The 243,210-nt window shown below is 39.2% G+C and overlaps 3 protein-coding genes and 1 pseudogene across 12 annotated transcripts; 1 reads left to right on the forward strand and 3 right to left on the reverse strand.

Annotated features, from left to right (window-relative positions):
- Window positions 1–4,539: 4,539 nt before the first annotated feature.
- Window positions 4,540–50,100, reverse strand: CIP2A (cellular inhibitor of PP2A; the record flags this gene model as incomplete). Its single annotated transcript, XM_080654674.1, has 21 exons — window positions 4,540–5,816; window positions 6,863–7,002; window positions 7,664–7,746; window positions 7,967–8,080; window positions 11,815–12,011; window positions 19,550–19,660; window positions 19,755–19,829; window positions 20,256–20,451; window positions 23,166–23,284; window positions 25,314–25,413; window positions 26,494–26,635; window positions 28,657–28,816; window positions 29,916–30,134; window positions 35,341–35,416; window positions 38,347–38,492; window positions 38,648–38,770; window positions 40,822–40,918; window positions 41,647–41,741; window positions 42,584–42,696; window positions 44,612–44,759; window positions 49,864–50,100. The coding sequence occupies 21 exons, from the start codon at window positions 50,098–50,100 to the stop codon at window positions 5,646–5,648; spliced, it is 2,862 nt and encodes a 953-aa protein (XP_080510800.1). The 3' UTR covers window positions 4,540–5,645.
- Window positions 50,101–50,231: 131 nt separating this feature from the next.
- Window positions 50,232–173,761, forward strand: DZIP3 (DAZ interacting zinc finger protein 3). Of its 9 annotated transcripts, XM_080654001.1 has the most exons (33): window positions 50,232–50,592; window positions 59,011–59,114; window positions 66,395–66,464; window positions 68,979–69,134; window positions 77,702–77,818; window positions 82,294–82,374; window positions 83,455–83,579; window positions 86,985–87,099; window positions 91,599–91,718; window positions 92,921–93,022; window positions 96,312–96,404; window positions 97,135–97,187; window positions 110,723–110,799; window positions 112,423–113,040; window positions 115,253–115,285; window positions 115,894–116,063; window positions 116,873–116,917; window positions 120,558–120,583; window positions 123,117–123,264; window positions 126,504–126,599; window positions 126,752–126,879; window positions 133,460–133,528; window positions 136,248–136,344; window positions 137,701–137,804; window positions 140,194–140,281; window positions 141,932–142,033; window positions 144,965–145,090; window positions 148,062–148,201; window positions 149,522–149,642; window positions 159,073–159,174; window positions 165,761–165,904; window positions 165,985–166,086; window positions 172,015–173,760. In XM_080654001.1, exons 2-33 carry the CDS (start codon window positions 59,083–59,085, stop codon window positions 172,123–172,125), a joined length of 3,711 nt encoding a protein of 1,236 aa, XP_080510127.1. In that variant the 5' UTR covers window positions 50,232–50,592; window positions 59,011–59,082; the 3' UTR covers window positions 172,126–173,760. The 9 variants fall into 9 exon arrangements, with proteins under 9 accessions (XP_080510127.1, XP_080510128.1, XP_080510133.1 ...); XM_080654002.1 differs by lacking the exon at window positions 159,073–159,174 and having other exon boundaries at window positions 172,015–173,761; XM_080654007.1 differs by lacking the exon at window positions 112,423–113,040.
- Window positions 70,459–71,096, reverse strand: LOC308241358 (high mobility group protein B1-like; annotated as a pseudogene). The gene has a single exon. The product of its transcript is annotated as a high mobility group protein B1-like (transcript).
- Window positions 173,762–220,807: 47,046 nt separating the features above from the next.
- Window positions 220,808–222,212, reverse strand: RETNLB (resistin like beta; the record flags this gene model as incomplete). The annotated part of the gene is made up of 3 exons (XM_080654675.1): window positions 220,808–220,935; window positions 221,505–221,582; window positions 222,086–222,212. 3 exons carry the CDS (start codon window positions 222,210–222,212, stop codon window positions 220,808–220,810), a joined length of 333 nt encoding a protein of 110 aa, XP_080510801.1.
- Between the last annotated feature and the right edge of the window lie 20,998 nt (window positions 222,213–243,210).

The following is a 243,210-nucleotide window of genomic DNA, read 5'->3' on the forward strand; positions in this document are numbered from 1 at the left end:
TTTATTGGTGATCATTGAGAGAATCAAGGCAAGTGACCAAAACAAATAAGAATTTATGATCTAAATGAACAATTATCCAATTAGGAAGTTTGGAAAGGAAAACAATATCTAAAGGGCCCTGTGGTATGAAAAATATTCAATATGCTTAACATACCTATTACTTATTTTCTTAAGCTACAGAAAGCAAATCTCAAATTTTTGGCTTAGGAACATGTACATATAAAATGTGCATACTCTATTATAATCATAAAACTGTAAGTACTATATTTTAATTTTATCAATGATATAAATGATGCAATTTAGATGGCTATTCACAGTATATCATATTACTAAAATATTCACTTGTTTAAAGCAAAAATTATAACATTGGTTTGGGGGTTAGTAATATACACAGAATTTATGATCTAAATGAACAATTCTCCAATGAGAATAAAAGATAAAGAGAGGATAAATGGATTGACATAATTGCAAGGTATCTACATTTTATATTAAGTAGTACAATATTAACCCCAAGTGGACTATGAAAGTTAATGATAGTTGTCAAAACAGATATAAAACAAGACCTAACTTGTCTACAAATTCATGGAATTTATATATAAAGACACAGGTTAGTCCTAGCTGGTTTGGCTCAGTGGATAGTGTCAGCCTGAGGACTGAAGGGTCCCAGGTTCGGTTCCAGTCAAGAGCACATGGGTTGCGGCTCGATCCCCAGGAGGGAGCATGCAGGAGGTAGCCGAACAATGATTCTCTCACATCACTGATCAAAATCAATTTAAAAAATTAAAAAAAAAAAAGACAGGTTAAAAGTAAATTGATAGAACAAGATATACCAGGCCAACAGAAAATGTCAAAAGGCCAGAGTGGCTATATAAATATCAAATAAAATAGACCTCAACCCAAAGATACCAAAGGTAAATAGACAAACTTGTTAATGATAAAAGAGTCAATTAATCAGTAAGATATAACATCCAAAAGCAAAGCTCCAATTGTTTTTGTAAAAAAAAAAAAAAGTTTTTTTTAGAAGGCTATGATACTGGGCAGCCATGTACATTTATTTATTTTAAAAATGTTTTTATTGATTTTATTTTATTTTTAATTTTTTATATTTTTATTGATTTCAGAGAGGAAAGGAGAGGGAGAGAGAGAGAAACATCAATGATGAGAGAGAATCATCGATCGGTTGCCTCCTGCATGTCCCCTATTGGGGATCGAGCCTGCAACCCAGGCATGTGCCCTTGACCGGAATCGAACACGGGACCCTTCAGTCCTCAGGCTGACACTCTATCCACTGAGCCAAAGAGGCCAGGGCATTTTTACTGATTTTAGAGACAGGAAGGGAGAGGGAGAGGGACGAGAGACATCGACAGGCTGCCTTGAATCAAGCCTGCAACCTGGGCATGTGCCCTGAGAATTGAACCTTTGACCTTTTGGTGCACAAGACGACACTCAACCAACTGAGCCACACAAGCCAAGGCAGCCATGCCCATTTATGAAGTTAGTGTCTATGACTGCTTTCATGCTACAAGTGGCAGTGCTGAGTAGTTGATGTGTTAGTGTATGTTTCACAAAGCCTAAAATATTTACTACCTGGCCCTATACAGAAAATGTTTGCAGATTCCTAAAAAGGTATTAAGTTACAAACCTGACAAGTCTATATTTTACATTTGTTCAAGCAGCAAATATAAATCATAAAAGGAACCGTGTTAATGTACATTTGAATAAAAATTCTTCACAGCAAAATTTCAGAGCTTTGGACAATTCTAATAATGGTGCATTTACTTAGTTTTGTTTTCTCCATTAGGAAATGGGCACACACACACACACACACACACACACACACACACACACAGATAAATCATTTGCCAACCTCTGTGATGGTGGCTCAAACTTGCTTAAAATAAAAAAATTTTTAAAGAAAAAAATACATGTATACACTTTGGGTGTTTGTTTTGTGTTTTAAATCTGAGGCATATAGAACCAAAAAGCAAAAATAAAAAAAGTAGCCAACTTACTAAAGTTAAGAAAAACAATAGGAACAATGTAAAAGATGCAACAAGAGACAGAAAGACTAGGAAAAACAGGAAAAGTGAACAAGGATTATGATAAGTACTCACCTTTAAAGCTGAAGTACACTTTTACTCTTCTGACAGATGAGATTATGAATGACAGGTTAAAACTGTATTAATAAAAGGCTGCTAAAAAATATATGGAGCCTCTGTCTATGTAGGTCTTCAAGAACAGGCAATTTGAGTGATTTAAATAAATGCATACTTGCATGGATGGACTAGATCTGCACTATCTAGTAAGATGAAAATTAAAATAAAAATTAAAGAAAATTCAATAATATTAAAAATTCAATTCTTAGGTGACATCAGTGACATTTTAAGTGCTCAATAGTCACATGTGATAAAGGCTATGATACTAAGTAGTGTAGATGCAGAACATTCCAATCATCACAAAGAGTTCTGCTGGGCAGCACTGGGTGAGGCTCAGTGTCTAAATTATAAAGGTAGTTTGGTTTTCCTTAGAGCTTTTTCTTTGTTTATTTATTTTATAAAACTTTTTGTTTTTTATTTTATGGAGCCTTTTGTTCTTCAGTCATATCCATTTAAACATTTTTCATATTAAATTGAAAATGCATGCAGTTGCACAAATACATAGAATGTACTCCTAAACAAGTAGCAATTTAAAATTGCTATTTTGCACAATGCTCTTTTTAAAAATTTGCATAACTGAACAAATGCATACAACTATATTAAAAGACTATTATAATTTGATATTATCTAGATACTAGTGGCCCGGTGCATGGATTCATGCACATTGAAAGGAATTAATTACAAGTATTTTAATATCGCTATTCGCCCTTTCTCTATAATAGAAGTGTCAACTAAATTCACAATCATCAATGACAGTTCGAAACACATACGTGCGATTGGCGCCAGCAAGAGCTTTATATGTATCGCACAAGTGTAAGTCAACTTAGCCTTTTATAGATACAGAATAAACTTGCTTAATTAGACCTGCTTTCTGATTTAGCTCAACTTTTTCCAGCCCAGTGAAGCACCACAACTTCTCTTTTAGGTAATTGTCAGCAACACAGCAGTAAATATCAACACGAAGTAGATTATTATTGTAGATCACACAGGGAGAACAGAGGGTAAAATATTTAACTGCAGCAGTGTTTGACTATATTCTGCACAGTGAGAAAACCTGAAGTAATTTTCAAGGTCCACTATTTCTTTCTTCTTTTTAGTTGGGTCCAGTTTTTAAGCTTTCTAAATCTCCATTTCCAGCGAATGAAAAGAAAATAGGATTCCACTGAATCTCCTATTTACCTACTCCAGGACTTCTGTGAGGATCAAATGAGATGAGGCACGGGAAAATGCTTCACAGACATTTGGTTAAAAGTGTGAAATGTTTGCACCTGGCTATAAAGCAAGTTGTGTTCCTGGGCTGAAGAAACTCCAAGGAGGCTAGTTGCTAGGGAGAGAAAGCCGAGTGTTGCTACGTCACGTCATTACCCAGCGCCTATAGCTACCAGTTGGACAGACAGTTAGCATATTAGCCATAGATAGATAGATATAAAAAGCTAAGTGTCTGTCTGACCGGTAGCTATGACGCACACTGACCACCAGGGGGCAGATGCTCAATGAAGGAGCTGCCGTGAACAAGCAACACTTGGCTTCCCCTAAGTGGGACACAGGCACTGCCACCACCCCGGAGCAACACCCCACCAAATTGCAGCCAACACTGCTAAGACCCCATGGCACAAAATGCAGCCCACAGACCAGCCCAGCCCACAAACGGTGGCTGTGGGCACTGGGTAATGACATCACATAGCAATGCCTGGCTTCCCCTTCCTAGCGACAGGCCATTGAAAAATAAACGGCAACACGGACCTGGTACTGACAAACCAACACTTGGCTTCCCCCAAGTGGGACACAGGCCCCGCCACCACAGAGGAGCGACACCTCACCAAACTGCAGCCAACGCTGCCAAGACCCCATGGTGCAAAATGCAGCCCACGGCCCAGCCCAGCCCAGAAACGATGGCTGTGGGTGCCTGGTAATGACGTGACGTAGCAATGCCTGGCTTCCTCTCTCTAGCAACTAGCTTACTTGGTATTTCTTCAGTCCAGGAACACAACTTGCTTTATAGCCAGGTGCAAACATTTTACAGTTTAACCAAATGTTTGTGAAGTGTTTTCCCGTGCCTCATCTCATTTGATCCTCACAGAAGTCCTGGAGTAGGTAGATAGGAGACACGGTAGAATCCTATTTTCTTTTCATTAGCAAGACGCGAATAGCATTATTAAAATATTTCTTCTAATTAATTTCTTTTCAATGTGCATGAATCTAGGACACTAGTTTAATATATTAACAAATTACAAAAATGTTTAATTTCTAAACATAAATTCAGATATAGTATAGTTGAAAAATAGAAAAGTAAATTAAGTTCACATAAGTTAGACATAAATAGTGAAAAAAAACAAGTAAAATTAATAGTTATAAGTATATCAATAAATTCAACCAAAATATTGATATAAAGTCTCTTCTTAAACACTACTTATAACATTTGATTCAAATGAAGAGTACTGAAAAATTCCCTTGTATTAAAGAGAAACAAAGAATATTTAACTTATGCTTTAAAATTCACATGAGAACTAACAACAAATAAATTCTGAATATGTAGCAAGAATAGAATCCAAGTTATACAACATAAATCTTAAATTCATAATTAATTGAAATGAGATGGGTGGGCCAACATACATTTTAAAGAGTAAAACTAAAGCTATTTCATAAATAATTCTACAAGGTATTAATTAGTTTTATATGTGACAAATGACAGTCATTTTTACACATCAGCTACTTTCTAATTTTTATACATTATTTTTTATATTCATTGAATATTTTTTTTCAAATTTAGAACTTATACCATATATCTTAGTGCACTTTATTTTTAAAAAATATATGTTTTATTGATTTCAGGTAGTAAGGGAGAGTGAGAGATAGAAACATCAATGATGAGAGAGAATCACTGATTGGCTGCCTCCTGCATGCCCCCTACTGGGGATCAAGCCCACAATCCCAGCATGTACCCTTGACTGAAATCGAACCTGCAGGCTGATGCTCTATCCACTGAACCAAACCAGCTAAGGCTATCTGTGCACTTTAAATGTAGTAATAAAATTATATTAAATTCACTGATATTTTCTCTTGTGTTACTTTAGAGAAAGAGTTCTCTGGCTGTATCATGGCTTTTCTCTTTTTACTAATCACATTTTCAATTTATTAATCTTTAGGATTGTTATATAAAGCAAGTTTGATTTTTAAAATCTATATAATCACAAATAAGACTAAATTAAACAAGCAGAAGAGAGTGGGAAGCAACAAAAGAAAAACCTTAGAAAAGACAATAATGGAGGTTAAGAATAATATTCTAATTTAAGAATCAAAGAAAACTCTATGCAAAAAAAGTAAAAAACAGAAAGTAAAACTTTAAGACCAAATAAAATCATGTATCAGTTCAGTTTCTTTACTAAATTATTAATTAGCTAATAATGTGCTATTTTTTTTTTTTTTTTTTGGTGGAGTCAGAAATTATCTCTTCCACCCCATGTCCACCAGGAGATAAATACATAATGTCTATAAACTGAGATTCACAGTTTCTGGGTTTATTTTTCCACCACTTAAACTGTGGATCATTGCTATCATATGAGAGTGTTTGTTCAACTCCTCTTGCTGAAGTTTTACTTGCGACTCTTTCTCTTCCAAACGACCTTCTAATTGGGACTTTTGAACCTCTAATGAGGAAGCCTAAGAAATTGGGGAGGGGGAGGGGAGAAAGAAAAACAATTTTGCATTTTTCTCTTCCAGATATTTTAAGATGTTCTTATTTTTCATTTGTAAAACAACCATTTCAAATGACACATTATAAATATATATATTTTAGTCAACTAAATTATATGGTTATTTTAAGGTAAGTAATCATTAAACAATACAAAATAAATTGGGAAGACACATTCAATTTGTCTTTTTAAGTCAATGCTAGCAACTGAAATTTTGCAGAAAATAGTACATATTACTATTTAGAATTACTATTAAAATAACCACATTAAAGCAGAACCAGGAAATCTGTAATTGTAGCATGGGATCTTATGTTTCTTATGTCACTTATGCTCTTAGTTGTTCAAATAGTCTTTTAATTCTGGTTTGTTGTCATCTTCCTAATCATTGATGGACCAGAAAGCACTGTTCATAGCTACCACACTAAGCAATCATAATGGAGAAACAGCAATGGACTTAAATTCAGAATATATAAGTCTATTATTAGCTAAGTGACTGTCCTTGAGTCTATAACTTAACCCAAGACACAGTTTCATTCGTAGGTTGAAAATAATTATTAACTTATATATTAATATATTTCTGAAAGTGAGGAGGATTGAGACAAATGTTTCAAAGAGTCCTTTGCAAATGATAATGTTCTAAACAAATGTGAACTACTATTATTATTACCATCTCTATAAGCAGAAAAAGGCGGCTACGTTCTTATACACAGCTACCCGTATGTGATGTAAAGAACTGGGAACCCTTTTCTGTATTCCTTGCCCACTTAACAGCAAGCAGTAAGTGCTGGCAAACAGTAGATATTTAATATATATGTGATTATTTTAGGAAATACACGTTTTTACATTGTGAGAGTTCTCATAATAATAAACAATTGTCAAGCCACTTTGAGATCCTACTATCTTCAAAACAAAACTATACTCAAGAAACAGAATATTAATTTGTCTAAATTCACCTTTTTTCACAAATTAAAACTTTTTCATTTTACTGCAAATGAAAACTTAACAGGTTCTTACCTTAATGCTCAATTCTTTTCTTATATGTTCCGATCTGCTTACTTCTTTTCTAAGGGTATCAATGGTCTCTTCCTTATCTTCCCTTTCTTTTTGTAAGACTTTAATTTTTTCTTCTTGTACTTTTGTTTTTTGTTGCAAGTCTTAAAACAAACAAACAGTCAGTTATACTGACTTATCTTGAAAAGCTTTTGTAGTTATTATGTCGTAAGAACAACAACAAAAAAAGGCAACTAGAAAGACAAAGAAATACCTTGCTGGAAATAAAAGTTTTACAGTATTTGACAAAGAGAAAATACCAAGTAACTCTTCCTCTGTACCAGCATTATACAGAAAAATACCAAATCTCCACGTCTTTCCCTCTTCCTCTGTTCTAAAGATAATATAATAATGAGGGGAAGGAAAATCCTCAGAGCTTAAGGGTTAGAAGAGAAAAGGAGAGAGAAAACTATGAAAAATTATATAGGTAGATGATGTTTGTGCTCTAAGACAAGTGAGTTAGTACAAAACTGTTTTTTGTGGATCACTTCAGAGATATCATTAAGAAACTAGTAACTAAAAGTTACCAAGCACTGCCACCTGCTGTTATCTCCTGTAATTTCCAGTTTTAAAAATCAACTTAACTAAATTGCAAGAAATATTATGGAAATAAAAGGAGAGCTGTTTAGGATGTGATTTAAGATTTTGAAAAATGAGGGATGCAAAAACTAATGAAAAACCAAAATAAAAACCCCTCATGTTTTGATTATCTTCCAACAAAAAATGTTAACATATATGCAATTTGTTACATAAAAAGCTACTTACTTGCTAGTTTACATTCTCTGTCTACTAGTTGGTTCTGTACTTCTTTTCTCTGTTCTTCTACTTCTATTAATTGGGCAACAGTTCTGAAGTTATAAAAAAAATAGAAGAAATCATCAATGAATCATCATCATTTCTTTTTCTCAAGTATTTTAAGAGAAAATTCCTAAGAATAGCAATTACCCTTAAATTCTGCCATAGGTTTTATATGAAAAATAAATTAAAATTCTATTAATTTATCTGCAAAAACAATGTTCTGTATGTCTTTGAAAATTACAAAATAATTAGAAGAACTAAAGATTTTACTTTTCATTTTGTTGCTTGAGTGCCTCATTCAACTTTTTCACTGTCTCAATTTGTTTCTTCAGAGAATCACATGTGATCTGCAACTCTTTATTTTTCTTTTCAGTAGTTTCATTCCTGAAAAGAAAATAAGATAAGTGATATTTTTATGGAAGAAAACATGTAATGAAGAAACTCAGTGTTTATTTTTTCTTCTAACCAAATTCCATACACTACAGGTGAGAGGAGGAATGTTATGAATAAGCAGGACATAAACAGAGTTGGATTAACTCTAGTAAAAGACAGTAAAGATGTGCTTTGGCTGACTGAGGTGGTAAAAATTCCTGTGAAATGGAAATGTGTGGGCATTAACCTCATATTTATAAATATAGAGCTTTATTTTATAGATGTTACTGCATTACATAATTTCCTATAAGATACATACAGTTATCTTTATAGTTATATCCAGAAAGTGAAACAACTTCTGTAAACGTCTATCACTGTTAGCCTGTTGGGCATATTACATATTTAATTAAAAATGTCAAATTAATGAATAAAGTAGTTGAAGATTCTAAATTTCTCTTGTCTCTTTAAAGCTCTGCATCTAATAGTCCTGCTTATTTTACCTGCAAGGTAAACACAGAAAGAAATGATACTTTGACACCTTAACTATCTTAAGTGTGAAAAGCTGACATAAGTGGAGCCATTTTAAAATAGAGCTAGGGCAGCCATTCCAGAGGAATTGCCTTGCATGTCTTGATCCTCAAACCTTTGAAAGGTTTGAACTGGGAAAAATGTTAGGATTGGGCCAAACAAACACTGTATTTCAAATAACTGTTTGCAAAGCTAACAGGAAAGCAGACATTCTGACTACCAAACTTTAAAGATATTCTTTAGAATTAGCACAACCATGTATAGCTAAACAATAACTTAGCTTATTTGCACCTATAGAAATTCCTTCCTTATGTAATTATTTTCCTTCTCTTTCTTGTAAAGACCCTTTTCCTTCACTCCCTAATTTGAACACTATTTGGGTTTCTGTCTGAATCAGTGATCTCAAATAAATACTGGTCTTTTCTTTCAGGCTAACTTAAACACAAAATGTCCTTTTCACTTTAAGTACTAAGAAAAACAAACTGACTGACACACTAACCAAATTTGGCCAGCAGAAGTGTTTTCTCTCTCCTACACAGAGTTTATAAAAATCTAAATTTTAATTCCCTAATATTACATATGAGTTTTCCTCAGCCAGGTTTATTTACTTATTACCCACCAGACCCCTCAAGGCAGGAGTTTTACCTCTTGGCTCCTCAATCACTATTTGGAATATCAGCAAGTCCCAGAAATCACTATTTCTCATGGATCACTTGCTTACTTTCTCTTATACTTGACTTAACACTAATAGTTCACTTTATCAGTGCCTAAATCAGACTTTGGAAAAAGCTGTAATTGGGGGAAAATATTTTGTTTAGAAGTCACCTTGTCATCACACATTTTCCAGATGTTATACATTTCCACTCTTCATTTTTATTGGTGGACCTTGACAAAGTTAACCATTTTCTTTATCTCTTTTCTAGAGGCCCAATGCACGAAATTTGTGCAAGAGTAGGCCTTCCTTCCTCAGGTTGCTGGCAGGCACCCGGGCTTTCCTCCGGCCGCTGGCAGGCACCTGGGACCCGGGCTTCCCTTGCAGCCCCAGCTTCGTCCAGAAGGTCATCCAGAAGGACGTCCGATCTAATTAGCATATTATGCTTTTATTATAGATTAACAACATAGAACACTAGAAAATTTTCAAATTTCAACCAATCTTGAAACATATAGTAAAACAAGGAACAAGTTAACCACAGTATTTTTATTTTTTTTGTTTAGTAGAAAACACATAGTGTTCTTGGTCTTCCTTATAATTCAAAAGATTTAAGACTGATTTAAGACTAATAGACAAAAAAGCTTTACAAGGGAGGGAAAAACAATTTATCTTATAGTTTGTTAGTGGGTGTATAAATTGGTATAGCATTCTTAGAGGGACACTTGGTAATATATCAAAAATATAAAAACACATACCCTTTAAAGCCAGCAACTCACCTTTAAGAATATATTTTACAGATACTAGATGCCCGATGCACGAAGATTCGTGCAAGAATGGGCCTTCCTTACCCTGGCTGCCAGCACTGCCTTTGCTCTGGCCGGAGCCGCCTTTTCTCTCTGGCCCAGAGCCGCCCTTCCGCCTTCCCATGCTGCCCAGAGGCCCGGAGCGGCTGGGGCGGTGTGGAATGCCTGCATCCTGCCCCGCCCCCAGCCGCTCAGTCCTGTGTATACAAATTAACCCACCATCTTTGTTGGGTTAATTTGCATACCCACTGCTGATTGGCTGGTGGGTGTTGCGACGGTACGGTCAATTTGCATCTTACTTTTTTATTAGTGTAGATAGTAACATATAAGTAAACTGTATTCAATGGCATCAAGGATAAAAACTGAATAAGAATTTACAGATCAGTTAAATATGAACACCCAGATTTCCATTCTATTAGGCTGAATGACATGCAAGTGTTAATATTCAACCACTTTTGCACTGTACAAGTGACTGATTTATATGGTTAAACCTAATATAAATTGTGATAACTTAGGTCATTCAACAATTACTTATGCAGTTTCTAACTATGTACCAAGCACTGTTCCAGGCCCTGGGGATCTCTCAGTGAATAAAATAGATAAAACTTGTCCTTGCAGTGCTAACATCCCAGATGACTGATGAACAAATGAAAAGGAGTAGTCAACTGGAAAGAAATAAAGAGACCTGTATTCTGTTTCCAACTTTAATACTGAGTACGATTAAGCAATATTTCAGTTCACTAAGTTTCTTGCTAATTACTTACCTTATGGTATTATTAGAATACTAGAGGCCCGGTGCACGAATTCGTGCACAGGTGGGATCCCTTGGAATGGCCGGTGAGGATCGGGACGAAACCCGCAGCCCAACACTGCCTGCAGCTCCCACCTGCCGCTCCTGCTCATCCCGGCCCCACTGCACCTGCTGTGGGCTTACGCCCAATCAGTCCCAATTGGGAGAAGCTCGCGCTGCCGTAGCAGCACTCTCCAGCAGTGAGCCCTGCGTCTGGCGCCCTCCCAAGGGAAGTGGCCTATGGCAGTGGTCGGCAAACTGCGGCTCGCGAGCCACATGTGGCTCACGAGCCTGCGGTTTGCCGCTCTGTTGACTAATGAGTTTGCTGACCACTAACCTAGACTCTCGATTCCAATAATTACAGGCTGTTATTGTTGCTTGTGATTAAGCCCCTATCCCAGTGGTCAGAAAACTCATTAGTCAACAGAGCAGCAAACCGCGGCTCGCGAGCCGCATGTGGCTTGTGAGCCGCAGTTTGCCGACCACTGGCCTATGGGATCAGGCTGAAACCGGCTCTCTGACATCCCCCAAGGGGTCCCGGATTGCAGGAGGGCACAGGCCAGGCCGAGGGACCCCACCGGTGCACAATCGGGGCCGGGGAGAAACCGCAGGAGGGCTCCAGGGCATGTCTGGCCCATCTCGCTCAGTTCTGATCAGCCAGACCCCAGCAGCAAGCTAACCTACCAGTCGGAGCGTCTGCCCCTTGGTGGTCAGCGCACATCATAGCGACTGGTCGACTGTCTGCCCCGATGGTCAATGAACGTCATAATATGCGGTTGAGTGGCCTTAGCCTATCATTAGCATATTAAGCTTGGATTGTTTGAACAATCAGTCACATGACCGGACATTTAGCATATTAGGCTTTTATTATATAGGATATAAATGTTTAGAAACAGATTTTAGGACCACAGGAAAGAAGTGCTATGTGTTCATTATAGATTTTAATCTTAAACAGAAACATTTATAAACTCACCTCTGAAGAAGTTCCATGTAGGATTTTGTCAGTATTTCATGTTCTTCAGCCACAGACTGTAACTTCCTATTATGTTGAAAGAGATGCTCTATGTCACTCTGGGCTCTTTCTGATTCAGCCTGCTGTGACTTCAGCAATGCACCAAGTTCTTCATTTTTTCTTTCAACTTCTCTCAACATACCAGCAAGTGTCCGTGCCTTCAAGAAAATGAAATAGAGACTTTTCCACTATCATTATTTAAACATGCTGTTTTTACAATTTAAAAGATTTACCAAATATCTAATAGGCTAGCATCTATTGGGTTATATAAAGATTAGTCATATATACTTTTTATTTAATTACTTTTAACAAATCTGACACAACCATAGTTTTTTATTTAATAGATAATTCTGACAAAATAATCTTGGTATGACCAGATTCATGAAAATGAACACAATTATAATTACACTAGAGGCCTGGTGCAAGACATTCGTGCACTCAGGGGGAGAGGGGAGTCCCTCAGCCCGGCCTGCACCCTTTCACAGTCTGGGAGCCCTCAGGGGATGTCCAACTGCAGCTTAGACCCGCTACCCATGGGAAGCGGGCCTAAGCCGCAGTCGGACATCCTTAGCCCTGCCACGGAGACGGACCGCTGCACTCGCCAGCCTGGCTTATGGCTGAGCAGTGCTCCCCGTGGGAGCACACTGACCACCAGGGGGCAGCTCCTGCATTGAGCATCTGCCCCCTGATGGTCAATGCATGTCATAGTGACCGGTCGTTCTGCCGTTCTGTCGATTTGCATATTACCCTTTTATTATATAGGATGAAAGCAGCTCTACGTATAGTACTCAATGAAAAGGGTATAGTTCCTGGGCTAGTTGTCAACAGTAAATCACAAAGTTTGCACAGCTCAGTTTTTGCACTTTGGGCAAGAATTGAGAAAATGATCTTAACCATGTTACAGATGCTTAAGCAAACATTTAAAATTAAGTTAGCACAATCAGTGTCACAACCTAGATTCATTGTGAAAGTAACTGTAACAAAAAAATTAAATAAAAAAGAACATTAAAGCAGAAAAGTAACTAGAATAAGAAGTATACTTTCCCGCTTCTTTGGTCCAAAAAAATACTACTTATTTTGAAGTGACAAATAAAAACCTAAGCCATTCTCTGCTTTCAGGACAGAGTCTGTAAAGCAGTAATACCCAATTATTTAGTGTTAATTTTGCTAAAAGCCTTTTCAGTAAAATAAGAAAAACACTAAATTTTCCAATAAATTCAAGTCACATGCAACAGACAGGATATAAGAATGTGCTATGAGGAGAGAAAAAAATGATTTTAATATCACTAATTTTCTTTATTGGAATTTATGAAAAATTCAATATACCATCATCAGTCAAGAAAAATAAATCCATCCTATATAATAAGAGAGGAATATGCTAATTTGCTGGAACGCCCTCATGGGTAACATCCGGCAAGAGTGGGTAGGTATGGCTGCGTGCTGCAGGAGGCCAGGCATGTGAGGCTACATCAAATAAAATAAAATGTGTTTACATGCCCATAGATGACAGGGTTCCAGGAGGAAGGGCTCCAGTTTCGTTTCTCACACCCAGCTAGGAGGACTCCCTGCAGTGGCTCTCCTCTCCGAGCCCTGAGCAGGACAGGCGCGCCCCTCCGGCCCGGAAGTCCCGAAGGGAGGCAGAGCGAAGTGCTTTCCCTCCGGGACCCCACTCTCCCTGGGAGTCCAGCGCAGAGGGCGCTCTCCTTGGGAACCCAGAAACCTGCCTCGGGGGGCAACTGCACCGCAGCCAGGCCTGGCGAGCCACAGAGAGGGCGACCTACCTGGAGGCCATCCAGCTGCCACAGTTGAAGTCGCCCTTGATGGAGGAGCGGGGATAGCAGGGATGTGAGTCACCTATGTAAGCAATGGAACCCCAGCTCTGCGCTGAATGACTAGTGCACACAGACCTCAACAGTCCTCGGTCACTTCCTGAGCAGCAGTCAGCCCGGACCAGGGATCAAACCCGAAACCTAAGTAGGTGCCCTGACAGAATGGAACCCAAACCTTTGCTGTGGCAGAGGAGCTCCGGCCCACAGAAGGGGCCAGGGCATGCCAGAGGAGTTTTGTTGAGGGGCCCACAGTGCAGTGGGTTAGAACCTCCTCCTGATACAGCAAGGTTGCAGGTTGGATCCCTGGTCAGGGCACAGACAAGAAGCAACCAAAGAGAGCATAATAAGTGGAACAACACACTGGTGTTTCTCTTGCTCCCTTCCTCTCTCTAAAATAATCAATCAATAAAAATTAAAATAAAAAATAAACTGTCTGGCCCTAACCGGTTTTTCTCAGTGGAAAGAACGTCAGCCTGTGGACTGAGGGGTCCCTGGTTTAATTCCGGTCAAGGGCATGTACCTTGGTTGCAGGCACATCCCCAGTGGAGGGTGTGTAGGAGGCAGCTGATCAATGTTTCTAACTCTCTATTCCTCTCCCTTCCTCTCTGTAAAAAGCAATAAAATATATTAAAAAATAAATAAATAAACCCTCTGGCTTGCAGAGTTGCTAAAACAGTTAGAAAGCGAAGTCCCATCCCTTCCCATTCATTCAACAAATACTTCATATGCTCCTTCAATAATCACACTGGGAATGAGTGCTTCTTTGTTTTGGTTAATCCTCACCTGAGGACATTTTGCATTTTTTTTTTTTTTAATAGAGTGGAAGGGAAGGAGAAAGACAGAAACTAATGTGAGAGACATCAATTGGTTGCCTCTTGCTGAATTCCCGACCAGGGCCCTGGATTAAGCCTGCAACCCAGGTATGAGCCCTAGATCGGAATCCAACCCGGTAGCCTTCAGTCCACCTGCAGAAGCACTATCCACTGAACCAAACCAGCATTTTTTTTTCTTTTTAAGTCCTCCTCTAAGAATATGTTCTCTTCATTGATTCTAGAGAAAGAGGAAGGGAGAGGGAAAGAGAAAGAGAAACATTATCAGTTGCCCAAGCAATTCTACAGGGATGGAACCCACAACCTGTGTATGTGCCCTCACCTGGAATTGAACCCATGACCCTTTGGTGCACGGGAGGACAGTCTAACTACTGATCCAAACCAACCAGGGCCTGGAGATACATTTAAAAAATTTTTTTCAGATCTTCCCTGGTCAGGTGGCTCAACTAATTGGAGTCTCAACCTGTACACCAAAGGATTTCCTGTTGGATTCTAGGTTAGGGCACATACTTAGGTTTAGGTTAGATCCTGCTGGGTCAGCAGGTACAGACACAGCCTACTGGTATTTCTCTGTCACATGGATGTTTCTCTCTCTAAAAATCAATTTCAAAAACATCCTCAGGTGAGAATTAAAAATATATATATTAAAAAATTTTCAGATCTAAAATTTTATTTGGTTCTTTTTAAAATTTTATTTTTCATTTACAGTTCACATTCAATATCCTATCCTATATAATAAAACCCTAATATGCAAATCAACTGAATGGTGGAATGACTGGTTGCTATGAACTGACCACCAGGGGGCAGATGCTCAATGTAAGAGCTGTCCCCTGGTGGCCAGTGCGCTCCCACAGGGGGAGCGCCGCTCAGCCAGAGGCCGGGCTCACGGCTGGCGAGTGCAGCGGAGGTGGCAGGAACCTCCACAGCAGCACTAAGGAGCAGCGAGCCAAGCAGTAAGGAGCAGCAAGCAGGCAGGTGGTAAGGAGCAAGGGGTTCCGGACTGTGAGAGGGTACAGGCCGGGCGGAGGGATCCCCACCCCCAGTGCACGAATATCGTGCACCGGGCCTCTAGTGATAAATAATAAAAAATATGGTTATATTTATTTATATTTTTTAGAATACTTTTACTTGGAAAAGATTTGAAAGGGGTACTTGACACTGATTTTAATGCCTCTTTCAAAAATCAAAGACTTTATTATAATTTATTACAAGTGATATTACATTATCTAGATTCCATTTCTATCTACTGGGATTTTCATATTACTGCACTAAGTTCTCACCCATAATGTATTCATTATTTACATATACATACACAGCACAATGCCAAACTTCCTCAGTACCTATTAAGTGCAAAATACTGTGCTAGGGCCTGTTAGATACAGAAAGTCTCTGACATCAAGGGTAGGGATGAGGTCATACAATTTTCACATAGTGTGAGAACTGCTATAAAGAGGGAAGCACAGGGTAGATGTATAAAGGAAGGATCACTAAACATGTGTGGGAAGGAGAAGACCAGAGTAGCTTCCTGGGATATGGAGATATTTAAACTAAAATCTGAAGGATTACTAAGAGTTAGAGAGGAAATGGTGTTCTAGACATGGAAGAGCAAGTGCAAAGTCAGGGAAACCTAAGACTGTCAAAGCTCCAGAAACAGCAAAGTAATCTAATATGGCTGACTGCAGAGAATGCAGAAATGCAAGGTGTGCAGTGAGAAGTGGTTAGAATCCTAACATGCCAAACTAAGGGATTTAATGCTCTCTGAGCCAAAGGTAAGCCACTAAAGCAAGCATGTCAAACTCACGGCCCACAACAAATATTTTTGGGGCCCAACCAATATAACGGTATGTACGAAACATCTTAATAAAAATTTCATAACTTAATTTTTACAATATCCTGTTATACAGAATTATTAATAACGAACTACAACATCCGCTAAATACTGATTACTATAATCGTGTTGCATTCATTTCCCTTATGTGCTTTATACGCAGGTATATTTCTCCACTAATACTAGCAGTGAATATTTCAGCAGCTGATTGCCACATCATTAATCTTGTACTGACTTGTTTGGTGTGTGCAACAAGAAATATTTTGCTTTCAGAGAACAAGAAAAATGGGTTTATTTGTGTTATGCTTATTAATTTGTACAGTTATTCAGTGTTTGGTAAGTTAATGTTCAAGAAAAAAATATAATTATTATTAAAATGTTCTATTATTTTATGTTGACGGTTACTCGTTTACTTCAGCCCTTTGTATTCAGCATGTCTCTATCGAAATAAACCTACGTTTCTATGAAAATTGAAGCTTTTGTTTTTTTGTGGCCCACATAAACTTAAATCTTGTTTATTTGGCCCATGTTAGCTTTTGGGTTTGACATGCTTGCACTATAGTATGTTCAACATGGGAGTAATGGAATCAGATTATACCCTCAGGGATCACTGTGAGGAAAGAATAGATGGTAGAACCAAATATAAAAGGAAGATGAATTCTGCTGTAAGTAGTGGATGGCTGAAAAGAGGGCAGTAGACTGAAGGTAGGAAGCCTAATTAGACACTCTGTTGTGATTCATATGAAAAATAAAAAGGTTTTGACCTGTAGCAAATAGTGGGAAGAACAGACAAAAGACAGAAAAAAGTAATATTTAGGTAATATCAACTGGATGTGGTAAATGACTAATTGCAGAAGGTAAATTGCGATTTCCATTTTTCTTGTTTGCAAAACTGTAAGAATACTGGATAAATTAATATGTAAGAAATTCATTTTTAGAGAGAGAGAAATATCTATGTCAGAGAGAAACATCGACCAATTGCCTCCCATAGCACCTTGACCAGGGATGTGCCCTAACTGGGAATCAAACCTATAAACTTTTGGTATATAGGACAATGCTCTGACTGACTGAGCCACCTGGCCAGAGCAAAAGAACACATTTTAAAAAGGGAGAGTGATGATTCAGTATTGGTTATGCTGAGTTTGCAGTATTTGATATATATTTAAATGGAGCTAATACAAGGAGGCATTTAGTATGTAGGAAAAAGGACACTACATATACATTTGAGGGCATAGGCATTCTGGTATAGGTTGAAACCATGGACCACCTAAAAAGAGGAAAAGGAAAATATCAAGAAGTAGAATTGCTGAGTCATATGGTTGTTCTTTTTTCAGGTTTTTGAAGAATTTCCATATTGTATGTTTGTTTATCCTCACCCGAAGATATGTTTTTTATTGATTTTAGAGAGAGGAAAGGAGAGAGAGAGAGACATTGATTCCGTGTCCCAATCGGGGATTGAACCCGCAACCTAGGTATGTGCCCTGACTGGCAATCAAACACACAACCTTTAGGTATACGGATGATACTATTAACCAAATGAGCCACACTGGCCAGGGCTCCAAACTGTTTTTGATAGTGGCTGCACCAATTTACACGCCTGCCGACAGTACATGAGTGTTCCCTTTCTTCATCCTTGATAACACTTGTCATTTGCTGACTTATTGATGTATCTCATTCTGGTTTTGATTTGTGTTACTTTGCATGGTGACAGATGGTTACTAGATTTAGTGTAGTGATCACATCATAAGGTTTATAAATATTTAATCACTGTATTGTACACCTGAAATAAAATAACATTGTATGCCAACTACACCTAAATTAAAAAAGGAGGGCGAAGGGCTTAGAATAATCCTGGGAAAACTCAACATTTAGGGTCTTATAAAGGATATAGAAAAAACAAAATAAACAAAACAGAAGCAAATTCAAAAATACAGAGAACAAACCAATGGTTGTCATATGGGAGGGGAGTTGAAGGAATTAAGTAGAAATTGGTGGCTATAAAAATAGTCACAGGGATATAAAGTACAAAATAGGTAATATCCTATATAATAAAAGGCTAATATACAAAGTGACTGAATGGCAGAACGACCAGTCGCTATGACGCGCAATGACCACCAGGGGGCAGACACTCAGTGCAGGAGCTGCCCCCTGGTGATCAGTGTGCCAGAAGCTGGGCTCATGGCTGGCGAGCGAAGTGGTGGTGGGAGGAGCCTCTCCCACCTCCACGACAGTCGGACATCCCCCAAAGGCTCTTGGACTGCGAGAGGGCATAGGCTGGGCTAACGGACCCCTCTGAGTACACGAATTTCATGCACCGGGCCTCTAGTAGTTAATAATATAATAACTATGTATGGTATTAGATGGGTACTGAACTTATCAGGTTACCCATCTTGTAGGGTATAAATGTCTAATCACTATGTTGTATGTTTAAAACTAATATTGTATGTCAACGGTAATTAAAAAGTAGTAATAAAAAAGAAATATGCAGCCTAGGCCTATATTGCTCAGTGGTTAGAGCAGGGGGTCCTCAAACTTTTTAAACAGGATGCCAGTTCACTGTCCCTCACACCGTTGGAGGGCCGGGCTATAGTTTTTAAAAAAAACTATGAACAAATTCCTATGTGCACTGCGGGCCTGGGACGAGTCGGCTAAGCAGGACAGGCAGTGGCACCTGGCGGGCCGGATAAATGTCCTGGGCGGGCCGCATGTGGCCTGCAGGCCATAGTTTGAGGACCCCTGGGTTAGAGTATTGGTCCTCACACTGAAGGGCTGTAGGTTCGATTCCAAGTTGAGGGTATGTACCTGGGCTGCAGGTTTGATCCCGGCTCCTGGTTGGCCACATGTGCAGGAGGCAACCCATCAAGATGTCTCTCACACATTGATGTTTTCTTTCTCTCTCTCTCTCTCTCTCTCTTCCTCTTCCTCTTCCTCTCTCTTTCTCTTTCTCCCATTCTCTCTAAAGAGCAATGGCAAAAATAACTTTGGGTGAGGATTTTAAAAAAATACATCCATTAATTAGAAAGAAAATCAGAAGATACTGATGTAATCAAAATTAAAGGTAAAAGGGTTTCAAGACAGAGGGAGCAGTTATGTGAAATGCTGAGGACAATTTATTTCAACCAGAGCAACAAAGATATAACTAATATTTTGTACATGTTTTACTTCATTTCTTTTTCTACTCATCAGATGAGTCTTTATATTATACACACCTCTGTCTCAGCTTGAGTTCTTTGGCAGCGATATTGAGCAATCAGTCTATCAGCCTGTGCAAGGGCTAGAGCTTTTGCTTCCAAGAGATCTTGTAGCCTGCTGTCTTTGGACTATAAAAATAAATTGCATTAATCTTCATCATTTACTGGAATACATCCATTAAAGCTTAATTGTTACACGTAGTTAAAATAAGATTGTACTCACAGCTAATGTAGACAGTTTCATTTCATATACATCTATTATGTCAGATAGTCTCACATCATTAATCTGATCCTTTACCTAAATTTTAATACAATTGAGTCAAAAATCAGAAAATTTTAACATCTGACAAAATAAAAAAAAAAGCCTACTAAAAAACAGAATCATTAAAACTTAATAAGCAACAAGTAAAAAAAAAAAAAAAGACTGTCACATCAGGCCATTCACAAACATTTCACTAACCTGGGAATTTAAAACATATTACTTAATCTGAGGATGTGGGAAGGGTGGGCTGGCTGGAAAACAGTAGGGATATATGACAGCTGTGTTAAAATATAGAATTTTTATGGCTGATTTTTTTCTTATTTCCAAAATTTCCAGAATATTGATACTTTATATTAAACAGTTTCATCAATCAAATCTACATCTAAATTTGTTATAATCAGGGCTGATATTCATTGATATGTAGCAAGCAGAATCCCATTTATAATGCTGTTTATCACTCACCACCACTCCAGACTGAAGTTTCTCTATTAAGTCCTCAATGTTCAATCCAGGAATTTTATCTTTCAAAACTGGAGGAGGTGAACATTTTACTGATGTTGGAAAACTGTGGTTTAATGATTGCAAAGGCATTCTTCTGGGTATATGTTCTGTTTCCTGTTGTCTATAGGCATTGTTTGCTGCTATACTTTCTCCAAGTCTGAATGAGAATCAAAAAGAATAATTTTTGAAATAATCTTGGAATCTATGATGAAGTGGGATTTTTGGAAATATCTAAATTTGCTATGTCTGGTTTAGGGGCACTAGAACTAGTTGGTGAATGTGAATTTATTTGTAAAAATTAAGTACAACATTACTGATTGTGGTGAGAACATCGCTACCATTGGTATGGTAACATCACCTGGCCTTTACCTATGGTCTTCACCCTTTCCCTTTCTCCCTCAGTATATGTTCTCACAAACTTGACTTCCATTCCACCCCTTCTATTTATCCTGTCTTATTCCTGTCTCAGAGCCTTTGCAAGCTGCTGCTTTATGTAGAACACTTGTCCCACCGGATCTGCACAGTGTTGGTTCCTCCTTATCATCAGGTCTCATTTTAAATTCCCTTCCTCAGAAAGGTCCCTCTACTCATAATGATCTGCACATTATAAAACTTACTTGTCTCCCAACTAGAATGTAAACATCATGACAGAAGGCCTGCTGTCTAATTCACTGCAATGTCCAAAATACATAGGAGAGAACCTGGCACATAGTTGGCCCTTAACGGATGTTTGTTAAATATTTAAATAAAATTAACACACACCAAAAAACCCTACCTACACACCCACCCACCCATCCATCCATCATATAATTTCACCTTATTAAACTGCTAAGGCAATGTAAACAAAGGTATAAATAGATATAAATGCACACCTGAAATAGTTTCCAAAGAGAAAGTTATACAGCACAAGTAAGACAAGGACAACCAAGACAGTGAAATGGTGGAAAGGCAACACATACAGATACAAAAGATGAACTCCCACTTTAAGTGATGCTGAAACTTTCCATTCTGAAGTGTGGGGGTTTTGCTTCATGTCAGATTACCACAGCTGAAGCAAGCAGGCTACCACCATTTCTATCTTGTGACTTGAGAAGCTCCCTATTTGTCCATTTGTTTCTTAAAAAATATTATAAAATGAAGGGAGCCTGGCCAGTGTCGTTCAGAGATTAAGGGTCGACCTATGAACTAGGAAGTCAAGTCAGAAGCCCAGGTTGCAGACTCTATCCCCAGTAGGGGGCATGCAGGAGGCAGCAGATGGATAACTCTCTCATCATTGATGCATCTCTCTCTTTCTCTCCCTGAAATATATATATATATATATATATATATATATATATATATATATATATATAGATTATATATATATATAATTTTAGTTAAGGGACTTTTGCCATGGCTGGTTGCTGAATGGTTAGAGCGTTGGCTCGTGGACAGAAGGATTGCAGGTTCAATACCTGGCCCTGGTCAGGGCAAGAGCGGGAAGTAACCAATAGGTGTATCTCTAATACATCAATGTTTCTCTCTCTCCCTCTCTCTCTCTCTCTCTCTCTCTCCTCCTTCCCCATCCCTTCCACTCTTTCTAAAAATCAATGGAAAAAATATCTTCATTCCTTGGGTGAGGATTAAAAAAAAAAGAGGGAATTTTGATTAAGTGATCTCTAGGTTTTGTTTTCTGTAGTTCTTTCTCTCTGAATATATGACTATTTAAATTACTTCTGAAAAACGAGTTTGCTAAGTCAGTTAATAGAAATAGCAGAGGTTAGCAAACTTTTTCTTAAAGGACAAGGCAGTAAGTATTTTAGGTTTGAGGGTCTATCCAGGAGTGGGAAACGTCTGGCCTACAGGCCATATAAGGTCTGCAAAGGCATTAGGGGTGAGTTAATTAAATGTAGTAGGCTAATTTTATGTTGATAATTTTGTATGTCCCTAAAATGATGTTATAAAAATCAAATGGCCCTTGGGAGAATAAAGGTTCCTCACTCATCTATATAGTCTCTGTTAGAACTTCCTAACCCTGACATCATATCATGAATATAGACAGACAATAAAGACAGTATGAAAATGAGTTGATATGGCCCTATCCCAGTAACACTTTATTTACAAAAACAGGCTCCTGTCGGCTGGTTAGTTTGCTGACATCTCGAATGTACAAATGTCTTACCTACTTACCACTGCTTCAGTTTATTCAAACTACTTTTGCAAATACATTTATACAAAGCACTTCAACTTTTTTAAAGTATAACCCTACTAGACATTTTGTTTGTTTTTCATATCTAATTGCAAATATTCTCTTAATGTTTGAAATTAATGAGTATAGTGGATAATTTTGCCTGGACATTATCTATTCCACTTTCTGATAAAAGCACAGAACTTTTCTTTGGGAATCCTCTCTCCCCCTACCTCCAACCTCCCACATTCCCTAACTCCCAACCTCCAGTTCATTTAGTTCTCATATCTAAACCCTTGGCATTTACCAAGGTCATCTCCTTGGCAAATGACCCGGATCTGGTCAATGACAGTAATGCTTAGACTTACTTAAATAGTTGAGAAGGAAAAGCTTTTTGTAGGGAGGAACTAAACTGGTAGGATGTAAGCTTAGTCCAGAGTCTACTACATTAAAAAGAAGTGGTGAGAGACAGAGAGACACAGGCGGTGCATAACATATTTAACCATCTGGATTTAGCTATTCCCTGAGTATACATATACCTGGTCTTTTCAGTTGGAATCAAATTTTAATTACTTGAAAATTACTGTTACAATGAAGTCTTCAGTTCACTAATTTTCTAACCTGGCTATACTGAGGCCTATTAAAGAAACACAGCAGGATAGTCCCGCACTACAAGAGATATACTGCAAATGATTACAACTCACACTAAAGCAGGAAAATCTGGCAGTGGAGCAGCTTCCAATAATATTCCCAATCCAGACTGGACTTGTTCTCTATTATCTGATGTTAAAGCAAAAGCCAAGGGAGTTATCAGGCGTGGATCCTAAGCAAATCAGAAACCAGAAAACAAGAGGCAGAAAGAATAAATAATGTCAGGTCTTTTAGAGTAAGGTGAATAAACAGAGTAAATCATAAAATAATTTTAGGCAAAATCTAAAGTGTTTCTATCTGATGTTTGAATGTATTTATTAGTTTTTACCTTGTTATAATTGTCTTAGCAATCAATACTAACACTAGCTTTAAAAATCTGGCAAAGATTTTGAGTGTTTTTGACTGTACCTATGAAAATCATGTCTTAAATATTTTGATGAATTTAAAATCTGACTACAACTGACTAATGTTTTAAATTATTGTTTTTTTCTAGCTACCATTTAAAAGAAAAACTGGCTAATCATTTGCAAATTAAAGTAAAAAGTTAAAGTAAAATTCAAATGAACTCCATACAATTTTTAATTTAGTGACTAAAACAATTATTTTAATATTGTTATTTTGTTTCTATCTCTCCATGCCAGTCTCTTTCAGTCTCTGTCTCTCTTTGTTTTTCTCAGCAGTCCTCCAGGCCTTCCTGCCTCCCTCTCTCCCTTTCCTGGCTGGGAGGGGGCGGGGCCAGTGGGGGCAGCTCCACCCTTGCCCGCCATGGGGCCTCATTCTGAGAGAGGCTCTGAGAGTGAGCTGGGAGGGAGGAAAAGAAAGGGAGAAAAGGCTGTGAGCTGGTGGGCACTGTGTGTGTCAGTGCCTGTGTTCGGTTGTGAGTGAGTGTGAGTGCAGGCCCCGCCTCCCCCGGCCCCAACCCCACTGCCACAAGTCCCCACCCACCAGAGCCTGCTGCACGCACAGCCTAGGCAACACAGCCTAGGCAGCCTTGGCCAACCACGGCCTGCGGGCCGGATCCGGATCCGGCTGTTCTATCCGGTTCTCTTGCTCTTCCCCCCCCCCCTTCCTTTACTTTGAATTTATATTAGTTCACACAAACACTCCATCCATGCTTTTGTTCCGGCCCTCTGGTCCAGTTTAAGAACCCATTGTGGCCCTTGAGTCAAAAAGTTTGCCCACCCCTAGGGCGTTAGGTCAATCCTTCGGTCATTGTTGTAGATGTTACAGACCCTGGCTCTTTATATATATAGATGCCACAGAACCATGATAAGAGCTGGACTTTATCTTTGTAATCCCCATGGTAACCTACCATAATTGCTCCCTTGGAGGGGGATCATTATTTGCATTTTGTAGTCAGGAACCTGGAGCTCAGAGAGGCAAAATAACTGGCTCAAGTCTGCAGTGACTAATAAGTAGTGGAGTCAATAACTAAACCCTATCTCTTAAGCATTATGCTCTTAAAGTGTACAAGTACCCTGACTCTTAAGCATTATGCTCTTAAAGTGTACAAGTACCCTGTCTCTTAAGCATTATGCTCTTAAAGTGTACAAGTGGCCCCAGCCGAAGGTTTCAGTTTTGGCTTCTACCCTGTCTATAGAGACATGAGAACCATCTTTGTTAATTTATTATAGTAACTTAATGCACACATTGTTGTTAAATATCTATTATAAAGCAGGTTTTGTAGATACCAAGGTAAACATCTAGAGCTCTTATTCAGCTACTATCATTTAAATTTTCTAGTTAGCTATTTTCTGCACAGCCTCTCTAATCTTATCATTCATAATCAAGTCCTTTTCTTCCAAATGTCTCCCTACCCCTTAATATCCTACCTCATCAACTCAAACTAAAAACAAAACCCCCAAACAAATACCACTCCCCTCATCACCACAACACCAACAAAACTAAATGAAGAAAACTGAAGTAGGACACAAAAAAGAAAAAGGCTTAGCAAGTGTCGCTATCATGAATATTCTGTACATTAGAACCAGGAGCACTTACATTCAGTTTCTGCAAAAATGTAACATAACTGTGTAGTGAGAATATTATAGGTACTTAAGACAATTAACAACTTTAAACTTTCTTCTGATGCCAATTCTAAGGAAATAATCTTTTAAAAATTAAGAATTTTAAAACAGAAACATATATTAGGAAGCATTTACATATGAATAACTAAAATTATTTGAAGAGTATAAATTCACCTGAAGGATTTTGTAGAAGCTTACTTCCATACCAGGAACTAAATGTTTAAGTCTGTTCATCAAATCAAGAGTTTTCAAAATTACATCAGCAGCAAGTTTGCTTAAAAAAAAAGTCATATTTAAATTAGTTAACTAAAAATTTCCTTAGAGCTTATTTCTATACATAATTTTAAAGAAAATGAAAATCAACATCTTTGTTTTTAAACCTCAAGAAGGTGCAGTGTTGTTTCTTTTGAGAAGTAAAATATTATTGAAAAGTAAAAATATCATAGAGACCAACATCCTTTAAACTCAAGACCCAAAGAGAATAAATCAGCATTAATAGTTCTGATGGAATTTTTTTTTTCTATTCTCAAATACCACCATGCCTCAACTTTCTGCTTCAAATTACTAGCAGCATTGGTAACATGACCCATTTAATTCTTAGCTTTGCCACTGGAATATCAACAATAGAGGGCAATGGTATAATATCTAAATTTACTGAATGAATTATACTAAACTGTACCCAAAAGGGAGCATAAAAAAGTAAAAAGATAATCCTTGTTATTGAAGAGTGCAATTCTGACAATTATGATATTTATAAAAATTGGAACAAATCATAGTGTCTAACACTTAGCAGGTCCTCAATAGATACCTGTCAAATGGACTTAATTCATGTGGGAGGAGGGGGATAAAGTAATCCCATTATTATGCCACTTTTAACCAGAAATCGTAACATGCTAAGGTAGAAGGTTTGTCTTCGTTATTAGAAAGCTTTCAGCAGTGACTAATTTGCTCATGATAAAAACTACACCTGTTTTTTCATGCTTTTGCATTTAAAGATATAAAACTAAATGGACATAAATATAGTTAATAAGGCAATGTCAAAAAGACCTCCAGAAAAGAAATGTTCAGGTGTATAAAAGACCCTTAGATAATCACAATAATTTAAAACATGACAAAACAAATCTAAACAATGAAAAATAAACCAAAATGTTAATATTCTTCTTCAGAAGCATGTGATCAATGGGTTAAATAGATTTTTTAAAAAATCATTATGAAAATATTTTTAATTCTCCACTACTCCTTGAGAAAATAGGACATACCCCAAGGATATGCTTCCAAAAGATGAGAATCACTACATCTTTTTATTTTTATTGTTTGGCTGCACCATTTCACAATTTGAATTTCATATACTTACCCCAATTCAGAATCAGCTACCTTTGTTCCAAACCCCAGATCAATCTTGCCATATGTAAACTGTTGTTCTATCAGAGTGGAACATTTGACAGTAGTCAGAATTTTTGCAACATGCACTTTTAGAGTATCGTCCCCACACAGAGGTAAGTTTTGTTAAGGCACACAAAAAATTTCTCAAAAAACCTTATATTTGCATAGCACTTTACAGCATTGAGGATGATTTCATGCAAATTATCTCACTGAAATTTGGTGTAATTATTGTTACATTAGCTCAATGACAGATCAGGAAACTAGAGCTCAGAGCATTTAAGTGACAGGTAAGTGATGAGACTGACACCAAAAGTTTCTGACTCAAAGGTGAAACCAAAAGAATGTTCCTCTACTAGATGTTGAGTCTTTTGTTAGCAGGCATTGCAATGGTTCAATAAATACTTATTGAACTAAAGTAAGCTATTTTCTCATACTTTTATATTGTAAGTTATTTTGAATACTAGAGGCCTGGTGCACGGATTTGTGCACCAGTGGGGTCCCTCGGCCTGGCCTGTGGGGATCGGGCCAAAACCAGCTCTCCGACATCCCCGAGGGGTCCCAAATTGCAAGAAGGCAGAGGCCAGCCTGAGGGACCCCACGGGTGCACAATCAGGGCTGGGAAGGGACTGTGGGAGGGCTCCAGGGCACGTCCGGCCCATCTCACCCAGTCCCGATCAGCCGGACCCCAGCAGCAAGCTTACCTACCGGTCGGAGCATCTGCCCCCTGGTGGTCAGTGTGCATGATAGCGACTGGTCGAATGAACGGTTGGACACTTAGCATATTAGGCTTTTATTACATAGGATTTATCATTGAAAAGAATCAAGTTTTCCTCTGATCTGGTAGCTCCGCGGGTTAGAGCACTGTCCTGATATGCCAAGATTGTGGGTTTGATCCCTGGTCAGGGCACATATAAGAATCAACCAATGAATGCATAAATAAGTGGAACAACAAATTGATGTTTCTCTCTCTCATAAACAAACAAACAAACAAATAGGCACCAATCAATAAGAGAAGGCCTTAATATATTATAGATATCTGTAAGGTCAAGCAAAGTAATCATTTATCTCTATAGCAATTGTTTTCAATTCTGGCTGTATGTCGGAATCACCTAGGTAGTTTAAACCAATAATCATAAACACTCCTCCCCACTAGGGTTTCACATTACTCCAGTTAAATTAGAATCTCTGGAAGTAAGGTTCTGGTATCAGTATTTTTAAAATGTCCTCCTAGCAATTCTAATAAACAGCCCATGTTGAGAGTCACAGCTATAAAGGAAGAAGGGAATTAAGCAGCAGCAGCTCAGAGAGGAGAGGAAAGAGATGTGGTGTTTGTTCTAAGGCAGGACAAAGTTGAGCAAATTCTTGCTTTGAGATACAAAGAAACCTAACTAGGCAAATGTAAAAGATTTGGCTTAAATATAGTGGTTCCTTGCTGATAATTTTTAAAAAAAGCATTATTAAATTTTTTAAAAATTGAGATTTGGACTTTTCGGAGGGTTAGAATCAGCTGATCTAAAAAAAACAAAAGCTAACAAAGAAAGAACTAAGAAAATCAGTATACAGAAGTTAAGCAGTGACACTAATTGTACTCAAGGTCTTTTTTTTTTAATGAGTTAATTTGTCTTGATAACATTTGTCTGTTTTATAATCAAGTGTGATGTCACCTTTATTAAAAACATTTATGCTTTAATTTATAAAACATAGCTAAAATTTACTGAGCTAAAATAATGACACCTTTATCAACATTTATTTATTCTGATACATTCCACCAAAGATGGCACCACAAATCACCCAGGGGCAACTATCAGAAGAAAGTGCAAGGGCAGTTATTTTAGAATATAGATACTAATCTGAAATTATGATAAAATTATCTAAATCAAGTTTAAATGCATTTCTGAAAATGTTCTTTAGCTTAAAAGTTTTGCACAAAAATAAAGAAAAAAAATGTCTGAATAACTTTTATAGAAATTATTCATTGAGAATTAGTTCTATATTTAAACTTCAGTTCAATAATTGTGAATAGATACAAGCATGAGAAACAAATTTATAACCAAAGACAAAATGCAGTAAATACAATCCTGGGGGAAAAAGTGAGTGGTTATTTAGTTTTCATATTTATAATAGTAAAGGATATTTAACAAAACTTCAGTGGCTTTGATCATCCTTTCACATTTTTTTCTTATTAAGGCTTCATCTAGATTTTGATCTGTGAACTGAAGCTGATCCAGGACTGTAGGCAGCAGAAGGGTCACAAAACGGTCAGCTAAGGAACTGTTAGCACTATCTATGACATCCTGGAATATAACCACCACCAACGATTAAAAACAAAACAAAACAAAACAAAAGATGGAATACAGAATGCAGAAGTAGTCATCACGGAGCTGCAACATTCTCTTTAAATTTTTTACTTAATAGTTCATTGACCTGTGTCTCCTATTTAAAATCTACCCTTTATCCAGTGTTGAGACTATGATGAGCTTTTCTTCAAATGGAACAATAAGGTTTTGGGTTAATCAAGTGCAAACGATTTCTAAATACATTATACTTGTGATTTAAAGATTATTATAAAGTGTACTAAAAACAAGTATCCTGAATTTGCTAAATGTAATTCCAATAACTAAATAGACACTAGTTTTAATGCTTTACAACCACAAATAATTCCCATCAAGAATCTCAAAGGGCTCTTTAAATACTAAAACTGATTAACAGGCAAGACTAATATAAAACAGAAAAAACAACTTGTGCATAATTCCTAACAAATATATTTAATCATTCATACACATTTGTTTGTGCATAGGATCTGGTAAGGGAAGGGGAAACATTCTAGGAAGAGAATGAGGGTAGGTGGAATGGGTAAAAACAGGGAGAATAGTGGAGAATACAAAATGACCCTGGTAGTAGAATCTGCTAGAATATAATGACCTCTATGGAAGGAATTTTGTCTGTATCCTAAGTGTCTAGACATGCCTGGTGTGCTACATGATACTTCACTGACTGAATCCAATGTTCCTCTGTTAATCAACTCAAAAGGCTAATAAAGACAGCACACAGTATCTACTGAGACAGACAGAATGTGATTATTTCAAAAAATAGTAAAACATACAAACCATTACTTATTACACGGAAAGGAGTATATATAAGCTATTCAATATATATATATATATATATATATATATATATATATATATATATATATATATATATATGAAAACACTAATATTTGTGATTTTGCCAGAGAAAAGAAATTCAGTAGGGAATTGAATGTTAGGGAACCTAGTAATGGAAAAGTTTTCCTAAAACATATGAACATCTGGAAGTTTATTATGAACATTTTTTAAAACAACTGTTCACTGAGAATCATAAAAATGAAAAAGTCAAATTGTCAAATATTACCTCAAATATTTCCTTAAACAGTTCCAATGCTAAAATAGAACAGTTTTCTGATCCATCCAAGGGATGGCTTGACCAACGAAGTAGAGCTACAGTAGGTTCTGCACATTTAGAACGGCTTCCCAGAACAGTGTTGCCAGATGGAGACTGTTCAAATATCATCTGAGTGAGCACATGGCGCAGCTGAGTCACTGAACAGAAGGCAAGAAGTAATTCTAAAACCTGTGTAATATAAAGTCTGCATTAAATGTCAATTCCTTAGACTTTAGTGCACAAAGCAATCAAATTAAAATTATAAAACTGAAATGGACATACATTTTTAAAGAAAATACTTTACAACAAAAATTAGGAGCAGCTTCCAATTTTTCTTTCAGTATTATTTTTCAAAATGAATTAAAAGTTTCCACATGGTTACAAAGTAATTTATTAGTGGTAGTTACTTTTGATTAACAGGACTATGAGGGCCAAAGAAGGAAGGGCAACTTCAACTAATGTTTATATTCCTTCTACAGTACTTAACTTTTTAAAGTTTTGTTTTTAAAATGAAAAAACAAACATTAAAAATAAAATAATTAACATTTGCTATCATACTAAGATTCTAAGAATTGCCATAAAGCATACTTTACAATAATATTTAAAAGTGGTATTCCAAAAAGCCTTAAAACATTAAGAATGGCTATTTCTACACTATATTTGCATGTCAGTATTATGTCCCTTTGCTCCCCATATTCTGCCTCATTTCTTTACTAATTGAGACTTATCCCATTACATAACATCCCACATCAACCTGTTTATTAGCTGTTAAGTTAAATTCTACATTATTTCATATACTACCAAACTATCTTAAAAAAATTTTTTTGTGTCTCTTTGCCTATCACTTATTTTCTACCTTTGTCTATTTCTTGACATATAATTGGGATTTGTGTTTTAATCAACTTGATAGTATCTAAATTTTAATAGAATTCAGTCCATTAGCATTTACTATGAAACAAATCTGATTTATTCTCTTTTAAATTGTGGTATTTGTTTTTGAATAGGTACATTTTCTTGATTCCAAAGTCAAAAGCACATACCAGTCTGATTTATAACTACATTCCCTGGGGGCAAGCCATGTTACCAGTTTCTTGTTTATCTTACAAGAAAATACTTTCTCAAGTACAAGTACTCTGTAAGTATAACATACAGAGAAGTAAATAAATCAATCACCAGTGCACAGCTAGATGGTTTTCCCAAAGTGAACACACCTGTGTAACCAGCAATCCGATCAAGAAAGAAAATTCTATCAGAACTCCAGAACCCACTTGTGTCCCTTCCTAAGGCCATGTGGAACCACTTCTCCACCTCAGATTTCTGATATATAGATTATTTTATCTTAGCTGTTCTTGGATCTTTGTATTTCTATGTAAATTTTTTGATCAACTTACCAGTTTATATTAAACAATCACATGGAACGTTATGCAGGGTTGGGCAAAAGTAGGTTTACAGTTGTTTGTATGGAAAATAATACAATAAATAATAATACAAGAATAAACTCTGCTTAGCATACTCACAACTGTAAATCTATTTTTGCCCCACTCTGTATATAAGCAGAATCTTACAGTGAATATGCTCTGTCTGGCTTCTTTAGCTTAGCATTGTATCAGTGAGATTCATACATATTGTTGCATGCTGCTGCATTTCACACATGTTCACTGTTGTGTAGTACAGTCATGCTCCACATCATGACTCTTCAGTCAATGACAGACCACATATACAGTGGTGGTCCTGTAAAAATGTAATGGAGCTGAAAAATTCCTATCACTTAGTGTCATCTTAATGTCAGAGCACAACTACTCAAGTGTTTGTAAGGCTGGTGTAAACAAACTTACTGTGCTGCTAGATGTATAAAAGTATAGCCACTTTTTCAGTGCATAATACTTGATTATGATAATAAATGACTGTGTTATTGCTTTATATATTTACTATACTATACTTTTTTTGTTGTTAATCCTCACCTGAGGATATTTTCCATTGATTTTTAGAGAGAGTGGAAGGGAGGGGGAGAGTCAGAGAAAGATAAACACCAATGTGAGAGAGATACACCAATTGGTTGCCTCCCTCACATACCCTGACTAGAGCTGGGGATGGAGTCTGCAACTGAGGTATGTGCCCTTGACTGGATTTGAACCTAGGACCCTTCAATACGAGAGCCAATGCTCTATCCACTGAGTCAAACCAGCTAGGGCTATACTATACTTTTTAATCATTATTTTAGAATGTACTTTCTACTTATAAAAAAAAGTTTGCTGTAAAACAGTATGCTGTTACACCAGTAGCACCTTCAAAGATCTTGTGTTTATGGCATCTCTTGATTGCATTACTGTCTCTTGTGCTTTATTTGATCTCATTTTGTCAATTTACTGTAGGCATACAGTGTTTACAAAGTCTACAGTAAGGTACAGTAAAGTCCTAGGTCTTCACACTCACCACTCAATCACTCACCCAGAGCAATTACCCCTTTTTCATCTTTTATACTATGCTAGTAGCCCATTGCGCGATATCGCGCACAGTAGGCTGCTTGCTGCTTTCGTGGGAGCCGGCGGGAACCGCAGCACACCACCAGGAACCGCGCTGCTTCCATGGGAACGGTGTCGCGTCCGTGGGAGCCAGGAGGGACCCATGCGGATTCCATGGGAGGGAGCCACGCTGCTTCTGTGGGAGGCGGACCTACCGTCTCCTCTCCAAGGCTGCACTGGGCTGTGGAGGCTGCAGGCCGGCCCTCCTGTCCCCCAGAGGCCCTCTGTGGCCAGGGCGTCGCCACGACGACGAAGCAAGTGCCCTGCCCCGGCCACTCCATGCTGGCTGCCCAGAGGCCCTCTGTCGCTGCAGCAACAAAGCAAGCATTCGCCAGGCTGCTCACGCTGCCCACTCTCAGCGGCAGCACCCCCAGGACTGGGGGACTCCTGCGAGGCTGAGGGGACTGGGCGCTACCATCTTTGTGACGGAGTGACGGTTAAGTTGCATATTACCCTTTTATTAGATAGGATTTTTACTGTACCTTTTCTGTTTAGCTGCTAAGTACCATTGTGTTACAACTGCCTACAGTATTCAGTACAGTAACATGCTGTACAAATTTGTAATCTAAGAGCAATATGCTATACCTTATAGCCAAGGTGTATATACCACCTAAGTTTATGTAAGTACATTTATGATGTTCAGAGAAAAGATTCATTTCTCAGAATGTATCCCCATTGTTAAACAGTGCTTGACTGTATTCCAGTGTGTATATACTACAGTTTATTTGCCCATTCTACTGTTAATGGTATTTGAGTTGTTCCTAATTCTTCACTATTATGAGCAGTACTGCTATGTTCTGTATATGTCTTCTGGTGAACATGTTTTCAATTCTTTATGGTAAATACTTAAGAGTTGAATGGTTGGGTCCTGTATGAATTTATGCGTGTGTCCAATGCTAGTACAGTATCAGTATGGAAGGGTTGTGCAGTTGAGAACTAAAGTTTTGTTCCACAACAGAGGTTTGACTATAAATACTAGTTTTCATAAGCAGTTGTACCAATTTTCAGCCCATGCATACTGGGACACTTAGGAATTTTTTACATTCTCATTTATGCTTGATCTTATCCCTATTTTTAAATTTAACCATCTGGTGTATATGCAGTGATATCACATTACCATTTAAATTTGCATTCCCTGAATATTAATAAAGTTGAGTAACTGTTTCATATTTATTGACCAATTCAAGTTTTCTTTTTAGGTTGCTATTGGAGATCAGTATTTTTTCTGACATATATGTATAAGTTTTTAAATAATATATTTTAGGTAAGAGTCCTTTTTTAAATATATGTATTATAAAGAACTTTTCCCACACTGTGAGTTGTCTTTTTCACTCTTATTGGTGGACTCTTCATGAACAGAAACTCTTAATTTTAATGCAGTCCTACTTATCAACTTTTTTCCTGTATAATTGGTGTTTTTGTTCCTTGTCTAAGAAAATCTTCATCTCTTCCAAGGATGTAAAAATATTCTGCTAGGTGTTTCTTCTAAAAGATCATAGTTCACTGTTTTACCTTGCACATTTGGATCTACAATTTATTTGGAACTGATTTCCTCATTTGGTGTGAGGTAGGGGTCAAAATTCAGTTTTTTCCCATATGGATGTTCAATTGACCCAGTGGCATTTATTAACATGACCATACTTTTGCCCTAACTGGTTTGGCTCAGTGGATAGAGCGTCAGCCTGCAGACTCAAGGGTCCCAGGTTCGATTCCAGTCAAGGGCATGTACCTTGGTTGCGGGCACATACCCAGTAGGGAGTGTGCAGGAGGCAACTGATCGATGTTTCTCTCTCATCGATGTTTCTAACTCTCTATCCCTCTCTCTTCCTCTCTGTAAAAAAATTAATAAAATATATTAAAAAAAAATGACCATACTTTTAATACTGATGTTATCAATAAGATCCATAAACTAGGGGTTTGGTTTTGGACAGTACTCTATTCCACTGGGCCAGCTAACTATACTTATAACAATACTGCACTGTTTTAATTACTACAGCTTCATATTAAATCTTGTTATCTGGTGGTAGTATAAGCCCTCCAACTTTATTTTTTTTTTCTGGATAGCCACAGTTATTTTTGGACCTTTGCATAACCATACAAATTTTATAATCACCTTCCCAATTTCCACATACATCAAATAAGAAAAATACAAAAATAGCCTGACCAGCTTGGCTCAGTGGTTGAGTGTCGACCTATGAACCAGAAGGTCATGTTTTGATTCCAATCAGTTTACAGTAGCTAGGTCCCCAGTGTGGGGCATGTAGGAAGCAGCCAATCAACAATTCTCATCATTGATGTTTCTATCTCTCCCTCCCTCTCCCTTCCTCTCTGAAATCAATAAAAAAACAACAATAAACACTGTAAAACCTGTTGTAATTTCGAATAACCAAACATTGTAAACTCTTGCTATCTATATGAACTTGGTAGGAACATATTCATTTAGGTCTTTTATTTCTCTCAACATTTCATAATTTCAGAGTAGAGGTTTTGTAATGTTTTGTTGGCCTTATCCCCTAAGCAGTTGACATTTTTAAAAATTAGTAAATGGTATCACTTAAAAATTTTTCTATTTAACACTTTCTGTATGTATTATGAACATGTCTCTCTTGCCTATGTAGCTAGGAGTGGAATTGTTGTGTCATATGGTATACATATGCTCAGTAGGTACCATGGAACAGTTTTCCAAAGGGACTAATATATCAGTTTATAAAGATTCTAGGAGGGTTCTAGAGTATTGGTAATGTTGTGTTTCCTGATCTATATACTTGTTATATGTCTATGTTTAGTTTGTAAAAATTGAGAACTGAGCACTTAGATTTTTCCTCATATTATATTTTTTAAAAGTTTAAACAAAGGATCATGTTTTTACCTACCTTTGAAGAAGAATCAGGATCCTTTCCATTAAGAAGACCTAATACTTGATTAAGACATGAAGAAAAGTGCTCATACCTAGGTTTGAAATAAAAATATACATTAAATGAATAACATTGTAATAACTATGTAGGACGCTAGGTGGGTACTGGAAATATCAGGGGGAAACACTTTGTATATTGTTGTCTAACCACTACGCTGTACACCTAAAACTAATACAAAATTTAAAAAAATATATCAAGTAAGATTATAAAATTGATACATCAAAAATAATTTATGCACAAAACAAATATAAAATTTAATTGTATTTTCTTTCATTTATTTATTTTGGCTTCTAATATGAAAGTCTTTATAAAGTTTTTCTCAAAACTTGAAACGTATTCTACCACTGTGATATACATAAATTGGCTGTCATTTATAAAATAATGAAAAAAAAAATGACACGTGGTAATAAATAATCACTGAAACTTTCTGTATCTCCATAGCTTTTTTTTAAAGGTTGTAAAATTCAAGGAACACTAATATACTAATAAATTAGACAGATACTTATTTATAAAGCATCTACAATTTCCAGATATTAAATTAGGCTCTGCAGATATAAAGGTAAGGAGCAGGGCCCTATGTTAAACAACTCTAAGAGGTACTAGTGGTACCATTCACATTACGTTCTATGTGACTGGTACATCCTAGATTTGGGAGAACAGTGCCCTAACAGAGAACTCACAGCCTAAGGATAGAGGCAGAAAAACAAAATAATATAATGTAATGTAAAATATGCTATAATGAAAATGTATAAAATGCTATGAAATAGGATGGATATCAACCCAGATTTGGTAGAAACAGGCCTGATCAGGTGAAGCTTTACAGACTTGAGTCTTAAAGAACAAAAAGGTGCCCTGACCAGTTTGGCTCAGAGGATAGAGCACCGGCCTGTGGACTGAAGGGTCCCAGGTTCAATTCTAGTCAAGGGCATGTACCTTGGTTGCAGGCACATCCCCAGTAGGGGGTGTGCAGGAAGCAGCTGATCGATGCTTCTCTCATAACTCTCTATCCCTCTCCCTTTCTCTCTGTAAAAGATCAATAAAATATATTTCTTAAAAAAAAGGCATCAGACATATATAGTGGAAAGAGTATTTCAGCCGTCCATATGAAGCACTCCAGAGGAAATGGTACATGGATACATGAAATGGCGTATCTAGCAAGTTGGTGGTTCTATTTATTGTCTGAAATGATTATACAAAAGTATATACAAAAGAAAATGTGAAGAGATATGGCTGATAGATTGCCAGTCACATTTCGAGGGCTATACTGAGAATTTGAATATTCACCTTGAATACAATGGCAGATCAGATATTAAAGGTACATATGGTTGAAGAAAAAGATGAAAGTTGAGCATATGTATAAATCAAGGAAGTCAACTGAATGGTAGGCACTAGAGAGATAGGAGAAACTGCTGAAGATAGGACAGAATAAGACTTAATGCACAGAATAATGGGATATGTTTATGAAAAAAACAGGACACTCAGTAAGAAATGGAATAAACACGGGTAACTTTGCCCATAACATATTTGAGGTAACTGCAATTCTATATGATTCTGTGTGTGTTTTTTTTTTTTCTGTGAAACAAAGATTAAGGACATCTTCTAAGTGAAAAGTGGCAGATGAAAATAATAAATATTTAAAGGAACTACTTAGAAAATGTGAAAGAAAACTGACTGGGAATAAATATAAGAGGTGTTAACCAGATAAAGTTAGAGATCATAAGCATGCAGCATAAAAATTTATAAGGTATGATTTTTCTCAAGCTTCGATCAGGAACTTAGGAATTAAGTTAGACTTTGGAACAGGAATGTTTTGTTAAATGGTAGAGCAAATACATAGAGGGCAATATAATTTTCTTTCCAGAGGGGACTCTAAAGTTCTAGGTTAGACAGAAAAGAAAATAGATAATGCAACTGAGAGATATCCAGAAGTGATTAAGCAACCACTTAGTAATGTTAAATCAGATTATCCTTCTGTCCTAGAAAGGTATACTCGAAATAATTTTTCTGCTTACTCCAAAGCTGTTAAATAAGCACTATTTGGTGGTCAGAATGGGTATTACATGAGAATATATTGGGAAAATTCTTAGAACAGATAAGAGAGGGCAGATAAAGGGAGGGCACTCTGGAAGACAGTTCTCTTATCTACTGATGTTTAAGAGAAGAAAATATAAAATGCCAATGTGAGTGCTGTTTGGTATTACAAAGTATCATTAACTATATGAGTAGTGGTCAACCTTGCCCTAGTGCTTAGTTTTTGTTCTTTTTTAACTTCTAGATTCTATATTCCTTAAGGTTTAAGAACTATGTCTTCATATCCCTGCTTCTCCTCTCCCACGCTTGACCATAGTAGAGCTCAATAAACATTTTCTTGTTTCTGAATGGTTTGTAAATTTAACTTTTAAAACAATTTCAACAATGTTCTAACTTAGGATCACACTAGGAAAACTTAACGCAAGATACAAAAACTGTGAGCTCTCTGGAAAACAGTTACTAAGCAATCTCAAAACATAAATAATCACATGAAATGCCACTGATATAGAACAGACATATAAACATGTGTTCTCATTTTTACCTTATAACACACTAGAGGCACCCACTGAAGGAAATATCCATTTTTATAAAAAAAAAAAAAAAAAAAAAAAGACATACCAGAAGAATATAATAAAAATATTCTTTAAAAAAATCATCATGTTTAAGATTTAAAACTGGTTTTGAAACAGATTAATCATGGTGTGCACATTTTGGAGACTAATACAACTTTATTTATCTAAAGCGAAGACTGAAACATACACACACACCCTGTTATACTTTTACATTTCAGGCCAGGAAAGCAAAAAGAATGGGAATAAAGCACATCGAAATATCCTTATTTAGTCTATTGTGAATCAGTAGAATTCAAGTTTACTAAATCTAAAAAGGCAGTTTTGGTATTTTTAAGTCTTAAAATTTGTCAGAGAGCCATACCTGGTAAGATAATCAGCAATTTTAGGATTCTTAAGGAGATCCATCAGTAGGTCAACTGAATACTTTCTGGTTAGTGTGCCATCACCGTTTATGAGAATATTAAATATTAGCTGAAAAGTCTGATGAATGTTTCGAGCATGGAACAACTTAAAAACAAATTAGGGAAAGCATATTATACAAAAAAAAAAAGTTAAGTTGAAATCATCCTAAAACTTAATAAAAAGGCTCAATGACTTTTAAAGTATCAGAGAATAAAACTTCATAATTATCTTAAAAAATAATAACAAGAAATCATATTTACCTTTTCCCCAACCTCTTCGTTTAATGTCAAACTGGATAATATTGAAAGTGCAAACACAACTACAGTTAAACTACTATGGGCCAAGTAGCTTATAAGAGTTCGATAAAAAGATTTCACATTATTCTGAGGAAAAAGAAATTTAAAAATTAAATTAGAATAAAAAATTATGTTTTATATTTGAGTTCAAAAAGCATATGTTCCACAGGGTAGGTAAACTTTTATTATTAAACACTAGAGGCCCGGTGCATGAAATTCGTGCATGGGGGTGTGTGTCCCTCAGCCCAGCCTGCACCCTCTCCAATCTGGGACATCCCTCTCACAATCCAGGACTGCTGGCTCCCAACTGCTCGCCTGCCTGCCTTCCTGATTGCCCCTAACCGCTTCTGCCTGCCAGCCTGATCACCCCCTAACCACTCCCCTGCCAGCTTGACTGATGCCTATCTGCTCCCCTACCAGCCTGTTTGCCCCTAACTGCCCTCCCCTGCAGGCCTGGTCACCCCTAACTGCCCTCCCCTGCAGGCCCGGTCCCCCCACAACTGCTCTTCCCTGCAGGCCCGGTCGCCCCCAACTTCCCTCCTCTGCCAGCCTGGTCACCCCTAACTGCCCTCCCCTGCAGGCTTGATCGCCCCCAACTGCCCTCCCTTGCAGGCCTGGTCCCTCCCAACTGCCCTCCCCTGCTGGCCTGATTGCCCACAACTGTCCTCCCGTGCAGACCTGGTCCCTCCCAACTGCCCTCCCCTGCTGGCCATCTTGTGTCCACATGGGGGCAGCCATCTTGTGTGTTGGAGTGACAGTCAATTTGCACACTATTCTTTTATTAGGTAGGATTAGATAGGATAGAGGCCTGGTGCACGGGTGGGGGCCGGCTGGTTTGCCCTGAAGGGTGACCCAGATCAGGGTGGGTGTTCCTTTGGGTCATGGGGTGGCCTGGGCAAGGGGCCTGTGGTGGTTTGCAGGCCAGCCACGCCCCCAGGCGACCCAAGCAGAGGCCCTGGGATCTGGGATTTATTTATCTTCTATAATTGAAACTTTGTAGCCTTGAGCAGAGCCAAGCCTCCTGCTTGCTCCGTGGCCGCAGCCATTTTTGTTGGGATTTATTTATCTTCTATACTTGAAACTTTGTAGCCTTAAGCGGAGGCCAAGGCAGGCGGAAAGCTTGGCTTCCTCCATCGCCGGGGGCAACTCAAGCCTCCTGCTCTCTCCAGTTCGTGGCTGCCACCATTTTTATTGGGATTTATTTATCTTCCATAATTGAAACTTTGTAGCCTTGAGTGGAGGCCTGGGCCCGCCAGGGCAGGTGGAAAGCTTGGCTTCCTCCATTGCCGGGGAAACCCAAGCCTCCTGCTCTCTCTGTGCCCGCGGCCATCTTGGTTGGGTTAATTTGCATACTTGCTCCAGATTGGCTGGTGGGCGTGGCTTGTGGGTGTAGCAGATGTATGGTCAATTTGCATATTACTCTTTTATTAGATAGGATTCTTATCAACTTAAGAGATCATTTCAAGGAGAGGATATTTTATATATTGTGTACAGTAGTATCAATAAGCACAATCTTGGTGAAGAACACTGTTTAGATATGTGATTAAGAGTACAAGTTTAATAACCCCACCTCAAAATAAGATCAGGTCAGAATAATCCAACATGAAATGAGATATTATTTAATTTAAAACTAAACAGGTAATAGATTGCACAGCAGGGGAACTGTTCACAAAGCACCTTAAAGAATCAACAAACTTCCCAGATTTAATACATTTCTAATGGTGGTTCAGTTAAATGCATTAGTGTGCCTTCACTTATTGCAAGTACTGGTGCGAGGCATTTACTGATTAATCTTTCTGGTGGAGTTGACACTGATTTTGTGGAAATACAAAGACTGGGGTAAAAGGGATTGCCCATGATGTGCCTTCTATCAGCTCAAAGTAATTTAGCTTTTCTTGTGTTAGTCAATATAACAAATAATGCTACCAGAAGAAAATCTTTTAGTATCCAACACCTGTATTAACCCTTAACATCTTAAATACAACACATATGAAAGCTAGAATAATTCAAATTATTTATGTCAATTTGATTCTTCATTAACTCTGATGGATCAGCTGGACAAGAGAAAATGAATGAAATGTTCTTGAAACATAGAAGCAACCACAAATCAAGAAAGAAACATCTTATAAAATTCTTACCAAAGTCTTTATGTGTGTTTGAACAGAAAGATTGTGTCGACAAAGATTTGCCAATAATCCCAAACAAGGCATTGTTAACTCATCTTCAGTAGACTGACTGTTTTTTAAGAAAAGGAATAAAAAAATAAAATCATTAAATTCTTTTTAAATTATTCAAAATTTATACATATAAATTCCTCTTTGCATGCAAAAAGAAAAATCTGATTAACATGTGAAGACCATCAAGCTTTGAATAGTATTGCCCACTTATTTCATGTTTTGAAACGAAACTATCCTATTCAATTGCAGCATAGAAATATGAAAACATGCAAAGTGAAATAAGTCAGTTAGAGAAAGACAAGTATCACATGATCTCACTCATATGTGGAATCCCATTAACAAAATAAAATGATGAATGGAGTGAATCCAGAGACATGGAAGAATGGAATAGAGTGCGGAATCTCAGAGGGAAGGCGGAAAAGGGTGGGTGGGTGGGAGGTAATCAACAACAACAATAAAAAAAGAAATATAAAAACAATTGTCAGAGTGACCATGTGCTATCTCATCAGCATATTTTCCTATCAAGAAGATTAAATATAAACACAACTTTCAGGGTCAATAATTTCTTTCTGTTCAAATAAAGTCATTTCATAAATTTTTGTTATAAAAATTAAAGCTGCTTTATAACATTTGATTCTTAAAATTATCTAAGAGGAGTAGATAAGAAATCAGTCTCAGTTTAAAGAAGATGGAAAAATTTATCTAAGAAAAATTGAACTATTACATGGTTTTAGTTTAAAAATAAACCAATAGATTATTTGGTTACATGTTTGGTTGCATACTCACATATGATCTATCAGGAATGTAATTAAGTCATCTATATTTGCACCAGAATGGAAAATTTTGATGTTATATGTTAACTTCTGCAGAAGTTGAATGCACTGAGAATTAAAAAATAGTAATGAATATAAACACATAAAACATATTGCATGCTCACAAACTATAGAGTTCTGTGCATATTCTGAACATGTCACCATTTTAGGAGGCAGAATTTAGAGCAAAAACGTTTCCATTTCTTAAAATGGTTCTCTCTCTTTTTTTAACACAAAGTAATAAGACTACCAGGAACCTTAGGATTCACCTCTTGATTCACACATTCCTATACATCCTATCTTAAACAAAGCATCTTTTCATCAACCTGGTTTACTTTATCATCTTAAAAGTATATGTAGGTTGAAACATATATATTTCATCAATTCTAAGATATATATTTTTTCACATTTACCATCTTTAAAATTTCATGTACGTTTAATTGGCAATACTTTTCTTTTTTACAACTGCATTTTAGGTTCAAGAAAATATTATGGGTATAAGAGCTTTGAGTCTATGCTAAATAAGACCAAATCTACAGTATAGCTTCAATTTTGTAGAATGTCTCCTCAACAATGAGACTAGATGCCAACTCAAATTATAATTTTAATGTAAATAACTGTCTAAATGCTGACATCTGTGTTTGTAAGTCTGTCAAGTAAGTTATAATGGACATTTTTTTCTTTAGTAATAGTGCTAATGTGAATAAGCTTCCCTCCTCCACTTTTAAATAGTAGTACATGTGTGATCAACTAGTTCTTAAATTTATTAATGGCAAGAATGTGCCTAATCATTCAGTATTATTCCCGCATAGACTATGTAAGCTAGCACTTGCTAACAGATACTATCAAGTTTGATCTGAAAATAAGGAAGAATAAGTATGAAGTGAAAAGTGCTGTGTGGGTGTGTATACCTGCAAAAACACTGAATCACTGTGGCAAGTGCTGCTCCGACATACCACTCCTGCCAACACATTATTCAGGTTATACGTATTCTGAAGATAGTCTCTGGTTTCATTGTCTGCAGCTGTAAATTAAAATGCACAAAACATTATCAATTTTACATATGGTCTTCATGGATGAAAGTTATAATTTTAATTTCTATATCAAATTTACCATTATATAAAAACATCAAATATTATATGACTATTTTACATACAAATACTTTCCAATGCAGAAGTTTAGTCACAGAAATTGTATGAGCTGGAAAAGAGAAGGGAGTATTAGTTTTTCCTTTTTTTGGCTAATAAATGATTTCTCAATGTAAGCTAAATTAATCTCAAGGAAAACACCTGCTTGTAGAAATTTTGCTGTTAAATTATTTCAATGCTTCTATAATCTAAAACTGCTCTAAAAATGAAGTCTATTAACTAAAAAATAAATAAAAATTTAAAAAGCAAATATTAAGATCATCTCTTTAACATATTTAAACATTGAAAGTGACTGCCAGTCTCATATAAATGGTTGGTGTATGTTGGAATCAGCATAGCATTTTTGGAAAGCAATTCAGTAATGATTGTTAAATTGAACAATGTCTGAATATTCTACTGGGAATTTATTCAACAAATACTCAAATATTTGAGCAAAAATACAGAAAAATGTATTGGTTCTAACAGCAAAAAACACCAAAAAGAACATACATGAGTACACATCCTTAGTGGAGTGGTTGAATAAATTATAGTACTCTACAATGTGGTACAAGGTATCTATTAAAAAGGAAATATTATGGAAAGACATCTAAAATATAACAAGTATAAAAGAAAACAAGCAGTACTCTGCAACACCATTTTTGTTAAAAATAAATGAAATTACTTGTTAATATTTTAATCTGTAATCATTTGTTACAATATAGAATAATATCTGGAAAAACACATATCAAACCATTAAGAAAGATCCCCAATATCTTCCCCAAGGTGGAAATGATGAGGAAGGTGGTGATGATGAATAAAGACTAATTTTGTTTTACTCTCTATATCTATGCTAATTTGGTAGTGACTAAGCCACATGGGGCTATTTAAATATACATTAATTAAAAGATTAGGTTCCTTAGTCTAGTACTCACACTTCAAATGCTCTATAGTACTATGTGGCTTACAGGTACTATATTGGACAACAGAGAACATTTTCATCAAGAAAGTTCTATTTTTCTTTTTTAATTGATTTCAGAGAGGAAGGGAGAGGGAGAGAGAGATAGAAACATCAATCATGAGAATCATTGATCGGCTGTCTCCTGCACACCCCATACTGGAGATCGAGGCTGCAACCCGGGCATATTTGAGCAAATATTGGCTGGTAATTGAACCATGATCTGGTTCATAGGTCGACGCTCAACCACTTAGCCACGCCGGCTGGCCGGACTGATCCTTCTGGATCACTGTTATTTTTTTTTTAATAGCAAGTATGTATTATTTTTATAGTCACACACAAAAATATCTCCACTATACCTCCAAACACAAATCAATAAAAAAGGTAACTATTAAGTTAAAATTTAAAAACTAAAGCTTAAGGTAGGAAAAAATAGAAAAAGCGACACCTACATTTTTTACCCTTAGCTCCAAGTTCAGTGTAGTCTATAAAAAAAGGATGACTTATTTGATCATTAGCTATAACTTTTCTGAGCAGTGTATTTAATACTGGCATTACGTGAATGTAGTTTTTTTTTTTTTAATTCAAAAGTAGGTCAGCATTTCCGAAAGTGTGTTCTTATTTGTAGCCCACTGAACCTACTATGTTTGAGATTCTTCGTTCCAATAGTTTAAGAAAGGATGCATACAATATTCCACTTTCAAGAAATCCACAAAGCAAATAGTTCTGTAAGGTCCTGCAATGAAGAAATCTTTGTAATGTGAACCATTCTCCTAACGATTCTATAACTAAATCTGCCCTTTAAAAACTATTACATTCAAAAATCTTCTAAAAACTTAAAAGAGAAATTAAATTACCTAATTGAGATAACAAACTGATGATACTGAAGATCAGTGGTGCATTTATGTTTGGGTCTTCAAGTAGCTCTACAAGGCAACTCAAGCATTCACTTGGTAATATTTGATTTGACGTAAATAATCGTGTGAGCTTCTGTCCAGAAATTACCTATAAAAATAGTAATTAAAATGTGTTAGTTAAAAACTGGCACCCTTGCAGGTGTGGCTCAGTTGATTGGACGTTGTTCTGTGCACCAAAAGGTTGCAGGTTCTATTCCCGGTCAAGGCACATGCCCAGATTTCGGGCTCAATCCGGTAGAGGTTGTGCAGAAGGCACCTGATTGATGTTTTTTTCTCTCTCTCTCTAAAAATCAATAAAAATACATATTTTTTAATAACTGGCAGTTTTCATCTCTTTCCCATTTAAAATAAAAACTCAGTTCTTTCAAAATGCCACTGCCACGCTCCCAATTACAAAAATTCATACATGCTGATACATCTGCTGAGCAGATGAATTACCTATCCCTTCTCTCACTGGCTAATGTAATCATTTGGGTTTCAGTTTTGTTTCCTCCAGGAACTTTTTCTAACCCTCTTCTATCAACTACATTAGGTTTGCCTATTACTCTATCCTATAGTACATTATACTTTTATTTCATAAACTGGCAAACTTTTATTTATCCTCCCTACTACACTGAACACTCCATGAAGGCATCAACTACAAATCAACACTCTACTACCAATACATTTATTGAATAAATGAATTCTAGTACTTGCATTCCACCTACTTTAAGGGGGACCATGGAAAGTGAAAAGTAGCTAAATTCAAAGGCTTAGGTATGCAGTTAACTATGTGATTATTTCTGCTCCCTCCCAAAAACAATTGCTGAGCTCAGAAATTAGAGATTACCAAAGAGGAATTAAAAAAATTTTTTTTCAAGTAGCCAGGTCAGGCATAGACAAATTTTATCTTTGGATATTCCACTTTTTACTCCTCTCTTATAATCCTATAAATCATCTCACCCTAACCCCTCGAAAAGGTAAAGCTGGGATTAAAGGCACAAAATAGTTGTCAGACAGCATGTATTTTCAAAATGCTTTCTGAATGTTATTCATTAATAAACATATCTTTTCTATGTAAATGGAAAAACAATTAGTTACTTTAGAATTAGAATAAATTTGTTCTAAATGTTTTTATTTTTAAAAGACCAAGTCTCACCTGGAGAGCATTATGCTAAGCGAAATAAGCCAGTCAGAGAAAGATAAATATCAAATGATCTCATTCATTTGTGGAATAAAATTAACAACATAAACTGATGAACAAAAACAGATCCAGAAACATAGAAGCATCCCAGGGTTCCTCAAAATACAGCCCGCGGGCCACATGCGGCCTGCCAAGGACATTTATCCGGCCTGCCAAGGACATTTATCCGGCCCGCCGGGTGCCGCTGCCTGTCCTGCTTAGCAGCCGACTCATCCCGGGCCCACAGTGCGCATAGTAATTTGTTCATAGTTTTTTTTTTAAACTATAGTCTGGCCCTCCAACGATCTGAGGGACAGTGAACTGGCCCCCTGTTTAAAAAGTTTGAGGACCCCTGGAACAGACCCTCAAACCTCAGAGGGAAGGCTGGGGAGGGTGACAGGGTGGGAGGTAAGAGATCAACCAAAGGACTTGTATGCATGCATATAAGCATAACCAATGGACACAGACAGTAGAGGGGTGAGGGCATGTGCTGGGGTTGGAAACAGCCGGGGAGAGGTCAATGGGGGAAAAAGGTGACATATGTAATACTTTGGATTTAAATTAAAATAAATAAATAAATAAAAGATCAAGTCTCAGAAGGCTGTTTTAGCATCCCTCTAACCTTTCTGTGTCCCTTTATTCCCTCACCAAGATGTCAGTTTTTCTTCTAAAGCTTTGCTGATAAGGGAGCTTCAGAATATCTTTTCCTGTGGATTATGTGTTTTAACATTAAAATAAAAGTCTGTAAGACTGAAAAATGGTCCAAAGCTGAAATGAGATACTGATAGAAGGTATTTTGTGAGATGGAACCTTATGAGCACTGTCCTTTTTCCTACTTACAAAGCTAGCCCTCTAGAAGATGAAGACATTTTCTGCTTTAAATATAATTTCCCTCAGGACTGGATCCAGCTTTAAATAACACATGTACTCTAACATGTAATAATTATTTATTGCAAGGTAAATTTTAAAAACTACTTTATAAATTTTCTTTTATACACACAGCATGTTTTATGTAAATACAATTTACTTTAATGATAACTAATACTTTGGCACTTGCTCTGGCCTAGGTACATTGTGTATGTTAATTCTTTTCATATTCATAATAATCTGCAATTTACAGCTAATTATTACAGACTAGAGGCCCGGTGCACAAAATTCGTGCACAGGATAGGGGGGGTCCTCTCAGCCCAGCATGAACCCTCTCCAATCCGGGACCCCCCGGGGGATGTCTGACTGCCGATACCACTGGCTCCTAACTGCTCACCTACCTGATAGCCCCCAGCTGCCCCCCCACCCCCGCCGGCCTAGTTGCCCCAACTGTCTCCCCGCCCCCCCTGCTGGCCTGGTCGCCCCAACTGTCCCCCCCGCCAGCCTGGTTGCCCCTAACTGCCCCCCTCCCCCGCTTACTGCCCCCCCCTGCTGACTTGGTCACCCCTATCTGCTACCCCTGCCGGCCTGGTCACCCCCAACTGCCCCCCCCCCCGCCCCCCACGGGCCTGACTGCCCCACGCAGCCTGCTGCTCAGTCATTTGGTCGCCCCTCACTAACACCCCTGCCGGCCTAGTCGCCCCACGCAGCTTGTTCAGTCATCCGTTCGGTTGTGATGGTCGCTTAGGCTTTTATATATATAGATGAGTAAACCGAACAACAAACTACAGTAGCTTAATTGGAATTTATTGTTCCTGAATCAATGCTCATAATCATTACATAAGATTAGTGCTATGAAAAGCCACCAAGATTGATACCAGTTCAGCTCTCTCAATAAAAAAATAATTCAAATCTCAGGTTCTGCCTGGGACTATAAAGAAAAATTAGTGGAAGTGCAGCAGAACAGCAGAATGAATCGTCAATCTCCTTTCACAGAATAACAATCTCTGTATCTTCAGATGCTGCTCTCATGAGATCTGCACAAAGATAGTCACCATTAATATCATGAAAATGGTCAAAATTTAAAAATCTGAAAACACCAAGGATTGCTCTGGATGAAGGATGGCAATTTTCACATATTGCTGGTGCGAGGGTAAAATGGCATAACTCTGTGAAAAATTGCTTGGCAATTTCACCTGAAATTGAACATAGCTGTGAAACCTAACAATTCCACTTCTAGGTATATAAAATATATGAATGCACATATCAACAAAAAAAGTATGACAGTACTTACAAACACATTTTTCAAATTCTACCCAGAAATGGAACAACCCAAATGCCCATCAACAGAATATAAATAAACTGGTGAGTTTATAAAATGGAATTCTACAAAGTAATCAAAAAAAGTAAAGTGTGTAACATTAATGAATTTCAGATTATATTGAGTGAAAGAAGTCAGATACAAAAGTATGTATTGTATAAGTTTAGTTATCTGAATTTTATGAGAGAGGACAATTGAAAAAAAACATTAGAAATATTCTATATTATGATACAGATGGTAGCTACTTGAGCATAATCATATATTAAAACAAAACAAAACTCTGGCTCGGCCAGGAGGTTGAGGTTCAATTCCTGGTCAGGGCATTTGCCTGGGTTGTGGACTCGATCCCAGGTGGGGGGAGTGCAGGAGGTGGCCAATCAATGATTCTCTCTCATCATTGATGTTTCTAACTTTCTCCCTCTTCCTCCCTCTCTGAAATCAATAAAAACATTGAAAAAAATTATGAAGCTCTTTCTTTAGTTAAGATTATTGCACATTATACACTAAAGGTATGTTATTTCTCTAAACGGTAGAAGATTTTTCAGTAAATCCCTTGAAATTCTAGTAGCAAGTCCTTAAGCCTCATATTTCTTTAAAGTCTCCTTCAATTCACCATGGTGCTTAGATTCACAACATACCTGTTTATTCTCAAAGACAGGTAATGTTTCAAATGAATATTTAAAATAGTTAACTCCTTTATCTTAAAATTAAACTAACAACCCTGCTTATTTTGTGGCTTTGTGGATCTACTATCACACTGTTCTATCCTAATTGAGAAGTAAAGTATTAGCATTTAACAGCTAACACCTTCATCATCATTAGGTTTGCAGAAATTTGTTGAGGTAATGAATGAAAAAAAAAAAGTACTTAGGAGATGGGCACCTGAAGTAGTAAGGAGAAGCGCACCAATGAAATTTGAGAATGAAGACACATTTAACCCACTCCAGTTGCACCAAAAACTGACATTGCTGTACCATTAACAATAGCCTTCTCTTTGTCATAGTTTGCTAATCTTTGGTAATTTAAGCTTTTATCACAGGGTTAATATAACAAATAGAATCTATTTTAAAATTATGTTCAATTCTATGTTAATAGATGCAGTTACAGAGAGAATTAAAATAAGATTTGATTGAGCTTAACTATTTTTTATTAAAACTGAGGTCAATGTTATTTGGAATCCCATTAATTGCATAATAAATGACAGATTAAAAGCAAAAAAATTATATAGAATAAGTACTCTAGACACAAATCAGTAGGAACTAATAAAAAAATGAAAGCAATTCAGTATTTTAGGATTGAAAAATTGTGAGCTATATGTTTTGGGAAAGAAAAAAGATTATGATTATAAGTGAAATTGCTTCTTAATCCAGAGAAAGTTGAAATAATATTTTTCAAGTTCGAGTTCAACATGAGTTAAAATAAAAGCAGTAAGGAACAGGTTTAGATTGTAAATTGCTTAAGGGACAAGGGATAAAACAAGTTTTAATCATCACTCCCCATCACCTTCACTCCCGAGAATTACTAGATATTGTCAGAACTGTTACCAGGGGGAAAAAAAAAAAAAAAGAAAAAGGGGAACATATGGAATACGTTCAAAAATAAACATTTAATTTTTTTTTTTTATAAAAGGGAAAAGGTACAGGTTTGAGGTCTCTCCTCTACCAACCCCAAACACAGCCTAAATTCCCCAACCTTTGGTCCCACACTCCCTCTTCCTAGGACTTTCAGTAGCCACTTCTCCCCGCCCCCCCCGCCCCCAGGCAACTGAAAGAACCAGGAGGGACTAGGGGGCGGGGCCGCAGAGGGTAGGATTCAGGGCTGACCCTCACTCGCCTTCTTTACCAACACAAAAAGACAGCTGAGGAAGGGAGAAGCAGCCTTTTCTTTCCTAAACTGGGCCGCTACACCCTGGCTACACCATGCACTAAATGTTACTACAGGGAAGCCCATCTCGCCCTCGCCGCTGGAGCCCCTCACCTCCAAGTGCCGCAAAAGCTGGGTCGCGTTCGCCTCCGACTTAACGGCTTTATACTGACTGATGGTCAGGAGCAAGGACTTTAAACAGGCGGTGGAGTCCATCAGGAACCGCCACGGGACTGCCAGGGAGTCACCACCACCCGGCCAGTTTGGGTTTCCAGTTTTCACCGCGCTTTTTTGATTTTCGGCCCCACCCCCTTGCTTCCAGAAACTTCCGGTTCCGGTCTAGCTCCGGAAGTCCTTAGGACTGAAAGATGGGAGGGGGTGGGGGAGAAAAAGATGGAAGGAACGGGATTAGGGGCTGCGAGGTCAAGGCTCTCGAAGATTCCGTGAAGTGGGTTAGGAGCTATCCTTTCGGACATTTTATATGAAAAGCCGCGAGGTTTCATCTTCACGATCCCATAAAGACGAGAAATCTCGCGAGAAATGCGATTGCCGCTCTCGGTGAAGGAGCGGTTAGACGCAAGGGGTCTTTGTGGGACAGCGCGCCGTATTTTCGTTTTGAGTCCTCAGTCTTCACGCTGGATGGCCAGTTTTTCCTTTGTGCACTAGCGTCTACCTGAGAAATGGTCGCTTCCCCCTAGAATAGAAACGGTGAGGAGTTCTGAGGAGGAGAAACTTGGGCTCTAGATTTTGAGGCGGCCTGGGAGGGGTGTCGTTGTAAAATCACATGTCCACCCCTTCTACCCAGGAATGTTTGTTCCTCACTGTAAACCTATGGCCACTGGGATTTTGTGGCAGGTTACTCGTGTCTTTACGATTGTCGTCAAACTTATTTGAGAAAGCTACCGGCGAGTGACTCCTGGGCCAGGTATTGCTCCGGGGGTGTTCTTAGCGTCAGTTCTTGTAAGTGAAGATGTCTGTTTTACTTAGCATGATTGATTGATTTTTTTACAAGTCTCCGTGTCTGTGGAAATGGCACAGTCATTTGCGGTTTTTGATCAAAGATCATTAATATTGTGCATGTGTATATCATGAAATGAGTAGAATAGCTGTTTCTGGAGTTTTTTGCTTAATATATGCTATTGCTGAATAAAGCTTTAAAAACCACTTTGGAGAAAATAGTAGAATAGGGTGCATATCCTTTTAATTAAACTACTTGTCAGAAGTCATGTTTTTCTCAATTCAAATAAAGTTTGTTTTTTTTGCATCACTACATTTTAAAGACAGGAAGGATCTTTATATCAAAATCAGTTTTAAAATTCTGAAAGCTTAAATCTAGCCAATTGAGGCATACATGTAAAAATAATTGGGTAATTAATATATTTATGCATTCACTTATTTTGCCAATAATTATTGAGTGTGTAACATGGGCTAGACATTGCCAGTCAGGGGACAAAGATAATGAAATATCCCCTGCTGGGAAGGAACTGTCTAATATGGGAAACATCCTAAATGGTACCTATGTAATTCACCACATAAATTAGAGGCACCATGCAGTTACAGTAGTTACGTGGAGTGGAGTCACGTTAGCTGCTTACAAATCCTAGCTCTACCTTGTACTGAGTGACCATAGGCAGATTCTCATTGCTTCAGCCTCTTCATAAGGTAAAATCTAGCTAACAGTAATACTACCTGATTCATAAGATTGTTCATTCAATAAATAGAGCCTACAATATGCTAGGCAGTAGATTCGGTGAATAAAATAAAAATCCTGTAAATAAAATCCAAACATTGCATTCTGGTAGGGAAATGAAAAACAATATATAATAAACACAATAAGGAAAATGAAGTGGAAAAAATAGAACAGATGAAAAAAGTTTCTCTTTTGTAATAATTTTCCATCACACAGTAATAAACCTATTTGCTGTGCTGTAAATGTTTTATTCAAGATTTTATGTCTATGTTCATGAGAATTAAAAAATATTTTCTTTATTCTCTCTTGGAATTTGGGTTATATGTTATTTTTGAAAAATTAATTGGAAGTTTTCCATCTTTTTTTTTCCTGTGCTATAGAATAATGAGAATCACATAGGAATCATCTGATCTTTGTGAGTTGTACACAACTGACCTGTAAAATTAAGCTTGAGAGCTTATTTAGTGGTCCATCTTCAGAAAATATTTGTATTTGAAATAGGGTTATTGATTTCATAATATTATTCAGAAATGCTTATCTTCATCACAAAGCCAGAAAACCTATATAAACCAAAAGTATTCTCCCTTTACAATTATTCTTCCTGTTTCCTTTCCCAACTGTTAAGTATTAAAAGTCAGGTAATCTCTAAAAGATTTGCCAAACCATAAAAAAAACTTTATTACTTTCAAACAATTTCTGATTTTTTTCCTATACATTTTACAGAATTCAACTCGAGGTTAAGAGTACAAGGTTTGGATATTTTTGGTAAATGTTTTCCCTACCATTTTTATTAATATTATTTTTAAAATATATTTTTATTAATTTCAGAGAGGAGAGAAGAGGGAGAGAGAGAAACATCAGTGATGAAAGAGAATCACTGATTGGCTGCCTCCTGCACGCCCCCTCCTGGGGATGGAGCCTGCAACCGGCATGTGCCCCTGACCAGAATTGAACTTGAGACTGTTCAGTCCACAGGCCAACACTATCCACTGAGCCAAACTGGCTACGGCTTCCCTGCCATTTTTACATGTAATTTCAGAAGGTTGTCATTTTGTTTAAACACAAGTACTATCCATTGTTTCTGAGTCCAATTTTGTAAATAGTAAATGTGAAGGTGACATACTTTTATTTTATGTTAAGGTACAGTAATCATTTTTAATTATAACTAATATATATTGAAGGTCTACTTTGTGCAGAGAGAGGTCCTTTATATGTCTCAATTTTACATTTCTGGTCTTTCAGAAAATAGATATTATCAAGTTCATGAAATGGGTAGATACCTGTTTCCTGAATTGAAATGTGAAGTTGTTTTCTAAGACAGTGGTACCCAAAGTAGAGTGCACATCTCGAGATATGTGAAAACATCTATTGGGGTGTGGAACAAGTATTAGAACTTTTATTTTTACTTATTTTAATTTCATTCTTTATAATATTATAGCTGTACTTGCGTATAATTGATAGGTGAATTGCTGTTCATTTATATTAGTGTATTATCAGGTTTATTGCTTTAAAGATAATGTAATCAAAATAATTTGAGACTTCCTCCAAATCTTCAACTTTGACAGAGTATTTAGACAAGTATTATTATTCATTTCAGTATCAAATATAGTATCTGGCATTGTTCTGAATTGTTTTGTTGAGCAAATGAATTCTCTTAGCAAAAACTAATGTGAATAGTATACTGTGAAATATTAAGATGTATGATTGTCTTTTTAAAAATAAATTTTTATTAATTTTAGAGAGGAAGGGAGAGGGAGAGAGATAGAAACATCAATGATGAGAGAGAATCATTGATTAGGCTGCCTCCTGCACGCCCCACACTAGGGATGAAACCTGCAACCTGGGCCCTGACCGGGAATTGAAACCTGACCTCGTGGTTCATAGGTCGACACTCAACCACTGATCCACACCAGCTGGGCAGCATGATTATTTTTACAGTATCATTTACTGACCAGTGCAGTCATGTAAATAATGTTATTTCTGAGAAATTATTACCTAGTTCAATACCTAATTGTACACTAAATTTATATAAAGTAAAATACTTCACTTAATGGTGCATAGTAGAAAGAATATGGAATTTGTGGTTGGTGAAACTTGGGCATGAATTTCTGGTCTTATTGATATATTAGCTATGTGAACTTTCTAAGCTTTAGTTTCTTAATTTTTTGAATGGAATCATTTATATAATAAAAGCGTAATATGCAAATCGACTGAACTGCTGAATAGCAGAATGACCTTCTGGACAACCACGCTATGACATGCACTGGGGCCAGGCCAGCCAAGGCGGGTGCCATGCGATTGGTTGGGCCCCCCACCAACCCCCCATCACCGACCACTATCGCCCTGCCCCACAGAGGGAGGCCCAGGCTACCTGGCCAGAGGTGCTGCCAGAGGGTGCCGGCCTGGCTGAGGGACCCCCAAGGGCATTGGGCCTCTAGTACAGTAATGTTTATCTTTCAGAGTTGTGTGAAGATCAGATGTATATTCATTGTACACAGATACATAGCCCAGAGCCCAGCAAATAGGAGCTATTGAAAATCTTATTTTCAGTGAAATCAAGTTAATGCACCCTGTTAATTTTTTTTGGTTAATCATCAGCTAAGGATATTTTTTCCATTAATTTTTAAGAGAAAGTGGAAGGGAGGGAGGGAGGGGGGGAGGGAGAGAAATAAACAATCATTGATATGAAAGAGACACATCAATTGGTTGCCTCCCACATGCGCCCTGACCTGGGCTGGGTACATGTCCTTGACCGGGACTCGAACCCATAACCCTTTGGTTTCTGGGTTGATGCTCTAACCACTTAGCAATACTGGCCAGGGCTGCCCCCCATTAGTTTTATATGAATGTAAACTTTTTATAACTAAAAGCTTCATCTACCTTCTCACCTAAACTCTTCTTATAAATATATGTCTTTCTGTGATAATGAGGGCCAGTACTTTTCTCACATGGGTGAATCAAGTTGGATTTGGGTAGGGTGCTTTGTTATTTGTGCTGATGGAGTCAAGTACATATGGTATCCTCCATTCTCTGATTATCATCCCTACATGTATCATGTCTCAACATCCTGTCTTATTTCCTTTTGTCTAACAGCTGTAATGACAACATAATATTTTAAGTTGTTGAAAATATTTCACTTTTGGAGAATTAGCTTAGGGGTAACAGATGCTCCTTTCAACAGTTCCTAGCTACATTTTTGAACAGTGTTGTTTTGGCAGTGCTACCTGTAAATAACCTGCAACTGATGGATAGTTTGATACCTGGATGTTTTTTCCAGGTAAATCCTAACCTATGCATCATAATTGTAGGTACATTCCAAATATTCAAAACAAATTAATATATATCCTTTGGATTTGCCTTTGTACGTGCAAAAAGAATTGGATAGATATGAAAAGAATTAAAACTCTGCTTCTGCCAGGATGCTAATTTTGTCAAGGATGTTTCCTATTTTGGCAAATTTATAAGGAGGGGGCAGTGGGTATACATTGCAAAGTTTTTGTTTCCTGGAATAAGCTGCCAGGTAGTGCTAACAGTGATCTTTGATAAATGGCAAGAGCTGAGATGGACAATGAATATCCTAATCTTTTGGGATTGAAAATGTATTAAATTTCTGATAATTTTGCAAAGATTCTCCAGTCATCATGCACCCATCTTGGAGTTTGCTTGATTAAACTAAATATTTTTTATTTAGGGTAAAATAATGTTTCGGTCACTTGTCTAGGTACATTCATTTTGTAGCCTTGACAAGAAGTTAAACAAATACAAAAATGAAAGAAACTAGAAATTCGAAAATCAAATGATCAATATACACTGAGTGGCCAGATTATTATGATCTCTGAATGCATAATAATTTGGCCACTCAGTGTGTATATATATACATATTAGAGGTCTAGTGCATGAATTCGTGCATGGGTGGGGTCCAGCTAGCCTGGCCAGGGGATGGGGACTTGGGCAGTTGGCCGGCCTGCCTGCTGGTCGAACTCCTGGTCGAGGGGACAATGTGCATATTAGCCTTTTATTATATAGAATATACACTGAGTGGCCAGATTATTATGCGTTCAGAGATCATAATAATCTGGCCACTCAGTGTATTTCGTTCATTCTTAACACAGCTAATATCAAAATAATGGTACAGCTTGTTATTCTTTGAGTCTAACCTGATAGCCATTCTTGTTTATCTGGAGCTAACATATGAGAAATAACGACTTTCAGAGTACTAGAATCACAGAACACCTGCTTTAGTACTTTAAAAGCTACCCATAATGAATGGCTGTTGCTGCTTTTCTAGCAGACATAATCTGATCAGTAATAGTTAAAATATTGATTTTAAGGAACTCTCATCACAAAATGCCTTGCCTCATTCCTAGAAAGTGTCCTATTCATGTGTTTTTTTTTTTAAAGCCTTGAAGTTATTACTGCTCATATGTGGTCAAAACATATCACATCAACTTTAAGGAGATTTTTGAATGCTTTTGGTAAAAATCTAACCGAAGTGGTAACTAATGGTGTCCAATTTTGTGTTATTAACAGATCCATGAACTTCTTGAGTATATTTAATTCAATGCTGACCTAGGAAATCCAGCTTTTAAAAATAGCTATCAAATTTTTACCAAGTTGTAGGTTCAAGATTGTTAATTGCATCATTGTTTGTAATAGCCAAACAAAAACAAAAAGCACACCAAAACAAGACACAAATGGAGACAATTTAAGTATTTACCAGTAGTGGCCAGAGAATATGATGTATTTTACAATGGCATATCATGCAGTTTAAAGGATATGGCTGATGTATATGTGCTGATATGAAAAGTACAAAATACCAAACTTGCAAACTAAGTTGCCATTTGTGCCATGTGGGATATATTTGAAAAACTGTTTTTGTCTCAATTCTTAAGTATCATTATTACCATTCCTTTCTGTATAATACTATTTATCCAATGTAGATAATTGGAAGAAAAGCGAACTGATTTTGCTGAAAACTTTAAAAAGTTAAATGATGATGATGGTGATGGTAGGAACACATGTAGTGCTTATGGTGTGCTAGGTACTGTGCTATTACATGTTTTAAACACCTACTGTTCATGACAACCCTACGAAACAAGTATGTTAATCCCCATTTTTCAGATGAGGGAACTGAGGCACAGTGGTGTTAATTTACACAAGGTTGCACAGCTATTGTGTGTCAAAGCAGGCTTATATACCCTTGCAGACTGATTCCATTGTTTCTATGTAACTACCAAAGTTATACAACCTCTCAATTTATTTTTGGCATTGATGGGAATCTAAGTGAGATATTTTATGTCATTTCTCTTTCATGTAGACAGGTGATTTATTGCTTGTACATGCTATGTAATATAAGGATGGTCTTATTTTTCTTCCTCAGAACAATGTGTTATATGTTCATTTAATTAGCCTTTTCATTTTAACTCATTTATCTAGTTAGGTAGTTCTCAACTGGGGGCAATTTTGTTGACCAGGGCACATTTGGCTATGTTTAGAGACATTTTTGGTTGCCACAATGGGGCTGAGAAGTGGGGGAGTTGCTACTGGCATCTACTGGGTAGAGGCCCCGGATGCTGCTAAACATTCTAAACTGTGTGGGACAGCCCTTGCCAGCATGGCTCAACTGGTTGGAGCATAGTCCCATACACCAAAAGGTAGTGGGTTTGATTCCCAGTCCAGGCACTTGCCCTGGTTGTGGGAGTAATTCCCGGTTGGGGTGAGTTCGGGAAACAGCCAATCTCTCTCTCTTTCCCCTCCTCCCCCTCTCTGCCCCTCTCCCCCCTGCCCCCTCTCTTCCCCCCTCCCCTCTCCCTCTCCTTCCTTTTCTCCCCTCTCCCCTCTCTCCTTTCCTCTCTCTAAAGTCAATTAGAAAAATAAATAAAAACACCCTAACCAGTTTGGCTCAGCAAATAGAGTGTCAGCCTACAGACCCAAGCATCCCGAGTTCCATTCTGGTCAAGCGCACTTCACCTTCTTTGCAGGCTCCGTGGCCCCCAGGCCCTGGTCAGGGCTCATGCAGGAGGCAACCAATATTTCTGTCTTTCCCTCTCTCTTCTACTTTCTCTAAAAATCAATGGAAAAATATCACTGGGTGAGGATTTTAAATACATACATACATACATACATACATATGTATAGGACAACTTCCCAATAACAAAGATTTATCGAGCCCAAAATGTCAGTAGTGCCAAGAAAGAAAATATGATTTTATTGAGCATAAGAAAAGTTTTCAATAACTAAACTCCTGTCCTGCAAAAAGCAAGTGTCTTATTTTGTTTTCAAGCCAATGGCATTGAGAAAAGCAAGTTGGTGTTTTTTTCCCATTTTTGTTTCTTTTTACATTAAAATCAACTCTTTTACTTGGCACTGTATAATCTGTAAGTACTAGAGCAGTCAAGGATAACAGATTCATGGGACATCTTCCCACACATTAAAATGTAAACTTGTTGGCCAATCAGGACCTGTAAATTGGTCAGGGGATTTAAAAACAATGTAAAAACTTTTTCAGAAGCCATTTAACAATATACAGGAGACTTAAAATATTTGTGTTTTTTTCACCTAGGAATTCTACTTCTGAGATTTTTTTTTTTGAAAGTGGAATTAACACTTTATTTTTTGGTAATTCTTTATTGTTAAAAGTTTTATCTATGTCTCCTTTTCTCCCATTGACCTCTTCCTGCCCACTCCTGCCCCTCAGCACATGCCCCCACCCTCCTATTGTCTGTATCCATTGGTCATGCTCATATGCATGGATACAAGTCCTTTGGTTGATCTCTTACCTCACCTCCCCACCCTCCCCTGCCTTCTCTCTGAGGTTTGACATTTTCTTCCTTGCTTCTGTGTCTCTGGATCTATTTTTGTTCATCAGTTTATATGGTTCATTATATTTCACAAATGAGTGAGATCATGTGATATTTAACTTTCTCCAACTGGCTTATTTTCCTTAGCATAATGCTTTCCAGGTCTACCCATACTGTTGTAAATGATAAGGAAATAACCATAAATATAGAGAAGGCCTATGGACAGTGGAGTTTATCAAAATACTACTTATAATAAAACAATGAGAAACAATCTAAATGTCCAACTATAAGGATATGGTCAAAGAAACCCTAATCAACCAATTGTGTAACCATTAGAATAATTACCAGAGGTACAAAATAACAAGAAAAATGCTTTTGACATAGTGTTCAGTGGTGCAAAAGGTAGAGTATTGTCTATTCAATATGATTACAAATTGGTTAAATATACCTATGCTTGAAAAGCAATTAAGTATTTTAAAATGTAAACAGTGATTTATGTTTGGATGATGAAACTGTGATCTTTGTTTTCTCTTAAAATTTTCAAAAATTTCTTTAATGATCATGTACTACTTATATAGTAGGGAGAAAGAATGTAATCCTCCTACATTTCCACTAAAAATACTACTTTTCTTACAGCTTTAAACAGCAGTAGTAGAAGTCTGACTGCAAGCATTGGAATAAGACTTTTGCAAAAGAACATTGTGCATCATGGATTCTCTTCCAGAAGAATTTTTTGTGAGGTAAGGGGTGGATTGACAAAAGCCAACTGCATTTGTTATTTTCCAAAGACACAACACTTGTTTCTTCCATATAATCTTGGAAAGCTACTGTGAATGAGATACCTTTGTTTTTCAGGACAGTTTAGCAACTTTGAGTAGTGGAGGATGTACTAGTAAACTGGGTAAAATCTGATTTTAGAAAATTTATTTAAGGACCACACCCTGGCTGAAGGGCCAAGAATTGAAAAATATACCACAGCTTGTCATATTTGGGCATTTTCAATAAAGTAATATTATATATATCATTTAACAAGCACTTACATCGACTTCCTCTTTGCCAGACATTGTTTTAAATGCTTTTACAAATCTATACTAATAATAGGGTAATATGCAAATTGGCCGGGACGCCCTCACACATAATGACCGATCAGCAAGCTGCGTGCGCAGCAGGTGCGGGTGGGTGAGGACTTGCAGCATCTGGGATGGGGGTGCGGTGCAGTGGAGGCCTTTTTATGCGCCTGCACTGGGGGTCCGCAGGCGTGCAGAGAGGCTTCCGCCGTGGCCCCACTGCGGCCCGGCCCAGGGGTTCGCAGGCCTTCCCCAGCTCTGGCCTACCTCTTTGGGGCAATCCATGGAGGAGCCCTGGATGGGTGGGCGGGATCTACCTCTTTGGGGCGATGGATCGTGGGGCTCCCACACTGTGACAGGGCACAGGCGAGGCTGGGGTCCCCCAACCCTGAGTGCACGAATTTTGTGCCCCGGGCCACTAGTGTTAACATATAAACCTTATAACAACTCTATGAGGTGGATGCTATTATTATTCTCATTTTATAGAAGGTAACTTAAGCATAACACTGAAGACTCTATTGAATGGTTCATTTGGGGCCAGGCCAAAAGTCCCTCCAATCAGGTACCAGTGTAGACCACCTATACCTCTCCCTTATAATACTAAACAATAGGTTAGTACTGGAGATCTCCCTTCTATAGCTATCTTATGTAATAAGCAATATGCTCTATTTATTTTATAAGTATTTACTGACTTTCTTGATACTTAGGGAATGAAGACTGTACAAAATTTGTGTATTTAGAATTATAATGTAGGAAGGTATATAAAAGGTTATATTTAGGCAAAATGCATACATAAATATTATATTAGAGATGCTGAGGCTATATATAGGAAGGAAAAATAATTACTGTCTGGGGTGAAGTGTGTTTTCACAAGGTACTGTTTGAATTGAACTTTAAAGACTAGGAAGCATTTTGATGGGTGTAGAAGCAGAGAAGATGGGAGGTAATTTGGCTAAGGAAATGGTAAGAGAAAGTACTTAAGACAAATTCTTGGGGAGCATTTTGACTGTCCTGTTAAGGAGTCTAGCTTTATTTTGTGCAGAGCCATTGACATTTTAAGAAGATAAATGAAATTTTATGCTATATTTTGGAAAGACTACCTCTATTGATAGTGGAAAGAAATGGAATTTCAAGATACAACACCTGTAATAGCTTGGGAAGAAGCTGATGGAGGCTTGTAATACTAGGAATAGGAAATAGTAAGAAAGGAGGGATTTATAAAACTAGAATAAACAGAATTCTATGACTGCTTAAATATGAGAAAGGGATAAAAGAAGTAGAGATGGCTCAAAGGTTCCTAAAGACCAGAAGGAAATTATACCACTAACTAATATCATACCACTATATTATACTAGAGGCCTGGTGCATGAAATTCGTGCAGGTGGGGGCTCCCCCTCAGCCCAGCCTGCATCCTCTCCAATCGGGGACCCCTTAGGGGATGTCTGACTGCCAGCAGTCAGGCATCCTTCTCGCAATCTGGGACCACTGGCTCCTAACTGCTCACCTGCCTGCCTGATCACCCCTAACTGCCTCTGCCTGCCTGCCTGCCTGATTGCCCCTAACCCTTCTGCCTGCCTCTGCCTCCGGGCCTGATCCGCAGCTTCTGTGGCAGCTGCTGATCAGCCCTTGCCTCTCTCTCTCTCCCCGGGCCTTGCCAGCAGCTGAGGCAGCTGCTGATCAGGCCCTGCCTCTCTCTCTCTCTCTCTCTCTCTCTCTCTCTCTCTCTCTCTCTCTCTCTCTCTCCAGGCCTCACCAGCAACGTGGTGGCTGTTGATTAGGCCTTGCCTTTGTCTCCAGGCCTCTCTCCAGGCCTGATCTGCAGCCACCGAGGCAGTGGCAAGGTTGTTAGGCCTCTGTCTGGCCAGGCCGGAGGCTAACAACCTTGCTGCACCCATCCCGCCCGCCCCCCCTGCTGCCCCGCCCCCCCCCTCCTCCTGGTGACTGGTTATCCGTCTGGTCGTTTAGGACGTGATGGCCCCTCGTCTTTTATAATGTAGATGTTATCCCAATAAATTTAATAAAAATTGTCTGCAAATTATGCTTACACTGGAAGTGAACCACTTATCAATTTTATTTTAATCACTACTGGTGTACCCTGTAGGTGTAAAATTTGGTTTCCACACTGTCTGCATTTCTTGTGTGCCAGACTTTAGAGACTTCATAGATAGTTCTGAGGTCTTTGGCCTTGCTCTGAAGTTACTGGCTTCCCAAGTTACCACTTGAGGTGGTGAATTTTTCTACATTGTCTTGGTCTTTATCTGGATCATTTTTATTCACTTCCTCATTTGGCCTGTGATAATAGCCACATATTGTTGGCTTCATAGCTTTAATGGGTTTTCTTGAAGGGGTAGGAATTTTTGGAAAGGCTCCTTCCCTTGAACTCCCTTAAAGACATCTTTTCACCCCCTTGGATGTCTTTAGTACCTGGAAGGACAACGGAGTGAGCACAGAAGGACACTGGTTTGTGGGGAAATGGCTGGGATGTAAGGGAAAAAGTCTTCATGAGAAAAAGTATGGGTTGAGGATGGAATCTGCCAGGCAAGACCAAGGAGTCTTGGGGATATGCCACTAAAGAAGAGGAGGAGAAGTTTGGGTGTGGTCCTTTCATCCTGGACACTGGACCTGGGTTAACTGGGCTTCTTCCTCTTTTACCTTCTTGTGGTAATGAGGTTGGTTGTTACATAACTGTGCTAGGAGTTTGTCGTTTCCTGGTCATCTTCACCATGTCAAAATTTCCCAGGGCCCTACCCCAGGCCTTCTGAACATATGCTTTTCTCTAGGACAATGAGGGGCCACACCCCCTAGGCTTTAATTAATCAGGAAGCCTCTCCTCCAGCTAATGGTAGCTCTGGGAGAGAAACTTAGACATCATAAAGCACCATCCTGACACTTCCATGGGGAGGGGTGAGGAGGCCAAGATGCTTTGGTAAGAGAAAGGGGGCATTTCTTTAGCACACCTAAGCCTTCTCAAACTTCTGGACCACATGTTCAATTCTGATGGGTCACATGGTAGGGAGATGATGCTTCCTCCAAACGTTTCCCTAGGCCACCCATTTCAGTGGTTCATTGTTCTTTCTCATCCTTCACCATTAGCTAGTTTTCGTAAGATTTACCTAAAATCTTTTCAAGGTAATGTGACTGTCTCTGTGGAGATGTGAATCATCCTACTTCCCTAGAACAGGTTGCTCTTATGCACCTTGAAAACCATTCACTTCTTGGCTACTACCAGAGAAAGTTTCCATCTCACCCCCCTTTTTCCACTGTCCACGTGGCTCTCCCCAGCTTTCTGTTTTCAAGGTTGAAATCATTGCCTTTAGGCTGTCTTTAATGAATAGAGCTGCTCAACTGGTTATCTTAGCTTTTTTTAAAATCTTGGGGGTGATCATAGTAGACATAGTATCTAGATTTGGGGTTTAACAGTATAAGGTGAATGAGGCAGGAATTTACTCTTGAAGTTGGGCTTCCTGTTTGTATGTTGAAAACTGCCCCGCCCCACCTCCTCAGGGAACTCGGGTAGTCAGACCCTTGTCTAAGGATTGCAGACTCAGGTTCATAGCGGACAGGAGGCCCAGGTCCTGTCAAAATATGGGTTAGAGGCAGGGCTAAAGGACCCTATGGAATCCATCTCAGTTTCTGCCATCAGGCTTTGGAATTGCTGGGCTTGGTACCGGATGTGACATACACTGACTTCCTACAGAGGACTCAGGGCAGTGAGGCCTTGATCTGAGGAGTCCGGCCTTGGGTCAACAGAGGGAGGATCCCGGGACCTGCCAGGGCTCAAGGTGAGGAACATGAGGGAGGAGGGAGGGACCCTGGACCCTAGAACAGAGTCATCCCACCCAGGGCAGGATGATGACAACAGGCGATTTCTGCATCCAGGTCTTAGAGACTCGGGGGCTTTGGTATAGGGAGCAGGACCTCAGATATGCAGAGGACCGGCCCAGGTCCTGCCAGAGTCAAGGTGAGAACCTCGAGGAAATACTAAAAGGACTCTGGACGCCACAACAGAGGGGACCCCACCAATGCCCTCCCCTGGTGTAAGCCCTGGGAGTCCCCGGGGTGGGATGACAGGCAATTTTCGCATCTGGGTCTCAGAGACTCGGGGGCTTTGGTATAGGGAGCGGGACCTCAGATATGCAGAGGACTATTCCAAGTCCTGTCAGAGTCAACATTAGGATGTATCGACCCTGGATCACATAACAGAGGGGACCCCACAGAAGCCCACCCTTGCTGTCAGCCCTGGGAGTCCCCAGGGCAAGATGACCACACAGTGTTTCCTGACTTCCACAAATGGGTCTGAGAGATCCTGGGAACATGGTATCAGGAAAAGGGGCTCTGGTCCACAGAGGGGAGGGCCCAGGTCCTGCTGGAGTCAACCACGGAGGCAGCAGCGAGGTCATTAGGCCTCCGCCTGGCCCAGACCGGAGGCTAACGACCTCGCCCCAGGCCCCCCTGCCTGGCATTTGGTTGTCCCTCCAGTCATTTTGGATGCGATGGACCCTCGCTCTTTATGTATATAGACTAGTGGCCTGGTGCATGAAATTCGTGCACCGGGGGGGGGTGTCCCCCAGCCCAGCCTGCACCCTCTCCAATCTGGGACCCCTCAAGAGATGTCCGACTGCCCGTTTAGACCCGATCCTACTGGGATCGGGTCTAAACGGGCAGTCGGACATCCCTCTCACAATCCAGGACTGCTGGCTCCCAACTGCTTGCCTGCCTGCCTTCCTGATTGCCCCTAACTGCTTCTGCCTGCCAGCCTGATCACCCCCTAACCACTCCCCTGTCAGCCTGTTTGCCCCTAACTGCCCTGCCCTGCAGACCTGGTCACCCCTAACTACTCTCCCCTGCAGGCCTGGGTCCCTCCCAACTGCCTTTCCCTGCAGGCCTGGTCGCCCCCAACTTCCCTCCTCTGCCGGCTTGGTCACCCCTAACTGCCCTCCCCTGCAGGCTTGATCACCCCCAACTGCCCTCCCTTGCAGGCCTGGTCCCTCCCATCTGCCCTCCCTTGCTGGCCATCTTGTGGTGGCCATCTTGTGTCCACATGGGGGCAGCCATCTTGTGTGTTGGAGTGATGGTCAATCTGCATATTACTCTTTTATTAGATAGGATAGAGGCCTGGTGCATGGGTGGGGGCCGGCTGGTTTGGTTTGCCCTGAAGGGTGTCCCGGATCAGGGTGGGGGTTCCCTTGGGGTGTGGGGCGGCCTGGGTGAGGGGCCTGTGGTGGTTTGCAGGCCGGCCACGCCCCCTGGCGACCCAAGCAGAGGCCCTGGTATATGGGGTTTATTTATCTTCTACAATTGAAACTTTGTAGCCTGGAGCAGAGCCAAGCCTTCTGCTTGCTCCGTGGCGGCAGCCATTTTTTGGGGGATTTATGTATCTTCTATCATTGAAACTTTGTAGCCTTAAGCGGAGGCCTGGGCCAGCCAGGGTGTGCGGAAAGCTTGGCTTCCTCCATCACCAGGGGCAACCTTAGCCTCCTGCTCTTTCCAGCTCCGTGGCTGCCGCCATTTCTGTTTGGGTTTATGTATCTTCTATCATTGAAACTTTGTAGCCTTGAGTGGAGGCCTAGGCGGGCAAGGGCAGGCGGAAAGCTTGGCTTCCTCCATTGCCAGGGAAACCCAAGCCCCCCTCCTGTTCTCTGTGGCCGTAGCCATCTTGGTTGGGTTTATTTGCATATTCGCTCCTGATTGGCTTGTGGGCGTGCTTGTGGGTGTAGCGGAGTGATGGTTGATTTGCATATTACTCTTTTATTAGATAGGATTATATTGATTATACCACTAATTAATATGAGGACCTCAAAAAGAGACAGGTTTAATGTGTGTTTGTGTGAGAAGCAAAGAGAGGACAGATAATGAGTTCAGTTTTGGATGTAACCTAACATGCTGCTAAGATATTCTTACAGAAGTTGTACAGTAGATAGTTGGAAATACTAGTAAATAGGTTTTTTGTTTTTTCATGACATTTTAAAGAGCACTGAGAATCATATTGTGAAACATTGTTTCTGTGTAAGAATCATTTTTTGTTGAAACTTTCATTGTGTGAGTAATGTTATACTTTTTATCTGTCCCACTTCCCTCTAAAAAAAAACAACAACCAGTTTGCACAATGTAGATGATAAAGGATTTTCTGTCAAATGAGTACATAAATGTGAAGTAAAATGGGGTAATATTTATAAAGTACAATTCTGAGTAAATTAATTGATAGAAGTTTCTCACCTCAGTTTTATCTCTGCAAGTATATAAAATTAAGATCATATAAATCATATATGACTCTTTGTTATGGTTCTTATATTTTGAGTCCTGTGTCATGCTTCTGTATGTAGGCAAAGATATTTCATAAATAAAATTTTCATTTTAGTATATAATACTGCGTATGTTCAAATTTCAGGCCAATGTTCCAAGCAAAACTTGTCAAATTATTCCTTTTACAAAAATAGTTGACAATTTTCTAAATATTATATTCTGCCTGAATTTAAAAAAATCATTTTGGAAAATTGGACAATTGTAAGGCTAGGAACCTGAAACAAAAAATAAAATGATCTGTCTAATAGATCCTTCCTAAACCTTTATTATCTTCATAAAGACATACATATGTACTTACATAAAACAAAACATCAACCTTTTCAAGAACCTTTTTTCTTTACATTGAAACAGTGCTATAAGCTAATTTCTCCCCCATTATTTTGGTCTACTATATGTCTGTTTGGAGATGGAGTTTCCTTTATATCATTTTTGTTTTCTCTCTACCACATACAGTTAGGACATGGCATAATTTCTTTGAGTCCCTAAAGAGATAGGGCACCTACCTCCGTTTATCAGTCTTTGATAACACAATTTTACACTTCCGAAACTTTCAGACAAAAATTCACTTGTTAGAGTTTTTACTACTAAATTTAATTATGTTCTTTATAAGGATATACCCTGAGTATACCTTTCTTCTTTATTTAAAATAGGGATCTTCCTGTGGAGGAGGAGACTAAGGAAGAAACTGAGAATAAGGTAGAAAAGTTAACTGATCAACTGGTAAGAGAATATTTAAATTTCATTAATTGTTAATTAATTAGTGTTGACTAAAGTAGGTAGTGTAATGTTAAATCTAATTAATTTAATTATTTTAAAAATTTAGGGTAAGTTCACTTTTGTATTTTAATAAGATTATGTTCATAATTAAGTCTTGCTTTGATAATTGATATCTGTGTCTCAAAGTTACCATTCTGTGCACCAATCTTCGCTCTAAGTTAAAATTAATAGATAATTGAGTTGACCTGCCCAGAAACATTTTAACAGTTGGTTTTAAGAAATCTCTTATTTGTCTTTTAAAAGCAAAATGAAAACAATATACATACAAAGAAATCACACACATACACCGAATTTTATTTAGTAAGAAATTCACTGAGTTGTTTCTGAAGTTAATTCTCTTCCCTGTTTTTATCATCTATATATATATATAGATTGATTTATATATATTTTATCATCTATATATATATATAGATTGATTTCAGAGAAGGGAGAGGGAGAGAGAGATAGAAACATCAATGATGAGAGAGACTCATTGATTGGCTGCCTCCTACACGGGGCCCTACTGGGGATCAAGCCTGAAACCTGGGCATGTGTCCGTACCCTGGAATTGTGACCTGGTTCATAGGTTGATCCTTAACCATTGACCAATACCAGTTGGGCTGTTTTTATCATCTTTACTGTTAGAAAGTCAAGTATTCAATGAATGAAAATAAATTACATATTAGTATAAGGCTTTTATTGTTAATGATAATATACTTTATGATTGATTATATATGAATATGACATGTTTATATTCAATGAAATTTGGATGAACAGATTTAATATAATGATTGGTATCCATTTAAAGAGAGTGGAAGGGAGGGATGGAGGAAGAGAGAGAGGATAGAAGAGGGAGAGAGAAACATCAATGTGAGAGAGACATATTGATTGGCTGCCTTTTGCATGTGCCCCTACCAGGGGCCGGGGATGGAACCTGCAACCCAAGTACGTGCCCTTGACCAGGAATCGAACCTGAGACCCTTCAGTATGCAGGCAGACACTCTAACCACTGAGCAACACCAGCCAAGGTGACAGTGGTCATTCTTTTCTTTTTTAATATATTTTTTATTGCCTTTTTAAAGAGAGGAGGGGAGAGGGATAGAGAGTTAGAAACATTGATGAGAGAGAAACATTGATCAGCTGCCTCCTGCACACCCCCTACTGGGGATGCGCCTGCAACCAAGGTACATGCCCTTGACTGGAATCAAACCCTGGAACCCCCCAGTCCACAGGCCGATGCTCCATCCACAGAGCCAAACCAGCCAGGGCTAGTGTTCATTCTTTATAAGCGCTTGTCTCGTTTGTGGAAGTTCTTTTTTTTATCTTTTGAGAAATTTTAAACCAACAGAAAAGTTGCAAGAATAGTAAGAATAGCACAACATATACTTATATACCCTTTAGAAAATTTATGATGTTTTCCTGCATTTTTGGATATAATTTTTATGTTTTGAAGCACTATAAAAAGTAAGGTGTATTTGTTGGGTATTATTGGAGATGGTGGACTCTTAATTTAAGACTCAAACCTAGCCAGACTAGCATGACTCGGTGTTTGAGCGTAGACCTATGAACCGGGAGGTCACAATTTGATTCTTGGTCAGGGCACATGCCTGGTTGTGGGCTCAATCTTCAGTGTGGGGGCGTACAGGATTCTCTTTCATCGTTGATGTTAATCTCTCTCTCTCTCTCCTTTTCCCTTCCTCTCTGAAATAATAATAAAAAAAGACTCAAACCCAGAAGTGGAGAGTAGGCTGATAGTTTTGAATGGACTTTATTGGTTCCTAGTTACAGTCAGAGTAACTCCACACCAGGGCATTTTCAGTGACTGCAGCCTTTTATGGCCTCTGCAATAAGAAGCTGTTCTGATATTCAGAGATCAGTAGCAACATACTCATATTCCCAAAGTTTCAGCAGGGTATAGAAGCTATGATATCTTGTTAAGGTGTGAAGGAAGGCCATCATCCATCTGTTCCAGGCCCTTTATCCATTTCTATTGCCCACCCATTCCTCACAACTAATGTAAAAATCATTCTTAGAAATAGTTTTCATATTATTATGTAGACTAATCTATGTAATATTTTAAACTCAGTATTTTTTATGCTTTAAATTACCAATTCAGTGCATGCTTTGTATTTCTCAAGAACTATATTTTAAGTCCTAACTCATACTTACGCCTAAAATTATTCATGTTTCCTATCCCATCACCCTATTAAAAAAAAAGGTGTCATTTATTCTTCTCTTTGAATTTCTACTTTGTTTATAACTTTCAAATGAATTTATAATGACATTCCTCATAAGAAAGCTTCTTGAGTTTTGGTCTTAAACTTCCTATAATGTTATAAGTTCCTTGAAGGCAGAAGAATGTCTTAATCTTATTTGGGTTTTCTCTAGTCTATCATAGTGATTTGCTCTTTTTTTAAAATACTTTGGTTTTAATATTAGCCAAATATAATTGTGTAAATTTTTAATAATGTCTTCTAGGATAAACAGGAAAAGGACATACCTTCTAATCTTGTGCCTGTTAATCTACTATTAGAGGTGAAGAAGTTATTGAGTACAATTAATAATCTACCAAAAGGTGTGGTCCCTTACATTAAGAAGTTTGTAGAAGAAAATTTTTCTTTCCAAACTATGCAGGTAAGATAATTTGTTCATTGGGGCAGAAGTGTAGCCCTCTGTATGTAACTATCTAGGAAAACACTTTATGTTCCTTTACTCTCATACTGCCTCCATACTCACAGCACTTCTGACAGTACATGTGAGGGTTTATTCCCACACTGATCAATTCTCCAAGGCTAGCTGGGTGTCTTACAAGTCATTTCAATTCTGATACCATCTACTTGGAGTTAGTTTCAGATCCCACAGGTTAAGGTCCTAGTATAACAATGTTGCCCCCACTTCAGATGTCATTCGCCAGTCCTAGGTTGTCCTCAGTACTTCTGACCCACTGGCTATAAATTGGGGTACTAACAACCACCTCTTGATTGGAATGACTTGCTAGAACAGTCCACAGGACTTGGGGAAACACGTATGTTTACTATTTTATTACACAGTATAGTTCATGATAAAAGATACAGATGTACAACCAGGTCAAGGTCTGGAAGGGTCCTGAGTGCAGGAGCTTCTGTTCTAGTGGAGTCTGGGTGTACCTCTCTCCTGGCACGTGTTCATGTTCACCAAACTGGAAGCTCTCCAAACCCCTTACTTTTTAGGATTTTTATGGGTGCTTCATTATGTAGGCATGCTCAACTATTAATTCACATTTCAGTTTCTCTCCCAATGGGGCTAAAAGTTCCAAGCTTTTAATATTGGCTTGATTTTTCTGGTGACTAACCCTATTTGGGAGCCTACCAAGAGTCACTTCATTAGAACAAAATATACTTCCTTCACTTAAGAAATTCCAAGGATTTTAGCTGCTCTCAAAGACCAAATATAAGCAGGAACTTGGGGCAGAGAGCAATACATGTGCCTTTTCTTTTATTTATTTATTTTTTATTTTATTTTTTTTTTACTAATAAAAAAAAATTGTGTTTACTTGGAAGCATTCAGATGTCAACAAAACAGCTGCAGCTTTTTTTTGCAATTACAGAGTGGTATTCAGTTAACAGAACAACAATTATTTCGTATAAGCTGCATCAGAGACAACTGAAGATGAAAAAACTACCATCCCCATATATAACTAATTTGTGCTGTGCACCAAGAACCTGCTTTAAATTTCCATGTCAATTTACAACCCCCATACTGTACCAGGCAAGGTTAGTGGCTATTGAAAATACCACCAGGACAGGGCTATCTAAAGACACATTCGGTAGTATGTTAACTGTACAAAAAGACACTGCACAGTTTAAAAACAAATCTTACACAGCCTTACATTTCAATTTTTTTCTTTAAAAGGAGTGAGTTGTATACAGGGGGGTTAAATGCTTTATAGACAAGAAAAAAAAACTGCGCTAGAACCAACTTACTCATCATCATCTTCTTCTTCGTCGTCGTCTTCATCTTCCTCATCTTCTTCCTCCTCATCATCTTCCTCGTCTACTTCCTCTTCCTTCTTTTTCTTGCTTTTTTCAGCCTTGACAACTCCCTTTTTGGCAGCATCAGTCTTTTCTTTAGCTCTGTAGGCAGCAATATCCTTTTCATATTTCTCCTTCAGCTTAGCAGCCTTCTTTTCATAAGGCTGCTTGTCATCTGCAGCAGTGTTATTCCACATCTCTCCCAGCTTCTTTGCAACATCACCAATGGATAGGCCAGGATGCTCTCCTTTGATTTTTGGGTGATACTCAGAACAAAACAAGAAAAAGGCCGAAGGAGGCCTCTTGGGTGCATTGGGTTCCTTGAATTTCTTTTTTGTTTCCTTTTTAGGAGGAATATAAGTTTTCATTTCTCATAACGAGCCTTGTCCGCCTTTGCCATGTCTTCAAATTTTCCTTTCTCCTTAGCAGACATGGTCTTCCACCTCTCTGAGCACTTCTTAGAAAACTCTGAGAAGTTGACTGAAGCTTCTGGGTGCTTCTTCTTGTGTTCCTCCCAGCAAGTTTGCACAAAGAAAGTATACAATGACATTTTGCCTCTCGGCTTCTTAGGATCTCCTTTGCCCATGTTTAATTACTTTCCCTCAGTGAGCACACAGTCACCCAGTGCCCGACTGGCTCACACTTGCCCCGGTGCTGTCTCTATGGAGTTCAATGTACTGCATTGGCTGTGAGAGCGGGAGCCAGACGCAGCCTCCTCACTCTCTCCACTCTGTAACATTACTCTGTGCCTTTTCTTTTAATAGTAACTCTTTTTTTTTTTTTTTTTTTTTTTTTTTAATCACAGTAGTACAGCTAAAGTCTTGAACTTCTCCATCTTACTGCTTGTGAAGGGCTTAATGTCAACCTTGACTCTAGACTTTTAAGTTAGTTGGTGGTAGCCTTTCAAGAATAATGGTAGGAATGTTGGTTAGTAGTTTGTAAGCTGTTGATTATAAGGCCTAGTATTTATTCTAATTTTATTAATAACCCATAATATGCCACTCTGGGACAGAGGAGTGAAGTTGGTTTTCCTAATTTTTAAAACCTTGACAAATTTTTCAAAAATGTAAAATAAAAATAATGTCCAAAACTTTTAGATTCATGAGTAAAATAAATATTCTAGAGAATATATTGTAGATTTCTATCTTGCAGATCATTTTTCTAGATAATAAGTTGTGAAATTTTCAGCACAAGATGGGTATCAGTTTTTAAATTAATGGAGTTTTCCAAAGTTAAAGAAAATCATCTACTTTTTGTAGCAGCTAATTGGTGGGAAGGGAGCAAAACACCATAGGTGTCTTGAAAAGGTCACATTTGCCTTTTCTGTGAAAAAATATATCATTCATTATTTCCACAAGACAAATTAATACTATTATGATTAAAAAATCAAACAGCCGAAACCGGTTTTGCTCAGTGGATGGAGCGTCGGCCTGCGGACTGAAGGGTCCCGGGTTCGATTCTGGTCAAGGGCATGTACCTTGGTTGCAGGCACATCCCCGGTGGGGGGTGTGCAGGAGGCAGCTGATCGATGTTTCTAACTCTCTATCCCTCTCCCTTCCTCTCTGTAAAAAAAATCAATAAAATATATTTAAAAATAAATAAATAAATAAATAAATAAAAATAAAAAAAATAAAAAATAAAACAAACTCTGAAAATATCTAAAGATTATATACAATTATAACCTTAACTTAGGTAATTTACCACAGTATATATTCTGGTTTGAAACTGATGGAAAAATAACCACTGTTTTCCTCTTATCTTTTGGAAATCACCCAGAAACAATATGAGAAATAGAATCCAGTAGCCTTTATATATGCAAACAATAGCCAATTAAAGGTAAAAATGAAAGAAAAATATTTATAATGGCAACCAAAAAGGTAAAATACTTAGGGAAACATCTAAGGGATATACACTGAGTGGCCAGATTATTATGATCTCTGAACACATTATAATCTGGCCACTCAGTATAAATATATATATCCCTAATTAGGGATATACACCTCAGTATATATCCCTAATACATATATTAGAGGCCCGATGCATGAATTCATGCATGGGTGGGGTCCAGCCAGCCTGGCCAGGGGGAGGGGACATGGGCAGTTGGCCGGCCTGCCTGCTGGTCGAACTCCTGGTCGAGGGGACAATTTGCATATTAGCCTTTTATTATATAGGATATATACTGAGTGGCCAGATTATTATGCGTTCAGAGATCATAATAATCTGGCCACTCAGTGTATAAGATTATAAACTAGAATTTCTCAAAGATTTTCCTAAGCCACCTACCAGAGGCTGTCTGAACACCATACTAGTCCTAAAGGATTTAAATCTCTGGGGATAGGTTTGGGAATGCCCATTTTAGCAAGCAAGTACCCCCACACACTGATTTTCTTCACTTTAAGTTTAGAAATCAATACTCTATTAAAATAATAAATTAAAATCTCTAAAACTCCATTAAAAGTAAGAAAAGAAGACCTGATTGGAAAGCAGTACATTTTGGAAAATAATATAAAGCTGTCAATTTTCCTGAAATTAAAATGTACAAATATCATATAAGTCAATAAAAATGATAAAAGGATGTTTTGTTATTACTAAAAGCTAATTCTAAAGTTCAAATGGGAAATAAAAGGAAGAATAGCCAAGAAAATTAAGAAAGAAAAGTATAGTCGAAAAGGGCTTGGAATTTGCCCACTTAGATGTTAAAACTTATTATGGAGTTCTAGTAACTAAAATATTGTTACTTGCTCTTGACTCTACAGACAAATCTAAAAAATAGAAGATAAATTTCAAAAATAGACCCACATACATATAGAACTTTTATGTATGATAAGGTGAACAAAAATTGATAATGATAAAGGGGAAATAGATAATTCAACAATCCTAGTGGGATTTATCATAATTCTCTGAATAACTGATAGAGCATGGACACAAAATTAGTAGAGCTGAAGCAAACTTTATCTAACTGACATGTGTTTATATATATGTGTGTGTGTATGTAATATATACTGACATACATACTAGATATACTAGTAAACACTGCACCTGACAGTGGCAGAATACTGTATATGTTCTTTTTAAGTGCACACAGAACATTTATAAAAATTGACCATGTGCTAAGTCACAAAGCAAGTCTAATCAAATTCCAAAGAATTAAAACATACAGAGCATGTTCTCTAACTATTGAACAATTATTTTAGAATCAATAACAAAGATAAATAGAAAGTCATATTCTTAAGTTAAAATATACTAGAAGCCTGGTGCATGACTTCATGTACGGGTGGGGTCTGGCCGGCCTATCAGGCTGGGCCAGCGGGGGAGAGAGGCCACGGGAGGTTGGCCGGTGGGCCCCGCCCCTGATCGGGGTGTTGGGGGACAATGGGGAGGGGCCAGCCATGAGGAGGGTCCATGGGCAGTTGGCCGGCTGGCCCCACCCCTGATCGAGGTTGGGGGGCTGATCGGGGGCGGGGGTGGCCAGGGGAAGGGGCCGCGGGTGGTTGGCCGGCCGTCCCTGACCCTGATTCGGGGTGTTGGGGGCCACTTGGGGGTGGGGCCAGCCGAGGGGAAGGGCTACAGGCTGTTGGCCTGCTGGCCCCACCCCCAATTGGGGGGAGCCGATCAGGGCCTGGATCAGGCTGGTTGGCTGCTGTAGTGCGCATCATAGCCACTGGTTGTTCTGGTTGTTCTGCTGTTCTGATCACAGGGCTTTTATCTATAACTAGAGGCCCGGTGCACGAAATTCATGCACGGCGGGGAGGGTCCCCTCAGCTCAGCCTGCACCCTCTCCAATCCAGGATCCCTCGGGGGATGTCCAACTGCTGGTTTAGGATCGGGCCTAAACCAGCAGTCGGACAACCCTCTCACAATCCTGGACTGCTGGCTTCTAACCGCTCACCTGCCTGCCTGCTTGATACCCCCCTTTACCTAAGGTAGCCTGCTGCTTGGTCGTTTGGTCACCCCTCACTAACCCCTCTGCCGGCCAGGTCGACCTATGCAGCCTGTTGCTTGGTTGTTTGGTTGCCCTTCACTAACACCTCTCCTGGCCTGGTTGCCCCACGCAGCCTGCTGCTTGGTCATTTGGTCGCCCCTCACTAACCCCCCTGGCGGCCTGGTCGCCCCACGCAGCCTGCTGCTCGGTCGTTTGGTCGCCCCCAGTAACCCCCCTGGCAGCCTGGTCGCCCCATGCAGCCTGTTTGGTTGTCAGTTTGGTCGTTTTGGTTGTGATGGTCGCTTAGGCTTCTATATAGATAGGTAATAAAAGCATAATATGCAAATCGACCTAACAGCTGAACAGTGGAACGACCATCCGGATGACCTTCCAGACGAAGCCGGGGGGACAAGGCAGCCAGGGCTGCAAGTGCCGAGCCCCTTGCACGAATTCCGTACTATATACCTCTAACCTAGGTAACCTAAGGGTCAAAGAAGACATCATAATGAAAATTTACATGAATTTTTAAACTGAAAAAATATATATATTAAAACTGTGTAATTAAGTAAAAACTGTGCTTCCAGGAATATTTATAACTTGAAATGCATATGTTAGAATAAAAAGCAAGGTTGAATACCAATAATCTAAATAAAAAGTTCAAGAGGTTAATGGAAGAACAGCAAATTAAAAACAAAGTCTAAAGAAGGAAGTAATAAAAATAACTAAAACTGATAAAATAGAATAAAGCACGTAATAAAGGTCAGCAAAGTCAAAACTTGTTCTTTTGAAAAGACCAATAATATTGATAAATGCCTAGTAAGAATGTTCAAAGAAAAAGAAAAAAGGCAAGAAAATAACCAAATCATTAATGTGAATATGAAGACATTAATGCAGATTCCATAGTGATCTAAAAGATCATAGAGCATTCTGCAACTTGCAGTGGCTGCCTGGATTGGTTTAGAGCAACATTCCTTTGAGAAGAACTAGAAAAACTGGACAAACTATTTCTTAGTAATGCTTATTTGTGCTTTTCTGACATATCACTTAATTCAACTAAGGACAGATCATTTCAAGCTTTTCTTCTGTTCCCTGGGGAAGAGTCTATTTATGGTTTACCCTTTGCAGTAGATACTGCCAGTGCCCTGCCCATATCCCTTGACTTCTATCCTTTCAGTATGCTTTGGACCAGCCGTCGCCACTGGTGGTCCGTGAGGTCTGAAAGGTTGGCAACCGCTGCTCTGAACAACTTCCAGTTTTTAGTATCTGCATCTCTATGCCTCAGGCCTTTTTTTTTTTTTTTTTTTCTAAAACTGCAAAAGGCTGTACTCAGCAGTTCTAAAGTCCCAAGGAATTAATACCCCCCTTTACCCTAGAAAACACTTTGGGGTTGTTATATAAATACCTCAGTTCCCTTTTGCATTGGGTAATACTGAGGTTTGTATTTTTACTGTTTCTCGGTTTCCCTGTTATGTTAACTAGAGTTACCCACTGTGGGTAACTGGTTTAATAACACATCCCATTAATTTAAGGCCTGCTTTCGCTTTCCTGTATCTTTTCTCTATTCCCCTACCCTGTTCTGGGCATATCCCAAATAAACTACGTGCATTGAAATCCTAGTGTTAGGGTCTTTTTCCAAGTAGAACAGATGAGGGCATGAGTGGAGGGGGATGGGGCAGGTAATGGGGGAATAGGACACATATGTAACACCTTAATCAATAAAGAGATAAAAACAGATACTCTTACGGTATATTACTTCAGGTTCCCAACCAAAAGAATGAGGTGTTTACTAGGCCTGTTCTTCCTTGATAGATCAGGAACTCTCAATTTTCCCCTGACTTTTGCAAGTTTGCTAAGAGATGTGCTTAGCATCTCAGCCACAACCAAATACAACAGTTGCCTTAAAGATAAAAGTGACTCCAAAAGTCAGTCTCACATTTCTGGTCCTTCTACCTCTCTTGCATTTTGGCCATTGATTGTTTTCCATTGCTTTCAAATAAATAGATTTTATATTTTGTCCAGCTTTTTAGTTGTCATTGAGAGGATTGATCTGAAAGTATCTAGACTGTTTGGCAGAGGTGGAACTTCAGTGTTATGTATTATATGCCTTTTCAAAATTTAGATATATTGTTGATATATGAATCTGGAATTCTGGTGATAGTTCTGAGCTGGAAATAAAAATTTGGAAAATCTCGGTATATATGCAGTGTTTAAAAACATGACTGGATTAATTTATCCAGGGAATGTGTGTCAATGGAGAAGATCTTCATTAACTTGAGTGGTAGGGAGACTGAAATTAAGCATCTAGTTAGTTAGGAGAAAAACAGTAAAGTATTGTATAGTAGACACCAAGTTAAGAAAATGTAGATTAAACTTTCCAAACAGATAATATAGTAGGTCCTCGGGTTACATCAGCGATCCGTTCCTTCGGTGCAATGTAACGCGATTTTCGCGGTAAGTCAGAACCCACCTACATAAGCACCTCCGTCACTCACATGGAGCACATACACAGCAGTAATGAAGTGAAACAGTAAAAAATTTAAAAGATAACAATTCCTGACCTTTACTTGTGATAAATAAATAATAAAAAACAATAAAGCACATATGTATATATGTCGAAATGATGGAACTTCATTTTTTTATAAATAAATCGGAGATGGCAACATAACCACGAAATGACGTACGTCGAGTCTGACTTAACCCGAGGACTGTCTGTACATCATTAAACAGATAATCATTAAGCCAAGCACTTGTGGGCATAAGGCATTGGGGAATGACCACAAACAATACATAGTCATTCCTTTGATTTCATCCATGTAAATATCAAACTAAGGTACATAATAAATCATATATTAGCTTGGTTTCAATCAGATTGCAGTATCAGATGGCTTACCCTGGTGTTGATATTGAAGCGAGCATTCCTGCTTACCACAGGCTCAGAGTTGGAAGGAAGATTTTAGTTATGCTAGGGAACAGAAGATAAGAGAATAAAGTGGGATTACCATTTTCCTCTGAAGTAAGAGTGGATATTGCCAACCCCTTGGCAGATATAGTAATGCTTTTTAGTGTTCTGAGGAAATAGTTACAAAGATTTGACAGACTTCTTAAAAACAAACAAGTATGAGAACAGTTGTATCTGGGTTGTGTGGATTTAAAGAAGAAATCTTTATATCTATATTCCAAATTTTTTACAATGAAAATGTATTACTTATAAAAATATGTAGATATTTATTCTAACTTAAGGACATTTTCAACTGAATAATTTTGCATAGAGAGAAGTTGCAGCTAACAGCCAGAATGGGGAGGAAATAGTTCCTGCTTTGACTTTACGTTTCTTGATAACACAACTGGAAGCATCACTTAGGAACATTCAAGCTACTAATTATACTGTAAGTGTTTTGTTTTTGAAAGTTTGAAATAATGGACTCAAAACATTTTTCAATGAGAATATGGCTAATGCATGCTAACTTTAAGGTGTAGGCCAATTTCTATTTTCCTCTTTTACCTCTGTCTAGAGCAGTGGTTCCCAACCTTTTTTTGGCTATGCTCTACCTAAGCATCTCTAAAATTCTGAAGCTCCCCCCGCCTCGTGACATATAATTTTTATTATTCAAAAAGTGAAGTCCTATTCACATGGAGGAAGCTTAAAAGGCCATTAACTTGGTCTAAACAAGCTTCCAAAGAACATGGCATCCATGAAAGAGAAAAATAAAAGAACGAAAGGACAGTTGAAGTATTGAGGAAGAAATCACTAAGAAATTGTTAAAATAATAATAATATGAAGTGATATGAAAAATAGCAAATAAAGTTTCAAAATATAAGAGAACTGAAATGCATAAATATGTCACACTATGTATTTATATACTGTATATGAGGCCCCTAGAACCATACGAAATGCAAAAAATTCACTGTTAATAACTTAAAAATCTAATTGCCCCCCGTTGGGCAGGTGCCCCACGTTGGGAACCACTGATCTAGAGAAAGGTACACATACCGTAAATTGATTTCCTTCCTTTGTCTTGTACTTTATGACTACATCTCTTCAATGAGCTTATTCTAGTCCCCTTCCCTGCTACAAAATTGTTCATCTTAACCAGTTAACTTCCACGTGTCCAAAATAGAAATCATCCCCACACATCACGATATTTTGAATTTAATTAAAAAAATCATCTGACTTCGAAGTTAAATAAAGGATGTCATCTTCTTCTTGTGAGGCGCTTGGTTCGATTATTTCTTCATCTGATGCCATTTATGGGGATTGAATTTTATTTGCACAATATAATACATTACAGTGATAAATTCAATAATAAAATAATGATAATTTTTAGTTCTATGGAAATAACAACAAAAGTGAGCGTGAAATAAAAATAAACCATTGACATGAAAAGTCTTGAAAAAACTAAATTTTGTTGATGATCCAAAGAAGAAATCTGTAAAAAAAAAAAAAAAAAAAATGCACACCATGTTTACCATTTTAAGCGTGAAATTCATGATAACAAACAAATCTTGTGTCACAATGAACAAAAAAAAATCTCAAGTGTTGCAGTGTTTCTCTCTCGCGCATATGAGTGGCAGCCCTATATATCGATATTGGAATTTCTTCCATATGCACTGGAATATTTACAAATTTAAGTTATAATTTTCTTTACAAACCCAGAGATGTCACTAACAAGTCTGATTTTAAAATTGGGTGACTAGAGTTGATATGCGGGGTTTGCTGCTATAGACATGTGTGGAATGTGGGAAAGGTCCGCCACTTGCATTTATAGATGCTTAAGGGTGTACAAAGGGTTAAATAAAGAGAAACTTGAACTAGTAAAAATGGGCTTTTCCAATTAGAAATTGAGTGTCATGACAAAATCTACTACTTTCTGTCCCTCTATAAATAATCAGTTCCTTTTTCTTCTGATATTTCTTTTTTTATAAAAATTGGTACTGCTATTATCAGTTATTGAGTAATCATGTGAGATAACTGATAAGATATAATTACATGTTGAAGGTCAAATGATACTTTAGAAATAAATAGGAAAATATGAGAAAAATAAACCTTCCATTAAAAATTAGAATCAATAGTACAAGATGATAAAGGGAAAAATTAGTTCTTTAGAATATTTGGATCAGTAAACTTAAGTTTTATACCCATGCAGACAATGGATTAGAGTTATCCTCAAGAAAGGACAACCCAGCAACACACAAGATAGCATAAGATACCAAATTCTATCTATATATATATAAAAAGGCAGTGACCGTGACAACTGGTTAACCAAACAGCAGGCTGCATGGGGCAACCAGAATGTCAGGGGGGGCATGAGGGACGACCAAACGACCAAACAGCAGGCTGCGTGGGGCAATCAGGCTGGCAGGGAGGGCAATGTGGGGTGACCAAACGACTGAACAGCAGGCTGTGTGGGGTGGCCAGACCAGCGGGGGGGAAGGGGGCAGTGAGGGGAGACCAGGCCAGCTGGGGGGGCAGTTGGAGGTGAGCAGGCTGGCAGGGGGGGGGACAGTGAGGGGTGACCAGGCTGGCAGAGTGGGGCAGTTGAGGGTGACCAGGCTGACGGGGAGGGCAGTTAGGGGTGACCAGACTGGCAGAGGGGGGGGCAGTGAGGGGCAACCAGGCCAGCAGGGGGGACAGTTGGGGTGATCAGGCAGGCAGGGGGGGCAGTTAGGGGCGACCAGGCCGGTGGGGGCGGCTGTTGGGGGCGACCAGCCCAGCAGGGGCGGGGGCAGTTAGGGGCGATCAGGCTGGTAGGCAGAGGTGGTTAGGGGGTGATCAGGCTGGCAGGGGGGCCAGTTAGGGGCAACCAGGCCGACGAGGGGGGGCAGTTGGGGGTGACCAGGCCGGCAGGGGGGCCATTAGGGGTGATCAGGCCGCAGGCAGAGGCTGTTAGCGGGTGATCAGGCTGGCAGGAGGGGCAGTTTGGGGTGATCAGGCAGGCAGGCAGGCAGGTGAGCAGTTAGGAGCCAGCGGTCCCGCATTGTGAGAGGGATGTCCGACTGCCGGTTTAGGACATCCTAAACCGGCAGTCGGACATCCCCTGAGGGGTCCCGGTTTGGAGAGTGTGCAGGCTGGGCTGAGGGGACCTCCCCCCTCCCCCATGCACAAATTTCATGCACCAGGCCTCTAGTCTATAATAATAAAAGCGTACTATGCTAATTAGACTGGACAACCTTCTGGACAAAGCCGGGCTGCGACTTGAGGCAAGCCACTGTGGCTGCGAGGCCAAGCCCCTTGAATGGATGTCGTGTATCAGGCCTCTAGTCTACACTAATAAAAGAGAAACATGCAAATTGACCATCACTCCGCTATGCCCACCAGCCAATCAGGAGGGAATATGCAAATTAAAAGGACAAAAAGGACGGCCGTCCAGTTGCTCCAGGTGTGGAGTGGCCAGGCAGGGCAAGACGCCTGCTATGAGAGGGAGGGCGGAGGGCGAAGGGATCTACTGGAGCGGCACTCCAGCGCAGCGAAGACAAAGACTGCAGACTCCAGCCAGGGTCTGCAGCAAAGATGAAGATGCAGACTCCAGCCGGAGTCTGCAGCAAAGCAGCGAAGATGAAGATGGAAGACTCTGGCTAGAGTCTGCAGTGAAGACGAAGGCGGCAGACTCTGGCTGGAGCCTGCAGCAAAGACGAAGAAGGTAGACTCTGGCCAGAGTGAAGGCCTGGATCCTGGGTGCCGGAGGAAAACGGGTGCTGGAAGCCAAGGGAAGGAAGGCCTATTGCATGAATCTCTTCATGCAATGGGCCTCTAGTATTATAATAATGTATAAGCTCACAGAAAAATCATTCTTACTTAGGACCCTCAGGAATAGGGTTCTAAGAGGTGGTGGACACCACCCTAAAGGAGTCCTAGTTGGATTTAAAAGAGGGGCAACAAAATGTGTATGAATTTCATTTTTCTCTCCAGGGACTTGGTGCCCAAGGTTTTTATTGGGGGTTGGTCATGTAGGCACCCTCTGCCTAGGATATATAAAAATTCCCGACTCCCAGAGGAAACTTCCAGGTTTTCAGCATAAATCACTTTATTTGCACAAGCAATTTAGGCACAGTGAGCCAAACCTTATCAGAGAACAGTGGGAATGCTCCTGAAATCCAGGTTCCCAGACACCCATAAAGAGTCAGTCTTGCAAGCAGGCCTCTCTATGGATAGCAGTCAGCTCTGCTGACTTTTATGCATGGTGTGTATAGTTCTGTGCCATTTTATTACCAGTGCTTGTGTAACCATTACTGCAGTCAAGATAAAAACTCACATCACTCCAAAATCTCTTTTATGCTACCCCGTTATAGTTAGTCACATAATATGCACCCCTTGGCCTCCTCGCTCTCCCTAATTACTAATCTTTTCTCCATCTCTATAATTTGGCATAGACCAAATTATAGATGAAGGAAATATCCTCATGTTTTAATTTTTCACTGAGGAAGTGACAAGCTTTATGTTTATACTGTTAGAACAAAATGCACACATGGACGATAAAATACTTTGATTTAAGAGATCATTGTATTTTTTAAGCTGGATGGTAGATACATGAGTGTTCATTATATTATTACCTAAAGTGTTTTGATATCTGAAATATAAATGAAAGAATTTTGCAAAAGGTTTAGTATAACAAATCTTAATGGCATTTGCTTTCATTTTTTTAAATCAAACTCTCATGTTTTATTTCAGGATTATTGACTATCATCTTCTGGGTCAAATTATCAAATACATCTAAAATGAATTCTCTATTATTAGATGATTGATGATATAATGATAATTTCACTATTTTTAATAATTATTAGACCTAAGATATTTAATTAATCTTGCTAAATTTTAAAGTAGTTTAGTCTAAATAACCAATTAAAATATATTTTATCTTTTTAGGCACATCAGATTAATATTGGTTATTATTTGACATTACTGTTTTTGTATGGAGTAGCACTCACTGAAAGAGGAAAGAAAGAGGTATGTAGCATTTGTTATTTGCCTATTATAAATCTTTTTACATATACTGACCTCATTTTAAATTAAAATGCTGATTTTTGAAATTCTCTAAAAATTGAAACCACTTATTAACTTTTCTTTTATATATTTTTAATATAGTATAGTTATGCCAGAGACTATTTTGTGAAATAAAAAATGTTGATGGGGAAACATAATTTTAGCTTACAACTTTAGTTATTTTATTCTTTAAATGCTTACCATTTTTGTAAAAAAATTGTTTAGCATCTTTCACTTATACAATACATTTTATCCATTTTCTGGTATAGCTTAATCTTGCTGATCCTAATCTTACCCCTTGTAAAATATGAGTTATACTTTAAATTTTTTGTTGAATAAGGTGAAGTGCAAAAAGTAAAAATCAGGGAGTTAACATTATCTTTTTATGTTTTTTAATGATTTCTCATATTTTCTTTGCAACTTTGATATTTCCTTTACTTTTTGTCTCTAGAAATCTATACTTTTTACTTGTTATTTGAAAAATTAGGAAAATTTGTGCTCCATTTAGAAAGAAAATTAGTAAGAATTATAAAGTATTAGCGAGTAATATTTGCCAGTTTTACAAACAAAAATTGTTATTGTTTTTCTTAATCCTCACCCGAGGATTTGTTTTTATTGATTTTTAGAGAGACAGGAAGGGGGAGTGAGAGAGAAAGAGAAACATTAATGTGAGAGAGAAACATTTATCAGTTGCCTTCCGTACCGGAAATCGAACCCACAACCTAAGTATGTGCCCTAACTGGGAATCGAACCCACAACCTTTTGGTGTATGGGATGATGCTCCAACCAACTGAGCCACCAGACCAGTGCTATTGTTTTAGTGTTCACTTTGAAATGTTGGTCAAAAAATACCTTAGGTTGTACATATTTTAAGCATATGTGACCACATATGGCGATGCTAGGATTAGAGATATGAATAAATGACCAAAATACTGGACCAATATTAAAGTTTCCCTAACTTCTCAAGTTTGGGAAATACTTGTTTATTGTAAAAAAATTTAAAAAGTCTTTACATTAGCCAAACTGAGTTTTATGTTCCTACAGGATTATACAGAAGCTGAGAATAAGTTTCTAGTGATGAAGATGGTGATCCAAGAAAATGAAATTTGTGAAAACTTTATGTCTTTAGTTTATTTTGGACGTGGTTTGCTTCATTGTGCCCAGAAGAGGTAAGGATTTTAACTAATGGATAGATCTTCCCTGTCAGCTTTCTGGATTGTGAAATGGGAATAAAGTTTGCACAGTATATCAGGTATAATAACATTTATGCTGGATGGATTTTTTTCTTCTTCTGTTTTTTACAGATAATAATTTCTTTAATGTACTTGAGAATATTAAGTATCAAACTTAACAGGTTGTGACAATAAGAGGCAGTATAACATAGACATTGGAATATAGGCATTGGAGTCTGAAAGACCTTGGTTCAAATACATTTTCTACCACCTACCTAATCTTTGATTTAAGGAAACTTAATGTTGGCTAAGCCTTATCTTTTTTCTTATTTGTCAAATGGAATTAAAAGTAGTGCCTACCTCATAAGATGTTGCAGGTAATTAACACAGTGCCCAGGACACAGAAATGCTATATTAGTAAATAAATGATGGTTGTAGTTTTTAATATTATCACTACTTGGAATAGGTGTTTAAGGTATAATACAACTAATAAAGCATTGAAAAGGTTCAAATGCTGAGTTTTGGAAGAGTTGGGTATTATATATTTAGTTAAATTGTACAAGGTAATCTATATGGACTAGCAGTCTGTTCACTTCCTATTTGGAGATCCTTAGCCATTTGTAACATCATTCATTTTATTTGCTAAGCATTTATCATATTCTAGAGACTTTGCTAGATTTGGGGATATAATTATTTACAAAATAGACAGTTCCTATTCCCATGTAACTGATAATATTATAGATATTAATCAAATAATAAGTTGTGCAAAATAATTATAAAATGTTATAAAAAACTATGAAGGAATATACAGTGAACAATAAAAAACTTCTAGAGCCCCAGTCTGGTTCTGGGAATCCAAAGTCTCTCTGAGGAAATAATGTTTAGCTGAGATCTGAATGGTGAATTACACAAAGTTTACTTATGCAAATCCATATGAAGGATTACTGCTTGGCCCAGCCATCCTATGTAATAAAAGCCTAATATGCTAAGTGTCTGGTCCTCTGGTGACTGGTCAACTGTTCAACCAGTCAAAGCGTAATATGCTAATGATATGCTAAGGCTGCTCAACCGCTCGCTATGACATGCACTGATCACCAGGGGGCATACAGTTGACTGGTTGACTAGTAGCTATGATGTGCACTGACCACCAGGGGACAGACGCTCTGACTGGTTAGGTTAGCTTGCTGCTGGCGTCCGGCCAATTGGAACTGAGCAAGATGGGCTGGACAAGCCCTGGAGCCCTCCTGCGGTCCCTTCCCAGCCTTGATCTTGCACTGGTGAGGTCCCTCAGCCTGGCCTGCACCCTCTCACAATCCAGGACCCCTCGGGGATGTCGGAGAGCTGGTTTCAGCCCAATCCCACAGGCCACTCCCCTTGGGAGGGCACCAGATGCAGGGCTCACAGCTGGTGAGCGCTACTGTGGTAGTGCGAGCCTCTCCTGATTGGCACTGATTGGGTGCTAGCCTGCAGCAGGTGTAGTGGGGCCAAGATGAGCGGGAGCATCAGGTAGGAGTTGCAGGCAGTGTTGGACTATGAGTTTTGGCTCAATCCCCGTAGGCCACCGCAGGGGCCCCCACCTGTGCATGAATTCTTGCACCAGGCCTCTAGTTGGATCCATAAAAGCATCACTGCCTGTGAGTTCCCTGATTCTTTGGTTTATCTTCTATCCTTTGGCATGCTTGCTTTTTACTAAGGTATCCAGAAGATTTCCCATTTTCTGTTCACTAGTATGATGTCATCAATACCAATGAACAGTGCAATGTTTTGCAGAATGTCAGAATGATAAAAATTCCTTTAGTCTATATTGTGTAGAGAATTAACAGTTCTGAGACAAGAAAAGAATGTATATTGCTGTCCTTCCCTCAGATATGTAAACTACTTTTTATTCTCTTTACTTATGGGCATTGGAGATAATCCATTTTCCAGATGGTTGACACTAGAAAGTCCATTATATGGTATCATTTCTTATTGCATTAATGGATGGAGTGTCACCTTAGTCTTTCCAGGGCAACAGTCACCAACCAGTGGTCTGTGGATCACTGGTGGTCTGTGAGGTCTGAAAGGTTGGTGACTGCTGTTCCAGGGGACATTGTCTAGTGTGGACTCTGTGGTCTTATGTACTAAGTCCTTTCTAATATCCTCACCTCCCTGAGCTTTCTTTTAATACTCTGCCACGAAATTTCCAGCATTTCCACCTCAGTTACTATAGGCCATTGTTATGTCCAAGCTTGAAATAACCTTCTTAAGCAGCATGTTAAGGAAATTAAATCTTGAGTTATGGAAGTTGTCCCATGTCAATACACATTTCCCTATCCAGCTGTATATTTGTCCACTAGTTCAGCACTCTTAAGGTTCACTGCTACACATGTTCTAGTACATACTAGTCAAGTTCTGCAATTCTCATGATGAATAAGCTTTTTTTTTTTCCTGGGCAGGGGTTCTGTGTTCCCATTTGGACTTTGCTTTTATGAGATTCTAGATATACAGTATTAGTTTGTAGGCAATGAGTGGAGAGGAAGGATCTTGAGAAAGAAGGTGTCATCTTTTGAGACATGTACTCCAAATGATATTTTTGTATGGCCCCTAAATAAAGGGAATCTGCCCCTCCTAGCAAGAAATAGGTCTTTGCCAGTCAGAGGGATCATGAGAATTTAGGGATTCATTGTTTCTAAGCATATTCACCTAAATGTCCCCATTCCAGATCTCAGAGTCTATTTGTTTTCTGTCAGAGCCCTGATTTCCACATAATGGTACTGTTGAGGCTGTACTTTTGGTCTTTGCTGTTGTTCTACTCTTGTGATTAAATACTGGGCCTCATTTTCAGCATAGTTTGTCCTTATAATTAGGGTTGGTAAGGATTCTTTATATATTACCATGGAGGCCTTTTACCCTGAGTTGATAATAGTAGTCCCATCAAGGTTATGCATTTCATCTTTTTTATGGTTGCTGCACCTTGTGATTAAATCTGGGACTGATTTTTTTTTTTAACACAGATTATATTTACCCAATATATCTACAGAAGATGAGGGTCTCTTTAAATGCCACCATAGAGGCCTCTGTCTTTCACAGTGTGTCTTGAGTCAATAGTTGGCTGACCTGTGCCTGTCATTCTCTTTCTTCAAGGCTTCCAAGACAGTAAACAAAAGCCAGTCAACTCTACAATCCCTTTAATTACCATGGTCCCCATACTGTTCAAGTGAACTACTACATAATCAATTGTCTCCCCTTCCACCTGTTTTTCATCCCAATCTACCACAGGTGAGAATCCTAGTATTTGTATTTCTATAGCATGCCAGAGGTTATCACTACCCTACTTATCACACACAAAAAAGCGTTATCTTATTTTAAACTATTTAGTTACAGTGTCACATTCAAACTAACCTTATTTAAAATGCCTTGCAGATATAATGGAGGACTGCTAGAATTTCATAGAAGCTTACAAGAAATAGGTGATACAAATGATCATTGGTTTGACATAGATCCTATGGAAGATGAAGATTTACCTACAACTTTTAAAGTAAGCAATTATTTAAGAATAACATTTCATTTCTGACTAATTAGAATCATCTTTGATAAAGTGCAGTTTATCTTAACTATGTCATATTCTATAGGAAGCACATTCTTTAATTGGATGTTAGTTTTTTTATATGAGAAACAACCTTGATTTCATTACGTAGTGGGGAATGTATGATTCAACGAGTAGAGAGAAGTGAAGAGGCTATATTAGCATTTTCAAATAACAAGATTTAAAAGCTCTACTAATCTAGTTCTTCACAGGGCTAGAGCTAAATGCAATAGTTAACTTTTTTTTTTCAAATTATACTTACCATTTTGTTGTTGATTCTAATTTTAAAAGTACTAAATGCCTCAGGAAACTGAAAAATGTAAAAATGCCTGAAGGTAAAACTAAAATTTATTCATATTTCTTTAAATGAGAAGCGACTGTTAGCATTTTCATTTATATCTTTCCAGACACTCATCCTGCTGTTGAATATTTAGTTTATCCTAAACATTTTACTTTTTCACTATATGTAAAGTGATCTTTGTGTATTTTTTACATCATTTTCTTAGGAAAAATTTCTAAAAGTGGAATTGTGAAGCAACTGTCCACACACTTGTAAAGTTGCTGAATATATCTCCATATTTTCTCTCAGAAAGTTTATACCAGGTTATAGTCTTAAGACACACTATGAGAGTTTCTATATTTCCACATACTCTGGGTATTCTTTATTTTTTGGATAATTTTTACCTATTTGATAAGTCACATTGATCACTTTTTAATTTGTTTAATAAGAACATTAAGAACAAGTTTCACTTGGTTAGTGTTTGAATGACATAACTTCTTTCCAGACTTTTACTTTGAACCTCTTTGGATTCTTATATTTTACCTAACTTTAAGGCCAAATGCATTCCTCCAAATAAAAAGAAATGTTTTATTAAAACACACAATTCAATTTTTCAGGAAGCTATAGCAACTCAAAATTTCTAATATAGCCTCAAAATAGATGGGACAAAAACTGATGGAATTGAAAAGAGAAATAAAAATTCCCAATCACAGATTATTTTAATATTAGAGGACCGGTGCAACCCTGCACCCTCTCCAATCCGGGACCCCTTGGGGGATGTCCAACTGCCGGTTCGGGCCTAAACCAGTAGTCGGACATCCCTCTCACAATCCAGGACCGCTGGCTCCTAATTGCTCACCTGCCTGCCAGCCTGATCACCCCTAACTGCCCCCCCTGCCAGCCTGGTCGCCCCCAACTCCCCCCTTCACACTGGCCTGGTCACCCCCAACTCCCTCCCTTGCTGGCCTGGTCGCCCCCAACTGCCCCCCTCCCCCCCCGGCGGCCTGGTCGCCCCACTCAGCCTGCTGTTCAGTCATTCAGTTGTCCCTCACTAGCCACCCTGCCGGCCTCGTCCCCCACACAGCCTGCTTGTTCAGTCATTTGGTTGTCCATCACGAACGCCCCTGCCGGCCTGGTCGCCCCATGCAGCCTGCTGTTCAATCCTTTAGTCGTCCCTCACTAACCCCCCTGTTGGCCTGGTCGCCCCATACAGCCTGCTGTTCGGTCATTACTGTGATGGAGTCCCAGACAATTTGCATATTTGTCTATTATTAGTATAGATACCTGTCTCAGTAATCAATAGAATAAGCAGACAATTTTTGGCATTTGTCAGGATAGTTATATGAATTTTCAATCTGACCTAATAAAGTAATAATTTTATACTTTTGTTTTTAAATTAACTTCTATACTTATCTAAAGAATCCCTACTTGGTCATGGTTGTTTTTCTTTTTTCTTTTTTTTTTAAATAAATCTTTATTCAGATTATTACAATTGTTTCTCCTTTTTCCCCCCATAGCTCCCCTCCACCCGGTTCCCACCCCACCTTCTGCCCTTACCTCCCCCCCCACTGTCCTCATCCATAGGTGTATGATTTTTGTCCAGTCTCTTCCTGAACCCCCCATACCTCTTTCCCCCTGAGAATTATCAGTCCACTCTTTTTCTATGCCCCTGATTCTATTATATTCACCAGATTATTCTGTTCCTCAGGTTTTTAATTCACTTGATTTTTAGGTTCACTTGTTGATAGATATGTATTTGTTGTTCATAATTTTTATCTTTACTTTTTTCTTCTTCCTCTTCTTTAAGAATACCTTTCAGCATTTCATATAATACTGGTTTGGTGGTGATGAACTCCTTTAGCTTTTTCTTATCTGTGAAACTTTTTATCTGCCCTTCAATTCTGAATGATAGCTTTGCTGGGTAGAGTAATCTTGGTTGTAGGTTCTTGCTATTCATCACATTGAAAATTTCTTGCCACTCCCATCTGGCCTGCATAGTTTCTGTTGAGAAATCAGCTGACAGTCGTATGGGTGCTACCTTGTAGGTAATTAACTGTTTTTCTCTTGCTGCTTTTAATATTCTCTCTTTGTCTTTTGCTCTTGGCCTTTTAATTATAATGTGTCTTGGTGTGGTCCTCTTTGGATTCCTTTTGTTTGGGGTTCTGTGCGCTTCCTGGACTTGTAAGTCTATTTCTTTCACCAGGTGGGGGAAGTTTTCAGTCGTCATTTCTTCAAATAGGTTTTCAGTATCTTGCTCTCTCTCTTCTTCTGGCACCCCCATAATTCTGATGTTGGTACGCTTGAAGTTGTCCCAGAGTCTTCTTACACTATCTTCAACTTTTTGGATTTTTTTTTTTGCTTTTTCGGTTGAGTGTTTTTTGCTTCTTTGTATTTCAATTCTTTGACTTGATTCTTGTGTTCCTCTAGTCTGTTTTTGGGTCTCTGTATAATATTTTTTATTTCAGTCAGTGTATGTTTAATTTCTAGTTGGTCCTTTTTCATATCTTCGAGGGTCTCGTTATATTTATCGGCCTTTTCTAGGATATTCTTGAAAAGCCTTATAACTGTGGTTTTGAATTCTATATCCAGTCATTTGTTTTCCTCCATTTCTTTCTTTTGTGATCTGTTTCTTTGATGCCGCATTTTCACTGCTTCCCTGAGTTGGTAGGGTAAATTTGTGTGCTAGGTTTCCTATATGGCCCAGTGGGTTGGCCTCCCCAGTTAACCTGAGGTGGACACTCTTGGTGCACCCCTTTGTGGACTGTGTGTACAGCCTTGTTGTAATGAAGTCTTGATTGTTGTTGGTATCACTGGGAGGAATTGACCTCCAGGCCAGTTGGCTGTAAGGATCAGCTGTGTCTATGCTGGGAGAAGTTCGGTGCTGGAGACAGCCTTATAGGATTAGACTTGCCAAATTGCAATAGCCTCTGTGCTCAGCTTGGATGGGGTGGAGTCTCAGGGCGGAGCAGACAGTCTTGGCTTCCAGTCAGCCTTGCCCTTGTGTGCACTTGTAGACCTCTGCCTTCCCCAGCTCCTGAGTCTCCACCCGAGAGTCCAGACTCCTCCCACAAGAGCTTGGGTCCCCAGGGGCTTGCCTGGAACTGGGGTTCAGTGCAGTCAGAACTGGGGCTCAGTGCAGTCAGGAGCCTCCGACTCCCTTCCACTAGGGAAAGCCTGTGGCAACCTCCGCAGCCTTTGTGCGCACTAGCACGCGTGCTCCTTCAGACCTCTGCCTTCCCCGGCTCCTGAGTCTCCACCCAAGAGTCCAGACTCCCCCTGTAAGAGCGTGGGTCCCCAGAGGCTCGCCCGGAACTGGGGTTCAGTGTAGTCAGAACTGGGGTTCAGTGCGGTCGGTGGCTTCTTTCCCCCTTCCGCCAGAGAAAGTCAGCCAGGCTCTCAGCCGCCCTTCCTCTCTGCGCGCACAAAGACCCTTTGCCGTACCTCCAATTCTCTGTGAGCTTTTCTCTTTCCTTCTAGTTGTAGAATTTCCACTCAGCCAGCTTTCCTGTGGTTCTGGATGGTGTCCGTTCTGTCTTTTAGTTGTAGTTTTGAAATTGTTGTGCGAGGCAGCAGTTTAGGTGCTTACCTATGCCGCCATCTTGGTTTCGCCTGGGTCATGGTTGTTTTTCTATTTCCTCTTCCCTTTAAAATATTTTTCTTTATTATCCTAACATTTTTAGTGAATTTTTATGCACACTTTTTTCCTTTCTCCATGTTAATATTCAGTAAGAAATCCAGTATTTCTATTTTAGCACCTTCCTATCTTTTGTTTTTTTGGTTTTTTTTTAATATATTTTATTGATTTTCCACAGAGAGGAAGGGAGAGGGATAGAGAGACAGAAACATGGATGAGAGAGAAACATCAATCAGCTGCCTCCTGCACACCCCCTACTGGGGATGTGCCATAACCAAGGCACATGCCCTTGACCAGAATCGAACCCGGGACCCTTCGGTCTACAGGCAGACTCTCTATCCACTGAGCCAAACCGGTTTCGGCTCTATCGTTTACTTTGAATGAGGAAAATATATTCTATTACTTAAAAAAATACATACAAATGTCTTCAAAAAGTATTTAACGTAAATTACTTAAAATTATGTATGCTAAAATATTGGAAGTGATGTATCTTATTATTACTAATTCATGAGATTTATTTTTATTTTTAAAATCTAGGATCTTCTCAATAATTTTATCAAGACAACTGAAAGCAATATAATGAAGCAGACCATTTGCAGTTATCTAGATTGTGAACGATCTTGTGAAGCTGACATTTTAAGGAACACTAATTATAAGGTACTATAATTATCAGTTAACTAAATATTTAAAAAATAAACTTAGATAAAAATTATTGTATTTTGCATCAAAATAGTATTTAAAAAGAGTACTTAGTTTAATAACAGTGATAATGCAGTTGAGAAGTTCTTTAAGTATCTCTAAGAATTTAGAATCCTAATGACCTGGAATTATTTATACACTGTGAGTCAATAAAAGAATGAATTGGTTTTGCTAAGGGTTTTGTAATATTCACATGTCTCTGAAGTTATAATTAATATTTCTGCTATCATACAGTGGAAATTACCTAAATAGTCTTTATAGTTAGAAATGTTATTTTATTTTCATTTATTTAAAATTTATTTTACTAAGGAGAAAGATTGTCACTCCTCAAGATTTATGTTACTAAGTAAGTGATCATTATTTTTGCTCTGGGCCTTAAGGGAGAAAAAATCATAACCAGCCTTGATTTGAAGAAATTCAACAATCAAAGTACTTCAAGTCTGGTAACCAGTGGATGTGGCAGAATAAGACTGGGAAATCACAAGATAAAATGAGATGTGATTATCAGTGCAAATCTAACATCACTTCTATAAAATAATGGAAATCTCAGTTGAAAGGCATGGGTGTCCAGAATGAAGCATGTAACAGGGAGGGCTGCTTAAAAAACATCTGTTTGTGAGATTGACAATTGAGAATGTTTTTAATGTGTGTTTTTGTTTTTGTAAAAAGGAAAACTCAGAAAGACTAAAAGAATACATTTTATATGTTTTTTAAAAATAAAGATGGCCATTATAATGGGTAAAAAAAGAAAGGCATGATGTGTATAGCAAATGGGGTAAGTAGGGAGGAGGAGAAAGCCAAGATCTATTCATCAGGGTAAGTTAGGAATTAGGGAGGTGGACTGGTGAAGTACAGTGCTAACGATGGGCAAGTTCAGTCTTGGTGTAGGTGACATGGTGATATGGTTGTGGTTTCCCAGGGAGGTGGTAGGGTTCCAATCACATACATAGCATGTAGCAGCAGGAAGTCCTGGCCACAAAATTTAGATTTTTGTCATCCAAGCAGTCTACCTCTTGAAAGGAAGCATAGTTATAATTCCAAGGGAGGACACACTGGGAAGGACAAAAAACTTGTGAAGTTAAAAGTGACTTAAAGTGATATTTCTATTTATATATGAAATCCTATTTCCAGATCAACAGCTTATTTTCATTCTTTTCCAGGGATTTTTTCAATTAATGTGCAGTAAAAGTTGCTGTGTTTATTTTCATAAAATTTGTTGGAAAAAGTTCAAGAATTTAAAATATCCAGGTGAAAATGATCAGGTATTTTATTTTTCCTTAAAAACTTTACTACAACATTTCTTCCTCTACCCTTCCCTCTTTTTTATTTTTTAATCACTGTAAAATTTTTATGTATACCTTTCCAGATTTTTCTCTTTTTTTTATTGTTTGAAGTATTACAAATAGTAGTACATATGTCTCCTTTTTTTTTTCCCCCATTGACCTCCCCCCCGGCCTCCCCTACCCCCCAGTACATGCCTTTACCTGTCCCCGCCTCCCCCCCCGCCAGTGTCTTGTATCCATTGGTTATGCTTATATGCATGCGTACAAGTCCTTCGGTTGATCTCTTACAGCACCCCCCACAACCTCCTCTGCCTTCCTGCTGTAGTTTGACAGTCTGTTCAATGCTTCTTTGCCTCTGTATCTATTTTTTCCCCATTTCTTTCCTTTAAAAAATCTTGCCTCTGCAGACTAGAAATAAACATATAATAACAAAAAATGTTTGAGTCCCCGTTTCAATGTCAAACAGTTCCTTATGTGTACATGTCAGCAATGATATCTGGATGGTGGGCACATGGTGGCAATGCAGGTCCGACCCTCTCTGGTTTGGTCCTAGGCAACCTGCTGCGACGCACAGCTGCTGACTGCTAGCGTGGCAAGGCGTCGTCAGTGTCTTCCATCTCTGGACTGTTTCTCCTCTTGTCTTCATGGTTGGAGCAGACCTGTCAATTCCTCTCTGTTGCAGGAATCTACATGGTCTTGGAGTTGTTTTCTGAAAATATACAAACATATTATCAGCCAAAAGTTAATAAAGGAATCTTTTCTATATAATTGATTTGGGATCCTTTTTATTTTTGCCCAAACGATTTACCCTTTCCTCTTTTTTTCTTTTTTTTTTTCATTTCTTCCTGTTCATATCCTTTCTCCTCAATTTTTCCTCTGTGTTCCCCCCCCCCCCTTATTTTCTCTGATACTTTTCTCCTTACTATTCTTTGTTCATCATCACCATTTATTAAACAGATCTTTGTAGAGGATACTCAGCTTGTTGCTTTGCTTAGTGATTTCTATCTATTTCTTTCCCTATAGAAGTTTATACTCATAAGAATAGAAATATTGTCGCATATATTTACATAAAAGTCATAGAATCAAAGAAGAGAATTGCTCAATAAACAGAAAGGATACTTATACAATTTTAAGGATAGTTTCTATTTTAAGGATAGAGAACAATAATAAATTTTATAGTCTTCAAAAATCTATTTGTGATTATGTATAGTTACCTAAAGTCATATAACTAAATTGAATTCTTTGCCACCAAAATTAAAAGTATAAAGCCCAATTCTATATTAATTACTCTTTGGTGAGTTGATTACCATAAGTTGGGTTTACGGTATTTGGTCAGACTGTTTACATTGTGTACACAGAAAATCCCAATAAAGAAATTGTGGCATAGAAAGAGCATTGTATATGGAGTTGGGAGGTCTGGGTTCAAGTCCAGATTGAACCACTTATAGTGTTTTGTTTGTTTTACATTAGGCTGGTAATTTAACTGCTCTGAGGTTCATTTTTCTAAGCCATATAGTGAGGATAGTAATACCTTCTTCATAAGATTGTTGTGAAGATTAACAGATAAAACATGTACTTGCATTGTTTTATACTGTAAAAATTATCCTATCTAATAAAAGAGTAATATGCAAATTGACCATATATCCGCTACACCCACAAGCCATGCCCACCAGCCAATCAGGAGCAAGTATGCAAATTAACCCAACAAAGATGGCTGCAGCCATGGAACTGCAGCAAGCAGGAGGCTTGGCTTCCCCGGCAATGGAGGAAGCCAAGCTTCCCTGCCGCCCTGGCTGGCCCAGGCCTACACTCAAGGCTACAAAGTTTCAATTATAGAAGATAAATAAATCCCAACAAAAATGGCTGTGGCCACAGAGTGAGCAGGAGGCTTGGCTCTGCTCAAGGCTACAAAGTTTCAATTATAGAAGGTAAATAAACCCCAGATACCAGGGCCTCCGCTTGGGTCGCCGGGGGGCGTGGCCAGCCTGCAAAACCACCACAGGCCCCTCACCCAGACTGCCCCACGGGAACCCCCACCCTGATCCGGGACACCCTTCAGGGCAAACCAGCTGGCCCCCACCCGTGCACCAGGCCTCTATCCTATCTAATAAAAGATTAATATGCAGATTGACCATCACTCCAACACACAAGATGGCTGCCCCCATGTGGTCAAAGATGGCTGCCTCCATGTGGACACAAGATGGCCGCCACAAGATGGCCAGCAGGGGAGGGCAGTTGGGAGGGACCAGGTCTGCAATGGAGGGCAGTTGTGGGCGATCAGGCCAGCAGGGGAGGGCAGTTGGGGGGGACCCAGGCCTGCAGGGGAGAGCAGTTGGGGAGGACCAGGCCTGCAGGAAAGGGCAGTTGGGGGGGACCCAGGCCTGCAGGGGAGAGCAGTTGGGGGGGACCAGGCCTGCAGGGGAGGGCAGTTAGGGGTGATCAGGCCTGTACGGGAGGGCAGTTAGGGGTGACCAGGCCTGCAGGGGAAGGCAGTTAGGGGCAATCAGGCTGGCAGGGGAGCAGTTAGGCATCAATCAGGCTGGCAGGGGAGTGATTAGGGGGTGATCAGGATGGCAGGCAGAAGTGATTAGGGGCAGTCAGGAAGGCAGGCAGGCAGGTGAGCAGTTGGGAGCCAGCAGTCCCAGATTGGAGAGGATGCAGGCTGGGCTGAGAGAGACACACCCCGGTGCACGAATTTCGTGCACCGGGCCTCTAGTTGTACAATAAAGCATTATTCATTTGTTTAAGTAGCATGTGTTTTTTATTTTCTTTGATTGTTAGGGCAATTAATATTGCTCAACTTTAAAAAAAGAACTAAAAGAAAACTTAAGTGACTTAACAAGAGAAAATTAAGGTCAGAATCAGAGGAAATACTCAACATTTCAATTCATTTTCCCTGTAATCCTCATATATCTAATAGAAATTCAGTGTTTCTTTATACATTTACCTAATTAGTACATGTCACTTGAAGTTGCTTTCCCTGTGCTTAGGTACTACATCTTAGGCTGTAATATAGCTACTTGAAGATTTTGAAGTAGAAATGATGGGAGAAAAGTGCATTTATGCATTTTAAATAGGAAATCCACTGATACATGAGATGGACTATTTTTGAACAGCTAACTCTCAAGTGTTCTTTCACATCTTTTGTTTTATCGTCTAGAAACATGTGCATCTAACTTTAAAAAAAATGATTAGATTTGTACATCAGTAATTTTTTTCTTTTTTATTGCTTGTAATGTTTTTTGTTTTGATAATTTTTTCTATTTAGAGTTTTAGTGGGAAAAAATGTTTGAAGGAAGGATGTTCAGGTGACATGGTAAGGATGCTACAATGTGATGAACCTGGAATTGTTAAAATTTTGGTGAGTATCTTTTTCTTATTTTTCTTTCATTGGAATGGCATTCTGATTTCAAAACATTTGGGATTCATAGCAATGGTATTTTTGCCATTTTCTCTTTGCTGGTGACTTAATTTCTGACCTTTATATTGCTTTGATTTCTCCAAAGTAGTATTTAAGTGATCCTTAAGAATAAGAAAATTTAAAAAGTAAAGATACACACAGACACATATAAAGCAGGCCATGCCTGTACTAATGAGAAGTCTGTCATGAACCAATGATGGTAATCTAATCTGTGCCACCTAAGTTTAAAAATACTTTTAGACTTTCTGACCCTCTTTCATATCTTTCCAATAACCTTAGAAATCATATATAGTACCTGTTACATAAAATGTTCTCAAATGATATTCATTTTATTTTTAAATTAATGAAATACTTATTGAATTTTCAGTTTATAAATAGACCAAAATTGCACATAGAAATAGATATTATTTCTTTATCTGTAGTAACACTCTTTTTGTATTTCATATTGATATTTAAATCCTGTAGTGATGTAACGTAGAATTTTTTAAAAAATCAACTGTAGTTTATTGTTTGTTAGGGTTGTTTATAGCTCCTTGCCACTTCTGTTTTGTTTTATATTTGCTATAGCTTCATTCTCATTGTCTTTTTTCAAGTGTTAATGCTAACTAGTAATATTAAAGAATTTTGAAAATTGAACTGCTTTAGGGCTATTTTTTTCCATCACTTGCAGTTTGAAGTTGTGAGAAAGGATGAATATATAACCACTGAAAATTTAGGAGCAAGGTAAGCTTGAAATAAAATATATATTTTTTCTAAGCATGTATATATATTTGTTAGTTGCTTCTTTCTTCTGTGTGTCTGTCACTTGTTGGAGCTCCATTAAATTTAAAGGTAATATTAATTGTGTGAAAAAATTATATTTAACTGATATTTATTCCCCCTTTTTCCCCTACTTTGTAGACATTTAAATTTTAAATCAGGAAAGGAGACATTATGTGAATATTTTTTTTCTTAAATGTGAAAATAGTCTTTTTCTGAAACGAACATATTTTTCTTAAAGTTATTTACTTGGTTTTATAAAAACTTTCTCCTAGCTTTCAAAACTCATTCAGGCCTCTAAGCTTATGTGACAACTAGAGGCCTGGTGCACAAATTCATGCACAGGTGGAAGTGGGGTCCCTTAGCCTGGCCAGCCCAGTAGGGCTGGTGGTGGGGAGGGGAGGGGTGAGAGGGGGAGGAGCTGCGGGAGGTTGGCTGGCCGGCCCTGCCCCTGATTGGGGCCCTTCAGGGCTGGGGCAGCAGAGGGGAGGATGTGACAATTAGAATCATCCTGTTGCTTAGATGAGAAAACTATATTACAGAGGCCTATCTAGTGTAAGCTGGGCATTCATATAATATTGCCATTGAAATTAGAAATTTCAATATAAAAAGTTCTTTTAACCCATTGTTTCTCTTTTCTGTGTAAAGTGTTAATGTCTACCATTTTCCAATCTACCAAGGACATTGCATTGATATCCTTTATGAGCTAATGAAACCCAAATCTTTATCTCCAGCATAGATCTTACTCATAAAATGTAGGTTTATCTACCTGCACACTGAAGATAACTACTTTTATGTTTCAAAAAGATCTGTAGTTCAGCATCACTACAACTGGATTTATAATCTTTCTTCCCAGCACTGCTCTGTAACATTTTTTAAGTCCAATCAATTCAACTTCTTAAACATATTGTAAATGCCTCCTTACTTCTTCTGCCTCTCTTCTTCCACTAAACCAGATGAAGTATAATTTCTCACTTGGAATTCTGAAACATCTTCTAAACTTGTATTTCTTTCCTTTTTTTAGTCTATTTACAGAGCCATGAGAGCACTTTTCTAAAATGAAAAGTGAAATATATCACTTTCCTGCTTGAAAATCTTTCAGAGGCTTCTAAATGCTTTTAATTATGTTCAGACACTGTATCTTGGCTCTTCAATCACTTTGGTCCCTGCTGACCTCTTTAGTGTCATCTTTTGTCATTCTTTTCTTACCATGTATACACCAACTATACTGGGCTTCTTTTAGTTCTTGATTATGCCATCCATTTTATCTCCAAGCCTTGCCTGGAATACTCTACTCCTTTGGCTAACTGTTGAAAGCTTCTGGAAAGCCTTATTTACACATTAGATTAAGGAGTCCCTATCATGTATTCCATGTGGTTTTGCTATAAAAACATTAAGTTTCATTATACTTTCTTGCCTGTCTTCTTCATTTAACTATAACCTCCACGAAGGCAAGGACTTTATCTTACTGCTATATTCCCAAAACATAGCACAATGCCTGGTACATAGCATATACAATCTCTATATTCAGATTCTGAATTTCATTATTTTGCAATGGCTATGTTATTTTTATTTTAACAGGGAGATTACTTGGTTGGATATGAATTGTGAACTCTTTTTCTTGGGTGTTGATTCAGCCTCAGTTCAGATCTTTGCCTTTAGCTGAGCTACTTTCAATTTATTCTATACATGTGGATGGAGTTTATCAGTCAGTCAGAAATGTGGCTAGAAAGAATTTGGGATCTCTTCTTTGACTCTTTCCCTTCAGAAATTTCTTTCCCCACTCTCTTCAGCAGCCATGGTTCTGTGGCTGCAGTTTTCTGGTTTCTTTGACCAAGGAGACCTTTGTTTTCCACCAGGTTATACTTAGCCCCAGACTAAAAGTTCTAATATTGATGAACTTACAAACTTTGTTTACATACTAGTAGGAGTCCTTTCCTTTGAGTGTATACTCCACTATGAGAGTTGATCTGTTCCTTCCACACTCTGCCTTGCTTTTTGTAATTTGCCTGGGTTTTATAATTGTATTCTGTGGAGATTCCTCTGATAACTGGATCATATTACTAATAGTGTAAAAGCTATTTCATAGGGTTTTATGAATGAATAGCAAAATGTTTGGTCATTTTTTATAGTTTAAAATGCTTTATTGTTATTAAAATATAAAGAAAAGCTCACAAAATATAAAAGCACAATTTAATAAATAATTATAAAGCAAGCACTCTTGTGGCATGTGGCCCCATCCAAGGCAACAAATAGAATTTTGCAAGCGCTCCAGAAGCACTCAACCTACCATTCTCCAATTTCTCTTTTCCCTAGGTAAAAGGTGTTATCCTCACCTTTTGTCTATATAAACTTCTAGGGGCCCAGTGCATGAATCTTCAAAAGGAACTGTGGGCCACGAGGCTGTGGTAGGCACAGGGGCGGGTCTCTGCCCATCCTCCGCACCCCGACCCAGCCTCTCCCGCCAGCGACATGGTCCCCTGTCTGCCAGCAGCCCCACTCCCATGGCCGCCACTCCCACGTACTGATGGCGACAGCCCAGCTTTCACCCTCTGACAGCATGGAGCAATTGGGGCTGGTGCCAGCAGTGGGTGTGAGCGGGGCTGGTGCTGTCAGTGGGTGCGAGTGGCTGCTGCTGCCCTGATCACCTGGGGGAGGTGGGGAAGCCCTCAGGGGCGATTGGGACCAGCAGCCACTGCTCACACCCACTGACAGTGGCGAGTGATCAGGACCGACGCCAGGTGCAAGTGGGGCCAGCAGTGGCAGTGGGCACGAGTGGCAGCTGGTGCCAGCAGCGGGTGCAAGCGGGGCCGTTGCCGACAGCAGGTGCGAGAGGCGGCTGCTGGCCCCGATCGTCCCTCAGGAGCAGGGGAGGTGGAGAAGCCCTGATGGGTGATCACCCACTGACAGTGCTGTGTGATCAGGGCTGGTGCTGGGTGCCAGCATCAGGCGCAAGCGGGGCCGGCACCAGCAGCAGGTGCAAGCACCGGATGGGACTGCAGCATGCAGGAGCAAAGCATTTTCAGTAACCACCAGAGGCTTGCCCCATGACAGCGACCTGTGCCCCGCCGTGGTCTGGCGCCCCCGCTCACCTGCTCCACCATCCCGCTGCAGCCAATGCCCACCATGTTCTGCTCCCTGCTGCCTGATGCCGACGCCTGCCATGTTCTGCACATACCCCCTGGTCGTCAGTGCACGTCATAGCAACCGGTTGTTCGATTGTTCTACCATTTGGCCTATTTGCATATTAGCCTTATATTATATAGTATAGGATAGCTTAAAAAACCTGGCCTTTAAAAAACTTCAGTATTTAAAGATGCATTTATAATTAGTACATTTATAAAGAGTAGTATGGAAATTTCCTTAGAAATACATTTTTAAAAAAAAGTATTTTATTGATTTTTTTACAGAGAGGAAGAGATAAAGGGGTCAAAGGATACAAGCTGGGGATCCAATGTACATCATGGTGAACATAATTTCAATAATGTATACATGCCCTTGACCAGAATTGAACCCAGGACCCCTCAGTCCACAGGCCAATGCTCTATCCACTGAGCCATACTGGTTAGGGCATAAATGCATTTTTAAACACTGAAGTTTTTTATAGATCAGGTTTTTCAAGCTATAATTTATGTACAGTGAAACTCGCTCTTTAAAAATAAACATTTAGCCTGGCCTGTATGGCTCAGTGGTTGAGCATTAACCTATGAACCAGGAGGTCATAGTTTGTTTCCCAGTCAGGGCACATACCTGGGTTATGGGCTTGATACCAAGTAGGGGGTGTATATATTCTTGTATTATTTAGTTTACTGTGTATATTCTTGTAATATTTTGTTAGATTATACATATATATTGGATTTTCTATGCTTTTGCAAATGATTTTCAAAATTTCAATGTCTATTTTTGTATTATAGGGAATTGATTTGTGTATATTGAACTTCTTATATCCTGTGAGTTGAGAGTTAATAGTTCCAGTAACCTTTTGTAAATTGTTTTAGGTTTTATATAGATGTTCATGTCATCTGTGCATAAAGATAACTTTCTCTTTTTTCTAATCTATCTGTACTTTCTTATTATTGTTTATTGCTCTGACTATGTCCCCTGGTATAGTGTTAAATATGAGTGGTAAGAGCAGACATGTTTGCCTTTTCCAGATCTTAGGAAGAAGCCTTCAGTTTTTCACTATTTAGTATGTTGTTAGCTGTAGATTGTTTTATAGATGCCCTTTTTCAAGCTGAAGAAATTCTTTTCCTTCTTTTTTCCAAAAAATTTTCTTATTAATGGAATTGAATTAATGCTTTTCTGCATGCATTGTGGTGAGTATATGTTTTTCTTCTTTAATCTGTTAATGTGCTGAATTACATTATTTTCAAATGTTGAATTAATCTTGCATTCCTGGATACATAATAATTGGTCATGATCTGTTTACTTTCTCCATATTGCTGCTGTTTTCTTTTTCTAGCTTTACTAAGCTATAGCTGACATATGACATTGTGTACATTTAAGGTGTACAACATGATGATTTGATATATGTACTTACTGTGAAACAGTTACCACAATAAGGTTAGTTATCACATCCATTGTCTCACAAAATTAACATTTTTTGTGGTGAGAACTTTTAATATTTACTTTATTAGCCACTGTCAAGTATTCATTATTGTAATTATGTTCACCATGCTGTACATTGGATCCCCAGCTTGTATCCTTTGACCCCTTTATCTCTTTGCCCTCCACTGCTCTACCAACCAATTTCCTCTATGTTTCTGTGAGATTTTTTTTTTAGCACCCACATGTAAGTGAAATCATACAGTATTTATCTATCTAGCTTATTTTACTTAGCACAATGCCCTCCTGATTAATCCATGTTGTTGCAAATAGCAGGATTTCCCTCTTTCTTATGGATGAATAGTATTCCAGTGTATATGTATATGCATGCGTGCGTGCATGTCCAACATTTTCTTTTTCTATTAGTCCGTTGATAAACACTTGGGCTACTTCCATGTTTTGGTTATTGTAAATAATATGGCAGTGAACTTGGGGATATAGTCATCATTCAAAATGAGATTTTGTTTCCTTTGCCTATGTAATACATACCCAGAAGTGACATTGCTAGATCAATTTTGTTTTTAAGTTTTTGAGGAATCTCCATACTCTTTCCTCCAGTGGCTCTGTCAATTTACATTCTCACCAACAATGCACAAGGTTCCTTTTTCTCAATAACCTGGCCAGCACTTACTATCTTTTTTCTTAATAGGTTTGAGGTAATATATCATTGTAGTTTTATTTGCATTTTCCTGATGATTGGTTATATTAAGCACCTTTTTCATGTACTTATTGGCTATTTTATATCTTATATGAAAAAACGTTTATTCAAGTCCTATACTGATTTTTAAAATTACAATATTTGTTCTTTTGCTATTGAGTTGTATGGGTTCCTTACATATTTTGTATATTAACCCCTAATCAGATATATGATTTGCAAATATTTTCTCCCATTCAGTAAGTTGGTTGCCATTTAATTTTGTTGACTGTTTCTTTTGCTGTACAGAAGCTTTTAAATCTGATGTATTTCCCACTTGTTTGTTTTTCCTTTTGTTGCTTGTGCCTTTAGTGTCAAATCCAGAAAATTGTTGCCAGTCCAATGTCAAGGCAATGTTGCTTTTCTTTTGCTCTTTTCAAAGTTCTACTTTTCCTCCGATGTTTGTAAATTTAATTATAATGTGTCTCAGTGTAGTACTTTTTGGGTACAACCCATTTGCAGCTCTTGAGCCTCATGAATCTGAATATTTATTTCTTACCCCAAGTTTGGTAAAGGGACAATCTCAGAGCGGATGGGGGAAGGACAAAAGGGAGTACGGGAAGAGATTAACCATAAAACTTATATCATATTTATATAAACCATGGATACAGACAATAGTTCATTAAAGACCTTGGGGTTGGGACAGAGAGGTGAAGTGGGTCAATGGGGGGGAAAAGGGAATATCTGTAATACTTTCAACTATAAAAATAATTTTTTTCTTATTTTTATTTTTTTGTACTTAGGTTAATTTTATTTTATTATTATTTTTTATTATTTTTATTAAGGTATTATATGTGTACATATCTTACCATTGCCCCCCCACAACCCCACTCCCATACATGCCCTAACCCCCCAATGTTTTGCATCCATTGGTTATTCTTATATGCATGCATATAAGTCCTTTGGTTGATCTCTTATTTCCCCCACCTCTCCCTAACCTTCCCGCTGTAATTTGACAGTCTGTTTGATGCTTTACTGTCTCTGTATCTATCTTTTTGTTCATCAGTTTATAATGTTTGTTATTATCCACAAATAAGTGAGATCATGTGGTATTTTTCTTACATTGACTGGCTTATTTCACTTACCATAATGTTCTCCAATTCCATCCAGGTGCCTACAAATGGTAAGAATTCCTTCTTTTTTATGGAAGCATAGTATTCCATTGTGTAGATGTACCATAGTTTTCTGATCCAGTCATCTGCTGATGGGCACTTAGGCTGTTTCCAAATCTTAGCTATTGTAAATTGTGCTGCTATGAACATAGGGGAGCGTATATCCTTTCTGATTGGTGTTTCTAGTTTCTTAGGATATATTCCTAGGAGTGGGATTACTGGGTCAAATGGGAGTTCCATTTTCAGTTTTTTGAGGAAACTCCATACTGTTCTCCACAGTGGCTGCACCAGTCTGCATTCCCACCATCAGTGCATGAGGGTTCCTTTTTCTCCGCATCCTCGCCAACACTTGTCGTTTGTTGATGATAGCCATTCTGACAGGTGTGAGATGGTATCTCATTGTCGTTTTGATTTGCATCTCTCGGATAACTAGTGACTTCGAGCATGTTTTCATGTGTCTCTTGGCCTTCCTTCTGTCTTCTTTCGAAAAGATTCTACTTAGGTCCGTTTTGCCTATTTTTTTATTGGATCATTTATCTTCCTTTTATTAAGTTGTATAAGCTGCCTGTTGATGTTGGAGATTAAACCTTTATCAGTGATAACATTTGTAAATATGTTCTCCCATACAGTGGGGTTTCTTGTTGTTTTGTTGATGGTTTCTTTTGCTGTGAAAAAGCTTTTTATTTTGATGTAGTCCCATTTGTTTATTTTCTCTTTGGCTTCCATTGCCCTAGGGGCATTATCAGTGAAGAAGTTCTTTCGGCATATGTCTGAGATTTTGCTGCCTGTGGATTCCTCTAGTATTTTTATGGTTTCCCGTCTTATGTTTAAATCCTGTATCCATTTTGAGTTTATTTTTGTGTATGGTATAAGTTGGTGATCTAGTTTCATTTTTTTGCATGTATCTGTCCAATTTTCCCAACACCATTTATTGAAGAGACTGTCTTGACTTCATTGTATGTTCATGCCTCCTTTGTCAAATATTAATTGTGCATAGTGGTTTGGGTCGATATCTGGATTCTCTATTCTATTCCATTGATCTATATGTCTGTTCTTGTGCCAGTACCAGGCTGTTTTGAGAACAGTGGCTTTGTAATACAGCTTGCAATCTGGTATTGAGATCCCACCTACTTTGTTCTTCTTTCTCATGATTGCTGAGGCTATTCGGGGTCTTTTTTTATTCCAGATGAATTTTTGGAGAGTTCTTTCTAGGTCTGTGAAATATGCCGTTGGTATTTTAATGGGGAGTGCCTTGAATCTATAGATTGCTTTGTGTAATATGGACATTTTGATGATGTCGATTCTCCCAATCCATGAACATGGTATGTTCTTCCATCTGTTTACATCTTCCTCTATCTCTTTTTTCAGTGTCCTGTAGTTTTCCGCATATAGGTCTTTTACCTACTTGGTTAAGTTTATTCCTGGGTATCTTAATTTTTTTGGTGCGATGGTAAATGGGATTCCTTTTTTAATCTCTTTTTTAATCCCTTCACCCTCAATCTGTGTGCGTCCTTATCCAATCCGTTACCCTTTCTATTGGTGTATAGAAATGCTATAGATTTCTTGGCATTAATTTTGTATCTTGCTACATTGCTGAATTCATTTATTAAGTCTGTTAGTATTTTGATGGAGTCTTTTGGGTTTTTTATGTACAATATCATGTCATCTGCAAATAAGGACAACTTTACTTCCTCTTTTCCAATTTGGATGCCTTTTATTTCTTCTTCTTCTCTAATTGCAATGGCTAATACTTCCAGTACTATGTTGAACAGGAGTGGTGAGAGTCGGCATCCCTGTCTTGTTCCTGCTCTTAGGGGAAATGGTTTTAATTTTTGCCCATTGAGTATGATGTTAGCTGTGGGTTTATCATATATAGCTTTTATTATGTTGAGGTATGATCCTTCTATTCCCACCTTGTTGAGAGTTTTTATCAAGAAAGGGTGTTGGATTTTGTCAAATGCTTTTTCTGCATCAATTGATATGACTATGTGATTTTCATCTCTCAATTTGTTTATGTGATGTATCACGTCAATTGATTTGCAGATATTGTACCATCCTTGCATTCCTGGGATAAATCCTACTTTGCCATGGTGTATGATCTTTCTGATGTACTGCTGGATCCGATTTGCTAGAATTTTGTTGAGGATTTTGGCATCTACATTCATAAGGGATATTGGCCTGTAATTCTCTTTCATTGTGTTGTCCTTATCTGGTTTTGGTATTAGGGTGATGCTGGTTTCATAGAAGGAGCTTGGAAGTGTTCCTTCCTCTTGAATTTTTTGGAATAGTCTGAGGAGGATAGGTTTTAGTTCTTCCTTGAATGTTTGGTAAAACTCTCCTGTGAAGCCCTCTGGCCCCAGGCTTTTGTTCGCCGGAAGCTTTTTGATGACTGCTTCAATTTCTTCCATAGTTACTGGCATATTGAGCTGTTTAGATTCTTCCTGATTGAGTTTTGGAAGGTTATATTTTTCTAGGAATATGTCCATTTCCTACAGGTTGTCCAGTTTGTTGGAATATGTTCGTAGTATTTTTTAACAATCCTTTGTATTTTGGTGGGATCTGTTGTTATTTCACCTCTTTCATTTCTGATTTTGTTTATTTGGGTGCTCTCTCTTTGCTTCTTGGTGAGCCTAGGTAGAGGTTCATCAATCTTGTTTATCCTTTCAAAGAACCAGCTCTTGGTTTTGTTGATCTTTTGTATTGTTTCTTTGGTCTCTATGTCGTTTATCTCTGCTCTGATCTTTATTATTTCCTTCCTTCTATTACACTGGGCTTTTCTTGTTGCTCTTTTTCTAACTCTTTGAGTTGTAGGGTTAGGTAATTTATTACCATTGTTTCTTGTTTTTTGCAGTATGCTTGTAGAGCTATGAATTTCCCTCTCAAGTCTGCTTTCGCTGTGTCCCATAGATTTTGTATTGTTGTGTTTTCATTGTCATTTGTTGCCATGATGTTTTTTATTTCTTCCTTGATCTCTCTGGTAACCCAGTCATTGTTTAATAGCATGTTGTTTAGTCTCCATGTGTTTGATTTCTTTGGTTGTTTTTATTGTAGTTGATTTCCAGTTTTATGCCACTGTGGTCTGAGAAGATGCTTGATATGATTTCTATCTTCTTGAATTTGAAGAGACTTTGCCTATGTACCAACATATGGTCTATCTTTGAAAATGACCCATGTGCACTTGAGAAGAATGTATATTCTGTGGCCTTGGGGTGAAATGTTCTGAAGATGTCCATTAATTCCATCTGGTCTAGTGAGTCATTTAGGATTGATGTTTCTTTGCTGATTTTTTGTTTAGAGGATTTGTCCAATGGTGATAGTGGGGTATTAAAGTCTCCTACTATGATTGTATTGCTGTCAATCTCTCCCTTGATATCCTCCAGGAGATTTTTTATGTATTTGGGTGCTCCTGTATTGGGTGCATATATGTTTATTAGGGTTATTTCTTCTTGTTGGATTGCTCCCTTTAGTATTATGAAGTGGCCTTCCTTATCTCTTGTTATGTCCTTCACTTTGAGATCTAATTTGTCAAATATAAGTATTGCTACCCCAGCTTTTTTTCATTTCCAGTCGCCTGGAAAACCTTTTTCTATCCCTTCACCCTCAATCTGTGTGCGACCTTTTTTCTGAGGTGGGTTTCTTGTAGACAGCAGATATGTGGGTCTTGTTTTCTTATCCAATCCGTTACCCTATGTCTTTTGATTGGGGCATTTAGTCCATTTACATTTAAAGTTAGTATTGATAGGTACTTATTTGTCGCCATTTTTATTCTTTACTCCTGTTTTCCTTCTTCGCTTTCTATTTCTTTTCTTTTTTTTTTTTTTTTACAGCAGACCCTTTAGCATTTCTTGCATTGCTGGTTTGGTGGTAATAAATTCCCTTAGTCCTTTTTTGTCTGTGAAACTCCTGATTTCACCTTCAATTTTGATTGATAGCCTTTCTGGGTACAGTATTCTTGGATTCAGACCCTTCCTTTGCATGACTTTGTATATTTCATTCCATTCCCTCTGTCCTGATGAGTTTCTGTTGAGAAATCAGTCGCTAGTCTGATGGGGGTTCCTTTGTATGTAACTTTCTGTCTCTCTCTTGCCACTTTTAAGATTCTTACTTTGTCGTTGGTGTTTGCCAATTTAATTATAATGTGCCTTGGCGTTGGTCTTTTGGGGTTCATTTTGCTTGGGACTCTGTGAGCTTCTAGTATTTGTGTGGGTTTTTTCTTCCCTGTATCAGGGAAGTTTTCTGTCATTATTTCTTCAAAGAGGTTTTCTGTTCCTTGCTCAGATTCCCTTTCTTCTGGTACCCCTATTATGCGGATGTTGTTTTGTTTCGTGTTGTCCCAAAGTTCCCTTAGGCTCTCCTCCTGCTTTTTAATTTTTTTTTTTATAGAAGCTGCTCTACTTGGGTATTTTTCCCCATCTTGACTTCTAGCTCACTGATGCGGTCCTCTGCTTCTTCTAGTCTACTCTTGATGCTTTCTATTGATTTCTTTACAGCAGCGATGTCATTTTTCATTTCTTTTGGTTCTTCTTCATTTCCTCTTGGTTCTAACTCATATTGTCGAATTTGTCTTCCATTCTTTTCAGCCACTTTATGACCATCTCTCTGAATTCTTTCTCTGGAAGGTTGTTTGCCTCCATTTCGTTTACTTCCTTTTCTTGTAATGCCTACTTCTCTTTCATATGCAGGCTGTTTCTTTGTCTCCCCATGGTCTCTCTTCTCCAGATGTCTGGTTACGTAGTTCTCTCTCTCCTTATCCCAGGCGAAATCTGACCTTTCCGTGGTGGAGTGTAGAGCTTCTCTGAATCCATGTTTGTGCTAATTGGGGACTGGTGTTCTGGGGCTCGCAGCTGTTCGGTGGGTGCCACAGTTGTGGATTTTCCAGGTTTCCGATAAGCTCCACTTTCCCTTTCAAGATGGCGCAGTCTCCGCGTCCGAGCCCGTAGCTCCGGCAGAGGACCCAGCCACAGTGGGGGCTGCCCGGTCAGGGGAACCCTGTCTAGCAGTCCCCCACCTTCTCCTGGAGTTTAGCTGTCCCTTGCCAACAAACACTCCTCGTGCAACCCTCAGCTGTTCTTTCTTTCTGCTCCGGGACAAGGCTCAGAACACGTCTGTCTATTGCACCACCATTTTTTGCTTCTATAAAGATAATTTTTAAAAAATAAAGTGTACATAAGCAATGAATATATACATAATTTTTTTTTTTAATAAAAGAAAGTACCTAGTTAAAAAGAAGAAAAAAATCTTTTCTTTCCGTTCCCTTTCTCTTATTTTGGGATTTCCATATATATTGGATCTTTTATCCCATAAGTTCTGTAAGTTTTTTTCACTGTTTTTCATTCTCTGTTCTTTTTTCTCTGACTAGGTAATTTCAGATGATCTGCTTTTGAGTTCACTGGTTCTTCTCTTTGTTGAGTCTGTTGTTGAAGCTTTCTATTAAATTCCTCATTTTATTCAGTGATTCTCCAGCTCTACGATTTCTGCGTGTTTTGTTGTTGACTTTTAATGCTTTCTGTTTCTCTGTTGAACTTCTAATTTTGTTTGTGCATTGTTTTCCTAATTTCATTTAGTTTTCTGTATGTTTTTGTAATAACTGAACTTCTTTGAGATGATTATTCTGAATTCTTTGTCAGATAGTTCAAATCTCCATGTTTTTACCGTCACTTAGAGGTTTATTACTTTTGGCGATGTCATATTATCTGATTCTTCATGATCTTTGTGTCCATGTACAGGTATCTGCACATTTGAGTATGTGGTTTCCTCTTGCATACTTTGTTTTGGCAGGGAAAGACCTTTAACAAGTCAGCTCAGCTTTGGGGGGTATTGGATGAGTCACCTGGTAGTGTCTAAAGGGAGGTAGAGATTCCTATTGTGTTCTCTAGCTATGTGAAGCCACAGCAGCTTCGAGGTTGGGAATGGGGTGCTGCTGGCTGGGCTTCATGGTTGGGTAGGGCTTGTAGGTGGGCTCCATGTTCAAGTGGGACTGCTGGGTGGTCTCCCTGGTCAGGTGGGGCCAGTGGCTGTTTTCTGCACTTAGGTAAGGCCACTAGCTATGCTCTGTAGTCACCTCTGGTCAGGCAGGTTTACAGCAGCGATGTAAAGCATTGTCACCAGTGGAATTGGACAAGGCTGCAGGCTATGCTCTATAGTTGCTTCTCATTGGGTGGGGCCTCTGGCTGTGCTCCCTGACCAGATGGTACCACCATCTGGACTTCACATTCAGGTGGGGCCATAGGCCAGGCTCCATGATCAGATGGATCTTCAGGCTGTGCTCTGAGATCAGGTAGGGCTGCATTTTTGCCAAGGCTGCAGGCTGTGCTTTGTGTTCAAGTAAGCTATTGACTGCTCTCTGCTATTGGTTGAGGTTGCTGGCTTAGGTGATTCTTGTTAAATTTGAGCTCTTGAGGACATGGACAGGGGTGGGGCCTACCTGAAAAAGAGCTCAGAGGAGATTTACTAGAGTTTAGTTAAGGAGAGAACCTTGTCACTGGATTCAGTTTTCTAATATGTTTAGTGGATTTCTGCTCTATATTCCTAAGAGAAATTGATTCAGTTTTCTTTTTGTACCGTCTTTGTTCAGATTTATATCTATGTTACAATATTTGCTTAGTCTATTTAACAAATCTTGCTACTTTTCCCTTAGTTTCTTTTTATAATTTTCTGTGTTGCTGTTATGCCAGTTTCTTTCTCTCTTTTTTAAATCACTTGTCAGTAAATGAATTGAATTTTCTTAGAATAATTATTGGTAAGATGATTCTATGGAGTGGGAAGACCTAGGAGGAGTTTTAGTTTTGCTTGTTTTTTACAATGCACAGATTTCTTTTTTCCCCACTACTATACAGCATTTTTGCAAATAAGCTAGTTGTGTTAATATTTTGGATATGAAATCTAGAAATTCTACTTGCCTCTTAATTCCAATGAAAATGACAATATTGAGTTGTCATTGTTGGTGGTTTTTGTTTGTTCATTCATTTTTCTTTTTTTTTCCTTTTAAATTATTTCCAGGAGGAAGAGAAGAAAATACTTAGCCATGCTGATACCAGTAATCTTGTCTTACTTTGATATTGACTGTAATAATTTTTTTCCACTTGCAGTTATAAAAAGCTGATGTCTCTGAAAAGAACTGATACTGATATAAGACCGAAGATCAATTTAAAATTTAGTACAAAAGGTATTATTTTATTTTTATATGCCTCCTATTGAAAAGTGTGTTAAAATTTTTTACTTACAGAGTATCATGCCATTAACAAACATGTGTATCATGCCATTAACAGCCATGTGTTTGTCTTTCACTGGCAAGCATTTACACTAGCAAGCATTACTTGATATAGGTTAGAATTTATGGACAGAAAGATCAGCAGTTGTATGGATCTCACAGTACATTGGTATTCTATAGAGAGCTTCACTAATCTAGTGCATAGCTGTGACTTCACAATGATATTGGGCTTCAGCAGATTCTCTACTAATCCTTTCTTGTTGCATTCCCTCTTAACAGAGCAAAATGGAAGGAATGAACATTTTGGATTCAAGACCAAGTAGTCTAAACTCAGTTACTAGCTGTTTAGGAATATGTGCTGGGAAATGCCAGCTACTCCGCACATGGAAGGAAACCTTAAGGGCTCCTGGTCCCATGGAAGAATAGTCTGGTGGCATTCCTTCTTGCTAAGGGGAATAGTTATCCCTGATCCCAGCCTTATTTGGCAAACCACAGCAACCTCCCTGGCTCATTTGCTTTGTAACCTTGCTTGCCTTCACAGTGTATATCAAGTATATCAAGCAAGAATATTCATTTAAAATTCTCTGAAACACAGGATAAAATAATAAAGCTGAATTTTATGATTAATATAATTTTATATTAATACAACAAATACACCATCATTCCCAACATTATTACTACTCTCTAATTCATCTCAGTTTACTTTTCTTCATTGGAAGTGCTACCAAACCAGAAAAATACCGAACAGTTCAATTTCATGCCTTACTCCATTTCATTGATGAAATACCCACTTAATCATTTTTTTAGAGCATGAGAACATGAGGTTTATTACATAAGTGTGTCTCAGACTTTAGCTATTTACATCATCTGGTGATATTGTTAAAATGTTAGGTAGCCAATTCATTTGCTCTGGGGTGTGGCCTAAGAGTTTCCTTTTCTAACAGGCTCCCATATGGATGCTGATGCTGCTGGTCCATGGTCTATACTTTGTGTTACAAGGCTTCATAGCACTTTAAATCTTTTGATATAGTTCTGTGTTGTGGAGCCAGTGGCCCTATGTGGCTATTTGAATTTAAGTTAATTAAAATTAGATAAAATTTTAAACTCGGTTTCTTTGTCAGCAAATAGCATTTTCAGTGTTCAGTGGCTAGTGGACAGTGCAAATCTAAAACATTTTCATAAGTTCTCTTGGGCAGTGCTGATTAAGATAAAATATAATTGCCTAAGTAAAGTATAATTAAACACTGGCAGTCATCATTCTTGACAGTCTTCAGAATACTTTTATGCCATTTGGTTGCCAGAGTTCATTTGCTTGAACAAAACCCTGAATGGTTGAAAGGCTTCTGTGGTGATCAGTCTTTTGCTTGGGGATATAATATTTTTCTTTGAATTTTTGACAGCTAGACAGATAGCAGCATGCATATTGCGTACTGGCTATGGCAAAGCACTGTACTTTACTTCACTCTTTTGTACTAGTCTCTGTCCTATAGGAAGGAGGTAATAGCATGTAATACAGAAGACCACATAGGAAAATAGCATTAATGTGGAATGTTTTGACTTTTCAAAATTCATTTTCAGATGAAATGCCTATCTTCAAACTTGATTATAATTATTTCTATCATCTGCTTCATATAATTATTATTTGTGGTACTGACATTGTCCGGAAAATATTTGATGAGGCTCTGCCACCCTCTCTTTTGAAAAAAGAGCTCCTTATTCACAAGAAAGTGCTGGAACCCTACTACAAACATCTTTGGACTAATCACCCTTTGGGTGGAGCATGGCATCTGCTTTATCCCCCAAAGAAGAAGCTACCACAGTCCAAACAATTTGACTTATACCTCCTATTAGCTCTCATAAAACATTTGCATGTATTCCCTGCACCTAAAAATGGCTGGAATATGGAACCACCATCTTCTGATCGCTCTAAGTCTGCAGACATCCTGAGGCTGTGCAAATACAGGGATCTCCTCCTTAGTGAGATTTTGATGAATGGTCTCACTGAGTCACAATTCAATTCAATTTGGAAAAAAGTTTCCGATACTCTTCTGCGCCTTGGAATGAAGCAAGAGGATATTGACAAAGTGAAGGAGAATCCCATTGAGAATATCTCCCTTGATTACCATCAGCTGTCCATCTACCTAGGTATACCAGTACCAGATATCATCCAGAGGATGTTATCCTGCTATCAACAAGGTACAAAATAATTACTTACTTCAGCCAGTAAACCTTCATTTAGTGTCTGCTATGTGTCAGACACAGTGCTAAGGGCAGGAGATTCAGTGAACTCACACTCTTGAGAGAATAGACTCATCAAGAAGCTAATAGAAATTATAGTGCTAGAGATGATCCAGAATACTTTGGGAAATCCTAGCTTAAGAGAGTCCAAAAGAACTTTCTGGAGAATAGAATATTTAAGGAATTCCCACATCACATGTAAATGTTAGCCAAGTGAAGAAGATGAAGAAGAATGTTTCAGAAGGAATCAAGAGCAAAGGTATAGAAACATAATGCAGGGAACTAAAAGTTTGGTCTTAAAGTAGGGAAGCATTCGTAGAGAGAATACATTCAAGAGGATTTCTCTTACCATGTTGAGGGGTTTGTATGATCAGAAAGGAATTGCTGAAGATTTTTAAGTAGAAGAGTTTTATTCTACAAAATTAAGGATGCCTAAAACCATGAAATTACTAGTACTGTGTGTTTCAAAGTTACCCTTTTAGACATCATGGGTGTGTGTTTCTCTTCCTTTTCAGCAGCTTCTTGATGTTTATGTAGTTGGCAGCTACCTAGTGGCCATGGGTAATTAAAAAAATTAGATAACATTTATGCAAGTATCAAAGGTCAGTAGGGCCATTCCCAGGCACTATATTGATATGGAAAAGACTTCAGACCTCTCCCACATACCAAGATAGCCTCTCAGCTGTCAACATGGAAAGCGGAGTTCAAGGCACGGCAGCATCTCTGAAACCCTTGTTCTGTTCTGAATGACTTCTCCTGACCCCAAGTTATTAGTCATACTACCTAGTGAGCAACTAATTGATAACTACACTGATGCTATTTAAATGTACAACTTCCAAAGTTTCTAATAATTGTTGAATAGGTCCAGATTTGTTTGAGAGATGATTGCTAGGTCTCTATCCCATTCCTTTAAGGCTCTGGGATACCCTTGTGTTTTCTGCTTAACCTTAAGAGCTTGCTTTGAGCATAAAAGAAGAGAATGCCAAGGTTGATGATATAAGAAAGTTAGGCAAGGACCCTTGCCTTATAAATTACAGGCTTTTAAAGTATACATTTACTCTGTTAAGATTTTAAACAACAAAAACTCATGAGAATAAAGGCACTATCTGAGAAAGTACTTTGAGCACTAAATAAATTCAAGGCATTTCAAGAATTCTCAGGTAGTCTGAAGAACTTATTGGTCAAGTCCCTTTAATAGAGACTTCCTAGTATCTTATATCTCTTTCCTAGCAGTTGTTACAGTTACAGTTGCAGTTTTCATTTGTGTATCTGATTATTTGATTAATATCCATTGCCCACACTAAACTTCTATGAAGGTGCCTTTTTTTTTTCTTTATGTACTCTTCAATATTAGAGCCTGATATAACATTAACTAGAGGCCTGGTGCACAAAATTTTGTGCACTGGGGGCAGGGGGTTCTCAGCCCAGCCTGCACCCTCTCGTAGTCCGGGACCCCTCAGGGGATTTCCACCTGCCGGCTTAGACCCACTCCCCGGGGAATGGGTCTAAGCCGGCACTCAGACATCCCTCTCACAGTCCGGGACCCCTCGCTTCTTACTGTCCGCCTGCAGTGGAAGCGGGAGAGGCTCCTGCCACTGCCACTGCACTTGCCAGCCATGAGCCCGGCTTCTGGCTGAGCGGCGCTCCCCCTGTGGGAACGTACTGACTACCAGGGGGCAGCTCCTGTGTTGAGTGTCTGCCCCCTGGTGGTTGGTGCGTGTCATAGCGACTGGTCATTCTGCCATTTGGTTGATATGTATATTAGGGTTTTATTATATAGGATGTGCAAGGAGAATGGAGTGCTGATCAGGATAATTAATATTGCTAAAAAAGGTTCAAACTTTCCATGGAAGTTTGACTTCATGACCTTAGATTTTATAAATAATAACAATTTGCTGCTTGGTTTAAAGTGCTTATAATCTAGGCATTATCTATCAAGAACTGTCAAAAATTTTGTTTACTTCTTTTCCTAATCATGGGTTTATAACCTTTATGTTATAATCTAAAGGTCATGCCTTGTTTTAAACTAGATTCATGAGAGAAGCTGATTATTTTTACAGTTAGTTATAACATGGTGCAGTATAAAAATCTGGTTTTTCTTAGTCCCAGTCATATATTTTTTGGTTGCATTTACAATTATACATCTAAATGTTTTCTTTATGTATCATAGGACTTGCTCTACAGTCAATAACCGGCAGTCAACGTAAGTATGTTACAAACAAAATGCTTAAGTGACTTTTCAATTTGGGAAAGTTAAGGGATCATTGTAAGAGTCTTACTTGGTCATATAAACTATATGACCACCTGTCATTGTTATAGGCTTGGAAAAGCATGTAATCAAATTACTACTGGTCAGCTGAATCTAGTTTGAGCCTTTTTACTCTGTCTTGGTCTTAGTGCTAGTGCCCCAGGGTTTACCCAAGCATAGTATTTTAACTTTTTGATACACAGGACACTTCAACAGGCAAACATGCATAACTGCTTGCTCTACTTGTTCATATGTGCTACTTTTCAGCTTATGTAGCTTTTATCTTTTTTGCTGGATAGTGAGTTGTTAATTTTTTTAATTTTCATTTTTTCGTGCTTTTTTTAAAATGTAAAGTATCTTCGCATTTGGGTTCAGGCTAGTATGTGTACCTATTATGTGGCCATTGATAAATGGGCATTTTATTTTCATCTAGTAATTGAACAAAGTAAGATGTCTTCTATTTCTACTTCTGGAGTGGTGTTTTGGGGGTATATATTTATTATAATGATAGAAGCTAAAATTGTGTGCATTCAATTATTGAGTGTTTTGTCTTTAATATTTAGATATTGACATAGAAGAATTACAAAATGAGGAAGAAGAACTAAGTCCACTTCTCATGGAGTACAATATAAATGTGAAATCAAACCCTGAGATACAGTTAGCAGAAATGAATAAAGATGGCGCATCAATACCAAGTGAATCTTCAACAGAATCTATTAAAGATCTCCAGGAAGTATAAGCTCTCATTAATATTTGAATAAGAAGAAATTAATAATCAGAGCCTTTAGTTTGTTGCATGTGCTATATTTGAAGAGTTCAAGACGCTCCTAGTTTATATTTAATAGTGTTCTCACAAAACTTAAAATGTAATGGTTCTTTCTCTAGTACTTTATTCCATAATATTTCGTGCCTTAACCATTCATTTCACCAACATTTATTGGACATTTATTATGTGGCAGGCATTATGCTAGACTTTTGAACATGTTTTTTTATTCTGATTGATGGGAGTGAATGTGAGAGGTTAATAGAGAGTAGAGGAAAGCATAGTGGAAAATAGAAGGAGAGAGAATGGAGGTAAAACAGCGATATTTCAACACCATTTACACAAAGGTAAATTTAAAATCATCCAGGTTGGAATTCTGTATTTCTGTGTAGATAAGTGACAACAGTTTTTATATAGTCACTAAATTCTTCTTAGGCTTAATTTTTCATCTTATGGACCTGAATTTTTTTGACTTCTTAAAAGTGCCTTCCTCCTTCGTAACTCATGCATTCATGTGTGGAAGTGAGGACTTGTGTGAACTTTATTCAGTGGCCTACTCACTGACATTGTTTGTTGTTCCATTATGCATCAGTGCTTTTATTTTAAGAGCAGAAGACTGCGGTGAAAATGAAAAATTTCCATAGAATCTAGAAAGAAAATATAACCTATAATATTAGAAGATAAAAGATTTCAGCATTTAGAGGAAATTTGTTTTTCAAAAACACTCATTGTGTAGTTTGATTTCATATTAAATAAATTATTTATTTCTTACCTATCAGGTTAAGAGTAAACCAATGAAAAAGAAAAAGACTAAAAGTAAAAAGGTAAGAGACTATATTGGCATTATAATAGAGGGATGTCAAATTATGAACAACTCGTGTAATATATGGATTCACTGTTAGAACTTAAATAATTATTAAGTAGACATATAGTACAAATAACTTACATTGTCAATAGCTTATTGAATATATGATTATAAAAATGTCTATCTGTGTTAGATCCTGAATGACTTAAACTTACAGTGTGCCTATTTTACTTCCCTAAATCATAATTTATACATTTAAATATACAAATAAGAAACAGAATTAGTCACTTAGAAATTCCTTTAATTTCTGCATACCACTCTCATTTTTAAATGCCTGCTCAGTGTTTTAAAAATGACTTTTCATCATGTTTCTACTGATATGTTCAGAAGCATTTTTTAAAACCTTAGAAAATCTTGATTTCTTTTGTGTTTACTAATCTGCCAACAATGCAGTAATGTGCAAAAATGGTACAAATGTAAAAAAGCTTCTTTCATGCCTTTTCCTTTTTTTTTGCCAATTGAAAAATGAACAGGTTACTAACTATAGCACAGTTTTAGCAAGAAGTTTTTTAATTGCTTATAAAATTACAAGGGAGAGCCAAGAGTCATTTTGGGGGGACTTTTTAAAAAAAATTCAGACTTTATTTTCAAATTAAAATTAAATAGGGAATAAATACACCTGGAAATGTAAACACCTTTCAAAAATTCGTACTGTAGTAATATTTTAAATGTCTTTATACATGTCAGCATCTATCTAGGAATTTCTGTGTGTGTTTTTTTAACATCCTAAGTTTTTTTCCAATTTACTTTATTAAAAGAAATTGAGCCCTGGCTGGTGTGGCTTAATTGGTTGGGTGTCATCCTGGGCACCAAAAGGTTGCTGGTTCCATTCCTGGTCAGGGCACATACCCAGGTTTTAGGCTCTCTCCCAATATGGGGCATGCAAGAGGCAGCCAGTTGATGTTCAACTCTCAGATGGATGCTTCTCTTGCTCTCTCACTCTCCCTTTCTCTCTCGATAAAAATAAATAATTTTTTTTTAAAAAAGAAGTTGAGATCCTTTGAACATAAGATAATTTTATTAAGATACATTTTAGACATTAGAAGAGCGATATTACATCTTTTATCTAAATTTTATAGGACCTACAAATGCTGAAATTTTGGCATATCATCATTTGATATATAAAAGTCCTATTTATATACTCAATTGCTTTTATTTTAAGTGCAAAGAATTGTCTACTTATAGTATAAGCAACCACTCATAAAAATTAAGTCAGTCTAATTCTCTAATCATGAGTTTTCCTCATGAAAAATTCTAGCATATAGAAATTTGCTGTGTTAACAGAGTGATGACAAAGCCCCTATGCATGAAATTGTGTCCTCCGTTAATTATTTGTTTTGCAACATTTCTGCCTAATGATAGTTCAAGTCCTAAAAATAATGTGGTAACAAAGTAAAAGAAGTGTAGCAAATGGAGGGTACAGTATAGAGAATTTCTAACTAGTATGTATAGAGACTTTGTAGCTACTCTTTAAAAAAAAAAAAATATATATATATATATTTTATTGATTTTTACAGAGAGGAAGGGAGAGGGATGGAGAATTAGAAACATCGATGGGAGAGAAACATCGATCAGCTGCCCCCTGCACACCTCCTACTGGGGATGTGCCTGCAACCAAGGTATATGCCCTTGACTGGAATCGAACCTGGGACCCTTCAGTCCACAGGCCGACGCTAGCTACTCTATACTCCCTTTCTTGAGTTCGGAATTTAGTATTTAGTTTCTAATATGTTCAAATTGTAAATAACTCTTTGGGCTTAATTTGAGTATTAATTACTTCCATGAAGAGTATTAATTACTTTTATTCTTGCTCTTACTTACACCCCCCACCAATGGATTTGAGGATTAGGAATAGAAAAGAAAGGTAAAGAAGATGGCAGAAGAATAGAAGGTTTTGTGATGAAGTTTGGAGGTAAAAGAAACATGGCAGGAAATACAGTAGACTGAGGCTTTCTCAAATTGAACTTCCTCTCTAAAGAAGGGAAGAAGACAGGCTGATACATGCATTGGAATAAAGTTAATGTACTATATAGAGCTAATACTCTATAACTAGGTATGTTCATTATGAACAACCAAAAGTCTTTTCAACTCAATTATTCAGGTACACTAGAACCAAAGCTGTTCATAATTCTTTTGTTTTGTTTTATTTTGTTAATCCTCACCCGAGGATATTTTTCCACTGATTTTAGAGAGTGGAAATGAGGGTGAGAGGGGGAGAGAGGACAGAGAGAAACATTGATGTGAGAGAGCCATATTAATTGATTGCCTCCCACACGTGCCCTAACGGGGACAGGGAACCTGCAATCCAGGTACATGCCCTTGACCAGAATCGATCCTGTGACCCTTGGGTTCGCAGGCTGATGTTCTAATCACTGAGCCATGCAGGCCAAGGACCATAATTCTTAATTGTAGAATCAAACTGCTACTGGACATTGATTAGACACTGAAATGCAAAAACCCTCTTAGTTTACAGACAAAAAAGCCAAACCGATTTGTAAGTACATTATGGAATCTCTAGGTAAAGAGACTGAAGTTCCTTGTAAACAAGAGGTTGTAGAAATCAGTACTGTAACTTATGTAAGAGTAATTAATACTCTTAAAGGTAATACGTGAGTAATTATACTTAATTTAACATGTGTTAAGTATCATCAATACTTATTTAGTATCTTGCTTTCATAGTTCTATTTTAATGAACATAAGATTGAGGGCTTTTTTACATGTCCTCCCAATTGTGATTTCCCTAACATTTCTTTTTTTTAAGATTTTTTAATATATAAATCTGCTTAAAAAAGCATTCTTGTATTTAATATAAAATTTTCTAAATGAAAATTCAATTTTCCCTTTCTCAAGATATAAACTCAGACCCAATACTTACTTCTAATATCTGAATCAATGATTTTCAAGTATGTTTCATTACTCAGTAGTAGATTACAAAATCAATTTAGTGGGTCACAACTACCATTTTTAAAAAGGAAATAGAATAAATAGGAATAAAAAAGTTTCTAGAGTTCATCATCCATTGTTTTAGTCGGGTTGGACTGCTATAACAAGCACTGATAGACTGGTTGGCTTAAAAATTTGTTTCTCAAAGTGCTGGAGTCCAAGATCAAGTACCAGCAGATTTGGTGTCTGGTGAAGGCCCTCTTCTTAATTTGTAGACAGCTACCTTCTTGTTCTGTGAATACATGGTGGAGAGAAAAAAAGAGTAGCTCTCTGATCTCTTTTTATAAAGAGCACTAATTCCATTATGAGGACTCCACAACATCATTTTAATTTAATTATCTCCCAATGGGTTTACCTCCAGTTACCATCACATGGGGGGTTAGCGTTTCAATGTATGAATTTGGGGAGGGAACACAAATATGCAGTTCATAACACACATAATATGGATAAGGTTTACTTCATGGAACTTATATTTCAGTTTTATAATTAAGTGTAAAGACATTTAAATAAGTGCATTTACATCGTTAGGTAAAATATATTTCTTAGAATGGTTGTGGTCAAAAAAGTTTGAGAAACACTGACTTAAATGTAGTCAGATCACTCTTCTGTATTGACATAGTTGATATAAATTACTAATTCTTGATGCTGTTTTTCAGAATAAGGAATCAAAAGAAGAGCAAGTGTAAGTATTAGTTTATTTAATTTTTAAATTTTTCTTAGTAATTTCAAAATGTGCTTTGCCATATGAAACAGCCTTGCCTTGGGAATTGTTCTCAATAAGAGAAGAAAGAACAGTTCCTTAATAAGTTGTCACCATTTACATAAAGTGAAAAAAATTAACTTATCATTTACTTTAGTAGAATAGAATCTCTTGCCATTTTTCTATAAGGCTACTCAGGAGTCATCAATTGCTAACAGCTTCACTTGAGGAATAATTTGGGTCCAGCATAAAATCTTTTAAAATATAGTCTAGATTTGCTAACCACAACCCAAGACTTAACTTTACTAAATAAAACTTATTTGCTAAATAAAACTTAACTTTTAAGGACAGAATATGATTTCTTTAACAAGAATTTGTTTTTATTTGTTTTAATTTAGTTTGTTTAATTAACCTGAGGTTTAGTGTGTGTGTTTTAAATCTTGGTTATTAACAGTGAATTTTGAATCTTTACTAGAAACCTGTGAGCTATATTATATTGTACAGCCATTAGACTGATGACAGTGTAGTAGAGGAAGGAAGTAGGAGAGACAGTCCAATGAAGAGATCATTATACTCTCCAAAAAGTTTCTTAACTGAAATTGGGACCTTTGCAAAACTCATTGTGAGAACATGTTATCTTTAAAATGGTAACAAGAACATATATATTTTGTCAACTTTCAAGCCATCACTTGTAGTTGATATTTTCTCATTGTTAATTGGTATGATCCACTTAATAACTAAATAGTTCATCATCCAAGGTGGATTTTCACTTTCTCTATCAACAATAGAGAAAGCCCTTACAGCAATGATTTTCAACTGGTGTACTGCAAGAATTTTAAAAATATGCAGTATTTGACTATTTAGTCAGGAGCACGGACCTCTTTTCCCTTAGACTGTCATATTAAAAAAATAACAACCAACACAACAGTAACCATTGGTGTGAATGAATCAATATTATACCAAGTTTTTTTGTCAGATTGGCAAAAAATATATTTTTGGTGTGCTGCAGATTTTAGTAATTTTTATGTGTGTTATGACATGAAAAAGGCTGAAATTGCTGCCATAGAATAATAGTTTCGTTCCTTTAATTTTTAGGCTGTGTGTAAATGTCATGAAAGTAACTTACTAAAGAATATAATAATATCATCAGTCGTTTTGCTTATTTTGCCTATAGTGTAGACCCAAACCTGTATGATCATCAAATCACTCAGGGAGCTTTTTTTTTTTTTTTTTTTAATAAAAATGTTCAAATACACAGAAAAGTAAAGAAAATAGTATGTCTACATTAGTACATCTACCTATCTTCTCAATTTAACAGTTATTACTATTTTCCACATTTGTTTCATTCTTGCCTTAACATTTTGTTCTTTGTTGATGGGTTTTCAATCCCTAAGTTTATGTAATTTTACCTCTGCATGTTTCAGTTTGCATCTCTTAGTAATATGAACATTTTCCTATATTTTTGTAATACTATTAATCATACTTTAAAAATTTAGGAATAATCTTCTGGACTTTTCAAAAATACAAATGTATATATATTTTTACAGTTTTTGGGGTACCTGGAAAAATGTAAATTTAAAAATTTTTTTCAGGTAGTTTAGAAAATCAGTTTTGTTTGGGATCCATTGGTATATACAAGCAGTTGATTTCATTGAACTTTCCAAAATGTTTGAATCATTCTGGAATACTTCAGTGATACCTAATGAGTGTTTTATAGTGTCTTACAAGTTATTCTACAAGCATTAGATTTCAATTTTCTTAGGTCTCAGTGGCCTAAAAGAAATAATACGTCCGAGAGTTACCTTTTTTTTTTCTATTCACTGCTAAAATCAAGTCATTTATATCATGGTAAAAGTACTATTTTTTAAGTATTTTTTTGTTACCATTCAATGAGATTAGGAAGGAAATTTATAGCTACTAAACAGTAGCCAACTGAAAGGATAGTAATATGCATTTACCCTTTAGACATATGTATAATAATGGTTTGCCATTGTACATGTAATATTTTTATGTTTTTTCGCAGTGGTTCCTAGTGACTGAAATTCGTGTTATCACTACAGTTTTTTAAGGTCCTGTCATAAAAGAAACATGCATTTAAAAATCTACTTTATGTTGCTATTTGCAGCCTTCTGTTTAAATGTATACTGAGCCTATGTGCTGAAGTTGATTAAACCAACCTACCTGTCACGAATTTTGTCATAAAATATTATAGTAGATGTGGAAATGCTTGTCAATATTTTCCAAAGTAATTGATGTTAATAGTTACAATTTAGAAAACGAACTTCATGATCTTGTAGTTCTTGAAAACACTGGGATGAGTGCTCTTTCAAATAAGCTAAAATTCATTGTGATTTTCTAAGAAAACACAGTCTGAGCACTGTCTAAAATTTAGACCATAAACCCTTCTGATGCTGAGCATCTCATGAGATCAGTGCAATATTAATTTAGAAAACAATGATTTAGATGAAAAACTATACAATTCTAAAAGATCACATTGATTTTATCACTATTGTAGCCGAAATATGGTAGGAAAGGAAAAGCATTTGAAGAAGGAGCAAGCAAATCTACACCCAGTAGATATAAGTAATATTCAAGAAAATTCCACAACCAAAGCAAAGTTCTATAGCCTGGATGAATTGCATATTCTGGACATGATAGAGCAGGTAAGCCTGATTGGAGAGAGGAGCGCTCTACCTTCCTTATTCCCGAAATAATTGTAAACTTTGTTTGCCCCATGACTCTTTGAACAGCATGTTAGCCTAGTGGTTTATTCTTGTGTTTGTGAGGAGAAGAAAAAAAAACAACACAAAACAAAACAGAAATGGAGGGAGAGAGAGATGAGAAAGGAAAAAAGTTTAGGAGCTAGAAACTTTTCATTTTACCCCTCAAGTCATTTCTTGGTTTTAATTATTGTCAGAGTTGATTACAACCGTATTTCTTGAAAAGGGGTTTCAGCTACCTCAGAAGAAGGGGCGAAACTGGCATAATCCCATTAGATTATATTTCATGAGAAAAATAGTTTTGCAAAACAAAGCTACTTACATTGTTTTTTAGTTAAATCTGGTTGTTACCATGAAATATCAGTTTATAACAATCTTTTCTTTGGTTCCTTTCCTAGTAGTAATCATTGCTGGGGATGAGATACCTATATGTGAAAATGCATATGAATATGATCTAAGTACTTTACACAGCACTTAATCAGACTAAGCAAATGAAAGGTTTTTTTTTAAAGAAATGCCTTGATTTTTTACCCATGAGAATTCTATACTGAGATAATTTTATGATAATCTGATCCATGGTTTAAATATAATGATATATAGTATGTTGACAATATTGATTGTCTAAGGGTACAGTTAACACAAATGATTCCCTGGCTGATAGTACAATCTTATATAATAAAAATCCCAATATGCAAATCGAACGGTGGAACGAATAGTCGCTGTGACGCGCACTGACCACTAGGGGGCAGGCGCTCATTGCAGGAGGTGCTCCCCCCCCCCCCCCCCCCCCCCCCCCGGTGGTCAGTGCCAGAAGCCAGGCTCACGGCTGGTGAGTGCAGCAGCAGAGGCAGACGCCTCTCCCGCCTCTGCTGCAGGCAGGCAGTAAGGAGTGAGGGGTCCCAGACTGCAAGAGGGATGTCTGACAGCTGGCTTAGGCCTGATCCCTGACAGGCGGACATCCTCCGAGGCGTCCTGGACTGCGAGAGGGCGCAGGCCGAGCTGAGGGACCTCCCCCCGCCCCCCAGAGTGCAAGAATTTTGTGCACCAGGCCTCTAGTGTTCATACAATTTTCATACCTTTTTTCTCCTTTCCAATTATAATATTATATGATGTGTATATATATACTATCTAATAAAAGAGAAACATGCAAATTAACCGTCACTCCATCACAAAGATGGCAGCACCCATAGCCACAAGATGGTGGTGTCCAGTCCACTCAGCCCTGCCGCTGGAGTGTCTGGGCCTGTCGGCCCAGCCGGGGGTTAGGACCAAGCGGCAAGGCTGGATCTGCTGCCGGAGGGTCGGATCCAGCCTCGCCACTCCACCACTGTTGGAGTGTCCAGGCCTTTCACTGACAGAGCCTGGACAACAGGGCATGGGGGCTTCCTTAGCGCGGCAGTGGCGGGAACACCCCCACACATGGCAGACAGAGCCCAGACAGCAGGGCATGGGGGCTTCCTTAGTGTGGCAGTAGCAGGGAAGCCCCCACACATGGCAGACAGAGCCCAGACAGCAGGGCTTGGGGGCTTCCTTAGCGCGGCAGTGATGGGAACGCCCCCAGACCCAGCAGACAGAGCCTGAACAGCAGGGCACAGGGGCTTCGTTCGCATGGCGGCGTCAAAGCCCCCAGGCCCGGCAGGCAGAGAGCAGACAGCAGGGCATGGGGGCTTTGTTCGCAGGGTGAGGGTGGGGAAGCCCCAGGCCCAGCAGACAGAGCCCAGACAGCAGGGCATGGGGGCTTTGTTCGCAGGGCTTGGGGGCTTCCTTAGCATGGTGGCGGTGGTGGGAACGCCCCCAGGCCCGGCAGACAGAGCCCAGACAGCAAGACTTAGGGGCTTCCTTAGTGCGGCAATGGTGGGAAGCCCCCAGACACGGCAGACAGAGCCCAGAGTATGAGGGCTTCCTTAGCACAGTGGCAGCGGCAAAGCCCCCAGGCCCAGCAGACAGAGCCCGGACAGCAGGGCATGGGAGCTTCATTCGCACCATGGCGGCTAAGCCCCCAGGCCCAGCAGACAGAGAGCGGACAGCAGGAAATTGGGGCTTTGTCTCCATGGCTGTGGCAAAGCCCCCAAGCCCCGCAGAGAACAGAGAACCATGGGGAGTGGGCCTAAGCCATCAGTAGGACATCCCCTGACAGCTCCTGGATTGGAGAGGGTACAGGTTGGGCTGAGGGACCCCCATGCACGAATTTTGTGCACTGGGCCTCTAATATATATATATATATATATATATATATATATATATATATATATATTAATATATTTTATTGATATTTTACAGAGAGGAAGGGAGAGGAATAGAGTTAGAAACATCCATGAGATAGAAACATCGATCATCTGCCTCCTGCACACCTCCCACTGAGGATGTGCCCGCAACCAAGGTACATGCCCTTGACCGGAATCGAACCTGGGACCTTTCATTCTGCAGGCCGATACTCTATCCACTGAGCCAAACTGATTAGGGCATGATTTGTATATTTTAAGTGAAATGAAATATTCTAAGCTTTGTATATCACACTATAATTTAAATGTGGGGCCTTTGGTTTTCATCTAATAGCTATGAAAATTATGAGAACTTGCAAATAGAAAAAAATGTCATACACCTTTTGAAAATTCATGCTTTTACTCAAAAAACGTTTAGCATCTGCTTTGTCTCAAGAGTTATACTGTGACATGGGCCTGTGATTAGAGTGTTTGTAATATAGTGGAGAATTTGAACATTAAACTAAGGTATGTCATGTAATAATATTAAGTGCTTGGGTAATTAAGGTGCCTCCACTACCTATCTGTGTGACCTTGAGCAAGTTACTCTATTTCATCTACAAAATGGAAGTATTCATTGCCTACCTCATAAAGTGTTTTGTGTTGTTTTTTTTTTTTTTTTTTGGACAGTAAAAGCATTAACCGCCCTCCCCCCCAAAAAAAGCCTAAAAAGTGGTAAGCATGCCAGGTAATTTTATCAAATTGTAGCATCAGTAGACAAGTAACTGGTATTATTTAGTGAATGCTGTAATGAGGGAGAGATTGGGTTTATCTAAACTAATCAGAAGGGATGTTTGCATTGATACCTATACAGCATGAATAGGTGATAGATGAAAACTTTAAATCCCCTTTAAATAACTAAAATATTAATGCTTTTTTAAAAGAGGAAAATAAAGCATGCATATTCCATTTGCTTAATAGGGCTCAACCAGAAAGGTATCTGCAGAATATGAAGAAATTGAGAAGGAAAAGCTTGCTCGACAACAGCAGCTTTATAAATTGCACTATCAGTGTGAAGTAAGTACTTTTGCCATTAGATCTGAGGCAAGTCAGAGGTAATTCAAATGTTCAACTAAACGATATCTTCTTTTCTACAGAACCCAATTTTTTTCTTTCAATGTCTGGTGACTTGAGCAGAATTAACTGAAATTGTATTTTTCTTTGAGCAGGACTTTGAGAAACAGTTGAAAACACTGACATTGCGGTGGCAAGAAAACCAACTACATATTAAGAAGAGGGATGAAGTCATCGCATCTCTTAAGCAACAAATGGCTTTTGGAATCAATAAGGTTTCCAAGTAAGTACAAATCCTTTTAAAATGAAATTCTGGGTTTGCTACATAGTGAACACTATCTTGAAAAGATAATCCATAGGTGCCCACTAGGTGGCATTGTGACTGCATATTAGGAACTGCCAACCACAGGCCTGCACTTGCTTAAAAACCATTTCTATTTTTGCCTTGCCAGCTAAATGGAGCAACTGCTCACTCTATATATCAAGCTTTTCATGTATTAGATGAACAAGTGTGAAGATAATAGAATTTCATGAGGAAGATAATTAACTTTAAAATCATGATTCTAGTTTCTTGGCCTTTTCTTTATAGCATATGATAAATATATTCCTCAAAGACATCATGGAATCAGTTGTATGTTTTTTTATGTTGGTCCCTCGGAGTGTTTGTGTTCCAAGACCAAGAGGGCTGGAGACTTTTCTCAACTGCACCAATTTCATTTCTCTTATAACTTTAAGGATTACATGCCTAAGACTAAAAATTTTGACTTAATAGGAAAAAACAAGTGTCTTGCTTTATTTTTTTTCTAATAATCATTGCCTCTAATGAGTATTAGTTGAAAGAATAATGTAACTTGTAACAAATTATTTTAATGAGCAGTAGTACCACAAGCTACCAGTCATCTAAGAAGTCTAATTTATTTTTAAATACATTTTTATTGATTTCAGAGAGGAAGGGAGAGGGAGAGAGAGAGAAACACCATTGATGAGAGAGAATCATAGAGTAGCTGCTTTCTGCATGCCCCACACCGGAGATCAAGCCCGCAACCTGGGCATGTGACCTGACCGGGAATCGAACTGTGACCTCCTGGTCCATAGGTTGATGCTCAACCACTGAGTCATGCTGGCCAGTCCAGAAAATCTAATTTGAAATCCTTTGAAGTTCCTAGACTGCTAATAAGGAGAATAGGTAATTTCTAGGAAATAATCTTATAGTGAGGAGTCCAAAATACTAATTGTAAAATTAGAGAAATACTTGGCAGAAATTTAGGTTTAAAATTTTTCCCTATATATCGTATCATCCATCCTGAAGATGTTTTTAAGAACTGATTGCGGTAGCTCTGGCAACTTAATATCAGTTGAAAATACTTTCAGGCCTGTCCCTGCTGGACTTAGAGAGATCCTTCAAGTTCACAAGGAGGTGAGTAAACTAAGATAGCATGGACAAACTAAGCACTGCAGTCACTTAAGAAGGATTCAAAACTTGGTCTTTTAGCCTGGAAGATAATGACCAATCCATAAATGTGTTCCATAATACCAGAGATCAGCAATGTCATGCCATGCATGCAGATGAATTTCCTCTCTCCTTCCTAATTTGAGGATATACCTTCTCAACTCTGATAGCTGACCCAGGCACCCTTATATGCTCGAAACTGCAGACAGATCACTTTAGGGGATACATATATGTTCACTCAGTAAGCATTCAGTGTTAAACATTCACCAAGCATTTAAGTACTAACTGTGAGAAGAATTATGTAAGACATATGTAGAGGATACCAAGACGTGTTAGACATTAACTGTTAGCTAATAGAGAATATAGATCACATAGGGGATTAAAATTACGTATAACAGAGGGACTTCCAGTTTCACCATAGTAGCTCCATTACTTATAAGTCCTCCATCTTACAATTAAAACACCCTGGACCTAAAAGAACAAACAAACAGGAAGACTCTGAGAGATGGAAGAAGAAAGCAGACCGTCTGGAGACCTTGGACTTGAGGAATGATACAGCAGTGATTTTCCTTATTGCCTCCCATATATCCTAGACAAGGTGCTGCAGAAACTGCCAACTGCCAATAGGCATAGGGTGAAAAATTCCAAGGAAAATCTGTTCCCTCTAGCCAAAGGAACCGGAAAAGGAAAATGTAACAACTGAAAACCTTCTTGGCACTACCAACCTACTCCAGCCAAACACCAGCAGCCCCACACCATTCCTTGGAAGCAGATAGTATGCTCTGACAAAAGCAGATGGCAGGAATCAGATTCTTCTGCTGGGGTAGCAGTACTGAGCAGGCAGTTGATCTTGCATTCTCCACCAGGAGGGAGCAGGTGGTGCTCATTTCCTCTCTCAGGATAGCATCAATGTTGTCCAGCTATGAGCTGAGCCTCTACCTCTACCCAGCATCTGTGGACTTAACAAACTGATTTGAGGTGGGACTAGTCAATGGTACGTTTTATCCCTACTTTCCCTATGGGGAGCTGAGTCTCCACCACTGGTGTTAGTCTCCACCACTCCTTTACCCCCCTCTCCCCAGTTGGTGCCAGAGCTCCTGCCTCTCTCCATCAAAGCAGTGTGAATCGGCCCTTCTAAACTTCATTTGAAATAGGAAAAGATCAATAGCAGTAGGCCATGTGTGCATATTGTAATACCTAGTGTGACAACTAAGAAAGCTACACAGAGATGGAATCCTAAAAAAATGTTCACATAACCCACAAGAAGGTAAGAAAACAGAAACAGAAAACCAATAACAAAATGGCAGACCTAATCACTAACATATCAATAATTACCTTAAATGTACTAGTAAATGGTCTAAATACACCAATTTAAAGATAGATACTGGCAGAGTGGATTTTAAAAATATAACAAAAACTGTGATACAAAAATACACTATTTACAAGAAACTTCAGTTTCAACATAGGTAGTTTGAAAGTATAAAGATGGTAAAAAATACATTATGTAAATAATCAAAAAAACAGGAGTGTCTATATTAATATACTAGAGGCCCAGCACACGAAATCATGCGCAAGTAGGCCCCTTTGCCTAACCTGCGATCAGGGCCATGTTCAACGCCCCGTGACGCCCTGCGACGCCCCACGACGCTAGCCGCTGCCGCCAACCTGCAACACTCCACGACGCTCACTCACCTCTGCCGCTCCATGATGCTCCACGAAGCTTCCCATTCCGTGATGCTCCACAACACTCGCCTCCGCCACCCCGTGATGCTCCATAAAGCTCCCTGCCCCGCGACGCTAGCCACTGCCGCCAACCTGCAACGCTCCATGATGCTCACTCGCCTCCGCCACCCCACAGTGCTCCGCGAAGCTCCCCACCCCGTGAAGCTCCACAACGCTCGCCTCCACCACCCCGTGATTCTCCATGAAGCTCCCTGCCCCGCAACGCTCCGTGATGCTCCTTGCTATTGCCCCACGTCACTCCGTGATGCTCCCCGCCTTTGACACTCCACAACGCTCCTCAATGCTCCCCGCCCCACGAAGCTCTGCGATGCTCCCTGCCCCGCGATGGTCACCTCCGCCACCCCGTGATGCTCGCTGCTGGATACTCACCACCCACCACCGCTCTACAGTCCCCAGTCATGCCCTGCCACCACCCCCAGGGGGAGGGACTGAGAGGTGGTCAATGCACCTCATAGCGGCTGGTCAATGGTCATTATGGTCATGATACTGTTATGGTTGCTGGCCTTTTATTATATAGGATGACAAAATGGGCATCAGAGCAAAGTAAACTACTGGAGACAAAGAGGGACATTACTGATGATAAAAGGATCAATCCACCAGGAAGGCACCAAAACAAAGTTGTATGTACCACAAACAGAGCCTTAAAATATATGAAGCAAAGCCTGATGGAACTGAAAGAAATAGAAAAATGTACAATTTTAGTTGGTGACTTCAACACCCTATTCATCAATTTATAGAACTACTAGACAGAAAATCAACAAGGATATAAACCACCTCTACAATACCATCAACTAACAGGATTTGATCAATATTTATAGAACAATTCGCCAGATAACAGCAGAATCCTTATGCTTTCCAGTGTCCACAGGAAATACACCGAAATAGATGATATCCTGTACCCTAAAACAAACCCCAGTAAATTTAAAATAATTGAAATTATGCAAAGCATACACTCAGATCACATGGACTCAAACTAGAAAACAATAATGCTAAGATAACAGGACAATTTCCAAACACTTGGAAACTACATAAACTACATACCTAATTATTCCAAGGGAAATAAAATACATTGAACTAAATTAACATGAAAATACAATATGTCAAAATCTCTGGGACACAGCTAAAGCAGTTCTGAGAAAAAGTCTCTAAGGAATAATAAAAGCTCCTACTTCAAGAACACAAAAAAAGAAAAGATAAGTAACCCAAAATCAGCAGTGGGAAATAATACAGATTAAAAACAAACAAAAAAAACTAGAGAAAAATCCATGAAACAAAGCTGTTTCTTTGAAAAGATCAATAAAATTGGCAAACCTCTAGCAAACTGACCAAAAGGGAAGACACAAACACCACCATCAGGAACGAAGTAGCGATATCTCTACATATATTATAGACATCAGAGAACTCTGCTGAGTGAAAAATCCCAAACCCCAAAGCCTATATACTATATGATTCCATTTCTATTACATTTTTTAAACGACAACATTTCAAAAAGGATAAAAATGGAAAACAGATTAGTGGTTTCAAGATTATAAGGAGGAGATGGGAGTGGAAGGGAAGTGGATATGGCTATAAAGGCAAAATGAGGAATCCTTGTGGTGACAAAATTCAGTATCTTGAACTGGATCACTGTCAGCATCCTGGTTATTGTACTGCCATTTTGCAGGATATCATTGCAGGGAAGATGGGTAAAGGGTACCTGGGTTCTGACTATTATTTTTTACACCTGAAAGTGGACCTATGATTATCTCAAAGAGTTTAAATTTTTCAAAAGCACATAACTGTCAAATGGAGTTATATTTTATAGGGATTTTGTTGTGATAAGAAAGAACTTCAATGAAGATATAATATTGAACCTAGGCTAGGTAAGATGAGATGGGAGAAAAGACAGAGGGCATCTAGGCAAAAAAAAAAAAAAAAAAGTATGAGCACTGTGTGTTCTCATATAAACTTTTGAGCCTATTTTTGTTTAACTTTGATCATATCCCAAGAGTATGTGATAAAAATATAAATAATCTTTAATTGTAGAATGTTGATTTCTTCCCTCTTAGGATGTGGTGTTTAGTAGGAAGCGAAAAATAAACTTTTTTTCCTTTGGCCTAAATCAATGCCAATCCTACAGTAAATGTTTGATAAATATTTATTGATGATGATTGCAATTTTAACAGTTTTACAGAAAAGTGACATTTTGTACAAATTACAATAAGCACTTAATAAATGTTAAGAAACTGCTGTCAATAAAGTCCATATAATAAACTTAATAACCAGCCAGAATAAGCTTGAGAACTTTAGATCTTTTAGAAAAGAAAATCTAATTCTACCCTATCATGTAATTCATTAGAAAAATAGGACTGAGAAGTTATGACTGCCTGAACATAGATAGCTGGTTCATATCCAAGCTGTATGATAAGAACTATACATACCTTACCCTCTATTATTTATAAATCCAAGTTTTCTATATTCCCTAGCAGCTCTGTCAACTCTTATCACCCACTGTAAACTGGAACTGGGTAAAATATTGAAATTATGGATGTATCAAAGGAAAGGAAGATGCCAGTTTTAGAAATCTTACTACTTTCCAACTCTCTCTATTCTCCTGTATATTATAATAACAAAGCTTGTATTTATTATTATTTACTTCAGAACATGACCTCTTCTATAAAAAGAGATCTGGTTTCTTTCATTACATTTTCAGTCCAATAGAACATTGATTATAAGTCTCTATACAGCTTCTAAGAAGCTTCGAGTAAAGATGAGTGGGTAGTCTCTGAAATCAAGTAGTGAGCATTCTAGCCAACATTTAAAGTCATTGTTTTAAGGCTTTACTATTCCAATAATTTATATTAACCAATACTCCTATGTATCTCAAATGTCTCAGCATATTAGAAACTTAAAAAGAAATATTTTTTTTTGCTATAAATCTCTTCATACTGAAGCAGATTAACAGAGCAATGTAGAAGCTTGGTTGTGAAGAGAAATACAGCAGCAGTACAAGGGAGGAACATAAAAAATAGGATGTGAATATATGTTAACCAAAAAGTATTACTTTGCATTTTTCTTAATAGTTTCTTGCATATGAATTTTAAGCTAATCACAGATTATATTTTCTGATTTATGCAAAATTTTTATCCAGACTTCCCATGATTAGGTTATATGAGTGATTCCTAGTTTTAATTCATAGTCCTTATTAAAATTCTTACTTGAACATAGCTTTATTACTTCTATATTGAAGGTCTGGTTTCTTTCAGACTGTAAGTCTTCAATAGTTGGCATGACTTGATATAATATCTCTTTAAGGAATTTAAAGTTCTCAATCCCACAACAGGCTTAGGACATCAGAAGTTACCATCTCTGTTTTCTAGTGGGTAAACTGAAGTACAAAGAACTAAAGACATTTTTCTGAATCACTGAGCTGGGAATACAAAATAAAATAACTCTTGTAGCTGGCTTTCTAATTTATAGCTTAGTTAAAACTAAGGAGTTAGAACTTAGTTCTTGCTTTGTGAAGTCAGTAAATCAGACATCAGAAATAAGATAAATTTTAGAAGGGCTAGGTATCAGAGTTTAGTTATTTTCAGACTCAACAATTTGGCCCAAAATGGACATATTTAATCCCTCCTCATCTATAATGACAAATAATTTCTAACATTTTATGACTTTTTTCTTTGCTTAGATTACAGCGTCAAAACCATGCCAAAGATAATGAGATCAAGAACCTTAAAGAGCAACTTTCCATGAAAAGGTACAAACAGCTATTGCTTTGATTGAGTGCACCCTTTCTGAAACTTTGTATTTCACTCAGCATGTTCTGGCTAGGGCAGTCATATAATTTATCATCCAAACTGGGGCACTATGAGCCTGAAATTGGGCAGTATTCATAATTACACTGAGACATCAGGTATAAACTAGAAGTGTCCTAGACAAATTGGGAGGTTATGTTCACTTTAGCTCTAGCACTAGAAAACTGCTGAGAATAAATCAGCTAAATTATTATCTCACAACACACTATTGTCAGGGACTAGAGCTTATTGAGTTCTTATATCTTTACCCTAATCAATACAACTGGGTGTGACTGCTTTATGAAACTGACAACTTTTGTTCTCATTCATAGACTTGACTGCAGGTAATTTTTTTATAACAGCTCTTTTGAGATCTAATTCATACCACATAAAATTTACGTTGTTAAAGTATATAATTCATTGGTTTTTAATATATTCACAGAAATATACAACCATCACCACTATCTAATTCCAGAACATTTTTATCACCCTAAAAAGAAACCCTGGATTCATTAGAAGTCACTCCTCATTATCTCTTCCCTGAGCTTCTGGCAACCACTATTCTATTTTTTGCCCCTGGATTTGCCTATTCTGGACATTTCATATAAATTCAACCATTTAATGTGTGGTCTTTTGTGATTAACTTCTTTCACTTAACATAATTTTTTTCCAGGTTCATTTGTGTTATAGCATGTATCTGTACTAATTCTTTTTGTGGGAAAATAATATTCCATTGTATAGATATAACCAAAATTTTTTTCTTTTCATCAGTTTATGGAAATTTCATTTGTTTTCATTTTGAGCTATAATAAATAATTCTGTTAGAACATTTGTGTACAAGTTTTTATGTGGGCATGTTTTAAATTCTCTTTTGGTGATGTACTAGTATACGTAAGAATGCAATTGCTAAGACATGCGGTTAACTCTGTTTAACTTTTTGAGGAACTGCCAAACTATTTTCTAGATCAGTTCACCATTTTACAATCTACCAACAATGGATGATAGTTCTGATTTCTCTATATCCTCACCAATACTTATTGGATTATCAGTCTTTATTTTACCAATTGCAATGGATGTGAAGTGGTATACCATTGTTCCTTTTATTTGAATTTTCCTAATGGTTAATTTTGTAGAGTATCTTTTCATATGCTTATTGGCCATTTGTTTGTCTAATTAGAGAAATGTCTATTTATATCCTTTGGCCATTTTAAAAATTCAATTATTTGTGTTTTTACTGTAGAGTTACAATTTTTCTTTGTATGTTCTCGATACAAGACCCTTATCAGATATTTGCAAATATTTTCCTCCATTCTGTTGGTTGTCTTTTCACCTTTTTTGTTGTTTTTGTTAAACCTCACCCAAGAATGTTTTTCCACTGATGTTTAGAGAGTGGAAAGGAGGGAGAGAGACAGAGAGAGAGAGAAACCTCATGTGAGAGAGGCACATTGATTGTTGCCTCCCGCATGCACCCCAACTGGGCCTGGGGATCAAACCTGCAACCAAGGTACATACCCTTGATTAGAATTGAACCTGAGACCCTTCAGTCTGCAGGCCAATGCTCTATCCACTGAGCCAAATTGGCTAGGGCTCTTTTCACTCTCTTGATGATGGCCTTTGAAGTACAAAAGTTTTTAATTTAATGAAGTCCAATTTATCTATTTTTTGTCTTATTCTTGTAGGCAAATTTTCTATAATATTCAATGGTATAATAATTCTCTCGGACATTTCATGATCTCCCCCCCACACACACACACACCTCAAAACACTTTCGCCTTAATGGTATTAATAACATATTGATTTATCAAGCTTCTCTTCAGTGTTTGTCAGGTACTCAAGTATCAAGATGTTTCTAATAATAAAACATCGAGGATAGCTTTTGTGAACATTCCCTAGTACCATGTTTTATTTCCAATTAATTGTTTCCATTTAAGACACTGGTTTGTATTGAGTTCTGGGGCTCAAGCTGAAATGAGATAAGAAAAAGAGAAACCTTACAGGTAGCCATTTTCCATAATGTCCTTGGTAAATAATGTCCTGTCATCATCTCCCTTCCTCTTAAGCTGTAGGATTTGTTTTCATTCTGAGGTGTTGAATATAATAATATTAAAATATTTTCATGCAGTGATCTAGCTTTATGACACAGATAATAAAAATGTCCATAGTTGCTATTACTGGGATAAAAAGGCTTGTTTAAAGAAACTTTAGGTAAAATTTATTAATTATGATAATACCTGACATTTATTTAGTACTTATTATGTGCCAAATACAAAGTGCTTTATGTATATTATCTGAATTAATTTTCACTATAGCTCTTTGAGGTAAGTAATACAATTTCCTCCACTTTTACATGTGAGAAAAGTGAGGTACAAGGAAGGTCAGTAACTTGCCCAGGGTTTCACATTTAATAAACTGTGGAACTGAGATTCATCCTCAGACAACTTAACTTGAGAGCCAAGTTTTAAATCATTACCTCTATATTGACAACTTTAAAACTTCTACGCTCTCGATAGTAAAGGATAATAATAAGGCTTAAGTATTGTCTTCTCCTGCTTTTATACGTTGTATACTTTTCAAGAAATCATTAACTATTCATTGAGTAGCTTGTTATCTTCCTCTTGAATAAGATAGAAAAGTCTGTTCTTGCTGCAGTGTTACTGACTCTTTAATGATCATGTATTTCAGATCTCAGTGGGAAATGGAGAAGCTTAATATGGAAACCACAATTAAAACATACTTAAGCAAACTGAATGCAGAAACTAGTAGAGCTTTAACAGCTGAGGTGAGAGAGAGAGGGAGAGAGGGTTGGGGAAGCAAGTTTACTTATGTACTAATATACTAAAGAATGTGGTGGGTTTTTTAAACTGTTTTGTAAATAAAGAGAAATAAGGCATTTTAGAACCAGCTTGAAAAAATCAGCTCCAACCTTTGTGTTTTTTTGACTCATTGGCATTTTGTATGTGATTACTACAGTGTTATGATCTTATGTTGTTTTTCTCAAATGACTCCAAGAAATTGGTTTGCTTCAATATATATAGCAAATGCAGACATCATGGGAAAATTTTCATGAAGCCAGGTCACCAAGCCAATTTTGAAGAATATTATTTCACTGCTGCCATAATCTCCCTTCTTTGCTTCTTGCATAAATCTGCCAAAAGCACATATACATCATACACTCCAATGTCAAAAACCAGCTTACCTCTGGACCCAGAAAGTTACCCAGTTTCTTCTAGGTTAGCTTAGAACCTCACAGCTAGGTTCTCTCTCTCTCGCTTTCAAAAAAAAAAAAAAAAAAGATTCTATGTGTGTATATAATTTTTGTTTATAGATAACTAAACGTGATATACAATAAGACTCAAGTTTTGGAAAGTTCACTGACATTATAATCATTACAGATCTTCCAAGCTCTAGTCTTTAGCAGAGTTCTTAGAAATCCAGAGGTCAACAATTGAGGAGTGATAAATGAACCAAAAATATTCTGAAGAGTTAAACTGTTGGAGTGCTAGCTTTAATGAAAAACAAACAACTCAGAATACCTTAAGTGCTCAAATTTGCATTTGTTTTTCACTGTTTTAAGTGAAGAAGTTTCTAATTCCATAATTTTAGAAACACTTAATGCTGTCCACGAGAATAATAAGCTACTTTCAATAATGGTACAGAAGGGATTCTTGCTGTGGGATTGGACTAGATGACCTCCCAGGCCCATTGCACTGCATAGTTCTGTAGAGTCTGATTATTTTCTTCCCCTTCATCAGTTAGAAAACAAACAGCAGGGATTATTTTGAGTTTTCTTAACTCAATATCCAGGCTACATCTAATATAACTTAAATTAGAATCTCTGGGACTGCCATCATTTTTTTAAAGTTGGTTTAAAAACTTTTGAGATGGTTCCAGTGTATGTGCAGGTTTGAAAACTAATCTTCTAGAATGTTTACAAACCCAGTAACCACTAAATAAAAAAATTAGAATTGCAGAATTGATCAAAAAGCTTTTATAATGTATCGATGGTCAAGAAACTCAGGTGCTGTTGGAAGAGATTGAAAAATCGCTTAAAATTTACATGAAATGATTGAGAAAAGAATGTGTTCATGTACAAGGACACCTTCAATTTCTTTTTCTTTCTCTCAAAAATCTGCAGGTGTATTTCTTACAGTGTCGTAGAGATTTTGGTTTGCTTCATCTAGAGCAGACTGAAAAGGAATGCCTCAGTCATCTTGCCAGGGTGACTCAGATGGCAGCAAGGTAACCTTTCCCTCTTCCTTAATTCATCTTGATCTCAGAGATACTTGCAAGTGGCTCCAAGGTTGAACATAATTTGTGATGTATCCTATATAATAAAAGCCTGATATGCTAAGTGTTCAGTCATCCGTTCAACCAATCAAAGTGTAATATGCTAATGATGTGCTAAGGCCGCTTAACTGCTCGCTATGATGTGCACTGACCACCAGGGGCCAGACAGTTGACTGGTTGACCAGTGGCTATGATGTGCACTGACCACCAGGGGGCAGACGCTCCATCTGGTAGGTTAGCTTACTGCTGGGGTCTGGCCGATTGGGACTGAGCAAGACTGGTCAGACATGCCTTGGAGCCCTCCCGTGGCCCCTCCCTGGCTGGCCAACCTCCCTCATCCCTCCCTGGCCCTGATCGTGCACCTGTAGGGTCCCTTGGCCTGGCCTGCACCCTCTCGGGGGATGTTGGAGAATCGGTTTTGGCCCGATCCCGCAGGCCAGGCCGAGGGACCCCACTAGTGCACGAATTAGTGCACCGGGCCTCTCATTTTAAATAAATGACATTAGAGTCTTTGGAATGAAGAAGCTCTTTTGTTTTTAAACCTCAAAGGTCACCTAGTCACTTGGATGCTTTTATTTTGTTGCTTCTGCTAAAGTACTGAGAAGTCTACTGAATGCAATAATAGCTTCTGACAGATTTTTTTCCCTTCCTCTGCAGTCAAATAGATCAAAAATCTCAGTCAGACAACAATGAAGACCAGATATTTACAAACCAAGGTGGATTCTAAGTGGAAAATTTTTCTAATTGTTTTCTTTTCAAAGGCTTGATTTTTAAATACCTACAGAGTACTTTGGGGGAGGGGGAATCAGTATTAACATATCTAAAATCACATTTTATTTTATTTTTTTTTTATTTTTTTATTTTTTTTAAATATATTTTATTGATATTTCACAGAAAGGAAGGGAGAGGGATAGAAAGCTAGAAACATCGATCAGCTGCCTCCTGCACACCTCCCACTGAGGATGTGCCCGCAACCAAGGTACATGCCCTTGACCGGAATCGAACCCGGGACCTTTCAGTCCGCAGGCCGACGCTCTATCCACTGAGCCAAACCGGTTTCGGCTAAAATCACATTTTAAAGGCAATTTCCTGCTGTGCTTTATATGAGTGATTTTCAAATATTGGGCAGATTGTTTGAGATTCTCCTTAAATTTATAATTTTATGAGGTATAAATTCAAACTTAAGAGAATTAGAATCTCTGGAACCAAGGTATCATTATTATTATTATTTTTAATCCTCACCCGAGGAAATGTTTATTGGTTTTAGAGAGGAAGAGCGGGGGAGAGAGAGAAAAACATCCACTGATAGCCTTATGTGCCCTGACCAGGGATCAATCCCACAACCTTTTTGGTGCATGTGATGACGCTCCAACCAACTGAACCACCCAGCTGGGGCACGTCACCATATTTTTAAAGAATTATTTTAATGGTCATCACTGTTTATTTCTAAGAATCAGAATCTCTGAGACTTAACAAGATTTCCAGGATATACTGATGTGCAGTCAGTTCAGGAAAGCACTGCTTTAAGTAATAAGTCTCTGCTTGCTAGTGGGAGAAAAATGCTCGGTAAATGATAGTATTAGCAAGCCTCTGTGTGTGATCCCAATAATAGTTTGTTCTGTTCTTTTAAAGTTGTTGTACTGGGTGATACTGGGCTGGGGATGTTTTAACAGTCTCTTGAAATCTCTCTTCTGTAGACAGCAGACCCTAAACACCACCATGCTATTCCTATTTAAGTCATTTGGTGGGTATGTTTGGCAGAGCTGCTGTGTTTGGGCAATTATGCACTGCATAGAAGCAACAATGTAATTTATCCTTGCACAAGAGATACTTCTTTCTCATTTGCCCTCCCATATGGAGTATTTTTTTAATTTGCAAAAGAACCTGGTAAGCCAACTCTGGCCTTGTGATGTTAGGGTTCACATGGAGACCGTCCAAAACCTGCTTCCAAGATGAGAGTGTTCTCAACATCAGATGGTTAGGGCAATTTCCTTCTTTGGCTTTTACTGCCTTCCCACTTTGCAGAGGAATTCCTGTGCAAAGGTTTTATAATATGTCCTAAAAATATTGCCACACTAGAAAACAAACAAAAAAACACACCTTGCTTTGCTGAAGAAGAAGTTATATTTTCTCTTGGGGAAAAAAAACACATATGTCTCTAGTCCTTGTTTTTAATTTTAATACAACTTTGTGCCCATTTGAGGTAAGTGTTGGTAATAGAGATAACTTCGTTGTTTTACATTATTTACATATATGCTAGAGAACATAATGGAAATTTTTGGAAACCTAATTCTTATATAAAATGAAAGAACTTCCTCTTGTGTCTCCTTGTCTACACCAGCAACCTAGAATCGCTTCAGTTAAAGGCTGCAGTAGACAGTTGGAATGCCATTGTGACAGATGTCAGGAACAAGATTGCATTCCTTAGGGTAAGTTGTAAAGTATATTTAGAGTAAGTTGACTGAAAGTTGTAGGTGGTATATACTTAAAGAAAACATTTAACATTAAAAACAATTGCTAGAGAAATTTAAGGAAGAACATAGATTTCATTTCAGTTTCTAAAGTTCATGCCTTTTTGAGATTTGAGATCTATTACTTCCACATAATTGATTGTAGCTAGCAACCAACTTAGTATAGTAAATGATAAACTCAGTCTGCCTCAAACCTAACTTTTCTAGAATTTCAAAGCTAACTCTGCTCCAATCAGAAATAAATGCCTAACTTGGTTTTAGTAATTGTGTGTTTACAGAATTACAAGGAAGATCAATGCCCTGGCTTTTTTGGCTCAGTGGATAGAGCGTTGGCCTGCCGACTGAAGGGTCCTGTGTTCGATTCCGGTCGGGGGCACATGCCTGGGTTGCGGGCTCAATCTCCAATGGGGGGCGTGCAGGAGGCAGCCAATCATTGAGTCTCATCATTGATGTTTCTCTCTCTCTCTCCCTCCCTCTCCCTTTCTCTCTGAAACCAATAAAAATATGTATTTTTTTAAAAAGGAAGATTAAGCAGACCCCTATTAGTTTTCAGTGTTAACCTTTTATGTAATTATTCCAAATGCAAAATAATGAACTCTTAATTATTGGTTTAATATTATTAGGACTATGATAAAGGTAATGTAAAGAAATAATGGAATATTAATTTGGTTTTGGATATTTTTGTATTTATATCTTAAAGTTTATATATAATGTTGATTGTTTTGTGACGTCACAACACAAACAATGACATTCACTTGTGAAAAGCATTAAGTATTACGTAGTTTTTTTTGTTGGTGGTCTTGACTGTTTTTTTCCTGGACTCTTTAGTATTCAGTCTTTACTATGCTCAACATCTCTGTTGGGTTTATTCAAAGTTCTGGCCTCAAAAGAGGCGCTCCTTGTTCTGTATCCTTGTTTTCTTTCAAGCACATACCACTATTCTCTGTGTGGAAATTTCTAAAAGACTTTCTTTTCCAGCTCTTGGGTTGTTTACAAAATAAAATGTAAAGCAAAACAGGGACAATGCCAATAAAATGTTAAAAGCATGTTAAGCTTCAGGGATTAGTCTTTTGGCAAATCCAAGAGAATAAAACAAGGGTGATATGGAACTGGAGAAAGCTAGAGGTATAACTTGAGATAAACAAATATAAATATTTGATAAATATTCTCTAAAATTTTTCCTCTAGGTTTTAAAATGAACATTTGCAAGTAATCCAAGTCTTCATTGCAGATACTTTCCCCCCATATTTATCAGCCAGTATATTATTTATAAATTCTCCAATCTTTAGACTCTATTCATTTTAATATAAGTGGTTCCAAGTTTGGGGCTCAAAATTATGGAAACACTGAAGAATTATCTAAGGGATCTATGAATTATGTGTCTTTGTATCTTTTCAATCAACAACTTCTAAAAATACAACTATTTACATTCAGGGATGCTGTTCTATAGAACTATTTTTATGTCAGAAATTGTTTTTATATTGTTTTTTTACAATAGATTGAGAATCACTTTTTTGTTGTACTATTCAAAACGCATTAAGTATTTTTATATGCCATTTTTTTTGAAGTTGACTTTGCTTTAAAATATTGTTTCTCTTTTTCTACTAGACACAATACAATGAACAAATTAACCAGGTGAAGCAAGGATTTGCCTTGAGTACCTTGCCTCCAATCCAGCTTCCTCCACCACCACCCAGTCCTGAGATACTGGTAAGAAATATGACATTTTGAAAAATTCCCATCTTCATCATGATAAAATGGTAAGGGCTATAAAACATTGACTATGTAGTTTGTTTATTGTGTGTTCAAAATGGATAGGCACATAATGTGCATATCATTTGTAATTATGTCCATTTTTGCTATATCATCTTCAGATGATAAAATTAGTTGGCTGGCTCAACTGAGGTCACATACCTATATTGTATCAATGGATATTGGTGGTGCATTTGATATCTAAAGAGGTAGTATATTTTCATTCATCTTGTCACTCTCATCTACATCATGGGAGAAAACTGATGCTCAGAATTTCTATTGCTTTCAAGTTACCCCTAGATGACTGAAACACTTCAGCATAATACCCTAGCAGGCTGACTTCACCCCTCCACTTCTACTTTGGACTTTCTTTCCCTTAAATTTTATCTTCTATTCTACCTTTAATAGCAGGGACATCTTCCATTTATGCTCCTTCCCTGCTTGTTGTAGGATCAGTGAGTCTTACTCAGATATACTAATATCTATACTATACTATGTATGTTATCCTTTGGGGAAACATAGTGCCTTAACCCAAGAAACCCATACAGCTTTCCAAAATACCTTTTAGAATCATTAGGTGATAATTTTTATTATCATAACAGATCTGGGGATAGGAAAAGAAAAAGGGTATGAGATATTTAGGGGCAGATCACTTTTGATGTCAGCACTTCTGCTTGTAGGAGAGCTTTGAAATGTTATTTCAATAAATAGTTGAATAAATTAAAGAATTTAAAAATTATGTAAATTATTTGTATTTTCACTGTGTTTCAAAAACAAATCCAAAACTAAAAGTATTATATGACACACACTCTGGATTTTGTTTAGAATGATAGTATTGCCTTTTATATTTTGGTCAATCTGCTTTTTATAGGAGTACTATATTATGGACATTATTATTTCTGCTTTAGAGCACCATCATACCAACTACCCTGATAAGGAATATGTTACGTAGATGACAGAGAAACCCTAAAGATTCACTATAATTCTACAGGAAGTAACACATATTGGGCACTGTTCCAATTTAACCCATTATTATTTTTTTTTTAATATATTTTATTGATTTTTTACAGAGAGGAAGGAAGAGTGATAGATAGTCAGAAACATCGATGAGAGAGAAACATTGACCAGCCGCCTCCTGCACACCTCACACTGGGGATGTGCCCGCAACCAAGTTACATGCCCTTGACCGGAATCGAACCTGGGACCTTTCAGTCCGCAGGCTGACGCTCTATCCACTGAGCCAAACCGGTTTTGGCTAACCCATTATTTTTTATGTGTTTCATTATATTTTTATTTTTGTATCCCAGTTATCTAATCCTCAAAGTAGTGTTATGTAATAGTTGCCCTCAAAGAGAGCAGGACTGTTAACTCAGTACCCACCATTCATTCATTCTTTAAAAACCTCATATTATGAAAATATAAAATATGTATGAAAATAGAATAGTATAATAAGGCTCTGTGAACCCAAGAACCAACTTCAACATTATCAGCATTTTGTTAGTCTTGTTTCATGTCATCTCTTTCTTCTTCCCCACCGGAATATTTTAAAGTAAACCTTTAAATATCATGTAACATCATCCATATATACTTTAGTATGTATTCCTAAAAGATTGAGGACTCATATTATTGGGTATTAGCATAACACCATTTTCTATCTAAGAATTGTAAATTATTTTTAACTAGAGGCACGATGCATGAAATTCGTGCAAGAGTAGGCCATCCTTCCCCCGGCTGCCGGCACCGGCTTCCCTCTGTCACCCAGGACCCAGGCTTTCCTCCAGCCGCCAGAACCTGGGATCTGGGCTTTCCTCCAGCCTCTGGCAGGCACCCAGGACCCGGGCTTCCCTCGCAGACCCGGCTTCATCCAGAAGGTCATCCGGAAGGACGTCCAGTCTAATTAGCATATTATGCTTTTATTATTATAGATAATATCCAGTTAAATTTTATATTACCCCAGTTGTCTCAAAATTTCTTTTTCTTACCTAGCTTGACAATATTTCCAATTTAGTTATAATTACCCTTACTTTTACAACCCTTATTTTTAAAAAGCAATCCAATAAGTTCCTCTTTAACCTTTTACCTATTGGTTTTAGAATAGTTACTTAAGAGCTATACTGATACTCAATTTTTAATTCAACAAATAGTTGAACTCCTACTTTATGCCTGTACTAGACTTGTAACATACAGATGCTCAATAAATCTGTCCTCTTCTGTGGTTCAGCCAATAAGATAGTCATCTTATTGGTAGATGCTAAGAAGAGCTTGCTTTCCACAACTCTGTGGAAGTGCAGTAACACTCATAAGCGTGTCTTCAAGTCATTGCAGACACACATAAGCATGTCTTCAAGTCATTATCCTCCAGGCACACCCCACTTTAACTTACTGCTATCCTTGGATGGAGCTAAACATAAAGTCAGAATTCTATCAGGTGGTACAAGGTCTCTCCAATACAGAATAGCAAAAGTAATATTATCTATAGACAACTTTGATTCTTTCATGGAATTTGAGTATCAGTATTGCTCATCAACATTGACAGTACTTACAGGGGAGCTCCTTTGCATAGTTCTATATTATTCCATCTGGGAGGGGACCTTAAAGATCACCTAATCCAACTCTTATAGATTAGTAACTTGGTATCCAAGATTATGCAGCTAGATGGAAAAAAGTGGGAATAGAACTCTGTTTTCTTCTCTTTCTCAATGTTCTTTAGTATATTTCACTACCCTCTGCTATTGACTATTCATATACTTAACTAATTTTATGACACCATTATTTCTATTGTGCTTTGTAACTAGATTTTAAATCAGTCTTTTCCCCAAACATTGCTCTCTGACTGTAGTCATTGCTCATATGAATAGATGTTTTTATTTTTTACTGTTTCTATTTTAGATGCAGCAGTTCTTGGGAAGACCCCTTGTGAAAAAATCTTTCTTTAGACCCGTACTTACTGTTCCTCAAATGCCTGCCGTTTGTCATGGAGTCATCTCTGCACCTGGCCAACCTAGACCCCCCCTGGTACAGAGCTCTTCTTGGTGGAATAGATATTAACTAGTTCTTTATCATGACAGTGGACTTCCAGAATGAATGTCTGTGTTCTCTTTTTTCATTTATGTGATAAATGATGATGATGATGCTGGTGGTGGTGATGATGATAACTGAATGATAATTGAATAAATATGATCACTGTTAAGGACATTACATATTTATTTCATTAACTGATAATAGCTTTGTTTTTGGATATGAAGATAAGTATATTTTCATAGTAGAGAATCTTTATAGTTACTCTTTGCTTCTATAACAGGCACCAGTGCCATGTAGATTGATATTTTAATAGATAATTTATATTTAGCATGATTGATGGGTAGGTTGAAAAGCAAAGAAGCCAAGTCACAACAAACTAAATTATGCTATAAAACTAAAGAAAAAATTTAAACACACACATGTATATATTCAGTAGGACACTGTTTATCTCCAAACAGATAATATAAATAGCATCACCTTGGAACATATTATTCTGTAAAGTTATAAATCTTTCTAGCTATAAATGGCTAGATAAGCCTTATCCTAACCTGAAGATACAATAGAGAAATTTAAAGTGAATAGAATTATTAGTTACTAGAGGCCCAGTGCATGAAATTTGTGCACTGGGGGGGGGGGTGTCCCTCAGCTCTCTTCAATCTGGTACCCCTTGGGGGATGTCCGACAGCTGGTCTAAACTGGCAGTCAGACATCCCTTTCACAATCCAGGACTGCTGGCTCCCAACCGCTCCCACCTGCCTGCCTGCCTGATCGCCCCTAACCACTCCCCTGCCAGCCTGATTGATGTCTAACTGCTCCCTTCCTGGCTCAATTGCCCCCAACTGCCCTCCCCTGCCGACCTGGTCACCCCCAACTGCCCGCCCCTGCTGGCCTGGTCGCCCCTAACTGCCCTCCTCTGCTGGCCTGATAGCCCACAACTACCCTCCCCTGCCGGCCATCTTGTGGCAGCCATCTTTGACCACATGGGGGCAGCCATCTTGTGTGAGGGTGTGAGGGTCAATTTGCATATTACCTCTTTATTATATAGGATAATATTGATTAAGGTAAACATTTTTTAAAAGAAAAATGTTTTCCTAGAAGATTATAATACTAGAGGCTTGGTGCACAAAATTCGTGCACTTGGGAAGGGGTTCCCCAGCCTGGCCTGTGCCCTCTCACAGTGCGGGAGCCCTGCAATCGATCTCCCCAAAGAGGTAGGCCCTGCCCACCCATCCAGGGCTCCTCGAAAGATTGCCCCAAAGAGGTAGGCCAGATGCGGGACCCCTGGCATCGCCGTGCAGAGCTGCGGGACCCACCTCAGTGCCACACACACAGTGTCAAGTCCCCACCCACCCACACACGCCCGCTGCGCATGCAGCCTCCTGGCAATGGATTGTTATGGCGTGACGGCATGAGGGCATCACGGCATGAGGGCGTGATGACCACATAGGCTTTTATTAGTATAGAGTAAAATGCTAATTAGACTGGACATCCTTCTGGATGTCCTTCCAGATGACCTTCTGGACAAAGTCGGGGCTGTGAGGGAAGCCCGGGTCCCAGGTACCAGAGGGAAGCCAGTGCTGGCAGCTGGGGGAAGGAAGGCCTACTCTTGCATGAATTTCATGCATCAGGCCTCTAGTGTTAACTATGATTAATGAAAAAATTTTCTAATTTAGACTTTTTCATAAGTATATTCTCGTCAGCTTTTTGTACCTACATATGGCTAACAGTCTCCCTTTGAAATATATAGTCCAAGAAACTGCTTATTTTTGTTTAGGCTGCCTCTCTGTAAACAAATACGTTAATTAAGTACCACATCTTTTTATTACCATGATTTCACAGTGTTACTCAACGTGGTTTGCTCCTGCACCATTCTATAAGGAACTATGATAAAATTTTATTGAAAAAAACATTAAATTACCTCAACCTTATAATAAAATTACTCTTCCTGTTGGGAAAAAGCTTGTTACTGAGGCAAACCCCAATTTCTGGGCAGCATCCTGCTCCTTCTCTCACTTACTAGGCTTTGTATGAGTTATATTAATGGCTGTTAGTAGTTGTTAGTTTTTGTGAGTAATAACCTTATATTTGAAAATAACCTGTAGAAACTTAGGTAAAAGATGCCATGTTTATAATTATCGTAGTAATCAGAGTAGCACTCCAAAAATACTCACTTGATATGAATTAGAATCTTAGTGGTTCTAATAAGGAACTACCATAAAATATGGGAAAAACTTTGTTCTATGGTTTCATGGCTCAGGGGTGTCACTACAATTTTCATACCACCTTTGTAACATTCATGAGACATTGGGTAGACATTCTAGTAGTATTCTCATTTTACTTAGTTGTTTGAAAATTCAATTTTATTATTTTTCTAATTATGAAAGTAGTAAATGCTAATCATAAACAGCAAATAATATAGAAATACACAAATATATACAAAATCTATAATAATAATGGCATAATATGCTAATTAGACTGGACAGCCAAACGACCTTCCAGATGAAGCCGAGGCAAGCTGCCGGCTGAGGTTGCAAGGGCCGAGGCAAGCCACTGCGACTGCGAGGGCTGAGCCCCTTGCACAAATTCCATGCATCGAGCCTCCAGTGTATGATAAAGAAATACACAAAGCAGAAAGCAAAATTACCCTGCAGTTGAATCCTAGGAAATAATCACTATTTACAGATTGCTTTATAACTTACAGACCTTTTTCTGTACCTATAGAAATAAATACCCTATATGTATTTCTGTACATGTTTGTAATTACTGAGACTATCATGTCCCATTTTTAAAATAAGGGTAATATAAACAATTAGAAATATTGTTGAGAAAAAAACTAAAAGGGGTACAAGCATATCAATATTCCTCTTCTTTATTATATCCATTTTCTGAAGTATAGAAATATGTTGGCATGGAATTACTTCCTAATAATTGAAGCTGATAGTAAATAACTCTGTTTTCCTTACAGATGTCTGGCCTAACCTGGACTATGCCAGCACCTGTGGGAAAGGCTGTGTCTCCTGGTGCAGGTCTGGGAAGTGATCCTCCCATGATGAATTGGGAGAGGATTATAGACAGATTGAAAAATGCTTTTCCACAACAGACCAGGTACCTTAATTTATATTTACTAGTGAGTACAGCTCATACTCTACAGTCTGTAGTCATAATTACAGCAATGAAGTATTTCAGAGAAACATATCACATACACATACACTTTACAGATATTTCCTTACCAGGGCCTTGGTAAGGAAAATGAAATGTATCAAGAAGGGATTGTGTTCGGTATAAATGCTAAACCTCTTCACTGAAGTTATTAGTGATAAGTCATGAGAGAATGCATTTTTAAATTTAGCTTAGCTCATTAACTGAAAGTGCAACTAGTTGTAAACTTATCCAATTTTAATGCCACCGGCTTCAATAATTATCTTAATAACCTATTTCCAATGTGAATTTTAAGTTGATAGTATGCCATATAAACCCAAACTTGATTAGATTTTGCTTTCCTATTTTCTTAATTTCATTGAGGGTCCTTATAGTTTCTTTATTAGGCAACAGAGTTAAGTGCAAGAAATCATAACTTTACTGTTCTTTTCACAATTCTGACTTTAGTAGAAAGATAATTAATTGTACCCCTCAAGAAATGAAGTTTCTTTTCTCTTTACTGTCATATCCAAGGAAATAATTCTAGTTTCACCAGTATTTTTACTTTTATTTAATGTACATACTGTTATGCTTCAGAGTAGGTTATGTTTTTATAAATACTATCATGAATGGATAATAGAATTGTAATATAATTGTTATTATTGTACCAAAAATGTATATGCAAACTTTGGGTCAGTGGACCATAAGAATTGAAAAAGAACTTATCAATTAAAATATTCCTAGGGTTTTAAAAACATTAGTGTTTTAATATTTGCTTTCCTGTTCTGTTTAATATTTATTTACTGTGTCTGAGTTTTACAAAAGTAAAACTGTTCAGAGTGATAAAGGAGAGAAAGACCAATATAACATAGTTAAAAAAAGGAATATTTAGTCCCAGCAAGAGAGCTTTGAGAGATGAGATATAAAGAGTCCAGTACATAAATAAGTAGATAACAGATTTCACACAGTGAGCTTTCAAAAACAGTTAAAATATATTTTTAGTATCTTAACACATTTAGTATCTTAATAAAACATTAGGGCCTTTCATTATGGTTTAAGGCAGTGGTTGGCAAACTGCAGCTCGCGAGCCACATGCAGCTCACGAGCTGTGTTTTGCCGCTCTGTGGATAATGAGTTTGCTGACCACTGGTTTAAGGTAAATGCAGATGGACTTGTGATCACTTTTTAGATCAAAGATCATACACTAGGATTTTATATTTTGTTTGGGGGGCACATCTTCAGCACAGCAAGGAAAATCACCACTGCTCTTTCCTTTATCTATTCCAGAAAGGAGCTTACAGATTTCTTACGAAAAGTGAAAGATGCTCATGGGAACTCCTTACCTGGTCTGACATTTGATGACATTGTTTACAAGATTTCTCAATTTATTGACCCCAAGAGATCTCAGGTAAAAAAAAAAAAAAAAAAAAAAAAAAAAATGCCTCATATCTCTCTGCCCTTTACTATAGTAGTTAGCTGGTTTTTTTAAATATATGTAAATTTATATTGTTATTGAGGCATAATTGGAACTTTACAAACTGCACATATTTAAAGTGTACAGTGTGATAAATTTTGACATATTACCATAAAATCATCTCTTAAATCAAGATAATGAGTATATCTATCACCCACAGTAGTTTTCTCATGCCCCTTTATAATGCATCTCTGCTGCCCCTCCCAGAAAAAGCACATTTCTATGTAATAAGTCTCTTTGAATATCATCAAGGTCATTTTTTGGGGAGGTACTTTACTGTCATGTAGTTTAAGGTAACTTTAGTGTGTAGTTAAAAACATGAAAGTTGGGAGTCTTGAATTCAAAGTTATTTTTACTTCTCTACATCTCAAACTGAAGTCCTTTTATTTTTGTTTTTTTAAAAGAATAGGTGACTTAACAATATTATATTAGTTACAGGTGTACATTTAAATACCTTACAAATGATCACCATCTTAAGTCTAGTAACCATCCGTCACCATACAAAATTATTGCAATATTATTGATTATATTTTATATACTGTATAATATATCACCATAACTTATATGTAACTGGAAATTTGTACCTCTAATCCCCTTCACCTATTTGCTCATTTCCCCCACTCTCCAGCAACCATCAGTTTGTTCTTTTGTATCTATGAATCTGTTTTGTTTTGTTTGTTTGTTTATATTACATTTTAGATACCAGATATAAATGAAATAATATTTGTCTTTATCTGTCAGACTTATTTCATTTAGAAAAACATCCATGTTGTCTCAAATGGCAAGATTTAATTTTTTTATGACTAATATCCCATTATATGTGTATGTATGTATGTATGTGTGTGTATATGCACCACATCTTATTTCATTTATCATTCAGTGGACATTTAGTTTGCTACTGTAATTTGGCTATTGTAAAGAATATTGCAGTGAACATAGGGGTGCATGTATTTTTTCAAATTAGTGTTTTTGTTTTCTTCCAATAATACCTAGAAGTAGAATTTCTGGATCAGCGATCAGATGGTAATTCTATTTTTAATTCTTTGGAGAACCTCCATACTGTTTTCTATAGTGGTTGCAGCAGTTAACATTTCCACCAACAGTTCACAAGGGTTCCCTTTTCTCTGCATCCTTGCCAACAGTTGTTATTTGTTGTCTTTTTTATAAGCAATTTTGACAGGTGTGAGGTGACATCTCATTGTGGTTTTGATTATATTTACCTGATGATTAGTGATATTGAGTATCTTTCCATGTCTATTGGCCTTTTGTATGTCTTTTTTGGAAAAATGTCTATTTAGGTCACCTGCCTATTTTATTGTTGTTGTTATTGCTGTTGTTACTCAAGGATATTTTTCCCATTAATTTTTTTTTTTTAAGAGCGAGTGGAAGGGAGAGAAGGTGGGAGGAGGGATGGTGGAGTGGGAGGGATGGTGTGGCAGGAGGGAGGGAGAGGGAGAGAGAGAGAGAGAAACATCGATGTGAGACACATCGATTGGTTGCCTCCTGGACACACCCCACCCGGACTGGGGCCAGGGATCAAACCCACAATACAGGCACATACACTTGATCAGGAATTGAACCTATGACCCTTCGGTCCATGGGCTGACACTCCAACATTTGGCCACACTGACCAGGGCACCCTCTCCCTATTTTTAATTAGATTGTTTTTTTGATAGTGTATTATATGTGTTCTTTATATATTTTGGATATTAACCCCTTATGAGATACACTATTTGCAAATATCCTCTGCCATTCAGTAGGTTGCCTTTGTTTTATTGATGGTTTCCTTCATTGTGCTGCAAAAGTTTTTAGTTTGATGGAATCTCATTTGTTTATTCTTCTTTTGTTGCCCTTGCCTGAAGAGACAGATCCATAAAAATATTGCTAAGAGCGTTGTCAAAGAGTTTACTACCTGTGTTTTTTCTCTAGGAGTTTTATGGCTTCAGTTCTTACATGCTAGTCTTTAATCTATTTTGAGTTTATTTTTGTATATGGTGTGATAAAGTGGTCCTGTCATTTTTTTTTGCATGTATCTGTCCATTTTTTTCAACACCATTTATTGAAAAGACTGTGTTTTCCCCATTATATATTCTTGCCTTCTTTGTCATATAAACATGAGTTTATTTCTGGGTGCTCTATTCTCTTCCATTGGTCTATGTTTCTATTTTTGCCACTACCATACTGTTTTGATTACTGTAGCTTTGTAACATAGTTTGAAATCAGGGTGTGTGATACTTTCAGTTTTGTTGTTCTTTCTCAAGATCTCTTTGACTATTTGGGGTATTTTGCTGCTCCATAAAAATTTTTGGATTATTTGTTCTAGAATTATGTGATTTGTTTTTGTTCTGTGAAAAATCTCATTGGTACTTTGATAGGGATTACATTGACTCTGTAGATTGCTTTGGGAAGTATGGACATTGTAATAATATTAAGTCTTCCAATTCATGAACATTATATATCTTTCCATTTATTGGTGTCATCTTCAATTTCTTTTATCAGTGTCTTATAGTTTTCAGAGTATAGTTGTTTCACTCCTTGGTTGTTTATTTCTAGATATTTTATTCTTCTTGATGGAATTGTTTTTATAATTTCTCCTTTTGATAGTTTGTTTTTACTGTATAGAAGTGTGACATATTTCTGTAGATTAATTTTGTGTCCTGCAAAGTTACTGAATTTATTAGTTCTAATAGTTTGTGGTGAAACATTTTCTAAACATAACCTATCAGCTACAAACAGTGAATTTTACTTTTTCTTTCCAAATTGGGTGCCATTTATATATTTTTCTTTTCTGATTGCTGTGGTTAGGAATTCCAGTTCTGTGTTAAATAAAAGTGGGAAATGGGGCATATTTTTCTTGTTCTTATCTTAGAGGAAAAACTTTCATATTTTCACTGTTGAGTATGATGTTAGCTATATGTTTATCATATATGGCCTTTATTATGTTGAGGCATATTCACTCTATATACACTTTAAGAGTATTTATCATAAGTGAATGTTTAATTTTATCAAAGGCTTTTTCTGCACCTCTTGAGTTGATCATGTGATACTTAGTTATCATTTTGTTAATGTGGTGTATCACATTAATGGATTTGTGGATATGGAGCCATCCTTGCATCCCTGGAATATCCTACTTAATCATGGTGTATGATCCTTTTAATGTATTATTGAATGAGGTTTACTAATATTTTATTGCGGATTTTTGCATCTGTGTTCATCAAGGATATTGGCCTATGGAATTTTTTGTTAGTGTCTTGTTAATACTAGCCTGGAACAATGTGTTTGGAAGTATTCCTTTCTCTTCCACTTTTTGGAATAGTTTGAGAAGGATAGCTACTAACTTTTCTTTACATATTTGTTAGAATTCACCTGTGAAGGTCTTTGATCCTGGACTTTAGTTTGTTGGGAGTTTTTTTCATTATTTATTCACTAGAGACCCGGTGTACAAAATGAGTGCACTGGGGAGGGGGTCGCCTTCAGCCCGGCCTGAGCCCTCTCACAGTCCAGGATTCCTCCGGGATGTCCGACTGCCGGCTTAGGCCCACTTCCCGACTGCCGGCTTAGGCCCACTTCCCGACTGCCGGCTTAGGCCCATTCCCTGACTGCCGGCTTAGGCCCATGGGGAGCAGGCCGAAGCTGACAGGCGGACATCTCTCTTGCAGTCCAGGACCCCTCGCTTCTTACCGCCTGCCTGCTTGCTGCTCCTTACCTCTCGGCTCACTGCTCTTTAGCGCTGCCGCAGAGGTGGGAGAGGCTCCTGCCACTGTTGCTGCGCTCGCCAGCTGTAAGCCCGGCTTTTGGCTGAGCAGCGCTCCCCCCGTGGGAATGCACTGACCACCAGAGGGTAGCTCCTGTGTTGAGTGTCTGCCCCCTAGTGGTCAGTGTGCATCAAAGCAACCAGTTGTTCTAGTTGTTCTGCTGTAAAGGTCGCTTAGGCTTTTATTATATAGACTAGAGGCTCGGTGCACGAAATTCGTGCGCTGCTGGGGGGGGTGTCCCTCAGCTCAACCTGCACCCTCTCCAATCTGGGACCCCTCGGGAGATGTCTGACTGTCTGTTTAGGCCCAATCCAGGCAGTCAGACATCCCTTTCACAATTTAGGACTGCTGGCTCCCAACTGCTTGCCTGCCTGCCTGCCTGATTGCCCCTAACCACTTCTGCCTGCCAGCCTGATCACCCCCTAACCACTCCCCTGCCAGCCTGATTGATGCCTAACTGCTCCCCTGCCAGCCTGATCATCCCCAACTGCCCTCCCCTGACAACCCGGTCACCCCCAAATGCCCTCCCCTGCATATTCCCTCTTTTTTAGATAGGGTTTTTTCTTTAGCATATTGGACAGCCCTAACTGATTTGGCTCAGTGGATGGAGCATCGGCCTGCAGACTCAAGGGTCTCAGGTTTGATTCCGGTCAAGGGCATGTACCTTGGTTGGGGGCACATACCTAGTGGGGAGTGTGCAGGAGGCAGCTGATCGATGTTTCTATCTTATAGATGTTTCTAGCTCTCTATCCCTTTCCCTTCCTCTCTGTAAAAAATCAATAAAATATATATTTTTAAAAAAGAAACATTTAAGATTCCTCCATATCTGCCTGGCTGGTGTGACTCAGTGGTTGAGACCCCAGGCTGCCACACCTGGCCGGGGATGGCGCCCCGACAGGCTGAGACCTCAGCCTAGGCTGCCGCCTCAGCCCAGCCAAGCTGAGACCCCAGCCCAGGCTGCCATATGAGCCTGGCCGGGGATGGCGCCATTGGGGGTGCGTGCCCTGGCCAGGCTGAGACCCCAGCCCAGGCTGCCTCCTCAGACCGGCCAGGCTGAGACCCCAGGCCCAGGCTGCTGTCTCAGCCTGGCCAGGGATGGCACTGCAGAGGGTGCACGCCCAGGCCAGGCTGAGACCCCAGCCAAGGCTATGGTCGGGGATCTCACCAGGCGCTGGCGCCTCACAGCTGGACACCCCTGGGCTGCCACCGCTGGGCGGGGATCGCTGTGTGGGGGGTGGGCGCCTTGCAGCCGGACACCCTGGACTGCCGCTGCTGGCCAGGGATCGCGCAGCAGGGGGTGCACCCCGGCCAGCCTGAGACCTCAGCCCAGGCTGCTGCCATGGCGGGGGATCTCGCGGCTTGGGTGCGAGGCCCTGCCGGCCTGAGACCCCAGCTCAGGCTGTGGCCGGGGATTGTGCTGGGTGCTGGTGCCTCCCAACCGGACACCCTGGACTGCCGCTGCTGGTCAGGGATCGCGCCGCAGGGGGTGCACCCCGGCCAGGCTGATACCCCAGTCGAGGCTGCCACTGCTGGGCAGAAGATCACGTGGCGGTGGTGCGCAGCCCTGCGGGCCTGAGACCCCAGCCCCGGCTGCCGCTGCAGCTGGGGGATCGCATGGCTTGGGTGCGAGGCCCTGCGGGCCTGAGACCCCAGCCCAGGCTGTGGCAGAAGATCGTGTGGCGGGGGTGCGCAGCTCTGCTGGCCTGAGACCCCAGGCCAGGCTGCCGCTGCGGCTGGAGGATCCCATGGCTTGGGTGCGAGGCCCTGCGGGCCTGAGACCCCAGCCCAGACTGCCACCGCAGCCTGGGAATTGCGCGGCTAGGGTCCGAGGCCCTGCCGGCCGAGACCCCAGCCCAGGCCGTGGCCGGGGATCGCGCTGCAGGGGGTGCACCCCGGCCCCAGCCCAGGCTGCCGCCATGGCCTGGGGATCACGCGGCTTTGGGTGCGAGGCCCTGCCGGCCTGAGACCACAGCCCAGGCTGTGGCCAGGGGTCGTGCTGGGCGTGACACCCCAGACTGCCGCTGCTGGGCGGACTGGGGGACTTCGGGGCTAAGAGTACTGGGCGCCGCAATCTTGTGGCTATGGGCGCTGCCGTTTTTGTAGCAGAGTGATGGTTAATTTGCATATTACTCTTTTATTAGATAGGACTAGAGGCCCGATGCACGAAAATCATGCAAGAGTGGGCCTTCCTTCCCCTGGCTGCCAGCACCGGCTTTCCTTTGGCAGCCAGGACCTAGGCTTACCTCCGGTCACCGGTAGGCACCGAGGACCCAGGCTTCCCTCACAGCCCCTGCTTCGTCAGGAAGGTCATCTATTAGAATGTCCGGTCTAATTAGCATATTACGCTTTTATTATTATAGACTAGTGGCCCAGTGCATGAAATTCGTGCACTCGGTGTGGGTGGGGTTCCCCCAGCCTGGCCTGTGCCCTGTCACAGTGTGGGAGCCCCGCGATCCATCGCCCCAAAGAGGTAGGGCCCACCCACCCATCCGGGGATCCTCAATGGATTGCCCCAAAGAGGTAGGCTGGAGCCGGGGGTCCCTCCTCTGCTCTGCGCAGAGCCCTGCTCTGCGCAGAGCCGCAGGACCTCCCAGGCCTCGCTGCTCGGAGGCCTCCACTGGGCCCCAGGCCTCCTGATGATGGATTGTGATAGTGTGACACAAGTCCCCGACGCTGCAATTCCCTGCCTACCTGCGCCTGCTGCACACGCAACCTCCTGCTGATCGGTTGTTATGTGTGAGGGCGTCCCGACCATTTGCATATTACCCTTTTATTAGTATAGATTATTAGGAACCATTCTGTTTAGATTTTGTATTTCCTCATGATATAGTCTTGGAAGATTGCATGTTTTTAGAAATTTATTCCTTCTATGCTGTTCAATTTGTTGGCATATAATGTTTGTAGTAATAGCTTATGATACTTTGTATTTCAGTAGTAATTTTTCTTTAATTTCTGCTTTTATTTGGAACCTCTTTTTTCTGAACTGTTTTTTAGTCTCTATTTTATTTCCACTCTAATTTTTATTATTTTCTCCTTTCTACTAACTTCGTTTTGATTGCTCTTCTTTTTCTGGTTCCTTTAGGTATAAAGTTAGATTATTTGAGATTTTTCTTGTTCCTTGTGGTAGGCCTATATTTCCATAAACCCCCTTCTTAGAACTGTTTTTGCTATAGCCATACATTTTTGGATCATTGTGTTTTTATTTTCATTTGTTTCAATATGTTTTTTAAAAATTTCTCTTTGACTTATTCATTGACCCATTGGTTGTTTAGTAGTATGTTGTTTGGCTTCTACATGTTTGTGTTTTTCCATATTTCTTGTAATTGATTTCTAGTTTCATACCTTTATAGTCAGAAAAGATGCTTTATATAATTTTAGTTTTATTAAAATTATTTAAGATAAATTCACTTCTTTGTCTCTTGTCACAATCTTTCTTTTAAAGTATGTCTTGTCTGATATAAATATTGCTGCCCCAGGTTTCTTTTTATTTTAATTTGCATGGAATATATTTTTTTATTTCTTCACTTATAGTCTGTGTGTCTTAGATGTGAAGTGAGTCTATTGCAGGTGGCATATATATGGGTCTTGATTTTTAATCCATCATCATATGCCTTTAGTTGGAGCATTTTTTTCATTTAAATTTAAAATAATTATTGGTAAGTATGAAATTATTGCCTCTTCCCGTGTGATTGATTACTTTCTTTATGTTCTGTTTGGATTCCTTTTTCTTAATTTTTGTGTATCATAGGTTTTGGGTTTGGGTTACCATGAGGTTCATAAAAAAGAACCTATGTATATAGCAGTATTTTAACTTGATGGCAACTCATGCTTGAATGCATTTAAAAAGAACCATGTTTCTATCTCTGCACCCACATTATATACATTTGCTGTCATAGTTTACATATTTACATTTCGTTTATTTCTTAACTAATTCTTGTAGATATAGATTATTTTACTACTTTTGTCTCTTGGCCTTTATAGTAACTTTATATGTGGTTAATCCACTACCTTTACTGTTTGTTTGCTTTTACCAGTGATATATTTTTCATTCATATATTTTCTCTTTTTAAAAGTTTTTCAATTATAGTTTACATTCAATATTATTTTGTATTAGCTTCAGGTGTACAATATAGCAGTTAGATAATCGTATACTTTACAACGTGGTGCCCTATATTTCAGTTATTCACTTGGCACCACACAAGATTATTGACACTACTCCCTATGCTGTACATTGCATCCCCATGACTATTTTATGACTACCAGTTTATACTTCTTATTCCCTTCACCTTTTTCATCCAGTTCCCTTACCCACTTCCCACTGGCAACCATCAATGTGATCTCAGTATCTACCAGTCTGTTTCTGTTTTGTTTGTTTATTTTGCTCTTTACATTCCATATATACATGAAATCATATGGTATTTGTGTTTCTCTAACTTACGTCATTTAGCATAATACCCTCTAGGTTTGCCCATGCTGTCACAAATGGTAAGATTTTATTCTTTTTTATGGCAAGTAATATTCTATTGTGTATATACTATATATCACATTATTTTTATACACTCATCTATTTATGGGGACTTGTGATTCTTCCATATCTTGACTATTGTAATTCCCAGAAGTGGAGTCACTGGGTCATAAGGCAATTCCATTTTTAATTTTTTGAAGAAACTCCATAATGTTTTTTATAGTAGTTAACACCAGTCTGCATTCCCACCAACAGTACATGAAGGTTCCCTTTCTCTACATCCTCGCCAACACCTATTTGTTGATTTACATTTTCTTCTAGGAATTTTATAGTTTTGAGTGCTACATTAGAGTTTATTCTTATATATGGCATAAGAAAGTGGTATAGTTTAAATTTTTTTGTATGCATATGTCCAATTTTCCCAACACCTTTTATTGAATAGACTGTCTTTACTCCATTGTATGTTCTTGCCTCTTTTGTTATACTAGAGACCCGGTGCATGAAATTCATGCATGGGTAGGATCCCTAGGCCTGGCCGGCGATCAGGGCGGATCAGGTTCCCTGCCTCCTGGGCTCCCCACCTCCTCCTTCCCTCGCTCCCTCAATGCCCCATTGCTGCTACTGGTCACCCACTATTCCAGCCACCCCCTGGTGGTCAGCGTATGTCATAGTGAGTGATCGAACTCCCAGTCTCCCAAACTCCCAAAGGGACAGTATGCATATTAGCCTTTTATTATGTAGGGTATTAATTGACCATATACGTGTGTGTTTATTTCTAGGCTCCCTATTCTGTTCCATTGATCTATTTGTGTTTATATGCCAGTACCATGCTATTTTGATTACTATAGTATTATAGTATAGTTTGATAATAGGTAGTGTGATACCGCAAACCTGGTTCTTCTTTCTTAAGATTGCTGTGGTTATTCAGGGTATTTGTGGGTCCACATACATTTTGGGATTATTTATTCTACTTATGTAAAAAATGCCATTGGTGTTTTGATAGGAATTGCATTAAATATATAGATTGCTTTGGGTATAATGGATATTTTAATGATGTTAATTATTCCTATCCATGAACATGATTTACACATCCATTTATTTGTATCGTTTTTTAAAAATATATATTTTATTAATTTTTTTACAGAGAGGAAGGGAGAGGAATAGAGAGTTAGAAACATCGATGAAAGAGAAACATCGATCAGCTGCCTCCTGCACACTTCCTACTGGGGATGTGCCCACAACCAAGGTACATGCCCTTGACCGGAATCGAACCTGGACCTTTCAGTTTGCAGGCCGATGCTCTATCCACTGAGCCAAACCAGTTAGGGCTATTTGTATCTTTTTTCAATGTTTTATAATTTTCCAAGCACATGTCTTTTATCTCCATATTTAAATTTACTCCTAGATCAGGGGTGGGCAAACTTTTTGACTCGAGGGCCACAATGGGTTCTTAAACTGGACCGGTGGGCCGGAACAAAAGCATGGATGGAGTGTTTGTGTGAACTAATATGAATTCAAAGTAAACATCATTACATAAAAGGGTACGGTCTTTTTTTTATTTCAATAGTTTTATTCATTTCAAACATTTTAACAAGAAGAATGTAAACACTAATTATTATAATTTGAAACTTCAAAAAATGGAGGAATCATAGCACAATAACATACGTTATATTGAAGATGGCAGAGGCAAAATAAAATTGCCTAACAAAGGAAAGGTACAAAAGCCTTTCAAATTAAACTTAAATATAATAAAATAATTTAAAACTAAAACAAATAGAAAAGAACAAAATGTGTAAACAGTAAATTAAACATTTTCTTTAGTGCAACTTCCAAATTATGCCCGGGACGTAGATGTAGATGGCAATGTAGACTGGGTTGAAAGGTTTTTGGTCTTTAAAACATCAACTTCAGTGGGAACAGTGTTGTTGGTCTCCTTTTTAGCTAATGCTCTGATACTGTGCTCTCCAGGGGCGTGTCTCCCTACATCACCACAATAACGTGTCTACGCATTCCCAGGGTAATGTCGGGAGACGTGTCCGTGGGCATTACAAGGAGCCTCTGGAAGATTGAGAGGCTGTTCCTTCTACTGAATGGGCGGATATAAATCCGCCCACTCAGAAGAAGGATCTGCGGCCGTGTTTCCCGACGTTGCCATGTTAACACTGCTGCTGGTGAAGGAGCGGAGGGGAGAGCAAGAGAACCCTCCGCTCTTTCGGCTCCACGGGTCGGATAGAACAGCCGAATGGGCGGATCAGGCCCGCGGGCCGTAGTTTGCCCACGGCTGTCCTAGATACTTTATATTTTTATGCAGTTATAAATGGATTGTTTTCTTAATTTTGTCTTCTGATAGTTCATTATTGGTGTATAAAAATGAAACCAATTTCTGAAAATGTATTTTGTATCCTGCTACTGTACTGAATTCACTTATCATTTCTATTAGTTTTTTGGTGGAATCTTTAGAGTACTCTATATACAGTCTCATGTTATCAGAAAATAATTAGTTTTACTTCTATTTCTATTTTTTTTAAATATATTTTATTGACTTTTTTACAGAGAGGAAGGGAGAGGAATAGAGAGTTAGAAACATCGATGAGAGAGAAATATCGATCAGCTGCCTCCTGCACACCCCCTACTGAGGATGTGCCCGCAACCAAGGTACATGCCCTTGACTGGAAACGAACCTGGGACCCTTCAGTCCGCAGGCCGACGCTCTATCCACTGAGCCAAACCAGTTAGGGCTTCTATTTCTATTTTTTATGTATTTTATTTCTTTTTCTTATCTGACTACTGTGGCTAAGACTTACAGTACTATGTCGAATAAGAGTGTTCAAAGTGGACATCCCTGTCTTGTTTGGAGTGAGCAGGCCATCAGGGGGAGGGCAGTTGGGGGTGAGCAGGCTGGCATGGGGAGCAGTTGGGGGTGATCAGGCTGGCGGGGGGGGGGGGCGCATTTGGGGGCGAGCAGGCCGGCAGCGGGGGGCAGAGTTGTTAGGGGCAATCAGGCAGGCAGGCAGGTGAGCGGTTAGGAGCCAGCAGTCCCAGATGTCCAACTCCTGGTTTAGGCCTGATCCCTGTAAACCGGCAAGTAGGACATCCTTCAAGGGGTCCCAGATTGGAGAGGGTGCAGGCCGGGCTGAGGAACACTCCCCCTACCCGCCCATGCACAGATTTCATGCACTGGGACACTAGTGTTGAATAAGAGTGTTCAAAGTGGACATCCCTGTCTTGCTCTTGATCTTAAGGGAAATGGTTTTAGTTTTTGCCCATTGAGTATGATGTTAGCTGTGGCTTTGTGATACATGGCCTTTATTATGTTGAGGTATGTTCCCTCTAGTCCCAGTTTGCTCAAATTTTTTATTATAAACCAGAGCTGGATTTTGTCAAATTCTTTTTCTGCATCTATTTTATATGATCATATTTTTATCCTTTATTTTATAAATGTGGTGGTATATCACATTAATTCATTTGCACATATTGTACTGACCTTGCATCCCAGGAATAAATCCCACTTGATTATGGTGTATGATTTTTTTTTAACGTATTGCAGAATTCAGTTTGCTAATATTTTGAGGATTTTTGCATTGATGTTCATGAGGGATATCAGCCTAATAGTTTTATTCCCTTGTAGTGTCTTTATCTGCTTTTGGAATTAGGATAATTCTGGCCTCATAAAATGAGCTGGGGAGTATTCCCTCTTCCTGAATTTTTTGGAATAGTTTGAGGACAGGTGTTAGTTCTTTGAATGTTTTGTAAAAATCACTGTTGTTATGGGCTACCTGTTAGGAACTGTAAAGTGAACCACAATTGGTAGCTGCCTCTGCTGGTCCTGGATGCACATTGTGGGGCCAAGCTGTGTGCCAAGGCCAGCTTCCACCAGAACTGAATCTGGGGCAGGTTAACAGAAGGCCCAACGCACCCTGAGATCTGGCTCCGTCTTCCACTGCCGGTTTGGCTCAGCCACTGAAAGAACCTCTGGCAGTACATGAGTTACATGAGGCAGGGTCTGAGTCACTAGGTAAGGGTAAGTGGTGTTCACCAGGTTGGTACAGATTCAGTTTTCATGTCAGTGCTGTGTCTTAGGCTACTCTGTAAAATTCTCAACGTACACCAAGTTCAGGTTAGTTGCCACCCAACTGGGACCTGCAGATCTTTGTTGTGGGGCAGTGTGATTTCAGGGAGTCATCAGGGTGAGGCCAGCAGATTTCATCAGGCTATAATAACAGGATTTGGCTTTGTGGCAGGAGACTTTTCACAGGATCACTGTTGCTAGTCGAGGTGTGTTGGGGAGGAGGTGTGTGGCAATGGCTTTGCCCCAGAGTCATATAACTTCATCTCTCCCATGCATCTCTGACATGCCCTGAGACTGCCTGGACCTCCTTCAGAGCCTTTTAAGAAATACTGTAGCAGGCCCAGGCTGCCTGTGGCTGGCTGATTCCTCAACAGTGTGCCAGCTTGACAGGGTATGTCCACAGGGAATTGGGAGCGGGGGGGCACTGGGTCTCCCCAGGCCAATCAATGTCATATGGAAGGGAGTGCTCTAGCCAGGAAAATAGTGTCTGTGGATGGTGTGGGAGAGGGTTTCAGCACAGGAACAATGGTAGCTGTAACTTTAGCCTTCTCCCTGAAGTCACATAACCCAGTCTCTCCTTGTATGACTCAAATTCTCTCAGAGCTGCCATCTCTCTGCTAGATCTAGGGTGAGTACCCATAAATGTGATTTTGTGTGCTGGCCCTTTAAGAGGGCACCTGAGTTTCTAGCAGACTCCTGTCTGTCCCTTGCAGTTGGAATCCCCACTGATTTTCACAGTCAGATGTGATATGGGCTCTTTCCTGTTCTGGTGCTCTGGCCTGGGAGCCTGCCATGGAGTTGAGACCCTTTGCTCTTCAAGGTGAACTTTGCGGCTGAGATACTTTTTTGGATTCTCAACCACTAGGTACATTTTTTTTTCACACCTCCACTCATCTTCTGTATGTTCTTAGTTATAAGACTTTTGTTCAACTAGTCTTCAGTTGATTATTCAGATTTATTGTTCTATAATTGTAATTCCAATTTGATCCTGGAAGAAGCTGAGTATATCTTCCCCTAATTAGCTGCCATCTTGGATCTTCCTCATTCATATATTTTCTTATTTCTAGTTATGGCTTTTTCCTTTTCTACTTAAGGAAGTCTCTCTTCAACATTTCTTGTATGGCTGATTTAGTGTTGATGAACTTCTTTAGCTTTTGCTTGTTTGGGAAACTCTTTATCTCTCCTTTAATTTTGAATGCTAACCTCGCCAGGTAGAATATTCTTGGATTTAAGTTGTTGTTTTTTTTGCTTTCAACACTTTGAGTATATTGTGTCTTTTCTTTCTGGCTTGCAAAGTTTCTGCTTAAAAATCAGCTGATAGTCTTATAGGAATTTTCTTATTTATTACTACTTGCTTTTCAGATTCTCTTTATCTTTAATTATTGACATTGTGATTATAATGTCTTGGTGTGGACCTCTTTGGGTTCATCTAGTTTGGGACTTTGTGCTTTCTTGACCTAAATGTCTATTTCCTTCCTCAGGTTTGGGAAGTTTTCAGCTGTTATTTCTTCAAAGAAGTTTTCTTTCCCGTTCTCTTATCTCCATCTTGAACCCCTATAATACAAATGTTAGTGTGCTTGATGTTGTCCCCGAGGTCCCATACATTATTCTCATTTAAAACAAATGTTTTTATTATTTTTGTTCTTTTTAAACTTGGGTAACTTCCACTACTTTATTTTCCAGATGGCTGATCTGTTCTTCTATGTCATCTACTCTGTTGATTCCCTTGTGTATTTTTTTCATTGCTGTTTATTGTATTCTTTAGCTCTGATTGGTACTTCTTAAATTTTCTATTTCTTTGTTTCTTTCTTTCTCATTGTATTCATGCATTTTTCTCTCAAGTTTGTTGAGCATCTTTATGACCTTTGCTTATCTTCATTTCATTTAGTTCTTTTACTAGGTTTTATCTTGTTCTCTAGTTTGGAACATATTCCTCTGTCTTCTCATTTTACCTAATTCTCTGTTTGTTTTTGTGTATTAGGTAGATCATCTATATCTCCCAGTCTTGATGAAGTGGCCTTATGTTGGTGATGTCCTGTGGGGCCCAGAAGAGTAATCTCCTCTGACCACCAGAGCCAGGTGCTCCACAGGTGCCCCCTATTGGGCTGTGTGCACCCTTCTATTGTGATGGGCCACCATTGCTACTGGCATGTATAGGTGGGACAGGCTAGGTAGCAAGACTGAACTGTAGGTGTGTGTGGGCTTTCATCAGTGTTCCACTGGCGTTAGGAGGCTAGAGGAAGAATTTTCAAATGGTGTCTATTAGTACTGGCATCAGCACAGCAGAATTAGATGGCAGAAATGGCTGCTGCCAGAGTTTCAGAGAGTCCCTGCTGCCTCCTGCCTCTTTGGCAGGCATTTCAATAATAGTAAATGTGTCCTTTTCAACTATGGTCTATGTCAGCAATTTTCAACTGACATGCCACAAAAATTTTTAACACTTGGAATTCCTATTTATTCAGGGGCACTGACCTCTTTTCCCTTAGATTGTCAAATAAAAAATAACAGGAAACACAATAGCCATTCGGTGTGAATGAATCAAAAGTATACATATTTTTATCATATTTTTTAAGAAAAATATATTTTTGGTATGCTTCAATTTTTTTTTTATTGTCTAAAGTTTTACATATGTCTCCATTTTCCCCAATTGACCCCTCCTCCCCCAGCCATCCCCACCACCCCAGTGTCTGTGTTCATTGGTTATGCTAATAGGCATGCATACAAGTCCTTTGGTTGCTCTCTAACCCCTCTCCCACTACCATTTGTCTCTGGATCTATTCTTGTTTATCAAATTATGTTGATCATTATATCCCACATATGAGTGAGATCATGTGATATTTATCTTTCTTTGTCTGGCTTATTTCGCTTAGCATAATGCTCTCCAGTTCCATCCATGCTGTTGCAAATGGTAAACGTTCCTTCTTTTTTATAGCGGCATAGTATTCCATTGTGTAGATGTACCACAGCTATTAGTTTATGTGTGCCATGATACGATAAAGGTTGAAAATCACTGGTCAATGTCCTTTTTATCTGGTGTTTTTCCCTGGATTCCAGATTGAGTGAGTCTTGCATGAGCCTTTAGGAGCAGAATTTATTTTCTACACAGTTCTATAATTGTTCTGGATATATTCCCTGTTGGTTTTCAAAGCTTGTTTTGGGGGCTCATCTATCTTGTGCATGTACTAAGGGTTGGGGTGCCTGATGTGGAACTTCAATTTCTCACTCCTCAAAGAAAAGTCCTATACCTTTAAGATCCCTCCTGACCACGGAACACTGCAGTCCCCTTAATGGGACTGTATCTCTCTTATTTTTCTCAGTGCTGTGTCTTGTTGTGCTCATCCAGTTTCCATATTTGGAAAAATCAATAATCTGTAATTGTATTAAATCCTCTCTTAATAAAAAATTTAATTTCAACTGGACAAATGGCATGGGAAGTCTTTTTGAAATACTTCCAGATGATTCTAGAATAAACTGACCTTTTTGAAATTTACTCTAGGTCAATTTGAATGATTCTAAAGGAGGTTTTCCCCCAAATTTTCTGCAAACATTTATTTAAATTAAGCAAATACATATAGTTATTTTTGTTTTACCTAATTCTCATTATATAAGTAATATTGCCAACATTTTGTTTCAAGATTTATCATGAATCTGACTGACCTTTATCATTTTGCTAATTCTCACTATATCACATTCTGTGGTATTCTATTCATCTTCCTGTTTTAGAACAAGTCTAAAAACATCAGTGTCATATTTTTCTTTTCAGAGTCAAGGAAAATCAGTGCCAAGTGGTAGTTGTGTTTCACCCAGACATCCTCCACCACAGTCCAATGCTGCCCAGCCCCCAAAACCAGCCTGGAGGCCCCTCAGTTCACAAGGTCCTGTCACGTGGGAAGGAGCCAATAATTGGGTGAGATTGAGACTGCTGATTATAAATTTAATTTGGGAGAAAGAAATGAGCTGAGTACATCTTATGTGTATTTCCCCTAGGATGATGAGGGAGAGGAAGAAGAGCCTTGTGTGATCTGTCATGAGAATCTCTCTCCAGAAAACCTCTCAGTTTTGCCTTGTGCTCACAAATTTCACTCTCAGGTAAACTAATCCTTTTAATGTTTACCATTAATCAACTAAGGGAGATTCATATTGCCTTATTTGAAATCATATGCTATTTCTTGAGTGGATAAAGTGCTGGGCTTTTGGGCACCACACAAAAATACTTACACCTGTTTCCCCAGCTACAGATTGCATTGTGCTTTCTCAGATCTCCATATACCTTACAGGAGAAGGTGACATGATGGTACTTTAATGGTAGAGAGTAGGCAGTCACTTGAATAGAACTGGAAAGAATGTTGATTGACATAGCAATTCAGTGACAATTTAGCAGCATGCCACTTCACCTTGATGTGCTATAAATAACATAGTGTCTTTTGTCCACACTAATGATGGTCTCTACTGTTATAATGCATAAGACTTACCTTAACAGTGTGATCAAGCTCCGGTATTTGTTTTTGAAGATGCTTAGGCTTGAGTTTTGATGTTAGAAAAATGTGAAGCTAGCATAACTTTTGTTGATTCTTGGCATTCATATAGATAACTCCTGGTGTTACTGCTGTGCAAATGCTATTGATAGACAATTTATAACCCAAGTCTTCTGTTGCAGAGATGTAATTTGACACTGGAAAAGTTAATCTTGTATAAAAAGACTTTTTAGGGAAGTGAACAATATAGCCAGCTCATTCAAGCCATATCTGTAAAGCATCATTTCAAAGATATGTGATACATGCTATAGAATTATATTTTGCATCTGCTCTGATATGAAAAGATACACACAGAATGGCTAACCCTAAAAGATCTCAAGAACAGATACTTAGCCACCTGACTTTCCCATTTAAAGTTTTAAAAGTCTGATTCATTTAGAAATTAAATGTTTCATAAAACTTATTTCATTCTTTGCCATAACCCATTGAATAGAAAGTAGGTAATTCATCCAGATTACTTTTTAGGGTTAGATTTAATGGGCTTCATGTATAGTATCTATTCTTAATCTGCTGTCATTTGACCTTGCTCTCCATCATTCATACAGGTAAAAAAAATTTTTTTGCAGAATTAGTTTTCAAGCAAAAGACTTAACAGATAGTTCATAGCCAAATAGTACTATCATTGTCACCAAAGAAAAAGCAATCTGAAAAGTATTCCATCATCTAGGGATTTTAACTTCAAAACACCATAAGCACTTGACACAAGGTGTTGGTGACTTTTGTATGTTTAGTTATGACATGTTTCTGGGTTATAAATGAGGACGATCTATAATAAATTAGGGAAAACACTATAGAAGCTTTCCTCAACCTTTTTGTTAGGAAGGAAGAACTGCTAATCATCCTATATAATAAAAGGGTAATATGCAAATTATCCCCTTAACCCAGAGTTCCACCACAGTTTGACCAGGGGCAGGGTTGGCCCACCAACCGTCCAGGGCCCCTCCACCCCTGGCAGGCCCCACCCCCAAATCACCCCCTCCACCCCGATTGGGGCAGGCTGGACCCCACCCATTCACAAATTCGTGCACTGGGCCTCTAGTCCTGAATATTTGGGTTTAGGGGAAGGATCCTATTAGAATAAATTGTCTGAAAGGTGTTCTGTTACCAGCTATATCATTCAGCAAACCATAGAGAAGATGCCATCATTTCAGCAGTTGCTTGGCAATCCACCAGATAAGGCTTTAAGACCTACTGACAGACATGTTGGTTGACAATCCTGATATACAGATTAACTGGAGGCCCAGCGCATGAAATTCGTGTAAGAGTAGGCCTTCCTTCCCTCCAGCCGCTGGCAGGCACCCTGGACCCGGGCTTCCTTCTCTCCAGCCGCCCGCAGGCACCCGGGACCTGGGCTTCCTTCCCTCTGGCCACCCGCAGGCACCCAGAACCCTGGCTGGCTTTCCTCCGGCCACCCATAGGCCACCCACAGGCTTTCCTCTGGCCATCCACAGGCCACCCACAGGCTGGCTTTCGCTCTGGCCCTGGCTTAGTCAGGAAGGACGTCCAGAATGATATCTGGTCTAATTAGCATATTACCCTTATATCATAGACTATAGGCCCGGGGCATGAAATTTGTGCGCGGGTACAGTCTCTAGGCCTGGCCTGTGATCAGGGCCATCTTCCCCAGCTGCCGGCAGCTGGCCTACCCCCCTGCCACCACCCTCCCCTGGTTCCCCGTTCACCATTGGGGAATTGGAGTCTGCCGGCCTGGGGGAGGGACCAGGAGGTGGTCAGTGTGCCTCATAGTGACTGGTCAAGCAGTCATTCTGATTGTTCCACCATTTGGTCGATTTGCATATTACTCTTTAATATAGAGAGATGTGCTCCAGTCCTTCCACTTCCAGGGAAAGGGGCAAAGGAGGGTTGCTGAAAGTGATAAGGGGGGCAGCAGGGTGAACTTTTTTTGAGCGGGGAGGGCGGGAGAGTTTCCTCCTGCTGAGGGGCTTCAAAGGACAGCAGCCTACTTCTGCTATTCTCTGTCTCCAGAAACACAGTTTCAGATTGGCATCTGGCAGGACAGAGTAGTTGCAGGTACAGGACTGGGAGCGCCTTTCTGCATGCAGCTCCCTGGAGAGTCTCTTCTGGCCAAGGGAAGCTTTGTTCTAACGATTTCTCCCGGAGCCAGGGCTGCTGGGTGGTCTGGGGCAGGAGGGCAGATGGAGGTGGGGCAGGGGAGGGGAGGGCAGGAAGAAGTATGGGGTAGCAGACTGGGGGTGGGGAGGGAGAGGGTGAGATATGTGTGTGGAGGGGGAGGGCTGATGCAGAAGGAGAGTTGGGCTGATGCAGAAGGAGCAGCATAGGAAGGTTTAGAGGTACTGGCGGAGTAAGAGGGACCAGCAGATGCCAGAACAGGGGAAAGGGTCTACGGCAGGGGTGGGTAAACTTTTTGACTCGAGGGCCACGATGGGTTCTTAAACTGGACCGGAGGGCCGGAACAAAAGCATGGATGGAGTGTTTGTGTGAACTAATATAAATTCAAAGTAAAGGAGCGGAGGGGAGAGCAAGAGAACCCTCTGCTCTTTCAGCTCCGCGGGCCGGATAGAACAGCCGAACGGGCCGGATCCGGCCCGCGGGCCGTAGTTTGCCCACGGCTGGTCTACGGAATCAGGTGGGGGTCTATGACAGTGAGTATAGAATAAGTCCCTTCCCCAGACCCTGCCATCCCAGGTGGCTAGTGGGAGAGGTCCATAGCGAGGTGCTGAGCCCCCTACATTTTGTGCCTGAGACTCCAGAACATGTGGCAAATACGCCCTGCCCCTGACACCCCTGCCAAAGTGCTGCCATTTGGAAAGCATTTGCAGACACATGGATTGTTTTTAAGTTAATGCTTTTCAATTCACTCTGTTTCCCACTTGTCATTTTTTATTGAAAAGGCGGATTCTGCTAGTGTGTGTTCCTTTGTGTGTGTGTGTGTGAGGGGGGGTAGCAGGGGTGTTCTCCACGGGCAGAGATCTGATGAGAGACAGAGACAAAAGACCCAGGCAGACATGGGGAATGAGTAAATAGGATCAGAGAGCAAGGAACAGGGAGAGAGATGCACAGGGCGAGACACACACACGACGCAGGGTGCTGGGATAGAGCTTCCCATCCCAGTAAGAGGGCTCATTTGGTGGAGCAGCGGCTCCCTGGGCAAGTTCACCCTGAACGCAGCTCCCAGGCCCGGAGTTGGCGAACTTAAAGCCCGGGATAATTAGAGCTAATTACATGTGTGCAAACAGCTGCAGCAGAGGCCACGGGCCAGCCACCCCTCCCCTGGCCTGCCCCCCTGTGATTCCGCCCCAGCAAAGGGGCTTTGCTGGCACAGCTGGTACTGAGTGCCTGGTGCACAGGCAGAGAACCCCTTAGACCCAGGGGTTGGGGTGGGCCCTCTGCCTCCAGAGCACCTCCCACAATTATACACTCCAGCGCTCACTGCAGCCTGGGATGACAGGTCGCGACCAGGTTAGGAATTGGACCAGAACTTGGTCCGAGCTCCCCTTGGCCTTGTGCTGAGCGGGCCCTGGTGGCATGGGCCCCAGCATTTGGGTCCTTAGGTTTCTGTTATCTTGGCCTCCTGAGCATTCCCGTGTCATCTCTGTGAAGATTCGAGCAGGGGCTCTCCTTGTATCCTGCCACGGGGAGTGCCTGTCTGGAGCTGAGGCTGCAGGATGAGGAAGGGACAGAGTCTGGTGCTTGCCATTTGGTGATCAGTTTGTCTCTCTGCCTGGATGCGCCACAGGACCCCAAAAGAGTGACTTTTCTGAGCTTTCATTTGCACATCCATATGAAACGCATGCCTCCTCTGAAACGTGGAGTGCAAGAGGAAGGAGAAAGGTGTGAATTCCTCACCTGTGAATGAGGCTTTACACTTTGAACTGCTAGCCTGAATCAGTGATCTAATTTTGTGCTTTCAGAAGTCTTTGGTAGGTTGGGTTGGAGTGGTAGCGGGGTAGGGTTTTATATTTCTACTAGTGGCCCGGTGCATGAAATTCGTGCACATTAAAAGGGAATTAATTAGAGGAAATATTTTAATACTAGAGGCCTGGTGCATGAAATTCGTGCACAGGGGTGGGTGTCCCTCAGCCCAGCCTGCACCCTCTCCAATCTGGGACCCCTCAAGGGATGTCTGACTGCCTGTTTAGACCGGGATCGGGCCTAAACAGGAAGTCGGACATCGCTCTCACAATCCAGGACTGCTCGCCTGCCTGCCTACCTTATTTTCCCTAACTGTTTCTCCCTACCAGCCTGATCACCCCATAACCACTCCCCTGACAGCCTGATCAATGCCTAACTGCTCCCCTGCCAGCCCGATTGCCCCTAACTGCCCTCCCCTGCTGGCCTGGTCACCCCCAACGGCCCTCCCCTGCAGGCATGGTTGCCCCCAACAGCCCTCCCCTGCAGGCCTGGTCCCCCCAACTGCCCTCCCCTGCAGGTCTGGTCCCCCCCAACTGCCCTCCCCTGCAGGCCTGGTCCCCCCCCCCAAATGTCCTCCCCTGGAGGCCTCGTCACCCCCAACTGCCCTCCTCTTCCAGCCCAGTCACCCCTAACTGCCGTCGCCTGCAGGCCTGATTGCCCACAACTGCCCTCCCTTGCAGGCCTAGTGCCCCCAACTGCCCTCCCCTGCAGGCCTGTTCCCCCCCAACTGCCCTCCCCTGCCAGTCTGGTCCCCCCCAACTACCCACTCCTGCAGGTCTGGTCTTTCCCAACTGCCCTCCCTTGCTGGCCTGCTCACCCACAGCTGCTCTCCCCTGCTGACAATCTTGTGGAGGCCATCTTGTGTCCACATGGGGACAGCCATCTTTGACCACATGAGGACAGCCATCTTGTGTGTTGGAGTGATGGCCAGTTTGCATATTACCTCTTTATTATATGGGATTGCTATTTGCCCTTTCTCTATAATAGAAGTGTCAGAGATGAAAGAAAATTAGTAAAATGTATATGAAAAATCTCCCTCCTGTCAGAGTCTGGGGCATGCCTTGGGACCTAGAGTCAAGTCCCCCGCCCACCTGCGTGCGCCTTGAAATCACGCCAGACCCAGCCAGCCCCACCCCCGTCAAACCCTGCAGGGTGGGAGGCACAGCCTCAGGTCCCCTGGCCCTGTGCTGGGTGTGGGGTGTGGCCTCAGGTCCCCTGGCCCCGGCATGAAGGCATGAGGCATGATGACCATTTGCATATTAGCTCTTTATTATATAGGATAGAGGCCTGGTGCTCGAGTGGGGGCCGGCCAGCCTGCCCTGATGGGGGCCCCAATCCAGGTGGAGGTCCCCCGCTGGGAGGCAGGGCCAGCCGGGTCAAAGGGGTGCAGGTGTTTTGCGGGCTGACCACACCCCTGATCAGTATGGGGGGGTCCCTGCTGGGGGGCAGGGCTGGCCTGGGCAAGGGGCTGCAATTGTTCTGGTCTCTGCTCATTTTGCCATTTGGGTTGCTGGGCTTTTATTATATAGGATAGCTGCCTCTGCTAGGCTAAATCTGAGAGACTAACATGAATCTTTTTGTTCCCTAGTGCATTAGACCTTGGTTAATGCAGCAGGGTACATGCCCAACATGCAGGCTCCATGTTTTGCTACGCGAAGACTTTCATGGTCACTCCAGCCGGCACTTGTCTAAGATCTGATACAAGGAACTATGCAAAGGGAGTTTTTAGACTCCACAATTTAGTTTTGCCTTTTGTTATGAGCTTATAGTGTGAGTTGTGTGAAGCAGTCCACTCCTCAGTTTTGTACAAAAGAAGCTAACTAATCTCATCAAAACTGCAGCCAAAGAGGACAGGACAAATCTTCAGGACTATGAACTGAATGAAATGGCTTAAAGACGATGGAATTTTAAAGGTTACATGCATTACATTTAATCTTATATTAGTAGGTGTTTTTCTTCTAGCATAAACATGGTAACTGTTAGCATATATCTCAGGATGTCTTTTCTTGTCATTTTTCTTCCCTTATTCCACTCATACTTTACTTTCCCCCATTATACTACATTTTAATTTCCTGAAATAAATTTAAGCAAGAGAAATACTGTAATACTAAAAGGAGAAGTAGGAAAATTGCACAGATTTTAGTGTTTCTTTTAACTTTTGAAACTGCTTACAAAAATATAATTATTTAAATTTTATCTCTATCTTCCCTATTCTTTTTTATTCTCTAACATATGTACCCATGAAGAAGTTATGAGCTACTTGTGGACCATACAGTGGTGTGTTGGAACTGTCTTATAATGGCTTGTGAGAGATGATTGTTAAAGTTCCAGGAATTTTGTGAGCCAATTATCAAATTGTTGGTAACTTGAAATTTGTCTGTAATGGGAGTGTTTACCCCATAGAAATTGGCAAATGCTCTAATTAAGTGCTTCTCCCCCTCTCAAGAGCTGGTTGTTAAACACAGTACACCATTGGGTCCATGCCTGACCCTTCTTTGTGTTCCCAGTGTCTTACCCAGTAGGTGCAGCATAAATATTCCCAGAATCAGAATAAGGAAGTAGTAAGAAAAGGAGTTAATGTGTGAATTAAGTCACTTGCTCAGTTGAATAATTGAGATCTTATATCCATTTGTTGTAAACATGGTCTTATGCCTTAATCATTTATGCTTTGTAGGAATATTGTTTTTCTGCCTTAAGTATCTAATTTCACTTTCTGATGCCAGGGGATGTGGGGCACTGTTTGTGTATAATTGCTTCTTGTGACAAACTTGATACCCACTGGGTTAAGTTGCATATCTAAAGCTTGTCACTGAGAGCTTGTATTCTTAGAAGTCAAAACCATATTGTATCAATGCTGTATGTTTACATGTCTCCAGTTACAAAATTAGAATAATTCATTTACCTTATAAGACAAATATTACTTGGTTCGTATTTTTTTCCGTAATTAATGAAATAAAGACTGTGAATGTGTTCCCTGACTCAGCAAGTGTTCTTTTGAATATTTCAGTGTAAATGTGTATCTTGAAGTTACTTCAGATCTCTATTTAAACTTTTTTTCTGTAATGATATGCTGTTTTCTTCTGTAATAAGAACAGACTGTAAAATGCAAAGGAAAAATCCAAAAAATGAAGGCAGTCATCTAGACATGTAAAATGCCAAGAGTGTATCAGAATTGCAAAATTCAGAACTTATAGGGCCTTTAATAATTTTCTTGTCTAAATTTCAAGGTCATGGTAATATAGCAAATTATCTTGTAAAACAAATGTTTCTTAGTTTATGTTTACAGCTCCAGTTTCATTTTCATGTGAGAAAGAATAAATATTTCTTAAACACCTGTTTTATCTTTGTGAATCTGTTTAAATGTATACTGAAACTACTTTAAAGCTCTATTTTAAAGTCTATTTCTGTTTAATTGTGCTTAAACTTTTTTTTCTGTTATGGGAAAAGATGGAAAAGATCTAAGAAGAAGGCAGTTTATAAGTCATCTAGACTTGTAAAATGCCAAGAATGTCTTGGATATTGAATGTCAGAGCTTGTAGGTCCTTAATGGTCCTCTAGTCTGTCCTCATTTTCAGGAACATCTTGCCCAAGGTCATGTTGTTACAGAGGACTGAAGAAAAACCAAGTAATGCTTAGAGAAATGGAGTTACACTGTTTTATTATGCCAGCGGAATCATTGGAGTCACCTCCAAGAAAATCTGAGCAAAGCAATATAGTGGGAGCTTTCCTTTATATCCTAGAGGCCTGGTGCATGAAATTCGTGCACGGGGTGGGGTGTCCCTCAGCCCAGCCTGCACCGTCTCTAATCTGGGACCCCTCAAGGGATGCCCGACTGCTCTCTCACAATCCAGGACTGCTGGCTCCCAACTGCTCGCCTGCCTGCCTGCCTGATTGCCCCTAACTGCTTCTGCCTGCCAGCCTGATCACCCCATAACCATTCCCCTGACAGCCTGATCAGTGCCTAACTGCTCCCCTGCCAGCCCGATTGCCCCTAACTGCCCTCCCCTCCGGCCTGGTCACCCCCAACTGCCCTCCTCTGCCAGCCCAGTCACCCCTAACTGCTGTCCCTACAGGCCAACTGCCCTCCCTTGCAGGCCTGGTCCCTCCCAACGGCCCTCCCCTGCCAGCCATCTTGTGTCCACATGGGGGCAGCCATCTTTGACCACCTTTGGCCATCTTGTGTGTTTGAGTGACGGTCAATTTGCATATTACCCTTTTATTATATAGTATTAGTCTCTTTGTCCTCCAAATATGTTTTTTTCCGGATCTTATGTTACATGACTAGCTTACAAGGTCAGACAGCTTAGCTTATCTTCCCTATTATTCAAGAAAGCTAAAAAGCAAAGTTAATTTACAGAACAAGGGACCAGCTAAAAATAGCAGAGTAGACTCACAGAATAAGGGATCATCTAAATAGCAGAGAATTTCAAAGAGTAGTTTTACAAAATAGAGGTTACTATGCTTCAGGTTGATAACACAGTTTGGTTTGGCTTCTCTGGGAAGGCTCCAAATGTTGGGAAGAATTAGCCTTTAGCCTTCTCAATGTGGCTAAATAGTGGCTGAGGCATTCCTAATACTTGAGGGTCCTGACACTCAGTCACATGCTTTCTCTACAAACTCATGCTGCGAGATTGTATTGGTGCTGAACCTGCTATTCTTGGCTCCAAAGATGGAGCCAGAGGACTTAACACCATAGCTGAGATATAGTGAGAATAGTATGTGCTCCTAAAAGTCATGTCCAATTCTGTAGATGCTGAAGGTAATGGGATTAGTTTTTCTTTTTGAGTTATAATTTAACTAGAGGCCCAGTGCATGAAATTAGTGCATGGGAGGGTGTGTCCCTCAGCCCAGCCTGCACCCTCTCCAATCTGGGACCCCTCGAGGGATGTCCGACTGCCCATTTAAGCCCGATCCTGGTGGGATCACCTGCCTGCCTTCCTGATTGTCCCTAACCACTTCTGCCTGCCAGCCTGATCACCCCCTAAGCACTCCCCTGCCAGCCTGATTGATGCCTAACTGATCCCCTGCCAGCCTGTTTGCCCTTAACTGCCCGCCCCTGCAGGCCTGGTCACCCCTAACTGCCCTCCCCTGCAGGCCTGGTCCCTCCCAACTGCCTTTCACTGCAGGCCGGGTCGCCCCCAACTTCCCTCCTCTGCCAGCTTGGTCACCCCTAACTGCCCTCCCCTGCAGGCTTGATCGCCCCCAACTGCCCTCCCTTGCAGACCTGGTCCCTCCCAACTGCCCTCCCTTGCTGGCCATCTTGTGGCGGCCATCTTGTGTGTTGGAGTGATGGTCAATCTGCATATTACTCTTTTATTAGATAGGATAGAGGTCTGGTGCATGGGTGGGGGCCAGCTGGTTTGCCTGAAGGGATGTCCTGGATCAGGGTGGGGGTTCCCTTGGGGCGTGGGGCGGCCTGGGCGAGGGGCCTGTGGTGGTTTGCAGGCCGGCCACGCCCCCTGGTGACCCAAGCGGAGGCCCTGGTATCTGGGGTTTATTTATCTTCTACAATTGAAACTTTGTAGCCTTCTGCTTGCTCTGTGGTGGCAGCCATTTCTGTTGGGATTTGTGTATCTTCTATAATTGAAACTTTGTAGCCTTAAGCAGAGGCCTGGGCCGGCCAGGGTGTGCGGAAAGCTTGGCTTCCTCTTATCGCCCGGGGCAACCCTAGCCTCCTGCTCTTTCCAGCTCCGTGGCTGCCGCCATTTCTGTTTGAATTTATGTATCTTCTATCATTGAAACTTTGTAGCCTTGAGTGGAGGCCTAGGCCGGCAAGGGCAGGCAGAAAGCTTGGCTTCCTCCATCGCCGGGGAAACTCAAGCCTCCCTCCTGTTCTCTGTGGCGGTAGCCATCTTGGTTGGGTTTATTTGCATATTTGCTCCTGATTGGCTGATGGGCGTGGCTGGTGGGCGTGGCTGGTGGGTGTAGCGGAGTGATGGTTAATTTGCATATTACTCTTTTATTAGATAGGATAATAAAGACAGCTGTAATGCTCATTATATGGTAAGCAATCATCACTGTCATTCCTATGAGTCTGAAGGATCCAGATTACCATCCTGCTCAGAAATCCAGTGAGGGAAATGGCAATATTTACATCAAAAACACCTGCAAGTCCTTGCCCTGGTAGGTTGCTGAGTGGTTAGAGTGCTGGCCATGAACAGAAGGGTTGAGGGTCCGATTCCCGGTCAAGAGCAAGTATCTGGGTTGCTGGTTCACACCCAGCCCCCCTCTCTCTTACTTGGGGTGCATGGGGGAGACAACTAGTGAATGTGTCTCTCTCACTTCCATGTTTTCTCTCTCTCCCCCCCTCTCTCTCCCTCTCTCCCTCTCCTCCTCTCCCTGTCCCTCTCTCCCTCCCTCCCTTCCACTTTCTCTGAAAAGCAATGGAAAAAATATCCTCAGGTGCGGGTTAACAACAACAACAAAAAAAACACCTGCAAAGACCCTAGTAGTGTCACTGCAGCTTCTGTCAGAGGATATGCTTGTAAAATTTTCTTCATAGTTATTGTCCATGGACATAACATTTTCCAGCTTTTATGGAACACCTTCAAATGTGTTTGTTAAATAACTTTAAAGTGGATATTATCCTCCTTATTTTACAGCTGATGAAACTGTGGCTCAAAAGGGAAATAATTTGTCCTAGGCCATAGCTACAAAGTACATGCTGGGATTTGAATGCAGACCTTTAGTTCCTCTGCTAGTGCTCTCCTCCAGTACTTCAAGCTGCGTCCCCATTCTAGATTGATTTTGTGCACACAAAAATATAGTTTTTTTTTCCTTTTAAATGTTATTTAAAATAAAATTAAACAGATGGTGAACATACTGATTGTTTTGGACTGGGAGCATGGGATTGAGTGTATAAAGATATACTGTATAATAGTGGTAGGACACGGTGAGAAAAGTTTGGCTTTTTCATATACCTCAGTTTGCTTGGGATGGTTCCAGTTAATAATGCCAATTGTGTTAACATAATTATTAATAGTGCTCCTTTCATTCTCAAAAGTGTCCCAGTATGGATGATGAATTATATCTTACTAGAGGCCTGATGCACGAAATTCGTGTAAGAGTAGGCCTTCCTTCCCCCAGCTACCTGCACCAGATTCCCTCTGGCACTCAGGACCTGGGCTTCCCTCCGGGACCCAGGGTTCCTTCCGACCACCAGCACCCGGGACCTGGGCTTCCCTCCGGGACCCGGGGTTCCTTCCGGCCACCGGCACTTGGGACCTGGGCTTCCCTCGCAGCCCCAGCTTCATCTGGAAGGTCGTCCGGAAGGATATCCAGTCTAATTAGCATATTATGCTTTTATTTTTATAGATGGTTAATAAAGGAAAGGTAGGCTTATTTTTTACCAGATTCAAATTTAACAAGAATACTCTGCATTTATAAAATGTTCCTGAAATGCCTTATCCCATAGCCCTTGGGTAAGAATTCTAGGACTACAGTAGCTGAGGAATGTTCTGCTTTATAGCCAGATAAAAACAAATGAGCCCTGGTTGGTGTGGCTCAGTTGTTTGGAGCATCATCCTGTGCACAGAAGGATGGAGGGTTTGATTCCCAGTCAGGGCACATACACAGTCCCCTGGGAGGCAACCAATCAATGTTTCCCTCTCACATCGATGTTGCTCTCTTTTTCTCTCAAATCAATTAAAAGTAACAAATGAATACTAACTTATTTTAATGATTTCTGATTTTCTTGAGTAGGCAGTTTTCAGAGCCAATAGGCTCTTGTTCATAAATAGGCATCCTGAGCCACATCACATTTACACAGTGTATTTATAAATATGCATGTTCCCAAAGGCTATCTGGGAATCTGCATTTGGAATCAGCACCCTAGATATTCTGAAGTATGCCCAAGTTTGAAATCATCGGTATAGTAGAAAGTGGTTTTCTCACGCGAATCTAGGTTCAAATTTTTGAAATCCATCTCTGGTATGTGGTGTGTCATAAACAAATTGCTTAACTTTTCTCAACCAAATCCTTTTCTGTAAAATGAGAGAAGCTACTTGCCTCACAATTATTACTGTTAAACAAATACATTATTCTTTTTTCCAAAATAGCAAGCCTTCCATTAGTCATCTGACCTGTTTGAGTTTACTCTGATGATAAAATTCTTAAGTTTTTATCTTTAACTACTGTAGTAAGATGAAGGGAGGAGAAATCATAACCATCAGTCCTACTTCCAGTTTCACATAGTCCCAGAATCTCGAGTAGTAAATTTATTGCATAAAATGTCACACTCTTATAACATTTGATTGATCTATTTGAACTATATGAACTTTAATAATCCTTAGTACTACCTAGCAAAGTTGAATAACTGACAATGATCCAGGAGACTGAAAGTTTTGAAGGTATGTAGGAAAGATATCATCTCCATTTGAGAGACAAAAATACTGAGGAAGTAATTTGTCCAAGGCCACCCAACTATTGATTGTAGGGTGATGATTCTAATCTAAATTCCCAACATCAAAATTAGTGTTTTCTCTCCCTAACACCATATTGCTTAAAAAAAAAAAAAAAAAAGAACTGACTACTTGACCATGTTGTTTCTTTGGGGAATGTAGAAGTAAAACAATTTTAGAGTAATCTTATTACAAGAAGAGATTATTCTGACTCAAAGCCAAAATTACAGTATTCTTATTCTAAGGTTGATGGTATTTGATCAATATTTTTAAAAGGCAAAGTACAGATGTTTCACCTTTTCAATTTCAAACATCATATTGGTGTTCATTTAGAACATGTCTTCAGGGTTACATCATTTTCTTAAACTCTGAAATTTTACAACCACTATTAGTATCACATAACACACTTCTGCAGTTTAAAAACCTCTCTCAGTGTGCTATCTCAGCTCTGGGAAGATAGCAGCAGTGTAGTAAACTGGTATCAAGGGCCTTTCGCTTCTCTCTTGACATAAGAAAAGACTGATTACAAACAGCAGCTATGAAGTTTGCATTCTTTTAGTCTAAGACTTAATTCTAAAGGCCTAAGGCAAAAGCTATTCCTCAGGAATTAAAGGTGAAGTATTTTATTTGTAATTTCAATTAAGAAGAGTGGATAATTTTAATAAATTTTGAACACATTTACAACATTTTCAGTGTTAGATCTGATCAAGTAATCAGCTGGGAAACTGATCTTTAGATCATTTCTAACCAAAATTCCCTTTTGCTTAGACTACATTCCATTTGCTACGACCAGTAACTTTCCCCTCTGAACTTGCCCAGAATCAGGACCTGCTCAGAGAATTCCCCACTGAAAAAGTCTTTCTAGAGTCCTTTAAATGACTCCCTATTCCTGGGTGCTGGCGCTATTTGGGGGCTTAGCCCATCTGGTTTTCAGATGATCTAATAAATTTATCATTCTTTACTACTTTTGGCCTCATGCATACTTTCTTTGGTGACCCTAACAATTAGTTCGTGACAAAATAAACCTAATAAGAAGTTCAAAATCAACATACATATGGTTATTGCATTTATTTTTCTTAAATAGCCAGAACCTCTCACACCCCTCTGCCCATCTTTACCCTTTGCGACAGCATGGATGGACCTGGAGAACATTACACTAAGTGAAAGAAGCCAGTAAGAGAAAGACAAGTACCATGTGGTTTCACTCATTTGTGGAATTTAATGAATAAACAACCACCAAGCAAAATAGAGACAGACAGAGAGCAGGCAGACAGCTCTAGTGGCAGGGGTGTTGGAGGGGGTAGAAGGATTGAGCAAAAAAATAATAAAAAACAAAACTCATGGACAACGGTCTGGTGGGGGGAGGTGGAAGAGGGCATACAGGGGATAAATGGTGATAGAAAAAATATGATCCTTGCAGGCATGACAATAACACAAATCATTATACCAGATAATGATCATTGTGTTTACTGAATGCTTGTTACATGAGAGTACTATGTGGGGCTTTGGGTATATTAAGTAACATAGACAAAGGTCCATAGCCTGAAGGAGCTCAGTCTTAAGTAGATAACTAATATTATAATGCAACATACATTCAGGGCCAAATTAATTACACAAACAAGTGCTGTTATAAGAATTTGGTCATTGCAAGCTTAAGGAATCAGAGCTCTGCCTGAAACTGGAGGAATGGAACTGGATCTTGCTGACAATCATATCAAGATCCTACCTTAGGTACTCTTTCCTTGGAAATTCTTTTTAGACCACATGCTTCACTCTCTTCTCTCAGTTCTCTGCTCACATGTGACCTCGGGGTAGCTCTTCCTGACCATGATGTAATAGACCTCTAGGCAGAGTGATCAGGAAAAAAAGAAGACACAGATTACCACTATAAGGAATCAGGCAGCTGACATCACTACAGTTTTTATAGATATTAACAAATGATAATAAGAGAATACTAGAAATAATTTTATGCTAACAAATTCAACAACTTAGATGAAATGGACCCATTGTTTAAAAGAGACAAACTCCTTCCCAGCCAGTATTGCTCAATGGTTAAGTGTGGACCCATAAACCAGGAGGTCATGATTCAATTCCCAGTCAGGGCACATGCCCAGGTTGTAGGCTCAAACCCCAGTAGGCGGGGGGTGGGGGGCGGGCATGCAGGAGGCAGCTGATTGATGATTCTCGCTCATCATTGATGTTTCTATCTCTCTCTAAGTCTCCTTTCCTCTCTGAAATCAATAAAAATATTTTTAAATAAGAAAAAAATAAATAAAAGACACAAATTATCAAAGCTTCCTAGAGAAAAAAAAGATATAACCTGGACAACCCTATATTTTTTCAAATTGCATTTATAGTTAAAAATATTACCACGAAGAGAATTTCAGACCCAGATGACTTATTTGAGAATTCTACCAAACATTTCAGGAAGAAATAATACCACTTGTACACACATTCTTCCAGAAAATTGAAGAGGAGTGAACACATCTGAACATATCCTATGAGGCCAGAATTACTTTGATACCAAAGCCAGATAGAGGCACTTCAGGAAAAGAAAACTAGAAACCAACATACCTCATGAATCTACAGATACAAAAGTCTCGACATTTAAAGAAATTTTAAAAAGGATAAGGTATCATGACCATGCATGCAAATTTGAGTTAGCATTTTAAAATCAATCAGTGTAAGTCATCAAATTAATAGACAAGAAGGAAAGCTTAAATTTTACAGAAAAAGCATTTGGAAAAAGCCAACAATTTATTCCTGATAAAAAATACTCAACAACTAAGACTAGAAGGAAACTTACTAGATCTGATAAAGACCATCTATTAAAAAAACAAAAAAACAAACACTGCAGGTAACACTAAGTGGTGAAAGACTAAATGTTTTTCCACTATGTTCTGGAATAAGGCAGGGATGTCTGCTGTCACAACTTCTATTCAACATTGTATTGGAGGTTTTAGCCAGTGAAATAAGGCAATAAAAGAAAAGCATTCAGCTTGGAAAGATAGATATAATATCCTTTCTATACACAGATGACATTATTGCTTTGTATAAAATCTGAAGGAATCTACAAATAAACTATGAATTTAGCAACTTTGCAGGATACAAGGTAAACATACAAAGATCTTATATTTTTATATAATAGCAATGATCAATTAGAAATCAAAATAAAAAAGCAATATATTCCATTAGCATCAACATATATGAAACATTTGCCAAGAAGTGGTCAAGACCTCTACAATAAAAACAACAATGCTGAACTAAATTAGGAATATCTATATTTATGAAGAGAAATACCATCTTCATGGATTGGATTAATAAATATAACAATTCTCACCAAAATTTATTTATAAATCTAATACAATCCCAATTGAAATCCCAACAGGCTTTTATTCTTTGTTTTTAGAAATTTAAAAGCTGATCATAAAGTTTATTTGGAAATTCAAAGGACCTGGAATAGACAAGCACTGGAAAAGAAGACCAAGGCTGAACAACTTCCACTAACTGCATTCTGCACTACATTTAAAGCTACAGCAATCAATACATCAAATAGTATGTCAAAATAGAAAAATACATCAATGGGAATAAAAGAGTCTAGAAATAAACCCATATGCTTAGGGACAATTGATTTTTGACAAAATTCAAAGGCAATTCAGTGGAAACAAGTGTTTTCAACAATTGGTATTGGAACAATTAAATATCCATATTAAAAAACTTTTTTAATCTACACCTTACTGAATTGTAGATGGAACCAATTTAAAATTATAAAACTTGATTTAAATTTAAAACTAATAATTCTAGAAGAAGACATTGAAAATTTTGTGCCTTTGGGTTAGGCAAAATTTTCTTAGAAATGACACCAAAACAACAAAAGGGGAAACTAATAAGTTGGACTTCATTGGAAAGCAAAAACTTTTGCTCTTCAAAAGATGCTATTAAGAAAATAAAAAGACAAGCCATAGACTGAGGGAAAATATTTTCAAATCACACAAATTACATGTATCTAGAATGTATAGAAATGCAATAATAGGAAACAACTACATAAAAATTGGCAATATATACATTTCAAAGTATGCTCAACATCATCAGGGAAATGCAAATGAAAACCACAATAAAATAAATGTCACTATACATTTTATTAGACTGTCTAAAATTAAAAAGATTGAACATACCAAGTGTTGGTAATTATGTGGAGCACATGCTGCTTTGGGGAATATAAAATTCCACCTTGGAAAAAAATTTGAAGTTTTCTTATAAACTTAAACATACACCTTCTATATGACCCAGACATTTCACTCCTAGGTGTTAATCCAAGAGTAATAAAAGTACATAACCATATAAATGCTCATATGCTGATGTTCACAGAAGTTTTATTTGCATTACCCCATACACTGGAAATAACCTCAAATATCCCTCTGAGCTGTTTCTACTCGCAACACTTCTGACACAAAATGTGTGCATGCTTTTCCACACTAACAATCAGTTTTCCATCTCTCAGGAAAGGGCTTTACTTAGTATTACCAGTTTATTATAAAAAATACAACTAAGAAACAGCTAGATGGAAAAGATGAATTGAGTAAGGTATGGAGGAGGGAGCACAGCTTTCTTGCCTTCTCTGGGCTTATTACTCTCTCAGCATCTTGATGTGTTCCCCTGCTTGGAAGTTCTCTGAACCTTTCATTTGGAGGGGTTTTATGGAGGTTCCATTGTGTAGGCATGATTGACTACATCATTGGCCATTGGTTATTAATTAAATCTCCAGTCCCTCTTTTACCTCTGGAGGTGAGGGTAGCTGGGTTGGGGCTGAAAGTTCCAACATGCCTTGGTCTTTCTGGTGACTAGCCTTCAACCTTGAGCCAAGCCATCTCATGAGCATACCAAACCACTCCTCACTCAGGGACTTCCAAGGCTTCTGGGATCTGTCTGTTAGGATATGGGAACAAACACCAAATCTATATTTCTTATTACATCATAACCTGTCACTAGGTAAATGGATAAACAATAAAAAGAACAAACATTTGGTACATGCAACAATTTGGATAATCTCAAAATAATTAGCTCCTTAAAAGAAGCCAGACCAAAGAGTAGTATATACAGAGTGTCCCCCCAAAAATGTATACACTAACAGCCAATAGCTCAATTTTGAAAATGAAATGTATTTTAATAAACACTGCCTTTATAATGATTCAAAGTGTGTGTATACATTTTTTGGGACGCCCTATATTGTATGATCCCATTAGTTTAAAACTAGAAAATGCAACCTTACCTATATTGACAGAGAGCTGATCAGTGGTCACCTGGGAGTGGTAGAGACAGGAAAAGATTATTACTAAGAAGCACAGAGAAAAATTGGGGCGGGGGTGATATGCTAACAAACATATCTTGATTGTGGTGATGCTTTCATAAGGATATACATATATCAAATTATACGCTTTACATATGTGCAGTTTATTGTATGTCAATTATATCTCAATTAAGCTGGGTTTTTTTTTAATGAGCATTAAATTATACATAGCAGAGTTGCGATTCCATCCTAAGGAGGTTGCTTTACTCAAATAGAGCAAAGATGCTAAGACAGGTTCCATCCAGGACCACCACTTGCTGGGTGGATCTGGGCTTCTTCAGATTTCTACTCTTATCCTTAGAAAGCTTAATGCTTGGGTCTTTCCCCACATTCCATCTGATGATACTCATAGAATGACCATGGAAATGACAATCACCCTATTTCTACTGATCGCTCCTGAAACTGTGCTCCCACGTAAAAAAAAAAAAAAAAAAAATCTAGTATATCTTGGGTGGCACAGCAGGAGAGGGACAGCTACCGCCAGGGAGGAGAGGGTACTGGAGAATGACCTTTAGAATAGGATGAACACTGTTTACTAGCTACATAACCTTGGGCAAATCACGACCTCTCTGAGCTGCAGTTTTCTCCTTTTAAACATATTTAACAAGTGTTACCTCATGGAGTAGTCTTGAAGGTATCTATGAATGAAACAATACCTGGCTGAATGTGGAGCTCAAAAAGAAATGCCTCTCTCCTTTCTGCTGTTGTTTGAAGCTCCCTCCTTAAGCCACGGATTCTGCACATGTCCATTGTCATCATGCTTTTCAAACACCAGCTGAAGCCTCAGGTATAAACTGTGAACAAGGTTCTGAGTTAGTGGTTCTCATGCCGCCTACACATTAGAATCATCTGGGGAGATTAAAACAACAACAAAAACCTGATGCTTGGGTTCTCCTCCTAGAGGTTTGTGTGTGTTTTTTTCTTGCCATTTTTTTTAAATGGGGTCTTTTGAAGAGTGAAAGTTTTAATTTTGATAAAACTACTTTATCAATTTTTTTCATTTATAATTCCTGCTTTTTGTATCCTATTGAAAATCTTTGGAAAAAAACCAAGATGGTGGCATAAGATATACACCTGTATGTGCTGCCTCTCACAACCACACCAAAACTACAACTTAAAGACAAAATGACTGTCACCCAGAAACACGGGTACAACTAGAAGGAAAGAAAAGAGCGCATTGAGACTGGGTAGGACGTGCAGAGGCTCGGAAAAGCAGAGGTACAGAGGCTCGTGAATCGGGCTGGTGACTGGGTGCGCTGTTTTTTTTCAATCGGGAAGGAGATACAAGCTTCCGACTGCTCTGAACTTCAGTTTCCGCTGAGACTCTGGGGACCCAGACTCCTATGGGGAGAAGCTGGACTGTCTGGCATCAGGTCGGAGAGTGGGGGTGGCTTTCTTGCAGAGGTGCTTGCAGGAATCATTGCTTACTGCGCTGAGACGCGGAGACACAGAGACGACTGACTGGCAGCCATCGCTGTTTGCTACACACTGGTGGTTCCCTGAGACCCTGCCCCACCCAATTTACAAACCCACCCAAACTGTGCACAGCAGATTTTGCATATGAATGGCCTGCCCTTTTGCAGCTTAACCTAACAAACTGCAGCTGGGTCAGACAGTGCCAAAACTTCCAAACCCCAAACAAAGAGGAGAAATCTGCAGATCTCCCTATAGCTCCTGCTGGATGGCCTCAGGCAGTAGCTGATTTGCACTTCCTTGGAGATCCAGGAGCCAGTGTACCTAGTGGTCAGTGTGAGACGATACCAGATTTCAACTGCTCACATCCATAAGTGACACACTCAAGAGGCAGACTCAGTGAGCACCAAAGCCCCACTGAAGCAAGTCCTACCCCATAAGGGTGTCTCCAGCACGGAAGTTCTTCCATTATAGACACAGCGGGTCCTCACAGCCAATTGGCTTGGAGGTCATTTCCTCCCAGTGTACCAATAGCAATCAAGGCTTAACTACAACAAGACTGTCCACCCAGCCCACAAAGGGGCGCACCAAGATTGTCCAACTCAGGTGATTGGGGAGGTTGAACCACTGGGCCCTATAGGTCACCTACCACACAAAGCCACTCCATCAACACAGGGAAGCAGCCAAAATGTGGAGACAAAGAAACATGTCACGAATAAAAGAAATGGAGGAAAGCAAACTACTGGATATAGAGTTCAAAACCACAGTTATAAGGTTACTCAAGAATCTTCTAGAAACCTCTGAGAAACTTGGTGAGACCTTCAAAGATCTTAATGAGAATGCCAAAAAAATGGAAAAGGACCAGTCAGAAATTAAGCATACACTGTCTGAAATAAAGAATAACATACAGAAATTCAACAGTAGACTAGAGGACCCCAAGAATCAAACCAAAGATTTGAAATATGAGGAAGCAAAAAACACCCAACCAGAAAAACAAAAAGAAAAAAGAATCCAAAAATATGAAGATAGTGTAAGGAGCCTCTGGGACAACTTCAAGCGTACCAACATCCGAATTATGGGGATGCCAGAAGAAGAGAGAGAGCAAGATATTGAAAACCTATTAGAAGAAATAATGACAGAAAACTTTCTCTACCTGGTGAAAGAAATATACTTACAAGTCCAGGAAGTGCACAGAACCCCAAACAAGAGGAATCCAAAGAGGACTACACCAAGACACATCATAATTAAAATGCTAAGGGCAAAAGACAAAGAGAGAATCTTGAAAGCAGCAAGAAAAAAACAGTTACCCACAAGGGAGTACCCATACGACTGTCAGCTGATTTCTCAACAGAAACTATGCAGGCCAGAAGGGAGGCAAGAAATATTCAAAGTGATGAACAGCAAGAAGCTACAACCAAGATTACTCTACCCAGCAAAGCTATCATTTAGAATTGAAGGTCAGACAAAGAGCTTCACAGACAAGAAAAAGCTAAAGGAGTTCAACACCACCAAACCAGGATTATATGAAATGCTGAAGGGTATTCTTTAAGAAGAGGAAGAAGAAGAAAAAGGTAAAGATAAAACTTATGAACAATAAAGTGACAACAAATACATATCTATCAACAAGTGAATCTAAAAATCAAGTGAATAAAAAAATCTGATCAACAGAATAAACTGGTGAATATAATAGAATCAAGGGCATAGAAAGGGAGTGGACTGACAATTCTCGGCGGGGGGGGGGGGGAAGGGTGTGAGGGGTGAGGAAAGAGATTGGACAAAAATCTTACACCTATGGATGAGGACAGTGGCGGGGGGGGGGGGGGTAAGGGCATGGGGCGGGTGGCAGGGGGGGAATCGGGTGGAGGGGAGCTATGGGGGGAAAAAGAGGAACATCTGTAATAATCTGAACAATAAAGATTTATTAAATAAAAAAAAGAAAATCTTTGCTTGCCCAGGATCACAAAGATGCTTTCATATATCTATAACTATATCTATATCTATATCTATATCTATATCTATATCTATATCTATATCTATATCTATATCTATATCTATCTATCTATATATATCTAAATTTTTAATTTTTTTCATTCACAGTTGACATATAATATTATTACAGGTATACAACATATTGATTAGACATTTCTATAACTTACAAAATAATCATCCTGATAAGTATAGTACTCATCTGACACCATAGCTCAGAAATAAACCAACACCTATCTGGTCAATTAATCTATGACAAATGAGGAAAGAGCATACAATGGGATAAAGACAGTCTCTTCAATAAATGGTGCTGGGGAAACTGGATATGTACATGCAAAAAAAAAAAAAAAAAGAAAAAAGAAAGAAAGAAACTAGACCAATTTCTTACACCATATACAAGAATAAACTCAAAATGAATTAAAGACTTAAATGTAAGACCTGAAACCATAAAATTCCTAGATAAAAACATAGGCAGTAAACTCTGTGACATCGCTCTTAGCAATATTTTTTTTTGGATATGTCTCCTTGGACAAGGGAAAGAAAAGAAAAAAAATAAACAAATGGGACTACATTAAACCAAATTTTGCACAGCAAAGGAACTCATCAACAAAATGAAAAAACAACCTACTGAAAGGGAGAGGGTATTTACCAGTGATATATCTGATTATCTGATAAGGGGTTAATATCCAAAATAATATATATATATATATATATATATATATATATATATATATATATATATATATATAAAACGAATACAACTTAACAAAAAAACACACCACAAAATCCAGTTAAAAAATGGGTAGAGGATCTGAATTGACATTTCTCCAGAAAGGACATACAGATGGCCAATAGACATAAGAAAAGATGCTCAATCATCAGAGAGATGTAAATTAAAATCACAATGAAATATCACCTAACATCTGTTAGAATGGCTGTAATCAATTAATCAACAAACAACAAGTGTTGGCCAGGTTGTGGAGCAAAGCGAACCCTTGTGCACTGTTGGGATTGCAAATTGGTGCAGCCACCTTAGAAAACAGTGTGGAGGTTTCTAAAACAATAAAAAGTAAAAATAGAACTACCTTATGACCCTGGTTATTTATAAAAAAAAAATCCAAAACACAAATTCAAAAAGATATATGCATCTCTATGCTCGTCTCACCATTATTTATAACTAGAGGCCCAATGCACGAAATTCGTGCAAGGAGCTTGGCCCTCACAGCCCTCCGCAGCCTCAGCCGGCCCTCACAGCCCTGGCTTTATCTGGAAGGTCATCTGGAAGGTCGTTCGGCTGTTCGGTCTAATTAGCATATTAGCTCTTTATTATATAGGATAGCCAAGGTATGGAAGCAACCTAAGTGTCTATCAATAGATAAGTGGATATGTATATAAGGGCATATTACTCAGCTATAAAAAGGATGAAATCTTGCCATTTGCAACAACATGGATGGACCCAGAGGGTATTATGCTAAGTGAAATAAGACAGATGAAGACAAATACCATACGATTTCACTTGTACATGGAATCTAAAGAACAAAATGAACAAACAATCAAAACAGTTTGATTGTTGGCTGCCAGAAGGGAGGCTGCCAGAAGGGAGGGAATTTCAGGGACAGGTGGAAAAGCTGAAGGTAGTACGAAGCACACATTGCCCATTATAAAAACATTCATGGGGATGTAAAGTACAGCATAGGGAATATTGTCATTAATGCTGTACTCCTAGAGGTTTTGATTTGAGTCTGTGGCACACTGCTCAGTGGGATATTTAAAAGCGTCCCAAGAGATGTTAATGTGGGTTCAAGGCTATGAAACACTGTTCCAATGCTGCTCAAATCTTAATGTGCATTGAATCACAGGGGATCTGGTTAAAATTCAGATTCTGATTTTGCATTTCTAATAAGCTCCTAGCAGATGCTGGTGCTGTTAGTCCTGGGATGACACTTTGAGTAAAAAGGCTCAAGCCAGGTGAGCATCCAAATCACTCAGGGATCTTCTAAAGCTGAGGGTTCCTGGATCCTACACTGGGATGTGGTCCCAACCCTGTGCTTTTTATAGTAAGCAAATAAGTCTGGTGCACTTTTCTTATTGAGAACCATGGATTTAGTCTGACCTTTTTTTACATGTGAGGACACTGTATCCCCAAGAAGCTGTGTGATCTTTGTCCTGATGGAACCTTCTCCCAGGAAAGTTCATTAGTGAACGAAACATGTGTTCAATAGGAACATTTTCTGCTATGCAGGTCCCCAAGTGCTGATTGGAGACTGTAATCTGCATCATGAGCGGAGCGTGAAGGTTTCATTAACATACAGCTCAGAATCTAGCGGAGGAGCAGCCTGTGTGATGAATGGGATCCTGGGTTCTACTTGAAGCATTATCACATAATATATCAGTTTTATGTGAAATGAACTGATGGTTTTATGGCCTTTCTATTCAATTTCATAAGCCCTTTGTCACGGGCTCTTTTTAATATGGTTAGAGGGCATTTTTTGGTAGTGATGTCATAGTGATTTATTTATAAAACCCACTACATGCATCAGCCACATATATGTAAATTAGAAACATTTCTTTCTGGGGAAAATTGTCATTGCCATTGTGTGATAAATAGGTGCATATTCAATGAGCAGGCATTCATCCAGACATAGATTTGTATTCACTTCTCATACGACCAAGCAATTAGCACCATGTCTAGGAAATTGTCTTGTGCAGCAGGATCCTTCTAAATGGGGGACATGCAGCAACTGAGCTTGGTGCCAGCTTGGCCCTTTCTGTGCTGGATTGAGGTGGCTGGGGACTCACCTGGAGACACCAGAGCATCAACCTAAAGGTGGAGGAGGAAGAAAGGAAGCTTTAAAAAAAATCTCTAAGTTCCTGTATTGTGACATAACATTCTTCACCTTACTTAGTCCTCAAACATGCTGCAAGATAGGAATGATTATCTTCATCTTAAAGATAAGAAAGCTAAAGAGAAAAGACTCATCTAAAACTTGAAGCCAGGTAGTGTGACTGGAAAGGCCACGCTCCTTCTGCTATGCTACAGTGTTGACCCAGAGGAGGAGCAGCACCTGCAGGTCTGCGAACTGAATAATGTCACTGTGATGCCAGCTTTGCGAGACCAGACTGCTACTCTCAGCAGTTGTACCCACCGTCTGCTTTCTGTGCCTGGCCTTGAACCTGTAGAGTGCTACATCAGCAGTGCTAATGCTACAGCACAAAGCGTTAAACAAAATGAAACTCACAAAAACTCTTTCATTGATGGAGGAAATAAAATTTGTTAAATATTCTTAGCTGCTTGTGTGAAATAAAAATTGTAATTAAATTTAAAACTGCCCGGAAATAATTGGTTATGGAAATATAAATAAAGTAAAATTGAAAGCAATATATTTTCTAAATATTAGTGAAATTTGGAGAAACCAAGATGGCGGCATAGGTAAGCACCTAAACTGCTGCCTCGAATGACAATTTCAAAACTACAACTAAAAGACAGAATGGACATCATTCAGAACCACAGGAAGGCTGGCTGAGTGGAAATTCTACAACTAGAAGGAAAGAGGAAAGCTCACGGAGAATCAGAGGCAGGGCAAAGGGCTGAGGTACGGAGATGCGCGCAGAGAGGAAGGGTGACTAAGTGCCTGGCTGACTTTCTCTGGAAGGAGGGGGAAGGAAGCCCCCGACTCCACTGAACCCCAGTTCTGACTGCACTGAAACCCACTTCCAGGCGAAACCCTGTGGACCCAGGCTCATACAGGGGGAGTCTGGACTGTCAGGTAGAGAGAAAGGCATAGGGAGACTCGGAGACCCGGGGGAGCCGTGGCGGGTCTGGAGGGGTGCGCGCGCGCACGCGAGTGCTCGCAGAGAAAGCTGAATGCGGAGGTTGCCGCAGGCATTCCCTAGCGGAAGGGAGTTGGAAGCTCCTGATTGCACTGAACCCCAGTTCCGGGCGAGCCCCTGGGGACCCACACTCTTATAGGGGGAATCTGGACTGTCAGGTGGAAACTCAGGGGAGTCACGGAAGGCAGAGGTCTGGAGGCACACGTGCAAGGGCAGGGCTGACGGGAAGCCAAGACTGTCTGCTCCGCCCTGAGACTCTGCCCCATCCAAGCTGAGCACAGAGGCTTTTGCAATTTTGCAAGTCTAATCCTATAAGGCTGTCTCCAGCACCAAACTTCTCCCAGCGTAGACACAGCTGATCCTCACAGCCAACTGGCCTGGAGGTCTATTCCTCCCAGTGATACCAACAACAATCAAGACTTAACTACAACAAGGCTGTACACACAGTCCACAAAGGGGTGCACCAAGGGTGTCCACCTCAGGTTAACTGGGGAGGCCAACTCACTGGGCCATAAAGGAAACCTAGCACACAAAGCTACCCTACCAACTCAGGGAAGCAACGAAAATGCGGAGGCAAAGAAACAGATCACAAATGAAAGAAATGGAGGAAAACAAACAACTGAATATAGAATTCAAAACCACGGTTATAAGGCTTTTCAAGAATATCCTAGAAAAGGTCGATAAATTTAGCGAGACCCTCAAGGATATTAAAAAGAACCAATTAGAAATTAAACATACACTGACTGAAATAAAAATATTATACAGAGACCCAACAGCAGACTAGAGGAATGCAAGAATCAAGTCAAAGATTTGAAAAACAGAGAAGCAAAAAACACTCAACCGGAAAAGCAAAAAGAAAAAAGAATCCAAAAAGTTGAAGATAGTGTAAGAAGCCTCTGGGACAATTTCAAGCGTACCAACATCAGAATTATGGGGGTTCCAGAAGAAGACAGAGAGCAAGATACTGAAAACCTATTTGAAGAAATAATGACTGAAAACTTCCCCTACCTGGTGAAAGAAATAGACTTACAAGTCCAGGAAGTGCACAGAACACCAAACAAGAGGAATCCAAAGAGGACCACACCAAGACACATCATAATTAAAATGCCAAGGGCAAAAGACAAAGAGAGAATATTAAAAGCAGCAAGAGAAAAACAGTTAATTACCTACAAGGAAGCACCCATACGATTGTCAGCTGATTTCTCAACAGGAACTATGCAGGCCAGAAGGGAGTGGCAAGAAATTTTCAATGTGATGAAAAGCAAGAACCTACAACCAAGACTACTCTACCCAGCAAAGTTATCATTCAGAATGGAAGGTCAGATAAAGAGCTTCACAGATAAGGAAAAGCTAAAGGAGTTCATCACCACCAAACCAGTATTATATGAAATGCTGAAAGGTATTCTTTAAGAAGAGGAAGAAGAAAAAAGTAAAGAGAAAAATTATGAACAACAAATACATATCTATCAACAAGTGAACCTAAAAATCAAGTGAATTAAAAATCTTAGGAACAATGTAAACTGGTGAATATAATAGAATTAGGGGCATAGAAAGGGAGTGGACTGATAATTCTCAGGGGGAAATGGGAATGGGGGTGCAGGAAGAGACTGGACAAAAATCATACACCTATGGATGAGGACAGTGGGGGGGGAGGTAAGTGCAGAGGGTGGGGTGGGAACTGGGTGGAGGGGAGTTATGGGCGGGGGAAAGGAGAAACAATTGTAATAATCTGAACAATAAAGATTTATTAAATTAAAAAAAAATATTTGGGAAATTTGTGGGAGGGAGACTTATAACATTTCTCCATGAACTTCTTAAGATATTATACCTAAGAAAGAGCCAGCTCATTTAAAAAAATTAACTTTTATAAAACTTTCAACATTTGTAAGTCACTTTCACAAATATGTGAGCCTCCTGACATTTCTGTGATGCTGGCAGGTTATTATTTGATCCATTTTTAGATGAGGACATCAAAGTCCTGAGACCCACAAACTGGGATTCCACCCTCAGAAATGGTCACAGAGCCAGTAATCAGGGGACACATCTGCACACTCTATAACTCATAGGCTTCCCACTGCTCAAGAAAATAACTTCTTATTTTATTTTTTAATTTTTCAATTACAGTTGGCATATGATATTATATTAGTTTCAGGTATACTACATAGTGATTAGACGTCCATATAACTTACCAAGTGATCACTCTGATAAGTCTAGTACCCATCTACACCATACATGGTTATTACAATACTAGTGGCCTGGTGCATGAATTCATGCACATTGAAAGGAAATTACTTAGAAGAAATATTTTAATATTGCTATTCACTATTTTTCTCTAATAGAAGTGTCAACCAAATTCACAATCAACAGTGACAGATCAAACACATGTGTGCGATTGGTGCCAGCGAGAGCTTTATATGTATTGTGCATGCTTGAGTCAACTTAGCCTTTTATAGATATAGAATAAACTTGCTTAATTAGACCTGCTTTCTGATGTAGCTAAACTTTTTCCAGCCCAGTGAAGCACTCCAACTTCTCTTCAGGTAATTGTCAGCAACACAGCAGTAAATATCAACATGAAGCAGATTATTATTGTAGATCACTCAGAGAGAACAGAGGGTAAAATATTTAACTGCAGTAGTGTTTGACTATATTCTGCGTAGTGAGAAAACCTGAAGTCATTTTCAAGGTCCACTATTTCTTACTTCTTTTCAGTCGGTTCAAGTTTCTAAACTTTCTAAATCTCCATTTTCTGGCTAATGAAAAGAAAATAGGACTCCATCGAGTCTCCTATCTACCTACTCCAGGACTTCTTTGAGGATCAAATGAGATGAGGCACAGGAAAACGCTTCACAGACATTTGGTTAAAGTGTGAAATGTTTTGCACCTGGCTATAAAGCAAGTTGTGTTCCTGGGCTGAAGAAACTGCAAGGAGGCTAGTCGTTGCTAGGGAGAGGCTAGTCATCATGCATTGCTATGTGACATCATTACCAGATGGTCAGACACTTAGCATATTAGCCTTTTATATATATAAATAATTTACTATATTCCCTATGCTGTACTCTACATCCCCATGACTGTTCTTAGAATTTGTACTGTTTAATTCCTTCACCTTAGAAAATGTCTTTACAACCTATTCTTCTGCTTTCCCAAATCTCCCTAGCAAAGCAAGAAAACATTTACACTAATAATTATAGTAACTAAATATAGTCTTTTCCTCTTAGAGAGATAAGAGATTTGTTGACACAAATATTTGGAGACTTTCTATGTAATTTGGTATCCAAAACGTTCTGAATTGAGTATTTCAAATCTCTGTTTTCCTCATTTCATTGTGTCTTTCTAAATATAAAAAAGGTGGATATTCTGTAGACAGAAAAAAAGCAGAAGCGCCTGATATCTAAATTTAGTCTGAGAAAATACATAATGTAAACAGAATTTTCCACAAAACAAATCAGAAATAGAAAATAAAGATCATAGCAAACCCCTTCATGCTGGCAGAAGTGGTAGGGAGCAAACAGGATATGGAGCTGAAAGGTCTAATTTGGGGAAGGGATTCTGGAGCCTCCTTGATGTCATGGATGTTGGTGGTTTTATTCTGAGGTCACTGGGTGCAGTGAAATGACAGTGTTTCGAGTTCAGGCTGTGTAAGAGAAGAGGGTCAGTAGTGGCAAGCAGCCATGGTCCAGAGCATACTAGAAGAGGGAACCAGTGCAGGCAGTGGAGTGGTCTGGAGCTTAGCAGGAGAGTGACCACATGGCATCTCAAGGTGGAGTTGATGGTACCCACATTCCAGAGGTGCTAGGAGCAACCTGGAAACCATTCCAGTGCCTGGGAACCACCAGTCACTTGGGAATATGGAGAAGTTGCATGAGACCCCAAGCCTCCAGTCTTCTATGCCTGCTATTTTCAGCCAAATGGATGGGTAATAATAATAATAATAATAATAATAATAATAATAATGAAATAATGCTAAACTTAAACCAGGTATTACATGCATTTTCTAACTGAATCTCCATGACATGTTTGTGAAGTGGAATAATTACCCATTTTACGGATGAGGAAAGAAGCTTAGTGAAGTAAAGAGGCTTTCTCCTATGTCTGTGTAGAGCTGGAGTTTGAACCCAGGCAGGGTGCCTGCAATTCATTCAGCAAGCAGCTCTGAAGTTAAGGCCAGATTGGAGAGAAATATACAGTTACTGTTTTTCCTATGTAACCTATCTTATCATAGGCTAGTGGCCTAGAAGTCACCTGTCAATAAGCACATATCTATTTAATTGGCAAAGGCAAAGAAACAAGCCTATTTACGCACAGATAGATAATAGAAGTTACAAAGCAAAATATGTAAATACATATGAACACCTGGTAGTGCTAGCTAGATGAGGAGGCCTCAGATATGAGCTGATGTCTACAGGTGCAGCTATACACTGGAATACCTGCTTTCTTATTATAAGGTAAAGTCACTTCTCTGAGACCCTTCCCAAACTCCTGTCAAGGTTTAATGTCCTGGGTATTTACTTCTTCTATAAATGCTGTCCACTCACTTCCTAACAGTCATCTGACCTGTGCTTGTTTTGTGTTTCAAGCAGAACTATCTTTGTATGGTTCACCTGTGGTCCCTAATGGGTAACATAGGATTGTGTTTGTTAAATTGAAATGGGAGAAAATGTTATAGAATTTTGAGTGACATGGAAAATTTTGTATAATGATTAAGTGAAAGGCAATAAATTAGAAAAATATCTGATAGTTTCATAGATGCTTTTCATTTTGTTTTTTTCTTTCTTTTTTGCTTGATTGTACTTCTTTTTAAATGATTAACATGTTTTGTTTATCTAGAAAGAAAACACGAATAATAAACCAAAGACCTTGTATGCATATATGCATAACCCATGGTCACAGACAATAGGGTAGTGAAGGCAAGGGGTGGAGGTGGGCTGGAGGGGGTCAGTGGGGGAAGAAAGGGGACATATGTAATACTTCCAACAATAAAGAATTATTTTTAAAAAATAATAGTTCCTACCTCTTGGGTTGTGGGTAAATCAGTGAAAGCCTGGCCAGAGGTTAGAACAGTGCCTGCACATAGTGGTTTCTTTAAAAGGCAAATGGTGGATTCGGACCTCTGTGTGGAAGGGCCCAGGGAGGATGTATAATTTAGCTCCTGGCATTTTGGAGCACAATTAGCTCCTTTGTTAAAAAATAAAAATTCACTTTCCCTAGAAAAATAATAATAGCAATAAACTATTTTTAGACTCTACAGAGTAGGACTGAGTAGGACTGAGTCTGCTCCAAATGTGAATAATGACAAGTGAGTAACCCATATAGCAGTACTCATTTGACCCTTGCTCATGTGGATCTCAGAGACAGAAGCAAGCTCAAGTGTGGGCAGATTAGGAGAAGATAGGAAGGAGCTAGGAGAAAGAAAGGGAGCTGATAGAATTAACTGAGGGAAGAGCATCAGTGAGGTAGGGAAGAATCCAATTCTTTGAAAACTTAAATAATCAAGGGACAGAGTCAAGCCTTCTTAATAATTCTTAATGGATACAATGATGATACTTTAATTTATTTTTAGATCATTAAATAAGGTCAGCTCAAGGCAAATGGGTGGTCACCTGTGACCTACTGGCCTTGTTAAATACCACTGGTGTCAACTTTTTATATGTGGTTCACACATCACATAGAAACTTGTGGTTTCTTAGCTTTCTTGATTAAAATTCAAAGATTAACTAGGGGAAATAACTTTCAAATACCACACTTTTTCCCTAACACTTAGGGTTTTGCTGTTTAATTGGCTATAGAGGACTATTTGATAGTGATTCTGAGCAGAGAAACATGAAACACACACACACACGAAAATGGTTAGTTCTAGGTCACTAAGGCAAATGATGGTTTCATCTCATTTGTTTGCCTATAACCTAACCCCACTGTAAAAAAAAAAAAAAGTGCAGAAAGACACAAAAGCTCTGATTTTCTTTGAAATGAGAGTCACAGGGATCATTTATGTTTTCATCAATAATTGGAAAATATTTTACAAATATTTTGAAAACTTTTAAAAGAGGAATCAAGGTACTGAAAGTGGAAGGATAAACACCATCTTTAATCATCACATGAGCCCTGGGCCCCTGTGCCCATAAGTTTACCTAATTGATGAGACAATAATAAGAGCTCCTGCTAATTGAGAACCTGCTGAGAGAGAATTAATATCAATCATCTTATGTCAATTGTTTCTCATAAACACAACTGCTCTTTCATGTGGAAAAGTCAATGATTGATCACAGTTGATCACTGCAGAAAATTTCAAAAACAGGCAAAGAAAAATATCTATAGTCACTCAAAATCATTCTTCTCCATAAGACAGTAAACTCTTAGACAGGAACAGATTTTACTTTGTTCATTGACTCCAGAAAGTCATTTTCCTTGGGATTCTAAGACATACAGAGCCACCATGGATCTCTTGCAGTATATCCGAAAAGAAGGAGAGTCACCTGGCAGCTGGCAGGACAACTACATTTGCTTTCCTAAGGTGTGCTCATGTTTTATCCCCACATTTTATGCCTCTACTACAGGGACCAGAAGCCAGGGAGTTCAAGTAACTTGTTTAAAGGCGAAAACTAATTAGTGTTAGAGTCAAGACCAGAACTCAGGTCTTTTGCCCTCTTGTTAATCTACCATTATCTCCTGTAATCTATGTCACCTCAGATCTGAACCCAAATGATGACTTTTATTTGTGATTTGCTCTTTATTCTCCACTTTAATTATTGTGCTTAGGTTGGTGGTAGCTCTGCAGGCAGATGTTTAGCACTTCCAGGAAGGAATCATGCCATACTCTGTTGGTTGTTCACTCCGTTGTGCCTAACTGGCGTTGCCAGGCCAGCGACCTTCAGGAAGTACTTGCTTGGAGGAGGGCATGTCCATGCTGACTGCTCTGCCACAGTTCTTACCCTTTCCAGCCTGAAACCCCACACACATCTCCTAGCCAGTTGCTTTTTAAAATATCAAAAAGCAGTCACATTTCCAGTTATCTTATTTCAGAACTTTTGTGCCTTTGTTTTAATCAGAACATTATGAAGTTATTTGTTATGTGCCATTAGTTTACCTTGAATTTTAAGGGAAATGGGCTTTCTTGCTTCTGCTGAGGCATTTCTTTAACAGTCACTGGTGATGTAGAGTGTGCTCAACTTGGTCTGAGCTTCATTTGGTGATTTAAAAAATTCAACATTAAAATCTATAGATTTCTCCTTAGAGAGCAATTGATTTTTTAAAATCCCCCGTCCCTTTCCAGTCACTAACAAGACAGCTTAATCTAAAGGAAAAGAACATTTTTTTCTACTGTAACCAACACTAAAAAGCAAATCCAACTTCCTTCTAACACTGAGACCTACATTTAAACCTCCAAAGGATGTTACATTCCCAAAGAAGGAGGAAAGAGGAAACTAAAACCACCAGTGAGGTGTTAAAAACAATCCTGCTAATCACAATTGCTTTTCCTGTGGGGAAAAAAGAAATACCACCCCCTGAAAATTACCCAAAGCCAACATAATAAACTATGACCAGAGAATTTCCTGTCGGTAGCACTCTCATTTCCTGTCTGAATCACACCACAGAGATTGTCGCCAGATAAAATACTTGGAACTGTTTGAGAGTGGTCAGTGCTTCTTCAGCAGTGTGGATGATCAGTGTTAATTCTGGGCTCTGAAGTCAGATAATAACAAGTGTTGGAGAGGTTGTGGGAAAAAGGGAACACTCATTCACTGTTGGTGGGACTGTAGACTGGTACAACCACAATGGAAAGCAGTCTGGCGATTCCTCAAAAAGTTAAGAATAGAGCTACCATATGACCCAACAAGCCCACTCCTAGGTATATACCCGAAAACTCGAAAACATTTATACACAAAGATATATGCACTCCTATGTTCATTGCAGCATTATTCACGGTGGCCAAGACATGAAAACATCCAAAATGCCCTGCAATAGAGGACTAGATAAAGGAGATGTGGTACATATACACAATGGAGTACTACTCAGCCATAAGAAAGGATGAAATAGCAACATTTACAGCAACATGGATAGACCTTGAGAACATTATGCTAAGTGAAATAAGTCAGACAGAAAAAGCTAAGAACCATATGATTTCACTCATATGTGGGATATAAAACTAAAACTTATGAACACAAACAGCAGTGTGTTGGTTGCTGGGGGTTGGGTGGAGAAGGGGATCCTAATATGAGGTGACAGGAGAAGACTTGACTTTGGGTGGTGGGCACATGGTGCTATATATGAACTTTGCAACTTAGAAATCCACACATGAAACCTATATGTTCATGTTGACCAATGTCACCCCCAAAAATTTAATTAAAAACAAATTCTGGGCTCTCTGCCATCCTCCAGGCCCTAGCATATAGATAACACCATTTTTCTTCAGCTCTCAAAGCTCAAGTATCAGTCTTACTCTGGTGCAGCTTAGATTTATAGGTGATGTAATTTAGAATTCTAGACTCATAAGTTAATGCTTCAGAAATGTCTTCTTTATCTTTCCCCCAATAATAAATGGGTAGATCCCCATCTCCTGGTTTGATCTGGCTGTTGATGAAGGCCTTATTCTGCCAGATCCACTCCTGTTTGTAGTAGAAAAGCGGTGATTTGGTATAGACAAGAAAGAGAAGATTAATGTCAATGGCAGGGCAGAGTAATGTTTTTGAAGTGGTACCTTTGCTGAGACAAATAATACTCTAGAGCACTTACTATATACTAAGATCTGAATTGGTACTTTGGAAAATAGTATTTTATCCTTTTGGGGGGAAAATAATATCTCAAATGTATTTTAATTATATAAACAAAGCTAATATTTATGCAATATTTTACTTATATTGTATTATTATCTATTTAATGATTTCAACATCCTTATTAGGTATGTACAGGTATTATTACCTCCATTTTAAATTGAGGAGACTAATGCATAGAGTTATCATACAACTATCTAATAACTTTGTGTTTTCGTAGCTTTCTTTCAAATCAAACAGATGCTTCTAATTATGTTTTATGGTCATTCTAGTTGCTCTGCTCTAGACCATGGTTGGGTCACTGAACTGAGAATCAGAGGGAAGATTTAATATCAATTTTTAAAGTGGTAATGTTCCTATTGGTCACAGACCATTTGAGGTGTGAGATATTTCACAAACTGACAAATTTTTGCATCAGAGCCCATTTTCATTAAAAAAATACCAAACTCTTCCATTTTTTAAAATATGTTTTTATTGCTTCTTAGCGAGGAAGAGAGAGACAGAAAAGGAGAGAGAGAGAAACATTGATGTGAGAGAGAAACTTCAATGGGTTGCCTTCTGCATACCTCCTACTGGGGATCAAACCCACAACTGGAGCATGTACTGTGACCAGGAATCGAACTAGCAACCTTTTGGTGCATGGGACTATGCTCAACCACCTGAGCCACACCAGCCAGGGATCATTTTCATTTGAAGGGCTGGGCATGGTTATGACTTACAACCAGGTGGTGATTTCAGCTGCCCAAGTACCTGGGAGCATTGCAGAATGTAATGCTGCTCAGTTACTTCATATCCAATTGGGTTGGCATCCAGTCAGAAATTCACCTGTCAAGAACAAGTTCAGTTGAGAATGAGATGTAAACACTGTTACTTTACCTGAACACCATTATTAATAGGGTTGGTATTATTTTATGTTCTGTGGCACTTATTACTCCCTTACATAAAAGGAACACATATGAATGCTATCATACCCTTAAAGGTAAACATTCAGGCAGTCTGATAATAGGTGCTTACTTAAATTTGCCCCAGTTTTTCGATTGTCTATTCAGTCCAATTCCTGATTAGTCAGGGCATTTAAGACATCCAATCAATACCCAATAATATAAAAAAATTAAGCTCAAGAATATGGTTTAAATATATTTGAGTCCAGGATCTTTCAAGTTTACCTGGTCAGAAAAGCTTTCCTTTGGTATATCCAGAAGATGGTACCATCCTAGCTCTGCTCAGATGCCACTCACCCCCCCCTGTAAGGGGGAAGGGCTAATGGACATGGCGAACAGTGGTGCAGATCATGAAGAAGTCCCTCAGTGGATATGATAGGTCAAATTCACATTAGGTTCTGACAAATCCTATAGTTTTAGGTCTGGGTAATGGCATATGCTCATTCTAAGCAGGCCCAATCCACCATACATCTTAACAGTGTGCATTTATCTCAGTAAAGATTACTTGATGCTTGTTGGGACCTAAATGACACATTTATTTATTTTTTAATATATTTTATTGATTTTAGAGAGGAAGGGAGAGGGAGAGATAGAAACATCAGTAATGAGAGAGAATCATTGATTGGCTTCCTCCTGCCTCCTACTGGGGATCAAGCCTGTAACCTCGGCATGTGCTCTTGACCGGAATCAAACCCAGGACCCTTCAGGCCACAGGCAGATGCTCTATCCACTAAGTCAAACCAGCAAGGGACAAATCATACATTTATTTAGAGGACACTTGTAACCATGGTGAAGTCCTCAGTGTTCATCAGCCCACTTTTGGTGATTGGTGCAGAATAATGCGGCAGGGTGAGGGTTTTCAACTGTGCTGATTCCAGACTGCTGTCTCATCACATGGTCATCTTCAAATTGTACCCTCCAAATATAAACTGGGTAGGTTTCAAATGACGTCAAAGATCTACCCTACTAAATAACTAGCCCTCTTCTTTGAGCCCAGGGTTCAAGAGGCACCTCAAAGTTCCCATGCAGATAAGAGCAAGATTCTTTCAAAGAGATCCCATATCACCTTTGGAGGATTCTAATGTCCTTGGTGTTTTGGTCAGATTTTCATGCCCCTCATATTATCTATATCATGGGTGAAAAATTGTGCTATTCTGTAGCTGGATTCCATGATTTCCCTATCATCTTTATTTTTATTTTTTAAATATATTTTATTGATATTTTACAGAGAGGAAGGGAGAGGGATGAAGAGTGAGAAACATAGATGAGAGAGAAACATCAATCAGCTGCCTCCTGCACATTCCCAACTGGGGATGTGCTGGCAACCAAGGTACATGCCATTAACTGGAATCGAACCTGGGACCCTTTAGTCTGCAGGCCGACGCTCTATCTACTGATCCAAACCGGTTAGGGCAAGTACTTCATCTTTCAAAGAACAGTTTATTTCTTCATCCATCCTGGGGGTTTGTGTGAATAAGTGTTTTGTACAACCAGACTCAAAGAGGCCAGTTTTGAAACACAAAGCTGAGAGATGATCACTTTGCTCTAAGGCTGTGCTATCACTACACCTGCACTGGGAGTTTATCAGGCATAAACGTTTTTTGTATGATTAGTTAAGTAGTATATCGACTACTGCAGTGTTGAATTTTCTCACACCTCCCAGTTTGTATTGCTTTAAACCTTTGCCAGTAGATGTCTACTTGAGGTGAGCATAGACTAAGCTTCCATCCGTCTCTCTCCTCACTGTGAATCCCACTTCTCACCTGTCCAAATGCTACCTACAGAACTTCTCAGACTTCTTCGATCACTTTCTTTTCTTTGTTTATCCTCATGTGAGCCTTACTCATCAGAGCATTTCCCACAGATAATTTCCCTCAGCGTGTGTATTGAGGAAACCCACCCTTTTCATCTAAGGTACTTTCATTATGCACTCTCAGTCTCAAACAGATCTCACAGCACTAACTGTATCTCCACTAACCCAGTCCTTTTTCCCTTCTCCCCTCCAGGGTTTCACTCCATGGTTGACAGAGTAAATAGTGACATAAATAAAATTTACCTTTGTGATTGTTTTTCACCTTAAGTTCCATTGCCTTTCCCATTATATATACAACACTGATTGATAAGGCTCAAAGTATATATGTGCCTTTAATTAGAGAGCTTAGACCCATCCAAATTAAACTAATGGAAGAATTTGAGCCAGGAGACATAAGAACATTGAATGAAAGAATTTTCTCAGAATCCCTCAAATAACACCACTAGTCATGAACTAATCTTTGACCAGAGAAGTGGAGTCACCGTGGAGGTTCAGAGAAGTGGAAGTCTTTCATCAGTAGAGAAAATCACAAACAGTGATTCCTGCTTCTAATTCTTCTCTAGATCCTAAGGGATTGTGTTCTGTTTTTAGTGATTTACATATATCCTGTCCCCACAGATCATGTGGCCTGATTTTTTTCTTAAGGGTTTGGCAAAAGGTAACATAACATCTCCAACTACCTATCACTTCAATCAGAAGGGAATTATTTAACACAAAAGACATTTATTACAATGTGTGTCAACTGAAGACAGGACCCAGCAATGGCTGGTGGATTATCGGGGCCTTCTCAAATCCTCTGTACATCTTGAACTTACAGTTATAATTATTAATATGTATACACAAAATTTGAAGAAAAAGTAAGTCAGATGTCACATAATTTATGAGAATTCTTTCTGAGGAATGTTCTAATAATTTTTTCCCATAAAAAAGAAGCAAACGTTAAAGTTTCCAAAGATGATTATGTTTCCCCTAAAAAATGTATCATGAATTCAAAGTGACTTTGTATTGGTCATCATGTCCCAGCTAGAAAAATGTTTTGATTTATTGGGTGACATGAAGTATTTAAATAATTATACCCCTACACTTTTGAGTCTTTGGAGGAAATGAGCCAATGATGGTTAAAGTTTACTTCTAATATAACAGCCTAGAAGAGAGGAATCTATGGGCAGGTGGCACTGGACTGATGTCCAGGAAGGCACATGATGAGATAGAAGAGAAGGGACAAGTTCTATGGGAAACCTAAGACCAGAAATGACACACAACTTTCTTCCCCCAATGACAACCCTCAGGATGATGCCCTCGGACCCAAACCTACTTTCCAGTTCTTCCCAGTATAAGAAAGACAGGTACTTAAGAAGTGAAAACTTTGTTTAGGAGGTGACAACACATGCCTCAATCACATCATTTGAAGAACAATGCCCTACACCAGTGGTCGGCAAACTCATTAGTCAACGCAGCCAAATATCAATAGTACAATGATTGAAATTTCTTTTGAGAGCCAAATTTTTTAAACTTAAACTTCTTCTAATGCCACTTCTTCAAAATAGACTCACCCAGGCCGTGGTATTTTGTGTAAGAGCCACACTCAAGGGGCCAAAGAGCCGCATGTGGCTCGCGAGCCGCAGTTTGCCAACCATGGCCCTACACTATAAGAATAATATCTCTGTGTGTATTTTTTTTTTTTTTTTGTGACAGAATAGAGACATGGAACATCAACTTTTGGTAAAGTTCTAAGACCTAACTTTGGCTTTCTATATAATTATTTTTAGTTTAAATTTTCTTTCACAAAATTTTAATTTTAAACATTATGTTCTCCCCAAGGATTCAAATAAGTCAGTTTTCAGACTCAAATCTAAGAAACAACTTCATTTTTTCAATGGGTGTGGAAACTAGGAACTAGCTATTACTGAGAGCAAAATAGTTTTAATAACTCAGGAAATCTGTTGCATCAGTAAATTTTTTAAGTGTCTTCATAAATTATATGTGTGTTTTTATATGATTAAAACAGCTATTGATATGAATATTAGGACTAATGGGCTCTAACTTACTCTTAAGGGTAATGAGTCTATTTAGAGGAGACCACACACAAGGCAGTTTACCAATATGTGTTTTTTTCTGGAAGTCTGTAATTTTACACAATCAATAACAATTAATGAGTTACTCACCACTAGATGTGGCAATTGATTTACACAAACCATGCTTATCCTAGTTACAATAAACCTCTGGTACTAGTTCTTACAGAAGACAAGCATATAATTAAGTGGTACATTGTGTCTCTCACTTGTGAACCCTGCTGCTTATCTGTCCTAATCCTGCCAACCATATGCCAATGAGGGCTACATAAATCTCTTCTCTCAGGATTTTTCATAATTAGTGAAACCCCTAAGCCCCACTCATAATAATTTTTCTTGAAAACCAACTCTCAGCCTATAGTGGGAGGAAACCAACCTTTGTTATCTAAGCACACCTGTCTCAGGCAGTCTTCAGCCTCTCATCTCTTTCTTTTAAGCCTTTCTCTTCTGACACCCACACAAACATATTCTCATATTCCACTATTTCTACCACTTATTCCTCAGCTATGGTACCCTCTCCCAGGTATATTTTTCTAGTAGAACAAACTCTTTTTCTTCTTCCTTCTACTTCCCCCTTCCATGGTTGAGTTCCAGGACTGACTTTAGAGTAAATAGTGTAAACCTTGGCTTAGTTTTCCACCTTAGATTATATTGTGCTTCCCATTATACAAACAACACTGTTGGGTAAGGCTCAAAGTGGAACCACTCGTGTGTGTGTGTGTGTGTGTGTGTGTGTGTGTGTGTGTGTGTGTGTAAATTAGAAGGCTCAGAGATTTCTGGTAACCTTCACTCTCCAAATTAATCTGGTGATGGTATTTGAGGCAGGAAGAACAAGAACATTTGAAGAAAGGGAGCTTTCTTAGCTTTTTTAGAATCTGTCGCATTATATCGTAAGTCATTCAAATAGTGATCATTGCTCAGACAAGCACTGTCACTGTAGAGTCATAGACTTGTTATCTTGTTGTTGTTTTTTCATCTATTTAGGGCCTGAATAGAGTTTCTATTCATAATCAGGGCCCTTCTATTCTATCTTTATTTCATACTAGGGGCCCGGTGCATGAAATTCATGCACTGGGGGTCGGGGTCCCTCAGCCCAACCTGCCCCCTCTCACATACTGGGAGCCCTCAGGGGATGTCCTCTGGGGAGAGGGCCTAAGCTGCATCAGGCCCTAAGGAGCCCCCTGGCTCAGGCCCTTCCCAAGCTGCTCAGGGCCCATGTGGGGCTTACCTCAGAGTGACCTGGGTGCCAGGATGTGCGGGGACCCAGGTGCTGGGCGCCTATGTATGCAAATTAACTGCCATCTTTGTTGGGTTAATTTGCATACTCACTCTGATTGGCTATGGGCGTAGCGGAGGTATGGTCAATTTACATGTTTGTCTATTGTTAGGTAAGATACTAAAGGCTTAGATCCAAGTCTTAGCACTAACATATTCTTTCCCTTGTAGATAATGTAGTAACATGTCTTCTATATGGTACCTGCTAAAAAGAAAAATAAGAATTCCTCTAACTTAAGTAAGAAAATATTTATTTAGCTAGATAAATATGGCTTACTAGATAACCAATGTCTTCCCAAATGGTCTACATTATGTTACTACTGCACAAATGTGAAAAAGTTCTGGTTTCTGAAATTCAGAGGGCACACACATAAATAAAAGCACTATAACTGGCATATAGATTTATAATACATGATACACTGGTAACTCCAATGTCTTCCTTTCTTAAGGTTAGTTTTATGGTTTCTGCAGACTAGAAATATGTCATTCATTCAAAATATTTTCCAGATACTTATTCCCTGCTCAGTTTGAACACCTGTAAGAAATGTGCTTCTAATTGCTGATATGTGAGGAATAATTCTTAACATCAGTTAACGGGAAAGCTGGGGTTCTCTTTTACCATCATGCCTTGATTTAGGTGACAAGCAGCTCTCTTGGGAATTATGAAATGGAGATATATATTTTAGCTTAAAAATATTGATATCTAGAAGAATAGTATTTTTACTATTGCTAAGATCCATCTCCAGTATTCCCTTTGAGTGAGAAATAAGGCCATATACTGACAAGAGAAGCACACATTCTAGCACAGGGTTTCTTACTCTTGGCACTGATATTTTGTGTAGAATAACTGTTGTGGGAGTCTCTCGTGTGCATTGCAGCAGGTTCCCCAGCATCTGTGACCTGTATCCACTAAATGCCAGTATCATCATATCCCCACAACTGTAACAACCAAAAAGGTTTCCAGACATTTCAACATCTCAACATCTCTAGTTGAGAACTACTATTCTAGTCTCTCTCTCTCTCTATATATATATAAAGAGGTAATATGCAAATTAGGCTGGGACGCCAGAATGGGGTCAAGACTAGACAGGAGGAGGTTGCTCATGCAGCAGGCATGGTGGACCGGGACTTGGAGCAGTGCTGGGGACCTACCCACCCTGGCGTGAGTGCCCTGAGCAGGCAGCGTGATCCATCAGCAGTCCGTCCTGTGCACCTGCATGCAGGTGAAGTCGCTGGGGCCTGCTTTCCCGCAGGCCTGAGCCCCCCAGCAGCCGGGATGAGGTGGTGATCGCAACAGCCTGATAGCCAGCAGTGGAGGTGGCGTTGGGCCTGGGGCAGAAGATGGCCCTGATTGGGCCAGTTGCTATGACGCCCACTGTAGCCAGCAAACCACTGTGGGGCTGGTGGCCAACCTCGAGGCCCCTCCCCCCTGCTGGCCTGCCCCTGATCAGACTCTCCCATCCCCATCAAGAGCAGGGCGAACTGAGCCTGGATCCTTCCTGGCAGCCCCGAGTCTGTGGGGTTGAGAATTCTGATGGCCCTGATCCACCAGTCACTATGACACCCACTGTAGCCAGCAAACCAGCCCCATCAGGGGTTGGGGCCAGCAGCCAACCTCGAGGCCCCTCCACCCTGCCGGCCTGACTTGGACTCTCCCATCCTGATCAAGAGCAGGGCGCACAGAGCCTGAACCCTTCCTGGCAGGCCTGAGTCCGTGGGGATGAGAATTCTGATGGCCCTGCCCAGAGAGTAGAGGTGCCTGACGGGCAGGGACAGGGACCACAGGCCTCCAGAGAGCACTGCAGAGTTGGCAAGGAGAGGAGAGGGCCTGCGGAGGGGGAGGAGGCAAAGCCAGCGGACATCAGCCCAGAATCCAGCCCTTCCCCCTGGAGGCAGCGGGCTCTCAACCCAGAATCCCAGCCCAAATCAGAAGAGCCTGAGGGAGGCTCCAGGAAGCTCAACGCAGAGCTAAGTATTGAGAACGAGAGACTTCGTGAGGCCCTGACCCAGACCACGCTGTGGCTGGCTGCCACAGCTCAAGGTGGAGCTGGAGCGCGCCAAGCAGAGGCAGGAGCGCTTTGCAGAGAGGCCAGCCCTCCTAGAGCTGGAGAGATTTGAGCACAGGGCCACGGAGCACAAGGCCGCTGAGCTGGAAGAGGAGCTGAAGGGCCTGTCCAACCTCCGGGCTGACAACCCCCAGTGCCTCAAGGACAAGCACATGGCCCTGATCCACGTCATCAGCAAACTGTCCAAGTGACCCCGGAGGACTTGTCCCTGCACCCACATTTATACAGCTGCTTCTGCCACACGCACCCCTTCCCTTGTGTGAACACGAGTGACAGGGCTGCCGGGGAGTCTCCGAGAAGCCATAACCTCCCCTCGGGACCTCCAGGCTGGGAGGGGAGGACAGAGCCCCTCAGGAGCCAAGGGGGCCATATGAGGCCAGGATGGAGATGGGAGGCTGAGCCAGGTAGGGGGACCAGGGCTGCAGACAGGACCAGGAAGGAACCGAGGACCAGGAAATGCCAGGACCAGCAGCCAGGACCAGAGTGGCCACCCGGAGGGCCCCTCTCTTGTGTGCTGCCACCAGTCATCCCTCCCGTCCCTGAGTGGGGATCCAAGAATGTACCAAGCATCCAGCCGGCCTGGGCCAGGTGGGCCTGTATATAGGATCCATGTGCAATAGGGAGGGACGTCTTCTATTTTTTTGCTGCCCTGGGCAGGGAGAGAAGGTATTTTTGAGACATAGCACAGGTACCACAAATAAAAGTTGTGAAGTTGCCAAAAAAAAAAAGCAGGCCGCTGGCCAAACACCCCCTCCCTTCCCCCCGCACCAGCCCTGCCCTCAATCAGCCTGCCCCACCCCAATAGGCCGGCAGCCTCTCCCCCTGGCTGCCTGCCCCTGATCACACCCCCCCACCCCAATAGGGGGCAGGGACAGCCAGCCAATTTCCTGCAGCCCCTCCCCTTGCCCAGCCCCACCCCACATCGGCCCCCCCTCACCGCATCAGGGACAGGGCTGGCTGGCCAACCACCGATGGCTCCTCCCCCAGGCTGCTGGCCCCCAATCGGCACCCCCCACCCCATTCGGGGGCTTGGCAGCCAGCCCACCGACCACAGCCCCTCTCCATGGCCAGCCCTGCCCCCAATTGGCCCTCCAACCCCAATCAGGATGGCAGGAGGGCAGTTGGGGGCTATCAGGCTGGCAGGCAGAGTGGTTAGGGGAGATCAGGCAGGCAGGCAGGTGAGCAGTTAGGAGTAAGTGGTCCCAAATTGCGAGAGGGATGTCCAACTGCCCGTGCAGGATCAGACCTAAACGGGCAGTCTGACATTCCCCGAGGGGTCCCAGATTGGAGAGGGTGCAGGCCGGGCCGAGGGACCACCACCCTCACCCCCTCCCTCCACCCCTGTGCATGAATTTCGTGCACCGGGCCTCTAGTATAAGAATAAAATCTTAAACAAAATATTAGCAAGTTGAATCCAACAATGTATAAAAAGAATTACATACCGTGACCAACTGGGATTTGTCTCAGGTATGTAAGATGGTTTAACAGTAAAAAATTCACTAATGTAGTCTATCATATCAACAGGCTAAAGAAGAAAAATTACATGATGATCTCAAGATACAGAAAAAAGCATTTGAAATAATTCAACACCCTTTCATGATAAAAAAAAAAAAAACTCTCAGAAAACTAAGAATAGACGGGAACTTCCTTGACTTAATAAGGAGCATCTACCAAAAATGTATAGATAGCATCATAATTAATGATGAAAAACTCAAAGCTTTCCTTCAAAGATCAGGACCAAGACAAGAATGTCCTCTGCTTTTCAACATCATGCTGGAAGTCCTAGGTAATGCAATAAGATGGGAAAAATAAAATATAATGTATATAGATTGAGAACAAAGAAATAAAATTTTTTGTTTACAGATGACATGATCCTCTATGTAGAAAATCCGACAGAATTAATGAAAATACTCCTAGAACTTACACTAGTAAATAATTTTAGCAAGGTTTCAGAATTCAAGGTTAATATACAAGTGTCAATCACTTTCCCATATACCAGCAATAAAATTTAAAAAGACAGTACTATTTACATTAGCTTCTAAAAAATTAAATACTTAGGTAAAAATCTTACAAAATATTTATAAGATATTTGTAGTCTGTTTAGGCTACTATAACAAACTACCATAGACTAAGCAGCTTATCAAAAAGAGATATTTAGTATTCACACTTCTGGAAGCTGAAATTCTGAGATTAGGGTGCCACCAGTTGCAGACTGCCAAATTCTCCTTGTATTTCACATGACAAAAAGCAGAGACAGAAAGCAACTTTTCCTGTGACTTAAAAGAGTACTAATTCCATTCATGAAGGTTGCATCCTCATGGTCATCTAATCTTAATTAATTCTCAAAAGCCTCATCTCCTAATATCATTACAATGGGAGGTAGGAATTCAACATGAATTTTGGTGGGTTACACACATTCAGTCATAACAAAGATCTATAAAGGGAAAACGACAGAACTTTGATGAAAGATAGCAATGTAGAACTGAATAAATGAAGAGACATTTCATGTTCATGAATAGGAAGATTCAGTATTGTCAAGATGAGAGTTTGTCCTGACTTGATCTATGAATTCAATACAATCAAAATTTCAACAAGTTACTTGGTGGATATTATCACACTGATTATAAAGTTTATATGGAGAAGCCAAAGACCCAGAATAGTTAAGACAAAGTCAGAGGACTGATATTACTCAACTTCAAGACTTACTCTAAAGCTACAGTAAACAAGTATAAGGCAGTGTGATTTTCACAAAATAATTTTTAAAAGATCAATAGAACAGGATGTAGAGCCCAGAACTCACATAAACTTAGTCAAATGAACTTTGACAAAGAAACCAAGGCAAAAAAGTGGAGAAAAAAAAATCATTTTTCAAACAAATGGTGCTGGGACAACTGGACATCTATATGCAAAATAATAAATCTAGACACAGTCCTTATGGTCTTCCTCAAAATTAACTCAAAATGGGTTACAGACATAAACTTCTAGTAGATTACATAGGAGAAAACTTAGTTGATTTTGGATATGATGATGGCTTTTTAGATACAACACCAAAGATACAATCCATGAAAGAAATAATTGTTAAGCAACTTTTCATTTAAAGAAAAAACGTCAGCTCTGCCAAGACAATGTCAAGAGAATGAGAAGACAAGCCACAGATTGGGAGAAAATATTTGCAAAAGATATATTTGATAAAGTACTATTATCCAAAGTATACAAAGAACTTTTAAAACTCAACAATAAGAAAATTAACAACTTGATTGAAAAATGAGCCAAAGACATGAACAGACATGTTACTAAAGAAGTTATACAGAAGGCAAGTAAGTATACGAAAAGATGGTCAATATCATATGTCGTTGGGGAATTTCCAATTTAAAAAAATAAGATATCAGTAAATATCTATTAGAAATGCCAAAATTCAGACCTAGCTGGTTTGGCTCAGTGGATAGAGCATCGGCCTGCAGACTGAAGGGTCCCAGGTTTGATTCCGGCCAAGGGCACATGCCCGGGTTGTGGGCTTGATCCCCAGTGGGGGGCGTGCAGGAGGCAGCCGATCAATGATTCTCTCTCATCATTGATGTTTCTATCTCTCTATCCCTCTTCCTTCCTCTCTGAAATCAATAAAGAAATATATTTTTTGAAAAAAGAAAAAAATGACAAAATTCAGAACACTGACAACACCAAATGCTGACAAGGTGGTGGAGCAACAGAAACTTTCATTCATTGCTGTTGGGAAAGCAAAATGATATAGGTGCTTTGGAAGACAATTTAGCAGTTTCTTATAAAACTAAATATATTTTACCATATGATCCAGCAATTGTGTTCCTTGGTACTTATCTAGAGGAGTTGAAAAATATATATCCAAACAAAAATCTGCATACAGATGTTTATAGCAACTCTATTTATAATTGCCAAAACTTAGAAGCAACCAAGATGTTCTTCAATAGGTGAATGAATAAATAAACTGGTACATTCAGACAATGGAATATTAATCAATACTAAAAAGAAATGAGCTATGGAGCCATTAAAAGATATGGAGGAACCTTAAATGCATGTTACTAAGTGAAAGAAGCCAATCTGAAAAATCTACATATTGTGTGACTCCAGCTATATAATATTCTGGAAAAAGAAAAACTGTGGTTATAGTAAAAAGATCAGTGGTTGCCAAGAGTCGGTGGAGGAAGAATGAATAGGCAGAGCAAAGAGGTTTTTTAGAGCATGAAACTATTCTGTATACTACAATGTTGAATACATTTGATTATACATTTTTCAACTCATAGAATGTGCAATACCAAGAGTGAACCCTAATGTAAACTATTAACTTTTAGTGATATTAATGTGTCAGTGTGGGTTAATTGATTATAACAAATGTACAACTGTGGTGCAGGGATGTTGATAGAGGGGGGTTGTGGGTATGTGGGGACTAAGGGTATATGAAAACTCAGTAATTTCTGCTATGAACACAAAACTTCTGTAAATAAATAAAGTTTATTGATTAAATAAAAAGAATATGAGCTATTCTATTCTATGAATCCAAAGGGCAACATGTGAAGCTTTTGTGGGGGGTAGTCAGCATTTGAATAAAAACTGTGGAGAACTAAGTACATACACACATGATCACATAGTTTTGACTAATTATATTTTTTTCTGTTTCCTTTCTTGAATGTTCCACCTCCCCAATCTCATTTTAGGAATAATAAATGATCAAAGATCACTGAATAATGTAGACGTTTCTTAAAAATGTTTTGTTCTCTCTGTGATTGTGTTATTTTAGGGATTTGAGTAGTTAAAAAGCAGTGGTCAGCCTCTTTGGGAGAATTTTTTTCTGTGGAATATTGCTACCATTTTTTCTCTCCCAAAGGCAAAAGTTCAGAAAAGAAGATGTATGTTTTGGCTTAAACATGAATAAAGAGAGTTTTCTGTTGAACTACGTGATAAAGCCAGTAGTTGAAACATTTCAGATATTTGTCATTAAAGGTATATTTTTAGTGGAGTTTTTGGCACGAATAAGTCAACTCTTGTCTAAAGGAGTGGCAAACTAACTTTAGAGAAAAAAAAGTTGTGAGGACCAAGAGATTGGCTGTAATGGTTATAGTGGGTGTAGAAGTAAGGAGCAGCACTATAAACATCCAACTCCTGATCCCATACTAGATGGCTACACTGGTGTTAACACCCACCCATTAGAATGAGTGCTTGAACACCAATCATACTTATATGGTTCTTCAAAGCACAGAAAAGATGGTGGCCTTGTCTGTGGAACCATGATTGGAAACATACACAGTAAATGATGAAAGCCATTCCCACTTGAAGGGAAAGCATACCAAGAATTGTGAGAGTATTCCATATTGGATCCACAGGAAGAGAATGGGAACATTGGATGTTGGTTACATTTTTATCTTTTTCTTTGTATTCATATATTCAGAAACTAAGAGTATTTTACTTTAGTATTAAGTGCTTGATGTAGAATTGAAGAAAACTGTCTAAAAATCCTGGGTGCTAAGGCTATATGATTCCATAACAGTACATGATTTATTTTCCTTACTGGAGGCATTGGGAACTGGTTAGCCTGGGACAAATGATTGCAGATTTCCAGGTGTAGGGGCTGAACGGTCATTCATGTTAGAGTCAGAAGCAGGTTCATTTATGCTGGATCCTAGAGACAGTAGAATGAAGATTTCTTCCTATGGTTTGGGGAAGCCATGAACATTGTCAGTTGATGTCTGACTCTTGGCTCACGATTCTCTAGAGAGGGCCTGCACGCAGGGGCTGGCTCTGGAGACACCGGAAAGCTACAGGAAGAATTGTCACCTGCCTTTGGCACCTGCTACTTTCTCTTTGACTTGGCTTCTTCAAAGACAGAAGACTTTTCTGTGTTTTGTTTTTTCTAGGTGTTTCACAGCACTTACAACAGGATAATGCAACTCAGGAGTTATATTTTGATATCAGCATAGGATCCAGTTCCAGGTCTGTAACTAACTTTTGAACAAATCACTCAAATCCCTTGAAAGGAGAACTGCACGGTGAAGTGAGCACAGTCAGTCTAACCTTGACAATGAACCAGACTTAAGCATTGAGCTCTGCTCACAGGATCTGTGGAGCTTGTGACAGAGAGATTCTAGCATACTTGGAATACTTATATGAATTCTCAGCCTGGAGCCTCATAGTAGTCTAATGAGGAATTAAGTTCCAGGTTCCTTTCCTGGAGGAAGGGACAGTAAAACCGACCACCTGTAAAAAGTGAGTGGATTCACCATACCTTTTAATTTCTGATGCTTTGACATCTTGGGGCTCTGCTGACCCTAGAGGGCCTGCCCTTCCTCAGGTTAGCAAATTTCTAGAGATAGCCAACAACTAGACTGTGAGGATGCATTTCATATGCAAAGCAGCTAGTCCAGAGCCCATAACCTTACCCACCTCCTTTGTTGGGGTCTCACACTCTGGGCCACTATCCATTTGCCCTCATCACCACAAAGCCAGATACCAGACAAGGAGGACATCCCCTATGCCCCAGAGCTTGCTGAAATGGTGTAAACTAGTTGATCCTAAAGCTTCTTACCCTGCCTTATCCATTCCTTCTCATGGAAACCACATGGAGGGGGCCTCTTGCCTGCCCCCCTCAATCTGCCTCCTGACTCCCCTGTGTGCCACCCTCCTGCCCAATAGTGTGGCATGTCCCTTTTTCCTGGATCTCAAACTATCTTTTCAATGGCAGCCATCTCCTGATATGCTGGCCTTAACTAAATAATAAAACCTATATTTTAAAACAGTGTGTAGTAATCAGGAAGGTATCACTAGACCACCAAGGTTGCTCCCGAGCAGAGATCCTTGATATCTAAGGAATGTTCTAGATGGTGAGCACTCGTGTGTGTGTGTGTGTGTGTGTGTGTGTGTGTGTGTGTGCTGGGTTTCAACCTTCTCAGAAACTTCCTGGGTGTAATCTGAATCCAGACCCCCTAACTGAGAGGACAGGGAGAAACCAAGAAAAGGCAGATCACTCCAGATTGACAGGCCACTAAACAAGGAAACTTACTTATGAGGTTTATCTTAGGTGACTGCAAGACTAGTAGATTTCCGTGTCCACCTGCCAAATTTTCAAAGTTTATATAGAGGATTTAACTGGGGACAGTAATATACACAGGAAGCCTAACAGGATTTAGTCATGTATCTAGTTTCATCACCCATTACTGTCTCAAGGTTGTATCCTTGGACAGCTTCCAGCACAGGAAAGGCTAGCAGAACATATTCTAAACACAGGAGAGGAAGTGGGGAGCCTCCAGTTGCCTGGGTCCAGCTCCCCAGTCAAACCAATAGTCATGTCTTTTTGACCTCTAGTGCCAAGAAGAGAGCCTAGAACAGTGTGACTCAATGTTTGTTGAAGAATGAGATGATGGTGGTAGAGGTGGGATGTTGATTTCAGTTCTTCTGATCCTCGCCATAGCTTCCCCTTCTCAGCACACATTGGAGCACGTGGGGCAGGAAGATCTCCTATAGAGAGAAAAGGCCTGGGCCAGGGGCTAGAAACACCAAAACTATAAGCAAAGATTATCTTTATTATGTGGGAAGCAGGGGTGTCACACATAGAGAGAACTTGAATTGAGAAGTCATAATTTGAATGAGAACGAGTAGAGGTTTCCTGGTTTTATTGCCTTCAGAGTCCCCAGTCTGAGATCTTGGCCTCCTTTACTTAGATGCAATGGCAGGAGTGGGCAGTGGTCCACCCTACAGTACTGTACTGCAATGGCATGTGGTTTCCGCCTGTACATCCCAGGACCCACAGGCGTAGCCACCCGGACATCCCAGCATGACATGGGGTAGGGACAGAAAACCACAGCCCTTAGATGTTGAGAGAAGCCTTCTGTTAATTACCCTTTGTCTCCTCCCTTCTGATGGGGCAGAAACAGTGTGGGGTTAGATTGGGAGAGGGAGACAGAGGACATGGAGTAGGAGGTAGATAACATGGCAAGGAATTGGAGGAAAGAAAAGGGTGGGTGGGTGAGATTAAGGAAGTGGGGAGGGAGTAGAAAGAAACCTCAGATTCTTAAGCAGCAACTTGGGAGAAAATGATGGAAGAAAATTATTGATATTGGAGTTGTAACTCAACCCCATGACATTAGAGTCCTGAAGTTGGGGACAATCTGCTGGTACCTTGAGCCCAGGAGCATGAGAATGGGTGTGGAGTGAGCAAGCACCTTTATCCTCATATAACTACTTAACCTGAGGGGCAGGATGACCAATTAACTTCATTAGAGATGCTGGTACAGGAGGGCTATTTTGTACAGCCTGAGTGCTTACACTCTGTGGGCAAGACAAAAAGCTAAAATAAGGCTAACCTGGCCAGACCCTTTTCACAAATCCCATATCACCTTTATGCTCATACAAAGGAGTCACTGTGTCCACGAACAAGTCACTTAATAGCATGTGCTGTTGGCAAAATTATGTAACTTTCCTAAGCCTCAGTTTCCTCTTTTGTAAAATGGAAATAGCAGTGCTTACCTCATAGCGCTGTATTGAGGAGTTAAGAAAATAATAAGAGAACACCTAACAGTGCCTCGCATACAGCACGTGATCAAGAATATTAGATGTAGTCTTCACCTCTGCATCACCAGCAGCTCTAAGCTCCAGAAAGGATGGAGAGGGCAGGGGCTTTGAGATGAGTCTTTCAGTTGGAGATTGCCATCTGGAAATGAAGTGGCAAATGGACTGGACTCTAGTAGCAGAATTGAGCATCACTTCCCCCCTTTCTGCCACCTCCCCCCATACAGCCACCTAGTTCACTGAGAGATGTTCTTATGTTTTCATTCATAGCAAAATTTAAGGAGCATTGAGCATCCCCTGAGATCATTAGTTAGAGAAGGGCAATGAGAAGATGAGCAACCTGTGATGAAAGAAAATATGGACAGAAGATGGAAAACAAATCCTGGGTCCATAGGTGAGAGGAGGAGAAGGGGAAAGTAGAAATAGGTGCCCTTGGGAGCAGGGGAAGGGAAGCATCAGGGCCAAGGCCGCTTGCATCTCTGCAGCACTCTCAAGAAGCAGGGTATCAGGGAAGAGAGCTATGCATCACACTCACCCAGCCAGGTTTGGGAAAGGGCTTCTGAGGTTTGGAGGGCAGGGATGTTTTACACTCTTGTGTCCTATCGAGGGCATTCCCTTATCTTCACCAACAAACGCTGGCAGTGCTTGAGGTCTAAGGTAGTTGGGGAGGGTAAAACCTTCAGAAAGAGCCTAAAACAATCTCCAGTGTGTGTCTGGAGAGATACCAGCTGCCTTTGTTCTGGTTCTCTGCCTTAGGGAAGTCTTTCTGCCTTTCTCCATTTCCCCTCCCCTCTCTTCTTGACAGCCCCACAAGCTGGCAGCCACCCTGCCAGGAATTGTCAAGTTTAATGACATCTCCCATTATAGACCTTTGTTCATTCCTTCAACAGGAAGAGGTAGAAAAGGTGTGGTCTAAGAGCCCTAGTTGTCATCTGCTCAGATACCACTACATTGCCCTTGTCTAATTCTGCCAAGGGAGAGTAACAAAAATCCCTATTGCTAAAGGATTAAAATTAGAATAGAAGCTCAATAAAGGCAGTAATCCTTGTCCATTTTAGCTTCTACTATATCCCAAAGCCTGTCACCCAGGAGAACTCAATAAATATTTGTAAAATGAATAAATACAAATATTTATTAGTGACTTATGAAGAAATGAGGTTCAATGACTCTAGACCAGGGGTGGGCAAACTTTTTGACTCGAGGGCCACAATGGGTTCTTAAACTGGACCGGAGGGCCGGAACAAAAGCATGGATGGAGTGTTTGTGTGAACTAATATAAATTCAAAGTAAAGGAGCGGAGGGGAGAGCAAGAGAACCGGATAGAACAGCCGGATCTGGCCCACAGGCCGTAGTTTGCCCAAGGCTGCTCTAGACTTTGTTCAGTGGCTGAGTGATGTTATTATAGCCTCAGACTCCCCACCCCCCCTCCCCCGCTTTTCTACTTCACAATCTTTATAATTTTTTCTCAAAAGCCACAAAATGATAAACTAACTCCATGGTGACAACTCCAGACTCACATCCTCACACCAACATTCAAAGCAACAAGGGTTATGGATAATTTTGAAACTCTGGTTTTTATTCAGGAGGTCCAGAGTTTTTCTCTGTCTTCTTGGCCTGATTTTGGTCCCATGCCACAACTCCACCCCAAGAGGAGCAAGAGCTTGATTATTGGCTTAAACAGTAATTTAGCATTTAGCACTGGGCACATGACCACCCTAAAGTAATATCAGGATATTGTTAACACAGACAAAGGGAAAATTGGCCACTGACTGGACAATGAACTATTTCAGCCAGAGCTACAAAATCTGACTTCTGTGTCTACAGTTACCAACCTCTTTAGCCTCCATCATCTCTCTTTGGCTTTTCTTTCAAAGAGGTGTCCTCTGATGTACAGCTAGTTCTCCTATAAGCACCTCTAGAATGAAGCCCAGGGACCAGTTAAAACAATGTCTGTCCTTCAGTGACCAGGGTTGAGGAAAAGGAAAAAGAATAGAAAGCAAGAGGGAAAATGGACTCCGACTTGAAGTTGAACTTAGTAGTAGACCCATTCATTATTCATTACAGCACTTCCATGTGCCATGCACTATTTTAGTATTCAATGACAAGCAAATTAAATAAGGTTTCATTTCATGGATCACATGTCCCAAGGAAGGATTGACAGATAAATACATATTATGACATTAGGATTGAGAAGCATTTAAAAAAGGTGGGAGGGCAAGAGATAAAGCATGATGGGAAGGCTTCTCTGAAAAATACCAAGACTTGACCTTGTATGTGGAGAACCATGTAACTATGTGGGGAACACTGAGTGGAAAGGCCCTGAGGTAGGAGAGTGATTCTAACTTACAGAAACACAAAGAACACAAGTGTGGGCAGAACGAAGTGAGCAAAGATCAGAAATGAGGTCAAAGACATAACCAGTGGCTAGATGTAGGGTTTTCTTGGTCATGATAAATACTTGGAATTTTATTCTATGTGTAATGAGAAGTCATTAGAAGTGTACTTTTGACAGGAAAGTGACATAATTTGGTTTATATTTTTTAAAACTCACTCTAGCTGCCATAAATAGGAGTCCATTTTAATTATTGCAATGGTTAGTAATACACAACTGAACAAAACATAAGAAAATCTGAGAAGTAATTGATAAACATAAATGGCATCTTTTGTAAATGTATTTCTTAAATGAGTGAGATGAGGTTACTTTTTCCCCAAGTATTTTACATACCCATGAATAAATAATCCTAGAGAGAAATAAAGTTTGTATTCCTATTTTCTTCTTCTTATAGTTATAAGCTTTGAGACTACTTCATAATTAAGTATGTAGGAAGGAGAAATTTTATTATAGTAATGTTGTTCAATTTTTTTGACTTCCTTTTGAATTATTAGTTAAAAATCACACAGCAACTTAATATTAAAAGTTATTTTTTGGTGGCCTATCCACTGATAACTGGATTATGTCCTCCTCCAATATTGAGTAAAAACCTGGAAGCTTCCTAACTTGTAAAAGACTTGTCATCCAGTCACTGAATCACTCAACATTGGTACCATATTTTGAATCATTTTTTGACATTCAACAGATTTTTATAACCCAGGGCAATGAATCATGGAAGGTTTGGTGACAGGTAAGGGCTTGTTTTCATTTTGTTATGGTGGAGAAACACAATGGCAAATTTATCACCTTGATCAAAGGAGAGCTTGGCACAAAATTTAGGAAACAGTACATATACAAATAAAAAAAAATCTAGAAATTGGTTATTGTAAAACTGCCTTTACCAGCTTTCATCTTGGAAAGTCAGCCGGCACCTAGTTTGGAGCCCACCATGCTAGTTGGTGAGGTCCACAAAGGAACATATATTATTTTCTTTCTTTGTATCTCTACTACCAAGCAAAATGCCTGGCACAAAGTCATTACCCTTTTGTTAAATAATAAAAGAACTGGAATGTCCATCTCAGCTGACCCCATTTCCCTCATATTTTTCCTAATTCTTGCTAAGATGGAGTAATTGGGATGCTAGAAACATTTTCTGGCTAAAGGAGTCCTAAGACAGAAGTGGTAACATCAAAATATACATGATGAATTTCAGAGGGAAGGCGAGGATGGGTGGGGAGAGATTAACTGGGGAACTTATATGCATATTTGCATTGCCTATGGACACAGACAGTGTGGTGAAGGCCTGGGAGGGGTGGTGCAGGGTGGAGGGGGTCAATGGGGAAAAAAACACAAAGGGGACATCTGCAATAATTTCAACAATAAAGATAAATTTAAATTTATATATGTATACACAGATAGATGCAAAAATTGCCTTTATTAGCCAAGAAGCAGGGTTATAACAAATGAAAGGGAGACATTGAGTCATGTTTCCTGTGTGGGGTCCTGGTTTCATTGCAGTCATGGTCACACAATGGAGTTCTCCTCCTCCTCCTCCTCCTCCTCCTCAGATCAGTTGGCAGCAGCGGGCAGTGGTCCAGTCGACCACACTGCACTGGCAGTGACACGTGGTTTCCCTTCGGATATCCCAGGAACCACAGCCATAACCACAAGCACAGCCGGTGACAAAAGTCCCTGCATGGGCACATGAGACATGGAGGTCAGAACCCTGAGATTTTGAGAGGCTAGAGGAGTCCTAAGCCAGTGTGATAACATCAAAAATATGTATGACGAATTTCAGAGGGAAGGCGGCGATGAGTGGAAATAGATCTAGGTTTTGTGGGGGTCTAAAGTTAATTCCATTGTGAAAGTCCTTTTTAATAAAATAACAAATTTAGGTATATGGCCATGGAGGAGATCTGTAAAAGTGAGGGGCCTAGGCACTTCTGTTCCTTCACATTTATGATAAATTCACCTCTACCCATTGAAACAGGGCAATAGATTGAAAAAGGAAAATAATGGCAGGGGACTTGGTAGGGGATAGGACTATAACAGGACAATTAGGAGGAAGGGCTCATATATCAGGTCATGAAAGGAAGGTGGGGAGGGAAGAGGCAGAAACCCAAGATCCTTCAGTAGCTTCCTTAAGGGAAATGAGAATGGGTAAGCGATCTCTGGGATCCAGGAGTCATTACTCAGCTGGGGATGGACAGGGGAGAGCACAGGGCATCTTACCCCCCATCCCTCCTCATGGAATTACTCACCTGAAGGGCAGGAGGACAGTTTGCCGGAGTTGGTGACACTGGTACATGAGATCCTTGTTGGGGCAGGTGGATTGCACTCTGAGTAGGAGAGAAGAAGGGATATTGCCTATGCTCTGTTTCCCATAATGCCCTCATAAATCTTCTTCTTCCTCAGATATGTCCCTATGTCCATGAATAGGCAACTAACTAGTTTTAATGTTTAGTTTTCTCATTTTTCAAATGAAAGTAATAGTTGTACTTACCTCAGAAAGTGAAAATTAACTGAAGTAATCTGTGTAAAGCTTTTCATCATACCTCATTCACAATGAGAGTTCATAAATTATTACTATCCTCCTCCTCCTCCCCCTCATCATCATCACCATCAATCTCATTATATCAAGGAAACCTGAACTTTTAGCCAAGAGTCCAAAAGGAGATGGGGGAGTGAGAAAGCCCTGGGGAGGAATCTTGGGCTTGAGTGGAGTGATTAGAGATTGGGTTTCAGGGATGGGATAGCAGAGAAGGTAGGGTGTAGGAGCAAGAGGCATGATCAGGCATGATCAGGGGCTATTGACCCATTTCCCCCGTTTCTAGTCAATTACCCAAACCTTGGAGAGCTTCCTTTATCTTTTCATCCACAATGGAGTCTAAGGACTGCTGTGTGCTCCCTGGGCTCATCAGCAGGAGGAGGAGGATGGGGATGAGAAGGCTGCAACGGTTAGGCTTCATTTTGTGGAAAGGTGGTATCCTGGAGCTGGGAGGAAAGATTGGAACAAAGCTAAGATCTCTGAGCCCCAGTGTGGCTGGGAAGGAAGGGAGAAGAGAACGTGGAGAAATGTCCGGATGGAGTTTGGATCTCTCTAAGTAGTTTGGAGAAGCAGGGAAGGTGGCTGCAGAGAGGACTCACTCACCAAAAAGCTCAGAAAAGGTCTGCAAAACATCTTTCAGGCAAGGATGTTTTATACCTGGGTACCGCTTAACACACAAGCACGTGCACACATGCAAACACATTCCGTAGTACATTTTCAGAGACGCAGCCAATTGGGGAGTGCACACAACAGTGATGAACTTTAGTTTGTCCTTGGTAAACATTGGCTGTCTTTGTTCTGCATCTCTAGTGCCAAGGGGAATTATTTGGCTTTCCTGTTCTCTCTCTTTTCTTCTTGGCAATCTGATAAGGCTGACACATGGATTTTCTGTTGACTGCCCTGGATTACAGGCCACTTGTTGTTTTATTTTTTTAATCAGGAAAAGGTTAGTTTATGGTCTGCTGAGTGAGGGCTCTACTCATCACCTGTTAAGACATCATTTTATTGTCCCTGGCTAATCCCATCTGTTGGAAAGTAGAAAATCTGATGACCGGTATTGTACAAACAAGGAAGTGTACTGTTTACTTAACCAGAGAATGGTTCTTGATTCCAAGGCTCTTTTGGAGACTCCACAGGGTCATGACCAACCTGATCTTTTCCCCCTTTTCTCCACCAGTCTGAGTTTATTGGCTTTTTGTCTTTGATCTTGTCTCATCATGGTCACAAGGTGGCAGGTATCACATTGTCAGCGGAGATCCTGAGCAGGCAAAGTCCTTGTGCTCTTGAGACTACATTGTAATGTGGGAGATAAATATATAATATGTCATATATTTAAAAATTCTCAGAAGAAAAAGAAATCAGGCAAGACAATTGAGTGTGCCTCTGTACTGTTGCTCATATGCAGTGTGCTCTGGGACGGCATCTCAGAAAAGGTAACCTGTGAGCAATGACCTGGAAAGGTGTGCGTGCAGTGAGACAGAGGAAGAGCTGGGGCAAATGCTTCAGGCTAAGAGGCAAACAGGTGTAAAGAGCCCAAGGCAGGGACCCCAGACAGCATAGCTCAGTGGTTGAGCGTCGGCCTACAAACCAGGAGGTCACAGCTGGATTCTCGGTCAAGGCACATGCCCAGGATGCAGGCTCATCCCCTGTGGGGGCTGTACAAGAGGCAGCCAATAGATGATACTCTCTCACCACTGAGTTTCTCTCTCCCTCTCCATTCCTCTCTGAAATCAATAAAAATATATATTTTTAAAAGAGAGCTTAAGGCAAGGAGATGGTTGGTGTGTTGAAGGAATAGCTACAAAGACAGTGTGATCAGAGTGAGTGAAGTGAATAAGGGAAAGAAAAGTTAGAAAAGAGGTAAAAATAAAAAATACAACCAGGGCCAAGTCATTAAATCTTGTTAAATCAACATAAGGGCTTTGGACTTCACTGTAAATTTGACAGATAATTATTGGAGTGTTTTGTTCAGGAGAATAACACAAGATGATTTATGTTTTGTAAAGCTTACTAAGGCCCCTGTTGTGGGAAAGAGACTGGAGGGAAAACAGGTAAACAAGGAGATGAGGCAGGAAGTGTTTGCAGAGTTCCAGGTCTCAGAGGTAGTCAGGGAAGGAGTGAGAATTGGATGTATTTGGGTTAGATATAGAAGGTTGAGCCTCTTTAGAGCTCACTGGTGGATTAGGTGTGGGGTACAAGGGAAAGAGAACATTGAAAGATGAAGGTTATTCTGAACAACTTGCTGAAAAATGATGCCATTCACTGAAATGGGGATTCCTGGAAATAGTAGCTATCACCAGAATATTGATGATGATGATAAATTTAATATGCCTGTTAGACATCCAGACAGAGCTGTGGCATAGGCAATTGGTAAACAAGGTTGGGGTTCAGGGGAAAGGTCAGAGTCAAAGACATAAGTCTGAGAGTAATCTGTACACACAGATTGATATAGTAACATAGATAATCTAAAAAAAGAAGATAAGAAAAAAGTTTAGGGCTCAGGTTAAGAAAGTAGATGACCAGGACATTGGTTTGCAAATATGAATTCAATGGCATCAACTGGTGAGTTTGCTGAGAATGGCAGGGAAAGAGAAGAGAACAGGATTACAGAAGAGTATTCTTAGATTAAACGGAGCCTGAGTAGCACTTCTGGGTAACACTTGCAGTCAGTGGCATGCCTAGTGCATTGGACACCCAGAGGGGACCACGTCTAACACCTCTGTCATAACAAAATTATTTTCAGTCATTATTATGTAATGATCAATAATAATCATTACTTTTTTAGTCATTATCTGGTTTTAAAACAAAAATAACTATTAAAAGAATGAATGTGAATTTTAAATATATTGTTTACATCTAGTCTAATATTTTTGCGTGAACTAAAATTTGTACTCACCAAAAAAATATTATACCTCTCAGTTTGCACAATCTTTGAATTTATATTTTGAAGCACAACTAAACTCCTCATAATAATATTGAATGACCAAATTGATGTAATTCAAGTTCTGCTAATTTGTCTTTATAAGCACTGGGTTGTCACTGCTTATTTGGAATCTACTGTTTAATTGAAGAAATATGTACTAGCATAGGGATCAGTGACACAATTGTAAACCTGGACATTTCTGAACTGTTAAGAACTAATTTAAAAATGAAGGCATATAGCTAAGACTGAGTATGTGGGGCCTCACTATACAAGAGGAGTTCTCTGAATTAACTTCCATGTAGAATATGACTCTTTAAAATAAGTGTTAAAATTTGCTAATTTGAAGTTTACATATCATTATCAAAACTCAACAGTAATCACAGCAATTGTTTGGATCAGTGTTTTGGGGGAAGAGTGTTTTACCATCAACATTATTTAGAATTGCCAGTGTATGGTAATAATAAAAATTGAGTTGACTTTTACAGGAACTTATTATTGCTTTTAAATTCTCTATAGACAATGAACAGTGCTTTGTGCCTACACCCTTACCCCTGGTGGTCACTGCTTATGGTAGGAGGACATTGCCTCTGCATTCCTGAAAAATGGTTATCATCTTATACAGAGAGGGGGGAAGAAAGGTTTTTGTTCCTCCAACATGTGTAGATAAACTAAGTGAAGTCTTTTAACATTTCTCTCTCTCTAGAGCTACTCTCTTCCTAAGAGTGCACTCCTTTCTTAATGACCCAAATGTGAAGGTACATTTTAAACCTTTTTTATCTCCTCCTCCCAAGCAATTCTCCACTGATTAACTTGTATTTTATTTTATATAAATAAAGTTTGAAGAGTAGGTAGCATAGAACAGAAGCCGTAAACATCCTCTGGGTAAAAACAACTGGACAATTAAAGAAAGTAAAGGTATGAAAGATGGGGCTGGGGTTGACAAGGTCGTCTGTTCCAGGTTAAGCTAAGGCCAGCACTTTTTTCCTCTGCTTTTCTTTGTACATGGGAGCTGGGGTCTTCAGTGTGGAATGTAGAACCCTAAAGGTACACAAAAATATCCGTTGCATCATAAGTAAATAACAGAGCTTCTATTTTTATTTATTTTTCTTATTCTCTAATATTTTCTATTTTACATATGGTTTAGAATAAACATTTAATTAACACATGTTTATAGTTTATAAATGAATGTGAATGTAAAATTAATTTTTAAAACTCATGGTGCATTTGAAAAAAATAGAAGACCAAGAAAACCAAGAGCCACAGGAAGCTTGCAGATGTCTCAAACAGGAGTTTCTAGGTCTGTTTTTCTCTAGAGTTGGTGAGCCTCGAACCATTGAAGTACTGCTATTTTATCTTGTCGATTCATATACTTTAGAGAGTACATGAGAAATCAGTCAGGTTGATATTATATGTAAAAAAATGAGATGCAGATAAAAATTGAAAGGCTGACCTGCCCTGAATCGAGATTAATCATAGGTTTGCTTGGAGACAGAGCAAAATGTCCCTCACAAATTTTCTTGGAATCTGCTCAAGGGTTATATAGGTACCTGATTAAGACTGCAGAGTTCTATATCATTAAGCAGGGAAAAATTGGTTATTTAAAACTTGATAAGTTGATGCTTTCAATTAGCTGTGAAACCATAAAGGCTCCTTACTCATCAAGGTTCCAATCAGACACAAGTCAGCTATAAGAAGAAAATTTGCACTCCAGTAGTCAAAGGAGTTTCCCCCAATGGCTGAGCAAATTGATTTGTCCAAAGATGTTGTCCCTTTGGATATTGGAAATAACTAATAAAGACAGCAGTATGCTCTTGGAATTATTTATTGTAAAGTTAGTTGTGGTAATACTTGGATAATAGATTAAGCTGTAAAGTGTGGACAAAAGCAAAGGCAAGAGACAGAGATTATGGGTGAAGAATAATTACAAGGTGGAGCACTGGGAAGGGGATAATGAAAGTATAGGGTCTAAGGAAGGAGATAATAGAGAAGAGGAAGCGAAAAGAAAGAGGATGAGCTTGGTAGAGGCTAGAAGAGCCACAGGCCTGTGGAAGTATACAGCATTTCAGGAGAGTAGTTCAAAGGTGACATAGGTCAAGCCTACATCAACAGATTCACCCTGGGATCACCTGCCATGACAACTCTCCTAGCTCAGGGCTTCCCCCTGCCCACCTCGCCCCTGTTGTTCTGTCTCCATGTGCTGGCTAAAGATAAGCAATTAAGGATTCCAGTGTTCTGATTCAGGAAGGGGGTGGGTCCCAGGGGAGAGTGACAGAAACAACTGTAAAAGAGGACACTGTCCCATGCCCAAGAAGAGGTGACAAATGGTAGTAGGCTAAGGAAAGGTCTTCTGGTCATATTGCTCCTGCTGTGTTCCTAGGAGTGGATGACCAGCCACTTGAATCTCCAATCAAGGCTTTTTTTGAAAGAACCTCTGAATGTCTGTGGTTAAATGGGGACAGGGAGATCCCTCCACAATAACTCAAGCAGCTTAGTAGCCATGTACCCTTTGGTTCTTTCAAGGTGTAAGACAAGAGCTGAACTGATCAGGGACAAGCTTGGAGGCCTATATACCTATATATCTCTATCTCTATATGTATATATAGAGACAAATAAAACCTATAAAATTTTTATTTACATACATTTTAATGCTATTGTTGTGCTACCTGGTAATTGGATATATACGGTAAAGTAGAGGCCCGATGCACAAATTTCGTGCAAGGGGCTTGGCCCTCACAGCCCCGGCTTTGTCTGGAAGGTCATCTGGAAGAACATCCGGAAGATCGTTTGTCTGCCCGGTCTAATTAGCATATTACGCTTTTATTATTATAGGTAGCTGACATACATGATTAATAAATATGGCTTTATAGAGTCTAATCAAGTTCTTGATTTTTGCTTTCTATGTATTTGGTCACCTATAATGGTCCATGTTGATAGCATTTCCTGATACCAGGTTCTGTTAAGTTCTCATCATAATCACTAAATTAAATTTAACTGGAATCATTTTCATGTACCCAGAAATAGAACATGGTTGGTGAATATCTGGCTATTTTTTTATTCCCTCTACTTTTGAGATTCCTGGAATGCAGAATTAATCATTGGAAGAAGGGAGGCACCTTTATAAAGGGGCCAAAGAGGTTTCTGAGAGGAAAGGGGAAGAGACTCCAAAACATTGACTTTGAAGTTTAAACTCTTTAGAATCTTAAGTTTAGAATCAGACTTTTAGGACTGAGATTATCCTTTAGACTCAAAGTTAGAGGACTGATCTGATCCTGATTGAATTCTACTACCACAAAAGGACACCAAGATCCAAAACTCACATGAAGGAGGAGGGAGTCTGGATTGAGTGACCTGCTTGACACCAGGAATTAGAGGCTGTTGAAGACTGGTTCTGGAAAAGCTGGTAGCTGAGCCAGGTATCTTCTTTGGTAATGGTTGTGATTTGAGAACAAACACACCTGGGAAGATTCTGGATGGGGGAGCTTAGCTTAAGTTATGTTTTGGGGGGAAAAAGCCATGTTTATGACTTGTTTATTCTTTTTTTTTCTTTTTTTTAATTATTATTTTTTTAATTGTTTGAAGTATTACAAATAGTAGTACATATGTCTCCTTTTTTTTTCCCCCCATTGACCTCCCCCCGGCCTCCCCTTCCCCCCAGTACATGCCTTTACCTGCCCCCCTCCCCAGTGTCTTGTATCCATTAGTTATGCTTATATGCATGCGTCCAAGTCCTTCGGTTGATCTCTTACAGCCCCCGCCCCCCGCCCAACCTCCCCTGCCTTCCCGCTGTAGTTTGACAGTCTGTTCAATGCTTCTTTGCCTCTGTATCTATTTTTCCTCCATTTCTTTTCTTTAAAAAATCTTGCCTCTGCAGACTAGAAATAAATATATAATAACAAAAAATGTTTGAGTCCCAATTTCAATGTCCAACAGTTCTGAGTCCCCGTTTCAATGTCAAACAGTTCCTTATGTGTACATGTCAGCAATGATATCTGGATGGTGGGCATATGGTGGCAATGCAGGTCCGACTCTCTCTGGTTTGGTCCTAGGCAACCTTCTGCGTTGCACAGCTGCTGACTGCTAGCATGGCAAGGCGTCGTCAGTGTCTTCCATCTCTGGACTGTTTCTCCTCTTGTCTTCGTGGTTGGAGCAGACCTGTCAATTCCTCTCTGTTGCAGGAATCCACATGGTCTTGGAGTTGTTTTCTGAAAATATACAAACATATTCTCGACCAAAAGTTAATAAAGGAATCTTTTCTATATAATTGATTTGGGATCCTTTTTATTTTTGCCCAAACGATTTTCCTTTGTCTTATTTAGACACCATATGTGTTTTTCATGGGTGTCTTGCTGTTAGCATTACAAATGAAAATTAATTTTGTAAAGTAAAAATTTTCTAGATGTAATTTACTTATAGGATATTTTTCCTTACATGAAATTACCCTACTATCCCCCTTTTTTGATTAATGGAGGCTTTTGTAAATTTTATAATGCAGTCTTGATAACTTTGAATTTTAATTTTTTGCACAAAAATATGACTGCTTTAGTTTCATTGCATGTTCAGGAATTTTACCATGAGATGAACTACCAATAGAAATTTTAGTTACCACTTTAGGAACAGCTTTTTGTCCAGTACAATTAAATTTTCTTGAATATTCGCTTATTTCAATTAGCCTAATTAAATTAATCTGAAAACTTGATTATTATTTTACTGTCAAATTTAATACTCTACCAACAATCTTAGTTTACCCTGTAAATATTAGTGGAAAGGATTATTTGCATTCTTGAGTAGGCCCTGAGCATTCCTGGTGCTAGGCTGGATTTAGATATAGGGCAGCTGCTGTCTGCCAAGTCTCTGTTACCTGGGTCCCAATCTGAGCTGGGCCAAGTCACTGTCTGTCACCTGTGTCCCGATCTGAGCTGGGCGTGGGAAGCAAAGCAGCCATGGGGGCAGGAGACCTCCCTCAGACAGGGTGAGGGTTCAGGCCCCTGCAAGGTTGGGGGGGTGAGGGTCTGTGCCTCACCTCTGTTGATCCCCAAGTTCTCTCCTCATGGCCCCTCTGTGACAGTGCCTGTCTTAGGTTGTTCCTTCCCTGAGGAATCTTACCCGTCTCTGGCTAAGCAGTCATCCTCCGGGGCCAAGCAGGGTGACGTGAGGTTCAGTTCTGTCTCCTTGGTAGCCTATGCCCCCATGGCCTCCACGCCCAGCACCTGCCTTGGGATCCCCTGGCCTGCTGGCGGGGCCCCAGCACTGATCATGTATCTCAGGGAACTCAGGTTTCTTCTCCAGGGAGGGCTCAGCTCACACGATTGGGAGAGAGACAGATCCATGGTACCAGCCACCATGAGGCTTCAAGCTCAGCATGAACAGAAAGCTCAGGCAACAGCTGAGGGCAATTGGATTGTGAGAAGAGGGTCCCTCTTGGCACAAAAGGCAAGAGGGGCCAATATAGAATGCTCAAGTGCCTTCCCAGAGCCTTAATTCCTTCTGAAAGGGATTAAATCCTTTCATGTCCTTTTTTTTTTTTTTTTTTTTTTTTTTTTTTTTTTTTTTTAATTGCTGCCAAACATTCAAAGAATTAGTTTGTAAGTTTGTTTGGGATAATTGTACTATATGCTGTTGTAAAATATCTAAAATTATAATGACATTGTAGAATAATATCATGTAAGGATATTCTTTGCTCTAGGCCATGGCAATTCAATTTCAAACTGGCTGTCAATTTCTTTTTGTAACTTTATATAAACTTTGTCAGGGAGGCAAAAACACAAATTACTTTAGTTCAAGAGGCCAAATATATTGACTTTCAATTACAATCCTGACGACTTTTGAAGGAAACTTCTCTTTGTTTCCTTCCAAAATAATTTTTGGGCTACAGAGAGTTTCATTTAAAAATCTTTGTCACATGGAACAATTTCTCTTAAGGTTATGGTGACCACTAGTATGGATTAGATTTAATATTTTAATTTAATTTAATTTTTTAAAATAATTTTTTAAATTTTTTTAAATTGTTTTTTACATATGTGTCCTTATTCCCCCATAACCCCCCACCCCCCACTTATGCCCCACCCCCTTGTTGTCTGTGTTCATTGATTAGGCTCATATGCATGCACACAAGTCCCTTGGTTGATCTCTCCCCCTTACCCCCACCCTCCCCTACATTCCCTGAGGTATGATGTGCTGTTTGACGTTTCTCAGTCTCTGGATCTGTTCTTGTTCATCAGTCTATGCCATTCATTATATTTCACAAATGAGTGAGATCATGTGATATTTACCTTTCTCTGCCTGGCTTATTTCACTTAACATAATACTCTCCATCTCCATCCATGTTGTTGCAAATGGTAGGAACTCCTTCTTTTTTACCGCAGCGTAGTATTCCATTGTGTAGATATACCACAGTTTTTTAATCCACTCATCTGCCTATGGGCATTTAGGCTGTTTCCAAATCTTAGCTATGGTGAATTGTGCTGCTATGAACATAGGGGTGCATATATCCTTTCTGATTCGTGTTTCTTGTTTCTTGGGATATATTCCTAGAAGTGGGATCACTGGGTCAAATGGGAGTTCCATTTTTAGTTTTTTGAGGAAACTCCATACTGTTCTCCACAGTGGTTGTACCAGTCTGCATTCCACCAGCAGTGCACGAGGGTTCCTTTTTCTCCACATCCTCACCAGCACTTGTCATTTGATTTGTTGATAATAGCCATTCTGACAGGTGTGAGATGGTACCGCATTGTTATTTTGATTTGCATCTCTCTGATGATTAGTGACTTTGAGCATGTTTTCATATGTCTCTTGGCTTCCTTCTGTCTTCTTTTGAAAAGTGTCTATTTAGATCAGTTGCCCATTTTTTGATTGGGTTGTTTATCTTCCTTTTGTTAAGCTGCATGAGTTCCCTATAAATGTTGGAGATTAAACCCTTATCATTGATATCATTGGCAAATATGTTCTCCCATGCAGTGGGCTTTCTTGTTGTTTTATTGATGGTTTCCTTTGCTGTGCAAAAGCTTTTTATTTTCATGTAGTCCCATTTGTTTATTTTCTCTTTAGTTTCCATTGCCCTAGGGGCAGTATCAGTGAAGAAGTTCCTTCGGCATATGTCTGAGATTTTTCTGCCTGTGGATTCCTCTAGTATTTTTATGGTTTCCTGTCTTATGTTTAAGTACTTTATCCATTTTGAGTTTATTTTTGTGTATGGTGTAAGTTGGTGAACTAACTTCATTTTTTTGCATGTATCTGTCCAATTTTCCCAACACCATTTGTTGAAGAGACTGTCCTGACTCCATTGTATGTTCATGCCTCCTTTGTCAAATATTAATTGAGCATAGTGATTTGGGTCAATTTCTGGGTTCTCTATTCTATTCCATTGATCTATATGTCTGTTCTTGTGCCAGTACCAGGCTGTTTTGAGAACAGTGGCTTTGTAATACAGCTTGATATCTGTTATTGAGATCCCACCTACTTTGTTCTTCTTTCTCAGGATTGCTGCAGCTATTCGGAGTCTTTTTTTATTCCAGATAAATTTTTGGAAAGTTCGTTCTAGGTCTGTGAAATATGTCGTTGGTATTTTAATGGGAAGTGCATTGAATTTATAGATTGCTTTGGGTAGTATGGACATTTTGATGATGTTGATTCTACCAATCCATGAACATGGTATGTTCTTCCATCTGTTTATGTCTTCCTCTATCTCTTTTTTCAGTGTCGTGTAGTTTTCCATGTATAGGTCTTTTACCTCCTTAGTTAAGTTTATTCCTAGGTATCTTAATTTTTTTGGTGCGACGGTAAATGGGATTGCTTTTTTAGTCTCTCTTTCTGTAAGTTCATTATTGGTGTATAGAAATGCCATAGATTTCTTGGCGTTAATTTTGTATCCTGCTACATTGCCGAATTCATTTATTATGACTTGTTTATTCTTAGTAGTAAGACAAGGTTAATGCCACAAATAACTTCAAAAGCAAGGGTCTCACTGTGGACACATCATAGATTCATTGACTGAATAATTAGACATGAACAGATGCCTCTGCACTGCTTAATCATTTCTTTTCCTCGATGTCTGATGCCTTACTAGACTTTAAGTTGCTTTAGAGCAAGAATCATTTCTTATTCTTCTCTATACCTCCAGCACCCAGTGTTTGGCATATGGCAGGTGTCAATAGTTGTTGGTTGGCTGGTAAATAAATGAAAGGATGAATTTTGGCCTAAGAATTTATTTTACCTTTTTATCTGGTTCTATTCTGCCTCAACTAGAAGGCCAGACTAGAGTTTCTCATGCTATTGAAATATACCATGAGTATTCTAAAGCTTTTGTCATTTTTAAAAGGCAACCACTGAGTTAATGTTGAACAGGATCAACCCTGGCATACTCCAGATGCAGTAATGGGTTGCCCAATCTCCCTATTTCTCAGGCCTCGTGTTCCCTCATCTAGCTCAGCATAGACATCCAGCCAGCATTAATATTTTAAATCTCCCTGACCCAGCTCTGCTTATTAAATTAATTCTAGCGTTTCTTTCCCACCTCTCTGCCTTTTCTTGAGCCTATAACTTTTTACCTTTATCTCTCTTTCCCTCCACCAAACTCTTCATTCCTTTTCTCTTTCCTGGTTTCCCTCCTCCCTCCCTCCCTCCCTCCCTCCCTTCCTTCCTTCCTTCCTTCCTTCCTTCCTTCCTTCCTTCCTTCCTTCCTCCCTTTCTTTTCCTCTGCTTTACCAGAACTGGTCTCTTTGACTAGTAAACTATAATTCTTATTACCAATTTTAAGCACTCACATTTATAGTTAACCACTTGTCTAGAGGAAAAGAGACTAATATAATGACAAAGCAAGGGCTTTCCATTAAGACTCATTCTCTATTTTCTCTCCTTGATATTTCCAGAAAGAGAAGTAAGAGAGAATGGAATTGGCTGATGAATTGGTGAGAGAATGGAAATGGCTGATGAAAATGTTCAACTTTATTAATTAACAATGATATACAAATTCAGATAGCTGAGAATGTCAGTTTTCACTTCTCAGATTCACCAGGGTTAAAGGAAAAGGGAAAAACAGGGATTATATTCTTTAGCTGGGGACATAAAATTATTTTAAATTTTTTTATGAGATATCATTTGGCAAAATATCTCAAAGTTTTAGAATACATTTCTTTTGACCTAGCAATTTCACTTTATGGACATAATCTTAAAGACATAATCAGAGATGTGCACAAAGATCTATATGAAAAAGTTTGTTACATTACTATTTATAGTAGTAAAAATATTTAAATAAATGATGGCACATTCAATACATGAGCTATAAGGTACATCATGAAAAAATGTTTAGAACATACTTTCAAGTTATAAAAATTAGGGCACAAAAAAGTATGTATTTTTAGACCTGGTATAAAGATGAACAGAAAAATGCTGGGAATATATGTAATGTCCTGGGACAGTGGGATGAAGGGGTATTTTTATTTCCTTATTCATAATTACTGATACATTCTACTTTTCCTATTATTATGATGTTTTACTTTCTTATTATTTTAAAAGCTTTTGTGGTAGATAGAGGTGAAGAAGGTTGCAACCAGCCCTCCAATTCCTGCACACATGCCTCTTTGACTTTGTTGTGCCTTCCATCAAGAGACAGAGTCTATTTTCCCACCTTCTAAATCTGACTTGCTTTGACCAATGGATGTAGCAAAAGTAATGTACAACTTTTAAGGTTGGGCCATCCATAACAAACCTTGTGGCCTTTGCTTTTTTCCTCGAAGTGTTGCCCTGAAACTACCGTGTAGAAAGCTGGTCCAGCCGACTTGAGGAGAAGAGGCCTCACAGAGAAGGACCAAGGTCCCCCAGCCAACAGCCAGGACCACCGCTTGACATCAGTAAAAGCACCAGGGACCTTCCAGGCCAGCCAGCTCTCCAGCTGAACGCAACATTATGAGTGAGCCTGGAGGAGCCCAGCAGAGAAAACTTCCCATCAACCCACAGAATCATGAGAAATAATAAAGTGCTATTTAAGGCACTAAATTTGGGAATGAATTGTTACTCAGATAATTAAAATTGCAACATAAACATTAACTTAAAAAAGGAAGTCATAGGCTGGCTGTCAATCTAGCTTCCAAGGAGCTTGAAAAATATTACCTCAGAAGTTTAAATGGAAGCGTAATGGCTGTTGTGGTTTAGTTTATGTTTTGGAAGAATGACTGGTGAGGAGAGACTGGATGGTCTGCAGTGGGTCAGCAAATAGGTAGTGAGTATGTTTTTGTATGTGTGTGGCTTTCCTCATTGAAAGAGCACAATTTATGCAAAGTATCTGCAGATGGCTCTGAATGTACCCCCAGTTGGGTGTCAGCAAAGTTCTTGGATCCTCCTTCCTAACAGTGCAGACAGAGCGGGTGTGCGGCTGCACTCCCTCATCCCTTCAGAGCTGCTTACCCAGGAGGACCTCCAGGAGTACAGGAGAGGTAGGGTTCCACAGTATTTTTTAAGGTATTCTTAAAATCTTTATTATCTTGTCCAGAGAAATGAGAAATTCCTCAGAAATATTAGGCAGGAATGGCACAAAGGTCTACGTTAATTTTTTCCTCTGAAGTATCTATCTTCCCAACACTTTACCCTTTAGTAACCCATGTATCATTATAGGAATAGAAACTTGAAGATGAAGCCCATGAGACTGTGTCTCAGATGTCAGCCTGAGTACAGCATCAGACTCTTAGAGCTTACCAGGGTCCTTAGAGATTGATGTAATTCTAACCCTTCATTGAAAGGAAAATTCAGCCCTGATCGGTTTGGCTCAGTGGATAGAGCGTCGGCTTGTGGACTGAAGGGTCCCAGGTTAGATTCCGGTCAAGGGCATGTACCTTGGTTGCGGGCACATCCCCGGTAGGAGGTGTGCAGGAGGCAGCTGATCGATGTTTCTCTCTCATCGATGTTTCTAACTCTCTATCCCTCTCCCTTCCTCTCTGTAAAAAAGCAATAAAATATATTAAAAAAAAAAAAAAAAAGAAAAGAAAGGAAAATTCAATCTAAACCTGAGACAATTGCCATGGCCTACCTCAGGTCACAAATGAGCGACTTTGTGGGCACAGAGCTGGGAGTACACCCAGGTGTCTCTGCTCCTCTGCATTGTACTTTGTACCATGTTGTCCCACTTCTCCAACTTCAAATGAAATCCAAGGGATGAGATGAGACTTGGCCTTTGCTAATTTTATGTTTATTTCACATTTCAGTGGAATCACTGGTTATAGAAGAGGGAAATCCTGAAAGATATGAAGCCAAAAAATTTTATACAATACTGTAAATGTAGCCATAAAATAAAATAGCAAAGTGATTTTTTTCTCTGGATGCAAGACTGCATGAGACCACCAGAGAATGGAGGCTGCACAGATTCAATTTCACAGGCTGTGTTCTCCTCAGCAAAGCCTTTCCAAAGCCAGATGTCTGGTGATGGATGTTGACTCTCTCCTCTCCTACTGGATAATTGATATTTATTATGAAACTAAACAGGAGCATGTGGGGTTTGGGGAAAAGAATTCTGACAACTGTTAGTTTTTAATATTCTATTTTTTCACAGTTCATCTGCCCCAAGCATAATCCTCTCAGATGTCACACTCACTGACTGATTCCTCTGCAATCAGTCTCCATAATTATTATTTTGTGTCTTCCATGATGAGCCCTGGGCAAGAGCCCTGAACTGGGTATGAGGCTTCAAAGTTGTGTTAGCAAATATAAGAAGGATGATCTACTGTCAACATGCTCACACTTGGCAGTTGTGCCCATAAATCAGAATCCAAAGTTAGTCCTGCTCTGAGAGCCCCTTCTCCCTATTGCACTTCCTCCCTAGAATTAAGTATTTCCGGCCCAGAATTCTGGAAGAATTTAAATTTCTGGCTCTTTCTGAAGCTGTCTGATGCCAACTAAGACATCTGGGGTGGGACTTCAGCATTCCCTATTGGCATCAATTTTGGCACAAGGCTCCATGATGTCTAAGTGTTCTTTAGTCCTGACAAGTCCTAATTTTTGTTGGTCCTCTGAGCTCTCATTCATCTTACTCTTCTGCCAGCAAGATGATAGGTTATGCTTTTGCACATTTGACAAGCACCCAGGATATTTTGGGAGTTGTCAGTCTTTGTTGGCATGGAGCTTTGTCCACTTGTTCTTTGTGGGGTCTGGCCATGGAGGGCTGGTGCTAGGATTGGAGATCTGGGCCATATGTCGATCAAGAGCTGGAAAACCTGCTAACTTAACCTAACCCTTGCTTTTGAGAGATTTTTCATTGAGGTCAAGGGCATGTATAGCATTTAGAGCAAGAGTCAGAACCCAAGTCAAGAGTGGAGTACACATATAGTGCAAGATTGGGAGCAAAGAAAAGTCTAAGAAGGTCTAATAATACAAAGGATGCAAATTTTGGCTAAATAATGGCTGGCACAGTATTTAAAAAAAATGTTGTTCACATTTAATCAGAGGGTATATCACATTTAAATGGTTTCCATCACATTCAGATTTGCATCTCTTATTAAAGCACCTTGTAGGTCCTCAGCCCCGGGTGGATCTTTCTATCCAACCACTTAACATATCCTAGAGGAAATTGTCATTTCAGGTTTATCTTTCTTGGTCTTCATTATCCATTTGCTTCACAAAGTATTGGATAGTGTACAAAGGACACATACTACCCTTTCCTCTGAGTTTTCTTCCCAAGGAGTGATTTATAGTTTAAATCAAGGACTAGTACTTGTGAAATAGAATTCTGACATTCTAATGCTGCCTCTGTTCCATGTTATAATTTATGGGAGAAAAAACACCATATTTTGAGTTAGAGACACTCCTATATCAGAGGCTGACAATTCAATGACATTATCATTATTTACTAATGATAATAAAAGTAGTTAATCCAATTGATTTAGCAGCCATATTTATAGCATTCAGATGTCATGCTCTTTGATGCCTGTTTGCTTTAACTTATGCAGTTTCATTAGTTTAGAAAATCCTTTCCTACCTTCTCCATCTATTCATTTTTAAGTCCTTTCTTAAATGCCAATTTCTTAGTGATGTCTTCTTGTCACCAGGATTAAGCCTGACATCTTACATATGTCTTTTCCTAGACTTTTTTCATTGTGACTGGTTATTTTTATGTCTGGTTTCTGGTAGATTATAAAGGCAGCAGTAACCTTCTCATCTTTGTATACCTAATATTTAGCAAAATACATGGTGGCTGTGGGTCCTCAGAGAATAATTGTTGAAAGAAAAGATAATATGGCAATGAAGGAATAGCCCACTTTATCAGTATAAGGCAGGAGCAGCAATCAGCCCATTCTCTTTCATCTGTCCAGGCTCATTAACAGAGGTGAGGTACACCTGGGGAAAAGCAAGAACCCGCTCAGGGGCTAGCCCTTTGACCCCATTGCAGGACCATTATACTGAGATAATGTAATTCCTTCTCAAAATAGTACAATTACCTGAAGTGCTCTATCATTTCCCATCTGTGAAGGAAATGGCATCAGAGAGTAAAGTTAAAAGCAACTGAGTGGAGAATGTAGTGGGTTCAAGATTGGACTGACAAGGGGAGGGTAAATATAGACACAACCACAAATTATCCCGCGCTTAACTATAACACGGCATCCAGACAAGCCACTCAGGCAAGTAGGCACAGACAGCCTCTGCTTCACATACCAGTGTGGTTTGAGGTGCATCCTCCCATGCCCACTTCCTGGGAGCTGTCCCATGCAGCTGAGAGCCAGCTGGCCCAATAGCACAGCTGCCCCTGAGGAAATGGAGCAGAGTGGCCTGTCCACGCATGTGCTAGGCTGAGATCCTGCCCTTGCCCCAGAGAACGGTACAGCTTGAATGAAGTTTGGGAAATGTCTCATGAAGCCTTGTTCACAATCAGTTTTGGACAGGCTTCTAGGAAACAACTCATCACTATGAGCAGGAGGGGAAACATTTCTCTGCTTAAGGTACTCCATGTCTAATTTAGCTAGCAGGTATGGCTTTTATCACGATGGTGACAGATGAAAATATTCATGAAGAATCTTACCAAGAAACTGATATAAAACAAAAGAAAATAATTACGGTGAGCATGATAGCAAAAGGCAGATGGATATAAATTTAAATTAAATGATTTTTTAAGAAGCATTTATGAAGGGCCTACTTGTGATGAGCTAGCTCTTACTGAGGTTCTCTGGCAAGACTTTTCAGAAAAAGAACCTGAAGGCACCAATGAGTGGAGCAGTAAGGAGTTTGGAAGTTTGGTGTAGTCAAAGGGAAACCAACTGGTGAAGAATCAGGCCATCACCAAGTCATATTCTTGGGAAGAGTTTGTTCTTTGTCATTTCCCATTCTTCTTTGTTGTGATTCTTGTGTGAAAAAGCCTTGAGCAATATTTGCATGGAGTGATCCCTTCCTAAGTGACATTTAAAAATCATTCTGGTATATATCAATCCAATTCAAAACCCACATTGTCTGGTTCTGGCAGTTAAAAGTAATTTAGAAGAGTTAATAATTTCATCAGTCTCTCAATAGACCATGTGAGAGAAAGGTGTATTTTAAAGCAAAACAAGCACCTTTAAAAACCTTTTATAATCACTCTCCCCTCCATATTCTTCATTCAGAACATGTCTGCTCTCTTCAGTCCTCTTTTCCCATGCTCAACCCTTTCAAGCTTCTCCCTCCCCAACTCTCAGAGCTTCCACCAAGTGTACACAACCTCAGTTCTTCTTTAGTTCCCTATTAGACATGCCAATGCTGAATTATTGGGCTTCCTCAGTACTCCCTCCCCATTAGCCATTTCTTTAGAACCAATAAGTGCCAGTAGGTGACTCAACATGTAAAAAAAATGAACTGGAATCCTTTAGAAGTGTGAAAATTTAGAATGTTCATGAATTAATCATTTGTTCATTAGTAAAATTTCTATTTGGGGGAACCAAAAAAAAAAAAAAAAAGAAATCTTGGTAAGGAGTAGTACCATTAAACACACAATTAAACAATAGAATAAACTTGCCTGATTCTTTCCTTAAGTTTAATTTCAGGGTTACTTTACAAGGTAGAATTCATATAACAGGAGAAAATCTGAGGAAGCATTGTGTTTATATGAGGCTGATTTGAACAAGTAGCTGAGAGATAAAGGTGAATTTGATTCTTTACCATGTGTCTGGATGACAATATAGACATTAGTGATTTGGTCACTTATTTTTGTTTACTAACTTTATACTAGTAATATCAGAAGTGAAGGTAAGTTATAATGTAGTTGATATCCTTGAATGCAAGATATATACAGACTAGAGGCCCAATGCATGAAATTCATGCAAGGGGCTCGGCCCTCGCAGCCCCAGCTTTGTCCAGAAGGTCGTCTGGAAGGATGTTCGGAAGGGTGTCCAGTCTAATTAGCATATTACGATATTATTATAGATATGGGGAAGGTTGACACCACATCTCCAGGAACAAAATTCCCAAGTGCAGGCTCTAATGGTTACTAAGCTTCCTGAATATGTAGTAACAAGACACTTGGCCTCAAAATCGGCCTTTGTATGTTCAACAAGGGGTAAAAATAATCAATTCAAAAGACTTACATACGACTTGTTTTAAAAAAGTATTTTGCTGCAAATATATACATTTTCTTAACAAGGGGAAGTTGCTGAGTTTTTAAACTAAGGGTTGACTTGCTATTTTTTTCTTCATTAATGAAAAAAAAAAAAAAAAGACACCATGGCAAAGGGTGAGACTAGAAAAGGTGTATGCATGTCTTAATTTAGAATAGTCATTCATTAATTTAGCTATGTTTGCAGATAATTTTTCAAGGCTGAACCTTTAATACATAACTTCAAGAGTGCACTATGCATATATAATGGCATAAAACAAAACAAATGCAAATAGGAAACCATTTAAGATTTGGCTAAGAGGTTTGATAATAGAAAAAATGAATTATCTGGGACTCATTTTATTTTCATAAAAACAGGTAACCATTAGTCATCTTTTTTTGGCTAAAAAAAGCTGTTGAAAAATATTTCTTTGAAGAATTGAAAGAGAATGGTCAATAGATCAACAATGAGCAACTCTTAGCCCATTATATGGCCCAGGCAAATGGACTTCTCAGTAAAACTATACACTTCCCAATTCTGTTAACAGTTGCCTGAAATCTTTGCCTTCAGAATCCTGTGCATCACACATATCATAGTGGTTTTTCTGATCTTGTTTATAAACACTGAAATAAATACTGCCACGTATTGTATTAGTTTGCCAGGGCTGCCATAACAAAGCATAACAGACTGGGTGATTTAAACAACAGAAGTTTATTTCCTCAGGGTCTGGAGCACAAGTCAAGATGTTGTTGGCAGAGTTGATTTCTTCTGAGGCCTCTCTTTAGATTGTAGATATCTGTCTTTTCCCAGTGTATTTACATGGCCTTCCTTCTGTGTATACCTGTTTCCTAATCTCTTATTATAAAGACACTAGTCATATTGAATTAGGACCTATGCATTTAATCTTCATTACCTCTTTAAAGGATACAACTAATTGAATTCATCAGCACATTACAAAAATACTTCATGGCCAAGTATGACTTAACCCCAGAGTACAAGGATCATTCAATACTAGAAAATTTGTTAATTTAATTCACCATATTGATAGATCAAAGGGGAAAATCATTTGAGTATCACCATATATGTTGAAAAATCCTGAAAACGCACACACACACTATCAATTTCTGATAAAACACTCAATAGTATAGTAATAGAGATACTTCCTTAACATGATAAAAAAATATATATACTTTGGTACTTGAAGTAATCACTTTTTTGAATGGAGAAACGCTATCTCAATAAGGTTATAAACAAAGCCAGTGTACTCATTATTTCTATTACCATTTAGCATTATATTGGAGGCTTTTAAGTAGCAATATTATATTTCTTAATCTAGTTGGCTACAGATGTAATCATTTTATAATCATTTTCTAAATTGTACATGTGTGTTTTGTATACTCTTTTGAATATGCATTTCACAATAAAAAGGTTAAAAATTTAACATAAGGAAATCATACATACATACATTTAAAAGGGCTATTTGAGGTAATTTATGTTCATTTGTACATTTAAGATATAAAGCCAGGCATTTTCAGCAAAATTAAAGGAAGCACCATAGATTCAAAACATGTAGCATAAGATAAAAACAGTTATGTGGCCTTTTTTTGCTGGTGATAAAAATGTACATCAATAGCAGTTGATGTACTGTCAAGAAGAAAAGCACGCACATTTTTAATATTTAAGTATGAAATACCATCTGCAAAAGACAGCCAATGAAAGTTAAATGCAGGCTTAATCTCAATATTTAGAGTTTGGAGGTCATCACTTTAAGCTCACAAAAGAAAGTTGGAAAAATTGAAAATCAACACCTTTTTTGGACCCACCAGAGAACTGAGTTTCTGGTACAAAACATTGCCCTGAAATCTGGAGAGACAGGTAGATCCATCACAGTGATCTTACTTACCTAGACCAGAGACCACTGAAGGCATAAACTCATAGAAATACTGATGTTTATTTTGATAAATTGCTGTAGGCTGGCTACGGACCAGTATGAGAGTGAGTAACCCCTGGGAAACTAAGTTTTAGGGGACACCCACATTTTATGAACTTTACCTCCAAGAAACCCAACTTCTCATGGTAAACATCTGACACAGATATAGTCTTTTTGGTTCTGGCAGATGGAGAGGAGCAGTAATTATTGTGAAATGCATGTTTGGAGCCTCCCTCATAACAAAGGCCCACTTTTCATGGGAAAAGACTTTATCAAAGCATTGTTCCAGAACTGTGGCAAAAAGGCATTCCTCTCATTCCAGCCCCATCTAGCCCTCCTGCCTCATCTAAGTGGGTTGGAAGGAAGTGATACAAGAAAAATCATTTGTGAAGGTCACAGGCCAGAAACCCACTAAAAGGCTGACGTGTAACTGGATTATAGAATGTTTCAAACCCCCACCACACCTTAGCACCACAAAGTTCCAGTATAATAGCAGTGGATTACAACTGAGAGGCTTAATCTGTCAGAAGAGGAATACTTAGGAAAGTCTGGAGTAAAGATGTGAGATGAAAAATGAAGTCACTAGAGAAACTTTAAGCCTCTGTCACTGATATCTATAGCAAATATTAAATGATACTCAACTCCCAGACAGATTAACATGAATCCTTACACTTAGTGGCCTAGTTAGTTAAGTTCCTACTTCCCAAAACAACATCTCTGGCTTTCAACGAGGCATGCCAAAACGCAAGAAATAAACAGTATGAAACAAAGATTACTGGGATCAGACTCAAATATGACACAGATGTTATAATCATCAGATAGAAAATTATAAAATAACTATGATGAATATGTTAAGAACTCTAATAGGAAATGTAGACAACATGCTAGAAAAGATGGATGATATAAACTGAGAGATGAAAATTCTTGACATAACTGAAGAAAGAATTCATATGCCTGAAGATAGGTAAGAGAAAATCCCCAAACTGAAAACTAGAAATCAATTACAAGAAAAAAAACACACTGAAAAACA

Source organism: Plecotus auritus (genome assembly GCF_963455305.1).
Source record: "Plecotus auritus genome assembly, chromosome: 2".
NCBI classification, from domain to species: Eukaryota; Metazoa; Chordata; class Mammalia; order Chiroptera; family Vespertilionidae; genus Plecotus; species Plecotus auritus.

Coding starts and splice junctions, on each gene's coding strand:
- DZIP3 (XM_080654001.1), top strand. CDS start 59,083: ATGGATTCTCTTCCAGAAGAATTTTTTGTGAG. Junction 126,600..126,751: donor AATTGCACTATCAGTGTGAA/GTAAGTACTTTT, acceptor TTCTTTGAGCAG/GACTTTGAGAAACAGTTGAA. Junction 142,034..144,964: donor CACCCAGTCCTGAGATACTG/GTAAGAAATATG, acceptor TTTCTATTTTAG/ATGCAGCAGTTCTTGGGAAG.